At 39.4% G+C, this 288,358-nt stretch overlaps 2 protein-coding genes across 4 annotated transcripts; one reads left to right on the top strand and one right to left on the bottom strand.

The window, feature by feature from the left end:
• Nucleotides 1-83,839: 83,839 nt before the first annotated feature.
• Nucleotides 83,840-213,505, top strand: SLC16A2 (solute carrier family 16 member 2). 2 transcript variants are annotated; one of them, XM_081126504.1, is made up of 6 exons: nt 83,840-84,482; nt 198,521-198,665; nt 202,276-202,726; nt 203,936-204,079; nt 207,833-208,061; nt 210,237-213,505. In XM_081126504.1, the coding sequence occupies exons 1-6, from the start codon at nt 84,065-84,067 to the stop codon at nt 210,455-210,457; spliced, it is 1,608 nt and encodes a 535-aa protein (XP_080982630.1). In that variant the 5' UTR covers nt 83,840-84,064; the 3' UTR covers nt 210,458-213,505. The 2 variants fall into 2 exon arrangements, with proteins under 2 accessions (XP_080982630.1, XP_080982631.1); XM_081126505.1 differs by having other exon boundaries at nt 83,906-84,482; nt 202,558-202,726.
• A 41,752-nt stretch (nt 213,506-255,257) lies between these two features.
• RLIM (ring finger protein, LIM domain interacting) lies at nt 255,258-280,281 on the bottom strand. Of its 2 annotated transcripts, none has more exons than XM_081126492.1 (4): nt 278,184-278,247; nt 263,430-263,622; nt 262,112-262,195; nt 255,258-260,646 (listed from the first exon to the last, which is right to left on the bottom strand). In XM_081126492.1, exons 2-4 carry the CDS (start codon nt 263,596-263,598, stop codon nt 259,058-259,060), a joined length of 1,842 nt encoding a protein of 613 aa, XP_080982618.1. In that variant the 5' UTR covers nt 263,599-263,622; nt 278,184-278,247; the 3' UTR covers nt 255,258-259,057. The 2 variants fall into 2 exon arrangements, with proteins under 2 accessions (XP_080982618.1, XP_080982617.1); XM_081126491.1 differs by lacking the exon at nt 278,184-278,247 and adding an exon at nt 280,076-280,281 and having other exon boundaries at nt 255,264-260,646.
• Between the last annotated feature and the right edge of the window lie 8,077 nt (nt 280,282-288,358).

The following is a 288,358-nucleotide window of genomic DNA, read 5'->3' on the forward strand; positions in this document are numbered from 1 at the left end:
TAGCAGCCAACTATGGTTTGCTGTGTCGCTCATGCTGGGTGGCCCTGGGCAAGGCACTGGCACAGGCTGACTTTCCACCTCCTGGGAGACCCCAGAGACAGGGTGATCAGACTCGGCCACGCTGGACTACAACACTACCACATCCATGAGTGACACTCAAGGGGCGCACTTGGTGAACACCAAAGCTCCTCTGAAGTAAATCCTGCTCCATAGGGGTGTCTCCAGCAAAGCAGCTCTTTAGCTGCAGTTGCAGCTGGTCCTCACAGCTGATTGGCCCGGGGGTAAGTTCCTCTCAGGGACACCAACAGCAACCAAGGCTCAACTACAACAGGACAGTGCACACAGTTCACACAGGAGAGCACCTAGAAGGCCCAGCTCAGGTGACTGGGGAGGCTGAGCTACTGGACCCTACAGGACACCTACTACACAAAGCCACTCTACAAATTCCAGGAGACTTAGCTGCTCTACCTAATACATAGAAACAAACACCAGGAAGCAGCCAAAATGTGGAGGCAAAGAAACATGTCACAGAGGAAAGAACAGAATAAAACTCTGGAAAAAGAACTAAATGAAACAGATCTAAGCAAGCTAACAGATAGAGAGTTCAGAATAATTGTTATAAGGATGTTTAAGCAGACTGTTAGGGAAATAACTGAGAAAATCGATAACATAATAAAGTACCAATTTGAAATGAAGGCTACATGAACTGAAATGAAGAATAATTTACATGGAATCAAGAGTAGAGTAGAGGACGCTGAGAATCAAATCAGCAATTTGGAACATGAGGAAACAAAAAACACCCAACCAGAAGAGCAAAAAGAAAAAAGAATCCAGAAATAGGAAGATACTATAAGGAGCCTCTGGGACAACTTCAAGAGGCCCAACATTCTTATTATTGGGGTGCCAGAAGGGGAAGAAAGAGATCAAGGAATTGAAAACCTATTTGAAAAAATAATTACAGAAAACTTCCCCTACCTGGGGAAAGAAATAGACTTACAAGTCCAGGAAACACAGAGGGTCCCAAACAAAAGGGACCCAAAGAGGCCCACAGCAAGACACATCATAATTAAAATGCCAAAGGTTAAAGAGAAAGAGAGAATCTTAAAAGCAGAAAGAGAAAAGCAGTTAGTTACCTACGAGGGCGCACCCATACGACTTTCAGCTGATTTCTCAACAGAAATTTTGCAGGCCAGAAGGGAGTGGCAAGAAGTATTCAAAGTGATGAAAAACATGGAACTACAACCAAGATTGCTCTACCCAGCAATGCTATCATTTAGAATTGAAGGTCAGATAAAGAGCTTCTCAGACAAGGAAAAGCTAAAGGAGTTCATCACCACCAGACCAGCACTACAGGAAAAGTTGAAGGGTCTTCTTTAAGAAGAGGCTAATAAACAAAAGAATCTGTTGAACTGAATAGATCCAGGGACATTGATGCATACAACAGACAATCATATTTCAGAGGAAAGAGGGAGGGGGGTAGAGGGTAGGAAGAGATTAACCAAAGAAGTTATATGCATATATGCATAACCCATGGACACAGTCAATAACGGGGTGAATCCTGGGAAGTGGGTGGGAGGGAAGTGGAGTGGATCAATTGGGGGGGGGGGGAAATGGGATACCTGTAATATTCTCAACAATAAAGATAAATTTTAAAAGTAAAAATAATAATAATAATAAATAAAGTGAAATAAAATTCTCTAGAATGACCTTCCCCCCCCCAAAAAAAAGTACTTTAGGAAGATGAGGCAACCCCAGGGAGGAAGCAGAGTAACTGAAAGGTGGAGGTGGACCTCAGAGAGCCTTAGGCAGACCACAACTGCAATAGGATAGAGAGAGCCAAACCTGGAAAGCTCCTTACATTGGCTCCAAAGAGAACTCCTGGGAGGTCTGTAACTGGCATACAAAACTGAGCTTCAGACAATATAATCTGCCTAGATGAATTTCACTTTGCTGGCTTATTATTTTTTCAATATTTTCTTTATGCTTCTTTTTTATTGCTTTTGTATTTTTATTATTAGTGTTAAGATTTTGTGTCTTTTCTCTCTTGTTCCTTTCATATCTTATTGGCCTCCTTTCTCTTCTTACTCTATCTTTTTCTTTCTTTTTTCTTTTCCATTCTATCTTTACATTTCTCTCTCTTCTTTTTACCTTTGCATAAATTTTTCTTTCTTGCTTGCTCTTGTCCCTTTTACTGTTTTCTTATACTCTACTCTTATTTTTTGCTCTCACTTCTTTATTTTCAAAATCTTTTTTCATCCCCCTTTCTCTTCCAATATTCTTTTTATTTTACTATTAGTAATATCTTTTTCTCTCTTTCTTTTTTGTTTATTATTCTTGTTCTCCTTTCTCCTTCCTAATTTTCTTTATTTTATGGTTGTTTTTGCTGTTGTAGGGATTTGTTTTTGTTTATTTTCTGTTTGTTTGGTTTTGTTTTGTTTTGCCCTATCATCACCTGTAGAACAAGTCACATGATGTGGTTGTGGCTGAGCCTTACAGCTACCCAGCTTGAGAGGAAAGCCCACCCACAAATGGGACAACAACAGTCAAAACCCAGTTACAACTGGAGAACCCCAAAAAAACACACAAAATGGCCACTCCTTGAGCATCTAACCCAGTAGTATAATGAAACTACACCACAGGATCTCACAAGAAATTTACTACAAAAGGCTACCCCCTGAAGACTAGGAGTCATATTAGGTATATGTAATACACAGATACAAAAATAAAAAGACAACTAAAGGCAACTAAAATGGAGAGACAAAGAAACAATGCCTAAATTAAAGAAAATTATGAAGAGCCAGAAAATGACATAAGTGAGATGAAGGTAAGCAATTTATCAGACATAGAGTACAGAATAATGCTTGTAAATATACTCAAGAAGCTAAGTGACAACTACAATAAATTTAATGGGAATTACAAGGAAAGAAATGACAACTACATTAGCATGAAAAGAAAATGTAGAAATCATGAATAAGAGCAAGGCAGAAATGAAGATTACTATATCTGATATCAAGAATATGATGGAACGAATTAAAAGTAGGTCTTATGAAGCAGAGGATTGAACAAGTGAAGGAGAAGAGGAGATAGAAAAAAATTAATCACTACAGAGAAAATAAAATATACATAAGAATCATGAGGACAATTTAAGGGAACTTAGGGACAACATGAAATGGAAAAAAAACATCTGCATCATAAAGGAGCCATAGCGAGAAGAAAGTGAGCAAAGGATAGAGAACTGTTTAAAGAAATAATGGCAGAAAATTTCCTTAACATGGTGAAGGGAAAACATACACAAGTTCAGGAAGCAAGGAATGGACGAATCAAGATGAACTCAAAAAGACCCACTCGAGGAAACATCATAATTAAAATGGCAAATGTTAAACACAAAAAGAGAATCTTAAGGGAATCAAGAGAGAGAGAGTCAATGACCTACATGGTAGCTCCCAGAGGTTCTCAACAGAACCTCTACAGGCCAGAAGAAAATGGATGAAATTTTTAAAGTAAAGTAAAATAAGGATCCAAAACCAAGATTGCACTATCCAGCAAGGTTATCATTCAAAATTGAAGAGAAATGAAGTGCTTCCCAGAAAGAAAAAAAAGCTAAAGGACATTTTCACCACCAAAACTAGAATGCAAGAAATGTTAAAGGGACTGCTGTAAGAAGAAGTAGAAATAGAGTGACAGGAACATAGCCATAAAGAATAGAAGTGGCAATACAAAAGTATCTCTCAATAATAACATTAAAGGTAAATGGCTTAAATGCATTAATCAAAAGACGTAGGGTAAGTGACTGCATAAGAAAGCATGACCCACATATATGATGTCTACAAGAGTCCCACCTCAGAACAAAAGACTCACACTGGATTAAAGTGCAGTGTTGGAAAAAAATTTTCCACAGAAATGGAAAAGAAAAAGAAGCAGGAATAACAATGCTCATATCTGAAAAAATAGACTTCAAAATAGAGGCCATAATAAGAGACAAGAAAGGTCACTACCCAATACTGAAGGGATCGATCCAACAAGAGGATATAACCTTGGTAAACATATGTGAACCCAATAAAGAGCATCTGAATATATATAAAACCCTTAGGAGGTTTTAAGGGAGATGCTGACAGCAATACAGTCATAGTAGGAGATTGAACACAGCACTGACATTACTAGACAGACATAATAGACAAAAAATCAGCACAGAATGACACAAACTACACACAAGGTCAGATGGACTTAATTCACATTTGCAGAACATTTCACCCCAAAACTGCAGAATATAGATTCTTCTCAAGAGCACATGGGACATTCTCAATGATAGACCACATGTTAGGACACAAACTAAGTCTCAACAAGTTCAGAAAGTTTGAGAAGATATCTATCATGTTGGATCACAATGACATAAAACTGGAATTCAATTACAATAAAAAGACTCAAAAACATTTTAAGAAACATGGAATCTAAATAGCATGTTACTAAACAACGAATGGGTTACCAATGACATCAAGGAAGAAATAAAAAACTTCCAAGAAACAAATGAAAATGAACACACAACAACACAAAATCAATGGAACACAGTGAAAGCAGTCCTGAGAGGAAATTTCATAGCATTACAGGCCTACCTCAAATAACAAAACAAAAAAAACACACCTAATTAACTATTTAAACCTACAACTTAAAGACTTACCAACAGAACAACAGAAAAGTGCAGAGCAAGTAGAAGAAAGGAAATTAAAAGATCACAGCAGAAATAAATGACACAGAGACTAAAAAAATGTAAAAGATCAATAAACCAAGAGCTAGTTCTTTAAAAGATAAACAAGACTGATGAACCTATAGCCAGAATCATCAAAAAGAAAGAAAGAGGACCCAAATAAGTAAAATTGGAAATGAAAGAGGTGAATTAACAACTCACACCACAGAAATGAAAAAGATTGTAAGAAAATACTATGAACAACTATATGGTACCAAGCTGGACAACCTGGACAAAATGGAAAAATTTCTAGAAAAATACAGCCTTCCAAAACTCAGTCAGGAAGAGTCAGAAAACCTGAAAAGGCTGATAATAACTGATCATATTGAAGCAGTAATCAAAAAACTCCCATCACAGAAAAGTCTTGTTTCAGACAGCTTCACAGGGGAGTTTTATCAAACATTCAAAAAGGAACTAACACATATCAGGATCAAAATATTTCAAAAAAATCCAAGAAGGAACACTTCCAAGCTCTTATTAAAAGGCCAGAATTAATCTAACTCCAAAACCAGAAAGAAAACACTACAAAAAAATTACAGGCCAACCTGTAATGTATACCTGATGAACTTAGATGCTAAAATTCTCAACAAAATATTAGCAAACAGGATCCACCAATATATTAAAAATATCATACACTGGAGGAGTAAGATGGAAGCACTGAGAAAAGAAGTAAAGCACCACTGCTCCTAGCCACAGACTTGATTTACTGCTAAAATACTGCATAACTAGCTTGGAAAAACCAGAGAAATTTACCTGAGTGGACATATTTTGAGTAGGGAGCAATGAAGAAACATAGAGTCTGGTAAGATGGGGTAGGGTGTAGAAAGGGGGAGTCTCCCCTGAAGTCTATGCTAGGCTCCAAGCACCGAGGCTTAGAGGTTGCAAAGCTTTCTCCCTTTGGGAATATGGACTGGCATCCAAAAGCTGGGATCTCAAACCAAGGGTGGAGGAGAAGGGAAGGAGTGCCCCATGCAGAGGGCAGAGGGACACAGGGGAACAGTACGCCTAAGAGGAGGGGACCACCCCTTCCTAGTGAAACAAAGCTTCTAATGGTGGCCACAACCGGCATCTTATGCACAGGTTGATGACCACAGGAAAGGCAGTCCCAAAGTGTGTGGCACCCGAGTAGAAAGAGACCAGAGGTCTGCACTGAGAAGCCACATACAGGGACCTTCTGCCTTCCTGTAAGACATTATTTTGAGCCCCAGAAAGCATTTAATCTGTGTGGTGCAGGGAAGGAAAAGAGCCCTTCCACCACAAGAGACAGACTAGAGCTACCTGTGGGAAGGAGTTTTCCTTCTGTCCCATGAGTTCCTGGTGGGCTGATTCTGTTATTTTTGACCAGCTCTGAGGGGTGCTGTGGTGGCACATATGGAGCCGCCCCAGCTTTACTGATATCAGCAGTGCAGGGGAGATGCATGGGGCTGGCTTTGTGTCCACTCCTGCTGGGTTCTTTGGTGTGGGGGCAGTGGGACATTTCAGGGCAAACTCTCTGCTTGTATGTGCTTTGTGCATTTTTGAATTTTTGATTGCTAAACTGGCCTCCAACCTCCTGGCTTGCATTGGGCAGACGGGTCAGCAGAACCTGGGATTTGTGCCTGCATAGTGGAGTGTTTGAAATACACCCCCCATGCAACCAGCAAACCAGATCTGGGAAAGGAGGGGAGGAGCATGCCTACCTCTCCTGCAACCTAGGAGCACCATCCCCAAAAGAAAAGGGGTTGGTTTAGCTCACTGAAGCCCCAGATATCCCCAACAAGGCACAGTCTTGAGGGGTAAGGGCAAAAAGTACACAGGAGGACAATTCAAGAATAAAACTCTGAGCGACTATTGCTTGGAAACTGGAGGAAAAGCTTAAAACCCCTGCTGGGGGCTGGGCAAGCAAAGTACTCACTGGAATGTTATTTAATCAAACTCACTGTGCCAAAGCTGCTGAAACTGCCCATATAGAAAAGGCAAAAGACTGAAGTCAATCTGAAACTGCAGCAGGCCATTGTATGGGGAGCTAGAATTGGAGGATAGGGTAGAGACTGAGGAGCAGGCTGTGAAGCAGAGACTAATGCCCACACAGTGAGTGCTTGAAAGTGAAACTTCTAAGTAAAGGGGGCAATATCCCAAGCTACACTAGCCATCCTGCACCCTAAAGACTGTCCAGAATACTCAGGAGTAGGACCAGGCAACCACAAGGGTACAAAATAGCTAACAAGTGGAAGTGCTCTACAGAGATCCCCACATCAACCAACCACCTGAGGATGCTAGAGCCAAACCTAGACAGTTCTTGACATTGGCTGATACACAAGTACCACCCAGGAGAACTGAAATTAGCATACAAAACTGTGAGCCTCAGACAACATAAGCTGCCCAGATGGAACACACTTAATGCCCTTTTTTTCCCTTAAGAAAAAAAAAAAGGAAAAAAATACTTTTTAAATTTTATGATTTTTTAAATTTTCTTTTAAAAATAATTTTGTTTTGCTTAACTTTTTTGTTTTGTTTTAATTTTTTGTTTTTCCACTGTATTTTGTTTTATCTTTCATTCTACTATAAAGATTTTCTTGATATTCTCTTCTTAATTGCTGGGATATTATTGTTATAAATAATAAATTTACTGCTTTTCTCTATAGTTTGCCCCATATCTCTATTGGACTCCTTCCCTGCCTTTGCTTTATTTCTCTCTCTCCCCCTATCATTCCATTGCCATAACTTCTTTTCCTTTTTTTTCTTTTTCTCTTCTGTTTTTCTCCCTTCTGTATTCCTGTACTTTTGTTTGATTATTAGTTTCTGTTTGTATCTTTATTATATTTTTATTTTTTCATTTTCAACTATTATCCTATTCCTATGCTCTACCTCTAATTTTTTGCTCACTCTTCTTTCAGACTCTTTTCTCTGCCCCTTTTATTTCCCAGTAGCTTCTATTTTTACATTTTACTTTAGTTTATTATTATTATTTTTAAAATTTTCATTACTATTAACAATGATATACTTTTACCTTTCTAACTTTATTTTCCTTTCTCTCTCTCTCTCTCTTTTTTTTTTTTTTTGCTTTAGCATTTGTATGCTCCCTTCATTCTCCCAGTTATCTTTTCACTTGGGTTATTTTCATTGTGATTGTCAAGATATTTTGTAGGATACCCCATGTTTCCTGGCAGTTTAGTTCTGTATTGTCCAGCTCTGCCAACATCCATACAACAGCTCACATGATGTGGTTGGGACTGAGACACACAGTTAGCCAACCTCAGAGGAGAGTCCTCCCAAGGACAGGTCAACAACAATTTAGACACATTCACAAAGGAGAGCTCAAAGAACCCACAAAAGGACATCCACAAAATGCACAAGCTTACAGCAAAGAGCTCAAAAGTATTAGAAAAACACACCTCTGTGCTCCACTGGACTCACACTACAAAATCACACACCACAAAACTGGGAGACAGGAAATATATCTAATATATAGGTGCAAACACAGAGCCACCAAAATGGAGAGACACAGAAAGAACCTCAAACTAAAGAAATGGAAAAATCACCAGAAAAAGACCTTGATGAGATGGAGTTAAGCAACTCAGAAATAGAGTTCAGAGTAATGGTTATAAATATGCTCAAGGAAATTAATGAGAACAACAAGGTACTTGATGGTAAGGTCAAGGAACTTAGTGAAAACATGAAAAAAGGATAAATATCATAAATAAGAATCAGTTAGAAATGAAGAATACTATATCTGATATCAAGAATACACTGCCCTCTGAGTTCCATCCCCACAGACAGCAACCACAACAGACTCTGCTCAGAGGGCAGCCATTTGGATTTCTGTACTGAGTCATTCCCTCATACAGAAGGAGTCATTTTGTGAGGAAGACATTTACTTTCCAAGCATCTTTTGTCTTCAGGGGAAACAACTGCCCCACCCTGTTGGAAAACCACCCGCCCCACCCAGTGGAGTTTCTAGAGCCTACGGCTCATTAAGAGACTCAATAACAATCAGCTTTTGGGTGCTTTGAGTCTTTGCTTAATCTACTTCTGGACCCAGGGCTTGGAAAAGCAGACCTTAGTGGGCATCTTGGTACTTTCCAAACTCATCCAGGCCAGCAGAAGGAACCACATGCTGTGGAGTGCAGAAAGCTTTAAACAAGGTACTCAAGACCAATCAGAAACAGCATCTGACATTGGACTGCACAAAGGACTTTCCAAAAGATTGGGAGTCCTAGCAGATCTACCTAATACATAGAAATGAATATAAACAGGCAGCCAAAGTAGGCAGACAAAAAACAAGCCCCAAATGAAAGAACAAAAGAATTCTCCAAAAGAAGAGCTAAATAAAATGGAGATAAGCAATCTATCATATACATTGTTCAGAATACTGATTATAGGGATGCTAAACAGCATGAGAAAAGATATGGAAACTATGAAGGAGATTAAGAATGACATAGAAATAAAAAATACATTAGAAGGAATAAACAGCAGAATAGGGGAAGCTGAGGACCAGATCAGCGAATTAGAAGACAGAGTAGAAAAAAAACACTAAATCAGAGAACCAAAAAGGAAAAACAATTAAAAAACAAGAGGACAGTTTAAGGGAGCTGTGGGACAGCATGCAACATAACAATATTCAGATCAAAGGAGTAACATAAGATGTAGAAAGTAGGCAAGTGTTAGAGAACATGTTTGAAGAAATAATGACAGAATATTCCTTAACCTGGTGAAGGAAAAAGTCACACATGTTCAAGAGGCACAGAGAGTCCCAAGAAAGAAGAACCCAAAGAAATCCACGCCCAGACACATCTTAATTAAAAAAGCCAAAAATTCAAGACAGAGAGAATCTTAAAGGCAGCATGAGGAAAGTAATCTGTTACCCGCAAAGGATCTCCCATACGGTTGTTGGCTGATTTCTTATCAGAAACTCTACAGGTCAAAAGTGAATGGCATGCAGTATTCACCATAATGAAAATCAAGGATCTGAAAATATGACTAATCTATCCAGCAAGGCTATCATTCAAAATAGATGAAAAAAAGGACCTGAAGATGGCGGCACTGTGAGAAGCGGCAGAGTGCCCCCGCTCCCAGCGACAGACTCGATTTACTCCTAAAACCCTACACAACCAGCTTGAAAAAACCAGAGAAACACACCTGAGTGGACGGAGTGCGAGTGGGTAGCACTAAAGACCCATCACAGAGTCCAGTAAGAGGGGGGGGGCGTAGGAAGGGGGAGACCCCCTGAAACCTGTGCTGGGCTCCGAGCCCAGAGGCTTGGAGGCTGCAAAGCTCCCTCCCCTCAGGAGTGCGGACGGCATCCAAAAGCAGGGACCCCCCACACCCGGATCGAAGAGGGGAAGGAGCGCTCCGCGCACAGGCCAGGGGATCCCAGGGGAGCGTTGAGTCTGGGAGGGGACAACACCTTCCTAGGAAACAAAGCCTCTAGTCGCGGCTGTGACCAGCGTCTGGTGCTCGGGGTGCCGACCATAGGGAAGGCTGTCCCAAGAGCTGTGGCACTCAAGTGGTAAGGGACCAGAGGACTACGCTGAGCAGCCGCACACGGGGACACTCTGCCTCCCTGAGGGGCATTGTGTTGAGCCCCAAAAGCACGGAATCTGCGAGGTGCAGGGAAGGGGAGGAGCCCTCCCCACCCTGAGATCCAGGTGCCCGGAGGCTGGGACCTGTGACCAGCCTTGAGGGGGCGCCGTAGTGGCGCGTGAAGCCGCTCCAGTTTTGCTGAGACCAGCAGTGCAGGGAGCTGCGCGGAGCTGACTTTGAGTCCCCTCCCCCTGGGTGCCTTGGAGCGAGGGCGGTGGGACCCTGCAGAGCGGACTCTCTGCCTGTGTGTTGCTTTGTGCATTTGCAAGTTTGATTTTTGCAAGTTTGATCGGGTAACCGGTTCCCACCTTCCCTGCTGGCATTGCCCAGACAGACCAGCGTAGGCTGGGGTCAGGGTCTGCACTGGAGACGGTCTGAGGGGCGGGCCTGATGCGACCAGCCAACCAGAGCTGAGCAGGGAGAGGTGGAGCCCACTGACCTCTCCAGCAGTCAGGAGCACCCCCTCCCAATAGGAAAGGGGCGGGTACTGCTCACTGAGGCCCCAGACATCCCCCAGGGCACAGTCCTGAGGAGGAAGGGAGAGCAGCTCACAGGAGGAATTTATTAGAATAAGACTCTCAGGGACTGTTTGGGAACTGGAGGAAATGCTGAAAACCCCTGCAGGGGGCTGGGCAGGCAAAGGGCCCACCAGAAGGTGTTTTTAATCGGACCTACTGAGCCCAGGCTGCCGAAATGGCCCATACAGAAAAGGCAACAGGCTGAAATCAATCTGAAGCTGCAGCAGACCAGAGCCTGGGGAACTAGAATCAGAGGACAAGGTAGGGACTGAGGAGCTGGCCGTGAAGCAGAGACTAACCCCCGCAGAATGAGCGCCTGACAGCGACACCTCTAGGGGGAGTGCTACCCTGAGCTACACTAGCCACCCTGCACCCTAAAGACTCTACAGAAGACTCTGGAGTAAGACCAGGCAACTACAAGATTGCAAAATAGCTTACAAGACGAGGTGGTCCACGGAGAGACTCAGATCAACCATCTGCCTAAGGGCACCAGAGCCAAACCTAGATGACGCCTCACATTGGGGTGATAGACAAACACCTCCCAGGAGAACTGAAATCAGCATACAAAACAGTGACCCTCAGACAACATAAGTTGCCCACAAAAAAAACTCACCTGATCGACTACCTTTTTTTTTTTTTTCTTTCTGCTGTTTTTTTTTCTTTTGTATGGTTTTGTGTTTTTCTGGTTCTGGGGACTTTTTTGTTTGTGGGCTTGTTTATTTTTTTCTCTTTTTTCCTTAGGAAGAAAAGAAAGGGGAGAAAACTTGTTTTTTCTTCTAAATTTTTTTTTAACTATTTTTTTTCTTTTTTTTCCTTTTCTCCCTTCTATAAAAAAATTCTGTTTTGCTTTGCTTGTTTTTCAGTTTTGTTTTGATAGTTGCTTTGTTTTCTTGTATCCTTGCTTCTAATATCAAGACTTTCTTGATATCCTTGCTCAACGACTGGGACTTTATCATTATATCCAAGTTTACTACTTCCCTCTATAGCTTCCCCCAAATCTGTTACTGGACACCCTCCCTGCAGGGGCTTTATCTCTCTCTCTCTCCTCTCAATCCATTGGCATAACATTTTTCTTAGTTTCTTTTTTCTTTTTCTACTTTTCTCTCATTCTTTCATTAGGCTCCCTTCTGTCTTCCTGTCTGATTGTTAGTTTCTCCTATTCTCCTTATTGTATTTTTGTTTTCTCATTTTCAACTACTATCCTATTTCTATTCTCTCCTTTAATTCTTTCCTGGCCCTTCTTTCAGAATATTTTCTCTACTTCTATTACCTCCCAGTAGCTTCTCTATTTTTTACATTTTAGCTTATTATTAGTTTCTAAATTTTCACCAGTATCAACAACTATATACATCTCTCTCTAAGCGATACTTTTCTTTTTCTCTCTTTTTTTTTTGTTTGTTTTTGTTAAGCACCCTTTTTTTTCTTCTTTTTTTTTTCTGTATGTGTGTGTGGGGGGGGGGGGGTGTTGTGTTCTCCCTTCGCTCTCCCAGTTCTATTTTCATGTCAGTTATTTTCATTGTTACTGTCAAGATATATTGTAAAATACCTCTTGTTTCCTGGAATTTTAGTTGTGCATTGGCCTGCCTTGACAGCACCCGTACAACAGCTTACACATTGAGGTTGGGGCTGTGACACAGTTAGCCAGCCTGAGAGAAGAGTCCTCCCAAGGACTGATCAACAACAATCTAGACCCAACCACAACAGGAGAACATAAAGAAACAACAAAAGGGCCACTCACAAGAGGGTCACAACTAGAGCAAAGAGCTCAGAGGTATAAGGGAAACACACCTCTGAGCTCCACTGGACCTGGACCCTCAAGACAAAATCCCATCCTACAAGACTGGGGGTCAGCAAATATATCTAATATATAGAAACAAACACTAAGACCTACCAAGATGGGGAGACAAAGAAACAATCCCCAAATTAAAGACAAGGAAACATCGCCAGAAAAAGACTTTGATGAGATGGAGTTTAGCAAGCTTTCAGAAATGGAGTTCAGAGTATGGATGATGAAAATGTTCAAGGAACTTAAGAAGACTCTAGATGATAAGATCGAAGACCCTAGTGAAAATATGAAAAAAGAGATACATACCATAAATAAAACTCAGACAGAGATAAAGAATGCTGTATCTGATATCAAGAATGCACTGGAAGGAATTAAAAGCAGGCTCAATGAAGCAGAAGATAGAATAAGTGACTTAGAATACAAGGTAGAACAAATCACACAATCAGAGCAGCAAAAAGGAAAATCACTTAAAAAACATGAGGACAGTCTAAGGGAACTTTGGGATAACATTAAGTGAAACAACATTCGCATTATAAGAGTGCCAGAGGGGGAGGAAATAGAACAAGGGATAGAGAACTTGGTGGAGGAAATAATTATAGAAAACTTCCCTAGGCTGGCGAAGGAGAAAGCCACACCAATTCAGGAAGCACAGAGGGTTCCAAACAAGAGGGATCCAAAGAGACCCACTCCAAGACACATAGTAATTAAAATGGCAAATGGAAAGGAAAGAGAAAATATTAAGGGATGCAAGAGAGAGACAAGCAGTGACCTACAAGGGAACCCCCATAAGGCTGACAGCTGATTTCTCAACAGAGACTCTTCAGGCCAGAAGGGAGTGGCATGAACTTCTCCAAGTAATGAAAAGCAAGAACATGCAACCAAGATTGCTTTATCCAGCAAGGCTATCATTTAAATTTGAAGGTGAAATAAAAAGCTTCCCAGACAAAAAAAAGGCTAAAGGAGTTCAGTTCCACAAAACCAGCATTGAAAGAAATGCTAAAAGGACTGCTTTAAGAAAAAGAAGGAATAGTGAGAGAAAGGTACATCAGCATAAAGGGGAAAAATGGCATTAAATAAATTGATATCAATAGTAACCTTAAATGTAAACAGAATAAACGGTCCAATCAAAAGACATAGGGTAGCTGAATGGATACGAAAACAGGACCCAAATATATGCTGTCTACAAGAGACCCACCTGAGAGCAAAAGACTCACACAGGCTAAAAGTGAAGGGATGGAGTAAAATATTCCATGCAAATGAAAAGGAAAGGAAAGCTGGAGTAGCAATTCTTATTTCAGACAAAACAGACTTCAAAATAAAGACCATAACAAGAGACAAAGATGGTCACTACATATTACTAAAGGGATCAATCGATCAGGAGGAAATAACCCTTATAAACATTTATGCACCCAATACAGGAGCACCTAAATATATAAAAAATTTCTTCGGGGACTTTAAAAGGGAGATTGACAGCAACACAATCATAGTGGGAGACTTTAACACCCCACTGTTAGCATTGGACAGATCATCAAGACAAAAATCAACAGGGAAACGGAGACCTTAAATGAATCACTAGACTTAAAGGATTTAATTGACATTTACAGAACATTTCACCCCAAAGCAACAGAATACACATTCTTCTCAAGTGCACATGGAACATTCTCAAAAACAGACGACAAGTTAGACCACAAGGCAAGTCTCTATAAATATAAGAAGATTGAAATTGTATCAAGCATCTTCTCAGATCACAATGCCATGAAGCTAGAAATCAACCACTATAAAAAAACTCAAAAATATTCAAGCACATGGAGGCTAAATAGCATGTTATTAAACAATGAATGGGTTACCAATGAGATCAAGGAAGAAATCAAACACTTCATGGAAAGCAACAAAACTGAACAGGCAACAACCCAAAATCTATGGGACACAGCGGAAGCAGTCCTGAAAGGAAAATTCATAGCATTACAGGCCCATCTCAAGAAACAAGAAAAAGATCTAATGAACCATCTAACACAACAACTAAAAGAACTAGAAAGAGAACAGCAAGAAAAGCCCCAAGGAAGCAGAAGGAAGGAAATAATAAAAATCAGAGCAGAAATGAATGACATAGAAACTAAAGAAACAATACAAAAAATCAATGAAACCAAGAGCTGAAAAGGTAAATAAGATTGATGCACCTTTAGCCAGACTCACTAAGAAACAAAAAGAGAAGACCCAAATAAATAAAATCAGAAATGAAAGAGGTGATATAACAACTGACCCAACAGAAATACAAAGCATTGTAAGAAAATATTATGAACAACTATAGCCAACAAATTGGACAACATGGGGGAAATGGACAAATTCCTAGAGGCATACAACCTTCCAAAGCTGAATCAAGAAGAGGCAGAAAACCTGAATAGGCCAATTACAACTAATGAAATCGAAACAGTAATCAAAATACTCCCAGGAAACAAAAGTCCTGGACCAGATGGATTTACAGGAGAGTTCTACCAAACATTCAAAGAAGAATTAACACCTATTGTATTCAAACTATTCCAGAAAATTCAAGAGGAGGAAAAACTCCCAAACTCTTTTTATGAGGCCAGCATCATCCTAATCCCAAAACCAGATAAAGATAGTACAAAGAAAGAAAATCCCAGGCCAATATCCCTGATGAACATAGATACTAAAATCCTCACTAAGATACTAGCAAACCGGATCCAGGGATGCAAGGCTGGTACAAAATCCACAAATCAATAAATGTGATACTCCACATAAACAAAATGAAGCACAAAAATCATATGATCATAATAATAGTTGCAGAAAAAGCATTCGACAAAATCCAGCACCCATTTCTGATAAAAACTCTCAGCAAAGTGGGAATAGAGGGATCATACCTCAACATAATAAAGGCCATATACGACAGACCTACAGCCGTCATCATACTCAATGGGCAAAAACTAAAACCATTTCCATTTAAAACCGGAACAAGGCAGGGATGTCCACTTTCACCACTCTTATTCAAGATAGTACTGGAAGTCCTCACCATAGCCATCAGAAGGGAAGAAAACATAAAAGGTATCCAAATTGGAAAGGAGGAGGTAAAACTGTCATTGTTTGCAGATGACATGATACTGTACATAGAAAAGCCTAGAGACTCCATCAAAGTACTACTAGATTTCATAAATGAATTTGGCAAGGTAGCTGGATACAAAATCAACATCCGGAAATCCGTGGCATTCTTATACACCAACAATGAACTTTCAGAGAGAGAAACTAAAAAAGCAATACCATTTACTATTGCAACTAAAAAAATAAGATACCTAGGAATAAACTTAACCAAGGATGTAAAAGACCTGTACTCAGAAAACTACGTGACACTGAAAAAAGAAATAGAGGAAGATTTAAACAAGTGGAAGAATATACCATGCTCATGGATTGGAAGAATTAATATCATTAAAATGTCTATACTACCCAAAGCAATTTATAAATTTAATGCAATTCCTATGAAAATACCAACAGCATATTTCACAGACCTAGAGCAAGCATTTTGAAAATTTATATGGAACCAAAAAAGACCCCGAATAGCTGCAGCCATCTTGAGAAAAAAGAAAAGAGTGGGAGGTATCACATTACCGGACTTCAAACTGTATTACAAAGCCACTGTAATCAAAACGGCCTGGTATTGGTACAACAACAGGCATATAGATCAATGGAACAGAATAGAGACCCCAGAAAAAGTCCCACGCCATTATGGTCAGTTAATATTTGACAATGGAGGCAAGAGTATCCAATGGAGTAAGGACAGTCTCTTCAATAAGTGGTGCTGGGAAAATTGGACAGATACATGCAAAAGAATGAAACTAGACCACCAACTTTCTCCATACACAAAAATAAACTCAAAATGGATGAAAGACTTAAATATAGGTCATGAAACCATAAAAATCCTGGAAGAAATCATAGGCAGTAAAGTCACAGACTTTTCACTGATACAACTCCTAGGGCAAGAGAAACAAAGGAAAAAATAAACATATGGGACTACATCAAACTAAAAAGCTTCTGCACAGCAAAAGAAAACAGCCTCAAAATACATAGGAACCCCACGGTCTGGGAAAACATATTTGCCAAGGATGAATCTGATAAGGGACTAATTTCCAAAGTGTACAAAGAACTCATAGCACTCAGCAAGAGAAAGACAAACAACCCAATTAAGAAATGGGCAAAGGACTTAAATAGACAGTTCTCCAAAGAGGACATACAGAAGGCCAAGAGACTCATGAGAAAATGCTCGAAGTCGCTAATCATCAGAGAGATGCAAATTAAAAGCACAATGAAGTATCACTTCACACCTGTCAGAATGGCTGCCATCAACAAATCAACAAACAACATGTGCTGGCGAGGGTGTGGAGAAAGGGGAACCCTAGGACACTGCTGGTGGAAATGCAGACTGGTGCAGCCACTATGGAAAACAGTATGGAGGTTCCTCAAAAAATTAAAAATGGAGCTGCCGTTTGACCCAGTGATTCCACTCCTAGGAATGTATCCTAAGAATCCTGAAACATTCATCAGAAAGGATATATGTACCCCGATGTTCATAGCAGCACAGTTTACAATAGCTAAGATCTGGAAATAGCCCAAGTGTCCATTAGAAGATGAGTGGATTAAAAAGCTGTGGGACATTTTCACCATGGAATACTATGTAGCTGTAAAGAAGAAGAATCTCGTACCCTTTGGGACAGTATGGATGGTCCTGGAGAATATTATGCTAAGTGAAATAAGCCAGGCAGCGAAAGAACAGTATCACCTGATCTCGCTTATACATGGAATCTAAAGAACTTAATAAACTGACGAGCAGAATAGATTCAATGACATGGAAGCATAGTTGAGACTGACGAAATATCAGAGGGAAGGGGGAGAGGGGGTGGAGGGGGAGAGAGTAACCAAAGAATTTATATGCATATATGCACAACCCAAGGACACAGACAATGGTGGGGAGGGTGTCTGGGGAGGGGGAAGTAATGGGGGCGAAAGGGTCATTGGGGAGAAAAAGGGACATCTGTAATACTTTAAACAAAAATAAAAATTATAAAAAAAAGAAGAAAATAGATGAAAAAAAAGAGCTTCCCAGAAAAAAAGGTTAAAGGAATTTATCACAGCCAAACCAGCATTGCAAGAAATGTTAAAGGGACTGCTGTAATAAGGAGTTGAAATAGAAATGAAAACATAGGAATAAGAAATAAAATGGCAACAGATAAGTACCTATCGATAATAACCTTAAATGTAGATGGATTAAATGCTCCAATCAGAAGACATAGGGTAGCTGAGTAGATAAGAAGACAAGACCCAAATATATGCTATCTACAAGAAACCCACCTCAGTACAAATGACACATACAGACTGGAAATCAAAAAAAGCTTCTGGAGGACTTTAAGGGAGAGATTGTCAAAAATATAATCATATTGGGGACTTTAACACCCCACTGATTTTACTGGATATATCTTCAGACAAAAATCAATAAGGAAACAATGACTTCAAATGACACACTTTATCAGATGGCTTTAATAGACAGTTACAGAACATTTCACCTCAAAGCCACAGAACATACTGTATCCTCAAGTTCATATGGGACATCCTCAAAAATAGGCAACGTGTTAGGGAAAAAAAGTTTCTACATGTTCAAGAAGATGGAAATCATATCAAACATCTTCTCAGACATTTATACCAGAGTATACTATGCAGCTGTAAAAAAGGACTCTTTACCCTATGAGAAAGCATGGCGGGACCTGGAGATGATTATGCTAAGAAAAACAAGCCAGTCAGAGAATGGCAAGTAGCACATGATCTTACTCATATGTGGAATCCAATGAAAAAAATAAACTGATGAATAAAATTGATCCAGAGGCACAGAAGCATGGATCAGACTGACTAATCTCAGAGTGAAGGCAGGGGTTGGTGGGTGGATGGAGAGAGATTAACTTGAGAATTTATATGCATATATGCATAACCCATGGACACAGACAATAGTGTGGTGAAGGCCTAGAGGGAGGGTGCAGGGAGGAGGGGACCAATGGGTGGGAAAAGGGGGACATTTGTGATCCTTTCAACAATAAAGATAAATTAAAACATGAAAAAAATAGCAGAATGCTGCCAAAAAAAAAAAAACCAGAAACACAAGAGAAAAAGACAAATGGAGGCATTGATCTATCAGAAAACAAAAGATAAAATGCCTGTATGAAATCTTCATACATCAATAACTACCCTAAATATAAATGAAATGAATTCACCAATAAATAGTCATAGATTAGCAGATTGGATTTTTTTTACAAAACCCCCCTTCGATGGTGTAGCTCAGTTGGTTGAGTGTTGTCCTGTGTGCCAAATTGTTGCCATTTGATTCCCAGTGAAGGCACATACCCAGGTTGCTGTTTCAGTCTCTGGTTGCAGTGCATGTGAAAGGCAACTGATCCATGTTTCTCTCTCATATCAATGGTTTTTTCTCTCTCTTTCTTCCTCTCCCTTTCTGTTCAAAAACAAAATCAATAAAAACATATTTTAAAAACAACATCCATATTTTGCCTTGAGAAACATATAAGCTGCAAAGCTAAATATTGACTCAAAGTAAAAAGGTGGAAAATGATTCTCCTAGCAAATGGCATCCATAGGAAAGCAGGTATAGCCATACTTATATCTATCAAAATATATTTCATGATAAAAAAGGTAATAAAATACAGAGATGGACATTTTATAATGAAAAAGGGGACACTATATCAAGAGAACATAATACTTCTTTATATATATGCATCCAATTGGGGAGCACAGAAATGTAGAAAGCAACTACTAATAGAACTAAATGAAGAAACTGACAAAAACAAAATCATAGTTGGGAAACTTTATACTCCACTAACAGCTCCAGATATATTATCAAAACAGAAAAATCAATAGAGAAAAATTGGCCTTAAATGACACATTAGAAGAAATGGAAATAATTTCTTCACATTTATATTTATTGTTAAAAGTATTCAAAATGTCCACTTATTCCCCTCCCATTGACCCCCTCCACCCTGCTCATGCCTCTTCCCAGGCCTTTCCCACACTATTATCTTTCCTTGGACTCTGTATATAAGTTCATTGGTTAATCTCTTACTGGCCATTCTTTCCCTCTGAAATACATTGACTGTTGCATGTTTCAATGTCCAAGGACATTTTTGTTCATCAGTTTACTTTGTTCTTTAGATTCCACATATAAGTGAGATCACGTGATACTTTTCTTTCCCTGACTGGGTTATTTTGCTAGCATGATACTCTCCTGCTCCCTCCATGCTGTCTCAAAGGGTAAGAGATTGTTTTTTACAGCTCCATAGTATTCCATTGTGTAAATATCCAATAGCTTTTTTATCCACTCACCTACTGATGAGCGCTTGGGCTGTTTACATATCTTAACTATTGTAAATAGTGCTGCTAAGAACATAAGCGTTCATATATTCTTTCCACTTGGTGTTTCTAGCTTCTTAAGATATATTCCTGGAAGCGGGATCACTGGGTCAAATGGCAGTTCCATTTTTAATTTTTTGAGGAAACTCCACAGGGTTTTCCATACTGGTTGTACCATTCTGCATTCCCACAAGCAGTGGACTAGGGTTCCTTTTCCTCCACATCCTTGACAGCACTTGTTGTTTGTTGATTTATTGATGATAGGAATTCTGACAGGTGTGTGGAGGTGCCTCACTATAATTTTAATTCACATCTCTCCTATGATTAGTGGCATTGAGCATTTTTTCATATGTCTCTTGGCCATTTGTATGTGCTCTTTGAAGAAGTGTCTATTCAGGTCTTCTGCCCATTTTTTAATTAGATTCTTTGTCTTCATTTTGTTAAGGTGGATTAGTTCTTTATATATTTTGGAAATTAACCTCTTATCAGGTGTATCATTGGCAAATATGTTCTATACACTGGGCCTTCTTTTCATTTTGATACTGGTTTTCTTTGCTATACAGAAGCTTTTTATATTGATGTAGTCACATTTGTTTACTTTTTCCTTTGTTTCTCTTGCTCTAGGAGATGTATTTGTGAAAACTGAGATGTCTGATATTTTGCTGCCTACGTTTCTGTCTAGGATTTTGATGGTTTTCATGACTTACATTTAAGTTTTTTACCCATTTTGAGTTTAATCTTGTGTATGGTGTAATTTGGTGGTGTAGTTTCTTTTTTTCTTTTCTTTTCTTTTTTTTTTTTTACATATACCTGTTCAATTTTTCTAATAATTTGTTGAAGAGACTGTCTTTATTCTATTGTATGCTCTTGCCTCCTTTGTCAAATATGAATTGAACATAATGGCTTGGGTCTATTTTTGGGTTCTCTTACATTCACCTAGATGCCTGTTCTTGAGCCAGTACCAAGCTGTTTTGATTACAGTGGCTTTGTAGAAGAACATGATATCTGGTATTGTTATGCCTCCAACTTTGTACTTCTTTCTCAAGATTGCTGCAAGTATTTGGGGTTTTGTTGTTTTTTTTTCCATATAATTCTTGATGTATTTGTTCTAGATCTGTAAAATATGCCAATGGTATTTGAATCAGAATTGCATTCAATCTGTAGTTTGCTTTGGGTAGTATGGACATTTTAAGGGTGTTAATTATACCTGTCCATGAACACGGTATATTTTTGCACTTCTTTATATCTTCCTCTATCTCTTTTTACGAAGTAGTGTAGATTTTTGAGTACAGGTCTTTTACCTCCTTCGTTATGTTTATTCCTAAGTATCTTAATTTTTCTGTTGCAATTGTAAATGGTGTTATTTTAGTTTTCCTTTCTGAGAGTTCATTATTGGTCTATAAAAATGCCATCAATTTCTGGGTGATAGTTTCATGTCCTGCTACATTGTCAAATTTATTTCTTAAATCCAGTAGTTTTTTGGTGGATCTTTAGTGTTTTGTATGTACAATATCATGTCATCTGCAAATAATGACAGTTTTATGTCTTCCTTTCCAACTTGGATTCCTTTTATTTTGCCTTCTTGTCTGATCACTGTGGCTAGGACTTCCATACTATGTTGAATAAAAGTGGTGAAAGCGGAGAACTCTATCTTGTTCCTGTTCTTAGGGGAAATAGTTTTATTTTTTGCCCATTGAGGAAGATGTTGGCTGTAAGTTTGTCATATATGGCCTTTATTATGTTGAGACATGATCACTCTCTTTCCACTTTGCTGAAAGTGTTTATTAAAAAATGGGTGTTGGATTTTGTCGAGTGTTTTTTCTGCATCTAATAATATGATTATGATTGTTTCTTTCAATTTGCTTATGTGATATAGCACATTTGTTGATTTGCAAATATTTTACTCACCTTGCATCCTTGGAATAAGTACCACCTGGTCATGGCGTATGATCTTTTTAATATATTGATGGATTCAATTTGCTAATATTTTGTGGAAGATTTTAGCATCAATATTCATCAGGTATATTGGTCTGTAATTCTCTTTCTTTGTAGAGACTGTGTGGTTTTGGTATTAAAATAATGCTGGCGTTGTAAAAAGAGCTTGGAAGTGTTCCTTCCTTTTGGATTTTATGGAACAGTTTGAGGAGGATAGCTGTTAATTCTTTGAATAGTTGGTAAAACTCCCCTGTGAAACCATCTAGACCAGGACTTTTGTTTGATGGGAGTTTTTTTTACTGCCTAAATTTCATCAGTCGTGATTCTCCTATTCAGGTTTTCTCTTTCTTCTTGATTCAGTTTTGGAAGATTTTATTTTTCTAGGAATTTTTTTCATTTCATCCAGGTCATCCAGTTTGTTGGCATATGGTTTTTCATAGTATTTTCTTACAATCCTTTGTATTTCTGTGGTTTCAGTTGTAACTTCACATCTTTCATTTGAGATTTTGTTTATTTGGGCCTTTTCTCTTTGTTTCTTGATGAGTCTGGCTAGAAGAGTATCAATCTTGTTTGTCTTTTCAATAAAACAACTGTTGGTTTCATTGATCTTTTGTATTTTTTTTCAGTCTATATTTCATTAATTTCCTCTCTGATCTTTATTATTTCCTTCCTTCTACTTACTCTGTCTTTTCCTTTTTCTCTTTCTAATTTTTTAAGTTGTAGGGTTAGATATATATTTTTTATATTTTTCTTCTTTCCTGCAGTAGTGCTATGAATTTCCCTCTCTGAACTGCTTTCACTATGACCCATAGATTTTGGGTTGTTGTGTGTTCATTTTCACTTGTTTCCAGGAAGTTTTTTTATTTATTCCTTGGACTCATTGGTTATCCATTCATTATTTAATAACACGCTATTTAGCTTCCATGCTATACTAGCTAGCCTATACCTTATAGATACTTCAGAAGACTCTGGAGTAAGTCCAGTAAACCACAAGGGTGAGGAAAAATAGCTGACAAGTGGAGGTGGTTCACAGTGAGCCTCATATCAGCCAATTACTTAAGGACACCAGAGCCAAACCTAGACAGTTCCTGACGTTTGTTGATACACAAGTACCTCCCAGTGGAACCAAATCAGCAGACAAAACAGTGAGCCTCAGGAAACATATGCTGCCCAGAGAAAACTCACCAGAATGACATTTTTTTAGAAAAAGAGAGAAAAGAAAAAATTTTATTTTTAAATTTTTTAATTAAGTTTTTGAAAATTTGTTTTCTCTTGCTTTGCTTGTATTTTTTCTTTTGTTTTGTTTTTTTGTTCTATTATCAAGATTTTCTTGATATTCTCTGCTTATTGCTTGTAAATTATCATTATAACCAATAAGTTTACAATTTTTCTCTATTGTTTCTCCCATATCCCTAATTGGACTCCCTCCCTGCACTTGTTTTATCTCTCTCTCTTCTTGTTCCATTGGCATAACATTTTTTTCTTCTTTCTTTTCTTTTTCTCACTTTTATTCTCCATCTTCCTGTCATTTTGTCTCTTTGTTTCTCTTTGTCTCTTTATTTTATTTAAATTTTTCTTTTTCAACTATTTTCCTATTCTTATGATCCGCCATTAATATTTTGTTCAGCCTTATTTCAGAATCTTTTCTCTGCCACTTTTATCTCTCAGTAACTTCATTAATTTTTACTTTTTATTTTCTTTTCTTATTTTTTAATTTTTTTTATTATTAGCAATCATATCCTTTTCTCTCTCTTAATCTATTTTTTGTGTTTGTTTTTTGTTTTTGTTTTGTTTTTTGGTTTAGGATTTGTGTTCTTTCTTTGCTTTCCTAATTCTACTTTCTCTTGGGTGGTTTTCATTGTGATTGTCAGGAAAATTTGTAAGATACTGCTTGTTCCCTGGCAGTTTGGTTGTGTGTGTTTTTTTTTTACCTTCCTACCAGCTTTACAACAGCTCACACAACATGGTTTGTGCTGAGTCACACTGTTAGCAAAACAGAGAGGAAAGTCCTCCCAAGAATGGATCAAAAACAATCTAGAACTGATTACAACAGAAGAGACAAAGAACTCACAAAAGGAACACCCACAAAAGTGACACACCTGGAGCAAATAGCTCAGAAGTGTAAGGAAAATACATATCTGGGCTCCACTGGACATAACTACAAAATCCCACATTACAAGACTGAAAGACAGCAAATATATCTAATATACAAATACAAACACTAAGAGTCACTAAAAGAAGGAGGAGAAAAAAATACCAAACCTAAAAAAAGGAAAAATTGCCAGAAAAAAACCTTGATGAGGTGGAGTTAAACAAGTTATCAGAAATAGAGCTCAGAGTAGTGGTTATAAAGTTGCTCAAGGAAATTAATGAGAACAACAAGACACATTAAGTAATGGAAAGGCCCAGGAACTTAGTGAAAACATGAAAAAAAGAACTTGATATCATAAATAAGAACCATAAAGAAATGAAGAATACTACATCAGATATTAAGAATAAGATGAAAGGAAATAAAAGCAGGATCAATGAAGCAGAGGGTAGAATAAGTGACTTAGAAGATAAGGTAGAAAAAAACACTCAGCCAGAGCAGCAAAAAGAAAAACACTTACAAAACATGAAGACAGTCTAAGGGACCTTTGGAACAACATGAAGCAAAACAACATTCATATCATTGGGGTACCAGAAGGGGATGAATGTCAGCAAGGTATAGAGAATTTAGTGAAGGAATTAATGACAGAGAATTTCCCTAAACTGGTGAGGGAGAAAGCCACAAAATTTCAGGAAGCACAGAGGGTTCTAAACAAGAGGGACATAAAGAGACTCACTCCAAGACACATCATAATTAAAATGGTAAATGATAAAACAAAAAGAGATTATTAAGGGCTGCAAGAAAGAGACAAGCAGTGACCTACAAGGGAACCCCCATAAGGCTCACAGCAGATTTCTCAGTAGAAACTCTTCAGGCCAGAAGGAAGTGGCATAAAGTTCTCAAAGTAATGAAAAGCAAGAACCTTCAACCAAGACTGCTTTATCCAGCAAGGCTATCATTTAAAATTGAAGGTGAAATAAAGAGCTTTCCAGACAAATGATGGCTAAAGGAGTTCAGTTCCACAAAACCAGCATTGAAAGAAATGCTAAAAGAACAGCTTCAAGAAGAAGAAGAAATATTGAGAGAAAGGTACATCAGCATAATGGGGGAAAGTGGCATTAATAAGTATAGATCAATAGTAATCTGAAATGTAAACAGAATAAATGGTCCAATCAAAAGACATAGGGTAGATGAATGGATAAGAAAACAGGACCCATACATATGCTTTCTACAAGAGATCTTACTGAGAGCAAAAGATTCACTCAGGCTGAAAGCGAAGGGATGGAAAAAATATTTCATGCATATGGAAAGGGAAAAAAAAAAAGTTGGAGTAGCAATATTTATTTCTGACAAAATTGACTTCAAAATGAACACCATAACAAAAACAAAGAAGGTCACTACAAAATACTAAAGGGATCAATCCAACAGGAGAAAATAACTATTATAAATGTATATGCAGCCAGCATAGGAGCATCTAAATACATGAAAAATTTATTGGTGGACTTGAAAAAGTTGACCAACAGCAGTACAATCAGAATGGTGGACTTTAGCACCCAACTGTCATCATTGGACAGATCATTGAGACAAAATACCAACAGGGAAACAGAGACCTTAAACTGTATACTACATCTAATGGATTTAATTGACATTTACAGAAAATTTCATCTTAAAAGAGCAGAATACACATTCTGATCAAGTACACATGAAACATTCTCCAAAATAGACCACATGTTAGGACACAAAGCAAGTCTGTACAAAGTCAAGAAGATTGAAATCATATCAAGCACAATCACGAGTCGCAATGTCATGCAACTAGAAATCAACAAGTATAAAATAACTGAAAAATATTCAAACATATGGAGGCTAAATAGCATGTTATTAAACAATGAATAGGTTACCAATGAGATCAAGGAAGATATCAAAACTTCCTGGAAAAAAATGAAAGTGAACACACAACAACCCACAATCTATAGGACACAGTAAAAGCAGTCCTGAGAGGAAAGCTCATAGCTGTACAGGCATACCTCAAGAAAGAAGAGAAAGCTCTAGTATTCTATCTTACATAACAACTAAAAGAATTAAAAAAAGAACAGCAAGAAAAACCCTAGGCAGTAGAGGGAAGGAAATAATAAAGATCAGAGGAGAAATTGATGACATAGAGACTAAAAATAAGTACAAAAAATAAATGAAACCAAGAACTTTTTTTTTTTCAAAAGGTAAATAAGATCGATGAATGTTAGCCAGACTCACCAAGAAACAAAGAGAGGGGACCCAAATAAATAAAATCAGAAATGATAGAGAGGATATAACAACTGAAATTCAAGGGATTGTAAGGATAGACTATGAGCCAATAAACTAGACAACATGGGTGAAATGGACAAATTCCTAGAAACATACAATCTTCCAAAGCTTAATCAGAAAGAATCAGAAAACCTGTATAGGCTGATAACAATTAATGAAACTGAAGCAGTAATCAAAAAACTCCCAACAAACAAAAGTGCTGAACCTGATTGATTTACAGGATAGTTTTACCAAACATTCAAAGTTGAATTAACACCCATTCTCCTCAAACTAGTCTAGAAAATTCAAGAGGAGGGAAAATTTCCAATCTCTTTTTATGAGGTCAGCATCATTCTATTCCACAACTACATAAATACACTGCAAAGAAAGAGAATTACAGGCCAATATCTATAATGAACATATATGCCAAAATATTCAACAAAATACAACAAAACCAGATTCAGCAATAACTTAAAAAGATCATACCCCATGTTCAAGAAAGATTTATTCCAAGGATGTAAGGCTGGTACAATATTAGCAAATCAATAAATGTCATAGACCACATAAACAAAATGAAGGAAAAAAATCATATGCTCATATCAATAGATGAAGAAAAAGCATTTGACAAAATCCAACACCCATTTTTGATAAAAACTGTCAGCATATTGGGAATAGAGGGAATATAACTCAACATTATAAAGGCCATATACAACTAACCTACAGCCAACATTATATTATATTCAGTGGTTAAAAAAAAACCATTTCCCTTGAAAACAAGAACAAGACAGGGTTGTCCCTTTTCACCATTCTAACTTAACATAATACTGGAAAAACTTGCCACAGCCATCAGACAGGAAGAAAACATAAAAGGTGTCCAAATTGGAAAGGAGGAAGTAAAACTCTCATTATTTGCAGGTGACATGATATTGTACATAGAAAAGCCTAATGATTCCACCAAAGTATTACTAGATTTGATAAATGAATTCAGCAAGGTGGATGGATACAAAATTAACATTCTAAATTTGACCTCACTTTTATACACCAAAAATGAACTCTCAAAAAGAGAAACTAAAAAAAGAATGCCATTTACCATTTCAATGAAAAAATAAGATATCTTGGAATTAACTTAACCAAGGATGTAAAAGACCTATCCTGGAGAAACTATAGGACACTGAAAAACAAAATAGAAGAAAATATTAAAAAGTGGAAGAATACACCATGTTCATGGATTGGAAGAATTAATATCATTAAAATGTCCATACTACCCAAAGGAATCTATAGATTCAATGCAATTCCTATTAAAATACAGACAGCATATTTCACAGATCTAGCACAAATTTTCCCCAAATTTATATGGAACCAAAAGGACCCCAAATAGCCACAGCAATCTTGAGGAGGAAGAACAGAGTTTTAGGGATTGCTTTACCAAATATCAAACTATACTACAAGGCCATTGTAATCAAAACAGCCTGGGATTGGTACAACAGATATATAGATCAATGGAACAGAACAGAGACCCCAGAAATAGACCCAGGTCCATTATAATCAGTTAATATTTTACAAAGGAGGCAAGAGCATACAATGGCGTAAAAACAGCCTCTTCAATAAATGGTGTTGTGAATATTGGACAGATATATGCAAAAAAATGAAACTAGATCACCAACTTACTCCATACACAAGAATAAATTCAAAATGGATTAAAGACTTAAATGTAAGTCATGAAACCATAAAAACCTTGGGAGAAAACATAAGCATTAAAGTCATAGACATCTCAAGTAGTGGAATATTCACCAGTACATCTCCTAGTGCTATAGAGACGAAAGAAAAAATAAACAAAGGGGAGTACATTAAACTAAAAAGCTTCTGCACAGCAAAGAAATCAGCTTCAAAAGACAAAGAATCTCCATGGTATGGGAGAACATATTTGCCCAGGATGCATCTGATAAGGGGCTAATTTACAAAGCGTACAAAGAACACTCACAACTCAACAAGAGGAAGAGAAACAATCCAATTAAACAATGGTCAAATAACCTGAGTAGACACTTATGCAGTGATGATATACAGATGCCCAAGAGACATTTTAAAAAATGCTCAACGTCGCTAATCATCAGAGAGGTGCAAATTAAAATGACAATGAGGTATCACTTCACACTTGTCAGAATGGCTATCATCAACCGATCAACAAATGACACATGCTGGCATGGAGGTGGAGAAATGGGAACACTGGTACACTGATGGTGGGTATTCAGACTGGTGTAGCCACTATGGAAAACAGTATGGAGGTTCTTCAAAAAATTCAAAATGAAACTACCATTTGACCCAATCATCTCACTCCTAGGAATATATCCTAATAATCCTGAAACACTAATCTGAAACAATATATGCACCCCTATGTTCATAATAACACAATTTGCAGTACCTAAGATCTGGAAACAGCACAAGTGCCCTTCAGTAGATGAGTGGATAAAAAACCTGTTGGACATTTATAACTTGGAATACTATGCTGCTATAAAGAAGGATCTCCTACCCTTTGGGACAGTATGGATGGACACGGAGAAAATTATGCTAGGCAAAATAAGCCAAGCAGTGAAAGACAAATATAACATGATCTCACTTATATGTGGAATCTAAAGAACATAATAAACTGATGAATGAAATACATTCAGTGACATGGAAACATGGATCAGGCTGACAAGTCTCAGAGGTAAGTTGGGGGTGGGAGGGTGAGTGTGTAGGGAGAGATTAACTAAAGAATTTATATGCATATATGCATAAGCCATCCACACAAACAACAGTGTGGTGATGGCTTAGGGGTTAGTGGGTGTGGGCTGGATGGGGTCAATGGGGGAAAAAAGGGGACATCTCTAATATTTTTAATAATAAAAAAATAAATGTGGCACATTACACCATGGTATACTATGCAGCTGTTAAGAAGAAGGATCTCTTCCCCTTTGGGAAAATTTTGATGGACCTGGAGAATATTATGCTAAGCAAAATAAGCCAGGCAGAGAAAGACAAATATAACATGATCTCTCTTATATGTGGAATCTAAAGAACATAATTAATTGATGAATAAAATAGATTCAGTGACATAGAAGCATGGAACAGACTGAGGAATCTCAGAGGGAAGGTGGGGGTTGGTGGGTGGATGGGGAGAGATTAACCAAAGAATTTATATGCATAATGCATAACACATGGACACAGAGTGTAGTGTGAAGACCTGGGGCAGGTAGTGGGTGTTGGGTGGAAGGGGTTAGTCAGGTAAATGGGGACATCTGTAATATTTTCAAAAATAAAGAAAAATTTTAAAAAATATAAGGAAGACAAAATTTTTCCAAAGACAAAAATAACTTCATAGGTGACTCTTGCCCACAAAAAATTATTACGGCTCTCCAGACCTTTGTACCACCACAAAAATTCTTTGAGATTCTTTTCTTAACAAAACAATAAAAAAAAAAAAAAAAAGGCATTCACACCTAGTTTTTCCCATCAGCAAGCTAAAGAGTTATCAAGGGATTGAAACATAGGTTTTTTCCTAGGATCACCAGAACAAGAAAAATACATTGTCTTCTGTCCAGTATAATGCCATGTGGAAATTATTTTCATTTTATTTTATTTATTTTATCTTTTTATTATCTCTGTTGAAAGTATTACAGATATCCCCTTTCTTTTCACATTGACCTTCTCCTCCCAGCTCCTTCTCTCTCCCAAGGCCTTCATGGCACTGTTGTCTATGTCCATGCATGCCCCTTCTCTTAATTATTGGTTTGAATTTTGAATATATGTGATAACCACTATCTTGATTAGGTCTTATCATATAGCAAAGGTGATGAGACAGTCACATTTTTTCAATATTCTGTCTTTGAACTTCAGAGACATATTCTCCTGTTGGTTTTAAAGAAATAAGGTGCATTGTTGTGAGAGGACAACATGGCTACAGTGTGCATTTAGCCCCTAGAAACTAATAATCTATAGCTAATAGTCAGCATGGAAATAAGAGTCTTACAACTGCAAAAATGTAAATTCTACCAATAACTAGTGAGCTTGTAAGAGAACCTCAAGTTCCAGATGAGATCACAGTAAAACAATGAGCTATTATTGTCTTTCAAATAATTTGTCTATTTCATCAAAATTTTTGAATTTATTGTCATAAAATTGTTCATAATATCCTTTTTTTATTCCCTTGAAACTTATAGAATCTTTGTCACATCATTACTCTCATTCTTTTTCTTTGTTTTGTTTTATTCAAATCTTCTGTCATTTTTTCATTTAATGTTTTAATTTATCTTTGTTGTTGAAAGTATTACAGATATCCCCCTTTTCCCCACCATTTATCCCCACCACCTTGCACCCATACCCCCTTCAGGTCTTCGCCACACTTATGTCTATGTCCATGGGTTATGCATATGTGCATATGTTTTTATGTTAAACTCTTCCCACTCCCAACCCACCGCCACCTTCCCTCTGAGATTCATCAGCCTATTCCTTGCTTCTATGTCTCTAGAACTATTTTGTTAATCAGTTTATTTTGTTCATTAGATTCCACACATGAGTAAGATCATGTGATACTTGTCTTTCTCTGACTGACTTATTTTGCTTAGCATAATACTCTCCAGGTCCTACCATGCTGTCTCAAAGGGTAACAAATCCTTCTTTTTCACAGCTGCATAACATTCCATGGTGTAAATGTCTGAGATGCTTTCAATTTTCTCAAACTTGTAGAGACTTGTTTTGTGTCCTATCATGTAGTCTATCTTTGAGAATGTCCCATGTGCACTTGAGAAGAATGTATATTCTGCAGCTTTGGGGTGAAATGTTCTTTAAATGTCAATTAAAACCATTTGATCTACTGTGGCATTTAGAGTCACTGTTTCCTTGATTTTTTTTGTCTCAGAAATCCATCCAATGTAGTCATTGATGTGTTAAAGTACCCTACTTTGACTTTATGGCTGTCAATCTCTTCCATAATGTCCTCCAGAAATTTTTTTTAATATATATTTAGTTGCTCCTGTATTAGGTGCATATATGTTTACCATGGGTCTATCCTCTTATTGGATCAATCCCTTTTATAATAAGTAGTGACCTTTGTTGTCTCTTGTTATGGCTTTCATTTTTTAACTCTGTTTTGTCAGATATGAATATTGCTACTCCAGCTTCTTCTTCTTTTTTTTTTTTTTTTTCATTTGCATGGAAAATATTTGTCCGTCCCTTCACTCTAAGTCTGTGTGAGTCCTCTGTTCTGAGGTGGGTCTCCTGTAAATGGCATACATTTAGTACATGTTTTGTTATCCATTCTGTTACCCTATGTCTTTTTATTGGAGCATTTACTCTATTCACATTTAAGGTTATTATTGATAGGTGGTTATCTACTGCCATTTTAATTCTTTATTCCTATGTTTCTTTCTCTATTTCTACTACTTATTACAGCAGTCCCTTTAACATTTCTTGCAATGATGATGAAGCTCCTTTAGCCTTTTTTGTCTGGGTAGCCCTTTATTTCAACATCTCTTTTCAACGATAGCCTTGCTGGATTGAGTAGTCTTGGTTTCAGATCCTTGTTTTGCATTACCTTGAATACTTCATGCCTTTCCTTTCTGGACTGTAGAGTTTCTGATGAGAAATCAGCTTATAGCCTTATTGGAGCTCCATTGTAGATAACAGATTGCTTTTCTCTTGCTGCCTTTAAGATTCTCTCTTCATCTTGAATTTTTCATATTTTAATTATGGTATGTCTGGGCATGGGCCTCTTTGGGTTCTTCTTGCTTGGGACTTACTGTGCCTCTTGTAGCTGTATGATTTTTTTCTTCACCAAGTTAGGGAAGTTTTCTGCCATTACTTTTTCAAACAGGTTTTCTATCCCTTGCTAACTTTCTTCACCTTTGTGTACTCTATGATATGAATATTGTTACATTCCATGTTATCCCACAGCTCCCTTAAACTGTTCTTTTAAATTTTTTTTTTCCTTTTGGTTCTCTAATTGAGTGATTTATTCTACCTTGTCTTCTAATTTGCTGATCCAATCCTCAGTATCCTCTAATCTTCTTTTTAATTCTCCAATGTATTTTTTATATCTGCTATGTCATTCTTTATTTCCATCATAATTTCCCTATCTTTCCTCATGCTGTTGAACATCCTTACATCAGTATTCTGAATTCTATATCTGATAGAGTACTTATTTCTATTTCATTTAGCAATCCTGGAGAATTCTCTTGTTTTTCATTTGGAGCTTTTTTTTCTCTCCATTTTGCTGCCTGCTTGGATTTGTTTCTATGCATTAAGTAGATCCTCTAGGACTCCCAGTCTTTTGGATGATCTCTGATGCAGGCCAATGTCAGATGCTCTGTGTGACTGGCCTTGAATAACCTGTTTGGAATCTTCAGCCATCCACAGCTTGTAGCTCCCTGTGCTTATGCTGGGTGCATTTGGAAAGTACCAAGATGCCCACCAAGGTCTGCTTTTCCAAGCCCTGGGTCCAGAAGTGGATTAAGCAAAGACTCATAGCACCCAGTGATCCACCTTTTTCTGCAGGATGATTGGTAGCTTTAGTATCTTAATGGCCCTCAGTTTGTAGACCACAGCAAGAAGTAAACTCCATAGAGTGAGGCAAAAGTTTTTCTAACAAGGTGGGACAATTGCTTCCCTCCCCCAGGCAAATGCTGCTTGGATGGTAAAGATCTGCCTGAGAAAGATGCCCTCTGCTGTCTGGGGAAATGACTCAAAACAGGAGTCCAGAGGTGTGCCCTCTCAGCTCTATCTCCAGAGCCAGCATCTCTAGATTCTACTCACACAACTCTAGTCTACTCTGTCTTCCCTCTGCCAGAATCCAAGTTGAGTGGCTGCACAAGAAACTTTGTGCATTGACCCTTTAAGAGAGTGCCTTCATTACAGACATCTCTCCTTGGCAGACAGAAACACTGCTGTTTTCCACAACCCGTTGTTTTGTGGACATCTTTCTCAGTTCTGGTGTTCTGAGCTGGGTAACCCCACTTGGGGTTTAGACACCTGAGTTCTCAGTTGGAACTCCTCACAGCTGAGACATCCCTCTGGAACTTCAAACTGTGGGAACTAAGCCAGGTCTCTTACAGCTCCGCACTTCCTACCAGTTTCTATGTAATCTCCACTTTCTGTCCATGGTTATAAGGGTTCTTCCCAGCTAGTCTTTAGTTGGTTATTCAGGATGTTTTTTCTATATTTTAGTTGTAATTCCAGTTTAGTCCTGGAATAGTGTCAGTGTAGCTTCCACTTAATATGCTGTCATCTTGAAATCTGATTACTCTCATTCTTGATATTAATGCTTTGTGTATTTTCTTTTTTTTCCTGATCAATATGGCTAAATTTTTATCCCTTATATTTATGTTCTCCAGAACAACAATCTATTGTTTTTATTGATTTTCTCCATTGTTTCATTGATTTTTACTTTTAATCTTTATTACATCCATTTTTCTTACTTATTTTGGGTTAAATTTTCTCTTCCTAGGTTCTTAAAATGAAAACTGATTAGTGAATGGTAACCTTTTTTGTTTTAAATACAGATCTTTATTGCTATAGGTTTTTGGGGGTTTTTCAGGAAATACTTTAGTCCATCCCACAAATTTTGGTAGGTTGTATTTTTATTTTCATTCAGTGCAAAATACATTCTAATTTCCCTTTTGACTTTTTCTTTCATCTTTCAATTATTTAAAAGTGTGTTATTTAGTTGCCCAATATTTGGTAATTTTGCAGGGATCCTCTGATGTAGATTTCTAATTTAATTTTATTGTGGTCAGAAAACATACTTGTATGATTTGTATTTTTTTTTAATTTGAGACTTTCTTATTCTGATATGGATGTAGTGATATGTGTGTAGTATTAATTTGTATTTCTTGGTGGCTAGTAATATTAAGTATATTTCATATGCTTACTTGCTATTTATATCTTTGTTGATATGTCCCTTCATGTCTTTTGCTTATTTTCTAATTGGGCTGTTCTTTATATTTGAATGTTCTTTATATAGTCTAGATACTAGTCCTTTCTTAGATATGTGATTTGCAATATTTTCTCCCAATCTGTAGCTTTTTAAAATTCTCTCAACAGGATCTTGCACAGAGCAAATATTCTAAATTTGGGTGTGGTACAATTTTTCAAGTTTTTTTTTTTTTTATAGATCATGTTTTTTGTGTGAAACCTATGAAGTTTTCTTTTTTCCAGATTTATTTATATATAATAGGCATATAACATTGCATAAGTTTAAGATGTATAATGTGATCATTTGATACACATATATTGTGAAATAATTACCACAGTAGGGTTAGTTAACACCTCCTTCACCTCACATACTTACCATTTCTTTTACGTGGTGAGAATATTTAATATCTTCTCTCTTAATTGCTAAGAATCTTCATAAAATATTAAAATTTCCAGCTTTTAATAAAAATCATTCAACATACAGTGTCTTCAACAAATGTTTCTGAGAAAATTGGATATCCTCATGCAAAAGAATGAAGTTGGACCAATACATAACAACACAAACACAAAATTAACTCAACATCCTTCTTTAAAAGATTTTTGGATATATACCCAGAAATGGGATTGCTAAATCATATGATAATTTTTTTTGTACATTTTCACCAACAATGCACAAGAGTTAGAATTTCTCTACTTCCTCACCAACCCTTGCTATTTTCTGTATTTTTAAAAATAGTAACAACCATAATGGGTGAGAGTTAGTATTTAATTGAGGTTTTGATTTTCATTTCCTTAATGATGTATGTTGTCGAATACCTTTGCATGTGCTTATTCACCATTTGTATATCAAACTTAAAACTTTGGTGCATCAAAGAAAGTAATCAGCACAGAGGAAAAGCAATCTAAAAAACTGGAGAAAACATTTGTAAATCATATATCTGATAAGGGGTTAATATCCAGAATATATAAGGAACAACAAAATACACCTAAATTACCCAATTTAAAAATAAGCAAAGGATTTGAATAGGCATTTTCCAAAGAAGGTATATTATAGGCCAAAAAATGCATGTGCACTCTTGTGCACAATTGGAGGAAATGTGTAGCTTCTATGAGAAGCAGTATGGAAATTCCTCAAAAAATGAAAAATGTAATTATTATATGATTCAAAAATTTCACTTTTGAGTATATATCCACAGGCATTAAAAATATCTTCAAGAGCTATTTGCTCACCTATGTTCAAGCCAAGAAGTGGAAGTAACCCAAATATCTATTGGTGGATGAATAGATAAACAAAATGTGGTATATACATAAAATGTAATATTACTCAGTCTTAAAAAAGATAGAAATCTTGTCACATGCTAAAACATGAATGAACCTAAAGAACATGTTAAGTGAAATAAGTCAGTAACAAAGAGACAAATACTGTATGATTTCACTTATATGAGGTATCTAAAGGGATCAAACTTATAGAAATAGAAAGTAGAATGGTGGTTGCTGAGAGCTTTGAGAACAAAATTGGAGGTTGTTGTTAAGTGGGCATAAAATTTCAGCTTTGCAAGCTGAGAAAGTTCTAAAGATCTATTGCACAAAAATGTGAGTATAGTTAACACCATTAAACTGTACATTTAAAACGGTTAAGATGGTAAGTTTTATGTGATGTGTTTCTTACAAAAATAAAAAAAAAAAATTCAAGTACATTCAAGTATTACAGATTAGTTAAAAATTCTTTACCCCACATCATTTTGCTGTTGTTATGGTTAGAACATTAAAGCTGTATTCCATAGCAACTGTCAAATATACAATATAGTATTGTTAACTATAGTCACCATGCAGTACATTAGACCCCTAATTTGTAACTAAAAGTTATAAGAGTTGATTTCTGGGCTCTCAATTCTGTTCCACTGGTTGATGTTTTTATTTTTATGCTAGTACTATACTGTTTGGATTACTATAGTTTTGTAATAATATTTAAAATCAGGAATTGTGATTCATTATCCTTTGTTCTTCCTTATCAGGATGACTTTGGCTATCCAAAGTCTTTTGTGGCTCTATACAAATTTTAGGATTTTTTTTTCCTATTTCTGTGGATAGTGCCATTGGAATTTTGATAGGTATTGCATTGAATCTATAGATGGGTTTGAGTAGTAAAGACATTTAAACAATATTAATTGTTCTGATCCATGAATACAGGATATCTTTCCAATTATTTGTGTCTTCTTCAATTTCTTTCATCAAAATCTTATAATTTTCATTGTACAGACATTTGACCTTCTTGAAATATTTATTTCAGAGTATTTTATTGCTTTGAATACTGTTGGGAATTACATTGCTTTATTTATTTCTTTTTCAGATGTTTCATTAGTATATAAAAACACAGCTAAATAAGAAAATAGTCAATAATACTGTAATAAATATGAATAGTGCCAAGTGGGCACTTAAAATGTTGAGGGGACCACTTTGCAAAGTATATGATTATTTAACCACTATTCTGCACACCTAAAACTAATACAAAATAATATTCAATGTGAACTGTAATAGAAAAATAAAATTTTTAAAAAACAAAGCTGATTTCTGTATATTGATTTTTTGTCCTACAACTTTACTGAATTCATTAATTAGTTCTCAGAGGTTTTTTTGGTGGAATCTTTAGTATTTTCTATACATAAATTCATATAATCTGTGTAAACCAATTGTTATTGATGCCAATTCCATGCCAATTAAGTATCAACAGGAATCCCCAGTGTGGGATGCAGTTAAGAAGGGAACTTTATTCGGTGCAAAATAGCTCAATTGTGATACAGCTTGGCCTTGAAAACAACACAGCTGTAGAAAAGCAAATTGCCATACAGCCTGGCTGTGAGGCAGCCCTGGGGCCAGCATCCTTGGGGCCAGACCTATCTCCAGTTAGACAGCTCTGCTCTGCTCTGTGCCAGGCTGGTGTGGCCTGTACTGGTCTTCTCTGCTTTGTTTCTGCAAGACAACTTTGGTATTTCAGTTCAGCCAGTCTTTGATGGAAAGGGAAAATGTACTCTCTGAGTGAGAAGGGAGCTGGCTTATATAGTCAAAAGTCCCCACCTATGGTCCCTAATTGGTTCATGTCGAGGACTCCAAATCCTCTTAGTTTGATTGGTCCAAAAGGCACTGTCCTGACTGGTTAGACTGTAGCTGCTCTGATTGTTCAATGAAGAAGCTGATGGGGGAGGAGAGATATAGTTGCACAGCTCCAATTGGTTAGGGAAAGTCTCAGTCTTATTGGTTGAAACAGGACTCCAAGAATTCCTTTATAATGGCAGATACACAATGCAGGCAGACAGACAGTTCAGTGCAGAGGCATGTAGTTCAGTATAGGTTTCTCTGTAAAGTACAGTTTACATGAGGGGCCCTTGTGTGGAAATAGCTGCTAGACTGTGTTTTTTAAATTTTTAGCCCAATTATCCACCAGGAACCCTTTTTAGTAGCTATCTTCTTTCTCAGGGTCCAAACTTTTTCCCTTTCAATCAGAATATGTCAACAAACAGTGTTGATTATCAACCAGGTCAGTTTGTCTTCTGTCAATACCAGAGGGGTTTGGCCACATACTCTGGTTCCATATAGTCCCTCTTTTGGACTCTTGTCACAGAGCTGTAGCCAGTAGAGCAACTAGAGGTAGTTGTTTATGAGAGGTCTGTCAGGCACCTGCCAAACTCAAAAATTTATGGTCTCTTATCAAAGTAGCCAAAACAACTTGGGAAAGGTTAAAGAATAACAAAGGCACTTAATTCATAAGATAAATCAGAGGTGATTGAAAAAAAGGTATTCGTCATCATTAACCATTGTGAATTACAGACATGGAGGAGATACAGTGGCTTGATGGACCATTTCTATCTTTCATGCAATCATTACTTAAGTTTCTGTAGGAAGTTTTAAACATTTGGTTACATAGAACATCAATAGCTTGGCAATGAAATGTGTTGCAAAAATTAGAATAGCAATTTGCAACACATAGCTTAAAATAGCTGCAAACCCAGTAGGGAACCAACTAAAAATGTCAGAAAATTTAAGTCTTAACTAGCCATAGACACTGGAAACAAAACTTGAATGCCCTTTAATGGATCTGGCAATGTTAAGGAGTTTGGTTGTTTCTAAATCTACCTTGGAAGAAGTATTTATCCAGTTATAGAAGGAGGTATTGGTTATGACACAAACTCTCCCTTGGGCTGTGAGCACATAATCAAGGGCAACTCAATTGTCGAGGGTTACTCATGCTCAGGAGTATAAATATGTTTGCTGGGCTTAAATGGCTCTAGTGGTTGAGTGATCAGTTTGATTGATGCCTCTAGTTAGGTTTTGCATTATACCTAATTAAGCAATACCAAGGCTACCCCATGAAAATACAATTCTGAGAAAGCAATTACCCTTATCTCCTGAAAAACTGCTGGTAAGTTGTATTCCACAGAGAGACCACACTAGTTACCTTCATTAACTGAGGGATCCTCATCAAGGTAGTAATCTACTATCAATAAGGCTATGTTTTCCTCTGATGAGAACTTGGATGGGTGGCTGTTGTCATTTTGAATAGTAAAAGAGGGTGTCAAGTGGCCCAAAAGGCATTGTCCAGTCAGCATCCAACTATCTAGACAATCAATTACTCAAGACTAATTAATGTATGCATTGATAATACTATAACCTCTGGGGGCACAAAGGGTGCCTGCAAGAGTTTGCTCAATTATAGATTCATTAATGGGAAGAGAACTGAGAACATTCTGCAACCAAGGCTCAGTCTGGTTTGAACATCCCTTTTGTAAATCCTTCCTGTTATGTTTGAACATTGTGGAATGAACATTTAAATTTACAACAGTGTAGGTTGTTTTCACTAATGATGACCTTATGAAGGGGAGTTCTATACCAGCCAGGGTTGAAATGTGTGCAACCATATTTAAGGCATTTAAGATATAAGGTTGACTAGTGACTAACTCACCTGTGGGAGATGGTTGGATACCACCTGGAGAGAGTGTGGCCAATGTATAGGGTGGGTTTAGGTAGATATAGGAAAAAGGTAGAACTCCCTTTTGCAATTTAACCTGATAAGTTTCAGAAGGGAGAGATTTGTTTAAATCGATAGTAAATTTAAAGACAGTTGAGAAATTGCTAACAGAAATAATATGGGATCATCAGTTTTACTAGTGGTAGAAACAGTCATTGTACGGCAGTCCAGCAGATAGATTTTATCAGGAGGCTAAGGTTTAAGAGCATTGTATAATAAAATGTCTATACCCGAGGTTTCCCACTTACAAGAGTTAAAACAGCAAAAATCATGAAGTACTGTACAGTCAAGAGTTAATGATGTGGAATAACTAGAACATATAATTAGTAACTATGAAATAAAACATAAGTTATATATAGCAGTAGTTGACTTTACTGGCCCAGTTCTGGATGGTAGGAAAAGCCATCTGCTTTGAGTGCCATCTTCTTTTTGTCTGAGTGGTTTTCTGTTCTAGGTCTCCTATAGACTGGAGTGTTCAATCAGGTGAATGATGTGCAAGTTTGGGAGCCTTTACTTTTTAATAAGTCAGCTTCACACATTTATAAATCTAGTCTCATAGGGTAAGTCTTCTGGTAACAATTTTAGAAGAGGACAATTGATGTTTATACAAAGGAAACAATACCAAGGGAAGGGCTCTAGGCCACAGCTGATTAAAAGATTCAACAAATTTAACCATTTGAATTGTATCTACCTTGTTCTATAAAACCAGAGGACTAGGGATGGTAAGTACAATTGAAACACTACAGTATCGGCCAAGTTTTGCAGACCTGGTGTAGAATTTGTCTAGTAAAATGAGTTTCCCCTTTCTCTATAGGACTCCGTGGGGATTTTTCAAGCAGGAAAAATCCTTTATAGGAGTATTTTAGTAACTGCTGTGGCTACAGACCTTTAACATGGGAATGCTTCTACCTAATGAGAATGCATATGGATCAGCATTAATACATTTTTATCCTTGATTGGAAGCAATTGTATTGAAATCCACCTTCCAAACATTAGATAGGGCTCATTAGTTTCATTCCCCCCTTGTGTAAAGAGAGATTCACTAATTTTAGTTATGCATTTAATCATTCAGTTAAAAAATTTCACAAGCAATTATAGAAAGCTAAATATTTAAAAGTAAAATTTGGCTCCTTAAACATTAAGGTTCGCTTTACCTAAGCAATCAAAGACCTAATGATGCAAAGTACATTTTTACTTTCTTTTTATAATTTCCTATTAAGAGCATACCAATTGTATAGATAAGAAAAACTTCTGTTCTTTTAACAGACAGAAACAAATTGCAATTATGTATCAGCATACTTTAAATAAATTTGTTCCAATCTTAGTTTGACCATACATAAGATTTCTTTTTCAAGACTCCTTTTCTATGAACCTTCTGCAACATACACAGACTTTCTGCAAATTTCATAAACCTTTAATCTCTTGTCCTTTTCCTCTTGTTTTAGAACAGTTGTGACAGGCACCTCTCACAGATACCAGAAAGGTGTTATTGGACAGCTCCCTAAGTCAATTGGGAGAGGGCTGTTCCCAACCTAGGTACTTGCCTTCTCATATAAATGACTTTATACAAGAAACCTTGATTGTGTTGTGATGAAATGAATTTATTAAAGCAAATGAATTTTTAAAAATTAAAGCATACACATTTATCAACAAAACAAGGCTAGCAAATCTATACATTTGGCCTATGAAGGACAGACAACCTCTCAGCTAATCTGAAGAGCAAGTGGGATGGAAGATTACTACTTTATATACCCACTTGTCTATAAGCTTTAAAAAAATCCTCTGCCAGATATTCTGGTACAGGTTAACTCTTTATTATGATTTTCCCACAATTTATGAGGAGTACCTGGTAACTTTATCTTAACAAACCCAAGACCACTGACTTCACTGTTTAAACAATGGGCACTCTTCTCTTTCTCTTCTCCCTGCTGTTTTTTTAACAGCTTCAGGATGATTCACACTAAGTAGTCTCTCTGATTAGTTTGAATTAAGATTCCTCCTCTCCCCTTTCCCTTCCCCCCCTCTCCTGCATTCCTTTGTGAGGGGAGGTTTTAACCCTTTGTTCTCAAGATAAGGTTCTGCTACAAGTGGCCTGCAAAGCTTTTTGGTTTTGTTTAATTTCCTGCCTCAGTTTCCCTATTCCTCCTACCCTGAAATTTTCCTAGCTTCTTACTGTCTTACAACACAATCACTTACTTTAGGACAAAATTTACTTTTTCCCTTTAATAATAATGTATTTCCATTCTTCATACCATCATTTTAACAAATACGTATTCTCTATAGGTAACCATTTTTAATGACCATAACATCCTAATAAGGCTTTATCATAAGTGTCTGGATCTTAATCTAAGGCATCTTCTAGCCTTGTAAAATGACACATTGAGATCTTCACCTTATTACCCTGGTTTTATATCTGGTCCGTTACCTCCAAAGTTAGACAGTAGTGGACAACTGCATGTCTTTAATGTTCTTCCACGCTGTCTCTAATCAACATCCTTAATCTAATTTTCATTTACTAAAGATTAATCCAGAGACATGGAAGCATACAACAGACTGAAGATTCTCAGAGGGAAGGGGAAGGCGGGAAGAGATCAACCAAAGAACATGTCTGCATACATGCAAAACCTATGGACACAGACAATAGCGCAGTGAAGGCCTGGGGAGGGGCCTTGAGTGGGGAGGATGGGGTCAATTGGGAAAAAAGGGAAAATCTGTAATTCTTTCAACACCAAAGATAATTTTTTTAAAAAAAAGATCACGTGCACTTTAAAAGCAATTGTGTTACTTTCTGTTATATCTTCAATTTTTATGAGGGCTCATTTGTATTAAACCAATTGAATAGGGTCCTTTTCAAATCTAAATTTGAATTTACAAATCAAATTTTAACAGTACTGCCATAGGCACCAGAAACACCAGAAAAGGGATTATCTGACAGCCCTCTGAGTTGAACAGAGAGGGCTATCCTTTCCCCTGTTCTTGTCTCTCTCGTGAGAAAGAATTCAAATAAGTGATCCCACATGGTTGTGTTGTAGTAAAGCAAATTTATTAAAGAAATAAAAAAAGTAAATGTATTAAAGAAGCAAGGCAAGCAAATTTATACATCTTATGAAAAGTGTAGATGGGCTCTCTCAGCTAATCTGAGGAGCTAGCCTTGTGGAGGTCTAGCTTTTTTACTTTTCTGTCTATAGGATTTATATATTTTTAAAATTTATCTTTATTGTTGAAAGTATTACAGATGTCCCCTTTTTCTTCCCTACTGACCTTCTCCATCCCGCTCCCACACCCTCCCCAGGCCTTCACTGCACTATTGTCTGTGTTCATGGGTTATGAATATATGCATATAAGTTCTTTGGTTAATCTCTTTGGGCCCCCAACCTTACCACTGAAATACTTCGGTCTGTTGCATGCATCAATGTACCTGGGTCTATTTTGTTTCGTAAGGTTTTTTTTTTTCCTTTCATTAGATTCCACATATAAGTGAGATCATGTGATAATTGGCTTTCTCTGACTGGCTTATTTCATGTAGCATGATACTTCCCAGGTTCTTCCATGCTGTCTCAAAGTGTAGGAGATCCTTCTTTTTTACGGCTGCAGAGTACTCCATTGTGTAAATATACCACAGTTTTTTACATCAATGGGCACTTGGGCTGTTTCCAGATCTTAGCTATGTATATAATTTAACTATGAACATAGGGATGCATATATTCTTTCTGATTAGTAATTCAGGCTTCTTAGGATATATTCCTAGGAGTGGGATCACGGGGTCAAATGGCAGTTCTATTTTTAATTTTTTGAGAAAACAATACACTGTTTGTTGATCTATTGATGATTGCCATTCTGGCAGGCTATATTGCTGAATTCATTTATTAGACCTAGTAGTTTTTTGGTGGTCCTTAGGGTTTTCTATATACAATATCATGTCATCTGAAAGTAATGAGTTTTACTTCACCATTTTCCAGAGAGAGGGAGAGAGAGAAACATCAGCGTTGAGAAAGTCATTCATTGGATGCTTTCTGCAAGCTCCCCACCAGGGACCGAGCCCAAAATCTGGGCATATGTCCTGACTTCATCAAAATAAAAAGCTTCTCGTCCTGCCAGCGTGGCTCTGTGGTTGATATAGTCCCATTTCTTTATTTTTTCCTTTGTTTCTTTTGCCCTCCATGATGTATCTGTGAAAATTCTGCTATGTGAGATGTCTGATATTTCACTGCCTATGTTTTCTTTTAGGATTTTTATGGTTTTATCTTAGATTTCAGTCTTTTATCCATTTTGAGTTTAACCTTGTATATGGTGTAAGTCTGTGGTCTAGTTTCATTTTTTGCTTATACCTGTTCAATTTTCCCAACATCATTTATTTCTTACAATTGTATGCTCTTACCTCCTTTGTCAAATATTAATTGAGCATAATAGCTTGGGTCAATTTCTGGGTTCTCTGTTCTGTTCCATTGATCTATATGCTTGTTCTGTGTCAGTACCAGGCTGTTTTGATTACAGTGGCTTTGTTGTATCACTTGATATCTGGTATTGTGATCCCTCCAACTTTGTTCTTTCTCAACATCACTGCAGCTATTCATGGTCTCTTTAGGTTCCATATAAATTTTTAGTGTATTTGTTCTAGATCTGTGAAATATGCTGTTGGTATTTTAATAAGGATTGCATTGAAAAGGTAGATTGCTTTGGGTAGTTTGGACATTTTAAGGGTGTTAATTCTACCAATCCTTGAACACAGTATGGTCTTCCACTTGTTTATATATTTTTACATCTCTTTTTCAATGTCTTGTAGTTTTCTGAGTACAGGTCTTTTACCTCCTTGGTTAAGTTTATTCCTAAGTATCTTAATTTTTTTGTTGCAATGGTAAATGGGATACATTTTAAATTTCTTTTTCTGAGAGATAATTATTGGTATATAAATATGCCATCAATTTTTGGCTGTTAATTTTGTGTCCTGCTGCATTGCCAAATTCATTTATTACACCTAGTACTTTTGTAGTGGAGTCATTAGGATTTTCTATGTACAATATCATGTCATCTGCAAATAATGAGTTTTACTTCATCCTTTCCCATTTGGATGACTTTTATTTTTTCTTCCTGTCTGATTGCTGTGGCTAAGACTTCCAGTACTATGTTGAATAATAATGGTGAGAGTGGACACCTCTGTCTTGCTTCTGTTCTTAAGGGGAATGCTTTTAGTTTTTGCTTATTGAGTATGATGTTGGCAGTGCGTTTGTCATATATGACCGTTATTATGCTGAGGTATAATCTCTCTATTCCCACTTTGCTGAGTGTTTTAAACCAAAAATTGGTGTTAGATATTGTTAAATGCTTTTTGTGCGTCTATTGATAAGATCATGTAATTGTTGTCTTTCAATTTGTTTATGTGATGTATCACATTTATTGACTTGTGAGTATTGAACCAGCCTTGCATCCTTGGAATAAACCCCACATGGTCATGGACTATGATCTTTTTAATATGTTGCTGGATCAGATTTGTTAATATTTTACTGGGGAATTTATCTTCTATATCCATATGGCCTGTAATTCTCTTTTATTGTACTGCCTTTATCTGTTTTTGGGATTATCATACTGTTAACCTCATAAAAAGAGCTTGAAAGTTTCACCTCCTCTTGAATTTTTTTGAATAGTTCGAGGTGGATAGTTGTTAGTTCTTCTTTGAATGTTTTGTAAAACTCCCCTGTGAAGGCATCTGGACCAGGGCTTTTGTTTGATGGGAGGTTTTTTTTGTTGTTTTTTTTTTATTACTGCTTCAATATAATCAGTTGTTATCAGCCTAATCAGGTTTTCTGATTCTTCTTGATTCAGTTTAGGAAAATTGTATTTTTCTAGGAATTTTTCCATTTCATCCAGATTGTCTAGCTTGTTGGCATGTAGTTGTTGATAGTATTTTCTTACAATCCTTTGTATTTCTGGGGTGTCAGTTGTTACTTCACATCTTTCATTTCTGATTTTATTTATTTGGGTCCTCCCTCTTTGTTTCTTCATGAGTCTGGCTAGGGGTTCATAAATCTTGTTTATCTTTCCAAAGAACCAGCTCTCGGTTTCATTGATCTTTTGTATTGTTTTTTCAGTCTCTATGTCATTTATTTCTGCTCTGATCTTTATTATTTCCTTCCTTCTACTTTGGACTTTTCTTGTTGTTCTCTTTCTAAGTCTTTTAATGATAGTGTTAGATAGTTTATTAGACCTTTTTCTTGTTTCCTTACATAAGCCTGTGATGCTATGAACTTCCCTCTAAGGGCTGCTTTCACTGTGTCCCGTAGATTTTGTGTTGCTGTGTCTTTATTTTCATTTGTTTCCAGGAAGTTTTTTATTTTTACCTTGATTTCATTTGTAGCATCCTTTTCCTCCATGTGTTTGAATATTTTTCAGTGTTTTTATTGTAATTCATTTCTAGTTTCATGCCATTGTGGTCTGAGAAGATGCTTGATATATTTCAATCCTCTTGAGCTTGTAGAGACTTACTTTGTGTCCTAACATGTAGCCTACCTTTGAGAATGTTCCATGTGCACTTGAGAAGAATGTATATTCTGCAACTTTGGGGTGGATGTTCTGTAAATGTCAATTAAACCCACCTGAGCTACTGTGTCGTTTAAGGTCTCTGTTTCCTTGTTGATTTTTTTGTCTGGAAGATTTATCCAGTGATGTCAGTGGGGTGTTAAAATCCCCTACTATGACTGTATTGCTGTCAATTTCTTCCTTAATGTCCTCCAAGAGCTTTCCTATATAGTTAGGTGCCCCTATATTCAGTATATATATGTTTACCAGGGTTATTTCCTCTTGTTGTTGTCTTTTCTCATTTTCCATATTCCCTCTTCCCTGTAATTTTCCCAGTTTCTTGCTATCCTGTAACATAACCCCCTCAAGTGATTCCACCCAAATGCTTTTGGGATTTTGTGGGTTGATGTCATTTTTTCATATCTACTTTCTGCTGATTAAGGACATAGAGCTAGTTCTTGGGTGGCATCATTTGTTCCCTATCTGGGCAGGTAGGGGTTAGGTTTCTGTGTAGAATTTTTCAGCATCCTGGCCTAGGGGATTGAGAGGTATGTTTGCAGAACCTTGTTGGTTGACCATTTGTAGGCAAATTGTCTCTAGCCTGAAAGATATAAAATGGGCAAGGAGATTAAAAATACAGGGTCCAAAAAGAAGTAGAAGAAAGAGGGAAGCCAAGGAGCTACGAAGAGGTAGCAGTGAAAAACTCTATGACCAGATGCTGGACCAGGAATTCCACCCTCATTCAGCCTGGGCCTGGAGTTACCTGGCATTGTCTAGAAAATACTAGATATGATTTTGGACTTGTCCTGTTTGGTTGAACCCCAAAACAACATTTCTCTTGAAGCATGTCACAGACACCTCTTTGTGCAGCAGTTAGCACATCCAGACATCATTTATTTTGGAGATCAACTGCCACCAAGGATTTGATTTGAATCTGGATGGTAGAGATAGAGCATGCAATTTGGATATTAAGCTGAGCCAATTTGGAGGAGAGGTTAACATAGATGTTGTTTACTAAGACTACTCTCATGGTCCTGGTGGCAACCCCCAATACTCCAATTAAGGTGATGATTCTTATTAGAATGGGAATCAGAGGACCTACTCTTTTACAGATCCGAGGAGTGGAGATCAAGGGGATGGGTATAGGAGCTGTGGCATTTGCAACAGATATAGTAGGAAAAATATATATATTTTAAAAATATGTTTTTACTGATTTCAGAGAGAGGAAGGGAGAGGGAGAGAGAGATAGAAACATCAATGATGAGAGAGAGCCATTGATCTGCTGCTTCCTGCATGCCCCCTACTGGTTATCAAGCCTGCAAATTGGGTACATGCTCTGACTGGAAATTGAACTGTTACCTCTTTGTTCATAGGTCCACGGTCAACCACTGAGTAATGCTAGCCAGGCAATAAAACATATGTTAAGGTGCACAGTTCTGTCCAGTTGGTCATCCTTATCTTATACTTGATCTTATAGGAAAAGCTCTCAGTGTTTCACTATTGAGTATGATGTTAGTTGTGGGTTTGTCATATATTACTTTAAATATGTTGAGGTCTGGAGTTAGGTTTTGTCTGCCTAATTTCTTGAAGGTTTTGTTATTTTTATTGAATTAATCGGGGTGATATTGTTTAACAAAATTATATAGATTTCAAGTGTACAATTGTATATTGTATATGTGTTCACCACCCAAAGTCAAGTCTCCTTCGGTCACCATTTATTCCCCTCTTTATCTTCTACCTCATCCCACTGCCCTTCCACTCTAGTAATCACGATGCTGTTGTCAGTGTCCATGAGTTGTTCTTTTTTTGCTTAGTCCCTTCAGTTTTTTCACCTAGCCCCCAGTTTTGTTTGTTAGCTTATTTTGTTCATTAGATTTCACATATAAGTAAAATCAAATGGTATCTGTTTTCTCCGATGGGTTTATTTTACTGAGAGTAATGCTCTCCTGGTTTGTCCATGCTGTCACAAAAGGTAAGAGTTTCTTCTTTTTTATGGCTGAGTACTATTTCATTATGTAAATGTACTACTAGTTGTTATCTGCTCGTCTGTGGATGGGCACTTTGGATGTTTCCAGATCTTGACTATTGTAAAGAATGCTGCAATGAACATACGGGTGCATATATTCTTTCACATTATTGTTTTGGGCTTCTTCAGATATATTCTTAGCAGTATGATCATGGGATTCAAAAGGTAGTTCCACTTTTTATTTTCTGAGAAAACTCCATCTTGCATTCCACAGTGGCTGCACCACTCTATATTCCCATCAACAGCGCACGAGGGCTACCTTTTCTTCAATATCCTCATTAATACTTGTTTATTGATTTATTGATGATAAACATTCTGACAGGCATGAGGTGATATCTCCTTGTGGTTTAATTTGCATCTCTCTGATGATTTGTGATGTTGAGCATTTTTAATATGTCCATTGGGCTTCCATATGTCCTTTTTTGAGATGTGTCTCTTCAGCTCCTTTGCCCATTTTTTAATTGGGTTGTCTTCCAGGTGTTGAGTTGTATAAGTTCCTTTTATATTTTGGAAATTATCAGATGTACCATTGGCAAGTATGTTCTACTTTTCAGTGAGTTTCCTTTTCAATTTTGTTGATGGTTTCTTTTGTTATGAAAAAAAGCTGTTTAAGTTGATGTTTATTTTTTCCTTTATTTCTTCACCTTAGGAGACATATCAACAAAAATATTGCTACAAGAGATGCCTGAGATTTTACTGCCTATGATTTCTTCAAGTATTTTTTTACTTTCACGACTTACATTAAAGTATTTTATCCATTTTTAGTTTATTCTTGTGTATGGTGTAAGTTGAAGGTCTAGTTTCATTTTTTTTCTATGTACCTGTCCAATTTTCCCAACACCATTTATTGAAGAGATTGTTTTTACTTCCTTGTATGCTCTGGCTTACTGTGTCAAATATTAATTGAGCATAAATATGTGGGTTGATTTCTGGGCTCTCTCTTCTGTTTCATTGATCTATATGCCTGTTCTTGTGCTAGTACCAGGCTGTTTTGATTACAATGGCCTTGTGGTATAGTTTGATATCACGTAGTGTGATACTTCTAACTTTGTTCTTCCTCAAGATTGTTGACACTCACCTTTTAAAGATGTAAAATTTTTTTCTATCCATGAACATGGTGTATGTTTCCAATTAATTGTACCCTCCTCAATTTCTATTTTCAGTATCCTATATTTTTATGAATACACGGCTTTTTATGTCCTTGGTTAAATTTATTCCTAGGTACCTTATTTTTTTGCTGTTGAAATGGGCAATGGGATTTTTTCCTAATTTATCTTTATGATATTTTTACTACTGTATAAAAATGCCAAAATTTTCATCCTCTTGTGCAATGAAAAGTTGCCATTTTGATTCTCAGTCAGGGCAAATGACCAGGTTGTGGGCTCGATCTCTGGTAGGGAGTGTGCAGGAGGAAGCCAATCAACTTTTTGCTCTCATATAGATGTTTCTCTCTCTCCCTCTCCCTACCTCTCTCTCTCTAATAATTAATAAAAATATTTTTTAAATGCCACTGATTTCTGAATATAAATTTTGTATCCTGCTACTTTACCAAATTTATTTATTACATCTAGTAGTTTTTAGGTGAAGTCCTTAGAATTTTCTATGTACAATATCATGTCATCTGCAAATAATGATAGTTTTATTTGCTCCTTTCCAATTTGGATGCCTTTCATTTCTTCTTGTTTGATTATTGTGGCTAGGACTTCCAGTACTATGTTTAATAAGAGTGGTAAATGTGAATATCCCTGTCTTTCCTTATCTTAAGGAAAATAATTTTACTTTTTGCCCATTGAGTATGATGCTGGCTGTGATTTTGTCATATATGGCATTTATTACCTTGAGGTATGATCTCCCTAACCCCACATTGCTGGGAGTTTTATCATAAATGGGTGCTGAATTTTATCATGTTTTTTTGGCATCTATTGATATAATTTTTATCCTTTATTTTGTTTATGTGATGTATCACATTTATTGGTTTGGGAATATAGTACCAAACTTGCATTCCCCCCCAAAAACCCACATATCATGGTGTTTGATCTTTTTAATGTATTGCTCAATTTGGTTTGTTAATATTTTGTTGAAGATTTTAGCATCTATGTTCATCAGGAATATTGGCCTATACTTTTCTTTCTTTGTAGTGTTTTTATGTGGGTTTAAAGTGAAGATAATGCTAGCTTTGTACAATGAGATTGAGAGTCTTCCCATTTCTTGAATTTTTTTTTGGACTACTTTGAGTAAGATAGTTGTTAGTTCTTCCTTGAATGTTTGATAAAAATAGCCTGTGAAACCATACTGTCTAGAACCTTTGTTTGCTGGGAGTTTTTTTCATTATTATTACCGCTTTGACTTTATTAGTTGTAATGGATCTATTCAGGTTTTTGGATTCTCCCTGACTCAGTTTTGGAAGATTGTATGTTTCTAGAAATGTATCCATTTTGCGCAGGTTATCCAATTTATTGGTATAAAGTTCATAGTATTTTCTTACAATTCTTTGATTTTCAGTTATTACTTCACCTCTTTAATTCCGATTTTGTTTATTTGGGCCCTCTCTCTTTGTTGTTTGATAAATCTGGTAAAGTTTTATCAATCTTGTTTATCTTTGAAAGAACCAGCTCTTTGTTTCATTGATCTTTTGTATTGTTGTTTTTAGTAGCTATGTCATTTATTTCTGCTCTGATCTTTTTATTTCCTTCCTTCTACTTACTCTGGTTTTTCTCTTTCTAATTCTTTTAGTTGTAGGATTAGTTTATTTTACCTTTTTCTTATTTTTTGAGGTAAGCTTGTAATGCTATGAGCTTCCCTCCTTGGACTGCTTTCACTGTGCCCCATAGATTTTGGGTTGTTGTGTGTTCACTTTTGTTTGTTTCCAAGAAGTTTTTTATTTCTTCTTTGATCTTATTGGTAATATATTCATTATTTAATAACATGCTATTTAGCCTTTATTGTTTGAATATTTTTGAGTTTTCTTTACTGTAATTGATTTCTAGTTTCATGCCATTGTGACTTGAGAAGATGCTTGATATGATTTCAATCTTCTTGAATTTGTTAAGACTTATTTTGCTTCCTAATATGTGGTCTATCTTTGAGAATGATGAATCTGCACTTGAGAGAATGTATATTCTACCACTTAAGGATGAAAATGTTTTGTAAATGTCAATTTAATCCATCTTATCTAGTGTGTCATTTATCTTTGCTGTTTCCATGTTGATTTTTTGTCTGGAATATCTATCCAGTGATGACAGTAGGGTGTTAAAGTTCCCTACCATGACTATATTTCTATTGATCTTACCCTTAAAATCTTCCAAGAGTTGTCTTTTATTTATATATATTTAGGTGTTCCTATGTTGGGTACATATATGTTTACAAAGGTTTAGTTTCTTGGATGGACCCTTTTAGTATTACGTAGTGACCTTCTTTGTCTTTTTTATGGTCTTTGTTTTGAAGTCTATTTTGTTACATATGGTTATTGCTACCCCAGCTTTTTTTTTCATTTCCATTTGCATGGAATATTTTTTCCATCCTTTCACTCTCAGTCTGTGTGAATTTTTGGTTCTGAGTTAGGTCTTTTGTAGACAGCATATATATGGATCATGTTTTCTTATCCATTCAGTTACCCTATGTCTTTTGATTGGAACGTGCAGTCCATTTACATATAAAGTTATTAATAGGTACTCACTTATTGCCATATTTTTCTTTATACTTATGTTCCTCTCTATATATATTTCTTCTTAAAGCAATCCCTTTAGCATTTCTGGCAATGATAGTTTGTTGTTAATGTGTTCCATTAGCTTTTTTTTGTCTGGCAAGCTCTTTATTTAACCACCAATTTTAAATGACAGCCTTTCTGGATAGAGTAGTCTTGGATTCAAGTCTTTGCTTTTCATTACTTCGAATACTTCATGCCAATCCCTTCTGGCCTGAAGTGTTTCTGTTGAGAATTCAGCCAAGAGTCTAGTGGGAACTCCACTGTAGGTAACTTTTTTTATCTCTCTTGCTCCCTTTACGATTCTTTCTTTGTCTTTAATGTTTACCATTATAATTATGATGTGTCTTGGTGTGGGTCTTTTTGAGTTCATCTTTGAAACTCTCTTTGCTTCCTGAACTTGTGTAACTCTTTCTTTCACCAGGTTAGGGGAATTTTCTGTCATTATTTCTTCAAACAGTTTCTTTATTCATTGCTCACTTTCTTCTCCTTTCACCCCTATGATGCTGAATTTGTTGTTTCATGTTGTCCCAAAGTACCCCTAAACTCTCCTCCTGCTTTTTAATTATTTTTTCTTTGTGCTGCTGCAACTGGGTGTCTTTTTCTACCTTCTCTTCCAAACCACTGATTCAATCATCTGTTTTATTCAATCTACCTTTGATTCCTTCAAGTGTATTCTTGATGTCATATATGGTATTCTTCATTTCCGACTGGTTCTTGTTCATTGTTTTCATTTCCTTTTTCATGTTTTGTAATTCCCACTAAGTTTCTTGTACTTTTCACTAAGTTCTTTGAGTATCCATATAACCATTACTTTGAACTCTATATCTGATAAATTGCTTGCCTCCATTTTCTGTAGCTGTTTTTCTGGATTTTCCTCCTTTTCTTTCATTTGGTATTTTTTTCTTTGTCTCTCTATTTTTGCTGTCTCTTTGTATTTGTTGCTATGTATTAAATCAAAATGGTATGCCTCCCAGTCTGTGCGTTGACCTTATGTAGTAAGTATAATTTGGTACCCAGTGGTGCAGTCTCTTTGATCTTCTGAGCTGGATTCTGTAGGAATGTCCTCTTGTGGGTTATTAGGGCTCTTGTGTTTTAATTGGGTCTTGACTGTTGTTGTCTTGTTTGTGGGTGGGATCTCCTCTCATGCTGGATGGTGACTTTGAGGCTCAACCCTGACCTTGGCATGCAAGCTATTGTACAGATGCTAACAGAACAAAACAGAACATACAATACAAAACAAGGATCAAAACAAAAACATACAAAAGACAGTTACAAAACAACAACAACAAAAAATTAGGGAAGAGAAATCAATAAGAAAGGAAAGGAAAGGAAAGGAAAGGAAAGGAAAGGAAAGGAAAGGAAAGGAAAGGAAAGGAAAGGAAAGGAAAGGAAAGGAAAGGAAAGGAAAGGAAAGGAAAGGAAAGGAATACAAGAAAAAAAGAGGGGGAAAGAAATATGAAAGGAAAAAAAGGGAGAGATAATAAGAATAAAGAATAGGAAAAGAAAAATGGTATAAAAGAAACGAGGAAGAAAAAATATGAAAAGGCAAAAAGAGAAAGTAAAAAGACAAAAATAAGAAAAGTAAAACAGAAGAGAAAAAAGAAAAAACAGGGTAAGAAAGAGAAAAATAAGATATAAAAGAAAAAAGTGAGACAAAAATAATAAAGCAATAAAGAAGAAAAATAAAGAAAATAATGCAAAAAAAGGAAGAAAAGAAAAAGAAATGGCATTCATCTCAGCATATTTTAGGGCATCTTGGGAACTCCCTTTGGATCCTGCTCTTATGTTGACTGAAGCTGACTGTTTTGTCTGCTGTTTCTGGCCTCCAGGGAAGTCCTTCAGTGCTAGCCACTATCAGAAGCTGTCTGCTTTTGGCTCTTAGCAACCTGTCAAAATTTCAAGCAATCCATAGTTTGTGTTTGTCCCCACGGGACTTGGCTACACATGGGAAGGGCTGAGCTGCACTCTAGGCCTGGCTTGTTAGCAGCACAGTGCCCAGGGATGGGTCAGCAAGGGTCCCAATGCTCTTTGAGCTCTGCATTTTACCATCTCCACCTGCAGGCAAGTTGTCAGTCTTAGTCACTAAAAAGGCTGCTTCTGAAAGGGCTTTTGTCTGAAGTGGGAGTATAGGACCGCTGGATCTCCCATGAAGGGAGGTCCATTCAGATTTCAGGGCAGATGATTGGTGTGCTTCCCCATCCCAAAACCACTCCTTTGAGTCTGTTCCTGAATATTTCCCTTTCCTTGGTTGGGCAGAGCCCTTTGTAGGCAGTCCAGTGGGATCTTCTGGAAGCCAGGAGTATATCAGCTTTCTGGTGAGACAGTGCGGTTGATGGCCCCACCCAAAAGCCAGTCGCTGATGCCCCCTGATTGTCTTAGCTTTTGCTGTTGTTTCCTCATCAGGGTGTCAATATGCAGGGTGGGGCAAGCTGTATCTCCCCCTCCCAGTCTGAGGTATTTGCCTTTTGCCAAGCTGTGGTTTCTGGGAAAAGCCTGTGCCTCTAAGGAAATTTGGCTGCTGTTGTGTGAGGGTGGGAGGAGAGGGACAATCAATTCCAGGTGTTCCAGCTACAGGTGTTCCATGTCTGTCCCAATGCTTCCCACCCCAGCCTCTCCTCAGGCAATTCCTATCTACAACCCCCTCCCTCCACTGAAGCCTTGGGTGAGTGGCTACAAACAAAAATCCTGTGCTCTGGATTTTTTTAAATCGTGGATTTATCTCTCACTGGCTCTGGCCTTCCCCAGTGTCCAGAAGCCCAGACACCTTTCACAGCTGGATGTTACATGAGCAGCTGTTCTCAGCTTTGATGCTGCAGTCTGGGAGCCCAGCTTTAGGTCCTAGCCACCCTCCTCTGAGGGAGAATCCCCCACACAGCAGAGATATCCCTCTTCACTATTGTCTTGCTGCCCTTAGAAGCTGGGCCAGCCCCTCTAGCGACCTGCCCTTCTTATTAGTCTCCAGGTGGTTTCTGTCCTTCCTTGTTAAAAGTATCTTCTTCAACTAGTCATCAGTTAGTAATCTGAGGTGAATGTCCCCCAATTTAGTTTTATTTCCAGTGTGGTATTTGGAGGAGGTGAAAGAAAGGTTTACCTACTCTGCCGCCATCTTAAAACCCCCTCTTTTGATTCTTTTTTAGATTTTTCCATCTATTTGCTTACATTACCCATCTGTTCTTTCATCTTGTCTACTTTACCCAAATAGAGACCTTAGCAGATTAATAATAGTTATTTTTAATCCTAGTATGATCATTCCAATGACTGCCATATCAGAGTCTGGTTCTGATGTTTCCTCTGTCTGGCTTCTCTTCAAACTGTTTTTCTGCCATTTAGTATCTCTTATAATTTTTTTGAAACCCAGATTTGATGTTCTTGGTAAAAGGAAATGGCATAAATTAGGGTTTATTGATATTGTGGTAAGGTGTGGGGAAAGGGAAAGCGTTCTATGCATCTATAATTAGGTCGCAGTCTTTTATTGAGCCTGTGCTCCCTGGTTGTAAACTTTACAAGTGATTCTGTTTTTCATCTCCTTATGTGGGTCAGTAAGTGCAGAGTGTGCTGGAATTAGATATTTCCCTTCCTCCAGGTTGGGTAGGCTCTGATAAAACCCCAGTAGGTAAACTAGTTTGGAAGTCTGGCCTTGATTTGAAGGACAGAATGTACTGGGAATATTCCAAAATGGCTTCTTTTCCCATTCCCTTGTTAGAAGCACAAGATCTTTCTCTAGTCCTCATTGTGAGAACCTGGTAGGTTTCCTGCAGGTAAAAATCACAGAAGTGTTGAGGCACTTCTGTGACTACACTACTTGGAGTTTTTAACTCTCATATTTGTTCACAATGAGCATCCAGCAATTCATCAATTAGAGTTTAGGTTTTCCCATTCCAGTACTGGTTCCCATGGAGGCTTCTACTTTGGGTTTATGTTCTGGTAAACGTAATTCTCTGTATCTGCCTGTATTTCTCTCCAATTTGGGGGGCATCAGTTTGTCCTTCATCTTTGATTTTCTGATAGCTCTATGAAGAGTTTTTTTATTTTTTATTTGTTGAGCTTTTTAATTGTTGTTAGGATGGAGTGATGATTTCCAAGCTCCTTACATGCTGTACTAGAAAGTGGAAGTCTTTCCTTCATTCATGAAGGTTAGTGTTGCTGAATATAGAATTCTTAGCTGATTTTTTTCCCCTTTCAGCACTTTGAATATGTTATCTTATTGCCATCTGGCTTCCATTGTTTCTTGTGAGAAATTGGTTGTTGAGAATCCCTTTTTTAAGTTCAGTCACCTCTCTCTTGCTGCCCTTTTTGTGGGAGCACTTTGAATATAATATGTCCCAGTGTGGATCTCTAAGTTTTCTTACTTGGAATTGTTGAGCTTCTTGGATGTGTAGATTCTTGCCATTCCTCAAATTTGGGACATTTATGATCATTATTTTTTCAAATATTCTCTCTGCCCCCTTCTCTCTCCTTTCCTTCTGAGAATCTCATTATGTGCATATTAGCACTCTTTTTTAAAATATATATATATATATGTATATATATATATATATATGGATCTTTATTGACTTCAGAGAGAGGAAAAGAGAGGGAGAGAGAGAGATAGAAACATTAATGATGAGAGAGTCATTGCTCAGCTGCCTCCTGCACATCCCTGACTGGGGATCGAACCCTGATGGCTTGGATCCTAGGTCGATGCTCAACCGCTGAGCCACACCCAGCTGGGTGCATATTAGTACTCTTGATGTTATCCCACAGGTCTTTTAGACTATTTTTCCTCATTCTTTTCTGTTTATACTCCTCAGGCTAGATAATCTTAATTGACCTATCACCCAGTTCACTGATTCTTTCTTATAGCTGCTTAAATCTCCTGTTGAACCCCTCTAGTGATTTTTTTTTTTTTCATCTTAATGATTGTACTTTCAGCTCTGAAATTTCAGTTTGGTTCTTTTTTATAATTTCTCTTTCTTTATTGATATTCTACATATTTTTAGATATAATTCTCCTGTTTTTCTTTCATTCTTTGTACATGATTTCCTTTATCTATTTGAGCATATTAAGACCATAAATTTAAAGTCCTTGTCGAGTAAGTCCAATGCCTGACCTTCTTTATGAATAATTTCTATTAATATTTTCCCTCTGAAAATGGATCATATTTTCTGGTTTCTTTGCCTGCCTCATAATTTTTTTTAAAACTGGAAGTTTTGAATATTATAATGTGACAACTCTGGAAACCACATTCTTCCTTTTCCCCAAGGTTTGTTTCTGCTGCTTATTGTGGGTTGTTTTCTTGTGTGCTCACTTTTTTCTAAACTGCCTTTATGAAGTCTGAATTCTTTGTTGTGAGTGGCCACTAAAGTCTGTGTTAATGGTCAGTTGGTGCTTTGACAGTCACCTTAAATGCCTGGAGAGAAAAAAAATACAAAACACACACATACAAAAAAAACTATCCAAATCTCCACTTGTTGGTTCTGTGTTGGAACACTCTTTCAATGCTTAGCTAGGTCATTTACAACTCTGACTTAACTTTCACTTTCAATATGTTTCAAGCCTGCAGACCAGGTAGAAGTGAAACTTAGGGTCTTCTCAGCCCTTCATAAACATATGTCCTTCCTTGTTTAAGCGCTTGGGTTTCTTGACTCCCCAGTATACATAGAAGTTTTAGAAAGTCCTATACCCACACATAACTCCTTCCCTGTCTCTTCCTTCCAAGTCTTCTAAGTCTGTCTACTGCTTGTCTCAAGTGTTATACCATGACCCAGGCTGCTACGACCAATACCTATGTCTTTAGATGCTTTTGGCAGTAACCTCCCTGAAAGCCACTTGAACCCTGTAAACATGTTGAGTCAAGCAAAACAAAAAGAAACCTTTGTGCCAATTCTTGAAGTTGCTTACAGGCGAGATGAGACCTTTAAAGCAATTATTTAACAGTAAAGTCTGTATTGCTCCATTTGGCACTAGCAACTTGTACCAGTTGTGCCAGCTACTATCCTCACAGCTGCTGCTGATCTGGGGTGTGGGGTAAGATAGTTGAATGATTTAAAACACCACAGCACAGCACTTTCTTACTGCAAAGCAACATCTTTTTTCACCAAATCTTGATAGTATAATTTCCCTTGCTGTTGTAGTTTTTGACTAGATTTCAGAGTCTTTCCAAAGCTGATTTTGACAGTTTGTATAGCTCATTAGTTGCTTTTTGGGTGGTATACCTGAAGTTCCCTATTCCACCATATTCAGTGACTGATATACCCTGATTTTTAAACCACTATGCTTGCCAAAATAAACAGTTATGAGTGTTACATGTAGCCTGAGGCTGAAGTGCCTTCAGAATTTCCAAATAGGCAGTTTTTAAGGGTGGTAGAAAGGACTGGTAGAGGAGAGGTCTGGGGTACTTTTCTTTAAACTGTGTTTGTAAAACACATTGCATAAATTTGAGAAAACACCAATTGTCAATATCATGTATGTGTGAAAACAGGGAAATCATGGAGGAAGGTGTTAAATCCTTCCCAGGCCTCTCTTGGCGCTGCTTAAGTAACAAGCAGTTATTTCTTTGACTAGGAAGCTGCTTTTGAGACTACATGTCAGGATTGGAAGATGAGCTTGGTCAGTCGCCAATAGATCCTTCTCGAGAGGGACTTGGAAGTCAAGCAAATTGGTATGAATTTGGAGTTAGCCCAGGATTTATTGAACCTTTTTCTATCATTCTGCTCTTGGACTGAACAAGGTAGATAGCCTATAAAGACAGGTTTATTCCCACTCCAATTCCCCCAAATCAACAGTCTTTGAGGCTTGTTGAGAACCACGGTGATCTGGAACTGGGCTGCTCTGAATAGATGGCAATCCAGGCCAAAAGGAACTCTCTATCCATACACATTGATATCTATGGCCACCAGAGGGCAGCTGAACTTTGGAGACTATTGTTGCCCTCCCCACCCCAATAACTTTTTTTTTAATTTCTCTTTATTGTTGAAAGTATTATAGTTGTTCCCTTTATTTGTCGTTGACCCCATCTACCCTGCATCTACCCCCCACCTCAGTTCTTCACCACACTATTGTCTGTGTCCATGGGTTATACATATATGCATATAAATTCTTTGGTTAATCTCTCCCCTTCCACCCACTCATCCACCCCTGCTTTTCCTCTGAGATTCGTCAGTCTGTTCTGTGCTTCTACGTCACTGAAACTATTTTGTTCATCGGTTTATTATGTTCTTTGTGAGTGTGTGTGTATAGACTCCTGTCATTTTTTTTTTTTAATTTATCTTTATTGTTGAGAGTATTACAGGTGTCCCATTTCCCCCCCCCCCAGTTTACTCCCTCCACTTTGCTCCCACTCCCTCCCCAGGCCTTCACCCCATTATTGACTGTGTCCATAGGTTATGCATATATGCATATAACTCCTTTGGTTAATCTTTTCCCACCCTTCACCCCCCTTCCCTCTTTCCTCTGAGGTATTATCGTCTGTTGCATGCATCAATGTCTCTGGGTCTGTTTCGTTCGTCAGATTCTTTTGTTCATTAGCTTCTTCTTAAAGAAAACCCTTCAATTTTCCTGTAGTGCTGGTCTGGTGGTGATGAACTCCTTTAGCTTTTTCTTATCTGTGAAGATTTTTATCCGACCTTCAATTCTAAATGATAGCTTTGCTGGGTAGAGGAATCTTGGTTGAAGTTCCATGTTTTCCATCACTGAATATTTCTTGCCACTCCCTTTTGGCCTGCAAGGTTTCTTTGAGAAATCAGTTGACAGTCATATAGGTGTTCCATTCTAGGTAACTAACTGCTTTTCTCTTGCTGCTTTTAAGATTCTTTTTTCCTTTAACCTTTGGCATTTTAATGATGATGTGTCTTGGTGTGGGCCTCTTTGGGTTCCTCTTGTTTGGGACCCTCTGTGCTTCCTGGACTTGTAAGTCTATTTCTTTCCCCAGGTAGGGGAAGTTTTCTGTAATTATTTTTTCAAATAAGTTTTCAATTTCTTGGTCTCTTTCTTCCCCTTCTGGTATCCCCAATAATACGAATATTGGGGCCCTTGAAGTTGTCCCAGAAGCTCCTTATACTATCTTCATATTTCTGGATTTTTTCTTTTTGCTCTTCTGGTTGGGTGTTTTTTGTTTCCTCATGTTCCAAATTGCTGATTTGACTCTCAGCATCCTCTACTCTACTGTTGATTCGCTGTAAATTATTCTTCATTTCAGTTCATGTGGCCTTCATTTCAAATTGGTACTTTATTATGTTATCGATTTTCTGTTATTTCCATAATAGTATGCTTAAACATCCTTATAACAATTATTCTGAACTCTCTATCTGTTAGCTTGCTTGGATCTATTTCATTTAGTTCCTCTTCCAGAGATTTCTTCTGTTCTTTCCTTTGTGACATGTTTCTTTGCCTCCACATTTTGGCTGCTTCCAGGTGTTTGTTTCTATGTATTAGGTAGAGCAGCTAAGTCTCCTGGAATTTGTAGAGTGACTTTGTGTAGTAGGTGTCCTGTAGGGTCCAGTGGCTCAGCCTCCCCGGTCACCTGAGCTGGACCTTCTAGGTGTTCCCTTGTGTGGGCTGTGTGCACTGTCCTGTTGTAGTTGAGCCTTGGTTGCTGTTCGTGTCACTGGAAGGAATTGACCTCCTGACCAATCAGCTATGAGGACCAGCTGTAACTAAAGCCAAAGAGCTGCTGTGCTGGAGACACCCCTATGGAGCAGGATTTACTTCAGTGGAGCTTTGGTGATCACCAACTGTGCCCCTTGAGTGTGTCACTGGTGGATGTGGTAGGGTTGTAATCCAGCGTGGTCAAGTCTGACCACCACATACACTGTCTCTGGGGCCTCCCGGGAGGTGCAAAGTCAGTCTGTGTCAGTGCCTTGCCCAGGGCCAGCCGGCGCGAGCTGCACAGCAAACAGTAGATGGCTGCTACTTATGCTGAGCTTGGAGGTGTCCAGGAGAGGCCCAGCTATGAACCAATGCAGGCTGCCACTAGTGCCAGGCCTGGGGCCACTTATGAAGCCATATGGGGCACGCTGCTGCTTGTTTGAGAGATTTTAGGAAAGTCCTAAGCATGAGGCTCAAGAGGCCACTTGCATAGAAAAGCCACTGGAAATGGCTTGGACGAGCCTGCAGGTAGGGAGGGGTGAGGCCTCCAGGAATCACCTGGGCGGGGCCAAAGGTGTGAGTCAGATGCTGGTGATTCAAATGTGGTGCGTGCCTGCAGGCTGTGTGGGGAGTACCAATGGCCTCTGCCAGCTCTTCTGCCTGGGAGAAAGCTGCCTCTCCACCTCTCATCCCGATTTCAGGCAACTTAGTTCCTCCCCAAATGTCCCAGTTTCCTTTTAAGCTGCTGCCTGGCGCTGGGGCTCAGAGGGAGTGCGTCTGAGTGAGTCCATGTCTGGGTCCTCTAAGAGGAGAGCTTGGAGCTGCTTAGCCTCCACAACCCTCAGCAACAGTCCCCTCTGGTTTCACAGCCCAGAGTTGTGGGGATGTCTCTTCCTGGCCCTGAAGCCCTGGGCAGGGGGCCTGCTGTGGGGCTGGGACCCCTCACTCTTCTAAGAAGCCTCTACCCTGAGATGTCCCTCCCGAGTTTAAACCATGGCAATGGGTTTGGGCCCTTGGCCGTGTCTCCAGTATTCAGCCCTGATCAGCCTGCGTCCCCACCCCTCCTACCGGTCTCAGTGCTTCTTCAGTTCCCTGTTTGTAGGGCTTCTGTTCAGCCAGATTTCAGGAGGCTCTGAGTGATGGTTGTTCTGTATTTTAGTTTAATTTTGATGTGGTTGTGGGAAACTGCGGGAACAGCTGCTACCTATGCCGCCATCTTGTTTCTCCATTATGTTCTTTAGAGTTCACATATAAGTGGAATGACAGCTTCCAAATTTCTTCCCATGGCTTTGCCTTGGAGCCTGAAGTGCACTGCAGGAAAGTGGGCAGCTTCTCAAATCGCCCGACTTAGATGTAGTCATCAAGTTACCCTTCAAGTCAGGTCTGGCTGTTGTGATTTAGAATCTTAGAATATCAGTACTGTGAGGGCCTTTGGGGATTACCTGGGCCAGAGCTTCTCTTTTTGTTGTTGCTGTTGTTTTTCTTCAAATGACAGGTACAACTCTTTTGGTTAAAGGATAGTGGTGAAGGTTGACAGTGAGGGGTCCTGGGCCCAACCCTGTGCTGTAAAAATGCCTCAGAATTCTAAGACAGTGTTGTCCAACTTTCAGTCACACCTAGAGTACCTATATAATTTTTGCTATATTTACCAGCCAATGTGCTAATATTGACTCTTTTTCTTAAATAAATTCAGCCTCATTTTATGTAATATCATAGATTTAATGCCCTAAGCATATTTTTTTTCTAGTTCATATTAAAATACATCCACAGTTATTGGAATTTAACATTTGTTTCTGGTAACACCTAAAGTTGTCTCATGTGCTTGTATTGCGCTTTGGAAAATGACACCAAAGAGCACAGTTGTGACAGTACTTATCCTAGTTTATTCTATTGTCAGATAAAGACACTAAGAGATCCAGAAGAGATAAGAAGTTCACCCAAAGTCACTCAGTGACAGTGACAGAGCTGAGACTTAAATTCAAGTTTACCAACTCCCAGCCCTTTGTTCTTTTCATTGTACCAGATTATTCCTAGGGTATTAGGAAACCCCACTCCCTACCATCTAGACTGTCCTATAGGAAAGAAAGAGAGAAGGAAGGAATAGAGGAAGAAGGAAAAAAATCATTTGTTTAATGAATTGGGACTAGTACAAAAGGTGTGGTTCAGGAAAACCAAGGCAATTGTGAGTTACAATGATTTCCTATGTCTTTCTGTGCCAAGTTCTTGTGAGGTCCCATCTTCCAAAATCTGGTCTTATTTGCTCATACATGCAGTGTGAAATTATAGAGTACCTATCATGTTCTTGAGGACACAGAGAGGAGCTCACATTCTAATAGATGAAAGAGCTCAGTAAACAGCTGATTAGAGTGTTTGGATGTGGAAAACAGTGCTGCAAGAGCACAAAGAAAGGCTTGATGGGACTGAAAAGGGGAGGAGAATGGGTACAAGCATTTCCTACACAAGTTCAGCAGCCTTACTCCAAAGGCTCAATTTTCTCTTCTCAACCACGGAGACTGACAGGTGTTAAACACCCTTCAAAGTCTGAGTTTGGCAATCTAATGCCACACAAAGGCCTTGGCCATAAATTTCTTTGCTTTTTGAAAAATCACTAATATTTTTCACACATGCCCTTTCCTTTCCCCTCTCCTTCATCTCATATGCAAACATAGAACCCACCCTTCAAATAGGAATGAACAAAATGAATGTGGCCAGAAACTCAACCCCAAGAGTACTGAGCTCTGGGCTGCAGCCCCTCCCAATCTCCTTCCCTGTCCAAACTCATTCATGAGGCATTTCAAAAAAGAAGTGTTGGAAATGGGTCTTTAACTGACCAGTATTGTCTGATTTTGGTAGCTCTATTTGGCTTTCCCTAGTTGGATGAGAAATGGAGGACCCACTTCCACCCCTTCACACATGTGATGCTTCCCCAGAAATCTAGACAAAGGGATTTTCTTGCTGATTGGCTGTCAGGGACTTGAAGACTACTTTTTACCACCATCCTTGTACCCCCCTAATACCCCTCAAAATCTCCTAACCCCTAAAACTAAATCTTCTAATAGGAAAAGGGCTTGACATATTGTTTCTTCCAGAAGTACCCCGTGGATTGTACTTTGTCCAACCAGAGAAGTGTTCATCCTGAGGAAGCTCCATTGATGTAGGTACCAGGCTTGGCACCCTCTGCTGAAACTAGGGCTCCTGAGGCAATGATTAGGGAGAGGGCAGACCAGCCACAACCAGACTCATCTTCAACAGTCTCTTTATACCTCTCCCTTCAGGATTCTTCTCCCTGCTTATAGTGTTCTCCCTGGTTCTTTCTAACTCCATTTGCATCCCCAGGTTCTTCAAATACTCCCACCCTCACCAATTTGACAAATTATTTTGTGATGAAAAATTTCTGGATGGAGAAAAGGAAACCTAGGTTCAAGTCTTGGTTTTTTCACTTTTTAGATGAGTAACTTGGAGGGGAAATGCCACCTATCTGAGCTTCAATTTCCTCTTTGATAAACGGGCTTGATAATCTCAGAAATGCCTACTTCAGAAAATTACTGTACAATTCAAAAGGAATAGTGGATATGAAGTTGAAAGGGCCAATCACAATACACATGTAAAAGGTTAATTGAGTAAACTGTCTTTGGGACTGGTCTTTTGAAAAAGAATAACTTGAAGGAAGCAGCCACTAATAGAGCATTTTAAATATCAGAGAAGGATAGCATAGAAGGTGGAGGCTCAGGCCACTTTGTTGACTTTCTTATCATTTACTTGAAAACCAATTATTAAACAAATGTTTATTAAATGCCCACTATGTGTAGGGCACTCTTTTAGATACTGGAGATAAAAATATCTCTCACCATGAAGCTGACATTCTAGGAACATGTTAGAGGCCTAAGAAAACTAGCTTCTGTCTTTCCAGCCTTGGAAAATGAATCCAAGGTCTAGTTCTGAGCCTTAAGGCTATGGAAGAACTTTCATTGACTTGATTTAATCCTTTCTGTACAAAATGTCTTAATATTAATTCAGCAATATCAACCATTCACCTTATGCAGAGCTAAAATAATATATGTCATGTATGCAACAACAAGCATTTAATTCAACAAATGTTTATTAAATGCCCAATATGTGCTTGTTACTCTGTAAGTGTGGCAATAGTGAATGCAGAAGGGTGTACAGAATTAAATAAGGTGGAGTTTCTGCTTTTGAAGAACTACCAGTCTAGTAAGGGAGGTAATTTACAAAGAGATGGTTCCTATGACACAAAGCTGGAGTTGCTCTAACAAACAGTTTAACCCAGTAATGAATAAAAATAGATGTCCAATAAAAGTGAAATTTATAATGGAGTACAGTGCTATGAGCATTCACTTTTATGGCTTAGCAAGGGTGAGGAATGTCCGGCCCACAAGAGGTATACAGCCTGCAAAATCATTTGGTCTGGCCCTGCCAAGGCAACCACAGGTGGGACTCAAAGTTTCATAAATCTAGGAGCTTTTTTCATAGCAAATTTTTAAGTTGATAATTTTGTATGGCCTGCGAGTGATGTTATAAATATCCAAATAGCCCTTGACAGAAAAAAAGGTTCCCCACCCCTGGCTTAGGGTATGGAGCAAACTGCATCAAAGAGGTGGCATTTGAGCTGGACCTAGAAGGTAAAATAGATTTTTAATAAGTAAAAAGAGAGGTAAGTCACCCACCATAATGGTCACAAGTAACAAGATGACAATTGCAAGATGATAAATAAATGTTTAAGGTACTCAACCTTTTAACCAAGGAAATAAAATTAAAACTGCAATGTTATTTGTACCAGAATAAAGTGAAAAATATAAACAATAGTAAGTGTTGTTAAAAATGTGGAGCAACTACTAGTGAGAGTGCATAGTGAAATAATCACTTAAGAAAACTGTTTGGCAACATCTACTAAAATATGAAGATGTGCAGGCTTTATCACCTAGTAGTTCCACTTTTTAAGTATACATCTAACAGAAATGCATAGATATGTGCAACCAAAGACATGTTCATAGCAGCACCATTCCTTATAACTAAACACTGGAAACAACCTAAATGTCCATGTCCATGTAGGATGTTCATTCAATAAAATAATATGTAGCTATGAAAATGAATGAACTATTGCTATACACAACATGGATGACTCTCATAAACATAATGCTGAGAAAGAAGCTAGACACAAAAGAGTACACAATATATGATTCATTTGCATATGGTATAAAAATAGGCAAAATTAATCTGTGATATTAGACATCAAGAGAGTGGTTTCCACTGCAGCAGAAAAAGAGGTTGTAACTGTAAGTTGGCACAAAAGGGATATCTGGGATGCTGGTAGTGATATGGTTGCTGGGATATGGGGCTGGTTAAATAAGAATGTTCCATTTGTGAAAATTCAATGAGCTTTAAATACTTACTTTTCTAAATAAGACAGATAACAATAAAAAGATAAGAAACCAAAGCAAACCAATGCAGGAAATGGAAATATTTTCAACAAATGGTACAAAAATAATTGAATATTCATATGAAAAACTAAACCTCAACCCTTCCTTATACCATACACAAAAAATAATTTGAGATAAATCATAAGTTTAAATGTAAAATTTAAAATTATAAAGCTCTTAGCAGAAAATATAGGAAAATATGACTAGGGGTTAAGCAAAGATTTCTTAAACAAGTCACTGAGAGCAATAGCCAAAAAAGAAAAGAAAAACTAAATTAGACTTTATCAAAATTTAAAATGTCTGCTCACCAAAAACACTGTCAAGAAAATCATAGGCAAACTGTAGACTGGGAGAAAATTTTGCAAATCACACATTTTACAAAAGACTGGTATCCAGGATATGTAAAGAACTCCAACAACTCAATAATAAAAAATGAATAACCCAATTTAAAAATACACAAAACATTTGAACAGACACTTCACAAAAGAAGATGAATGGCTAATGAAAACATGAAAAAAAACCTCAGCATCATTAATCATCAGTGAATTGCAAGTTAAAACCACTACACATCTACTAGAATGACTAAAATAAAAGTAAAAAAAAAAAAAAAAAGAAAGTATCAACTATTGGTGAGGATGTGGAATAACTGGAACTTTTATATACTTCTGGAGTGTAAAAGGGGACAACTTCTTTTGACACAGTTTTGGCAGTTTCTTATATGGTTAAATATACATCTTAATGTATGACATAACAGTTCTACTTCTAGGTATCTACCCAAAAGAAATGAAAAGATGCCCATGAAAAGATTTATATACCAATGTTCATAGCAGCTTTATTCAATATAGCCACAAACCAGAAACAATCCATATGCCCATCAACTGGTGAATACAATACAAATACAATGGAATATTATCCAGTATAACACAGCTGAATTTCAAAATCATTATGCTGTGAAAGATGCCATACTCAAAGGCTACACATGGTATATTATTCTATTTATATAAATCTCTAGAAAAGATACAACTAATCCATGTTGGTTCTCTCAAGAATATCGTGGGAGTGGGATTAACTGGGAAGGGGCATTAAGGAAGATTTGGGGTGAAGGTAATATTCTATATCTTGATAGGGGTTTGGGTTACAGAGGGATGTGCATTTGTCAAAATGCAGTAAATGTTCTTTTATGATTTATGTATTTCACTGTATGCAAATTTTACCTCAAAAGAAAAAAAGGCTGCAAAAATTTTGAACTCTTGTTAATAATATATGTACAGAAATACTGGGAGAAAGATATGTACTAATGTCTTCAATTTTCTTTGAAATACATTAAAAAATAAGGTGGATTGATAAATCAATGGAGAATTGGATAAATGGACAGATATGTGATAAATAAAGTAAAATGTTAGCAGTAGAATCCACTGGTGGGTATACAGGTGGTAAAATGTTTTCAATTTGGTGGGGGGTAGATAGTTGAGAAAATGGAGACAAGGGCATTTGGGGGCAGTAAGGTAAGAAAGGGCTCTATGCTACTTCTCTTTGAGAATTGGCCCAGGAACCAATTGGAGAGTTGAACGGGCCCAGATAATAAGGGGCCCAATGTGGCAACTCAGGAGTTTGGACTTTCCCTTTTAGGTAGTGAGGAATCATCTCGGATTTGTAAGCAGTTGAATGACAATAGGAGGTAGTATGACACAGAGAAATATCTCATAGTTAAGACCTAAGGATTCTGGCCCCACTCTTGGCATGAAGTAGGGTAAGTGGGTTAACATCTCCATGTCTCAGAAAGTTTCAACAAAGTGCACTACTTCTCCTTTTCTCTTCTTTCATCCATAGGCCTGGGAAAACTGAGTTTAATCAGGCACAGAAGGAACTCTGTAAATATGTACATACTGAAGGAGGAAACTGCCTCTTATTTGTCTTTACCCTCCACTCAACTCCCTTGCCTGTGCTCCTTACACCCTTGCCCCTGCTCCATTTGAATGATTTTTCCTGCCCTTTAACTCTCTTTCTTTATCTGCAAGGTCAGCAAGTTAGATTTGAAACTTGACCCCTGAGCCAGAGCACACCAGTCACTTTCCTCTAATTCAGCTGCTGATACCTGATTCTGGCCCTAAGGCCCACCATTGTTTTATCTTTCTGTTTCTTAACCTTTAGAAACTTCCTGTGCAAAGGCTTTGGGTCCTAAAGGCCCTAGGTCCATGACTATATTGGAGACTGAAATGTCACACCCAAAGAGGCAATTTCTGAGAATGTGAACACACAATGTCTACTTCCAGCCTTCCCTCTGCTACCCTGAAACCCACCCTGCCTCACCTCACCTAACCCTCACCTTGTCCTCCTTTGGTCTCTACAGCCCAGCTGTTAGTGTCTCTACCACTGACCTGGTGCCAGGGGAGTTATCTTTCTGGGTGTCTATGACTTATCTTTTTAGCTAGACTGAATTCTTAGCCAACTGAGAGGGGACAGGCCAAGGATATTGTAAGGCCAGAACACTTCCTAAATTGAACAAAAGACCTACCAAATGTAATACCCCAAAGTCTTTACTGAAAGAAGCCTATCCATGTGGTAACTCCCAGATCTCATTATGCCTCTGACATTTCACTTTCCCCCTGAAGTTTCTCATTGATTACTCTCTTTTTACAGTCTGAATCAAGCATGGGCACAGAACCTTATGCCCATTGAAACAGATGAGATTAAGCTAAAATGTTCAACACACTAGAAAAGGGAAGGAGATGACAAAAGGAAATGAACACCAACAGCGCCACAGAGCTAGATAATCTGCCCTCAAAGATATGGCCTTCTCTTTAGGGTTAGCAGGTCGTGGTGTATAATAGTTGTTAAATAAATATTTGTTAAGTGAATAATTACCTATCCACAGTGAAAGTCATACACAGTTTCCTCCCTCAAGGAGTTTTGGTTCTAGTGGAGACACTTACTAAATGGATAATTTTAATATAATTTCATAACTTCTGTGATAGAGGTCTATACTGGTTAAAATCACACACTTGAGTCAGACTGCCAAAGTATGACTCATAGGTTTTTGGACAAATGATTTAATCTTTCTCTGTGTCAAGTATCAAATGACGCTCCTACCTTATATATATATGCATATCATATTGCCTTCCATAAGGATTTGGGGTAATTAGAAGGAAAAACTTAGATAATTTAGATGTCACCTTAAGTAAGTCCTTTTCTCTCTTTAGGTTTCAGTTTTACCATCTGTAAAATGAGGAGATTGGACTATGTGGAAGGCCTCTCCAGCTCTGACATTCTATGTTCTAAGTTTTGGAATTGAATCCAATGCCAAAGAACTAAGTTTTTTTCTTCTTTTTCCAAAGAAAGCAATCTTCAAACTATCTTGCTGTTAACATTTACTGAGCACTTACTACATGACAGGTGCTATGCTAGGTGTTTTCCACATTTTATTTCTAATCCTCACAATAAACCTGAAACATGAGGCTTATCTCTATTGTTTATAGGTTTTGTTACATCGAGTGGCTAAATGTATGTATGTATGTATCGATGTATGTATGTATTTAGAGTGCCTTCTTTGTATCAGACATTGTGTTAAATACTAAGGATACAAAACTAAATAATGCTGACCCTATGCTCAAGGAATTCACAGTCTATGACAGGAAACTGACAGGTAACAGAGACAAGGCCCATTCTTACACAGCATTGTGACCTTACCTCTGAGACACCTCTGTTCCAGCCCTACAAGTGTTCTGCCTCTCAGGACAGGAAACTTTTTAGACAGGGTCTAGCACAATGTTTAGCACATAATAGGCTCTCAATAAATATCTCTTGAATGAACAAAAATAAATGAATAAAAGGCTTAAAAATCCCATTCCATTTCTCTCTGGGATATGATCATGAAACCAATGCATTTCACACTTCCAGACACTTGAAGCTTTGCTCTTCTGAGCTATCCCTCAGAGGGTTAAGTATTTTGTGTCCCATTCTCTATAATGCTCTATCAGCTCTAATAATGGACCAACTATTGAACAGAATTGCTTCCATGGCATTCAGGAAACAGGGTCCATGAATATGGCCAATTGATTGGTTGATTTTTTTAATTATACAAAATATTACAGATATCCTCTTTTTCCCCCATTGACCTCTTCCACCTTGAACGCACACTCCACACCAGGCCTCTACTAAACTATTGTCTGTGTACACAGGTTAATCTTTACCCAACCAACCACCCAAACCCACCTTTGATCTGAGATTCCTAGGTCTGTTCCATGCTTATATGTCACTGAATCTGTTTTGTTTATCAGTTTATTATGTTCTTTAGATTGCACATATAAGTGAGATAATGTGATATTTCTCCTTCTCTGCCTGGTTTATTTTGCTTAGCATAATATTCTCCAGATCCAGCCATACTGTCCCAAAAGGTATGAGATCGTTCTTCTTTACAACTGCATAGTATTCCATGGTGTAAATGTTCCACAGCTTTTTTATCCACTCATCTATTGATGGGCACTTGGGCTGTTTCCAGATCTTAGCTATTGTAAATTGCCCTACTATGAACACAGGGGTGCATATATTCTTTCTGATTAGTGTTTCAGGATTCTTAGGATATATTCCCAGAAGTGGGATCACTGGGTCAAAAGGGAGTTCCATTTTTAATTTTTTGAGGAAACCCCATACTGTTTTCCATAGTGGCTGTACCAGTCTGCATTCCTACCAGCAGTGTACTAGGGTCCCCCTTTCTCCAAACCCTCACCAGCATGTGTCATTTGTTGATTTGTTGATAATAGCCATTCTGACAGGTATGAAGTGATACCTCATTGTGGTTTTAATTTGCATTTTTTTGATGATTAACAACATTGAGCATTTTTTCATATATCTCTTGGCCATCTGTATGTCTTCTTTGGAGAAGTGTCTATTCAGGGTGTTTGCCCATTGTTTAATTGGATTGTTTCTCTTACTCTTGATGACTTGTATGAGTTCTTTGTACACTTTGGAAATTAGCCACTTATCAAATGCATCCTTGGCAAATATGTTCTCCCATACCGTGGGTTTCCTTTGTATTTTGAGGCTGATTTCTTTGCTGTGAAGAAGCTTTTTAGTTTGATGTAGTTCCATTTGTTTATTTTTTCTTTTGTTTCTGTTGCCTTAGGAGATGTATCAGTGAAAATTTCACTAAGTCAGATGTCTGTAACTTTACTGCCTATGTTTTCTTCCAGGATTTTTATAGTTTCGTGATTCTCACATTTAAGCCTTTTATCCATTTTGAATTTGTTCCTGTGTATGGAGTAAGTTGGTGATCTAGTTTCATTTTTTGCATGTGGCTGTCCAATTTTCTCAGCACCACTTATCGAAAAGACTGTCTTTACTCCATTGTATGCTCTTGCCTCCTTTGTCAAATATTAACTGACTATAATGGCTTGGGTTTACTTCTGGGGCCCCGTTCTGTTCCATTGACCTATGTATCTGTTGTACCAATATCAGGCTGTTTTGATTACAATGGCTTTGTAGTATAGTTTGATATCTGGTAAAGTAATCCCTCCAACTATGATCTTTCTCAAGATTGCTGCTGCTATTTGGGGTCATTTTCAGTTCCATATAAATTTTTGAAATATTTGCCCTAGCTCTATGAAATATGCTGTTTGTATTTTAATAGGAATTGCATTGAATCTATAGATTGCTTTGGGTAGTTTGGACATTTTAATAATATTAATTCTTCTAATTGATGAACATGATATTTTCTTCCATTTGTTTATATCTTCCTCTATTTCTTTTTCCAGTGTCCTGTAGTTTTCTGTGCACAGGTCTCTTATATCTTTGGTTAAGTTTATATCTAAGAATCTTATTTTTTTACTTGCAATGATAAATGGGATTGCTTTTCTAGTTTCTCTTTCAGCATTGTTGGTGTATAAAAATGCCATTGATTTTCAGATGGTAATTTTGTATGCAGCTACTTTGCCGAATTCATTTATCAAATCTAGTAGTACTTTGGTGGAGTCTTTAGAGTTTTGTATGTACTATATCATGTCATCTGTGAATAATGACAGTTTTACTTCCTCCTTTCCAATTTGGATACCTTTTATGTTTTCTTCCTGTCTGATGGCTGTGCAAAGGACTTCCCATACTATATTGAATAAGAGTGGTGAAAGCAGACAACCCTGTCTCCTTTCTGATTTTAAGGGAAGTGGTTTTAGTTTTTGACCTTTGAATATGATGTTGGCTATAGGTTTGTCATATATGGCCTTGATTATGTAGAGGTGTTTCCTCTGTTCCCACTTTGCTAAGAATTTTTATCAAAAATGGGTGCTGGGTTTTGTCTTATGCTTTTTCTGCATCATTGATATGATCATATGAGTTTTGTCCTTCATTTTGTTTATGTGGCATTTCACATTTATTGATTTGAGAATATTATACCAGCCTTGCATCCCCAGATAAAGTCACACTTCACTGTGGTGTGTGATATTTTTAATGTGTTGCTGGATCTGGTTTACTAGTTTCTGTTGAGGATTTTAGCATCTATGTTCATCAGGAATATTAGCCTGTAATTTTCTATCTTTGTAGTGTCTTTATCTGGTTTTGGGATTAGGATGATGTTGGCCTTATGAACAGAGCTTGGGAGTTTTCCCTCCTCTTGAATTTTCTGAAATAGTTTGAGGACAGGTGTCAATTCTCCTTTGAGTGTTTGGTAAAACTCACCTATAAATACATCTGGTCCCAGACTTTTGTTTGATGGGAGTATTTTGATTACTGCTTCAATTTCATTAGTTGTTATTGGCCTATTCAGGTTTTCCGATTCTTCCTGATTCAGCTTTGGAAGGTAGCATGCTTCCAAGAAGTTGTCCATTTCACCCAGGTTGTCCAGATTGTTGGCCTACAGTTGCTCAGTATTTTCTTACAATCCTTTATATTTCTGTTGAGTCAGTTGTTATATCACCTCTTTCATTTCTGATTTTATTTATTTAGGTCCTCTCTCCTTGTTTCTTGGTGATTCTGGCTAAAGGTTCATCAATTTTATTTATCTTTTCAAAGAACCAGCTCTTGGATTCACTGATTTTTTTCGTATTGTTTTTCAAGTCTCTCTGTCATTAATTTCTGCTCTGATCTTTGTTATTTCCCTCCTTTTACTTCCTCAGGGCTTTTCTTGATGTTCTTTTTCTAATACTTTCAGTTGTTTTATAGATGGTTTAGTAGAGCTTTTTCTTGGAGTGGGTCTCTTTGGGTCCCTCTTATTTGGAACCCTCTGTGCTTCCTGAACTTTGTGGCTTTTTCCTTCACCAGCTTGGGGTAGTTTTCTGTCATTATTTACGCCCCCAGGTTTTCTATTCCTTGCTCACTTTACTCTCCCTCTGGTATCCCTATGATGTGAATGTTGTTTTGTCTCATTTTGTCCCAAAGCTTCCCTAAACTGTCTTCATGCTGTTTAAGTGTTATTTTGTTTTTGCTGCTCTGATTGAGTGTTTTTCTCCATACCTTACCTTCTAATTCACTTATTCTATCCTCTGATTCATTGAGACTGCTTTTAATTCCTTCCAGTGTATTCCTGATAAGAGATATAGTATTCTTTTATTTTAAAATTTATTTTTATGTTGAAAGTATTACAGGTGTCCCGTTTTTCCCCCCGATTGACCCCCTCCACCTTGGTCCCTCCCCCTCCCCAGGCCTTCACCCTGTTATTGAATGTGTCCATGGGTTATGCATATATGCATATAACTTCTTTGGTTAATCTCTTCCCACCTTCCACCACCCTTCCCTCTTCCCTCTGAAATAGGATCATCTGTTGCATGCATTAAGGTCTCTGGATTTATTTAGTTTGTCAGATTCTTTTATTCATTAGCTTCTTTTTAAAGAAGACCCTTCAACATTTCATGTAGTACTGGTATGGTGGTGATGAACTCCTTTAGCTTTTTCTTGTCTGAGAAGCTCTTTATCTGACCTTCAATTCTAAATGATAGCTTTGCTAGGTAGAGGAATCTTGGTTGTAGGTCTTTGTTTTTCATTACTTTGAATATTTCTTACCACTCCCTTCTGGCCTGCATAGTTTCTGTTGGAAATCAGCTGACAGTCGTATGGGTGCTCCCTTGTAGGTAACTAACTGCTTTTCTCTTGCTGCTTTTAAGATTCTCTCTTTGTCTTTAACCTTTGGCATTTTAATTATGATGTGTCTTGCTGTGGGCCTCTTTGGGTTGGTCTTGTTTGGGATTCTGTGCTTCCTGGACTTGTAAGTTTATTTCTTTCCCCAGGTAGGGGAAGTTTTCTGTAATTATTTTTTCAAATAGGTTTTCAATTTCTTGCTCTCTTTCCTCTCCTTCTGGCACCAAAATAATAAGAATGTTGGGCCTCTTGAAGTTGTCCCAGAGGCTCCTTATACTATCTTCCTATTTCTGGATTCTTTTCTCTTTTTGCTCTTCTGGTTGGGTGTTTTTTGTTTCTTCATGTTCCAAATTGCTGATTTGATTCTCATCATCCTCTACTCTACTGTTGATTCGCTGTAAATTTTCTTCATTTCAGTTCATGTAGCCTTCATTTCAAATTGGTACTTTATTATGTCATCGATTTTCTCAATGAGTTTTGTCATACTCTTACTAATATCCTTGAGCATCCCTTATAACCATTATTCTGAACTCTGTATCTGTTAGCTTGCTTGGATTTATTTCATTTAGTTCCTTTTGTAGAGATTTCTTCTGTTCTTTCCTTTGTGACATGTTTCTTTGCCTCCACATTTTGGCTGCTTCCTGGTGTTTGTTTTTATGTATTAGGTAGAGCTGCTATGTCTCCTGGAATTTGTAGAGTGGCTTGCAATTTAGCCCAGATCCGGGTGCGTCTCCGCCCCTCCTACTTGTCTAGTTGTGTCTTTAGTTCCCTCCTTGTAGGGCTTCTGTTCAGCTAGATTTCAATTTCAGGAGGTTCTGAGTGATGATTGCTCTGTATTTTATTGGTAATTTCGATGTGGTTGTGGGAGGTGGCGGGTACAGTTGTTACCTACGCTGCCATCTTGTTTCCCCTCCTCCTTATGTTCCAAATATAGTATCCTTCATTTCTCCCTTGTTCTTATTTATCATATCTATATCTTTTTCCATGTTGATGAAGTTTTCACTAAGTTCCTGGACTTTTCCATTAAGTGTCTTGTGGTTCTTGTTAATTTTCTTGAGCATCTTTATAACCATTACTCTGAACTTTATTTCTGATACCTTGCTTAACTCCATTCCATCAAGGTCTTTTTATGGCAATTTTTCCTTTTCTTTAGTTTGGGGATTTTTTCTTTGTTTCCCCATTTTAGTGAGTCTTGGTGTTTGTATCTGTATATTAGATATATTTGCTGTCTCCCAGTCTTGTGGGGTGGGATTTTGCAGTGTATGTCCAGTTGTGCCCAGAGGTGTGTTTTCCTTATACATTTGAGCTGTATGCTCTAGGCCTGTCCCTTTTGTGGGTGTCTATTTTGTTGGTTCTTTGAGCTCTCCTGTTCTGTTTGGGTCTAGATTGTTGTTGACCCATTCTTGGGAGGACCCTCCTCTCAGGTTGGATAACTGTTAGGTTCGGCCACAGCCATGTTGTGTGAGCTGTTGTACAGCTGCTGACAGGGCAAAACAAAACACAATCAAACTGCCAGGAAACAAACAGTAACTTACAAAATATCCTGATAATCATAAAGAAAACTACTCAAGAGCAAGTAGAATTGGGAGAGTGAAACCAGAACACAAATGCTAAAACAAAAAGAGAGAGAGAAGGATATTATTGCTAATAGTAAATAAAAAAAATAATAATAAAATAAGATAAAAACTAAGAAATAGAGAAGTTACTGGGAGATAAAAAGGGCAAAAAAAATATTTTGAAAGGAAAGAAGGGTGAGCAAAAATCAAGGTTAGAGAGTAGGAATAGGAATATGGTTGAAAAAGAATAAAGAAAAATTAAATAGAGAGACAAAAACAAACAAAAAGACTGGAAGATAGAGAATAAAAGGGGAGAAAAAGAAAAGAAAAAAATGAAAGTTATGCCAGTAGAACAAGAAGAGAAGGAGAGATAAAACAAGGGAAAGGAAGTAGTCTAATAAGAGATATGGGGGAAACATTAGAGAAAAGCCATAAACTTATCGATTGTAATGATAATATCCCAGCACTAAGCAGAGAATATTAAGGAAATCTTCACAATAAAACAAAAAACAAAACAAAACAAAGCCAAAATACATACAAAGCAAGACAAAACTAGTTTTTAAAAAATAATTAAAAACAATTTAAAAATATAAAAAGAAATTTATTTATTTATTTATTTATTTATTTATTTATTTATTTATTTATTTTAATAAAACAACAACAAAAACATAGTCAACCAAGTGAGTTTTACTTGGGCAGCTTACGTTGTCTGAAGCTCACTGTTTTGTATGCTAATTTCAGGTCTCCTGGGAGGTACTTGTGTGTCAGTCAATGTCAGGAGCTGTGTAGGTTCGGCTCTGGTATCCTTAGTTAATTGGCTGGTCTGAGGCTGTCTGTGGACGACCTCCACCTGTCAGCTATTTTGCTTCACCCTTACAGTTGCCTGGACTTACTCCAGCATCTTCGCAAGAGTCTTTAAGGTGCAGGATGGCTAGTGTACCTCAAGTTATTGCTCTCCTTACTTATAGGTGTTGCTGTCAGGTACTCACGGTGGGGCAGTTTGTCTCTGTCTCAAAGCCAAGTCCTCAGTCTCTATGATACCCTCCAATTCTAGTTCCCCATACAATGGCCTGCTGCAGTTTCAGATTGAATTTAGTCTTTTGCCTTTTCTGTATGGGAAGTTTCAGAGGCCTGGGTTCAGTGGGTTTGAGTTAAAAAGATTCTGGCAAGCACTTTGCTTGCCCAGCCCCTAGAAGGGGTTTTAAGCTTTTCCTCCAGTTCCCAAACAATAGTCCCTGAGAGTCTTATTCTTGTATTGTCATCCTGTGAGCTGTTCCCCCTTCCCCCTCAGGACTTTGCCTTGCAGGGGACATCTGGGTCTTCTGTGAGCTGAACCAGCCTCTTTCCTTTTGGGGGTGGTGCTCTTAGCCTACAGGAAATGTTGTCATGCTCCATCCTCCTTTCCTACATCTGGTTGGCTGATCTCACAGGGTGTTCATTTCAAACTCTCCACAATGCAGACACAAATTCCAGCTTTTGCTGGTTTGTCTTCCCAATGCAAGCCAGGAAGATGGAAGCTGGTTTAGCAATCAAAAACTCAAAAATGTGCAATGCAACAAACAGTCAGAGAACCTGCCTTGTGAGGTCCCAGCTTCCCCATGCTTCAGAACCAAGCAGAAGGAGTCAGAAAGTCAGCCTCACACAGGTCCCCTGCACAGTTGATCTCAGTAAAGCTGGAGAAACTCCTTGCGCACTATCCCGGCTTCCCTCAGAGCAGGTCAAAAATCTTGATTCACCCCGCCAGAAGCTCCAGTGGCTGGAGACCCAATTTTCCCTGCTGGCAGCTCCGATGTTCTTTCTGGAGGTGGGAGTGTTTTCTTCCCCTTCCCTGCACCACACAGTTTAAATACTTTCTGGGGTTCTACACAATGCCTTACAGGAAGGCAGAGGGTCCCTGTAGGCTGCTGCTCAGGGCAGCCCTTTGTCCCCTTTCTATTCGGAAGCCACACACTGTGGGACAGACTTTCCTGCAGTCAGTACCCAGGGTGGAATTCTTCTGTCCCAGCTCCCACCATTAGGTGCTTTGTTTCACTGGGAAGGCGCATTCTTCTCCCCACAGGCACACTGCTGCCCCAGCTCCCTCTTCCTGCCCTGCATGGGCTCTCCTTCCCTTCTCTTCTACTCTGCATTTGAGATTCCAGCTTTTGGGTCCCAGTACACACTCCCAAGTGGAGGGATCTTTGCATCCTCTAACCCCCAGGCTTTGAAGCCAAGCACTGGCTTCAGGGGGACTCCCCTTCTCTAAGCCTTCCCTCTCTTACCAGACTCCATGATGTTTCTTTGGTGGGCTTTACTAGAAATATGTCCACTCAGGTATATTTCTCTTGTTTTTCCTAGCTGTTTACACAGTATTTTAGTGGTAAATTCAGTCTGTGGGTGGGAGCAAGGGTGTTCTGCTTCTTGTCAGAGTGCTTCCATTTTTCCTTTTTCTGATTTTAAAAAAAATATATATTTATTGATTTCAGAGAGAGGAAGGGAGAGGGAGAGAGAGATAGAAACATAAATGATTAGAAAGCCACTGATTGGCTGCTTCTTGCATCTCCCTAACTGGGGGTTGAGCCCGCAACCTGGGCATGTGCCCTGACAAGGAATCAAACCGCGTTCTCCTGGATAGTAGGTCGATGCTCAACCACTGAGCCAAGCCCGGCAGGGCTGATTTGTTTTTAATGCAGTTATTATTATGAAAACCTGCTGGCTCAAGCTGAAATCAGGTTACATTCAATATCTTTTCCCTTCTATGCTTCCACTTTGGCCATTAGAAAGGTGTCAACATTCAAATTTATTTCCCAGTAACATGGGTTCTCTTCAGTATTCTTTCGTGATTATGAACATTAAAACCAAAGTTTTCTCTGCCTTTGGACTTCCTTTGCCACTACTAAAGAATCCTTGTTCCTTTTTACACTCAATCCCATTTGGCTCTTGGATCCAAGTTGACACTGTGTTATCAAAACTTTTAAGTTATCCTCATAGAAATAAATAAAAGTGAATGAAGGAGGGAAATATTTGTACTCACCTTGAAAAACCTCTCAATGTATCATTCATTCTAAAGTAGTTAGGCTGATTTAAGCAAGGGGCAGGGGGATAATGGGAATGACTTACTGGGTCCCACTTTAGCCAGAAGATTCTATTGGAGAATAAAAGAAGCCCAAAGCAAGGAAGTGCCTTTGGCCTAAAAAGGCTTTCAGAGGTCATCCAGTCCAATGAATCCCAAGCTTTAATCTGCAGACCCATGATGGTTTGTGACACTTTCATCAGTCTGCTGACATATGGAAAAAAAATGTTGCCAACTAAACTTTTTTCAGAAACATTTACCTTAATGTAAAAGAATATTGAATGTAAACTGTGATTGTAAAAAAATTTAAAAAGACTTTCCTTAGTAAAATACTACATCTTTCCCACATTTTTTATATTTCAGTGTTAAAATATCATTTCATTAATAATATATGATGATACATGTCTTCACATGGAAATATTAAATATTGACATTTTTATGTTGGTCCCCAAAGTTTTGGGAGAAATTTTAAAGAAATTGTACTAGTATTTGAGATCCAAATTTTGGGTTGTTTAGGTATTGTGGTTTAAAAAGCTGCTAGTGCATCAATAGTACCAGAAACTTTGTTAAAACTATGTATTCCTGGCTCTCACCATCAGATATTCTGATTTAGCAAGTGTGGAGTTGGACTCAGCAGTCAGTACTTCTACAAAAGTCTTTTAGTCATTCTGATGTGCAACCACATTAGGGTACCACTCTTCTGCTTCACCCACTAGTATTAGTAATCAAGAACATAAGTAATTGGAATGATTCCATGTGGACTTATTTCTGATAGGGACAGAAAGAAAACATTCTTTCACTTGCAGTATAAACCAGTCCACAGTCAGACAAGTAAAATTATTTAAAGGGCTTACAGGATCTATAACTCATTTAGTTGTCATGAATATGAGCTAAGATGAATGAGTCTATACATAGTAGGTGCTCTCTAAAGATTTGTTAATATTAGTGATGTTTGTTGACCAAATCTGGTTGAAAAATTTGTATAAAAAACTTTATTCATCTCAAGACTCTAGCCCTACTTTTACCACCTAGAATAAAACATAGGCAGTACATTCTCTGGCATTGCTTAGTAATATTTTTTGATATACCACCTCAAGCTAGGGAAGCAAAAGAAAAAAATAAAATGAGATTGCATCAAAATAAAAAATTTTTACACACCAAAGGAAATCATCACCAAAATGAAAAGACAGCTTGCTGAATGGTACATCCAATAAGGGGCTCAATATCCAAAATGTATAAAGAACTCATATAAGTTAATACCAAAAATAACTACAAACAATCCAATTAAATATGGGCAAAGGATCTGAATAGACACTTCTCCAAAGAGGACATACAGATGGCCAATAGACATATGAAAAGATCTCAAAGTTACTAATCATCAGAGAAGTGCAAATTAAAATCACAATGAAATATCACCTCACACCTGTCAGAATGGTTATCAATAAATCCACGAATGACGGGTATTGGTGAAGATGTGGAGAAAAGGGAAGGGAACCCTCATGCACTGTTGCTGGGAATGCAGATTGGTGCAGCCACTATGTAACTCAGTATGGAGTTTTCTAAAAAAATTAAAAATGGAACTGTCTTATTACCCAGCAATTCCACTTCTGGGTATTCATCCAAAGAAATCCAAAATACTAATTTGAAAAAATGCACACATCCCTATGTTCATTGCATCATTATTTACAATAGCCAGGATATGGAAGCAATCTAAGTGCCCATCAATAGATGATTGGATAAAGATGTGGCACAAATACAACGGAATACTACTGGGCCATAAAAAGAATGAAATCTTACCATTTGCAACAACATGAATGGATCTAGAGGGTACTATGTTAGGTAAAAAAAGCCAGACAGAGAAAAACAAATACCACATAGTTTCACTTATAAGTGGAATGTAAAGAACAGTATAAATGAACAAACAAAACAGAAACAGACTCATAGGTACAGAGAATAAACTGATGGTTGCCAGATGGGAGGTGGGTTGTGGGGCTGAGTGAAAGATGAGAAGGGAGTAAGAATTACAAATTGGTAGTTACAAAATAGTCACAGGGATGTAAAGTACAGCATTGGGAATATAGTCAATAATATTGTAATAGCTGTGTATAATGACTTAGCGGAGGATTACTTCATAAATTATATAAATATCTAACCATTATGCTATAAACCTGAAACTAGTATAAAATAATATTGGATGTCAAATGTAATAGAAAAAGAAATTTTAAGGAAAATAAAAGAAACAGAAAGCCACAGGCACCTCTGACCTGATTTGACTCCTAATACCCTATCTCAATGAACACTATTACCATCCTTTCCTTCACTCAAGCAAGTAATGTCAGTCAGCATCAATTTGCCTCTTATTTTCCCCTTACTACCCAAATCTGTTTTGGCAACTCTACCACAACAGAGGTTCACAGAACTATCCCTTTGTCTTCATCCCAACAGTGAGTGCCTTATTTTAGACCAACTTTTTTTTAAACTAGTTCATTGCTTAGTTTCCTTACCTCTTATCTTTCTAAGACAGCATATTTCTACACTGTTGCCACAGTTTTCTTTCTAAAATGCAGATATGTTAGTCTCTTACTCAAAAATCTTCAGTAACTCTCTTGTATATCCAAAATAAAGCTATTCTTTCCAGCATAGCATTTAATAACTCTTCAAAGTTGGTATTAACTCCATTTTGCAGATAAAAATAAACTGAAGCTCAGAGAGGGAAAACAACTTGCTTAGGATCACATAGGAAGCAATGGTAGAATCATTAGATTAGAATCAAAGGTTAGAATCCAGGTCTCCTCATGCCAGTGCTCTGGCCATTATAAAGTACCTTCTAAAGAGGAGAGAAAGGGTAGGTGCTGTATGTGTTGTGAAAATGGTGGGATGGTGGTTATGCAGTCCTGTTTCCTGAGTGGAGAGCATACTTTGAAGCTCACACAAATGACCAAAGATCTCTCTTTTACCTCTTAATAACTTTGTAGACTTGAACAACTGACAACATCTTAGAGCCTGCTTACTCATTTATAAGACAGAGACAAATCATTCCAGCCTGAAAGAGTGGTTATGAATACCATATGAGATCATGTATGTAAAAGGCTAGCACAGTGCTAGGTTCACAGAAGCATCTCAATGAGTGTCATCACCCACCCTCTCACCCACTCCAGTGATCTAAAAAGAACATTTAGACAGTGAGGAAAATAGAAGTTAGACAGTGGGTCTGGGATGCACTGCAAGACTCCAGGGTCTATTCCTAGTTCTGGGATTGCAGATAACCTTTTTCAGGGTCTTAATCAGGTTCCTTGCAAATGGAAACCAAGGCTAGGGTTCCTTTGGGAAAACAGTTAGTCATGTGTATGGTGAGATCTTGGACTAAAAACAAATATGGAGCCATAGTGCCCATAATATTCATGATTTGTTACTACTCATGGCTGAAGCACAGTGGATTTTTATTAAAATGCAAACGTTTCCTGGGAAAAGCAACATGTACAGGGTGGGACAAGAGTAGGTTTACAGTTGTTCCTATGGAAAAGAATACACTAATTAATAAATAATAATCCAAGAATAAACTCTGTTTTGAATACTCACAACTGTAAAGCTACTTTTGCCCCACCCTGTATATTAACTTTTTTGCCTGATTAACTTTCACTTATCTCTTTCCATGAGTAGGGTCCTTCTACGCTTCAGTGCTTTGTCGGTTTTAGGCAGGGGCACCTCCTTACCCTGTTAAAATCCTTCTCAACATTCAAGACTCATCTAAACCCCCACCTCCTCAAGAAGCCTACTGTGATAGCTAAGCCAGATCCTACTTTCCCTTCCCTGTCACTCTCCCTGGGAACACCATGTCCCAGAACTGTGGTGAAGCTCAAGGAGTGTGAGAGCTTGGCTGTCTGGAGACCTGCCTTGAATTCCAGCTTGTACTTTTGTCCCTTGACATTAGGCTAATAAATGTCTTGTCCTCGTTGAGCTTCAGCTTTACTGCTTAGAAAAAGTAGATGATAATAATACTTACCTCAGGGCAATAAGGGACATGATCTATTCTTTGGAGCAATGCCTGCTCTTCTGACTAGCATGGCCTTTGTGCTGTGATTTGTGAACTTGGCCAATTCCTCTCATGAGACCCCAAGCTTCTTCCACACCTCTATTCTTCCGTCCAGCTCAATCCGCCCTTGGGGCTTAACGACTCCATGTTCTTGGGCAGGTGGCACAACCCTGATCTACATTTTCACCGGCCTTGGAGTTTTTTCACCAAGCAAGAAGGTTAATGAGATGCTGGGTAGAAAAGGCTTGACGCTCTCCCGCCCGCCCGTAGTTAGTAAGAGGAGTAGCTTGGTAACTACACTGCCACATCATGATTAGTGCATTAGATCCACAGGCCCTTAGGGGAAGCAGAATTTCCCGGGATGGCTGGGCTGGCCCGGAGGGCTGAGGCTGAGCACAATCCAGCACTCCGCTGGGGCGCCCCCCCCCCCCCCCCCGGGCAGATCACCCCTCCCCAACCCTCACCCCCCCTCCCCCGCCCCTGCACACACACACAAACACACAGGCCCCGAGAGCTCTCTGGGGAGGAAACTCTCCTTTACCCTCGTGGGGCTGGGGCCTTAGTTTGGGACATTCAGAGGGACTCACAAGTCTTATACCAGAGGTGGGCAGAAGGGGGGGTGGGTGGGTGCTGGGAAGACATCCTCAGCTAGCTGGTCTGAATCCAAATCGCCCAAAAAACGGTGAGACTAGGCCAGCTGGGGTGTCGGGGGCGGGCGGCCCTGGCCCAAATTGGAGGCTAAACCGGGCGCCGACTCCTAGTTCCCCAAAGCTGGACAGACAGCCCAGAGGAGCCTCAGCAGGGCTCCTGCTGCTTCCCTGCCCCGCCCGGCCCCCGGAGCCACTGCACCTCCCTCCCTCCTCCCTCCTCCCTCCTCCCTCCCTCCCTGGCCCGGACCGGGGCCCAGACCCTGCCCTCCGTGGCTCCGTGGGGCCCCAGGTTGTCGCAAACAAAGCCCTGATTAACTGCCGAGAGGGCCGGGCCTCACGGCTGGGCTGCCTCCTCCCCTCCCCGCCCTGCCAGAGATTTACCGGGAAGGGCGGGAGCAGAGGGGGAGAGACTGGAAAAGGAGTACTCCTATGTGTGGGGGTCTGAGACCCCAGGCTAGAGAAAATTGTGCCCACTCTCTGTCCGAAGCTCGGGGTGTTTCCTCCAGGCCGCCCCCCTCAAGCTCAAGGTGGGGGGATATAGGAATTCTCCGGGGCAGGATGGGGTTCTCTCATAGGCCAACTTTCTTCCTGAGGTCCCCAGGGCCACCCCAGTTCCAGGCTACTTGTTTGGAAGGAGAAAGTGGGAGCAAAGGACAGGCGGGTCTTCCCTGGGGATTGAGTTGATTGATACCCGTTTGGAGCTGGCGGGGGGTGAGGGGCGAGGAACAGGATACTTTGTGCTCTCGTTTTTTCCATTTTAACTCTCCAATTACTGGGCATCTGGACAAGGACAAGATTTAATAGTTTGGAAAGGGAGTTGAGGGACAGGGCGGCAGCTAGAGTAGGTAGGCAAGTATGACGCGGAGGAGGAAGGGCTGGGAAGAAGAGAGGCTGTAGCGGCTGCCGGTAGAGGGAGGAAGAGGTGGGGGTGGGGGAGGAGGAGAGGGAGGAGAGAGATGACACAGGAGAGGAGGAGGGGGGTTGGAAGGGGTAGGAGGAGAGGGCTAGAGGGAACGTCCGTCGCTGGACTGGCTGGCCAGCTGGGGAGAGGAGCCGGGAGGAGGAGGCAGTGGCAGTAGCAGCAGCATTTGGAGCAGCAGCAGCAGCAGCAGAAACAAGCACCAGCCACACAGCGGCTCCTTCGGTCCAAGCAGCCACAGTCCCCTGGCTGTGATGGCGCTGCAGAGCTCAGCAAGCGAGGAAGCCAAGGGGCCCTGGCGGGAGGCAAACCAGGAACAGCAGGAACGAGTGGGTAGCCCTGAGCCAGAGCCCGAGTTCTTGCCAGTGCCCCCACCGGAGCCCTATCCAGAGCCCCAGCCGGAGCCTCAGCTCCTACCAGACCCTGCAACCCTGCCGGAGCTGGTATTGGAGCCTGAGCCAGTGCACGAAACCGAGCCCACGCCCACCGTGGAGACCCAGGGTACAGCGCGAGGCTTCCAGCCCCCCGAAGGTGGTTTTGGCTGGATGGTGGTCTTCGCTGCGACCTGGTGCAACGGCTCTATCTTTGGCATCCAGAACTCCTTCGGGATCCTCTATTCCATGTTGCTGCAGGAGGAAAGAGAGAAGAATCGCCAAGTGGAGTTCCAAGCAGGTGAGTGCCCCACCTGGCATTCAAGACAAGGGTATCTTCTTCCATACCTCCTGCTCCGAGGAGCCTTTCCAGAGCGTCGCTTCGGTTCCTTCCCTTGCCCATTGCCCATGGCACTGTTAAGGCGAGAGTTGAGCGGCTCCGGGCAGCCTTGGCTGTGGAGACTTAGGCTCAAGGCGTCCTGGGTGAGACGTGGGACTTTCATTGATTACAGGCAAGGAATGAACTTTATTGCCCTGGGTATCTTTTGGATTTGAATTACCCTGATCGTGTGTACTGGGGGGAAATATTTGCAGAATTTTTTCTGGGGAGGGGCACGGGGGGCGAAGTAATGGAGAGAGAAAAGAGTTGGGAGGCTGGGAAGACTTTAAAAGAAACACCGTATAGCCGATCTGCAAGCAGTCCTTGTTCCTGGATGGGGAGTGGATACACGGAATCCCGGTGACTGAGTGAATAGTCAAACACATGGCAAGTGTGTGTGTCTTCAGTAGAGAGGAAGGGAAGGAGGGAGTGCGAGCTGGGCTGTGAGCACGTCTCTTTGCCCTCGTTGGTTACGGCCCAGACGGGCCCGGCTGTCCTCTGCCACTCTGAGGAAGGGAGCGGATCTCTGTGCGCTGTGTGCTTAACCCCAAAGTAGGAAGGAGGAGGTCTCCGTGGTCTGCAGCCCAGAGAGGCATGAAGCGGCTGGCAGGCTGGGCCCTGCGGCTCACTCCGCGCCGCCCCCAACTTCAACGGTGCCTTCTCTGGCGCCCTGCGCCTCTGCTGTCCTCTGTGCTCCGGGTGCCTCTTTCAGCCTTAGCCGGAATGCCGGCCTCCACCTCTCCCGCTTTCGCGTGAGGCCAACTTGATTTTTTCCCTTTAAGACAAGCAAGGCCGGCGGCCAGAAGACTGGAGGCTTGTGCACTCCTCTCATTTAGCCTGTGTGTGAGCTCGGATAAGTCAAAGAAGCCATCCCGTTTTCTCAACAAGCCACCAGCAAAGCCCTTCAGCAGTTCTGTTGAGGAGTCTCGGGAGGAAGCTGAGGGCCTTCGGAGCCCCTCTCCTCAAAGTTCACTCCCTCTCGTGGCTCCTCAGGACAGCTGCATTTGTGACCCGCTGCAAGTTTGCAGCTCAGAATATGTGCCTACTCACCTTGTTGCCCTGGGCTGAAGGGTTCCCTCCCACCCCCAACACAAACTGCTGTTCCTCTCTGAGGGGGGCTGGGGATTATTTAGTGAAAATAAAAGCCCTTTTCCCTGGGCGTCCACCTGTGGGTCCCGTGGGCCCTTGGAGAGCCTCTCCTAAGGCTCTCAAACAAGGACTCATTTTTTTAGTTTTTAGCTTCACTGAGCTGCTCTTGAAGAAGGAGTTTGTGGGCTCTTGGTGCCACTGATCTTGGTGCCAATGTGCTGGCCCCACTTGAAAGTTTGAGTGAGGATCAGTGGCTGTCCAGAGCAGCCTCAGGACTGCCCAGGATGCATTGATGCCTGAGTGGAACTGTTCCCTGGAATGTGTAGAACAACTTCTTGGGAGAAGTTACTGTCACACTCAACCCTGGGACTACCTTTTCCTGCTTTGATGCACTTCAGGGGCTCTTGGGAAGGCAACCAAGCTAGAGCCTCTGACTGTTGCCTAGATTACCTGGGAGGGCACCTGCTGAGCATTGCTGTGGTTGGAGGCAGGCTGTTGGCTTTTGGGATCAGCGGCAAAATCTGGCAAAATCTGGGTGAAACATCATGGGACGTAGTGAGGGATGGCTGAAGCTAGGCTTTGGCATTCATGTGGTGTGAGCAGGCTTAGAGCTGCGGCTTTAGGAGTGTGTAATAAAACTTGGAAAAACCACTATTTTACCAGGAAGAGGTTCACTGCTGGGGAACAAACTTCAAAGTAGGTGATCATAGGGGACTCACAAGGAGGGCTGGTTGGGACTTTCCTGTCAAGACCTCACACTGCTGCTGGGAAGGGGGGTGCAATGGGCTGTGCAAAGGTGTGGCTGGTGTGTACTCTGACACTGACTAGGTCTATTGAGGGTTTAAGGTTACTGGTTTAAATTTTGGTGAGTATAAGTCAGGACAGGACAGAAAAGAATTTGTTATGCCCCAGAATCTCAGAATACTTTGGCTTGGGTCCTTGTTGCGGTGTGTTGAATTCATGAAAATTGTTTTTGATACTGAAGGCTCTCGGGAATACCTCAGTTTTTAATTTGAAAAACTCAGGAACACCCCCACCACATTCCTGAGCTCTTAGAAAATCTCATCCTCAGCACTACCTTTCTTGAGCCCTTCAGCTTTCTCAAGCAACCATTCAGATTCTGAGGTTCCAAATGTATCTCTGCCTCCACACACTTCCTGCAATTTACCCAAAATTTCCCTGCCACATGTGTCACAGCACTGTTTTCTAAAAGGGATAGAAGAAGCCCACAGAAACTTGCTAAAATCTTTACCAGCCATATTTGCCCAATAGTCATTCCAGGGAACACAGAACACACACCCCAGTCAATGGGGTTGGAGCGTTGTCCATTTCTATTAATGTCTGACATGCCTTCCATCTCCAAAAATTTATGAATGTAATGTTTGGAGGCACCTCACAACCAAAATTCTCTTTGGGTAGGCCTGGTATCCTTACAGCCTTAAAGCTGCACTGATCAGCTTAGTGGGTCTAAAGTTATGCAGATGTTCTGGACTGTTGTGAGGGAGTCCCAGAAAAAGGTAGTTTTGATGTTTGGGGGCTGAATCCACATCAGAAGGGTCTCTGGGAATGGGAAAAAGCCACAGAGAGTAAAAGAGAAGTGAAACTCAGGCCATTCTAGAAAATGCAATATATAGTCTCTGTGGACTCTATACAATTGTATGGTGGCACTAGCAGTATATCTTGTCCCTTCTCTTCACTTGTTTTGAAAGGGAAGCCAATTTTCCTTTCATCCTTAGCTTGGGAGGACTCGCAGGCAAAAGTTTCCTGAGATAGATGCAAGTGACCAAGGTCTGGTTCAGGAAAAAGAAGAAAAAGGTCAGGAGAGAAATTAGCCTATATTTTTTGCAGAGCTTGTGGGAAATTTGGGAGTCCCTCAACCCACACCAAGCAGCAGACAGGACAGGGGCAACCAGGCAATTTGATGAAAAGTATAATATGGCTCCCTGGGATGAGAGAGGAGACTTTTGAAGGAAAGAGGAGAAAGAGAAGCAAGGTGCCATTGGTTACAGGTCTCAGCTCATTATTGAAACCCTAAGTGAGTTAGAGCTGGGCAGGCTTAGAGTTGGGGGTTCAGGGGACAAAGCAGAACAAAGAAGAGCTGTTAACATTGGCTCCAAGCTTAGGTCTTTTTTAACGTGCTCCAGAGTAAACCCTTTAGCCTGCACTTTCCACCTTGACTACCAGTCTAACACCAAGCCATAAAATATGATGGGAGGAGTCTTTTATTGGGCAGTTTATAAACATGGCCCTTGCAAGCTACCAGGTAAGGAGACTATGGTTAGGGCTCTCACCACCCAGGAGCAAGGGCAATGGTCAAGAAGGTTGGGCACTATATAGTTCAGGTTCATGGGCTACTCTGATGAAGATATAATTTTCTAGGTGTGGGAAAAGGGTACACTCTGCCTTTTGGGCAAAAAGAGTCCCAAGGATGGGTGAGGCCAGTAGCACATTAGGCTGTCTTTTTCTTCCTCATCTTAGGGGCTTTCGTTGCTTGTTCAGTGTCTCACTGGGCTGAACACTAAATGCTGACTCTGGGAGCCAGGTATCTTTTGAGCATACCTGACAACATCTTGCCTTTGACTGAAAGCTTTTGCCTACTGTCCAGAGAAGCTAAATCATGTTGGCTCAGTGCTTGCTTTGGAGCTTCAGGTCACAGGGCCATTGGCCAGGCATCTTTCAACTCAATTCTCCCTGCCTCCTCTCCAACCAAACTGGGTCCCAAACTGAGACTTTGACTCATACTGGAAGGGATGAGGAGGAGAGGTTGGGCTATTGGGAAGCCAACCAGGGAAGATATTTGTTTGAGTTGGAGTAGCTGCTTGAGGCTGGATTCTTGGCTCACTGTCTAGTAGTCTCAAATGTTTATTCTAAGTCTAAATGTGGACCCCAAAGGGCTGGTGATCTCAGTAATACTAGCTAGACAGGGGCTATGAGTTAGACAACCTGTGTTCTTGACTTGCTCTTTGACTTTTTGCAAGCACTTTACTTCTCTATACCTCAACTTATCTGTGTGTTAAATGAGAGGATTAGAGCATATGAACTTTCTAGCTCTGCCATTCTAGCTTTCTAGAATTTTGTGATATTTTATTCTTTACGTTCACCTGGCATAAATTTTGACTTATTCAGACAAATTTAATTTGTTAATCTGCCTAAATTAGGTTATAGATGGGTTGAGAGGGGATTAAGAAAGCAATGAAAAGCCATGTAGAAATCATTTCCCCGTGTTGTGTGTAAAGACTGTGACACTGTTCATGTGTACTAATGTAGTAGAAAAGACCCACTCCTATTTTACCCAGTATCCAAAGGCAACTCTGGATGTACAACTGCTTCCCCCAGAATGCCCTGCTCAGCATTGAACTGGACCTCTAAGATTATTCCCTCGACTTGGCCTGCTGCAGGCTAGCAGAGTGGGTCTGTATGCTGCTGTTCCTAAAAAAATTATTAAACTGCAAACATTCCTTTATGCCTCACTTTCAACCTCTGTCCTGAAGCTTAATTTCCCATATCTCATTCTCATTTCTCAAAACTTCATGGTTACTATGACCTTGGGTCGCTGTTACTTCAAGATAGAAGAGTAAGCCAAGATTCCTAAGTGTGATACAGTGGTTTTCTTCAGGGGGCTTCAGATAGAGCATCTTTATAGCTGGCTCAGGACTGCTGCCTGTGTCCCATTGTGGTGGGTGTGGAAAGGCTGCCTCTTGCAATCATAGAGAAATCCCTCTTGGGTATCCACAATCCCTGGTCAACTTTAGCTTCGCTGTAGGCTTAGCTGAGAGTGTGGGTACTGAAATAGCAAGCAAGGAGCCCTCTCTCTTTTTCCCTGAATTTAGACTTTCTTGTCATTGGAATTTTTCCTCCAGTATTATGAAGAGTAAACAAGCAGCTGGAGTATCAACATTTGCAGAAATATATAAAGGATGTCATCTCAACCTTTTGAGCAGACCAGTTTCCCAGAAGGGTGTGCTGCTTTTTTCATCAGCAACTTTTTGTTCTGTTGCATTTTGAAAAGAATCATTTACTCTTTTCCGATTGTGTGAAAGATAGAATGGGGTCTCCTGTCTTGAAAAGATCTGTTTCACTTCGGATTGAATGAGTAAACCCTAGAGAAAAGCCTTTATTTGTAAAACCTTAAAGAAAAGCTTTTATTAATAACATGCGCACACATGCGCATGCACACACACACACACACTGTACACCTCAAGCCATGGATTATGGGGGACTAGTGCAAAGGACTCAGACTGGAAAATTTATCAGGTGAGATTGATGAAGAGAGTACGGCCATCCTGGGTTATATCTTGGCCTGTACCCCTTTGCAATTTTCCAACAGTTGGGCTTGGAAACATTTAAAAGTTTCTGCTTCCATCCTCTCCACATTCTGCATCTCTCTCAGGACTCAAAAGGAAGAGGATTTAGGACACTACAGCCTTCTCCAATTTTAAGGGTGAAATTGGACTAAGCCTAGGGACATTTAATCACCTCCCTTCAAGGTGGGTGCTGTGGTAATTAACTTAAAATCACTTGTCACCCATTTGAGGGTGGCAAATGTGGCCTGGTTGGGTGACTTGAAGAAGTACATGCCTCTTCATCCTGGTAGTCTTGAACTCCTTTATTCTATACTTTGTTCCAGTTTCTGAGGTTTTTAAGAGAAGAAGAGATGAAATTGGCTGTCCCAAACACATATTTTCTCAGCTTTTCCTACTTCCATGGTACATTTATATGACATTTGCTAGATACAGCACCTCCCTTCCTCCCAGTATTGTGCTCTCTCTCTTCTTTCTTTCCCTTGCTCAATGAGAGGAACAACTGGGGTTTTGGATGTTGCACAAGCCCAACTCCACCTTGGATCTCAGGCCCATTCATATACCTCACAGAAGCATCTTTTCCATTTTCCCCTATCTTCTCCTTTCTCCCCTATCTTATTCTCCACTTTCTGGGGGAAGGGTGACTTTATATGGAGCACTCAAGAGTGTGGAAGCCATCACCTCTGGATTTTTGCAGTAAGATAGCTACTATTAAACCCTTTTGGTCATTTTCACACCACTTCTTTTCATAGCCCCAGGGCCCCAGCCAAGGAGATAGTATTATAGCAGGTTTTATCCAATAATATTAAAAAATGCCCTGGTCAGTTGTATCCCTTTCTCTTCAGATCCTTACTCTCACTGTCCCTCATCTCCTGGGCCAACTGGACCTCCAGAGAGTTCAGATTGGTTTTCAGTAGCTTCAGGAGTTCTGGATAGAACAGAAGTCTTCATTTTATTTTGAGCTACTGTCATGTCTCTTCTTGTAAAAACATATTGCAGAATTGATTGTAAAGGAGTTGAAGGAGGGAGGAGACAGATACCCAAGTCCCAATTAGAGTCAAAAGTGTCTTCAGTGAGGGTGGAGAGAGGGAAAATGAAGTTCCCAGGTTAGTTGCTTCTCTGGCTCTATGCGGCTAAAGGAAAAGGGAAAGGAAACTATCACTAAACAAGTGGTCTCCACACAGTCTCTTTGCCAAGCTTATCTTGTGGGTTTGCCTGCACACCCTCTTACCCAGGCTAAAAGGGTATGTGCATGCACCCATGTGTCAAGACCTGTATGTACATGTGTATAGCTGGGTGTGTGATGTCTGTCTGGGCCAATTAGCACAGTTGCTTAAAACATGGTATCTATGAGACTGAGGTCACAGGTTCAGTCGTTTGTTCAGGTCACTGAGCTTTTCACAAAGAAAAAACTCTTCTGTTTCCCACGTATGCCCCTCATGTAGGATTGCCACTAATCCCAACGGGACTGAGTTGAAGTATGGAGATGACTTCCTATAAGCCCTCCCTGCTACTGAGGGAAAGACGCAAAACACACATCTTAGTGATAACTGCTCTGCTGCATTCTACAGTGTGGTTTTTTTACATTTACTTCTGTTAAGTATAATAATAATAATAATAATAATAATAATAATAGTTAACATTAATTTAGCATTTAGCAAATAACTCTGTGCCACTTTCCATGTACCGACTCATTTTAATTCTGAACAACCCTAAGAGGTAGATACCATGATTTTCTTCATTTCCCAGATAAAGAGACAGGGGCACAGAAGTTAGTTAACTTTCTTAAGCTCAAATAACAAACAATGGCTGAGCTAGGATTTGAACCCAGAGAGTCTGAGTCCAGAACTCTTGCTTTTGGATATTACTTAATGCATAGTAAAGATAGGGGGCAGCTGCCAAGGGGGACTGCTGCAGAGTTTTTCACTCCTGTAGCCTCAGAATATCCTTATGACTAAGGGATAAAAAGAGATGACCAAGAAAAGGTTTAGTAAACAAAAGTTTAACAGTCTTACTCCTCTAACCACCCATCTCACTCTACCAAGAGTCATGATCTTTGGGTCCAAAAATGGCCAGAGAAACTGTCTCTTTTTAGTTGTTTAGCCCTGAACAAGTCATATCAGCTTTCAAAGCTTCAGTGTTCTCATCTACACAATGAGATTAACAGTATTTCGTTTTCTAAAACTATAAGGGTCAAATGAGATTGTGTAGGTGAAAGACCTTTGTAAATTGGGAAGGGGTTGATGTTGTTTTATTATTATTATTATTATTATTATTATTATTATTATTATTATTATCCAGTAACCTTACCCAGCCCCTAGAACTTGAGTAGTATACCTTTCTTTAAATGTTTCTGAAAGAGGGATTAACCCTTTCTCCCTCTCTTCTAACTCACCACTCCATTTCTTCCCCATCTCCCCTCTGCATTCTTCTACAATTTGACACAGGTGTCTTGTTTTTAAGAATTGGCTGTGTTGTTGTTGTTCCTTCATTTTCTAAGAGCGCAGGGAGAGGAGGGGTCAAATCTCAGGTCATATACATTCAAGGAAAAAAGGCATGTTGAAATATTTATAGTTGTTGGCAGGAGCTCACAAACCTCTCTGAGTCAAGGCTTGAATTTTTTAATAGAAATTGCTAGGAATTGGAGGTGGATGCTGGGTGGAGTTAGGGTGTCACTTCCTCCTGGGGACCTCTCACAGACCCTCGGTTCTCCTGCAGGTAGTGAGGAAGAAGGAAAGGGATATTTAGTGTTGGAAAATCTGGGCCAGGGGACTTTAAACATAGAAATGGCCTTGCTCACTTGTATTCAGTTTTAGAGTGGACCAATTTCCTTGCGTTCTAAACAGGATAGCCCTGGAGAACATAGGCCACAGAAGCCAGAGGCCTGGAAGAAGACTGCAAGAGGAGTTTTGAGCAAACATTTTAGTGACCACTTAGGGAACCTTCATTAAGACCATCTAATAGGCAAATCAGAATGGAAATATTTCTCTTCTTTGTTATAAACAACAAAACAAAATCCCCAAGACCTTCTTTGAGACTAAGATTTCAAATATACTAAGACTTACTATCTTGATTTTCAGTTTTTTAAATGTCTGAGCTGGAAGGCATTTTAGAGACCACTTGATCCTATCCCTTCTGGTGTGATATTTGGAAAGATGTGACCTCAGTCAGCATTATGGGAAGATGACTGTAGTAGAAGTTGGTTTGTAAGAGAAATTGAGAAATGGGTGCAAGGGGTGGGGCTTCTGGCACCCTGGGAGTTCCCCAATTCAATCACTGGCATACTGACCCCTTTATCTCAGAACTTTTCCAAAGTCAATCCCCAGTCATCAGTTTGTAGAAAGAGATTGTATTATATACTTTTTTCTCTTTTTTTTTAACATATTTGTGTTTATTTTTGTTTAAAATATTACTGATGTCTCTTTTTCTCCCCAATGACCCATTCCACCCCTTCCCACCCCGTCCCCAGTCCCTCTCCACACCATTGTCCTTGTCCTTGGGTTGTGCATATATGCATATAAATTCTTTGGTTAATCTCTCCCCCTCCACCCTCCCACCTTCCTCCATCCCTCTGAGATTTGTCAGTCTGATCCATTCTTCCATGTCATTGAATCTATTCTGTTCATCAGTTTATTAAGTTCTTTAGATATAAGTGAGATCATGTGATGTTTGTCTTTCTCTGTCTGGCTTATTTGGCTTAGCATGATATTCTCCAGGTCCATCCATACTGTCCCAAAGGGTACAAGGTCCTTCTTTACAGCTGTGTAGTATTCCATGGTGTATATATCCCACAGCTTTTTTATCCACACATCTAATTTTATTTATTTAATGTTAGTCAAAATTCAAGAGATGCAATGGTGAAAAGTCTCTCTCCCACTCTTGTCTCCCAGCTACCCTGTTCTTCTCTGGTGTGTCCTTTTAGAAATATTCTGTATATGTACAAACAATTGTACATGTTTGTGTATACACCTTATTTTTAAAACACAAATGGTAACCTATAATTCACATTACCCTCCATTTTGCCTTTTATACTTCAAAGTATATCTTGGATGTTAGTTATTACACATTAAGTCCACAAAGTCCTCGCTCTGTTTTTATAGTATTTCATAATATGGGTATTCATAATTTATTTAATCAACACTTTGTTAATAGAAATTCAAGCTCTTAGCAATCTTTGGATATGGGCTTTGGAATCAAATAGCACTAGATTCACTTACCACATGGCTGGCCAAAGGTTTTAGCTTTTTGAAGTCTAAGTTTTCTCATGTATAAAATAAGGATAATGATAATGTCTGCCATTATTGGTGTAGATGAGGCATATAAAACATCTAGCATATAGCCTGGAACACAATCAACAAATAATGAAAAATGTTATTTCTCTCCCTGCTCACAAGCCCTCCTTATATCTTCTACCTTCAGTTTAATTAATGTTGGTTCATTTCAAGTTAATAGGTGTTTATTATGTGCTAGGCTAGACCTTGAGTGAGCCAGATAAGGAAAAGTTTCCCTCAAGAAATTTATAATTACTTTCAGAAGATGTACCATACCAAACATTCATAGATCACTGCTAAGTAGTAAAAATATGTGTATATATAAAATTGAATGCACTTTTTCTAAGAGGTTTAAAAAGAGGAATAAAGATTCTGAAAGCAGAAGTGGCAGCAACTCTCAGCTCCTCACCCTGATTTCCGAACTGGTCTCCAGATGCTGTGAGCCCCAGGAGAGGGATAGACTATTGAGTGATAATGATTTCCTCTTTGTGTGTCACATTGTACTTTACATCTCAGTTGATGTTTATCCTTGCAACAGAGACAGTTATGAAATAAAATACTCAATTGAAACTCATCATCATGTGCCAACATTTTTGATCACAACAAGTGCTATGTTGAGGGGTTCTGAAAAATGAAAAATCAAAGTGGTTTGTATTACATAAGGAAAAACTCATGACAAGGAAATGCCAAGTAGAAATTCATATTCCCATTTCATAGTTGTAGAAATTAGAGAGAAGATTGAAGGCAAGTGAGTGGTCTAAGGTCATACACTTAATATATAGCAGAGCTGAGACTAGAGTACAGGTCTCCTAATTCCATGTTCCATGGGGGCACAGATGTAGGCCCTTCTTGAAAGCTGGAATAGAATTTTCTCTAAACTTGATAGCAACCTGGAGTGTAAGTGTATGGATATGAAATACTATGATATGATGAAAAATAAATTAACAAACAGACAATTGGGAGTCAAAAAGTTAAGAGAGATAGAAATGAGGGTCATGGAAGAAAGGACCTCGGCATAGCTAAGGCCTGCTAGCACTGGAATAAGAAAGATCACTGAACTGGGAGTCAGGAGACCTGGGTTCTGCTTCTGGCTCTGCTAATGTCTTTGTGCCCCTGACAAGTCCCTTCCCATCTGTGTACCTTAATTTCTCCACTTATACAATGAGAAAGCTAGACTTACCAGAGACTTAGTGATGCCTAAAACTATGGTTTCTATAAACCAAAGAGGCCTCCTTTAGAGGAAATAAGCCTAGCATTTACCTACTCTGCCATCTTGACAGAAGTCCTGGGAGGATCTGTTTTTCATTTTCATCAAGAAAGTTGTTCTCTTACACTCACTAACTTACCATTTCCCATCACCCTAAACCCTTACCAGGAAGTTCCATGACCACATCAAAATTACAACTAATTATACAACAACCACCCTTGAGAGCCACCTGAAGACTAGCTGAACAAAACTATAACTAAGTATGTAAAAGAGAAGCCACAATGAGGCTGGTAGGAGAGGCAGAGATGGGAAATGGGCTGCCTCCACACTCATATGTGATGGTTAAGAATTGGGAGGGATATCTCAGCTGTGGAAGTCCACCCAAAGAGTGAGGAGTCCCAGCCACACACCAAGCCCCCAAGCCCAGAGCACCAGTGCTAAGAACAGGAGTCCCCACAACATCAGGATATGAAAATCAGTGTGAATTCTATGCGGATTAGAAGAAAGGCTGCTATAGTCCCATTTGTCCTCTTAAAGAACCCAAACACAGGCTCACTCAGTCAGAAACACTCACCCTAAACTCCAGTGAAGGGAAAACAGCTCAAAAAGCTCCAAGGACATACAGGGAGCAACTGAATTGTCTGGTTTCAGGGTGAGAGATGTAGGGGCACTTATCTTTGGACAGAAGTGCTAGCATGCACCATTGTTTCTTTGTTAATCACCCCCACACACACACCCAGACTGCAGCTGCAAGTGGGTACCATATCTGATTCTTTATCAACCTGGCTAACACTTCTCACTCCACCTTAGTGATTCCCTGAGACCCCACCCCACCCAACTTGTGCACCAACTTGAACCTCTTTCAGCAGCAGTTTCTCACAAGCCACCAACTTGCCTCAGTCCACACTACAGAATTTCTCAAAATCTCGCAAAGGTTCACAAATCCCAAACAAGCTGCAGATGGTGTTGCATGCCTTGTACCTCTTGCAAAGTGACCCCAAACTTGGCTCTACTGGTAGATCACCTCAGTTTGCAGAATAGTCTCTCCCAAGTGCTTCCAAGCCCAACACAAGTAATTACCAACTGCAGATCACTTTGTAGCTTCTAGCAGAAGGCCCCAGGCCAGGCATAAGCAGTGGCTAACCTTGACCAGCTCCAGAGCTCCTCCCCAAAAGCCCTCAAACCAACATACACAGTAGCAAGCTTCAGACCATTCTAGAGCACCACACAATTAGCTCCAAAATGACATTCCTAAAGAGTGTACTCAGGAGGGATCAAAGCCCCACTAAAGAAAATCCTGTTCTGTTAGGTCAGCCAAGATAAGGAAGCAGCCTAAGTGTCCATGGATAGATGATTGGATAAAGATGTGGTACATATATATAATATATACTCAGCCATAAAATTGAACATAAATGAACCTAGAGATTATTATGCTAAGTGAAATAAGTCAAAGACACAAATACCGTGTTTTCATGTATATGTGGAATCTAAAGCATACAATAAATGGACAAAGAAAACAGAAACAAACTCATAGATACAGAGGATAGGAAGGGGTTGGAGTGCTGGATGAAAAAGTTGCAACATTCAAGAAATACAAGTTGCCAGCTTACAAAATAGTCACTGGGATGTAAAGTACAGCATAGGGAATCTAGATAATAATATTGTGATAATTATATGGTGTCAGGTGGTAGCAGACTTATGGAGGATCACTTGGTAAGTTATACAAATGTCTAATCAATATTCTGTAGGCTTGAAACTAATATAATATTAAATGTAAAGTATAATTGAAAAAAAAAAACCTTTAATAGAGATAATAAGATATTCCAAGATGGCAGCAGATTAAGTGGAAGCTACACTGACATTCTCCCAGTACCAAACTGGAATTACAACTAAAATATAGAAAAACTATCCTGAATAATCAACTGAAAACTAATTGGAGAGGACCCTTATAACCAGTGACAGAAAGTGGAAACCACATAGAAACTGGGAAGAAGTGCAGAAGTGCAAGAGGGCTGGTCAGGCTCCCACAGAAAGCAGCTGAAGGTCTGGAGGGATATATCAAGCTCTGGGAGGTTCCTACTAAGAACTCTGGGCCCTAAACCCCAAGCTGGGCTCCCCAGCCCAGAGCACCAGAACTGAGATAGGTGCCCACATAACAACTGGCTGTGAAAAGCAGCAGGGTTTCTATCTGCCAGGGAGAGACAGCTGGAAATACACACACTTAAAGGGCCAATACAGAAAGATTTGTGTGCAACCACTCACCTTGGGCACCAGCAGAGAGAGAGAAGAGGGGACTAGAACTCTGTGAAGATAATCTGGTCTTGTGGGTTCTAGGGATGGAGCTCAGAGGCTACACCTCTGGATTCCTGTGGGTAGTCATTCCCCCATACTGCAGAGGACATCTTTCTGAGAAAGATCTTTGCTATTCAGGCAGCTTTTGCCTGGGGGGCAAGTAATTACCCCACCCATTGAAAACATCTTGCCCACCCTGTGGAGCTTACACCTTTCTGTGGTCTGAAGCCTGAGGCTCATTAAGAAACTTTGAATAACACACAGCTTCTGGTTGCTTTGAGTCTTTGCCTGGTCTGCTTCTGGACCTAGGACTTGGAAAATCATAAACCTTGGTGCACATCTTGGTCCTTTCCAAATGCACCCAGCCCCAACAGAGAGAGCTACAAGCTGTGGATTGCCGAAAGCTTCAAACACAATTCTCAGGCCAGTCAAAAACAACATCTGACCTTGGCCTACACCAGAGATAATCCAAAAAGACTGAGAATCATAGCAGGTATACCTAATACATAGAAACAAAACCAAAATGGCATCCAAAATGGGGAGACAAAAAAACAAAAAAACAAAAACAAGCCTCAAATGAAAGAACAAGATAATTCTCCAGGAGAGAAGATAAATGAAATGGAGATAAGCAATCTATCAGATATAGAATTCAGACTACTGATCATAAGGATGCTCAACAGAATGCGAAAAGATATGGAATGATGAAGGAAATTTAGAATGACATAGTAGAGCTCGGCTGGAGTGGCTCAGTGGTTGAACATCGACCTATGATCCAGAAGATAGCAGTTCAATTCCTGGTCAGGGTATATGCTCACATTATGGGCCTGATCCCCAGTAGGGGGAGTGCAGAAAGCTGCCCATTAATGACTCATCATTGACTTTTCTATCTCTCTTTTCCCCACTCCCTTCCTCTCTCGAAAATCAATAAAGATATATTAAAAAAAAAAAAAAAAAAGAATGACATAGTAGAAATAAAAAATACATTGGAAGGAATAAACAGCAGATTAGGGGAAGCTGAGGATCAGATCAGTGAATTAGGAGACATGGTAGAAAAAAATCACTTCAACCAGAGATCCAAAAAGAAAAAACAATTAAAAAACAGGAGGACAGTTTAAGGGAGCTGTGGGACAACATGAAACATAACAATATTCACATCATAGGAGTAGTAAAAGATGAAGTAAGTAAGCTAAGGATAGGGAACCTGTTCGAAGAAATAATGGCAGAAAACTTCCCTAATCTAGTGAAGAAAAAAGTCACACAAGTTCAAGAGTCAAAGAGAGTCAGAAGCAAGAAGAAACCAAAGAGGTCCAGTTCCAGATACATCATAATAAAAGTACCAAAAATTCAAGACAAAGAGATAACCTTAAAGGCAGCAAGAGAAAAACAAGCTGTTACCTACAAAAGAGCTCCCATAAGGTTGTCAGCTGATTTCTCATCAGAAATTCTACAAGCCAGAAGGAAATGACATGAAGTATTCAAGGTAATGAAAAGCAAGGATCTGAAACCAGGAATACTCTATCCAACAAGGCTGTTATTCAAAATAGATGGTGAAATAAAGAGCTTCCAAGACAAAAAAAAAAAAAAAAGGCTAAATGAGTTTATCATTACCAAACCAGCACTGCAAGAAATATTAAAGGCACTGCTGTAGTAAGAAGTAGAAATAGAGAGAGAGAGAAACATAAACATAAAGAATTAAAATGGAAAACTGTACAGCAAAAGAAAACATTAACAAAACAAAAAAGGAGCCTGCTTTATGGGAGAACATATTTGCCAATGATACATCTGATAAGAGGTTAATTTCCAAATATATAAGGAACTCATACAACTTAACAAAAAGAAGACAAACAGTCCAATTAAAAAATGGGCAAAGTACCTAAATAGACACTTCTTCAAAGAGGACATACAGATGGCCAAGAGACATATGAAAAAATGCTCAATCACTAATCATCAGAGAGATGCAAATTAAAATGACAATGGGATATCACCTCACACCTGTCAGAATGGCTACCATCAACAAATAATCAAATTGACAAGTGCTGGCTAGGATGTGGAGAAAATAGAACCCTGGTACCCTACTGGTGGGAATGCAGACTGGTGCAGCCACTATGGAAAACAGTATGGAGATTCCTCAAAAATTTAAATATGAAACTGCCATTTGACCCAATGATCCCACATCAAGAATATAGCCTAAGAAACCTGAAACACCAATCAGAAAGAACTTATGCACCCCTACGTTCATAGCAGCACAATTTACAATAGCTAAGATCAAGACAGTCCAAGTGCCCATCAGTCAATGAGTGGATATAAAAACTATGGTACATTTACACCATTCTTTTCAAGTGCACATAGGACATTCTCAAAGATAGACCCCATGTTAAGACACAAAATAAGTCTCTACAAGTTCAAGAAGATGGAAATCACATCAAGAATCTTCTCAGATATTTACACCATGGAATACCCTTAGAAACAGCATGGTGGGACCTGGAGAGTATTATGGTAAGTGAAATAAGCCAGTTAGAGAAAGACAAGCATGACATGCTCTCACTTATATGTAGTATCTAATGAACAAAACGATGAAAACAAAATAGATCCAGAGACATAGAAGCATGGAACAGACTGACAAATCTCAGAGGGAAGGAGGGGTGGGGGAGTAAGTGGGAGAGATTAACCTAAGGACGTATATGCATATATGCATAACCCATTGACACAGACAGTAGTGTGGTGAATACCTGGAGGGGGGTGCATGGTGGAGGAGATCAATGGGGAGGAAAAGGGACATCTGTAATACTTTCAACAATAAAGATAAATTAATAAAAAATAGAGATATAAAAAAGTATAAAATTAAAAACAAAACAAAACAAAAAATACCAGATCCTTCCAGATTTTTCTCTAAGAGAAGTGAAGAGAGACTGTGTGTGCACATGTGATCATAAACCTCAATGTGAAGCTGAGATTTGGTGTGACAGATTATGACATGCTGAGACAACATGACTGGATATCCTCCACTTCAAGATCACTTTTCTAAGACCTTGGATTTATTTTTAAAAGGGGCTTGTGTCTTATGGGTGAGGTGCCATTGAAAGTCCTCTCATGGAGCCTCCTTGAGTGAGCCAAGCTATCTGGATAAGTTTTGACTCCACTATTTAGTAGCTGTGTGTCCTGAGGCAAGGCATTAACCTCTTTGTGCCACTATTTCCTCATTTTTAAGAGAAGGATAACAAAAATACTTACCACATAGGGTTGTTAAATGAGTTATATGTAACTTAGAACAGTGTCTGGCATAAGGTAAGTGCTGTATAAACATTTGCTGTTCTTATTATCTCCCTAGTAGGCTAGTATAACCCCAGGTGAGCCCAAGAGAGCTTAGCATTACTCAGTCAGGAATTCTGGGGGTAAGATTGCCTTGTCAAGGTACCATCTGGGCTGCCCAGAACCAGATTAAGATATGTAGAGGCCCTAAGCACTGTATTTCTGGCTGCCAAATTCTGAAACAATTCATTAAATCTATACTTTTCTCATTTTGAGGTGGCCTTGCTTCACTGGTGCCTTAAACTCATATTTACTCCACCCCTTGCGTAACTGGCCACATCCACCTATAAGCTCCTCCCTAAGTCCTGGAAGGAACCAATGACTGTGGATGGTCTACATATCCACACACAACAGTTTTGAACCCAAGCAGCTCCATCCACACATGGTGCTCTGGGTCCCACCTTCTAAGTGCTAATCCTGCCAAGACCCATGACCTCCTTGCCTGTTGGGACCTCTCATCTTGTTACTTGGAAGGAGAATTATTTTCTGGGGCCAGGAAGAAGAGAGAAGATAAATGCCTGGAAGTCCCAATAAGGGAGCCCTGTGGGAAACTTTAAACATTAGTAAGTTAAAATTCTGGTGACAAGTTGTAATGCTGAGAACAGTCATAGTAGACATAGTAGAGAAAGGAATTGGTAAGGACTTCCTGCTTCCAGGTAGCTAGAAGACAATCTCCCTCCCCTGAGCCTTGACTTCTCCAACAATTTCAAATCAGTGATTATGGAACCTTGGAGTCACCATCATTATCTTCATTACTCTTTATCAGGCTCTAACCATCCAAATTGTGAATGACAGGACAGTTGTGTGTTCCAGAGCCGCAGTGCTTTTTGTCTTTACTTAGATTTTGCCTATGGAAAGACTAGCTAAATAGAAGTTTTCCTTAAATCTGCTGGCCAACCAATTGGAGGGACCTGGTGGCCATGGGAAAGGAAGATAACAGGATGCCAGACAGTTTCATTTTACTGCCTTGCCCTGGGATGGTACCACTCACATTCAGGCCTAGCTAAGTCTGTGCTACCTGCCCTCCTCACAGACTGTCTCAAACATGGAAAGGTCAGGTGGAACTGGTTAAGCCAGATGTTGGGAGCCTGTGGCTTTTAGGAAGAGAAAGACAGCAGGAGGAGAGAGTAGGAAGGGACCAAACCTATTGTCCTGGCTTTTAACTCCAAGAAGTCTCCTCCACAGGCTCCAGGGTATCATCAGTGAACACCTGCTCAAGTAGGCCATGGCTCATCTGTGTCTCATGAGTAGACTTGGCTAGTGTCTCCAGGTAAGACCAGTAACCTGCGGGCCACTCTCCAGACCATGGTTCAACAGAGAATAACACTGGCCCTGGGGCCCTCTTCCTTTTCATGGAATTTGCTTCAGCACTAACAGGAAGATGACCTTGAAATGGAAGGTCATAAAGAAGACCTCAAAGTTCAAATCCCCTTTGCCTTATTTCTCCCTGTGCTCTGTGATATCGAGTAAGGCACAGGATCTGACATCAGATAGACCAGACTTAGGGTCCTAGCTTTGCCATTTACCTAATCTGCAACCTTGGCAAAGTCACTTAGCCTCTGTGAGTCTCCTTTTCCCTATCTATAAAATGTTTGGAGAGAGTAATCTCTATCTCACAATCTTATGATGAGGTTCAAATGAGAGGATGGATGTGACAATCCTTTGAAAACTGCTTTGAGCCTTACATATGAATTATTATCATGGCTATGAGGTACATCCACAAGTTTACCTGTAGACTTCCACATGTGCTTATGCATGTATAGCTGGATTGAGGCATCACCAATAATGCATATATGTATAAGCAACCCCTTGTTTGTACAAAACTATACACAATATCTAACCTTAACCCTAAACTCATGACATAGACAACTAAAAGCGCACACCCATATGCATGCACATATAGATTTATCTGCATGGATAGCCTATTTCTTTTCCTCTCACATATATACCCACACAAAGGCAGGTGTATATGTATCTATGCATGTATATATGTATGTACAGATATGTATAGCCTCATGGCTGTACAGGTAAGTATACCATACTATCCAGCTTCTGCCTAGACTATTCAGTTTTCTAAGGGTCTGAGAAAGGCCTTGTTTATAAATTCCCCCAATTCATACTAATGATGTCCCTTTTGCCCTTGCTGAGGCCTCTTCTCTGCTTCCACCTTATTTGCAGATTAACACAGCTGCTGAAAAGATTCAAGCTGCAGTATGTGCTATCCACATGTATGTAGACCACGGATCTGTGTCCAGTTGCTCTCTGTGAATAGCACTACAATTCTGTTCTGCACAAAATATTTATAGACATGTTTTCAAAGAGCTGACAGAATTTTTCAGTTAAAAAAACAGCACCACAGTTAATCCAGCCATGAAAGTAGTTACTAGCCCACATGACCTGAAACTAAAAAATATTAGGCAGTAAGACTAATAAAATTAGTTACAGAGCCTAAATGAGGTTGACACACAATCTCTCTCCTTTGAAACTCCTTTTTACTCCAAGGATCTCTGAGCCTGGAGTGGGGTGAGGCTTCAGAGAGAGCCTGGGGTCATCAGAGCCTGATGTTTTGGGAGAGAAGAAGAGGAACAAAGAAGAAAAAAACTAGGGTGTCCATAATTATAAATTGGAAGAACATACCTGGGGAATTAAACTGGGTGAGACCAAAAGGAGGAGGGTTAATGACCACTTTGAGGCCTACTAGAATGACAAAGTGCCCCAGCATTCCCTTAATCATTGGGATATGGGCCAGTAAACTGTTTTGCTTATATGCAAGGTTGAAACATTAAAAAGAATTCCTAGTGATAGAATTGAGGAGTTAAGCATGGTTAAAGAGCCATATGGTTTTCCAGGAAGAGAGCAGGCCCAGGCCTGATGTGATAGGGTGGGCCCCATCCTAGGATGAAGAGAAGTTTAGGTAGGGCTATCAGATAATTTATTATCCAAACTGGGATAATTTTGAGAGTGAACGAAGACACTACTAATATTATGCTGTGACAAGAGGCATAAACTAAGATTGTCCAAGATAGAACAAAATGTATTTTCATTCTAGGTTTAAGCTATATTGTTCCAGCTTACCAAGAAAAGGCAAACTGGAAGGGCTCCTCACAAAATGACTTGAAAAATATGTGTGTGTTTGTGGTTTTGTACATTTTGTCTGTCAAATTTTTGAAAGAAATGTATGAATGTGAGTGAGAATATAAGTACATGTAACTGTGTAAGTATGGGCATATATGTGTATATTAATACATGAGCATATAAATGTGGATGTGGTAAAGATAAATGAGAGTTTGTGTATGTGTGTGCACATGAGCATATGTATGACAGAGCCAGGCCTGACCCCTTGGTTTATTGAGTTGCAGAATTCTTACCTTCCAGAGAGCAATCTGATAGACCACCACCTCATTTTACATGTGAAGAAGCTGAGGCATGTGTAATGAGACCTAATTTTACTATCTGCTTGGCAGTGGTTGATGGTAGACTAGAAATGGTCACAATAATCCTGATTGGGAGCCTGTTGCCAATAAAGTAGTTTGTTCAAAGTAAAACATCTAGTAATTGGGTAATTAGAATTCAACCACAACTCTGCTTGATTAACGGTACTAAATCATTTACATTTAAAAGAAATTATTGAGAGCCCACAGCATGCCAGGCACTATGCTAAGATTTTTTATATAGGTTGTCTTACTTAATCTTCAAAATAACCTTGTGGGGAGATACTCTTTATTTTTTACAGATAAGAGTGTTGAGGAACAGAAATATTACATAACTCTTATACGAGGTCAGGTGTTAGTATAGCATTAGTATAATCTGTTAACTCCTGAGCCCAAGGTGCCTCTCCTATGGATATCAGATTCTCCATCTAGATGATTCCTAAAGTCCCGTCCAGCTTTGACATTCTAGAAGTCAACAACTCTTTGGTAACCCTTCCCCATGAACTCAAGCAACCTTGAGTCACTTGGCTGTAGCCCCCTGTCATGGCCCCTTCGCATGTGATCTCTTCATGTGTGGTACAGAGGAAGAGTGGGCAAGTGGCTCCCAATCAGCTGAGGTTGAGTTGGCCTGGGGCCCTGACTCAGTTCCCCAACTCTTGGCCCCAGGTCCTAAGTAAGATACTTTCTGTAACAACCTCCAGAAACTTACCTTTGGCTCTAGGTCTGGTCACTGTAACTTCTTCCCTCTGTGAAAAACAGGAAATATCTCCTTAAATTGACAAATAAGAAAAACCTGCAAAAAGGGATCAGGGAAGCTGCCTCCATGCCATATGTAACTGTGTCCATTTGTGTGTGCTTTCTGGGTGCATGGTACAGCCAAGAGTTGCAGGCAGAGGCCAATCTTGATTCTACTTTATCTATAGCCCTCCTTGGTGGGCTGAAATGAATATTTCCTTTTCTGCCTACTCCATTAAGCCTTTCCCTCTTGAAAGCTTCTGATGAATTTTCCATCCCTTTCTGAACCTTGAGCAGTAGAAGAAGGCAGGGTGGCTCACAGAGTGATATTAGTAAAGGTCTGGTACCTGATGGAAGTTGTATTTATCTACTGCTTCAGAGGGCTACCCAGGTGTGCCTAGTGGCCAGGGTTTGGGGTGAGCCAAGTAGTTTATGGAGGCAACATCTGGGGAGGGGCTGTGGTTCAGATACCATCCCATTCCCCTTCACCTTCCCTCATCTTGATGCTCTCAGTTTTCCTTTTCTGTATGGCCTCCATCTTTAAACCTTGCTGTCTGGGTACCATATCCTAGCCCCCACTGCTCCATCCTTGTTATTTGGTACACAGGAGGGAGCACTCCACAAAGAATCAGAAGACATGAGTTCTACCACTATCTGTAAATTTCACCACTATCTCACTGTGTGATTTTGGGCAAGGTATTCAATTCCCTCATTTGTAAAACTCCATAAAAACAGACTATTTTAAAATTTGACTCAAAATCAAATGAGAAAAAAAAAGTATGCAAAAACATCTAGGACATTTCTATTGCTTGTTTTGAGGATCAAATGAGAGAATAAACTGGAAATACAGAATAAATTGAAAAAAAGGTGATGTTCACATGGGAGGAGTTACTATTGTTAATACTCCCTGTACCCTGACTGCTTTTCCATATACACAATAATCCAAATTTACCCAGACTGGCTAATGTCTTGTTCCCCTCTAGTGTTTGCTCTGAAGACTAGGTAGACATCTGCTTCTGGAATCTATATGTTTCTGGTGGAGTATCACAAGGTTCTCAAAGAGTCCTCTTTCTTCTCCCAGGGAGAAACTTTAGCTGAGCTTTTCTACACAGAAAAGCTTTCTTGTCTCACGCATTGGAGCAATGACAATCTCAAGCCAATGCAAACTAGTAGGAGAGATCTATTTGGGAAAATGCAGCTTGTCTCAGGATGTCATTATTAGCCCATTATTGCAGATGGAGAAAATGAAGCTAGGAGAACTAAAGTGAAGGGCACATAGATAGTAAGTGGCAGGTTCTAAGGTGTGTATTTGTGTGTGTTTTGAGGTGGGAAGGAAGTTCATCTGGAAGCATATGAGAGGTGAGAAGTCTGAATTAGCTGTTAAGATAACCATCAGTCTCCAAGAGTCAAATAAAACTAGGCAGCAAGCCTAATAGCAATTAGGCAGTGCACCAAAAAGATACTGATTGTATAGTACCTTTACATCTCCTTCTCTATTTGGCTTGAGTTCCTGCAAGAATACTCGTTATATTTCACATTTTGCTAGGTGATATAATCAGAGGGTCAATGGGGAGTCAGAGAACTAAGCCTCATGTCTCACGTCTGTATAAACAGGCATACAATTGAGTACAGTGATTTATAAGGAGAGATGTAGTGATCCAAGTACCTAACAAAATGCACTACAGATAATAAGTGTTTGAAAAATGTGTAGTGAAAGAAATGAGGGCCAAAGGTAGGAAAATATGGGCATGTTTGGGGAAAGGTTAATGCATTGTGAGCAGGAAGACCCAAGTGGTTCATGCTTGATACTCTAGGGATGCTAGCCAAAGCCAGGATCCACTGCTGACTTCTCAGGCCTTATTTGCAAAGACTGCTTTAAAAGTGTAATGTATTTGGATTTGTTTTCCAAATCATTGTTCTTAACAACCAAGGTCAGAGTTTTTGGCTTTTCTTTTAACTGCTGACCATGCCCCTCTGCCTAAAAATCCCACAGGAAGCCTCCAAGCTGCACCTTACTCCAAGACACCTGGCAAATGACTCTCATTTCCTTGCCCTATCTATGGACTCTGATTTTAGTTGTAGGGGCCGAGTTGTTTTTTTCCCCCCTCTCTTCTTTCCCTTGGGACCAAACAGGCTTCTGAATTCCAGAGTATGAGCCACACTCTCACTCACCTTCTGGCTGAGTCTGCAATTCCCAAAGCACAGTCTGCCTCATTGGCACTCCCGGACAGTTGTAACTGGACAGGGTGAATTTCCTAGACATTTGCCCTCTTTCCTTGGGCAGCCTGGCCTCCACACGTCCAGTTTCCAGACTCAATCTAAGTCAATTCTCTGTTTTCATTCCTCTTCATGAGAAAAGCTGGCAGCTGAAACAGGCACCTGTCTTGCCAGCTCAGTGACACCTTTGGCTGAAGCAAGCAGATTGCATGCCAGGTTCAAGTGGATTCTGACACACAATTATCCAGGATTGGTAACTGAAGCTTGCCTACCTCTCATACAAAGACCAGAGTACTTGGGAAGTAAACTTGCAGCAGAAGAAAATTAATCTAGAAGAAAGAACTTCTCAACTTTGAGAATTCTAAATTATTGCTGCAGATACAGACCTTGGATTCAGCCTCCTGCCTCCAGTCATGGCAAAGAGATGAAGGTCTCTGTCTATTTTCTTGCTGTTGAAAGTTCAGATTTTGGCTTGGGGCTGGGGGAAGATGAGGATGACAGAATGACAGAGTTACCTAACTGCAATCGAGAATGCATTCCTCCCCACCCGATCTTGCCCCAACCTATAATTGAATACCTCTCCCTTTGCCACCCCCCAATAGCTTTTTTCCCTCTCTTCCTAAATAAGTTACTGACTTATTCAAATAAAAAGTCCAATATTTGAGAGACTATAGGTATGCCCTTTGGGTCTGAACAAGTTGCCAGTTTCAGTCTTTGTGCATTTTCAGAGAGACCCATGAACTCCCTGTGTGAAATGCCCACACCTGAGTCATGTGATGGCAGTTGCACGATAAAGGCTTTTTGGATAGTGATATTGATAATCATGATAAAGTACTAGGTCCATACTTGACTTAGATTCATGTAAGGTTGGGTTAGAAGGTCCTCAATGGTAATCTAGTCTAGTGGTTCCTGACCCTGACTGACCATCAAAATCACCTAGGGAATGTGTTAAAAACGTAGCTTCTCTGGGGTCAGCCCATGATAAATCTACTAAATCAGAATGTCTAAGGTGGGGTCCCAAAGTCTGTATTGTAACTTATTGCATCCAGTGATTCTGATAATAGGCTAACTTTGGGAACTGCTTGGTTGAATACTTTTATTCTTTTTAGATGAGAAAACTGAGGCTCAGAGGAGCAGTGGCCTTCAGCAAAGTGACCATACAGGACAATAAGGGCAAAGCCCTTCTGTCTCAGTTCTCATCATCCCTTCTTTGCATTCAGCCATTATTTATCTTTTCATGTCTCCAGAACAATGAGTACTTTGAATATGGGAACATGTTAAATCCATTTCTGAGTCTTCCAAGTTCTTGAGCTTAATCCTTGAAGCCAGGCTTCAAACATGCTGGGTAAGTTCACATTCTTAGTTCCTGTACCTCCATTTTCCAGGGGTAAAGAGCTGGGACAGGAGCCACAGTGTCCCCTTCCTTCAAAATGCAGGGCAGACTGCAAAGTTTCAAGTGTATGTGCTGCCAAAGATCTGTCCAGAGCTATGTGGGAGCTTGCAGCCCATTTCTTGTGCTGAGGAAGCTGGAATGTCTAGTGGTAGCAGGTTACCTGAAGCTTGAGCTGAGGCTGAGTGTCTATTTGTTTATCTCTGGGAATTTTGGCCTTATTCCCATTACAGTATTGCCAGAGGCAGCCTTAAGTGCAAGGATAATGATATGCTTTGAAAAATGCCTCAAACATCAATTACCCAGCATTGAGACTACTCCTGGGAGTTGTTCCTTCATGTCCACATCTTAAGCTGTGCTTATCACTCTCACAGCACTGTTTCACCCTGCCTAATTCTGCAGGTCTGCCCATGGCTTTGGCCTGCTACTCTTCAGGGCCAAGATAGGAAGTAAAATGAAAACATGGCTGCTAGTAAGCAAGACAGGGCTGACCTGTAGTTTGTAATTTTGTGCATTTAGATGAGCTCAGTGCCAAGCTGGTAGGAGAAGATGGAGGAAGAATCAGTGACTGTCATTAGACATGAATTCTAACCTCATTACTGCTATGTTCACTTGTTATGTGACTGTGGAGTAAGCCTTCACCTCTCTCACCCCGTTTCCCTACCCACACATGAGGAAGTTAGATTCAGAACCTTTCAGTCCTGATTTAATGCTGCTAATTCAAAAGCCAAGTTTGAGGATCAGGAAGGAGCACCTAATGGGTGATGCCCATTTCCTGATCTCATGGTGCCCTATTCATCCCACATCTTGGGTTCACTCTTGAAAGAGATATGTTATTATCACAGGCTCAAGATATGACCTCCAAAGCAGTTTGCATAATATGTTCATGTCCTACCATGCTGGCTTTAGTGCGATTCATCTAGGAAATATTTCAGTGCAGCCTGTGTCCACTGCACTCTGGATATTTCAGCTTCTTGAAGGCAGCTAGTTCAACAGAAAACTGCTTTTCCCACTGGATGTGGGTGTCTGAGGATATAGGTGACTCTGCTTTTCAGGATTCCCTTCCCAGTTCTCTCTTGCCTGCTCTACAACATTGTGGGGCTTTTTAGCACATTGACTCTCAGTTACATACCCCTCTAACTAGGTCACCTTCTGGCACTGGCTCAGTGCCAGCAGCCTGTGGTTTCTCTGACCTGAATGACCTCGATTCATCCTATTGTGGGTAACTCTTCTGCTTGGCAGTTTTACTCTGGGGATTTCTCCTCTTCTTAACACTTCTCCTCCAAACAACCACACTCTCCTCCTCTCCACTCCTGCTCCAATCTCCTATGGTTAATGGAATGATCTTTGTCTTGGAACAGGGCTCTGTGGTCTACCAAGAAGGTCTACCCTTTTTCTATCAGTGACAGCAACAACTAGCTTGGGAAACTTTAGCATCCCCCAAAGCCTTGAATGATAAACTAATAATCTAACCCAAACTCATGTGTTTGCTATGCAAGCAAGCATTAAGATAAGCCCCCTAGTCACCTCCTTCCAACTAAATTGCTTTCCTTATGCCTTTCCTATTGAGAAATTGACTTCCCCATTGTATGCCACAGGGCCTAGTATAAAGTTTGGCTGGCATGTAATAGATACTCAATAAACATTTGTTGATTGAATAATGGCTGAACAACTGAAGACTAAACAGAATTAAAAGCCAAAGGAAATAGGCCTGGATAAGCCACTAACCCATCTTTTAACCTTGGGCATATCCTTTTCTTTCTGTAGAATTGGTTGCTGAACTTAATGGTCTTTTATGGGTCTTCCATTTCTGGCAGTTTATGACTTTGATCTGAACTCCTGTACCAAGTACCTCCACCCTGAAGAAGTAAAGAAACCTCCATCTAGTCATCTGATAGTATTTGGTTCATGCTGATAGGAACAAAAGAACTAAACTACGGATTTTGCATTAAACCAATTTCAGAAAAGCTATTGCTCCCCCTTCCATTCTGACAATGGAGATTGCTGATTGGGTCTTACTTCCATGACTTAAAGGCACAACGTTCAAGGTTCCCTACTCCTTGTCCCTCTACCCTGTCTTTGATGGCCCATGAGCAGTATGTTGTGTAAATGGTGTGCCCTGGGATCTAATGGTGGTGTAGGTGGGCAGGTTTCTGGAGACTGGGGAGTCTTAGTCATTGCAGAACAAAATCCTTGTCCCCTTTTGCAAGTGCATAGGTCTTGATTTTGAAAGTCTCATCTAGTCATAAAAATATATACAGGCCTACCTGCCTGTATTAAAGGAAACCAAGCAGAAAGCCAGAAAAGGTAGAATCTCTCTTAATTAATCTTACTTTCTTTTCCCTCTGGATCTGGTTTCCATAACATTCTATGAGTGAAGCACATGAACTTTAAAGACTCTTTTTATTAAGGATAATCTTTAAGAGACCTTTCAGTCCTGGAAATCTATGATTCTCTGATTCCAAATATGTAACAAGTAGAAAGGTGGGGTTTTTTGTATGTGGTGTTCTTTGAATGTGGTGAGTCAGGCTGGAGTTGGGGTTAGGCAGTGACCATGTGGGTATATGGTGAGTTTCAGAAGGGAGATAGAGGTTGCTGTTTGAGGAATGGAAAAGCATATTTATCACACAAAGAATGTATGCAGCCTAAAAAGTGTAATCAACAAATTGAAAAACTGACGACCTATATTTCCCACACTCCCTCATATATACAGTTAGGCTCCATGGTAAAATATCAGATTTAGGCTAGATAATCTCTGAGGTATGTTTCAGTTCTATGTTTATTCTCTGACTCTATGAGATTATCCAGACTTGCAATGCACTTTTCCAGTGACACCCCTGTGGTTACTTTCAATGATTTATTCCAATCAACAAACAAATGACCATATGACATGGCTAGACCTTGGTAGGCTTGGCCATAAAGTGACATGGAATGTTGGTGGTTAGTGATAGGTAGTGAGCTGTGAAGCAGGGAGGACTCTGAATCCTCAGGGCCCAGTAGCTCAAGAAGAGGTCATAAAGGAAGAGTGTGGATGTATGAGGAGGGAATTTTCTCATATTGATGTGCTTATTTGCATTGAAATGTCATCCTCCACGGGGTCCCCCCACCTGTCATGGGACAAATGTTTCATAGGAAAATGTGACAATTAAATGTACCACACTGATCAAATGCCTTTGGTGTACCTGAGCTTTCTAGTGTTATAAGGAAGGAATGAGCCTGGATTCAAACATGTCATAGTCTGCCAGAGAGAGAGGATGTGCTATCATTAGTAAGGGGCTTGAATGACCCCACAATTGTGAAAGGTCAAAGGAGGGCCTTTATTTCAAGAAGGAAGAAATTCAAAGTCCCTGCCCCCTGTCAGAGCACAATTTGAGCTAAATTACTAACAATTTCAATAAGGCAGCATATCACAACTTTGATATCTGTTGAACTTACTGTTGTCTAAAACTCTTAGGTATCTCTCACACCTGTCTCTACTAAGCCATTGCTCCCTTATTCTATAGCTGTACAGGTTGCTTTTTAATCCAAGTATTGTAACTGTCACTTATCATTGTTACAATTCACCTTTCACCTTGACTCACCTTTTTTTAATCCACTTACACATCTCATCCATGACCATCTTTGTGCTTATTTAGATATGGTTTAATTGACTTGGGTAGAACTGCATCTAAACCCCACATCCTAGATAGCTTTTGGTCAGCAGATCATACATGCTTTTCCAGACCATTCCATTTACTTCTCATCTATCTTTTCTCTATCAAATTCTCATAATTTCCCCACTCCAACCAAGCTGATGTCCTCATTGTTTTCCTCCCTGTACCCCAGGCATACTTCTGCCTCTAGGCTTTAGACTACTCTAAGCCCTTATCTTATGATACCCTCCTTGCTCTCATCCATCTTTCATGATCCAACTTAAGTCACTTCATCTTCTATGATGTTTTATTCAGCAGCTTTAAATCACAATGATCTATCCTCTGAATTTCTAAATTTCTATTGCAGTTCCTGTATATTGCTTCATACTTAATATTACATGAGAATATATATATATAAATTAATATTTTATTGCTTGCACTGGAAGTGTTTGACTGAGTCATACAAGTGAGTTGTATGACTGCCTGGGTTCAAGTCCAGTTCTACAATTTACTAGTTTCGTGTCCTTGTGCAAATTACTCAATCTCTCTATGTGTCTCAGTTTCTCAAAATCAGGATAATAACTGTATGCACTGCATAAGGTAACCTGGTAGTTTAAGTGAATTGATATATATGAAGTGCTGAGAACTGTGCCTGGCACATATAACCATGCAATAAATATTAACTATCATTAGGATTATATACTATATGCTTTCACATACTTTATCTCATTTGATCTGGGAGGAGGTTAAAATGGGGACTGTCATCCCTATTTTACAAATGAGTAACTAAAGCTTGAGAGATTAAATGACTTGTTGAAGGTCATACAACAAGTGAGCTGTCTTAGGGTTAATGGGGGATTAACTATAAAGTAGAGTAATAAGCCCATAGGGCCATGGTGGGAAGAAGCTCCTGAGAATTTAAAACTTCTTCTTGCTGGAGGAGGAAGGAAGTCTTGCTGATGGTGATGTGTAAGCAATGAGGAATGGATAAGATAAGATTGGCCTTGATGAGAGTTTGTCAGGCTATTCCAAGCAGAGGAGGCCCAAGAGGGGTGGGGGTAGCAAAGGATGTGAAGTGTTGTTCCTCTTACATTATACTTCTGGTATGAGGACCTGGGTCAAGGGGAGAATAAACCTAAAGAGGAGATACCAGGGCATGGCAGCAATGTGGAGAGCAGGCAGGAGCAGTTTTGTGGGAGGAGTAGGAGCTTACTGTGTGGGAGAGGGTGGAGAAGATCCTGCAATGACAAGCCAAGGCTTTGTAACTGTATTCCAAAATACCTACTCACAAAATCCATGAATATTTGGTTACAACTTTGAGCTCTTACACTCCTGGATTGATTAGCTCTGGCAACTCAATCAGATAAGCCAATTGGCCTCTTGTGAAAGGTAGGCAATGTTTGCTCAGTTTTACTTGTTGTATGACCTCCAACAAGTCATTTAATCTCTCAAGCTTTAGTTACTCATTTGTAAAATAGGGATGACAGTCCCCATTTATGTTACGGTGTAGGATACTAAAGCAAAAGAAGAACCAAGGTTACCCTGGCCAGGTGGCTCAGTTGGTTTATACACCAAAATGTTGCAGGTTTGATTCCCCATAAGGGCACATACTTGGTTGTGGTTTTGATCCCCAGTCAAGGTGCTTATGGGAAACAACCGATCGATGTTTCTCTCACATCAATGTTTCTCTATCTCTCTCTCTTTCTCCCTTCCTCTGTCTTTAAAAAATCAATAAAACATATCATCGAATAAGGATTTTTAAAAAAGAAGAATCAAGGTCTCTTTCCCAAGGAACTTCCAGTCTAAGTAGTTGACTTATGTGTAAGTTGTGGTTGTGGCATGGTAAAATTGTTATTTAATGGGTTGTGTTCTGTAATTCACAAGTAGGGCTGGTGGGAGGCAAAGAATGAATAAGTTGCCAGGAAGCAAGAAAGCACTGATTGGGAAAGGAGGTATAGGGAAGGGTGATTAGGAGTTGGTTTGGAGGTAGGAGAAAAATTTTGCTCCCTTCCCAACTAAGGCAGCAAGCTATCCTTAAGGTCTAATGTGTGGGCTCAGAATTATGGCCAGGCTTGAGATTAGAAAACAGTGACTTGAAATATGAGTTATCATGTACACTTCTACTTCAGCTCCCTGGGCCTTCAGCTCCCCAGTGGAGAAATAATAAGAATGAAGAGGACAAGTCAGTTGAAATGGTTTCCATTCCTTTGGATGCTGCTGCAGACACATTTGAGTTGTCATTATTATAGGATGGGAAAGCTAGATGCTATCATTGAATAATGATATTAATAAACACATGTGTGACGCTACCAGTGGGAGCCTGTACTTGGGCACTGCCCCTAAGTAGTGGGCTCACAATTGAGAAAGACATAAGGACAGTTTCCATGACTTCCAATTTGGGTTCTATCTGGGTAGACAGTTTCCTGGGACCAACCCTTCCCAGTGGGCTAGATTAACATTGCTCTTTTGCACGGCCTACAGACCAAACCTTCCTTGCCCATGCAGCAGCAGCAGCAATCTTCAATTTCCCTTCCCTTCTCTTGCCTGGTAAATTCCTAGAACTTTAAAGAAGTTGAAAGTACCTTAGAGGTCATGAAGTCCAACTCTTTTGTTGTACTGGTGGAGATATAAGGGCTCAGAAAGAGATGGGCACTTGCCCAAGGTCACACAGTAAAGCAGTGTCAGAAACGGGGCCCTGACTTAGCTCTCCTGGCTTACATATGCTAGTGTGCACTTTTCCCAGCATTCATCTCTCACTATTTCTTATTTCTCTAGCTCCACCAACTCCCAATCACTTGACCTGACACCTAAGTTGGCATCACACTGAGAATATAGGCTTCCTTCAGAGCAGTGATTCTCAACCTCAGCAGCCCATCAGAATCCATTGGAGAGATTTAAAAATTTCTGATATACTTTCCCTACCCAGAGGGTGTGGGACTATATTTTTAAAAGCTACCTAAGTGATTCTAATATGCAGTCAAGATGAAAAGCAATGTTCTAAAGAAAATAAGCCACACATTTGTGAGACCTGAAGTATAGACTTCCAACAAAGCAGACTTCGCAACCACTGCTCCATTGACTCTGGGTCATTCTGCACATCAGCAAGCCTCTGTACCCTAGTATATAGAAGGCCTAGGAGTCTGAGACTCTGAGTTTCAGGGTCACTGATGCTACCCTGAGCCCCATTTACCACCTTCCCCTTCATCCTAGAAGTATTTTATTTCCAGCCTTCTTACTCTTTTTTTTACCTATCACAAAGGCCTCTGAAGTTTCTGAAGAAACTGCCTGTTTCCAGTGGGAAGCCCACAATTTACCCCAGTTTCTGACTTTTCTTGGAGGTCTACCACATAAAGTATGTCTTTTCTTTGGCTCTCTTCAAAGAATTCATGCTATCTAGAAACACTCTCCAGATCCCACCTCATCTGTTTGTAGTTCTCACACATAGAATCTGCTTCCTAAGCACCAGATATTTAGAGAGAGTTAACACAGGGCAGGTAGAAAGGGGACACTGGGCACTGGGACCACTGATACCTGTTCAGCTCTTTTCCTGCTGTCTTCTGGCTCTGGGCCCATAGTTATGTGTAAGCTTGACTTGCTGAAGGATGAGAAAGTAGAGATGTGCGTCTTTTCCCACACCACCAAATAATCTTTCATTTTTCAGAAAAGTAAGATTTATCAAAATATTCCACTAGTAAAACTAAACAATAGTAATACTAAACAAACAAAACATCATCTTGGACATACTACGTACACCTATTTTTAAATAATCAGGTTGGCAGGGATTATCAATAATTATTTGGCAACACAAGCCCTTTGCTATGTTGTGGTATTTTAACACTTTCCCATTGTTAGATTTCTGCTCCCTCCTCTACCTCCTTCCACCTATGACTCAGTGCCCAAGAATGTGCTTGTTAAATCTTCTAAGCTGGTATTATGTGAGCTTTTAAAATGTAAAATCAAAGTGAGAGCAATAAAGAAATCCCTTTGGGCCAGTGTTGTGGAAGAATAGCCTATCCTGTTCATTACAGTGGGTGGTAGGTGGACTGGAGTACCTAAAAAGCCAAGATAGGCTCTAGTCCCTGCCTCACCAGAGACCTGGCCAGATCTCCTCAAGCCAGTTAGAGATCTCTGTTCTGGTCTCTACCTGTAACTGAGCCTTAACTTTGATTCAGGGTTTTCCCTGCCTCCTGTCAAGGTCAGAAGCTGAGAGATATCCTGGAAAAGTGACACTGAGGCAGTGGCACCTCAGGGGCTGGAGCAGAGTTGAAAGCATGGCGGTCAACAGACAGAAATGCAGATTAATGGTGTGGCAGTCTCCAGTGGAAACAGTTTGCAGAGAAGGCTGTACCCCTGCCAATTCCCAAGTTTCTGCAAGAGGAAAAACTCACTGAAGGGCAAAGTTTAGACCCCCCACCCCCACCCAGGATTCTAGTTTATTGTGAGTTTAAGGGCTCTGCCACTTACAGCTGTGTAACTGTAGGCAAATGGCTCACATATATCCTCAGTTTTCTCATCCATCACACAGGTACAGTAATATCTATCAGGCAAATGTGTGGAGTAATTCAGGTTAGGTATGTGTGTGTGTGTGTGAGTCAACAAAGCATTAGCTTCCTAACCTTTCCCTTTCTTCTTCCCAATAGTCACACCCTTTGTTGGAAGAAAATAGTTGCATGTGATACTCTCTCTCACCCCACCTTCTTTATCATTCTCTGTTTTGCTCTGTTTTCTCCAGACCTGGATGATTAGGAGACTAGAGAAAGGAAGGATAAGGAGTATCTGTAGAAAGAAAAGATCTGTACATTCAGGGTATCTGGAAGGGCTACTGGAATTGAATGGCTTTGATTGACAACTAACATGAGTGATATGAATATGTTAGCCCACTACAGAGGGCAGGGCCATAGAAAGAAAGAGCTATGTCTCACAGTGGGTCTGATTTTAGTGCTTCAGGCAGAGACTGTTTTCTTCTGGTCTTCCTCTCTACAGACTCAAGGCTCCATCTGGGCCTGTAGGTATGGTGAAAACAGCTGCAGCTGGGTAAAGAAGGGGTACAGTTCAGGCTAAAATTGGAGCTCTGTGCCCCCAAGAGAGTATCTTTTAGACTCTCAACTCCAAGAAGCATAATTGACCAAGGGCCTTGGCTGCTGCACTCTGAAATCCATCCCAACATTTTTACTGTAGTATTTTACATACTACACAGCAGAGGTATTAAGGTAAGCTCATTCCTGGGAGACACAGAATTCCTCTGATTGCCAACTGTTCTTGGCTTCAGGAATTCCTTATGGATTTGCTAAACCTTTCTTAGAGTACAGGACAGACTAAGACACACCCACCCAACCTTCACTTCCTCCGTCTTTTGTTCAGAGTCAGGCTGACATTACAGTCTCATGGCTCTCCTAGCTTTCCCAAGCTCCTCCCATTTGGTTTCATTTCCCTTAATAAATCCTTGCACATTAATCCCATTTTATTGTCTAATTCTTAGAGGCCCCACACTAATAAAAGTAATAAACAACATGAAATCAAATTTATTGGCTTAGAGTCTGGACCTATACCCAGGGTTTTATGCAATCAAAAGCCATGGGCCACCCTTAGAAAACAGCCAGCCAGTTTCTAAACAGTGGAGAAGAATCCCTAGGATTTGGAGAGACTTTGTGAATGACCTAAATTTATTGCCTTGCTTTACTCCAAATCAGTATCTGAAATGAATAAGTTTTTGTTTTCTTTCCAGTGTTACCCCTTAATGTCTTATATTCCTTCTTATGTAGGAAGAACTTTCATGTTTTTAAAAATTGAGATATAATTGACATAACATTATATCAGTTTCAGGTGTACAATGTAATGATTCAATAGTTATATATTACAAAATGACCACCACAGTAAGTCCAGTTAACATTCATCACCATACACAGTTACAAAATTTTTTTCTTATGACAAAAACTTTCAAGATCCATTCTTCTAGCTTCTCTCAAATATGCAATATGATATTTTTAACTATAGTCACTATTCCCATTACTTACTTATTTTATAATTGGAAATTTGTACCTTTTGAACTCCTTCGTCCATTTTGCCCACCTCTCACCCCCTGCTATAGGCAACCACAGATCTGTTCTCCATATCCGTGAGCTCCATTGTCTATATTTATTTGTTTTTGTTTGTTTAGATCCCACATATGAGTGAGATCATACCTTATTTATATTTTTCTGTCTGGCTTATTTTACTTAGCATAATGTTCTCAAGATCCATCCATGTTGTTGCAAGTGGCAAGATTTCATAGAAAGATCTTTAGTCTAGCTATAGTTTTGCCTAAGAAGAATTCATTTCATATTTATCTCCATTTTGGATTAAGAGTCAGGAAAATCTAGCTCCAAGTTTGCCACTGATGAACCTTGTCACCTTGGACAAGTTCTTACCCTCTCCTTAATCCCCACGCTCTCTATGCTCTGTGACCTTCTTTTTCTGGGCCTCAGCTCTTATTTTTTGTGAATACCACTTTTGCTATGTTTCTTCAGTTCTTTTCTTATCCAAATTGTGGTGTTCAAGTTCTTCTAAAGGACAGCAACATGTTGGAAAAGGAATGTGAGTGTGTGTGTGTGTGTGTGAGAGAGAGAGAGAGAGAGGGAGAGAGAGAGAGAGAGAGAAGAAAGAAAGAAGAAAGAAAGAAAGAAAGAAAGAAAGAAAGAAAGAAAGAAAGAAAGAAAGAAAGAAAGAGAAAGAAAGAAAGAAAGAAAGAAAGAAAGAAAGAAAGAAAGAAAGAAAGAAAGAAAGAAAGAAAGAAAGAAAGAAAGAAAGAGATTGAGAGAGAGAGAAAGAAAGAGAGATTGAGAGAGATCTTCTTCTGCAGCTTGTTTCCAGCTCTGCTTGATGGTTCCCTCACATGCAATGTTAGGTAACACACATGGTGGCCTGAATTTGCAAGAAGGCTCTCTTTGTAGTTACAATCTTTACTTTGCTCTGTGGCCTGTACCAGGTCTGCCACTGAACGGCAGATACAGATGTACATAACAGAGGAACTGTGACTCTGGTATTACCAAATTAAATTATAAGGTTGAAAGGCATTTTAGCACTTTGCTTTATGTTGACGGAAACCACCCAAGAGATTTGAAACTTAATCACTTCCAACTCCTCCTCAGAAAGATTCAGCCTTAATATCATCTCCAGCCCCATCTGGCGAGGCCATGATGCTTTGTTCCAAGCTCTTGATTTCTCTGAATGTAACCTTGTTCCTTTCAGTGACCTCCACTCTTTCTTACTCTCAGTGGAGTATCTCTTCTTAGTCCTTCAGCCCAGGCCAAGCCAGCTCCTTTCACAGCTGCCCCTTCCGCTGAGCCCCTCTCCCTGTCTTCTCTTCCCCCTAGTTGGGGAAACTTCACTTCTATTGGCCCAGTATCTTTTAAGAGGATCCGGAGCTGCTCTTCTGAGTTTGGGTGGAGCCCCTTGCAGGCATCCAGAGAGAGATTAGGAATCAAGGTTATTTGTGCTTTTTGGTTCCCAGGCTCCTCAATGTCTTTTTCATTTGCCGTGGTGCTTGTAATGAGGTTCTTGTTTCCTGGGTAGTCTCCTGACTGCTAGCTTTTCACCCAGGGCTTTTGATTCCAATTTTGTGCTCTTGTCCCAGCACCTCACAACTTCACTGCCAAACCTTTGCTGCCTACCTGTGGAGAATGAGCTTCTCCAGAAGGGAGAAGGAAGGTTCACAAGCCTGGAACACCAGCACCAAAGAGAAACAGGACCCAGCAGGGGACAGATAAGTAGTTGTGCTTAGGACTAGTGTAGCAAGAATTCATTAGTGGTACAAGATACCTGTGAAGAAAGTACAGAGAAAATCCCATCAAAATGAAAGTCCTTCAGAAACACCACTCACAAGCCCAACACAGAGATCTGGCCTGGGACTCCCAAAACACTTGGGCCACCAACTTCTGCTTCTGTCTTGTGAAACCATGTGCAGGTCCCTTCATCTCTTGTGGATCGATTTCCCCACCTATCAAATGAAGGGACTGGATTCTACCACCTTTTAGAACAGATAGTGAGATAGTAGGTAGCCTGGAAAAGAGGAGATGTGTATAAAACCAGAGATTATTCAGAACCCCTCAGGGACTACAACAGAAGAAACTGATGGATGAGGAGAAAGTAAATGAGAAGAAAAAAAAATGAGGAAAAAAATTAACGGAGGTTCCAGTATCCTGACAAGCACCTGTATCACACAACTGCAGCCCATCTTTATATGATTTGTACAATGTGCATCACTGTAAGATTGCAACTGGAAAGGAAAAGGGGTTCTATGGATTAAGATTTTAAACTTTTTAACTTCTAGTTGTAAGTCTAGAAAAGTAAGCATTTAGCTTTTGTAAGTTCTGTAATGGTGACAGAAATAGAGAAGAAAGTTGAAATGAATATTGAGTTAACCCAACAGCATCTACTACAAATAATTTTTTGCTCTAAATCTAATTACTTTTTACAGCTAATGAAGTTGTAACTGATGTACAATAAACTGTACATATTTAAAGTATAATTTGGTAAATTTTGACAAATGTATACACTCATGAAATCATTGCAATAATATAGATAATGAACATATCACCCACAAAAGTTTCTTCTTGTCCTTGTGCAGTACATCTATCCTTTCACCACCATCCCCAGGCAACCACTGAACTATTTTCTGTCACTACAAATTAGTTGGAATTTTTTAGAATTTTGTATAAATGGAATCATAAATATGGATTATTTTTGTCTAGAGAGTCTTTCACTCAGCATAATTATTTTGAGACTAAAAAAATGTATGTGTCAATACTTCCTTTCTTTTCATTGCTAAGTAGTATTTCATTGTATAAACATAACATTGTTTATTCATTCACTTGTCGATGGATATTTTGGTCATTTCTAGTTTTGGACTATGACAAATAAAAATGTTATGAACATTTATGTACAAGCCATCTACAAATACTTTTTAATTTAACTGATTACTTCCATTTTCAAAATGTTTTCTTACCAGAAACTGATTTGGCAAGTGTTGAATTTGCGTTTCTATTTTGGTAGTTTTTGGTGGCGATGTTTTACATCCTTGTAAACTACACATAGCTAACCCTACAGCATCACTTCTCCAAGCATGAGGAATGGGTTTCTGAAAACTTATGCAGGAAAAATTTAAGTTGAAAATCTTAAAACTTTTTGTATAAAGAGTTGCCTTGGGGTGAAATGAGAGGCAGAGCACTTGCATTATATATTTACTAAAACAAACTAATAAATATAATATCAAATGAAGACAATATTAATTTTTTTTTTAAATCCACTGGTCTAGACAAAGGCTATGGTCTTTATCCAGCTAGGAGAGACAGAAGTGGGACATGAGACACAATTCTAAGATAGTCAGTTTCACACTTATTGCTCTGCCATTGAGCCAGGAAATATAGCAACACAGAGGAAACTGGCCTTCATGACTGAGCTGGCCTATGGACAGCAAACAGCTGTTGTTTCAGGAAAGGGGTTCAGAAAGAAATTGCATAATGTGCATTTGCTGATAGGACTGTTAATGGAATGGGATATGATATCTATCTCATGTCTTCTTTTATTGCCTCCCCAAGGAAATGGCCATACTTTTGTTTCATTTTAGTTTTTAAATCCTTAATAAAATTTAAAATGGTCCCATGGGATTATTTAGAGACAAAAGGTAACTCTCAGGATAGGAGAGAGTGTGGCTTGAGGAGATTTTGCCACAGTGTGGAAAGGGGTAGCTTGAAATGGGGAATCCAAGCACAAAAACTTTGCCTTGAGCTCTGGAGCCTGCATGTATCCCAGAGAAAGGCAAGAGTAGAACCCTTCAAAAGTAGTGACTTATCAGTTGCTACAACCCCACAAGTTCTCACTGCCATTGCTCATCCTTCATACTCTTCCAGAGACCAGCTTCAATAGTATTTTTCTATGCTGGGCTGCCAGAGAGGCTGGGGATGGTGTTCAGCCCATCCTGTAGGTTGGAAGCAGTGTTTGTGTATCAGGGCAGACCCCAATGGTAAGCAGGAAAAGACTTCAGAGAGTTGGAGAGAGAGTTAGTAAGCAGCACACTGTAGTTTTCTTCCTCAGCCAACCCCCATATTGTGGTGTCAATTCCAGGGAGATGAGATGCATTGTTCTTGGCTTGCTGCAAGTCTCTGGGCAATGAACAAAGCAGTCAAGAGGCTGTGTGAGGGGACAGGATAAAGATGAGGAGGTGGTAGAGGATATCTGGATCAGGACCCCCTGGGGCTGCCCAGGAGACTGACTGATCTGCTTACAAACATTAGAACTTCCCTCTCCGGCCCTCCCAAACCCCAGGGACTGCAGACTGCTTTGCTCTTCAGATCAGGAAGAACATGATGTCCTTATCTAGTGTGAGAAGGCTGGTCAATACCACCTTCAAGGAGAGATGAGAGGGAACAAGGAGAACTGTAAACCCAGCAGGCAACACTATTGGGGGAAGCCTAGGAAGAAGGGTGCAGGCTCCATCCAATGCCCCAGGGTTCCAGGAGTCCGGATGGGCGGTGGATGCAGACTCCATACTGTTTCACCAATGCTTCAAAGCCCTGGTGCTTGGGGCTGGTACGAACGTTTTACTTTCATTGTCTTTATGAGCTTTTTCTAGACCTGGCTCCTAACTATGAAAGAAAACAGCAGCTTAGGCTACAGAGTTCTCCACCCGCTTCCCTGACTCCTTACTCATCATCCTTCTCATCTGAATGTACTTTATCTAGGGTCTTCTAGGACTCCAATTTTCTGTGCCTCTCCTTGGCACAAAGAAGTTGACCTATTGTACCTGGTGAAAACAAAGTTGCATTTCTCTAAATTACTTTACCAACCTCTACCCTAGCTACAGTCACTCTGAGCACCAGCTTGGTGACATTGGGGACACAATAAAACATCTGTTAAATGGGGGTCTGGGAGTTCTGGAACTTGTGGTTTGGGTTGAGACCATGATGTTGTCCTGATATAAGTTAGGGTTTCCATGGTTTAGCATGGTACGGAAGTTCATGGCTTTGTCATAATACTTAATACTTAGTGATGTGACATTAAAGAGGTTTTAGACTTTTTACCTTAGGTTCTAGCTTTTTAGCCCAATTTTTCCAACAAGGGTCACTTTATGGCTATGACACCAATCAAGCCAGACACTTTCCTGGCAAAACTGATGGGTTCCATTCAATTTGACAAACTTTTCTTACTTTATTTTGGGGAAACTGGCAGTCCTAGAATGGAGTGGAGCTGAGGAGACAGGGTTTTGACTGGTGGCTAAGGCACCTGGGTTCCAGATCTGACAGGACCATTCACTGTATGACTTCAGACAAGTTATATCACTTTTGGGGGTCTTAGTTTCCTCATGAGTGAAATTAAATGTTTGGATTCCATCAGCAGTTCCCAAATTTTTGATCTTTTAAAATATTTTTCCTCCTGGGTTATTTTCAAAAATTTTGTTTACCAATAAATATGATTGCATGATAATTCATTTCCTCATCTTATTAGCCTAAACCATAACTACTAATCAGAATGGTAAAGATTATGATGGTTATAGCAAAAAAGGGAAAAAAAAACCAACTTCTCAATTTAGTGAGCATGTGCTACATGCCACCTTATCCTGAATCAACTTAGAATTTCTTTGAAGGTTTTGGATTCATTCAAAGACTTCTTCCTTCCACTCCCTTTTTACTACCTTCTATCACTCTCAGAAGCTGGTGGAATAGATAGATGGTCACTATGGTCACTAAGTTCCCATCAGCCTTGTAGGTGTCCCAGGGAATCAATCCCTTCTCCTTTGCCTGCTCCACCTCTACTTGATGCTTCCGAATCTGGTTCCCAGTTTCTGTGACACTGCTATACCAGACTTCCAAGCTGTGGCTCCCTTGTGGAGTAGTAGGCCTTCTTCTCTGGGTTGTTTTCTCCCAGTTGTAAGCCCTCTGTGAAGTATGGACAAGAACTCAGTAATTCCTTAAAGAAAGACAAGAGAGGACCAAGGCAAGGATCCTCAATACCATTTAGCCCAAGCCTGAACTCCAAAGCCCTTTAGGTCTGCCAACCATTGTTCAGTGGAATATTCAGGTGGTTAATGAAGGGTATGCTTTTTTATGAGCTCTTTTCTTACCCAAAACAATATGCTCTCTTGAGATTCAAAAACACAGAGAACATCAGAAAAATATAAAGTATATTTTGGATTTGAAAGCGGAACACTTCCGGAGCAGATGCTAAGTTGAGGAGAGCATGTTTGTCTAAGGAACAGCCCCTACCCTTCACAGGCTAAACTAAGTCACCATATATCCAGGTAGTTCTCAACCAAAGAGAGAGGTCTAAGATATTCTAAGGGCCTACCTCGATTTTCTATCTTCCTGAACTTTCTATCTCTCCCTGCCCACTCAGGCTTAGCTCCATTTAAAGAAAACTAAGTTATAAAGTAGTAAGGGTTCTTAGAGGAAATCTCTTCAAAACCCCACATGATATACACAGAGAAACAAATACCCAGAAGAGTAAGGAACTTGACTTAAACCACACAGTAGATTAGTGGTAGATCTGGGAACTGGAATCTAGGGCTGAGGATAGAAGGAAAGCTTCAAAAACAAAGAGGATATCCTAAGTAAAGTGTATGAGGAGCACACAGAAAGCAGGTCATGACCCATAACCTGGACTTTATGGCACCTCTAGGGTTGGTTTGCAGTTTACCTGGTAGACTCCTGACACGGACACCAATGTATCTCAGAAACAGGAATGCTACCTCTGTGTAATTCTTTTGGAGCTTGAAGACTGTGCACATTTAATTTTCTAAAAATAAAATCCTAGTACAGGCAAGACCCTGTGGGAACAAGGCTTGGGGAAGGCACTGAGCAAGGCAGCAGAGAGAAAACAAATGAGAGGTCAAAATGGCAGAAGAGATAACCACTTAAAAATTACAACTAAACTACAGAACAACCACCATTGAAAATTGAAGTCTAGCTAAACAGAAGTTCTACAACTAAAGATATAAAGAAGAAGCCATGTCAAGATTGATAGGAAGGGTGGAGATGCAGAATGGGTTGGTACCACACCCACATGTGGTGGTAAAAAATTGGGAAGTCTATCTCAGCTGTGGAAATTCACCCTAAGGAGCAAGGAGGCCTAGTCCCACACCAGACCCCCAAGCCCAGGGTTCCGGTGCCAAGAAGAGAAGTCCCCATAACTTCTGGCTGTAAAAACTAGTGGAGATTATGGCTGAGTGAGATGGAAGACTGCTGGAGTTCCAGGCAATTCCTTTAATAGGACATGGATATGAACTTACTAGCTCTGAGCTACAGTGCTGCGGCAGCAGTTCAAAAGGTGCCAAGGACATACCAGGAAGAACTGAATTGTCTAGCTTCAGGGTGAGGGCTGGAAGGCCAGCTTTTTCCCAGACAGAAGTGCTGGCAGAGACCATTGTACTTGCCCCCTGCAGGCCGTCATATCTGACTCTCCATCAAACTAGCTAACACTGCCCAGCCCTGGTGATTCCACACAACTTGCAGGCTCAGACAAGCTATTTCCAGTGGCTTTTCCATACAAATGGCCTGTCATGGCTCATATTGTAGACTTTCCTAAAATCCCTCAAAGGTTCACAAACTCCAAACAAGCAGCATCTGGCCTTGGCATGCCCCCATACCTCTTGCTAAGCAGCCCCAAGCCTGGCACTAGCAGTAGCCAGACTCTGTTGCTACTTGGTCTCTCCTGGGCACCTCTAAGATCAGTACAAGTAGCAACCATCTTCAGATTACTTTGTAGCTCATGCTGGGTGGTCCCAGGCAGGGAACAGGTAGTGGCTGACCTTGGCCTACAATTCCTTGGATGCCCCATAGCCAGTGCATCCAGTGTACAGCTTTGGACCATACCAGAGTACCACCCAAGCACTGCCAAAAGTGACACACACAAAGGACAGACTTGGTGGACACCAGATCCCTGCTGAAGTGAGTCTTGCTACATGGACTTGGCCTCTGCAAAGCAGCTCCTCTGCTACAGTCTTGACCAGTCCTCACAGTTGATAAGCCTTGGGGTCATTCCCTCCCACTGAGGATCCAATAGCAATCATGGCTCAAGTATAATGAAAAGGTGTACACAGCTCACATGGTGGAGAAGGCACATCTGGACTGCCCAGCTCAGGTGACTGGGGAAGCTGTACCACTGGGACCCACAGGACACCTACTACATAAGGTCACTCTACCAAGCCCAGGAGACATAGCAGATCTACCTAATACATAGAAACAAACTCAGGGATGATGTCAAAATGAGGAGACAAAGAAACATGTCCCAAATGAAAGAACAGGAGAAATCTCCAGGAAAAGAATGAAATGAAATGGTAGCAAGCAATCTGCCAGATACACAGTTCAAAACACTGATTGATTATAAGTATGTTCAATGAAATTAGGGGAAGAATAAATCAACTCAGTGATAACTTCAGCAAAGAGATAAGAAACATAATACAAATGAAGAATATACTAGTAGAAAGAATCAACAGTAGATTAGATGAAGCAGAGGGTTGAATAAGCAATTTGGAAGACAAGGTAACAGGAAACAACTAATCAGAACAGCAAAAAGAAAAAAACAATAAAAAATAATGAGGATAGTTTAAGGGACCTCTGAGACAACGTCAAGCATACCAACATTCACTTGATGGGGATACCAGAAGGCGAAGAGAAAAAACAAGAAATTGAAAACCTTTTCAAAGAAATAATGACAGAAAACTTCCCTAATCTTGTGAAGGAAATAGACATATAAGTCGAGGCAGCATAGAGTCCCAAACAAGAGGAACACAAAGAGACCCACACCAAGACACATCATAATTAAAATGCAAAAGGTTAAAGACAAAGAGAGCATAGATTAGACTGATGAATCTCAAAGGGATGGAGGGGGGCGGGTGGGTGCAGAGGGAGAGATTAACCAGAGAACTTATATGCATATATGCATAACCCAAGGACACAGACAATGGTCTGGTGAGGGACTGGGGAAGGGGTGGAGCAGGGTGGAATGGGTCAATGGGGAGAAAAAGGGACATCTGTAATATTTTGAACAAAAAAATAAATAAAAATAAAAGACAAAGAGAGAATCTTAAAAACAGCAAGAGAAAAGCAGTTACCCACAGGGAGCTCCCATAAGACTTCCCGCTGATTTCTCAACAGAAACACTACAGGCCAGAAGGGAGTGGCATGAAATATTCAATGTGATGAAAAGCAAGGACCTGCAACCAAGATTACTCCGCCCAGCAAAGCTATCATTTAGAACTGAAGGACAGATAAACAGCTTTCCAAGCAAGAAAAAGCTAAAGGAGTTTACCACCACCAAACCAGTATTATAAGAAATATTAAAGAGTCCTTTTTTAAGAGGAAGAGGGGAAAAGTTTAAAAATACGAGTAATAAAATGGCAATAAATACATACTATCAACAACTGCTTTCAATTCAAATTAAATTAAATGCTCTAATCAAAAGACACAGAGTTGGTGGAAAGGATAAGAAAACAAAACCCATACATATGATGTCTACAAGAGACTCACTTCAGATTAAAGGACACACATAGACTGAAAGTAAAGGGATGGGAAAAGGTATGTCATGCACCTGGAAATGAACTTAAATAGTTGGGGTAGCAATACTTATACCAAGAAAATATAAGAGACAAAAGATCCAGCAATTCCACTTGTGGATATTTATCCGAAGAAACCCAAAACACTAATTCAAAAAGACATATGCATCCAAATGTTCATTGCAACATTATGTAGAATAGCCAAGATATGGATGCAACCTAAGGGCCCATCAATAGATGAAGGGATAGAGAAGAGTTGTTACATACATACAATGGAATATTACTGGGCTATAAAAAATAATGAAATCTTGCCATTTGCAACAACACATGTGGACCTAGATGGTATTGTAGTGAGTAAAATAAGTCAGAGAGAAAAAGACAAATACCACGATTTCACTTATATGTGGAACCTAAAGAACAAAATTAATGAACTAAGCAGAAAGACTTATAGATACAGAGAATGTGTTTTTTTAATTTATCTTTATTGTTGAGAGTATTACAGGTGTCCCATTTTTCCTCCCGATTGACCCCCTCCACCATGCTCCCACACCCTCCCCAAGCCTTCACCCAGTCATTGTCTGTGTCCATGGGTTATACATATATGCATATAACTTCTTTGGTTAACCTCTTCCCACCCTCCACCCCCCTTCCCTCTTCCCTCTGAAATAGGATTGTCTGTTACATGAGTCAATGTCTCTGGATCTATTTAGTTTGTCAGATTCTTCTGTTCATTAGCTTCTTGTTAAAGAAGACCTTTAAACATTTCCTGTAGTGCTGGTTTGGTGGTGATGAACTCCTTTAGCTTTATCTTGTCTGAGAAGATCTTTATCTGACCTTCAATTCTAAATGATAGCTTTGCTAGGTAGAGGAATCTTGGTTGTAGGTCTTTGTTTTTCATTACTCTGAATATTTCTTGCCACTCCCTTCTGGCCTGCATAGTTTCTGTTGGAAATCAGCTGACAGTCGTATGGGTGCTCCCTTGTAGGTAACTAATTGCTTTTCTCTTGCTGCTTTTAAGATTCTTTCTTTGTCTTTAACCTTTGTCATTTTAATTATGATGTGACATGCTGTGGGCCTCTTTGGGTTGGTCTTGTTTGGGATTCTGTGCTTCCTGGACTTGTAAGTCTATTTCTTTCCCCAGGTAGGGGAAGTTTTCTGTAATTATTTTTTCAAATAGGTTTTCAATTTCTTGCTCTATTTCCTCTCCTTCTGGCACCAAAATAATAAGAATGTTGGGCCTCTTGAAGTTGTCCCAGAGGCTCCTTATACTATCTTCCTATTTCTGGATTCTTTTCTCTTTTTGCTCTTCTGGTTGGGTGTTTTTTGTTTCCTCATGTTCCAAATTGCTGATTTGACTCTCAGCATCCTCTACTCTACTGTTGATTTGCTGTAAATTATTCTTCATTTCAGTTCATGTAGCCTTCATTTCAAATTGGTACTTTATTATGTTATTGATTTTCTCAATGATTTTCATCATACTCTTTACTAATATCCTTGAGCATCCTTATAACCATATATATCTGTTAGCTTGCTTGGATTTATTTCATTTAGTTCCTTTTGTAGAGATTTCTTCTGTTCTTTCCTTTGTGACATGTTTCTTTGCCTCCACATTTTGGCTGCTTCCAGGTGTTTGTTTCTATGTATTAGGTAGAGAAGCTAAGTCTCCTGGAATTTGTAGAGTGGCTTTGTGTAGTAGGTGTCCTGCAGGGTCCAGGGGCTCAGCCTCCCCAGTCACCTGAGATGGGCTTTCTAGGTGCTCCCCTGTGTGGGCTGTGTGCACTGTCCTGTTGTAGTTGAGCCTTGGTTGCTGTTGGCATCACTGGGGGGAACTAACCCCCAGACCAATCAGCTGTGAGGGCCAGCTGCAACTAAGACCAGAGAACTGCTGTGCTGGAGACACCCTATGGAACAGGATTTACTTCAGTGGAGCTTTGGTGTTCACCAAGTGTACCCCTTGAGTGTGTCACTGGTGGATGTGGTAGGGTTGTAATCCAGCGTGGTCGAGTCTAACCACCAGGTGCACTGTCTCTGAGGCCTCCAGGGAGATGCAAAGTCAGCCTGTGCCAGTGCCTTGCCCAGGGCCACCCAGCAGGAGCTACACAGCAAACCATAGTTGGCTGGTACTTGTGCTGGGCTTGGAGGTGTCCAGGAGAGGCCAAGCTATGAGCCAATGCAAGCTGCTGCTAGTGCCAGGCCTGGGGCCACTTATCAAGCTCTATGGGGCATGCTGCTGCTTGTTTGAGAGATTTTGGGAAAGTCCTAAGCATGAGGCTCGAGAGGCCACTTGCACAGAAAAGCCACTGGAAATGGCTTGGTTGAGCCTGCAGGTAGGCAGGGTGGGGCCTCCAGAAATCACTGGGGCAGGGCCAAAGTTGTGAGTCAGGTGCTGGTGATTCAAATATGGTGCCTGCCTGCCGGCTGTGTGTGGTTAAGACTTGCCAAAGGAGCAATGGCCTCCACCAGCTCTTCTGCCTGGGAGGAAGCCACCCCTCCACCTCTCGCCCGGATTTCAGGCAGGTTACTTCCTCCCCAAGTGTCCCAGGTTCCTATCAGGCTGCTGCCTGGTGCTGGGGCTCAGAGGCAGTTCGTCTGAGTGAGTCCGTGCGAGGGCCCTTTAAGAGGAGCTGCTGGGGCTCCCGCAGCCTCCATGACCCTCAGAGGCAGTCCCTGTTGGTTTCACAGACCAGAATTGTGGGGATGTTCTTCCTGGCGCTGGAGCCCTGGGCTGGGGGCCTGCTGTGGGGCTGGGACCCTTCACTCCTCCGGGAAACCCCACTGCTGAGATTCCCTCCTGGGTTTCAACTGCGGCACTGGGTGTGGGCCTGCAGCTGTGTCTCTGGGATTCAGCCCCGATCTGCCCCCATCTCTGCCCCTCCTACTGCTCTTGATGCTCCTTCAGTTCTTTGGTTGTAGGGCTTCTGTTCAGCCAGATTTCAGGAGGCTCTGAGTGATGGTGGTTCTGTGTTTTAGTTGTATTTTTCATGTGGTTGTGGGAGGCGGTGGGTGCAGCTGTTACCTACGCCGCCATCTTGTTTCCCCCAGAGAACGTTTTGACAGTTGCCAGATGGGAGGGGTTCTGAGGAGGTGGGTGAAAAAGGTGAAGGGATTAAGAAGCACAACTTGGTAGTTACAAAATTATTACAAGGATGTATAGTACAGCATAGGGAATATGTATATATTCCACTGTATGTATATACCACATTTTGTTTATCCATTCTTTAGTTCATGCACGTTTGGGTTGTCTCCACTTTTTAGCTATTATAAATAATGCTGCCATGAAAATTCATGTTCAAGTTTTTTTTTGTAGAAATATGTTTTCATTTGCCTTAGGTATATACCTAGGAAAAAAAACTTAACATTTTAAAGAACTATCAAAATATTTTCCAAAGCCAATGAATCATTTTACATCCCCGCCAGAAATGCATGAGGATTTCATTTTCTCATCCTCACCAACATTTAAAATTTTCTTTTAAAATTATTATTATTATTATTATTATTATTATAGCCATCTTGGTGGGTGTGAAGTGATATCTTATTTTGATTTTGATTTGCAGTTCCCTAATGATGTTGGGCATATTTTCATATACTTATTTGCCATTTGTTTACCTTCTTTTGAAAAATGTTTATTCATATATTTTGCCTGATTTTTAATACTATATCTGTAGAGCAGTTTTAGGTTCAGAGCAAAACTGAGTAGAAGGTACAAATATTTCTCATATATACCAAAACACACAGCTTCCCTTACTATAAACATTGTATACCAGAGTGATACATTTATTACAATCAATAAACCTACACTGACACATCATTATCACTCAAAGTCCATAGTTTACATTAGGTTCACTCTTGGTGCTGTATGCTCTATGAAATCTTATGAATGTGAAACTTCCTTGTTATAGTATCCTCTATTAGAGTATCATACAGAATAGTTTCATGGTTCTAAAAATTATCTTTGCCCTACCTATTCATATCTCTCTCTCCTTGAATCCCTGGCAACCACCAATCCTTTTACTGTCTCCACAGTTTTACCTTTTCCAGACTTTCATACAGTTGTAATTAAAATGTATGTCAAGAATGACTCAGCACAGGAATCAAGATGGGTGTCCCCTGATCTCACTCTCCAGAGCCCACAACCCCAGACTCTCCCCACACAGCTCTAGTCTACTGCACTCCCCCTCCGCTGGAGGCCAAGAACAGTGTAAAATGGAAGATTTAAAATCACTCTATATAATCGAACACCTCCTCATCTTCAGTGAAACACTGACGTCCAACTAAAAAGACAAAATCTTCAGAACTTTAAAATACAGCCTGTAAGGGAGAGGGAAGATGGAGGCCCTGTGAGAAGCAGCAGAGTGCCCCCGCTCCCAGCCACGGACTCTATTTACTCCTAAAATGCTACATAACCAACTTGAAAAAAACGGAGAAACATACCTGAGTGGACAGAGTGCAAGTGGGGAGCACTGAAGAAACATCACGGAGTCCGGTAAGAGAGAGCGGGCATAAGAAGGGGGAGTCCACCCTGAAGCCTGTGCTGGGCTCTGAGCCCGGAGGCTTGGAGGCTGCAAAGCTCCCTCCCCTCGGGAGTGCGGACCAGCCTCCAAAAGCGGGGATTCCACACCCAGAGCCAGGAGAGGGGAAGGAGCGTCCCGTGCAAATGGCAGAGGGGCCCAGGGAAGCAGTGAGTCCCGGAGGGATCGGTGCCTTCCTAGGAAACAAAGCCTCTAATGGCAGATGGCACCTTCCTAGTGAAACAAAGCTTCTAGTGGCAGCTGTGACCTGTGTCTAGTGCTCGGGGTGCCTACCATAGGAAAGGCTGTCCCAAGGTCTGTGGCACCCAAGTGGTAAGGGATGAGAGGACTGCACTGAGGAGCTGCACACGGGGACCCTCTGCCTCCTTGTGGGGCATTGCGTTGAGCCCCAGAAAGCGCTGAATCTGAGTGGCATGGGGGAGGGTAGGAGCCCTCCTGTCCTGAGCTCCTGGTGCCCAGAGGCTGGGATCTGTGACCAGCCCTGAGGGTGTCCTCCCGACCTGAGCTCCGGGTGCCTAGAGGCTGGGATCGGTAGCCAGCCCTGAGGAGCGCCCTGGTGGTGCGTGAAGCCACTCCAGTTTTGCTGAGACCAGCCATGTGGGGAGCTGTGTGGAGTGACTTTGGGTCCCCTCCTGCTGGGTACCTTGGTGCAGGGGCAGCGGGACCTTGCAGGGCAGACTCTCTGCCTGTATGTTGCTTTGTGCATTTGCAAGATTGATCTTGGAACTGGTTCCCACCTTCCCCTGCACTGCGCGGACAGGCCAACAGAGGCTGGGATTGGGGTCTGCACAGTAGACAGTTTGAGGGGCGGGCCTGGTGGGACCAGCCAACCAGAGCTGAGCAGTGAGGGGCAGAGCCCAAAGACCTCTCCTGCAGCCAGGAGCACCAACCCCAACAGGAAAGGGGGGGTCCCACTCACTGAGGCCCCAGACACACCAACAGGGCACAGTTCTGAGGGGGAAGGGAGAGCAGCTCACAGGAGAACATAAGAATAAGACTCTCAGGGACTGTTGTTTGGGAACTGGAAGAAACACTGAAAACCCCTGCTGGGGGCAGGGCAGGCAAAGGACTCACCAGAATGTGTTTTTAATCAAACCCACTGAGCCCAGGATGCTGAAACTGCCCATACAGAAAAGGCAACAAGCTTAAAGCAATCTGAAACTGCAGGAGGCCAGTGCATGGGGAAGTAGAATCAGAGGACAGGGTAGGGACTGAGGAACTGGTGGTGGAGCAGAGACTAACTCCTACAGAGTGAGCACCTGATATCAACACCTCTAAGGGAAGTGATACTCTGGGCTACACTAGCCACCCTGCACCCTAAAGACTCTACAGAAGACTCTGGAGTAAGACCAGGCAAATACAGGTTGCAAAATAGTTGACAAGAGGAGGTGGTCCACGGAGAGCCTCAGATCAACCATCTACCTAAGGGCACCAGAGCCAAACCTAGACGGCTCCTCACATTGGCTGATAGGCAAGTACCTCCCAGTAGAACTGAAATCAGCATACAAAACAGTGACCCTCAGACAACGTAAGTTGCCCAGAAGAAACTCACCTGATTGACTATTTTTTTTCTTCTGTTTTTTTATTTTGTTTGGTTTTGGTTTTTTTTTTTTTTTTGGCTTTGGGCTTTTTTAATTTGTTTTTTGTTTGTGGGTTTGTTTATTTTTTTCTCTTTTTTCCTTAGGAAGAAGAGAAAGGGGAGAAAATTTGTTTTTTATTCTTGGTTAAATGTTATAATATTTTTTAAAACATTTTTTTAATTAATTTTTTTCTCTTTTTTATAAAAGAATTTTGCGTTGCTTAGCTTGTTTTTGCTTTGTTTTGGTTATTTGCTGTGTTTTGTTTTATCCTTGCTTCTACTATCAAGACTTTCTTGATAACCCTGCTTAATGACTGAGACTTTATCATTATAACCAAATTTACTGCTTTCATCTATAGTTTTCCCAAAATCTCTTACCGGATTCCCTCCCTGCCTGGGTTTTATCTCTCTCTACACTTTTGATCCATTGGCATAATTTTTTTTCTTTTTCTTTTTTCTTTTTCTACTTTTCTTTCATTCTTTCATTATCCTCCCTTCCGTCTTCCTCTCTTTTTGTTCAATTGTTAGTTTCTCTTATTCTCTTTATTCTTTTTTTGGTTTTCTCATTTTCAACTATTATGTTATTACTATTCTCTCCCTTAATTTTTTGCTGTTTTTTTTCTCTGCTTCTGTTATCTCCCAGTAGCTTCTCTATTTTTTACATTTTAGTTTATTATTATTTTCTAAATTTTCACCAGTATTAACAACAATGTACATCTCTCTCTCTCTAAGCGTTACTTTTCTTTCTCTCTTTCTTTTTTTTGAAGCATTTTTTTGCGTGTGTGTGTTCTCCCTTCACTCTCCCAGTTCTATTTTCACGTTGGTTGTTTTCAGTGTTACTGTCAAGATATTTTGTAAGATACCTCTTGTTTCCTGGAAGTTTAGTTGTGTATTGTCCTGCCTTGCCAGCACCCGTAGAACAGCTTACACAACAAGGCTGGGGCTGAGACACAGTTAGCCAACCTGAGAGGAGGGTCCTCCCAAGGACTGATCAATGACAAACTGGAACCAACCACAAAGGGAGAACATAAAGAAACCATAAAAAGGACACCCACAAGACAGACACGCGTAGAGCAAAGAGCTCAGAAGTATGAAAAAAACACACCTCTGGGCTCCACTGGACCCACAAGACAAAATCCCATCCCACAAGACAGGGAACAGCAAATATATCTAATATATAGATACAAACACTAAGACCTACCAAAATGGGGAGAAAAAGAAACAACCCCCAAATTAAAGAAAAGGAAATATCACCAGGAAAAGACTTTGATGAGATGGAGTTAAGCAAGTTATCAGAAACGGAGTTCAGAGTATGGATGATGAAGATATTAAGGAACTTAAGAAGACACTAGATGATAAGATCGAGAACCTTAGTGAAAACATAAAAAAAGAGACACATACCGTGAATAAAACTCAGACATTGATAAAGAATGCTGTGCTTAATATCAAGAATGCACTGGAAGGAATTAAAAGAAGGCTTAATGAAGCAGAGGATAGAATAAGTGACTTCGAAGACAAGGTAGCACAAATCACACAATCAGAGCAGCAAAAAGAAAAAAACACGTAAAAAGCATGAAGACAGTCTAAGGGAGCTTTAGGACAACATGAAGCAAAACAACATTCCCATTATAGGAGTTCCAGAAGAGGAGAAAAGAGAGCAAGGAATAGAGAACTTGGTGGAGGAAATAATTATAGAAAACTTCCCTAGGCTGGCAATGGAGAAAGCCACACAAGTTCAGGAAGCACAGAGGGTTCTAATCAAGAGAGAACCAAAGAGAGCCATTCCAAGACACACCATAATTAAAATGGCAAATGGCAAGGACAAAGAGAGAATATTAGGGACTGCAAGAGAAAGACAAGCAGTGACCTACAAGGGAACCCCCATAAGGCTGACATCTGATTTCTCAACAGAAACTCTTCAGGCCAGAAGGGAGTGACATGAAGTTCTGCAAGTTGCCCGACTGGGCATGGCTCAGTGGTTGAGCATAAACCTAGAATCCAAGCGATCAGGATTCGATTCCCCGTCAGGGCACATGCCCGGGTTGCAGGCTCGATCAATTACTCTCTCATCATTGATGTTTCTATCTCTCTCTCTCCCTCTCCTTTCCTATATCTGAAATCAATAAAGATATATTAAAAAAAAAAAAAAAGTTCTGCAAGTAATGAAAAGCAGGAACATGCAACCAAGATTGCTTTATCCAGCAAAGCTATCATTTAAATTTGAAGGTGAAATAAAAAGCTTCCCACACAAAAAAGGCTAAAGGAGTTCAGTACCACTAAACCAGCATTGCAAGAAATGCTAAAAGGACTGCTTTAAGAAAAAGAAGGAATAGTGAGAGAAAGGTACATCAGCATAAAGGGAAAAAATGGCATTAAATAAGTTGGTATCAACAGTAACCTTAAATGTAAATGGAATGAATGGTCCAATCAAAAGACAAAGGGTAGCTGAATGGATAAGAAAACAGGACCCAAATGTATGCTGTCTACAAGAGACCCACCTGAGAGCAAAAGACTCACACAGGCTAAAAGTGAAGGGATGGAGTAAAATATTCCATGCAAATGGAAAGGAAAAGAAAGCTGGAGTAGCAATTCTTATTTCTGACAAAACAGACTTCAAAATAAAGACCATAACAAGAGAAAAAGATGTTCACTACATATTACTAAAGGGATCAATCCAACAGGAGGAAATAACCCTTATAAACATTCATGCACCCAATATAGTAGGAGCACCTAAATAAATAAAAAATTTCTTGGGGGACTTTAAAGGGGAGATAGACAGCAACACAATCATAGTGGGGGACTTTAACACCCCACTGTCAGCATTGGACAGATCATCAAGACAAAAAATCAACAGGGAAACGCAGACCTTAAATGAATCACTAGACCTAATGGATTTAATTTGCATTTACAGAACATTTCACCCCATAGCAGCAGAATACACATTCTTCTCAAGTGCACATGGAACATTCTCAAAAATTGACCACATGTTAGGGCACAAGGCAAGTCTCTACAAATATAAAAAGATTGAAATCATATCAAGCATCCTCTCAGATCACAGTGCCATGAAACTATAAAAAAACTCAAAAATATTCAAGCACATGGAGGCTAAATCGCATGTTATTAAACAATGAATGGGTTACCAATGAGATCAAGGAAGAAATCAAACAGTTCATGGAAAATAATGAAAATGAACAGACAACAACCCAAAATCTATGGGACACAGCGAAAGCAGTCCTGAAAGGAAAATTCATACCATTACAGGCCCATCTCAAGAAACAAGAAAAAGATCTAATGAACCATCTAACACAGCAACAAAAAGAAGTAGAACAAGAACAGCCAGAAAAGCCCCGAGGAAGAAGAAGGAAGGAAATAATAAAAATCAGAGCAGAGATTAATGACATAGAGACTAAAAAAAAAAAAAAAAAAATACAAAAAATCAATGAAACCAAGAGCTGGTTCTTTGAAAAGATAAATAAGATTGATGCACCTTTAGCCAGACTCACTAAGAAACAAAGAGAGAGGACCAAAATAAGTAAAATCAGAAAAGAAAGAGGCAATATAACAACTGACCCAACAGAAATACAAAGGATTGTAAGAAAATATTATGAGCAACTATATGCCAACAAATTGGACAACATGGGGGAAATGGACAAATTCCTAGAAGCATATAATCTTCCAAAGCCGAATCAAGAAGAGGTAGAAAACCTCAATAGGCCGATAACAACTAATGAAATTGAAGCAGTAATCAAAAAACCCTCAGCAAACAAAAGTTCTGGACCAGATGGATTTTCAGGTGAGTTCTACCAAACATTCAAAGAAGAATTAACACTTATTCTATCCAAACTATTCCAGAAAATTCAAGAGGAGGGAAAACTCCCAAACTCTTTTTATGAGGCCAGCATCACCCTAATCCCAAAACCAGATAAAGACACTACAAAGAAAGAAAATTACAGGCCAATATCCCTGATAAACATAGATGCTAAAATCCTCAACAAAATACTATCAAACCAGATCTAGCAATACATTAAAAAGATCATACATCATGACCAAGTGGGATTTATTCTGGGGATGCAAGGCTGGTAGAACATCCACAAATCAATATATGTGATACATCACGTAAACAAAATGAAGGACAAAAATCATATGATCATATAAATAGATGGAGAAAAAGCATTCCACAAAATCCAGCACCCTTTTGTGATAAAAACTCTCAGCAAAGTGGGAATAGAGGGATCATACCTCAACATAGTAAAGGCCATATATGAAAGACCTACAGCCGACATCATACTCAATGGACAAAAACTAAAACCATTCCCATTAAAAACAGGAACAAGACAAGGATGTTCACTTTCACCACTCATATTCAACATTATACTGGAAGTCCTGCCATAGCCATCAGACAGGAAGAATACATAAAAGGTATCCAAACTGAAAAGGAGGAAGTAAAACTCTCATTATTTGCAGATGACATGATATTGTATATAGAAAACCCTAGGGACTCCATCAAAGTACTACTACATTTGATAAACAAATTTGGCAAGGTAGCTGGATTCAAAATCAATATCAGGAAATCAATGGCATTATTATACAGCAACAATAAACTTTCAGAGATAGAAACTAATAAAGCAATACCATTTATCATTGCAACTAAAATAATAATATACCTAAGAATAAACTTAACCAAGGATGTTAAATAAATGTACTCGGAAAACTACGGGACGCTGAAAAAAGAAATAGAGAAAGTTTTAAACAAATGGAAGAAGATACCATGGTCATGGATTGGAAGAATTAATATCATTAAAATGTACATACTACCCAAAGCAATTTATAAATTCAATGCAATTTTTATAAAAATACCAACAGCATATTTCACAGACCTCTAACAAATATTTGGAAAATTTATATGGAACCAAAAAAGACCCCGAATAGCTACAGCCATCTTGAGAAAAAAGAACAGAATGGGAGGGATCACATTACCAGACTTCAAACTGTATTACAAAGACACTGTAATCAAGACGGCCTGGTATTGGTACAACAACAGGCATATAGATCCATGGAACAGAACAGAGACCCCAGAAATGGACCCACTCCATTATGATCATTTAATATTTGACAAAGGAGTAAAGACAGTCTCTTCAATAAGTGGTGCTGGGAAAATTGGACAGATACATGCAAAAGAATGAAACTGGACTACCAACTTTCACCATACACAAAAATAAACTCAAAGTGGGTAAAAGACTTAAATGTAAGTCACGAGACCATAACAATCCTGGAAGAAAACATAGGCAGTAAAGTCACAGACATCCCACGACGTAGTGGAATTTTCACTGATACATCTCCTAGGGCAATAGAAACAAAAAAATAGTCATATGGGACTACATCAAACTAAAAAGCTTCTGCACAACAAAAGAAAACAGCCTCAAAATACAAAGGAACCCCAGGTTCTCGGAAAACATATTTGCCAAGGATGTATCTGATAAGGGGCTAATTTCCAAAGTGTACAAAGAACTCATAGTACTAAGCTAGAGGAAGACAAACAACCCAATTAAGAAATGGGCAAAGGACTTGAATAGACACTTCTCCAAAGAGGACATACAGATGGCCAAGAGACACATGAGAAAATGCTCAACGTCGCTAATCATCAGAGAGATGTAAATTAAAAGCACAATGAGGTATCACTTCACACCTGTAAGAATGGCTGCCATCAACAAATCAACAAATTTCATGTGCTGGCAAGGGTGTGGAGAAGGGGGAACCCTTGTACACTGCTGGTGAGAAAGCAGACTGGTAAAGCCACTATGGAAAACAGTATGGAGGTTCCTCAGAAAATTAGAAATGGACCTGCCTTTTGACCCAGTGATTCTACTCCTTGGAATGTATCCTAAGAATCCTGAAACATTAATCAGAAAGAATATATGCACCCCGATGTCCATAGCAGCACAGTTTACAATAGCCAAGATCTGGAAACAGCCCAAGTGCCCATCAGTAGATGAGTGGATAAAAAAACTGCGGGACATTTACACCATGGACTACTACGCAGCTGTAAAGAAGAAGAATCTAGTACTCTTTGGGACAGTATGGATGGACCTGGAGAATATTATACTAAGTGAAATAAGCCAGGCAGTGAAAGACAAACATCACGTGATCTCGCTTATATGTGGAATCTAAAGAACTTAATAAACTGATGAACAGAATAGATTCAATGACATGGAAGCATAGATGAGACTGATGAATGTCAGAGGGATGGAGGAGGGTGGGTGGGTGGAGGGGGAGAGAGTAACCAAAGAATTTATATGCATATATGCACAACCCAAGAGCAGGGACAATGGTGGAGAGAGGGACTGGGGAGGGGGATGGGATGGGGTGGAACAGGTCATTGGGGAGAGAAAGGGACATGTGTAATATTTTAAACAAAAATAAAATTTTTAAAAAATTAAAAATATAAAAAATAAAATACAGCCTGTCACACATCTCAAATATAACATTTTAAATACTAAAACTCCGATTTCCTCCCATTTAAATCTTCTTTTCCCTGGTATCCCCATCTCAATAAATACCACCACTACCCTCTTAGTTTCTCAAATCAAGTATCTAGGAACCATCCCTGAAGCCACTACCTTGGTTTAAGACACCATCACTCTTGTCTAGACTACTGTCATAGACCAGTAAGTGGTCTCTCTCTTTCCATTTTGCTCTTATTCATTTTCCACACAGCTGATGTAGTGAATTGGTAAAAGATAAAACCCAGATAATGCCCTTTAATGACATCTTACTGATCTGAAAAATAATCCAGCCTCTACATTGTTATACAAGGTACTTCTTTTTTATTTTTAATAAAGTTTTTTTTAATTGATTTTATTTTTTTGTTAGAGAGAGAGGAAAGGAGAGAGAAGGAAGGAGAGGGAGGGAGGGAAAGAGCTGTCCTGAATTGCTTAAACAATTGTGAAACTAGTTTTCAAAACAGGCTGCTTTATGAACAAAAAGGATGAATTTTGACTATAAAAAAAATGTATGTAGCCTTTTCAAATTGGCTTCTTTCACCTAGTAATATGCATTTAAGATTCCTCCATGTTGCCTGGCCGGGCGTGGCTCAGCGGTTGAGCATTGACCTAGGATCCAGGTGATCAGGGTTCAATTCCCGGTCAGGGCACATGCCCGGGTTGTGGGCTCGATCATCGATTGAGTCATTGATCGAGCCCACATCATTGATGTTTCCATCTCTCTCTGCCTCTCCCTTCCTCTCTCTGAAATCTCAATAAAGATATATTAAAAAAAAAAAAAAAGATCCCTCCATGTCTTTTTTATGTCTCTATAGCTCATTTCTTTTTAGGCTTGAATAATATTTCCTTGTCTGAATGTGCCACGGTTTATCTATCCATTCACCTGCCAAAGGACATCTTGGTTACTTCCAAGTTTAAGTGATTGTACAGCTGCTATAAACAATCACATGCAGACATGGGTTTTTCAACTCATTGGGTTAAATACCGAGGAATACAATGGCTAGATTGTATGGTAAGTGTATGTTTAGTTTTGTAAGAAAGTGCCAAACGGTATTCCACAGTGGCTATATAATCTTGCATTCCTACAGTCAATGAATGAGAGTTCCTGTTGCTCTGCATCCTGGTCAGCATTTGGTGTTGTAAGTGTTTTGTATTTTGGCCATTCATAGAGGGGTGTAATGGTATCTCATTTTTGTTTTCATTTTCAATTCCTTAATGATACATAATATGGAACATCTTTTCAGATGCCTATTTGCCATTTGTATATCTTTTTTGTGAAGTGTTTGTTACTTATTTTTAATTGGGTTGTTCATTTTCTTTTTGATGAGTTTTATGAGTTCTTTGTATATTTTCTGTAACAAGCAGTCTTTTACCATGTAGGTCTTCTGCAAATATTTTTTTCCAGTCTGTGACTTACCTTCTCATTCTCTTGACAGTGTCTTTCACAGAACAAAATTTTTTAATTTTAGAAAAGTACAGTTTATCAATTCCTTCATTTATGGATCATATCTAAAAAAAATCACCATACTGAGATCATCTAGATTTTTTTCTATATTATTTTGTTAGAGTTTTAGAGGTTTGAATTTTACATTGAGGTCTATGATTAATTTTGACTTAATTTGTGTGAAGGATGTAAAGTCTGGGTCTAGATTCAATTTTTTTGTCTAGTTGTTTTATACCATTTGTTGAAAAGACTATCTTTGCTCCATTTTATTGACTTTGATTCTTTGTCAATGGTCAGTTGACTATATTTATGTGGATCTATTTCTTGACTTTCTATTCTGTATTATTGATCTATTTGTCTATTCTTTCACCAATACCACACTGCCTTGAATATTGTAGTTTTACAGAAGCTTTGAAGTTGAGTAGTGGGGAAAACTTTGCTTTTTCCATCAATATTGTTTTTAAAAGAGAACAAAGCAGTTTTATTATTGAATAAACTTTAAACCAGACTGTAATGTGCATCATGAGCAATCCACTAAGAAACTGCAAAGAAATTTCACACTTTTATATAGACAAGCAGATACAACCTATTACATAGATGTTCTCAAAATAAACAATAGTCCTCAAGAGGACTTGACAGCACTATTTATCATAGATAGGTCTTCTTAAATTTACTTAGTAGTTGGGGTATTCATTTTCAATTTTGTGTTGGCTCTCTTGGGTCTTTTGCTTCTCCATATAAGCTTCAGAATCAGCTTGTAGATATCCACAAAATAACTTGCTGTGATTTTTATTGGGATTGTATTGATCAAGTTGGGAAGAACTGACATCTTGACAATATCGAGGTGGGTTTTTTTATCCATGAATATGTAATATCTCTCCATTTGTTTAGTTTTTCTTTTATTTATTTCAGAAGAGTTTTGAAGTTTTCTTCATATAGATATGGATTTCATTTTATGGATGCTAATGTAAATGGTATTGTGTTTTTTCAATTTCAAAATCTACTTTTTCATTGTTGGCATATAGGAAAGTGATTGACTTTTGAATATTAACCAGGTATCCTTCAACCTTGCTAGTAATTTCTCATTAGTTCCAGGAATTTTTGTCATTTTTTTTTTTAGATTTTCTACACTGATGATTATGTAATTTGATAACAAAGGCAGTTTATTTCTTCCTTCCCAATCAGTATATCTTTTCTTTTCTTATCTTATTACGTTAGCTAGAAATTGCAGTACAATGTAAAAAGGGAGTGATGAGAGGCAATATCCTTCTCTTGTTCCTAATCTTAGTGAGAAAGCTTCTGGTTTCTCATTATTAAGTACAATGTTAACTATAGGTTTTTGGTAGGTGTTCTTTATCAAGTTGAGGAACTTCCCCTCTATTCATAGTTTGCTCAAGGTTTTCATAGGTGATGGGTGTTCAATTTTGTCATATCCTTTCCTCTATCTATTAATATGCTCATTTGATGTTAGTCTTTTAACCTGTTGATGTAATCAATTGCATTAATTAATTCTAATATTGAACCAGCAATAAATCCCACTTGGTTGTTTTCTATAAATCTTTTCGGATATTGTTGGATTTAATTTGCTAATATTTTGTTGGGAATTTTGTGCTTATGTCCATGACAGCTATTGTTCTGTAGTTTTCTTGTAATGTCTCTGTCCAGGTTTGATATTAGCATAATGCTGGCCTCATAGAATGAGTTAGGAAATAGTCCCTCTGTTTCTATCTTCTTGAAGAGAATGAAGAGAATTGGTATAATTTTTTGTTAAATGTTTCATAGAATTCACCAATTAACCTATCTCGTGCTTTCAGTTTTTGAAGATTGTTAATTATTTATTCAGTATAGATACAGGCCTATTCAGATTGTCAATTTACTCTTGTGTGAATTTTAGCAGATTGTGTCTTTCTTAACTGGTTCATTTTATCGAGGTTATCAAATTTGTGGCATAGAGTTGTTCATAATATTCCTATATTATTCTTTAATGTCCATGGGATCTGTAGTGATGTTATCTCTTTCATTTCTGATTTTTGCAATTTGTGTTTTCTCTTTTTTTTTCTCAGTTGGCCTGGCTAGAAGCTTATCACTTTTATGTCTCAATCGATGTCTTATTTTCAATTTAATTGATTTCTGCTCTAATTTTTATTATTTCTTCTATATTGCTAATTTGGATTTAAGTTGCTTAGATGGTAGATTAGATTTTTTATTTCAAACCTTTATACTTTTCTAACATATGCAGTTGATGGTATAAGATTTCCTTCAAGCACTGCTTTTACTACATTCCACAAAGTTCGATAAGTGGTATTTTCATTTTCATTTAGTTCAAAATACTTAAAAAATTCTCTTGAAATTTCTTCTTTAACCCATATGTTATTTAAAAGTGCACTGTTTGATTTCCAAGTATTTTGATATTTTCCACCCATCTTTTTTTATTGATTTCTACTTTAACTCCATTGTGTTCTGAGAGCAGACACTGCATGATTTCTATTTTTTAGTTTATTAAAGTGTGTTTTGTGGTCCATATACGGTCTATGGTCTATCTTGGTGAATGTGAGCTGAAGAAGAATGCCTTGTGAGCTGAAGAAGAATATTTATTGTGCTGTTCGATGAAGTAGTCTATAGATGTCCATTAGATCTATTTGATGGATGATATTCTTTGGTTCAACTATTCTCTTGTATGTATGTATGATTTTCTGCATGCTGTATCTATGTCCATTTCTGATAGAAGGATGTTAAAGTTTCCAATATGATAGTGGATTAGTCTGTTTCTCCTTGCAATTATATCAGATTTTGCCTCTGTTGTTAGGCACATACACATTAAGAATTACTATATCTTCTTGGAAAATTAACCCCTTACCATTTTGTAGTGTTCTTCTTTATCCTTGATAACATTTCTTGCTTTGAAGTCTTCTCTGTCTGAAATATAACCAGCTTCTTATTATTAGTGTTACTATGGTGTATTTTTCTCCGTCCCTTTACTTTTAACATGTATGTGTGTCTATATAAAGGGTGAATTTCTTGTAGGCAACATATAGTTTGGCTTTATTTTTTGATCCATTTTGACAATGTCTGTAATTTAATTTATATATTTAAACCATTGATATTTAAAGTAATTATTGATATAGTTGGATTAATATTTACCATATTTGTCACTGTTCCATTTGTTGTTCTTTTGTCTCAGTTTTTGTCTACCATTCTTTTTCTGCCATTTGTGGTTTTAATTCAGCTTTTTATGTGATTCCATTTCCTCTCTTTGTATAGCACATCAATTATACTATTTTATTACTTTATTTAGGGGTTGCCTTAGGGTTTGCAATATACATTTATAATGAATTCAACTTCACTTTTAAATAACACCATACCCATACCATCTCATGTGTAGAGTACTTTATGAAAACAAAATAATCTTAATTTCTTCCTCCTGTCCCTTCTATTTCACTTATATATACATCTACATAATTGAATACATTGTTGCTATTATAATTTTGAGAAAAATTTATGTTAGATCAATAAAATTAAGAAAAATAAGTTTCTATTTTACTTTTACTTATTCCTTCACCAGTGCTCTTCCTTTTTTTATGTAGACCAGAAATTTCTGACCTATATCATTTTCCTTCTCTCTGAAGAAATTCATTTAACATTTCTTGCATAGCAGGTCAACCAGCAAAATAAAATCCCTCTATTTTTGTTTGCCTGAGAAGATTTATTTCCCCTTTACTTTTGGAGGATAATTCCCTAGGGTACAGAATTCTAGGTTGGGATTTTTTCTCTCAACATTTTAAATGTTTCACCCTACTCTCTTCTTGTTTACATGATTTCTGAGAAGTTAAATGTAACTTTATTCCTCTATAGGTACAATTTCCTTCAAGATTTGTTTTTTTATTTTTTATTTTCTGCAACTTGAATATGATATGCCTAGATGTAGTTTTTGAGCATTTATTGTGCTTGGTGTTCCGTAAATTTTCTGAACCTGTGATTCGGTCCCTGACATTAATTTGAGGAAATTTTCAGTCATTATTGCTGCAAATGTTTCTTCTCCTTCTGATATTCCCAGTATGCATATGTTATACCTTTTGTAGTTGTTCTACAGTTTTTGGATAGTTTGTTCCATTTTTCTGCCTTTTTCCTTTGCCTTTTCATGTTGGAAGTTCCTATTGATATATTCTCAAGCTTTTCTCAACCATCAAGTATACTAATGAACCTATCAAAGGCATTCTTCATTTCTGTTACATTGTTTTTTATCTCTAGCATATATTTTGTATTTTTTCTTAGAACTTCCTTCTCTCTGCTTACATTGCCCATTTGTTCTTGCATGTTGTCCACTTTATCCATTAGAGCCCCTACTATATTAATTATAGTTGTTTTAAATTCCTGGTCTGATAATTTCAACAATCCAGCCATATAGTCTGGTTCTGATGCTCTGTCACTTCAAATTCTGTTTTTAGTTTTCTGAATATGTTTTGTAATTTTTTTTGTTAAAATCCAGACATGATGTACTAGGTAAAATGAACTCCAGTAAATAGGCCTTTAGTGATATGGTTGAGTGGTGTGTTGGGTGTGGGGGGAGAGGAAGTATTCTATAGTCTTATGATAAAGTCTGAGTCTTTTAGTGATCCTGTACTACTGGGCTGCGAACTTCCCAACTGCTTCTCAGTTCTTTTTTCTTCCTTATATGGGACAGGATGACTGGAGGGGGCTGAGTTGGATATTTCTCTTTCCCCAGGTCAGTTGGGCTCTGATAAAACCCTAGCAATTTAAGCCCTTATAAAATAGCTCATCTTTAGGCTGCCTTGTTAAAAACAGAATACTCTTGTGTATTTCAAAATGGGTACATTTTCCCTCTCCCTGCCAGAATCATGAAAGGATTTTTCTCTAATCTTCATTGTGACAATTTGATAGATTTCCTGAAGTAAAACTCAAAAAAGTTTTGGTTCTTACCTGTGATAAGCCCCTATGGAGTTTTTAAGTCTCATACTTGTTCAAACTGAGTCTCTAGCAATTTCTGGGTTACAGTTTAGCTTTTCCTGCCCTGTGCTTGTTCCCACACAGGTTTCTGCTCATGGATATCTGCTCTGGTAAGTTGTGATTCTCTGCATTCAACTGCCTGTCTCTATAATTTTTGGTACAGTCATTTGCCCTGTGACCTCATTTCTGTGACAAATCAAAGAAGAGCTGTTGAATTATCAGTTTGCTCAGCTTTTTATTTGTTGTTAGAATAGAGTAACGATTTTCAAGTTCCTTAAATGCCAGACCAGAAAACATTCACACATTTTTTTTATTTGCCTTTTTACTGTTGAGGTTTTCTTTGTTGTTTCTTAATTTATCTTTATTGCTGAAAGTATTACAGATGTCTCCTTTTTTTCTCCCCATTGATCTCTCCCACCCCACATCCGCCCCACCCCCAGGCCTTCCCAAACTATTGTCTGTGTCCATGGGTTATGCATTTATGCATATAAATTACTTGATTAATCTCTCCCCACCCACTCCCTCACCCCCACTTTCTCTCTGAGATTCCTCAGTCTGCTCCATGCTTCTATGTCTCTGGGAATATTTTGTTCATCAGCTTATTTTGTTCATTAGGTTCCTCATGTGAGATCATGTGATATTTGACTTTCTCTGACTGGCTTATTTTTCTTAGCAAAATACTCTCCAGTTTCCATTCTTGCTGTCCCAAAGGGTAAGGGTAAGAGAGTCTTCTTTCTTGCAGCTGCATAGTATTCCATATTGTAAATGTACCACAGCTTTTTATCCACTCATCTACTGATGGGCACTTGGGCTGTTTCCAGATCTTAGGTACTGTAAATTGCGCTGCTATGAACATAGGGGTGCATAAGTTCTTTCTGTTGGTGTTTCAGGTTTCTTAGGATATATTCTTAAAAGTGGGATGAGTGGGTAAAATGGCAGTGTCATATTTAATTTTTTCAGGAAACTCCATACTGTTTTCCATAGTGGCTGCACCAGTCTCCATTCCCACCATCAGTGTACTAGGGTTCCCTTTTCTCCACATCTTTGCCAGCACTTGCTTGTTGATTTGTTGATGGTACTCATTCTGACAGGTGTGAGAGGATATCTCATTGTCATCTTAATTTGCAGCTCTCTAATGATTAGTGACTTTGAGCATTTTTTCATATGTCTCTTGGTTGTCTGTAGGTCCATTTCAAGAAGTGTTTATTTAGGTCCTTTGCCCATTTTTAAAAATACATGTGTCTTTATTGATTTCAGAGAAGGGAGAGGGAGAGAAAGAGATAGAAACATCAATGATGAGAGAGTCATCATTGATTAGCTGCCTCCTGCACGCCCCCAACTGGGAATCTAGCCCGCAACCCAGGCTTGTGCCCTGACCAGGAATCAAACTGCGATCTCCTGGATCCTAGCTGGACGCTCAACTGCTGAGCCTGGCCTTTGCCCATTTTTTAATTGGATTGTTTCTCTATTTTTGTCAAGTTGTATGAGTTCCTTATATATTTTGGATATTAACCCTTTATCAGATTTTTCATTGGAAAATATGTTCTCCCATACAGTGGGCTTCCTTTTCGTTTTGTTGATGGTTTCTTTTACTGTGCATAAGTTTTTTATTTATATATAGTCCCTTTTGTTTATTTTCTCCTTTGTTTCTCTTGCCCTAGGAGATGCATCAGCAAACATATAGCTACAAGATGTGTCTGTGATTTTGCTGCCTTCATTTTCTTCTAGGATTTTTATGGCTTCAAGTCTTACATTAAGTCTTTTATCCATTTTGAATTTATTTTTGTGTATGGTTTAAGTTGGTGGTCTAGTTTCATTGTTTTTTAATTTTTTTCCATGTACATGTCTAATTTTCCCAACACCATTTATTGAAAAAGCTGTCTTTTTTATTATTATTTTATTTTTTTATAATGTTTCTTTTTTAACTTTATTGTCAAGACCATTACAAATATCCCCTTTTTAACCCCACTTATCCCCTCCACCCCACATCCATCCCACCCCCAGGCCCTCCCCACACCAATGTCCACATCCATGGACCATGCCCATAAACATACACGTTCCCTGATTAATCTCTCCCCACCCACAACCCCCTCCCTGCCTTCCTTCTGAGATCCTTCAGTTTGTTCTAAGCTTCTGTGTCTCTGGATCTACTTTATTCATCAGTTTATTTTGTTTATTATATTCCACATATAAGTGAGATCATTTGGTACTTGTCTTTCTCTGACTGTCTTATTTCACTTAGCATAATACTCTCTAGTTCTTTCCATGCTGTGCCAAAGGTTAAAAGGTCCTTCCTCCTTACAGATGCATAGTATTCCATGGTGTAAATGTGCCACAGTTTTTTATCCACTCATCTTCTGTGGATAAAAGGCACTTGGGCTGTTTCCAAATCTTAGCTATTTTGCATCTTCTCTGGATAAAAGGCACTTGGGCTGTTTCCAAATCTTAGCTATTTTGCATTGTGCTGCTATGAACACAAGGGTGCATAAGTTCTTTGCGAGGGTTAATATCCAAAATATATAAGAAACTTACACAACTTAACAAAAGGAAGACAAACAATCCAATTAAAAAATGGGCAATGGACCTAAATAAACATTCCTCCAAAGAGGACCTACAAATGGCTAAGAGACATATGAAAAAATGCTTAACATCGGCAGTCATCAGAGAGATGCAAATTAAAACCACAGTGAGATATCGCTTCATACCTGTCAGTATGGCTACCATCAACAAATCAATGAACTACAAGTGCTGGCGAGGGTGTGGAGAAAAGAGCCCCCTCGTACACTGCTAGTGGGAACGCAGACTAGTGCAGCCACTATGGAAAGCAGTATGGAGTTTCCTCAAAAGATTAAAAATTGACCTGCCATTTGACCCAGTGATCCCACTTCTAGGAATATATCCTAAAGAACCCCAAACACCAATTGGGAAGAGGCTGTCTTTACTCCATTGTATGCTCTTGCCTCCTTTGTCAATATTAATTGAGCGTAATGGGTTGGGACTATTTCAGGATTCTCTGTTCTGTTCCACTGATCTATATGTCTGTTCTTGTGACAGCACCAGGCTGTCTTGTTTACATTGGCTTTGTAGAGTAACTTGCTATCTGGTATTGTGATTCCTCCAACTTTGTTCTTCTTTCTAAAGATTGCCGTAGCTATTCGGGATGTTTTTTGGCTCCATATGAATTTTCTGAGTGTTTGTTCTAAATCTGTGAAATATGCCGTTGGTATTTTAATAGAGATTGCATTGGATATATAGATTGCTTTTAGTAGTATTGACACTTTAATGATGCTAATTCTTCCAATCCATGAACATGGTATATTCTTCCACTGGTTGATATCTTCCTCTATTTCTTTTTGCAATGTCCGGTTACAGGTCTTTTATCTCCTTGGTTAAGTTTATTCCTAAGAATCTTAATTTTTTGTTCCATTGATAAATGAGGTTGTTTTTCTAGTTTCTCTTTCTGAGAGTTCGTTATTAGTGTATAAAATTGCCATCAATTTCTGGGTGTTAATTTTGTATCCTGCTACCTTATCAAATTTATTTATTAAATCTAGTGGTTTTTTGGTGGAATCTTTAGTATTTTCTATGTCCAATATCGTGCCATGTGCGAATAATGACTCTTTTACTTCTTCCTTTCCAATTTGGATGCCTTTTATTTTTTTCATGTCTGATTGCTGTAGGTAGGACTTCCAGTACTATGAATAAGAATGGTGAAAGTGGGAAGCCCTGCCTTGTTCCTGTTCTTAAGGGAAGTGCTTTTAGTTTATTGCTTGTTCAGTATGATGTTGGCTGAAGGTTTGTCATATATGGCCTTTATTATGTTGAGGTATGATACTTTTATTCCCACTTTGCTGAGAGTTTTTATCAAAAATGGGTGTTGGATATTGTTGAATGCATTTTCTGCATCTATCGATATGATCATGTGATTTTTGTCTTTCAATTTGTTCATGTCGTGTATCACATTTATTGATTTGTGAATATCATATCAGCCTTGCATCCCTGGAATAAATACTACTTGGTCATAATATGTGATTTTTTTCATGTATTGCTGGATCCAATTTGCTAATATTTTGCTGAGGATTTTAGCATCTATGTTCATCAGGGATGTTGACCTATAATTCTCTTTATAATGTCTCTATCTGGTTTTGGAGTGAGACTAATACTAGCTTTGTAAAAAGAGCTTGGAATTGTTCCTTCCTCTTGTATTTTTTGGAATACTTTGAGGAGAATAGGTGTTATTTCTTTAAGTTTTTGATAAAACTCCCCTGTGAAGCCATCAGGACCAAGGCTTTTGTGTTCTGGGAGTTGTTTTATTACTAATTCAAATTCATCAACAGTCATTGGCCTACTCAGGTTTTCTCACTCTTCCTGATTGAGTTTTAGAAGGTTGTATTTTTCTAGGAATTTGTCCAGGTTGTCCAGCTTGGTAGCGTACAGTTGTTCATAGTATTTTCTTACATTCCTTTGTATTTCTGTTGGGTCAGTTGTTACTTCACCCCTTTATTTTCTGATTTTGTTTATTTGGATCCTCTATCTTTGTTTCTTGATGAGTTTGACTAAAGGTTCATCAATCTTTTATCTTTTCAAAGAAACAGCCCTTGGCTTCATTGATCTTTTGTATTGTTTTTTTAGTCTCTATACCATTTATTTCTATTCTGATTTTTATTATTTTCTTCCTTCTACTTACTCTGCACTTTTCTTGTTGTTCACTTTCTTAGTCTTTAAACTGTAGGGTTAGATAGTATATTAGAAGTTTTTTCTCATTTTTGAGGTAGGCCTATAGTACTATGAACTTCCATCTCAGGGCTGCTTTCATTGTGTCCCATAGTTTTTGGCTTGCTGCATGTTCATTTTCATTTGTTTCCAGGAAGTTTTTGATTTCTTTTTTGACCTCTTTGGTAACTCATTCATTGTTTAATAATATGCTATTTAGCTCCTATGTGTTTGAATGTTTTTTAGTGTTTTCATTGTAATTGATTTCTAGTTTCCCTCCATTGTGGTCCGAGAAGATTCTTGATATGATTTTAAACTTCTTGAACTTGTATAAACTTGTTTCATGTCTTAACATGTGGTCTATCTTTGAGAATGTCTCATGTGCAGTTGAGAAGAATGTTTATTCTGCAGCTTTGGAGTGGAATGGTCTCTAAATGTCAATTAAGTCCATCTGATCTAGTGTGTCATTTAGGGTCTCTGTTTCCTTGTTGATTTTTTTCTGGAAAACCTATCCAGTGATGTCAGTGGGGTGTTAAATTTCCGTACTATGACTGTATTGCTGTCAATCTCTCCCACAAAATCCTCCAGAAGTTTTTTGTGTTTTTTTTTAAATTTAGGTGCTCTTCTATTGGGTGCATATATGTTTAACTGGGTTATACCTTCTTGTTGCATCAATCCCTTTAGTATTATGTAGTGACCTTCCTTGTCTCATGTTATGGTCTTCATTTTGAAGTCTATTTTGTCAGATATGAATGTTGCTTTCCTAGCTTTTTAAAATTTCCATTTGCATGGAGAATTTTTTTCCATCCCTTCACTCTCATCCTGTGTGAATCTTTTGTTCTGAGGTGGGTCTCTTGTAGACAGCATATATTTGGGTCATGTTTTCTTATCCACTCAGCTGTGCGTTTTGATCGGAGCATTTAATCCATTTATAGATATGGTTACTATTGATAGGTACTTATCTATTGCCATTTTATTTCTTTATGCCCATGTTTCTCAATATTTCCACTTCTTATTACTGCAGTCCCTTTAACATTTCCTGCAGTGCTGGTATGGTGGTGATAAACTCCTTTAGCCTTTTTTTGTCTTGGAAGCTCTTTATTTCACCATCTATTTCTAGTTTGAATGATAGCCTTGCTGGATAGAGTAGTCTTGGTTTCAGATCCTTGTTTTTCATTACCTTTAATACTTCATGCCTTTCCCTTCTGTAGAATTCTGTAGAATTTCTGATGAAAATCAGCTGACAGCCTTATGGGTGCTCCTTTCTAGGTAAAAGATTACTTTTCTCTTGCTGCCTTTAAGATTCTTTCTTTGTCCTGAATTTTTGGCATTTTAATTATGATGTGTCTGGGCATGGGCCTCTTTTGGTTCTTGGTGCTTGGGACTCTCTGTATTTCCTGAAATTGTGTGCCATTTTCCTTGACTAGGTTAGGGAAGTTTTCTGCCATTATTTCTTCAAACAAATTTTCTATCCCTTGCTTATTCTCTTTCCCTTCTTGCACTCCTATAATGTGAATATTGTTACATTTCATGTTGTCCTGCAGTTCTCTTAAACTCTTCTCCTGTTTTTAATTTTTTTTCTTTTTGTGTCTCTGTTTGAGTGATTTTTTTCTACCATCTTCTAATTAGCTGATCTGGTCATCAGCTTCCTTTAATCTGCTGTTTATTGCTTCCAATGTATTCTTTATTTCTGCTATGTCACCCTTCATAGTTTCCATATCTTTTCTCATGCTCTTGAGCATCCTTACAATCAGTATTCTGAACTCTATATCTGATAGATTACTTATCTCCATTTCATTTAGCTCTTTTTCTCAAAATGTCTTTTGTTCTTTCATTTGGGGCTTGTTTTTTGTCTCCCCACTTTGGCTGCCTCTTTGGGTTTGTTTGTATGTATTAGGTAGATCTGCTAGGACTCTGAGTCTCTTTTGAGGATCTCTGGTGCCGGCCAATGTCAGACGCTGTTTGTGACTGGCCTTGAGTACTCTATTTGGAACTATCAATCACTTATGGCTTGTGGTTCCCTCTGTTGGGGCTGGGTGTGTTTAGAGAGGGCCAAGATGCACACCAGAGTCTGCTTTTCCAAGGCCCAGGTCCAGAAGCAGATCAGGCAAAGACTCAAAGGTCCCAGAGGTTCACCGCTGCCTGCCGGCTGATTGATCTTAATCTCTTACTGAGCCTCGTGCTATTGACCACAGCAAGATGTAAACTCCACAGGGTGGGGTAAGAGGTTTTACAGTGGGTGGGCAATTGCTTCCCCCCAGGCAAAAGCTTCCTGGCTGACAAAGGTCTGACTGAGAAAGATGGCCTCTGCAGTATGGAGGAATGACTCAGCACAAGGATCCAGATGGCCACCCTGTGAGCTCCATCTCCAGAGCCCAAAACCCCTGGACACTTCTCATACCATCCTAGTCCACTCTGCCGTCCCTCTGCTGGAGCCCAAAGTGAGTGGCTTCACCTAAAACTTTGTGTGTTTGTCCTGTAAGAGGGTGCCTGCGTTTTCAGCCATCTCTTCCTGGCAGATAGAAACCCTGCTGCTTTTCACAGCCAGATGTTATGTGGCCATCTCTGTCTGGTCTGTTGTTCTGGGCTGGGGTTCCCAGCTTGGGGTTTAGACCCCAGAGTTCTCAGTGGGAACCCCTAAGAGCTGAGATATCCCTCCTTACCTTCAGCTCCTGCTTGTGAGATTGCAACCAACCTCTCGTGCCTCTGCACTTCCTACCATTCTCTGTGCAGTTTCCACTTTAGGCCTTTGTCTATGAGAGTGCTCTCCAGCCAATCTTCAGTTGATTTTTCAGGATAATTTTTCTACATCTTAGTTGTAATTCTAGTTCGGTCCTGGGGAAGTGTCAGTGTAGCTTCCACTCAATCCACCACCAATTTGGAATCTCTATTGTTGGGTTTTAGGTATTCTTTGTATATTTTAGATACTAAACTTTTTCAGGTGAATGATTTACAAATATTTTCTTCCATTCTCTGGGTTGTTTTTACTTTCTTGCTGTTGTCCCTTGAAGCACAAAGGTTTTAAATATTTTATTGTGGTAAAATATACATAACATAAAATTTAATATTTTAACCATATTTAAGTGTACATTTCAGTGGCATTAAGTACATTCACATTGTTTGGCAATCATCACTACCCATATTCAGGACTATTTTGTCTTCCCAAACTGAAACTTTGTACCTATGAAACAGTAACTCCTTATTTTATCCTCCCCTGAACCCATGACAACCAACATTCTACTTTTTGTCAATATGAATTTGACTACTTTATGTATTTCATATAAATGAAACATATAATACGTGTCCCTTTGTACCTGATTTGTTTCACTTTGAGTAATGTCTTTAAGGTTCATTCATGTTGTAGCATGTGTCAGAATTTCCTTTCTTTTTAAATTTGAATAATATTCCACTGTATTATATACCACATTTTGTTTATTCATTCATCCACTGATGGACATTTGGGATGTTTCCACCATTTTTGGCTATTTCAAATTATGTTACTATGAACATGGATGTACAAATAACTGTTCAAGTCCCTCCTTTCAACTCTTTTTGGTATATAACTCCCCAAAATATTCTTAAATTTTATAAAGTCCAATTTATCTGTTTTCTTTTGTGGCTTGTGCTTTTGTGTCATAGCTAAGAAACTATTGCCTAATCTAATGTCATGAAGATTTACTTGTATGTTTTTTCTAAAAGTTTTAGAGTTTTATTTCTTACATTTAGGTCTATGATTCATTTTGAGGTAATTTTTGTATAGTGTGAAATAGGGGTCCAACGTCATTATTTTGCATGTAGATATACAATTGACTCATCACTGTTCGTTGAAAATACTATTTTGGTACTCTCATCAGCAATCAATTAACAATGAATGCAGTTATTTTCTGGACTCTCAGTTTTATTCTATTAAGAAATGTATCTATGCTTATGCCAGTACTACACTGTTTTGGTAACTGTAGCTTTGTAGTGGATTTTAAATCTGGAAGTGTGAGTCCTCCAACTTTGTTTTTCTTTTTCAAGTTTGTTTTGGCCATCAGATCTCTTGCATTTCAATATAAATTTTAAGATCATCTTGTCAATTTCTGTGAAAAAATGCAGCTGGAATTTTGATAGGGATTTAATTGAACCTGTAGATCAACTCAGAAGGATTTCCATCTTAACAATATTAAATATGCTAATCTATGAAGGTGGAATGTCTTTCCATTTATTTAGGATTTATTTAACCTCTTTTAACAATGTTTTGTAATTTTCAGAGTATAAGTTTTATAATTCTTTTGTTAAATTTATTTCTAAGTAATTTATTTCTTGATGCTGCTGTTAATGGAATTGTTTTCTCAATTTTATTTTCAAACTGTTTATTGCTAGTATACAGAAGTACAATTGATCTTTGTATATTGATCTTGTAACATGCAACCTTGCTTAACTAATTTATTAGTTCTAATAGACTTTTTGTAGATTTCTTTGGATTTTCTATATACAATATCATGTCATCTGCATATAGAAGTAGTTTTACTTCTGCCTTTCCAATATGAATGACATTTATTTATTTATTTATTTATTTATTTTGCTTAATTAGCCTGCTTGTAACCTCAAGTTCAATGTTGAGCAGATATGATAACAGCATATATCCTTAACTTGCTCCTGACCTTAGAGGGAAAGCAATCAGTCTTTCACCAATAAATATGATATTAGCCTGGGATTTTTCATAGATGGCTTCTATCAGGTCAAGGAAGTTTCCTTTTATTCTTAGTTTGTTAAAAGTTCTCATCATGAATAAATGTTGTGTTTTATTAAATGCTTGTTCTGCATCTCTTGAGATGACCATGTGTTTTTTCTCTTTCATTCTATTGATATGGTATATTTCATTAGTTGATTTTCAAATGTTAAGTTCACCTTGCATTCTTGCAATAAACCTCACTTGGTCATGGTGTATAACCTTTTCTTATATGGTACTGTATTGAATTTGCTAGGGTTTTGTTGATGATTTTTTGCATTAATATTCATAAGAGATATTGGTCTGTAGTTTTCTTCCTTTGTAATGTCTTTGGCCGTCTTTGGTATCCAAGTAATACTGGCTTCATAGAATGAATTGGGAAATGTTCCTTCCTATTTTGGGAGAGTTTGCAAAGATTGGTATTAATTAGTTTTTAAAGTTTTTTAAAATTGATTTTAGAGAGAAAGGAAAGGAGAGGAAGAGAGAAACATCAATGTGAAAGAGAAGCATTGATCAGCTGCCTCTTGCACGCCCCCTACTGGGGATCGAGCCTGCAACTCTGGCATGTGCTCCAACCAGGAATCAAACTGGCTACATTTGGAGCATGGGATGATAGTCAACCAATTGAGCAACATGGGCTCAATTGGTGGTATTGATTCCTTTTTAAATGTTTGGTACAATTCACCGGTAAAGGCATTTGGCTTGAGTTTTGTTTTTTTGGGGGGAGTGTTTAATTACTAATTCGATCTCTTGTTATATCTCTATTCAGGTTTTCTGTTTCTTCTTGCATCAATTTTGGTAGTTTGTGGCTTTGTAGGAATTTTTCCATTCTGTTCAAATTATTGAATTTAGTGCCATAAAATTATCCATAGTGTTCCTTTTTGCTCTTTTTATTTCTGTAAGGTTGTGGTGATAACCCCTTTTATTCTTAATTTTACTAATTTGAGTCACCTCTATTTTTTTCTTGGTCAATCTAGTTAAAGATTTGTCAATTTTGCAGATAATTTTGGAGAACCAACTTGTGGTTTTATTGATTTTTCTTGATTTTTTAAAATTCTCTATTTTACTTATTTCTGTTCTAGTCTTAATTATTGCCTTCCTTCTGATTACTTTGAGTTTAGATTTCTGTTCTTTTTCAACTATCTTTAGCTAGAAAGTTAGGTTAGGGGTCTGAGATCTTTATTTTTAATTTTTTATTGAGATAAAATTCACACACTATAACATTCACTATTTAAAAGTGTAAAATTTGGTGTTTTTAGTATATTTCCAATGTTTTCCAAATATTAGCATTATCTAATTCCAGGATATTGTTATCAACTGAAAAAGATTGTATGAAGTAGCAGTCTCTGCCCAAGCTTCCAATTCTCCAACCCTTGATGACAATGTATCTGCTTCTTGTTTCTATGTATTTGCCTATTTTGGACATTATATAGAGAAGATTTTTGGTTGACAAGCGTTTTTCTTTCATGGCTTTAAATATCATCCCACTGCCTTCTGGTCTCTATTCTTTTTGGTAGAAGCCAGCCATTAATCCTATCAGAGTTTTTCTTATCCATGATGAGGTATTTTTCTTTTCCTACTTTCATGATTTCCCTTTGTTTTTGGCTTTCCACATTTTGAATGGGGTGTATTGTTTTGTGTTTATCTTACTTGTTATTTGTAGAGCTCCTCAGACATAAAAATAAATGTTTTCTTCAAATTTGAGGAATTTTTATGATTTTTTATTATCTTTTCTGCTTCTTTCTCTCACTCCTCTTTATAATTTCATTGCATGTATATCGGTGTGATTAATGATGTTCCGTGTTTCTCTGGAGCTCTCTTCATTTTTCATTTTTCTATATTCTCAATGTTATTCATATGGTTAATATGTATTGATCTGCCTTCAAGTTTGCCTTTCTTTCCCTTGCCACCTGAAATCTACTGTTGTGCTCTTCTATTGAATTTTCATTTCATTTATTGTATATTTCAACCTCAGTGTTTCTATTTGATACATTTTTTTAAAAATATATATCTTTATTGATATCCTCTATGTGATGAGACATTATCATCAGGTATTGTTTTAATTATTTAAGCATAATTTCTTTTCTTTTTTTTTCCATTTTTTAAATTGTTCAAGATATCACATATGTCTCTTTTTTCCCCCATTGGCCCCTTCCACACATCATCCACTTCCTTCCTCAGGCCTTTACCACACTATTGTTTGTGCCCTTGGGTTATGCATATAGGCATATAGATATTTTGGTTAATCTCTTCCCACCCCATCTTACCTCTGAGATTCCTTGTCTGATTCATGCTTCCATTTCACTGAATCTATTTTGTTCATCAGTTTATTATGTTCCTTAGATTCCTCATAGAAGTGAAAATATGTGATATTTGTCTTTCTGTGCCTGGCTTATTTCACTTAGCATAATATTTTCCAGGTCCATCCATACTGTCCCAAAAGGTATAAGATCCTTCTTCATTACAACTGCATAATATTCCATGGTGTAAATGTCCCACAGCATTTTTATCCACTCATCTACTGATGGGTGGCACTTGGGCTGTTTCAAGATCTTAGCTATTGTAAATTGTGCTGCTATGAACATAGAGGTGCATATATTTTTTTTGATTAGTGTTTCATGATTCTTAGGATATACTCCTAGAAGTGGGATCACTGGGTCAAAAGGCAGTCCCAGTTTTAATTTTTGGAGGAAACTCCATACTGTTTTCCACAGTGGCTGCACTAGCCTGCATTCAGACCAGCAGTGTACCAGAGCCCCCTTCCTCCACATCCTCGCCAGCACATGTCATTTGTTGATTGGTTGATGGTAACCATTCTGACAGGTATGAAGTATATACCAATGTGGTGTTTTGTTTTTGTTTTTGTTTTTGTTTTTGTTTTTGTTTGTTTAAATATATCTTTATTGACTTCAGAGAGAGGAAGGGAGAGGGAGAGAGAGAGATAGAAACATCAATGATGAGAGAGTCATTGATCAATCGGCTGCCTCCTGCACGTCCCGACCGGGGATCAGCCTGCAACCCGGGCATGTGCCCTGACCAGGAATCGAACCTTGATCAACTGGATCCTAGGTCGAAGCTCAACAGCTGAGCCACACCCGGCCGGGCACCAATGTGGTTTTAATTTGCATCTCTGATGATTAGCAATATTGAGCATTTTTCCATATGTCTCTTGGCCATGTGCATGTCCTGTTTGAAGAAGTATCTATTCAGGTCCTTTGCCCAGTTTTTAATTGGATTGTTTGTCTTCCTCTTGTAGAGTTGTATGAGTTCTTTGTACTTTGGAAATTAGCCCCTTATCAGATGCATCCTTGACAAATATGTTCTCACATACTGTGGGGTTGCCTTGTATTGTGAGGCTGATTTCTTTTGCTGTGCAGAAGCTTTTTAGTTTGATGTAGTACCATTTTTTTCTTTTTTCTTTTTTTTTTCTGTTGCCCTAAGAGATCTATCAGTGAAAATTTCACAACATGACATGTCTGTGACATTACTGCCTATGTTTTCTTCCAGGATTTTTATGGTTTCATGACTTACATTTAAGTCTTTTATCCATTTTGAATTTATTCTTGTGTATGGAGTAAGTTGATGATTTAGTTCTATTTTTTTTGCATGTAGCTGTCCAATTTTCTCAGCACAATTTATTGAAGAGGCTGTCTTTACTCTATTGTATGCTTTTTCCACCTTTGTCAAATATTAACTGACCATAATGGCGTGGATTTATTTCTGGAGTCTTTGTCCTGTTCCACTAATCTATATGTCTGTTGTTGTACCAGTTCCAAGTTTTTTATTTATTTATTACAATGGCTTTGTAGTATAGTTTGATATCCAGTAAAGTGATCCCTCCAACTCTACTCTTTCTCAAGATGGTTGCAGGTTTCAGGGTCTTTTTTGGTTCCATATACATTTTTTGGAATGTTTGTTCTAGCTCTGTGAAATATGCGGTTGGTATTTCAATAGGAATAGCATTGAGTCTATGGATTGCTTTGGCCAGTATGGACATTTTAATGATATTAATTCTTCCAATCCATTGACATGGTATATTCTTCCACTTGTTGATACCTTCCTTTATTTCTTTTTTCGGTGTCCTGTAGTTTTCCAAGTACAGGTCTTTTACACCCTTGGTTAAGTGTATTCCAAGATATCTTAATTTTTCAGTTTCATTGATAAATGGTATTGTTTTTTTAATTTCTGTTTCTGAGAGTTCATTGCTAGTGTATAAAAATACCATCGATTTTGGATGTTAATTTTGTGTCCAGCTACCTTGCCAAATTCATTTATCAAATCTGGTAGTTTTTTGGTGGATTCTTTAAGGTTTTCTATGTACAGCATCATGTCATCTGCAAATGACAGTTTTACTTCCTTCTTTCCAGTTTGGAAACCTTTTATGTTTTCTTTCTCTCTGATGTCTGTGGCAAGGATTTCCAGTTCTATGTTGAATAAGAGTGGTGAAAGTGGACAACCCTGTCTTGTTCATGTTTTTAAGAAAAATGGTTTTAGTTTTTGACCACTGAGTATGATGTTGGCTATAGGTTTGTTATATATGCCCTTTATTATGTTGAATTCTGATCCCTCTATTGCCACTTTGCTGAGAGTTTTTATGAAAAATTGGTGCTGGAATTTGTTGAATACTTTTTCTGCATCTATTTATATGACCATATGATTTTTGTCCTTCATTTTGTTTATGTGATGTTTCACATTTATTGACTTACAAATATCATACCAGCCTTGCATCCTCAGAATAAATCCCACTTGGTCATGGTGTATGATCTTTTAAATGTACTTCTGGATCTGGTTTGTTAGTATTTTATTGAGGATTTTAGCATCTCTGTTGAACAGGGATATTGGTCTGTAATTTCCTCTTTGTAGTGTCTTTATCTGGTTTTGGGATTAAGATGATCCTGGAGCTTAGGAGTTTTCCCTCCCCTTGAATATTCTGGACTAGTTTGAGGAGGATAGGTGTTAATTCTTCTTTGAATGTTTGGTAAAACTTGCCTGTAAATCCATCTGGTCCAGGACTTATGTTTACTGGGAGTTTTTTTTATTATTATTATTGCTTCAATTTCATTAGTTGTTATCAGCCTATTCAGGTTTTCTGATTACTCCTGATTCAGCTTTGGAAGATTGTATATTTCTAGGAATTTGCCCATTTCACCCAGGTTGTCCAGGTTGTTGGCATATCGTTGCTCATAGTATTTTTTTTATGATCATTGGTATTTCTGTTGGGTCACTTGTTATAGCTCTTCTTTCATTTCTTATTTTATTTATTTGGGTCCTCTCTCTTTGTTTCTTTGTGAGTCTGGCTAAAGGTTCATCAATCTTATTTATCTTTTCAAAGAACCAGCTCTTGGTTTCATTGATCTTTTGTATTGTTGTTTTAGTTTTTATGTTATCAATTTTTGCTCTGATATTTATTTCCTTCCTTCTCTTTCAACAGGACTTTTCTTCCTCTTCTCTGTATAATTCTTTTAGTTTTTGTGTTTGATGGTTTGGTAGTTTTTGCTTGTTTCCTGAGTTATGCCTGTGAAGCTATGAACTTTCTTTTCAGTACTGCTTTGTTGTGTCCCATAGATTTTGCGTTGTTTTGTGTTCATTTTCATTTTTTCCCAGGAAGTTTTTTATTTCTTCCTTGATCTCATTGGTAACCCAGTCATTGTTTAATAACATGCTATTTACTCTCCCTGTGTTTGAATATTTTTGAGGTTTTTTATAGTGGTTGATTTCTAGTTTCATGCCACTGTGATCCAAGAAGATGCTTGATATGATTTCAATCTTCTTGAATTTGTAGAGACTTGATTTGTGCCCTAACATGTGGTCTATTTTTGAGACTGTTCCACATGTGCACTTGAGAAGAATGTGTATTCTGCTGCTTTGAAAATAAATGTTGTGTAAATGTCAATTAAATCCATTAGATCTAGTGTGTCATTTAAGGTGTTTGTTTCCTGTTGATTTTTTTGTCTCGATGATCTGTCCAATGATGACAGTGGGATGTTAAAGTCCCCCACTATGATTGTGTTGTTGTTGATCTCCTCCTTAAAATTCACCTAGAAATTTTTTATATATTTAGGTGCTCCGATATTGGGTGCATAATTCCTCCTGTAGTATCAATCCCTTTACTATTATGTAGCAACGTTCTTTGTTTCTTGTTATGGTCATTATTTTGAAGTCTACTTTGTCAAAATAAGTATTGCTACTCCAGCTTTTTGTTTGTTTCAGTTGCGAGGAATAATTTATTCCATCCCTTCACTTTCAGACTGTGTGAATTTTTTGCTCTCATGTGGGTCTCTTGTAGACAGCATACATGTGGATCCTGTTTCCTTATCCATTCAGCTACCTTATGTCTTTTGATTGGAGCATTTATTCCATTTACATTCAAGGTTATTATTGTTATATACGTATTTAATGCCATTTTTTCCCTTTATGCTGATGTACCTGTCTCTCAATATTTCTTCTTATTCTTAAAGCAATCCTTTTAGCACTTCCCTCAGCGGTAATTTGATGGTACTGAACTCCTTTAGCTTTCTTTTGTCTCGGAAGCTCTTTATTTCACCTTCAATTTTAAATGATAGCCTTGCTGCATAAAGCTGTCTTGGTTGCATGTTCTTGCTTTTCAATACTTTCAGAACTTCATGCCACTCCCTTCTGGCCTATAGTGTTTCTATTGAGAAATCTCTCTCAGCCTTATGGGGGTTCCCTTGTAGGTCACTACTTGTCTCTCTCTTACAGTACGTAATATTCTCTTTTTGCCGTAATATTTGGCATTTGAATTATTATGTGTCTTAGAGTGGATCTCTTTGGCTTCTTCTTGTTTGAACCTCTCTGTGTTTCCTGAACTTGTGTGGTTTTCTCCTTCACCAGCTTGGGGAAGTTTTCTGTCATTTCCTCCACCAGGTTCTCTATCCCTTGCTCACTTTTCTCCCCGTTTGGCACCCCTATGATGCGAACGTTTTTTCCCTTCATTTTGTCCCAAAGCTTCCTTAGACTGTCCTCATGTTTTTTCTTTTTGCTGCTCTGATTGAGTGTTTTTTTCTATTTTATTTTCTAAGTCACTTAATTCTATCCTTTGATTCATTGAGACTGCTTTTAATTCCTTCCAACATATTGATATCATATATAGTTTATTTCATTTCTTCCTGGTTCTTATTTATGATATTTATCTTTTTTTTAATGCTTTTACTAAGTTACTGAACCTTCCCCTTAAGTGTCATGTGGTTCTCATTAATTTCCTTGAACACCTTTATAACCATTACTCTGAACTCTATTTCTGATAACTTGCTTAACTCCATCTCATCAAGGTCTTTTTCTGGCTATTTTTCCTTTTCTTTACTTTGGGGGTTGTTTCTTTGTCTCCCCATTTTAGTGACTCTCAGTCTTGTGGGGTGGAATTTTGTAGCGTATGTCCAATGAGACCCAGAGGTGTGTTTTCCTTGTATTTCAGAGCTATTTGCTCTAGGCATGTTCCTTTTGTGGATGTCTGTTTTGTGGTTTCTTTGGGCTCTCTTATTGTGATTAGATCTAGATTGTTTTTGATGCTTTCTTGGGAGGACTCTCCTTTCACATTGACTAACTGTGAGGCTCAGTCACAATCACATCACGTGAGCTGTTATACAGGTGCTGACAGGACAAAACAAAATAAAACAAAACTGCCTTGAAACAAACAGTAACTTATAAAATATCCTGACAATCACAGTGAAAACAACCCAAGAAAAAGTAAAATTGGGAAAGCAAAACAAAAACACAAATGCTAAAGCAAGAAGAGAGAGAGAGAGAAACTGGTATTATTGCTAATAGTAAAAAAATTTTTAAAAAAAGTAAAATATAGAGAAGGTATTGGGAGATAAAAAGGGCAAAGAAAATATTTTGAAAGGAAAGAAGGGAGAGTAAAAAAAAAAGGGGGTAGAGAATAGGAATAAGGAAAGGTTTGAAAATGAAAAAAAAATAAAGAGAGAAATAGAAACAAACCAACAAACAAAAAGACAAGAATGCAGAAAATAAATGGGGAGAAAAAGAAAAGGGAAAAAAAAAAGAAAGTTATGCCAATGGAATAAGAAAAGAGAGAGAGGAAAAGCAAGGGCAGGGAAGAAGGCCAATAAGAGATATGGGTGAAATAATTGAGAAAAGCAATAAACTTATTGGTTATAATGATAATATCGCAACAGCAAAGCAGAGAATATCAAGAACATCTTGATAATAGAATAAAAAAAAAAACACAACAAAGCAAACAAACAAGCAAAGCACGACAAAATAAATTTTTTAAATTAATTAAAAAATTAAAAACAAAATTTTTCTTTTCCCTCTTTTTTCTAAAAAAATAAAGGCAATCAGGTGAGTTTTCTCTGGGCAGCTTATGTTGTCTTCGGCTCACTGTTTTGTATGCTGATTTTGGGTCTTCTGGGAGGTACTTGTGTGTCAGCCAATGTCAGGTGCTCTCTAGGTTTGGCACTGGTATACTTAAGTGGTAGGCTGGTCTGAGGCTCTCTGTGGACCACCTACACTTGTCACCTATTTTACCTCACTCTTGTGGTTGCCTGGATTTATTCCAGAGCCTTCTGAAGAGAGTCTTTAGGGTGTAGGCCTGCTAGGGTAAATCGGGATATGGTCTACCTTACTTAGAGGTTTTGCTGCCAGGCACTCACTGTGGGGAAGTTAGTCTCTGCTTTGAAGCCAACTCCTCAGTCTCTACATATCCTCCAATTCTAGTTTCCCATACAATGTCCTGCTGCAAGTTCAAATTTAATTCAATCTGTTACCTTTTCTGTATGGGCATTTTCAGCATCCTTGGCTCAGTGGGTTTGATTTTAAAAGATTCGGTTGAGCACATTGCCTGGCCAGCCCCCAGAGGGGTTTTAAGCTTTTCCTCCAGTTCCCAAACAATAGTCCATGAGAGTCTTACTCTTGTAATGTGGTCCTGTGAGCTGTTCTCCTTTCCCCCACAAGACTGTGCCCTGTGGAGATATCTGAGGCTTCAGTGACCTGAACCAACCCCTTTTCTGTTGGGGGTGGTGTTCTTAGCCTGCAGGAGAGGTAGTCATGCTCTGCTTCTCCTTTCCCAGATCTGGTTGGCTGATCTCACTGGGTGCTCAGTTCAATCTCTCCACAATGCAGATCCATCCCAGCTCTTGCTGGTCTATCTTCCCAATGCAAGCCAGAAAGGTGGACACCTGGTCAGCAATAAAAAACACACAACAGCAAACAGGCCGAGAACCTGCCCTGCAAGGTCCAGGTGCCCCCTTGCCTCAGAACCAAGCAGGAGGGGTCACAAAGTCAGTTCCATGATGGTCTCCTGCACAGCTGATCTCAGTAAGGCAGTCTCCTTGTACACTATATCCCCTCAGAGCAGGTCAAATAACTCTGATTCACCCCACCAGGAGCTCCAGTGTCTGGAGTCCAGAGCTACCCAGCTGGTGGCTCTGGTCCCTCTCTTCCCCTTCTTCATGCCACACAGTTCAGATGTTTTCTGGGGTCCAACACAGTGCCTTACAGGAAAGCAGATGGTCCCTGTATGCTGAGTGCAGCCCTCTGGCCCTTTTCTATGCAGAAGCCACACCCTGTAGGACAGCCTTTCCTATGGTCAGCACCCTGAATGAAAGTCTCCTGTCCCAGCTGCCACCATTAGGTGCATTGTTTCACTGGGAAGGCACAGGCTTCTCCTAGTCGGCACACTGCTGTCCTGCCTCCTTCTGCCAGCCATGCATGGGCTTTCCTTCCTTTCTTCTATGCTCCAGGTTTGAGATCCCAGTCCACACTCCCAAATAGAAGGAGTTTTGCAACCTCCAACCCTCAAGCCTCACAACCCAGCACTGGCTTCAGGGGACTCTCCCTTTCTACACTCCTGCTCTCTTTTCAGACTCTATGATGTTTCTTCAGTGTTCCTTACTCAAAATATGTCCACTTAGGTATATTTCTCTTGTTTTTCCAAGCTTGCTGCACAGTATTTTAGTGGTAAATCTTGTCCATGTCTGGGAGCAAGGGTGAACTGCTTCTTGTCAGTGTGCCGCCATCTTCCTACTGTTTTCTTAATATCATCTTATTATTATTTTTAAAATTAATTTATTTTTATTGACACTATTTGATGTCCCCCATTCCCCCTTAATTTCTTTTAATTATTTGAACATATTTGTAATAGATGCTTTGTCTTCTAAGTACAACATCTGGCCCACTCCAAAGTTTCTATTACCTGCTTTTTTTTCTGTTTATGGGTCACATTTTCCTGTTTCTTTGCATGTTTCATCATTTTTCATTGAAAACTGGACATTTCCGGTAATACAGTATACCATCTCCAGATACTGTTACTGACTTCTGTACTAGTTTGGTGGAGTTTATTCAGTCTCTATGTTACACCTCAAAAGTTGCAGCCTTGGTCATGTACACATTATCACTACCACTCGTGATAACTGTAGTTTTAGCAGCACCTTCTATTTCTTTCACTGAGATGCCCATTTAGCTTCTTTCTGATCTGTCTCTAGTAGTATCAAACCCACCTATTAGCCTCTACTTATTTGTTCTTAATTCCACTATTGTTCTCTCTTAATGATGCCCATGGGCATAAATTGTTACATAACCCAATCCAATTACAGTTGTACTACCTTGCAGGGGCAGGCTATTATCAGTTTTTCAGGCAAACTTGTAGCTGGTCTAGCACTCTACAGTTGCTACTGGAATCATGTAGTTTCCAGTCCTCTCTTAATTGCCTACCACCAAGAGCTTCATTGTTTCTGACAATACCGTTAAGCAAGAACTTCTTCACTCTCTTTTTAAAATAAAGTTATTCCCTTTAGGGAATTCTCTGTCGTACTTGCCATTCTTAAAAGCCATGCAGAAGTTCTACTGTGCAGAACTTCTTCACTGCATTTGAGCTGGAGGTGGGAAGGGCAACTCATTTCTTCCAGAGTGAAAACCCTGCTCATAGAGCTGGGAAAAGATAGTAGCTTCTGCTTTTCCTGGAACCTCCATCCTATGAGTGAGCTGAGACAGAGGTTATCAAAGACACAATATTCTTGCCCTGCCATGCCTGAAGTAGAGCTTCTACCATGCCAGTAGGAGCTGGGTGGTACAAAGTCTCTCTAGTCCTTTGGGCCTTGCCTGTCTGGAATAAAGTTTCTGCAACACAGAGTTGGAAGGGACAGATAAGAGATTTCAAAATCCTGACCTTCCAGGGATCAAATGGTAGCTTAGTACTAATAGTTAGAGGAAGATAAACAGCCCTTTTATTGGTGTCACAGACACGGGATAGAGCCTAAACACAGTGATATCGGTGGGGGGGGGGGGGCACTAGACAGGAATGGGAGAAAGGTATGGCTAAAGTGTTATAAAGTCTTGCTGTTATTACCAAACTTAGAATTTCCTGATGAAATGTTCCTCCGTGTACTGTATGACATTAGGATAATTTTTTAAATTTAAATAATTTCACTAGTTATTGCTGTTTCACTAGAGAATGGATCTATAGGGTTCATCACATCTTCATTCTCTTCTCTATTAGATTTGTAAACACTCCGCCCCCCCCCCCCCCCCCACACACACACAGTCTTTTCCTTTCCATGTGAAACAAGACCATGCTCTGGGCCAGGAGAACCCTACCTGAGCCAGGCAGTGGGAGAAACCTGAACTCTAAGGGCATGAATTATGTCCTGGATATTCTTTGTAAATTTGTCCTCTTACTAGCTTGCTTCTCAAGGAGGCTAAGTACCAGGCTGGGGGAAGGGAGGAATCAGAGGGTACCAAGTCATGGTGAAGCCTCCATACAATGTGACCCTGAGAAGTGGCAAGAGGTGGAAAGTGGACCTCACAGAAGAGAGAGGTTTCAGGTTCCAACAGCAAGACAGATTTGGACCTCTGCAAGAAGGAGACACAGGAAGGCTGACTTGGGCTACATGGGACAAAGCATTTTCTAAAGGTGAGGCACAGAAAGGGCTGTCATAGGAAGAAGTGAGCTCGCTGTCATCCTGGAGTTATTATTCAAGCAGAGAGCAGAGGGCCACCTTTCAAGGGGCCCATCATTCAGCAAGAAGTTACGCCCAGGATTCTTGGGGGCTTATGGACCCTAAAATACTCTGATCCTCCCATATTTGTAGGACAAACCTTGTCCGGTCATGTCTGCCTTGGTCAGGTGGATCAGAAATACCCCCAGGGACTGAAAGCCTTTCCTGAGGTTTCGAAAAAGGAGCAGCATTAACATTCGTTAGCTCTCTAACTGGCATCTTAATTGCTAGTCTCACTCTTGGTCTTGGGGTTTTTATAATGAATACCTGGTGTGCAACCCTCCCACTACCACCTCCTCCCACCTCTCCTTAGGGATCAGTTCCCAGCTGTGCCTCCCCTTCTCTTCAGCTATTACCCACATCCCCCAGCAAAGCTTGAAGGCAAGAATGAGCTTCCCCAAGGTATTTGCATTCCACCTTCTCCTCCCTGACCCCCTTCCAGTCAGCTCAGGAAATCGGATTTAATCCATCTGGCTTCTGTTGCTTAGCAATGGAAGAGCCTGCTCCTAGCAACCAGGAGCCACAAAGATGCTGCTGAAAGAGGGGGCTGTCTGGGTCTTGTTCTTGCTCAGCTTCTGACTGCTGGCCTCCCTTATGTTTTTCTCATTGGATACAGACAGCCTTCCTCTGTTACATACTGCATCTTGAAAGGTTGATTTCTGAGACAGCTTCTTGACTTCATCCCTCATCATGCCAGCCTGGAGACCCTCTGAATTCCATCTCCCAAGCCAGGAGGAGAGAGCTCATGATCACAACTGGGTGGCTCTAGAATTGCCCTTGCCAAAGAGAGACAGAGGTCACTGTCTGTGTTGGTAACTTCAGTCTTACCTGGTGGATGGGAGTGGGGAGGTGCATTTTAATACCGGCCCGTCTGGGCCTGAAAGGAGGCAAGGGGCCAAACATGATAACTTTCCCCTTCTGAGATCAGGAAACAAGAGTCAGAGATGGGCTCAGAACCACATAGCCTTTCAGTGACAGTTGGGTCTGAACCAATGCCAGAAGACAGAGCTCCTCAACATGGTCATTGTCCATAAGACTGCCAGATCACTATGTAACACCAGACACTCTTGTTTCCTTTCCCCAAAGGTTAGTGAAGACAGGTTTCTCTACCCAAAAAAGAAGCCTCCTGCCCTCCTATCTTCTGGGATGATCCCAGCTCAAGGTGATCAGCAGTGTAGATTTTTCATTTGATGAGCTGCTTTCCTAGAACTTTTTAACTTAATCAGAGTTCAAGAGTGTCTCCCAGGAGAAGTCTGCCTGGAATTCTGGCTCTGTGAATGGGTGCTAACAGGTATCTTAATGAAACATCCCATTGGTCTTCACAAGATGTGCACATACATGCATTCCCCCAATCCTTCTGTGTGGCCTCAAGCTCTCACAATGTGGCTGCCCCCCCAGGAATAAAAGATGGAAAGTGGGGTCTGTGGGAAACTGGCATCCAACAGGGGACCTGCACCCTTTATCTCTCCCTCTGGGCCAGGCCCCTAGGCAAGAAAAGCCTTCCCCTGGGCAACTTCTCTCTACCTTTCCCCCTCCTTGCTTCTCTCCTTCTGCTTCCCCCTTTCTCCCTCCCAAGAAAAGGGATTCTGGCTCCTGGCTTCCATTGCCTGGCAACCAAACAGGCTGTCACAGGCTGAGAGGAGCAGCACAGATGCTGCCTAATGAGGGGGTTGAAATGAGGGGTGAAATCTTTGTCTCCAGTCATAAGCCACTGCCACCAATGTTGCTGATGTTCACAAATCACACACATTCTTATATTTAGGATTGTTCTCTATAATGAAAAGCCTTCCAAAGTTTAGTACATAAACCACATTTGGGTAAACACCTCCTTGATCTACCCTTTTCCATTTCATACTGAAAATGTTTTGTTATGGAAAATGTCAAGCTTATACACAAGTAGAATAGCATAAGAAATCCTCTTGTGCACATCACTCAGCATCAACAACTGTCAAGTCCTGGCCAGATAGCACATCATTGTATCTGTATGCATTTAGTATATAGCTTTGAAACATAAGAATTCTCTTTTTTAACACAACTACAGTGTTATCATAACACCTAAAGTAATTAACAATAATTCCATAATGTTATCAAATTACCCCATCAGTGCCTTGTCAATGTCATGAAAGGTTTGGTTTTCTTCTAATGCATTTGAGTCAGATTCTAATTACAATCTACACATCAATCTATAGATTCCCCTTTCTGAATGTTGTAGAGGAGAAAAACTTTCCTCTACTTTCTTAGTTTCAGTAACTGAGGTGTGTGTATTAAACTGATAAAAAGAAGATTAACAGGAGGAAAAACAGTTTATGTACACATTCAGCCTCTACACAGGGGAACTACTCAGTGATGATAACTCAAAGGGGTGGTTGGAATTTGGGGTGCATATACCAATTTAATACATGAAAAGAAGGAGAAAAGCACTTGCATGGGAAATAAATGACTTTTTGGAAAGATGCAGGAGAACAAACACTTGATAAGAAAGTGTGTGATAATGTTTGTCTATACCAGTGTGAGTGGTCTTTCTGTCTCCTTCAGGGCCACAAAATTTCCCATGCAGAAGGCATTTGGGGTAAATTTCATGCACTGACTACATTCTGGGGGTAGATCCACCCTGAGAAGGAATTTTGTGGCAGCTTTATTTCCCAGAGTTGCTGCTTTTAGTCAGATAAGGGAAGCTCTGAGAAGGCCTTTTCTCCCTGTTATCTGTAGAATCTCAAATGTCTTCAGTTTAAAATAATCTTTATAGCAACTCTGGGCTTCCAAGTATGTCTGCCCAATATACTGAAATATCAAGGAACTGAAATTATCCTGAAAAGCCATTGGCCCCAGGCTTTTCCTGAAACCTGTAAGCTGTGCCTCAGGCTATGTGAGGCATCATTAGTTCCCAAATTTTGAGATGAGGAGACAGATTCAAAGCTATGAAATGAAGAACTCAAGATCACTTAGTTACTAAGGTACTGGCCAAGGCCAGTAACTCATGTTAGAGTCCAAATTCCTGTTTGTGCTCTGACAACAACACTCTGCCACCCCCACCTGTTCTACCTCCAGAAAGGTGAGGGAAGGCTTTAGGAAGGAGGCAGGGAAGGCCTTCACCTCTTCCCACCTCCTGGTCCATCCAGATCCTACCCAGCATCTGTCAAAGACCTATGCAATCCCACCTCCTTGAACTCCCTGACCCATTTCTCTCCTCCCTAGTGGCTGCCCTAGAGTACATGTATCTCAATCTGTCCCTCACCCATAAACTACCCCAACGCAAGAACCTTGTTTTTGGATATCTGTGACTCACCCAGAGCCATTTGGAAGGTGTTCCCCACTGAGGGGCCGACTGACTGCCTAAGTGAGGAGGGGCCTTATGGATGGTGGGTCGGCTGGATGTACAGGCAAGTCTTCGAGGAGAGATCCAGGGCCTCAGACAGGAGCAGCCATCTGATATTCCAGAGTGATAGGGGTCTCTCTTGTCCTCGGAGGACTCAAGGGCACGTCCAGGGAGCAGCCTGGGCTTTTAGGCTTCCTCAGGGAGACCTCATCTGTGCAAGAAAGACTCTCCAGAGAATTGGCCAGGTGTCCTGTGATTAAAGGAAGCCTCTCAGCTTGGAGTAATGGAATCCACTCTGCCTGGAGAGCCCTAGCAACAGGGCTGGTTTTCTGCTCTTTTGTTATGCTGCTCTGTGACCCTGGGTGGGCAACATCCTCCCTGTGGGTCTCACTTTCCTAATCTATACAATGAAGAGGCTGGAACAGATGATCTCTAGGGACCCATTAGCTCCCATGTTTCTATGATCTCCAGGACAGGGAGACCCACAACCTCCCTTGGTAAATGGTTGCTGGTCTTAATCATCTTTGCAGTCAGGAAGGTCTTACTGCCTGTTTCCTACTGTCTCTGAGCCTTATTTCCTCTGGCAGAGGCTCAGGCCTGGATAAGCATATTGATTGTCTTAGAAGTACCTGGGTGGGAATCAGGCATTTTCATCACTACAACTCAAGTCACAATGGTGGGAGAGTGAGGCCTGCAGTCCTCAAGTCTCTGCTTCCAATCCCTGAGGTGTTCAGGAGGCAGGAGTGTTCAGACATCATGGAGATGAGCAATCATGGCACTGATTGGCTCCCTGCCCTCCATGTACCCCAGCTTCCCCATTTCCCAGATAAGGAAACAAAGATTTTTTCAAGGTCATACAGAGCTGGGACAAGGAGGAGCCTGGAGTGAGGAAGAGGTCCTTCTAAGGAGGTAACTTTCCTGGGAAGAGGTGAAGGTGGCGAAGATAAGAGTCAGTCCCCTAAGGAGCAAAGTTGTGGCACACACTAAAACCAAGTTGTGAAACCCACCCTCAGGGAGCTCCTGGGTTCTCCTGAGGGAACACAGAACACACACACACACATACACAAACATGCACATATGCATGCACACCGCAGGAAAGGAGGTCACAGCATGTCTGACTACCAAGTGCTTGAGCTAGGACATCAACTTGACCACGCGACCAGTCACCACTGAGTCTTCTGGCTACTTCATTTATTCAACAAATAGTGACTGAGTTCTTGGGAACCAAACAGTGAACAAGTGGGATGTGGTCCCTGCCTCACAGAGTTTGCAATCCAGCTAGGCAGACAAGTACTCAAAAGGAGATTCTGACCCAGGGAGCTATCCCAAGCCAAAGGAAGCTGGGGGCTGTGGGAGCCCAGCAGAGCCCATATCAGGGGTTCAGGAATAAGTCCTTTGCTGCAGGCACTGTCCTGGTGGAGCTCATTTCTGGAGGAGTCAGTTCTGGTTGGTTAGGAAGGTAGCCCTGGAGAGCAATTGGTCAGGTCAGGCAGGCATGGTCAAGGGTGTGGAGGACCTTCAGGAAATTTCTGTCATCTCAGTGAGAATTGGGCACATTCTGGAGCTTGAAGGAGATGTGAGTTTCCCCTTCTTCAGACTAGGAGTTCTTGAAGTAGTGGGCTGAGACCCCAAAACTCATTGCTGTGTCCTCCGTGGCCCTTTTGAGCAGAAGTTGCATGTGAACTGGACGCCTTTTCTTTTGCTGGTTGTGGTGATGCGAAGTGTGGGTTGTGAGGTCTCGAAAAAATGGCAGAAGTGCCCTAGCTGGTTTTGCTCAGTGGTTAGAACATCAACCTTAGGACTGAAGGGTCACGGGTTAAATTCTGGTCAAGGGCGTGTACTTCGGTTGCAGGCTTGATATCCGGCTCCAGTCGGGGCATGTGCTGGAGGCAACCAATCAAAAGCAATGGAAAAAATAACGTGGAGTGAGGATTAAAACAAAAAAAAGGGCAAAAGTTCAACTGTTTTTCAAAGAGCTTTCTCCTTCCCCCTACTCATGCAGAGAGCGAAGGTATTTCCTTCTTCAAACTTGTGATTTGTCTTCCATTGACTTGGAAATTGACATAGAAGGCATTGAGCAAGTCTGCCACTTTTCTGCACACCTGCTGCTCATCTCCCGTGTATGTGGGAGGAAGTGACACAGGAGGGAAGGGTGTAAAAACACAGGAAGATGTCCTGTGGGTTCTAGATTTACTGAGCTCAGTGACACACAGAAATGTTTAAATGAAACTTTCATGGAAAAAAAAAATAAGGAAACACCTTGTTTTAGTTCCATGTTTATTCCCATTCTTTGGTTTCAGAGTTTTCTTGCTTTCAGGGTGTTTTGTACGTACTGAGCTATTGAAGGTCTGTATGTTTCCTTGAACAGAAAGGAAAGACCCTCTGGTCTCTTGGGCACCCCCTCTCCCAGACTCTCCACCCATGAGGCCTCTTTGCCACTGGTCCTGATGTGGGGCTTGTGCTCATGGAAAACAATGATCCCAGTGGGTCTGCAGTCCTTTGGAGCCCAGGTTTTATTTCCTCTCTCTCCTCTATGTTGAACCCCACTTTGTCAAACGTTGGATGGGGAAAAAACACAGGTGCGGTGCAACTAGCCTCTTCTTTCTCTGAGCTGGGATGCGAGGACCAGAGAACACAGGGCTCTTGCCCTTATTGCAATAATTAGAAAGCCGGAATCCTATACAGTATTTACTCCATTATTGGTAATTTAAAGCAATGCTCAAAGCTGGGTTATATTCTGCAACAGAATGCACATTCTCGATGAATCTCTAAGAAACAATTATCAACCTTAGTGTAATTCTGAGTTTACCCCTTTTACCTTCTTTACTATTTCACAGATGAGCTGAGTTCCAAAGAAAGGAGGTCATTTGCTTCAAGTTTCACAGCAATTAATTGCAGAACTGAAATTCAGGTTTCTTCATAATAGATAACCTTTATAAACATAATAACTAGATGTTGTCCCATTCTAATTGCTGAAATTAAAATTCCCTCTCAAAATTGGCATGGTTTAGATGATAAATTATGTGCTCCCCTTTTTTACATGCCACTAATTTTACTTCATATGCATTATTTTGTACAGTTCTTACAATAACCTTATAATGAATGTGACTACTATTACTCCATTTTACAGAGTAAGTTAATTTGATGTGGTTAAGTTATTTGCCTGAAAGTATATAAAAGGAAATGATGATCCTAGTGCTAGACACTCAATTGTCAAACTATTCTTTAGTATCTGCAGGGCCAACCTTTTACCATAGAGGCCTGGGCTGTGTACAGAAAAGCTGCTTGACCTCCACTTGTACTCTGTCAGAGAAGTTATTTTCTTGGCTTGGGCAGATGATGCAGAAAGCAAGCAACCCAGGGTTGGGGGGTGCAGAGAGATACTCTCCCCAGGTCATTTTTATTAGCAGCTGATGACAACAGCACTCTTTAGTTGAATTAGGAAGTTGGAGAGGGTGCAGCTGTAGCCCTTTGCTCAAGTAGGGCAAGGTGCAAGATCCAGTGCTGTTGCTGCCACCTCTGGTGGGCCCCATCTCTGCTCTGGCTCCCTTTTGTTTCAGTTCCCAGGAAAACCAACTTTGTGAAACTGTCTTCCTAGATAAACATCACTCTCTAGCCAGAGAGGTACTAGAGACTCCCACTTCCCACTCTGCCCTCTCATATTCTCTTGTGCAGCCTGGCACTGCAGACTGAGAAAGTTTATTCTGAACAGAGCCAATTCTCTCCTACTAAACTCCAAACTTCAAACACATAATTAGTCTTTTATGTACAATATTTATTCCTGAAGGAGTTTGTTTTGGCATGGAGGCCACCTCCACCAAAGAGCACATGTCTCAACAAACAGCTCCTGTTCCTCTTCACCTTGGTCCTTGGTAGCTTATTTACCCAACCCCCACCCTGACTCTTGGAGATTGCCACCCACATAGAAGAATGGAATAGGCTGCAATGGGAGCTGTGCAGCTTGACTTCTACTGGTATCTGCTGCCCCACCAAAACTCACCATACAGGGATCCTTAGCCAGAACTCAAACCAGTACCTGGCTCACTGTATGAAAAGAGCCCCTGGGGTCTTCCAAATTCCCCGCCCTTGGACCAGAGGGTAGGACCTCAGCTACTGTCTTTGAAGTGTTCCTTGAAATATGCCCATTCTCCACAGGGTGGGAAGGTCCAAGGAACATCTTCGAGGAACTATGTCCAAACACTATGTAGGATGCAGATACATGCTTGAAACTTTGGAGTCCTCCTCAGCTCTCTCCACCTTCTCTCTTTTTAATTTCTTAAGTCTTGTTGTACTTGAAAAATATAATGTTACTTTAGGCTCTGGCACTAACAGACTAGTGATTTGGGGTGATACACTTTAATCTCTCTGGGCCTCATTTTCTCCATGTGTGAAATGAAAAGGTTGATTTATATGAGCACTAAGTGTTGCTATTCCAAACTGTTGTGTGTATGGTTGTTTTAAGTCTGTTCCCATTGGTAAGTTCCTTCCTACCCTCCCTAAAAACTCTGACACCAGCCTCCTCAGTGGTGGCTTACAATGCTGCCTCCACACCCTTATGGACACAATGACCACAATTAACTTTTTAACATTCGCCGTAAACTATGTGTGGGCTCTCTAGTACCTAAAGATCTAGGTCCTTTTCATGACAGTGTTATTTAAAGCTCTTCACGCTCAGAGTTGGAGAAAGGGTCAGGATACACTCATTTTGTGACACTCTCTGGATATTTTTAAATGAAAAAATGTCAAATTATGATATCAGAAATTGTGATGCTTTTGAAATACTTACCTTTAACAGCTAAACATTTAAACACACATCATGCAAATACAATGCAATGAATGTCATTCACAAGATAATTACAGGATTGAAAAGATCTATATTAAAGACCTTTTCTGAATGAGACCTCCAGCCAAATGTTCCTTCTGACACCCTCCTGCACTTCTCACTCCCCATAATGGACCCTGACAATGGACAATTCTAGTTGAGCCAATCCAGACCTTCCCAAACTTGGCAGTGTCCTTTAATTACCTAGGTAGTGCAGATGTAGCCAGTCAAGCATGGTCACCAAGCTAGCATTTGGGAATCACTGGAAAAATGATTCCCAATCCTTTTACATGTGTGTTAACCTCTTGCTTAGTGCGGCCAGACCTTTGGCTTGCATTGTTTCATAGACACCTCAGCCCCTGGTACCAGGCCAAAGTCCTGGCAGATTCTTAGTCAGTGTTGGTTTCATGGCTGAAAACCAAGGTGGAAATGTGTTTACAACTCTGCTCGTGTTCCTACCCGTTCCTTGCCTCATTCAGGGACACTATAGACACTCCAAACCTTCAAGACCCTGACATTACCTTGCCTCTACCTCTACCCAAATTATATTTTCCAAACCTCTCTGTCTTATCCCTATAGGCTCCTGACCTTCTCTTCAGCTACCTCACTTCTATGTCAGCTTCCTTGGTCCCTGCCCTGAGGGCTCCACACTCAAGTAAAAGGGGGCAAGGAGTATATTGTGTTTCTTTTATCTGAGTTTCTTTTGACCCATTTTGCTTTCTTTGCTGCCTCATGGGCACACATATGGGCATTCAAGTGAAATAAGCCCAAACTTGAGAGTTAAGAACTTCGAGGAATTTCTCTGTTCCTGGTACAAGCTGTTTGCCTTCTTTGCACCTTTGTTACTTCATCTATTGAGCAGTTATCAAAATAATGAAATTAAACTCTGACCTTATTAGAAGATGGGATGCTTACCTGATCTCTGGCATTCCAAGCACATGGTGACCACAGGGCACCTGGAGTGCACTACTAATAACTGGGCAGTCATGCCAGTGATGATGCAAGATACAGTTGGGAATAAAGGAAAGAACACTGGGCTGAGTGTCAGAAGGCCCCAAATTAGGCCTCCTTCTGGTACTAGCTTGTTTTGTATCCTTGAGCAAGCCACTGGAACTCTCTGACTCTATTTTCTTCCTTTGAAAAATAGGTTATATATCACAGAGTAAGTAAGAGCAAGGGCTTTAAAGCCAGACAAACCTGGGTTGGAGTCTCAGCTCTTCCACTTACTTGTTTTGTGACCTAGTATAGTCACTGAATCTCTCTTGGTCCGTTAACTTACTTGAGGGAAAGTACATGGGGACACTAATAGTATTTGCTTTATGAAGTTGTTATGAGGATTAAATGAGATGACATAGCTAACACACATAAGGAATTTAACGTAGTGTCTGTCATATAGTAAGCCCTATGTAAATGTTCAGCTATTACTACTACTATGAAGAAAGATGACAAGGAGGATATCTGCTGGCCTATTTTACGCAGATGTTATGAAGATCTAATGAGATAAGTGCTGGAAAAGTGTTTTGGAAGATAAAAGGACTCTTCAAAGTGAGATGGGATTGAAATTAAAAGACAGTAGTGCTAGGACTTTCCCCCTCTTGCTGCCAAGAGGTTTATTTTTAGTCTATGGGCTCTGGCTTCCTCAGTGCTAGCATGAGCAGGGCTATTGTCTTCCCCTCCCACCCACTCATCCTTGCCATGATGATGGTTTGCTCTTCCTGGTGGATTGAATTGGGAGAGGGGATTCAAAACCTTGACCTCCGTCCCTTTGCCAACTCTAGCACTTCCACACCTATTGCAGAGGTACCTCTCAGATAAGTAGCTAGTGCCCAGCCCAGTCCTAGACTGTACTTCACATTTGCCCTACTGAGGGTCTGGCTCCTACTTGTCATGGTCAGGTTTCTTACTGCTGTATTTCAGGTTTTCAGATGTGCTGGAGCCCGTGGGGTGCCATAAGGACCCACTGCTCTGAACGGTTATTAGCTTCTGCATACAAAGATGAACTGTTGCATAATGGCCCTTCAACGAGCCTGAGCTAGCTAAAGGAGGGATTTATTGCATAGGTATGGGGTTCCCTTCAGTAGCAGCATGAAAAAAGTGACTGTCCTCATCTCTCTCCAGGAAAACATTTCATTTTCTACATGCCAGTTCTCTTATATGGCCTCATTTAATCTTTACAAAACAAACATTTAGTTGGTACTTTTATAATATCTATTTTCCAGATGAGGAAACAGGCTTAGAGAAATGTGAAGTAACTTGTTCTAGGTCAAACAGCAAGTAAGTAAAATATCTTGTTCTTAAATTCATGTCTATCCATCCCAGAACCTTCCTGTAGTGGTACAGGTCCAAGCCTACTTCCAGAATGGCCAAGCTGAGACTTAATTAAATTTCTCAATTGGGAAGCAAGTTGCTAACCACTGTGATATCCTGTGGCCTGTAAGGACTTTTAAATTCCTTCCTCTGCTCTTTCCCTCATTTTCCCCATTTCTCTCAGAAACACTTAACAGAAAGTGTAAATATCCCTGGAAAAGTCACTTAATGTTTAAGTAGGGTTGATATACAATATTAAATGTTATATTAGTTTCAGGTGTATAGTATAGTGATGTGACATTTTTATATCTTAAAATATGATCACCTTACTAATTCTAGTAATCATCTGTCACTATGCAAGCTTATAACACTATTATTGCCTATCTACTCCTTCACATTCTTAAAAAGATTTTTTATTGATTTGTAGGAAGAGAAGAAGGGAGAGGGAGAGAGAGAAAAACATAGACATGAGACCAAGACATTGATTGGCTGCCTCCTGTACACATGCCACTGGGGATCGAGCCTGCAACCTGGGCATGTGCCCTCACCTGGAATCAAATCCATAACCTCTCGGTGCACTAGACGATGCCCAATCAACTGGGCCACACTGGACAGGGCTTCCCCTTCACAATTTTTACCCATCCCCCCACCTTATCCCTTCTGGATTCTGTTTCTAGCAGTATGTTTTTGTTTTCTTTTCTTTTTTTTTTTAGATTCCACATATAAGTGAAACCACACAGCATTTGTTTTACTCTGTCTCACTTATTTCACTTATCATAATACCCTGTAGGTCTATCCATGTTGTCATACATGAAAATATTTTATTCTTTTTTAATGTTGTGTAATATTCATATATATATCACATCTCTCTCCATTATTTATCCATGTATTGATGGACACCAAGATTTCTTCCATATCTTGGCTATTGTAAATAATGCTGCAAGGGTTTCCTTCCAAGGTTTCCTTTGTAATGGTGGACTGCAAGTGTGGGAAGAGCTACTTCTGGAGACAGAGTGATGACCTGTCTCCTTGGGTTGTTAAGTGGAAGGAGCTACCCAAGTTGGCTACCTACTTAGTTCAAAAGTGTTCTCTAAGATGAGGGCAGGGCCCTATCCAGTTTCCTTCTCAGGGCAGGAAGGGGCTCATTGTTTTAACATTTGTTTCTTGTTTTGGCTCTGCAAAGGCCCTGATGCTTCCTGAAAGCAAAGCTTAAAAAATTAGCCATCTGACCCCTGCTGTTCTTCCCTAGTGGTTGGACAGATCATTGGAGCAGGCACATATTTCCACATAGGGTGAGAACACTTGCTAACCTAGTAGGGGGCAGCTGCTGAGCTCTGTACACATTTGCCAGTCCCAGCTGCACTCACTCTTTCTGGCCCATGGGCTCAGAGTTCCTTTCCCAACCTCACAGTGTTCTGAATAATAAGGTCTCCAGCTAACCTAGATGTAGCAAGGCAGAGATGTTAAAAATGTCAGAGAGCCAGACAAGGAAATAGGGCATGGTGATGCGGCCCATGTTTTCTACCTTGCCATAAACAAAGTCTGTAGACCTCAGTGTCTTCATCTGTAAACAATAGGAGAATCATTGATCAGCCTTTGCTTAATTCCTCTAAGTTGCCTAAGTAGTATGGAGCAGGGAGCTTGAGGATGGAGGAAGACCCAAGATCATGATATGGATCCAGACAGGGAGGCACTGCCCAAGAGTCCAAGAGTACCAAGTCCACAGAGCCATTGCCTAATTGAGCTCAGGAAAAGTGCCTCTGAGGCAGGCAAACATGACTGGGTCAGGGGGGAATCTCAGGGACTTTCCCATGGATCCCCAGTGGAGAGAGACCCAGGAGTAGAGCAATGGAAGAGGAGATGTGAGTAGATCAGTCGTACCAGAGCCTGTCAAGCACCAAGGTACAGTGGAGTACTAGATCAGGAATCCAAATATGGTTTTAGTCTTAGTTGAGCAATGGACATGCTGTGTGTCCTCTGAGCCTCAATTTCCCCATCTATGATTTTTTGAAGCTTTATTTAGGAACAATTAACAATTAATAAACTGCATATATTTAAACTGTGCAACTCAACAAGTCTTGACATATGTACATATTCATGAAACCATTGTTGCAATCAAAGTAATGGATAGATCCAGCCCAAATCCACTCCCTGTCCCTTCCCAGCTCCAGGCAAAATATGCCTTTTGTCACTAGATTAGCTTGCATTTTTCCAGAGTTTTACATAGCTAGAGTTATATAGTATATATTTTTTGGCAAGCTCTGGCTTCTTTCACTCAACATAATTATTTTAAAATTCGTCAATGTTGTTGAATGTATCAATCATTTGTTCACTTTCTTTCCTTACTTCCTTTCTCCCCTTTCCCTTGCTCTTCCTTCCCTTTCCTCCCTTTCATCCGTTCTTCCTTTGAGGGAGGAGTTGTTGAATTTTATTAATGTGGAAAGGTGTCTAAAACATCAGTAAATTTTAAACAGCAGGTTATAAGTGTATGTATTATATATCTTGTCATTGATAAAACTATATTGATATATGTATAGAAAAATTTGTAAGAATGCATGCCAAGTAAAAATAGTTGTCTCCAAGTGATTGGAATTGAGATGATTTTTTATTTTATTTTTTTGCCTTGCTTCTCTGTGTTTTCAAATTTTTGAATTGTGAAAATATATAGCTTTTAAAAAGTAAGAAAATGTTGCCCTGGTTGGGTGGCTCAGTTGATTGGAGCATCATCCTGTACACCAAAAAGTTTGTGGGTTCAGTTCCTGGTCAGGGCAAATACCTAGGTTGTAGGTTTCATCCCCTGTGGGGGCACACATGGGAAGCAACCAAACGATGTCTCTCTCTCTCTTTTCTCTCTCTCCCTCCCTCCTTCCCTTCCTTTCTCTCTAAAAATCAATAAACATATCACCAGGTGAGGATTAAAAAAAAATAGTAAAACGTTACTGTATTTTTAAACAGCTTTATTGAGGTATGATTGACATACAATAAACATTATTTATTTATTTATTTATTTATTTATTTATTTATTTATTTATTTATAGAAGGCTGGTTAGTGTTAGGAGAAAATTAGGGAAGGTTGTTTTATTTTTTTAATTTTTTAAACTTTTAACACTTTATTCAAGTTATTGGGATGACAGTGGTTAATATGAACATATAGGTTTCAGGTGTGGGTTTCTATGTCACAAGATCTGTATATTGCTCTGTGTGCCCAACATCCAAAGTCATATCTTCTCCCATCACCATATATTAAGACACCCTTAACCTCCCCACCCCCTTACCTCTGGCAACCACTACTGCTGTTTGTGTCCACAAGTTTCAGTTTTATATCCCACATTTGAGTGAAATCATATGGTTCTTAGCTTTTTCTGACTGAATTATTTCACTTAGCATAATATTCTCAAGGTCCATCCATGGTGTTGCAAATGGCAGTAATTCATCCTTTCTTATGACTGAGTAGTATTCCATTGTGTACATGTACCACATCTTCTTTATCCAGTCCTCTATCACAGGACACTTTGGTTGTTTTCATGTCTTGGCCACGGTGAATAATGCTGCAATGAACATAAGGGTGCATATATCTTTGTGAATACATGTTTTTGAGTTTTTTGGGTATATACCCAGGAGAGAGATTGCTGGGTCATATGGTAGTTCTAGTCTTTATTTTTTGAGGAATCACCAGACTGCTTTCCATAGTGGTTGAACCAGTCTGCATTCACACCAGCAGTGAATGAGGGTTCCCTTTTCTTCACAACCTCTCCAACACTTGTGATTGCTTGACTTTTTGATAATAGCTGTTCTAACAGGTATGAGGTGGTATCTCATTGTAGTTTTTATTTGCATTTCCCTAATTGCTAGTGAGGTTGAACATCTTTCATATATCTATTGGCTGTTTGTATGTTGTTTGGATGATGTTGAGTTTTATGAGTTCTTTATATATTTTGGAAACTAAACCTTTGTCAGAGCTACTATTTGCAAATATCATCTCCCATTTGGTTGGCTGTCTCTTTGTTTTATTGTCAGTTTCTTTGGCTGCGCAGAAGCTTTTAGTTTGATATAGTCCTTTCATTTATTTTTGCCTTTCTTCCCTTGCTTTTGGGGTCAAGTTCATAAAATGTTCTCTATGACCAAGGTCCATAAGTTTGGTACCTATGTTTTCTTCTATGTAACTTACTGTTTCAGGTATCACATTTAGGTCTCTGATCCATTTTGAGTTAATTTTTGTACACCAGGGCAAACTGTAATCCAATTTCATTATTTTGCATGTGGATTTTCAGTTTTCTCAGCACCATTTATTGAAGTGACTATCTTTACTCCATTGTGTGTTTGGTTCTTTTGTCAAAAATTATCTGCCCATATACATATGGTTTTATATCTGGGTTCTCTATTCTGTTCCACTGATCTGTATGTCTGTTTCTGTGCCAACTCCATGCTGTTTTGATGTTCATAGCTCTGTAGTATAATTTGAAGTCAGGGAGGGTGATACCTCCAGCTTCATTCTTTTTTCTCAGGATTGCTATGGTTATTTTGGGTCTTTTGTGGTTCCATACAAATCTGATGATTTCTTGTTCTAGTTCTTTAAAAAAATGACATTGGTATTTTAATGGGGATTGCATTGAATCTGCTTATTGCTTTGGGTAATATGGCCATTTTAACTAGGTTGGTTCTTCCATTCCATGAACATGGGGTATTTTTCTATTTTGTTGTGTCTTTTTCAATCTCTTTTAATAATGCTTTGTAATTTTCAGTATATTGGTCTTTCACATTCTTTGTAAAGTTTATTCCTAGGTATTTTATTGTTTTGGTTGCAATTGTAAAAGAAATTGTTTTTTTCATTTTGTTTTCTGGAGTTTTGTTCTTAGTATATAGGAAGACAATGGATTTTTGTACATTAATTTCTTTTTTAGATATTCAAAAAGTTTTTTTTAATGATGGCCATCAAAAAACTAAAAGCTATTATAAAAAAAAACTATTATAATTATTCGATAAAATTTTTGATAGGAAAAGGTAGACAAAAATGAAAAGTACTTTAGAGTTCCCAATATCAACAGTGTGTGGCCACAGAGGATACAGATGAAGAATGGGTAAATTTACTGATGAAAGCCATCACTACAGAATTTCAAGAAAAACTAGGAACAAAAAATCACCAAGAACATATTACACCAAGTATATTGTCTGCTGATCCACGTACATAGCCTGAATAAGTAATAAATTTTAATTTTCTAAAAGTGGAGACTGCATAGAGACTAATTTTGCCTGGGGAGTAGCAAATGCCCCACCCTGCTGGAAAACCTATGGCCTCACACTGAGGAATTTCTACAGCTTGAGTCTCATTAAGAGACTGGATAATAGATTCTGGATGTTTTTAGTCTTTTCCTGATTTTCTTCTGGACTCAGGGCTTAGAAAAGCAGACCTTGGTGCACATCTTTCTTTCTTTCTTTCTTTCTTTCTTTCTTTCTTTCTTTCTTTCTTTCTTTCTTTCTTTCTTTCCTTCCTTCCTTCCTTCCTTCCTTCCTTCCTTCCTTCCTTCTTTCTTTCTTTCTTTCTTTCTTTCTTTCTTTCTTTCTTTCTTTCTTTCTTTCTTTCTTTCTTTCTCTCTCTTTCTTTCTTTCTTTCTTTCTTTCTTTCTTTCTTTCTTTCTTTCTTTCTTTCTTTCTTTCACATGTCTTTATTAATTTCAGAGAGAGGAAGGGAGAAGGTGAGAGAGAGATATAAACATCAAGGACAAGAGAGTCATTGATCGGATGCCTCCTGCATGCCCTCCATTGGGAATCGAGCCCAGAACAGGGCATGTGCCCTGACCAGGAATAGAACCTCAATCTCCTGGACCATAGGTCAATGCTCAACCCCTGAGCCATGCCGGCTGGCCTTGGTTCACATCTTGGTCCTGTACAAACACACCCAGCTCCAGCAGAGGAAACCAGAAGCTGTGGAGTGTAGAAAACTTCAAACAGGGTACTCAAGGCCAGTCACAAACAGTCCTGACATTGGCTTTCACCAGAGACCATCCAAAAAAATGGGAGTCCCATCAGATCTACCTAATACATAGAAAAAAATCCAAACAGGCAGTCAAAATAGGGAGACAAAAAAAACAAGCCCCAAAGGAAAGAACAAAAGAATTCTTCAGAAGAAGAGCTAAATGAAATGGAGAAAGCAATCTGTCAGATATAAAGTTCAGAATACTGATCATAAAGATGTTCAACAGGCCCAGCCAGGTGTGGCTCAGTAGTTGAAAATGAACCTAGGATCCAGGAGATCATGGTTGGACTCCCAGTCAGAGCAAATGCCCAGGTTGTGAGCTCAATCCCCAGTTGGGGGCGTTCAAGAGGCAGCCGATCAATGACAACTCTCTCATCATTGATGTTTTAACTCTCTCTCCCTCTCCCTTCCTCTCTATGAAATCAATAAAGATATATATATTTTAAAAGATGTTCATTAGCAAGAAAAAAGACATAGAAAGTATGAAGGAAATTAAGAATGACATAGTAGAGATTAAAAAAAAAATTGGAAGAAATGAACAGTAGATTAAGGGAAGCTGAAGATCAGGTTAGTAAATTAGAAGACAGGATAGAAAAAAAATCAGTCAGAAAACCAAGCAGAAAAAAACAATTAAAAAACAGGAGGACAGTATAACAGAGCTGTGAGACAACATGAAACCTAACAATATTAGCATCATAGGAATGCCAGGAGAGGTCAAAAGTAAGCAAGGATTAGAGAACTTGTTTGAAAAATTAATGGCAAAAAACTTCCCTAACCTATTGAGGGAAAAAGTCACACAAGTTCAGGATGCACAGAGAATCCCAAGCAAGAATAACCCAAAGAGGCCCACACCCAGACACATCATAATTAAAATGCCAAAAATTCAAGAAAAGAGAGAATCTTAAAGGCAGCAAAATAAAATAAATCTGTTACCTACAAAGGAGCTCCCATAAGGCTGTCAGCTGACTTCTCATCAGAAACTCCATAAGCCAGAAAGAATGGCATGAAGTATTCAAGGTAATGCAAAACACGGATCTGAAACAAAGATTACTCCACCCCAACAAGGCTATCATTCAAAATAGATGGTGAAATAGTCCTTCCCAGACCAAAAAAAAAAAAAAAAAGGCTAAAGGAATTTATCACCACCAAACCAGCATTGCAGGAAATGTTATAGGGACTACTGTAATAAGACATTGAAATAGGGAGAAAGAGAAACATAGGCATAAAGAAATAAAATGGCAATAGATAAGTACCTGTCAATAATAACCTTAAATATAAATGGATTAAACATCCCTATCAAAAGACATAGTGTAGCTGAATGGATAAGAAAACAAGACCCAAATATATGCTGTCTACAAGAGACCCACCTCAGAACAAAAGACTCATACAGCTTGAGGAGAAAAAAAAACTTCTGGAGGACTTAAAGGAGAGATCGACAGCAATACAGTCATAGTAGGAGATTTTAACACCCCACTGACTTCACTGGATAGTTCTTCCAGACAAAATATCAAGAAGGAAACAGTGGCTCTAAATGATACACTTGATCAGATAGATTTAATTGACATTTACAGAACATTCCACTCAAAAGCTGCAGAATAGGCATTCTTCTCAAGTGCACATGGGACATTCTCAAAGATGTTAAGACCACATGTTAGGACACAAAACCAGTCTCTACAAGTTCAAGAAGATTGAAATCATATCAAGCATCTTCTTGGATATTTACACAATGGAATACTATGCAGCTGTAAAAACGAAGGATCCCTTACCCTTTGAGACAACATGGTGGGACCTGGAGAGTTTTATGCTAAGTGAAATAAGCCAGTCAGGGAAAGTCAAGTATCACATGATATTACTCATATGTGGAAGTTAAAGAACAAAATAAACCAATGAAGTTTAGAGTCAGAGACATGGAGGCATGGAACAGACTGACAAGTCTCAGAGGGCAGGCGGGGGTGGGTGGGGAGAAATTATATGCATATATGCACAACCCATGAACACAGAAAATAGTGGGGTGAAGGCTTGGGGGAGGAGTACAGGGTGGAGGGGATCAATGGGGGAGAAGGGGGACATTTGTAATACTTTCAACAATAAAGATAAATTTTTCAAAATTAAATAAAACAGCAATACCACTGGAAGAAAAATAAAGTGCACAATGTGATAAGTTTTGATATATGTGTGTATAGTGAGGCCATTACTGTATTCAAGATAATGAGCATATCTTTCATTCTCAAAAGTCCTTTCCTGATCCACAGGCAACCCTTACTCTTCTTTCTGTTACTACAGATTATTTTTCATTTTCTAGAATTATATATATATATATATATATATATAATACAAGTTATATATATATATATATATATATATATATATATATATATATATATAATACAAATATAGTTGCTATAAAATTCATGTGCATGTCTTGATGTGGACATATGGTTTCATTTCTTTGGGGTTGCTGAGTCATTGTAACTGTTTTTATAACCATATGCGGAACTTCCAAACTGTTTTCCAATGTGATTGCACTATTTTATACTCCCAGCAGCTATGAAACTGGAGCTGAGAGTTCCAGTTGTTCCAGATCCTTGCCTACAGTGGGTTAGTTTTTAAAATTTTAGATGCTAATTAAAACAGGTATGTAGTGGCATCTCATTAGAGTTTAATTTTCCCTAATGATTATTGATGGTAAGCATCTTTTCATATATTTGTTTACCATCTATATATCTTTTTTGGTGATGTGTCAGTTTAAATCTATTGCCTGTTTTCAATTGGGTTCTTTCATTTCTTATTTTTGTTTTGAGAGTACACACACAGGCTCACAGTATATGGGTCCTCCTTTATCAGATATATGATTGAAAATATTTCCCCCAGTTTATAGTTTGGGTTGTTGTGTTTTTTTAAATTTCCTTTATTGATTTGAGATAGAGAGGGAGAGGGAGAGAGAGAGCGCGTTTGACCTGTTCCATTTATTTATGCATTCATTGGTTGTTTCTTGTATGTGCCTTGACGGGAGATCTAACCCAGAAGCTTGGCATATCAGATGACACTCTAACCACCTGAGTACACAGCCAGGGTGCTGGTGTTTTAATTTTTAATTATCTTTTCAAAGAGGGCAATTTACTTTATTATTCAACATTTCTTTTTCTTTTTAATCTTTATTGTTCAGAACATTACAAATGTCCCCCTGTTTTTTTTGCACTTGCCCTCCCACCCCTTGATTCCCACCCTACCCCAGGCCTTCACAACCCTGTTGTCTGTGTCCTTGGGCAGTGTATATATGCATATAAGTTCTTTCATTATTCTCTTTCTGCTACCCCTTCCCTCTGAGATTACTCAGTCTGTTCCATGTTTCCATGCTTCTGGTCCTATTTTATTCATCATTTTCTTGTGTCCATAAGATTCCACATAAAGGTGAGATAATGTGATAGTTGTCTTTCTCTAACAAGCTTATTTATCCTAGCATAATCATCTCAAAATCCTTCAATGCTGTCGCAAAGGGCAATAGATCTTTCTTTTTTACAACAGCATAGTACTCAGTTGTGTAAATGTACCACAGATTTTTATCTACTGATGGGCACTTGGGCTATTTCCAGATCTTAGCTATTGTAAATAATACTGCTATGAACATAGGAGCGAAACACTGGTGTTTCAGGATTCTTAGGGTATATTCCCAGAAGTGGGATCACTGGGTCAAATGGCAGTTTGATATTTAAGGAAACTCCATACTGTTTTCCACAGTAGCTGCACCATCTGAATTCCCACCAGCAGTGTACTAGGGTTCCTTTTCTCTACATCTTCACCAGAACTTGTTTGTTGATTTATTGATGGTAGCCATTCTGGCATGTGTAAGGTGGTACCTCATTGTAGTTTTCATTTGCATCTCTCTGATGATTAGTGACATTGAGCATTTTTCATATGCCTCTTGGCCATCTGTATGTCCTCTTTGGAGAAGTGTCTATTCAGGTCCTCTGCCCATTTTATAATTGGGTTGTTTAACTTCCTTTCATTGAGTTGTATGCATACATTATATATTTTGGAAATTAACCTCTCATCAGATGTATCATTGGCAAGTATGTTCTCCCATACAGTGGGTTACCTTTTCGTTTTTATGCTGTTCCTTTTGCTGTGCAGAAGCTTTTTAGTTTGCTGTAGTCCCATTTGGTTATTTTCTCCTTTGCTTCTCTTGCTTTAGGTGATGTATTGGTGAAAATTCTGCAATGTGAGATGTCTGAGATTTTGATGCCTATGTTTTCTTCTAGGATTTTTATGGTTTCAAGAGTTACATTTAAGTATTTTATCCATTTTGAGTTTATTCTTGTGTATAATGTTAGTTAGTGGTCTACTTTGATTTTTTTTGCATGTACCTGTCCAATTTTCCCAACACCATTTATTGAAGAGACTGTCTTTACTCCATTGTATGCTCTTGTCACCTTTGTCAAATATTAATTGAGCATAATGGCTTGGGTGGATTTCTGGGTTCTCTGTTCTGTTCCATTGATTTATATGCCTGTTCTTGTACCAGTTCCAGGCTCTTTTGATTACAGTAGCTTTGTAGTATAACTTGATATCCGGAATTGTGATATCTTTGTTCTTCTTTCTCTAGATTGTTGTGGCTATTCAGGGTCTTTTTTGGTTCCATATAAATTTTTGGAGTATTTGTTCTAATTCTGAGCGATATGCCATTGGTATTTTAATAAGGATTGCATTGAATCAATAGATTGCTTTGGGTAGTATGGACATTTTAATGATGAAGATGGTATATTCTTCCACTTGTTTATATCTTCCTCTATCTATTTTGTTAATGTCCTGTAGTTTTCTGAGTACAGGTCTTTTGCCTCCTTGGTAAGTTTACTCCTAAGAATATTACTTTATTTGTTGCAATGGTAATTTTTTTTTTTAATTTTCCTTTCTGAGAGTTCATTATTGGTGTATAAAAGTGCCATTTATTTCTGAGTGTTAATTTTGCATCCTGCTACATTGCCAATATCATTTATTAATTCTAATAGTATTTTGGTGGAGTCTTTAGGGTTTTCTATGTACAATATCATGTCATCTGACTTCCTACACTCAACAGAAATCCAGCTGGCTGTGGGTGCCTAGAATAGGAAAGGAGGGGGTGCCTGTTGAATATAGACATTATATTCACTTCAGGTACAGGCATTTTGGAGACCAACTCTCTGGGAGTACTTAATTCACCTAACAGTAGTACTTGAGGCTGAAGAGAACTCTGGGAGCCACTGGATGAAAGCTGTGGATGGTGGGCTTATACAAAGTTAATCCTCAAAGTCTTAGGGCTTCGTTGGACAGAAAGTTTATTAGTCAGAAATTAGGCATTTGTTTAGCACTTAGTGTAGCTGTGGATTTAAATAATGCTCTCTGCCTGAGTGAAAGTTGTGGGATGCCACATGCAATTTTGCCAAGTTTGTTTAGAAAGGTGACCCTCAACATCACCTGTTAAAATCTACTTTTTACCCTTCCAAACTCTCCCACATCTCAGCTGCTTCATCGAAGTATCTTTGTCTTCCTCATATGAGACCAAGAGTAATATGGGAAACAACATATTACTAGCTTTGAGAACAAGGACTGTCTCAATAATTCTACCAATGCCTTGTATTTTCCAAAAAAGAAAACTGAGTGCAGGATAGATAAAGGATAACCAATAGCACTTATTTATCATCAATGTATTTGTTGTTATCATTATTATTATGGCTATTGTTTCTCCTTTTAAAAATATAGTCATCCCTCGATTATTTCTCTTCCACTAAATTTCCTCTGATAATGTTTCTTGCTAATAATTCTATACATAATTTCTCTTATATCATGCAATTCTTGTCATTAATCTAGATATGAGATTACCTTACTTTCTCTTAACATAGCAAATTTTCTTTCACTTGGGATATTTCACTTCTCTCAAAATCTTTAAATACAAAAATTTACTCTGGTATTGAACTATGAAATTTATACATTTCATTGTCCTATTTTTAAAAATGTGTATCTTATTCTACTATAAGATCTTTTAAAACAAGGACTACATGCTATTTAGTTAGCATCCTTGATGCTTGTGGGATTGCCATTTGTCTGTGCCAGAAAGGATAATAAATAACTGTTGAGTAAATGAATATTACATATGAATGGCTTCATTTAAAATATATATACACATTTTGCATTAAAAACTATTTTAAAGTACTTTATTCTGTTCATCCCATAAAATATGGGTAAAAAACTAGATATTATATGTGAGATAAATATAAAAAGGGCTAAAAGGTAGAGAGAAAAAGGCCAATAGTCTCCGGACCTCAGGACCATGGAACAACACAGCAGTGAACTACCTGGATTTTCTTTTTGCCTCATATATCTTAGATCTGGAGCTGAAGAAGCCATCAACCTAGAAATTCCAATGAGAAAAGACAAAATAAACCTCAATAAAAGCTTTATTTATCTAACCAAAAACCCCCCCAAAACAACAACAACAACAAAACAGGAAAAGGGTGGCTTAGCAAGATGGAACACTTTTAGACAATAGGGCTCCAGCCAAATGCCATGGAAAAAAATGCATTTCAATTGACCTTGACTAGCAAAGGCCTTGTGGATAACCTAGACTTCTACACTCATCTAGCTGTTACAAGGTGCCTCAACCTGCCTACGCCCTCCCATGCTGAGATAGTGTCAGTGAAAACTGACTAGGGAGCCAGGAATTCCATTCTATTCCTCCCCAGTAGAATCAGTGGAGACCACACAGGGAGCCTGGACTTTCACCCTTGCCAGATTCTAACCTCTAACTCTCCTACCATTCCTGGAGAAGTTCCAAGGTAATGTTAGTGAAGGCCAATCAGGAAAGTAGGACTTTCACCATCTCTTGATATCATATCAGTTGACGCAATGTAGGGAATAGTAGCGAGGGACCCCTACCTCTTCCAACAAAGAAGGTATCAGAGGAATCCTACTGGGAATCTTGAACACCAACACTTGATCAGCAATAACAAAGCATCCATCCCCCGCAGGGTGTCAATGGAGGCTGAACAGAAAACATGGACTTCCACCCCCATTTCTTCCAGTCCATCTAGCATTAATAAGGTGGGTGCCTTGCTGACACAGTGTCATAGAAAGCCTACTAAAAATAAGATTTAAATAAGATACAGAGTCTCATAACATAATATCCAAAATGTCTAGGATACAATAGAAAACCACTTGCCACATCAAAGACTAGAGAAATCTCAACTTCAATGAGACAAAACAATTAATTGACACCAACACCCAAATGACACAGATGTTGGAATTATTTGACAAGGATTTTAAAGCAGCTCTTATAAAAATGCTTCAATGAGCAATTACACTCATACTTGAAACATGAAAAAACACTCTCAGTAAATAAATAGAAAGTATAAAAATGAAGTCAGCCTCAAAATACAAAAAGAAACCCCACAGTAAGGGAGAACATATTTGCCAAGGATGCATCTGATAAGAGGTTAATTTCCAAAGTGTTCAAAGATCTCATACAACTCAACAAGAGGAAGACAAACAATCCAGTTAAAAAATGGGCAAAGGACCTGAATAGACGCTTCTCCAAAGAGGACATACAGATGGCCAATAGACATATGAAAAAATGCTCAATGTCACTAATCATCAGAGAGATGCAAATTAAAACCACAATGAGGTTTCATTTCACACCTGTCAGAATGACTATCATCAACAAATTAACAAATAAATCGTGCTGGCGAGGGTGTGGAGAAAGGGGAACCCTGGTACACTACTGATGGGAATGCAGACTGGTGCAGCCACTATGGAAAACAGTATGAAGCTTCCTCAAAAAATTAAAAATGGAACTTCTTTTTGACCCAGTGATTCCACTTCTAGGAATATATCCTAAGAATCCCAAAACACTAATCAGAAAAAATATATGAATGCTTATGTTAATAGCCGCACAATTTACAATAGCTAAGCTCTGGAAACAGCCCAAGTACCTATCAGTAGACGAGTGGATAAAATAGCTGTGGGACATTTACACCATGGAATACTATATAGATGTAATGAAGAAGGATCTCATACTGTTTGGGACAGTATGGATGGACCTGGAGAAAATTTTGCTAAGCAAAATAAGCCAGGCATAAGAGGACAAATATCACATGATCTCACTTATATGTGGAATCTAAAGAACATAATAAACTGATGAACAAAATAGATTCAGTGACATAGAAGCATGGAACATACTGACAAATCTCAGAGGGCGGGTGGGGGTGGGTGTGTGGGATAGATTAACCAAAGAATTTATATGCATATACGCATAACCCATGGACACAGACAATATAGTGTGGTGGAGGCCTGGGGTGGAGAGTGGGTGCAGGGTAGAAGGAGTCAATGGGGAAAAAGTAGGGACATCTTTAATATTTTGAACAATAAAAAAAATTACAAAATAAAGAAACAAATGAAAATTTTAGAACTAAAAAATACAAATGAAATAATTGTAATAGAAAAAACCCTTACAGAATGTGCTCTACAACACAATGGAGAGGACAGAGGAAAGAATGAGTGACCTGAAGATAAAACAATAGAAATTATCTAATCTGAACAACACAGAGAAAATAAATTGGGGGGGGGGGGGAAACAGAGACTCAAGGAACTGTGGGGCTGTAATAAAAGATGTAACATTCTTGTCATTAGAGGAGTCCTGGATGAAGAGCAGAAACGAGGGGCTGAAAAAGTGCTCAAAGAAATAATGGTTGAAAAATCTGAAAATTTGGCAAAAGACAAACCTACAGTATCAAGAAGCTGAGTGAATGCCAAAAAGGATGAACCAAAGAAATCTATGCCAAAACACATCAGAGTCAAAGTTCTGAAATGAAACATTCACACATAACACAATCTTGAAAACAATGAGTGAGAGATAATCCAAGATGGCAGTTATACTCACCTCCTCCCAGGATCAAACCAGAATTACAACTAAATTATAGATCAACCCAAATAACTAATTGAAGACTAGCTGGTTATCCTTATAACCAAGAATTTACAGAAGTCACATCTAGACTGGTAGGAAGGGCAGAGACATGAAGAAGGCTGGGTCTCATGAAGTGGTTGAAAATTGGGAGTGATATCCCAGCTGCAAAGATCTGCCCTGAAGAGTAAGGGGTCTCAATACCACACTGGGCTCCCCATCCAGGAGCACCAGCACCTGAAAGAGGAGCCCTCATAACATCTGGCTGGGAAAATCAGTGGGGATTCTATCCACCTGGGAGAAACAGGAGTCTGCTAAAAACCCAGGTGCCCTCTTAAAGGGCCAACACACAAAATCTCATTTGCAGGCACTTACCCTGGGCTCTGGCAGAGGGATGGCAGCTCAGAGTGGACTGGAGTCGTACAGGGAGAAAGAAATTGTGTTATGTGACTTCCAGGAGAGGGCTAGAGGGACAGCTGCTGTTGTCCCTGTACTGAGTCCCTTTTCCACACTACTCACAGACACCATTTCCTGGATTGTGCACTCCCCTCCATGCCACGGCAAACTGGAGGGATGTACTACCCCACTCTCCCGAATCCCTGTGGCCCCACCTTGCCACACTCATGCCCTGTGGAGGAGTCTGATGTCTGCAGCCAGCCTGGGCCCACAGCGAAGTCTTTCTTGGAAAGCTCTTGAAGAGGTACATTCCCCCCTTACCTTCACACCCTAACTGTTGCCACTGTTCCTGTGCAGAGACCTCCCTCCACATGGACAAATCTTATTCTGAAATCTGCTAACCTTACCCTGACGATGCCCTGAGACCTCGCTCCATCACAAAGGTTCTCAGGCCCCAGGTGGGTGGTGACTAGCCTTGTGTACTCTGAGAAGTTTGCTGAGTGGCCTCAGACACAGCACTGGCACCAAGTTTGAATTCCTATCAATCTAGTGAACACAACTCACCCCTGCCTGGTGACTCATTGAGAACCTTCCTGATATACACCCAGAGGCTGTTTCAGTGACTGACCCTAACAGGTAGGTAGGCAGAGGCAGATCTCGGGGTGCATTGAGCCTTTTGCTGACCTGCCCCCAGGCTTGGTACTGGTGGAAGCCGATATTGGTACGCAGCTTGGCCCCTCCCATGGGCACCCAGACCCAGCAGAGGCAGCCACAAACTATGGATTGCTTTGTAGTTCCTAACAGGTAGCCCAGAGCCAGTCATAGGCAGTATCTGACATTGACCTGCACTGGAGTCCTTCCCAAGGGTCCCCAAAGAAACGCACCTGGTGATGGGATTTAGACATCAGAGAATGACCCAATTTGCTCCACAAGCAGAACACACAAAGAGAGATCTCCACAGGCACCAGACCCTGCTGGGGTAAATTCTGCTTCATGGGGTCAGCCCCTGCACAGCAGCTCTTACACTGGGATTGGCATCAATCTTCATAGCCAACCAGCCTAAGGGTCAATCCCTCCCACAGATGGGCCTTTTCATTTTAATAACCATATTTTTCAAAGAGCAGAAGTTTCAAGTTTTGAAGGCTAATGTATCATTTTTTTCTTTTATAAATCTTAATTTTGTAAATATCTATGAAATTTTTGCCTAACTAAAGGTCAGAAAGATTTTCTCCTATACTTCCTTCTAGAAAGTTTTTAGTTTTAAGTTTTACATTTAAATCTGTGATCCATTTCCATTAATTTTTTTTTTCTATGACATTATTTTTTATTTTTTATTTTTATTTTTATTTTTTAATTTTTTTTTAACTTTTTATAATTTTTATTTTTGTTTAAAGTATTACAAATGTCCCTTTTTCTCCCCAATGACCCATTCCCCCCAGTTCCTTCCCCCTCCCCAGTCACTCTCCCCACCATTGTCCGTGTCCTTGGGTTGTGTATATATGCACATAAATTCTTTGGTTACTCTCTCCCCCTCCACCCCCCTGCCCCCCTCCATCCCTCTGACCTTTGGTCAGTTTCAACTATGCTTCCATGTCATTGAATCTATTCTGCTCGTCAATTTATTAAGTTCTTTAGATTCCACGTACAAGCGAGATGATGTGATTATTACTATTTACAAACTTCTCTTATACATATGACAACATGTGATCATCATTTAAAAAATCTTTGAGGAAGGCCCATAAGGAATTTTAATCCCCATTTTACAGATGATAAGACTGAGGATTAGAGAAGTGTTGTGTGACTTGCTCAAAGCCCCATGGTTGATAAAAGGTGAAATTGCAAGGTAAGAAGTAAAATTGTGATGAGAGTTCAGGTCTCCCTGCTGTCCCAGGACAGTACTTTGGGAGCCAGGCAGCTATGGCTCAAGATGGTGCCCCAGCAAAGCAAATTTTCCCAGTGAGGATCTGAACAACCTTTTAGGCACTGAGGTAAGTGACACAGGCAGTGGGCTAACCCTGATCTCACTCAGACTGCCCTTCTCTGGCACACTTGAGCCTCCATAATTGAATAGAGCCAGAAGCTGACCTGATGCTCTGCTCAGGTAATACTCAGTGATGCTTGATGATGATGATGATGATGATGATGATGATGAAGACTTGGAATCTGTTCAGAGGAGAGCTCTGGAAGTAATTACAGAGTTAGACATTAATGCTGAGAAGAAAATTTAAGGGAACTAAGATGATTTAGCCTAGAAAAGAGAGGTCCAGATGAAACTGAATAACAGCCTTCAAACAAACACTCTTGGGCTTTCTTTCAGAGGACTGAGCAAGGAGAAATGGGCTGTAAGAATATAAGTAAAATGACAAATTTCTTTGTCCCTGATGAGCATTGTTATAGATACTTAAGAGCCTTTATAAGCAGAATAAAGTCTTCTTATTTGAGTTTGGAGCTAGGAATTTGCCCAACATGGCCTCCGATGAAGGATTTCAGCATGATGGTTACATGACTCTCTTGCACAGTATCCTTAGAAATCTTTGTGTGGCTCCTGAACCTATCCTGTGTTTGTGGCTTTCCCTGCTCCTTAGTCTTAGCATCTACACAGGACTGTTTCAGTGACCAAGATGAGCCTTACCTTAACTCTTGAAGTCTTAATTAATGCCCATCTTTCTTGGCACTGAAGCCAAGTAGCCAAGTGCCTAAGGTGATAGATCAGGCTTAGCATCCCTGGAAAGGCTTAAAATGTTGGCTAGTCCAAATATGACCCCAATGCTTGAATCCCTTGTTTTATATCTAACCTCTGCTTACACACATCCAGTGATGGGAAGCTTCATTCATCCCAATAGGAGATATATAAAAATACAATTAACTTTGGACTAGAAATAAGGAGAGTTGGGTTTGAGTGTCAGCTCTGCTACTAACTTGCTGTGTGAGCTTTGGTAAGTTCCTTCACATTACTGGAGCTGTTTCTTTATCAGTAAAATGGTAGTGGAGGGATCTTTGTTTCAGTTTCTGTTGGTTTAACTGCTGTAACAAATGACCATTAAAACTGAATGGATAAAAAAAGCTGTTGGCCCGGCTGGGCATGGCTCAGCGGTTGAGTGTCGGCCTAGGATCCAGGAGATCGCTGTTCAATTCCCGGTCAGGGCACATGCTCGGGTTGCGGGCTCGATCCCCAGTCCGGGATGTGCAGGAGGCAGCCGATCAATGGCTGTCTCATCATTGATGTTTCTATCTCTCTCTCTCCCTCTTCCTTCCTCTCTCTGAAACCAATAAAGATATATTAAAAAAAGAAAAAGCTGTGGTGCATTTACACAATGGTATACTGTTCAGCCATGAAAAAGAAGAAAATCTTACCCTTTGCAACAGCATGATTGGACCTGGAGAGTATTATGCTAAGTGAAATAAGCCAGTTAGAGAAAGACAAGTATCACATGATCTCCCTTATATGTGGAATCTAATGAGCAAAATAAACTAACAGACAAAATAGAAACAGATTCATAGATACAGAGAACAGACTGACAACTGTCAGAGGAGAGGGGGTTTGAGGGGCTAGGTGGAAAAGTTGAAGGAATTAAGCGAAGAAAAACAAACTCATAGACACAGACAACAGTATGGTGATTACCAGAGGGAAAAGGGGGTTGGCGGGAGGTAGAAGACAGTAAAGGGAGTCAAATGGTGATGGAAGGAGACTTGACTTGGGGTGGTGAACACAATACAATATACAGATGATGTATTATAGAATTGTACACCTGAAACCTATATAATTTTATTAACTAATGTCACCCCAATAAATTCGATAAAAATTTTTAAAAGGTAGATGCAATAATAAAAATTTAAAAAAACAATGGCTTAAAAGACAAGAAATTTCTCTATTTTTCATGTAACATTCCGTGCAGGGATTCCATATTGGAGAGGGAGGGAGAAGTTTGCTCAATGTAGTTATTCAGGGACACAGATCATTCTGTAGATGTAGCTCACCAGAAAGCAGAAACCTGATGGGACTATTTATGGTCCAAGCCTGGAAGTGGTGTGTATCACTTTTACCCACATTCTATTGGTCAGAATTCAGTCTCATGGTCATACTAAACAGTCAAAGAGGCTGAGAAATGTACAGCTGTGTGGTGGCTAGTTAGGCTTCATCATAGACTTGATCTTGAAAGGTCCCCTGCCCCAGCTCTGAAGTGCTGGGTGTGTTTATAAACTAGACTCTTGGTTCTCATATTGCCCTGCTATAGGTACTTTGAAAATCGCCTAATCTCTCTGGCCACTAGGGAGTAGCTGGCTGGCAATGCAGGCCAATGCAATGCCCCCTGTGAAAGTCCAGGGAAGACTTGAGATATCAGTCATACCACCAGAAACCACATTAAGCTAAGGTATCTTTGTGCTTGTTTTCTTTGCAGCATGGGTAGGAGCCCTCTCAATGGGCATGATCTTCTTCTGTTCTCCCATTGTGAGTATATTTACTGATCGTTTGGGCTGCCGAATCACAGCAACTGCAGGGGCTGCCGTCGCTTTCATTGGCCTCCATACCAGCTCCTTCACCAGGTAAGGCTAGGTGCTGCTAGACATTTGCCCAAGCCTAAGGGTTGGCTTCTTTCTGGACTTCAACTAGGGATACTCTTCTTATTGCAAAATCCCCTATGGCCCTTTCCATGTTGGTTCCTCATTGTCTAATGGGACTCATCTAGGTAGAGTCCCCAGTGCCCATTGGTAGGGAATATCTTCAAAGAGGACCCAAGAATTCAAAAATGGTGGGAGTAATCTAAGTTTGGGGGTTCATACAACTGGGCCCATGTCTAGTTTTGGCCACTGAATGGCTATGGAACAATTGATGAGTACCATTCCCCTCTCTGGGCCTCAATTTCTAGTATTTGTAACATGAGAGGATTAGACCAGATGGTGTTTTCATGTCTCTTACACCTCTGCCATTTTATTCCTCTTCAATGTACCACACATCTCATGACCTCATCTGCCTTGTTGGGAATGAGCTTTTAGAGCAAGCTTATGTGGACATCTATCATTACAGGATTCCTGAAGGAATCTTATGCTGAAAATGAGGTCAGCGGAGCCCAAGGCTGTTTAGCATTTCTGCCCCCTTTCAGGATATTTCTGGCTGCAAATGCATAATGGTTTGGGACAGATAAAGATTCATGTCTTGAGCATGAAAAGGGATATTTAACAGCATCTCTATCCAGCCAGGCCTAAGCTAAAGTCAAGCTCTGGTCCGGTTAGTTCCATTGGCAGAACTCAGTAGTGTCAAGGAGCAAGCTACAGGTTAATTTTCTGTTTTCTTTCTGCCTGCCCTGCAGAAGCATGTCTGTAGTTGAAGGGAGAAATGAAAACCCTCCATGACAGGCTGAGAAATAGGGGATTCCTAATACTTCGACTTTCTGCAAAATCCACTTTGGAAGTTATGGTACCTCCTACTTCCAATCTACCTGAGCTTGTGTAGGAAGATGCTGGCCTGGAGATACAGTTAATTTGTCAGAGATTTGCTTTCTGAGCTTGGCTCCCCAGAGTAGGACCATGGTTATGTTCTTTAGGCCTAAGGTTCCCCTCACATCAGAGAGTGATAATCGTGTTCTGCCACAACTGGGCCCTTTGAGAATGAGCTAGCTTTATGACTTGAACATTTCTGGCTGTCCAGCCTACCCTGCAGCAGAGCTTGGATCTGTCCTTCAGTGGTTTCTTAGCTCAGTCCCATCTAATTCAGATAGAGGGGAAAACCATGTTCTACCTGGAATCTGCTCAGCCCTACTAGGGAAGCAACTCCAAACCCTTTTGGAACCCCTCTAGTGGTTGGCCTCATTTTCCCTCAGCAAGGTGGTGTCTGGCTCCTTGTGGGTAGGTGCTAGGCCTCAGAAGCAACTCCAGTCACAGCAGAGGCCTGTTTTCTAAAGCTGAGCATAACAAAGTGTAAACAAATTAACAACATATGGATCCCATTTCCCTTCCAATCCACATGAGCCGTTACAGGAGAGGAAGGAACTCAGACGTGTTTTCTTCTGGCATTCTTCTTTAGGCACATTGGAGTAGGTGTTCTGTTCTCCAGCCCTTAAGCCCCTCCCCCAACCCCTTTACTTTTTCTGTAAGAACATCTTCAGAGCCAAGAAATATTCTGGATTGCTTCACATCCAGTGGAAAAATGGTTCTGTTTGTGGCTAGGGCTCCAAGTCATCCTTCCTGTTGTTTGAATCAGGGCTCTGAGTTCCTTTGGGTTGCGTGAGGTGGAGAGGAATGCAGGCAGGGCCGGGGAGGACTTGGCAAACCTATTTAGGGGCCTCCTGCCTTGGGTGCAACTAGAAATAGATCTACCACATACATAGCACCCTGGACTGAACCTCATGCTTTGCCCTCACTGGCCCTCGTTCTGAAGGTCTAACTCCTGTTCCTTAGACAAGATCCCTGGCCCAGGCCATCCCAATGAATCCTTAGAATCTCATGGGAGCAGGCCCCAAGGAATCTTACAGAAAAGGAGTAGTTGGCTTAGCTATGTGTTCCAAGTGGAGGCAACCCTTTTGAAACCAAAGCCCTTGCTCATATCCAGTGAATGCAAGCAGATGGAAAACATTGGTAATGATAGCTGTGGTTGGAATCATGCATGCTAGCACCCTATCATCTCTGCAGCATAAGCCCAATCCTTGAGTATGAGAACTGACATCAATGGGGAGGAACTGCCTGACCGTGGAGAGTATTAGGTAATTAAATGGTCAGATAGACACTATTGCAAAATGTATGGAGGCTTAAAAAACACACACACAAGCCTGGCTGGAGTGGCTCAGTGGTTTAGCATTGACCTATGAACCAGGAGGTCATGGTTCGATTCCTGGTCAGGGCATATGCCAGGGTTGTGGGCTTGATCCCCAGTAGGGGGCATGCAGGAGGCAGCCAATCAATGACTCTCTCATCATTGATGTTTCTGTCTCTCTATCCCTCTCCCTTCCTCTCTCTGAAATCAATAAAAACATATTTAAAAACACACACACACAAGATTCTTCACTAGGTTGTACCAGTATTTTGGGGGAGCAGATGGCTGGCCAAGCCAACCTTCATATGGCCTTTTCCCTGCTGACTACTTTGCCTTGTGTTACAGAGGCTTATGGCCACCACATGGCCTAAGAATTTTAAGCCAGAGCATGTCTTACTTTGTGAGACCCATAACGTTTTTTAAAATATGTTTTTATTGATTTCAGAGAGAGGGAGGTAGAGGGAGAGATAGATAGAAACATCGATGATGAAAGAGAGTCATTGATTGGGTGCCTCCTGCACACCCCACACTGGGGATTGAGCCTGCAACTGGGGCATGTGGCCTGACCAGGAATCGAACTATGATCTCCCAGATTATAGGCCAAGGTTCAACCACTGAGCCACGCTGGCCAGGTAGGAGACCCATAACTTTTTTGAGGCTCCATTTCCCATCAAGCAGCCAGGCTACTCTGGGAAGCTAATCCATACCATGTCTAGCAACCGTAGCCAGGCTCTGAAAGTTAAAGGGGCTTTTTACCTCAGGATCCCCACGGAGATCATCTAGGGCCTGGACTAAAGGGTCTTGGGATATTCAGATTTTGGGCATGGTTGGGAATGGGCTGTCTCTCAGGAGGCCACCAGCCATTCTCTGAAATATTAAGGGCTCTGAGCATGGAGAAAGACACTGAAGAGTCCTATGGAGGGTCTCAACCTTCCAGGATCTTGGCTCCTTGCAGACCTTTGCTGTTACTAGGGATAAAGCTATGACTACCAGCCTACCATGCTGTCTAGGTGAGCAGTAGGTGAAACTGTTCTAAGTCACTGACTTACTCCTTGTAGCACTTCATCCAGCCTTTGTGTAGGTTGGTTCTGACTTTGTTTTGAACAGTAGTTTTTGATTGGGTACTATAACTTAAAATAGAATCTCACAGACCTGGAGTCAAGTCCAAGCTTTTCTAATCCTGTAATACTACCTTGGGTAAATTACTTTACATCTATGAGCCTCTGTCTCCCTATCTGCAAAGTGGGGATCAGAAGGTCCTGTTCTTTGTCTGTTCTGAGGGTCAGAGGTTAAGTGGGGCTGTGGGTTAATGGCGGGGGGATTCAGGTCTCAGGAGGGTGAAGGGAAAAGGGCTGGTGGATTTGCTGGTCAGGCTGCTGAGGATAGCTCTTGGTGTCTCTCCCACAGCTCACTAAGCCTGCGTTACTTCACCTATGGGATTCTCTTTGGTTGTGGCTGTTCCTTCGCCTTTCAGCCATCTCTCGTCATCCTGGGCCACTACTTCCAACGCCGCCTGGGTCTGGCCAATGGCGTAGTGTCTGCTGGGAGTAGCATCTTCTCCATATCCTTCCCTCTTCTCATCAAAATGCTGGGTGCTAAGATAAAGCTCGCCCAAACCTTCCAGGTGCTAAGTACCTTCATGTTTATTCTTACGCTGCTTTCCCTCACCTACCGGCCCCTCCTGCCCAGCTCTCAAGACACCCCAAGCAAGAGAGGTGTCCACACCCTGTGCCAACGCTTTCTGGCTCAACTCAGGAAGTACTTCAACATGCGAGTGTTCCGCCAGCGTACCTACCGCATCTGGGCCTTTGGGATTGCTGCTGCTGCCCTCGGCTACTTCGTTCCCTATGTACACCTGGTGAGGAATACTATGATGGGCACATTCTATCTCACCCCAAGAATCTGCCCTTAACCTACTTGAAGTGCAGAGGGTAGGGGTGGAGGACATTGAAAGGGTGGAATTGAGACCTTTGGGGAAAAAAGACAAACAGTAGTTGCGGAGACTCATAGTGGGAAAGACCACAGGTTGAGGGAAGATCTCAGTGGGAAATAGGGGGAATTCTTTAGGAGAAGGCCTATATCTGTGGTTTCTCCTGCTGATAAGTCCAGATAGATTTTCAGGAGAAGATAAGCATCACTGAGATGCAGGGGACTGGCTTAGATGACTCAAGGATAGGGTTTTCTAAAAATGTGTTCTATGGAATGTTGGTCTTTCTGGTCAAATAATTTTGTTAAGGAATAGCATATATTAGATCTCTTTAGCTTCATATTATGTTGCAATCTTTTAAAGGTATTAAAATAATCCTGCAGTAAATAAATCCTTCAGCTTCGTTTAACCAGCATCCACCCAATTTATATGGCCAACGAACTGTCAGTTGTAGTCAATTTATCTTCCATAGACCTCATGGTTTTGTTTTTTTTTTTTACATATCTTTATTGATTTCAGAGAGAGGAAAGGAGAGGGATAGAGAGATAGAAACGTGAATGATGAGAGAGTCATTGATCGGCTGCCTCCTGCACACCCCCAACTGGGGATCAAGCCCGCACCCCGGGCATGTGCCCTGACCAGAAATCGAACCCTGATCGCCTGGATCCTAGGTCGATGCTCAATCGCTGAGCCACGCTCGGCTGGGCGACCTCGTGTTTTTTAAAACACACTCTTAGAAGTATTACCTGAAAGTTGGTGGATCCTTCTCCCCTAGTGACCTGCTGTTTCCCCAGTCTATCAGTTCGGGGTCAAGGAATGGGGAGATTGGAAAAGAATCATTGGGTTTTCTCAGTTGTTAAGGCTGTATTCTGTCCTGCCAGGCCTTGGAAGGGGATTTTAGATACCCAGTCCCCTCAGCTGTTGTTCAAAAGCCCAGAATCTAGAGAGCCAGGGGACATGCAACCTTTTAAGCTCTTGGAAGCAGCCAGGGGATTTGCCCCAGACCTAGGGCTACAAGGGAGAACATTCTTGCCCTGGACCAGACAAGTAAGCAGTTAAGGGTTCTGGATATGCCCACATTTAACCAGTCAGCTCCTCTTCTTTCTCCTGTCCTGGGGGATCTGGTGCTATACTTTTCAGATGAAGTATGTGGAAGAGGAGTTCTTGGAAATCAAGCAGACCTGGGTGCTGTTGGTGTGTATTGGGGCTACCTCAGGCCTTGGGCGCCTTGTGTCAGGCCGTGTCAGTGACTCCATTCCTGGACTTAAGAAGATCTACTTGCAGGTGAGTGTGGCTACCTTGTCCACTGTGGAGAACACTTTGCCACAGACGCTAGGTTACTCCCACAACTATTTTTTAAAAATATGTCTTTATTGATTTCAGAGAGAGGAAGGGAATGATGAGAGTCATTGATTAGCTGCCTCCTGCATGGCCCCTGCTGGGGATAGAGCCCGAAACCCAGGCATGTGCCCTGATCAGGAATTGAACCGAGATCTTTTGGATCATAGGTCAGTGCTCAACCACTGAGTCATGCTGGCTGGGCTATCCTCACATTTTAGGAAAGAATGGTAGATTGTGTCATTGCTGTGCCCTCGTCCTCAGCTCTGACACTAGTTTGTTGTGCAACATGGGGAAGTCAGTAAAATTCTCTGAGCCTCAGTTTTCCTTGCTTTCAAAGGAATACAGTCATCCTTGTTCTGCCTCCATCAAGATGAACTGAGGGCCCTGGCTGGTTTTTCTCAGTGGTTCGAGCATTGGCCCGCAGACTGAAAGGTCCTGGGTTCAATTCCGGCCAAGTGCTTGCACCTCCGTTGCAGGCTCACCCCAGTCAGGGTGTGTGGGAGGCAACCAATCTATGTGTCTTTCTCACATCGATGTTTCTCTCTCTCTCTCTCTGTCTTTCTCTCTCCCTTCCACTCTCTCTGGAAAGCAATGGAAAAAGATGTCCTCAGGTGAGGATAAAAAAAACATAGAGTAAGGATCCAATGAGAGTAGTATAAATGGAACCTCTAAGAACATTTTCAAGGAAAGTTTTTATTAGTAATGGCTCTTCCATCTGAAAGAGGGAAAGCGAGGCCAGGAGTTAGATACTGCCCCCAGTGAGGAGAGATCTCATGACTACCCTACACTCTCTTGGAGGGTCTTGGGCATCTGTAACACCCTGTGGCCCAGTGCCTCTCTCCTCTAGGCCCAGGTCCAGGCCCAGGCCCGTCACCTCTTATACTTCCAGAGCTACTTGGTACCAAGCCCTGGCTGTTAAATGCCATCCTTATTTTTTTAATTTATTGATTGATTTTTAGGAGAGAGAGAGAGAGATTGATTTGTTGTTCCACTTATGTGTATATTCATTGGTTGATTCTTATATGTGCCCTGACCGGGGATCGAACCCATAACCTTGGTGTATCAGGACAACACTCTAACCAACTGAACTACCCAGTGATGGCCTAAATACCACCCTCTTGATTGACACACCAAAAATGTACCAGAAAAGGCCAGATCACTCTCCTTCACTTTCTTCATTCGTTCAATGAGAATAATTCTTGCTTTTCCTATCTCACCTCACAGGTGATGATTAAAGAAATATAGGTGTGACCAAGCTTTGGGAAGTCAAAAAAATGTTACAGCCATGCAAAGTTTTAATCCTTCTGATAGTGACACCAGTAGCCTTATATTATGACCAGTAGCCTCATGAATGTTCAAGAGGCTACTTTCTGTGTGAACAGGGCTCTGGTATGGTTTGAATACAGACTACCTCTCAAGCTGTCTGTCTTTGTCTGCCTGACAGCAATATTGCCTTTCTGACCTTGTTCATGTTTTTTGCTTTTGCAGCTGGGTTTACTAGAAGGTGCCCAAGTGTGAAACCCTGTGGAGGGGTGATGGCAGTTCCAGAAAATATGTGATCACAAATAATCCATCAGGAAGTGGTTGAGTTCTGACTCTCCTAAGGAAGCCCTAAAAATCACTTCCAAGGGGCCCTAACTACACTCACAGCATGGACTTCTCTGTCTTCTCACAGCCCCAAGTGTTTTCCTAAATACCCTCAGATGTCTTGGACAAGGTTGCCTGTTGTACTTAACTCTTGTGTTAGGTTTGCAAGAACTGGTGAATCTGCTTTGTCAGAACTAGGGGTGCCCTTATGATTCATCCAGTGCAATCTCTCTTTATACTGATGGAGAAACTGAGGGAAAGACTTAGACAGACAGTAGTGGCAGAGCTGAACTCTTATGTAATGCTCTTCTCATATTCCACTTTACTCTAAAAGATAGAAGGCATAGCCAAGTCCCAGAGATGATAAGTGACTTGACCAAGGTCAAACCAAAAGCTTATAACTGAGATAAACCAATTATGAAATTTTGAATCCCTCTGTAAATATCAGCAAGTGCCTTATCTGGGTAGATTTTTACATGAGAGTATGTGGCTTTCCCAGCCTCTTCAACATGCCACCCCTGTGTGTCTTTCCTGTCAGTATCAGCAGCTCTAAGATGCCAAAGGGTAGTGAAAATCAGGGTAATCTAGCACTGGGCCTAGACTTTATCTTGATGAGAGGCAGTAGCCCTGCCTAGCCATATAGCTCAGTTCTCACCACAGTCCCTAGGAGAGAGGTAGAGCCCGAGCAGCTTTTGACTTCTATTGTGCAGAGGGAGTTCCAATGGAGGCAGAGGTATTAGCTAGTCAGAAGCAGAACTAGGCTTAGGGCCAGTGCTTCTGCTCACCACTTCCTCTATCCACCCAACACTCTCTCTCCCTTTCCACTCTTACTTGACTCACTTTTACCACTTAGAATAATATAAAACAATCTTAGAATGCTGTAGCTGAAACAATCAACTTGTAGTCCAGCTCCCCCATTTCATAAATGAGGAACTGACGCCCAGAGAGGGAAAGTTACTTGCCCAGACTCATTCTGCTGGTATCCCAGGCTGAGCGCACAAGACAATGGATAAAGTTCTTTTTCTTGAGTTACTTAAGATACTTCATCACAGGAATTTGCCCCCCTTTTTCTGGGTACAGGACTGGGAGAGGAAAGGAGTGTGTACATAGCTCCAGGTGTTCTGAAGAGCCATCCACTAGATCCTGTAGTTTCTACTGTTGGAGAAGACAGGCACATGTGCCTGGTGTCAAGCCTCTAGACAGCCTGCTGGAAAGGAAATGGTGACAACCTGCAGATCATCCTTGCTTTGGGTCAGTTCTTGAGGCCTGACTCTTAGTTCCAAGAGGGATTTTTAATTTCCAAACCTTGGCAGTGCCTCATTGAGGATGCTAAGAGGCAGCTAGATATAACAGGTAGTAATTAAAGTTGATTAAAATCAGTTAATGGGGTCCTTTGTGTTATATAATGGTATTAACTCTCAATTGCCATACCATTATGGCGTGGATGTTGATAGGTAGGTCTGGTTTTATCTTACAGTTGTACAGTAGAGAAGAAGCTGGGGTATCTGGTTTCTTATTCCTAGATTCTGCCTAAATATTCCAAAACAGTCTGGGCAAAGTTGAAAAGTCCCTCAACAGAGAGATTTCCTCAGATGACATGGCCAGGACATTTCTTATCCTCTCTAAAAACCAACTGATGAACCTGACAACCCCACTGACAGCAACAACATAGACTCACAGTTAAATAAGAGCTCTCTTAAAAACTGAATCCTCTGCCCAGCTGGGCGTGGCTCAGCAGTTGAGTGGTGACCTAGGATCCAGGCGACTGGGGTTTGATTCCCAGTCAGGGCACATGCCCGGGTTGTGGGCTTGATCAATGACTCTCTCATCATTGATGTTTCTATTTCTCTCTCTCCCTCTCCTTTCCTATCTCTGAAATCAATAAAGATATATTTAAAACAAAAAAACTAAAACAAAAAAACTGAATCCTTTAATGTAGGACTTAGGAAGGGCCTAAGTAACTATTTAGTCCAACTGCTCTCTCTATTGATACCTGTTGCCCCATTTTATAAATGGTAGGAATGAGGCCCTGAGAAAGGAGGTGTGATTTGCTCTGTGGTCTTTACTGGCAAGCATAACATGACCGACCTCCGGCCCTTGCTTCTCTAGGTCATCTCCTTCCTGCTCTTGGGCCTGATGTCCATGATGATTCCCCTGTGCAGGGGATTTGGAGGCCTCATCGTTGTCTGCCTCTTCCTGGGCCTTTGCGATGGCTTCTTCATCACCATCATGGCCCCCATCGCATTTGAACTGGTGGGCCCAATGCAGGCCTCACAGGCCATTGGCTACCTCCTGGGCATGATGGCCTTACCAATGATTGCTGGGCCCCCCATTGCAGGTGAGGCTGATATTACAAAGAGGGTGTGAATGGAGGGTGTGAGTGGGGGAGTCGTGTCTTCCCTGGACCCTATCTTTCCTGAGTACTTCTACTTAAAGTTCCCTTTCCTTTTATTCTCTGTTTAAGCAGCCTTGTCAGAGTACAAGAAACCCCTTACCACCATTGGTGAAAGAAAAGCACATGTATATGCATGGATTCATTTTGGGGAATAAGCTTTTCATGGCTGTATATCTGTTTCAGTGGAGTTGGGTTTTTTTATTTATTTACCTTGTTGAACATATTACAGATGTCTCATTTTTTCCCCATTTACCCCTTTCACCCTGCACCCACTCCCTGCCCCAGGCCTTCACCACACTATTGTCTGTGTCCATGGGTTATGCATATATGCATGTAAATTCTTTGGTTAATCTATCCCTACCCACCCACCCCCACCTTCCCTCTGAGATTCGTCAGTCTGTTCCATGCTTCTATGTATGTCACTGAATCTATTTTGTTTATCAGTTTATTATGTTCTTTAGATTCCACGTATAAGTGAGAGTATGTGATATTCGTCTTTCTCTGCCTGGCAGTAGAGTTTTGTTGTAGATAGCATGGATGATTCCAAGAGGATAGAGAGAAAAATGGGTTTGACCTCCTTTTTTTAATATTTTTTTTTTTTTATTGATTTCAGAGAGAGGAAGGGAGAGGGAGAGAGAGATAGAAACATCAATGATGAGTCATCGATTGGCTGCCTCCTGCATGCTCCCTATTGGGGGTTGAGCCTGCAACCCGGCCATGTGCCCTGATCAAGAATCAAACTGCGATCTCCTGGTTCATAGGTCAATGCTCAACCGCTGAGCCAAGCTGGCTGGGCAGGTTTGGCCTTCTTGACCACTCCATCGATCTAGTATCCCTTTTTCTCTTCACAGGCAGGTAATTATTTGCAAGGTAGCTAGGCAGAGGAAAAGAGAAAGAGGGCCCTGGTTTTATCAAGACTTAGAGACATTCCCCTCCTCCTCTTCTGGCTTCTGAACTGAGCCTGTAGAAGATATTTGATTAAGGCCGCATCCCAGTACTGGGTCAGTGAGGGTCACTTCCAGCAGACATCAGGCAAAGTGTTGGCTTGCTGTCTTTCAGCACACCCAGTTTCTCCACTCTCTAAAAAGGGCATTGTTGGTACCCCAGGAAACATAGAAAACAAGGAAAACCAATGGAAAGAGAAAACTTTATTTCCTTTCTTTAGGATTAATTAATAGGCTAGCTTTTCCTAGGCTGGCCAACTGGGCCAACTCAACAAATATTCCTTGAACACAAACTGTGAGCAAGATGTTTTAAGGTCACTGGTCATGTTGTGTAACAGTGGCAAAAGCTTCCACTCAGGCCTTTGTGCTAGAGCCACACTACCCACTGGGTGAGGGGAGCCTCTATCCAGCCCCTGATCCTAAAGGTGGGTCACAGAATCCACATCTCTTTTCAGTTTGCTCACCTCCTAAGCAGACCAAGAGCCTACTTGCCTTTACTCAGTAGTGCTTCTGGGCTTATTCCTCCTACGAGATGGCTCACATTAGCTTCTGAAGGTGAGCAGAGGAGGCCTAGTATCCCATGCCAAACACATCCATGGTATTTGTAACTTAGAGGAACCCAGAGGGACCAACCATATCCATAACTTGAAGGAAAGACGCACATACAGCCTCCTCTTAGGGCAAAATGAGAACTTAAGAGAAAGGGCAAATAGGAAATCGGCTGAATTGTTCCATAAGAACACTCTAGCCTAAATTGGGTGTGGGAGGATATATCACTGTGAACCAAGACAAGGCTTGGTCATATTTTGTGGAGTTCTCTTAAATTAGCTTCCCTCTTTTAAATTAACTCCATACCTAGGAGTGACTAGGAGTTAGCTGTAGCTTCATGAAAGTCACAAATAGAGAACTTTATGAGAAGTTTCATTAGCTTCTTTCATAATGAGCATCAGCCTCAAGGGCCTGCAGCCCCAGTACCTCAGAGGACTCACTTGCTTTTGTAATAGAGGTTAATTTCTTACAAGAAGAAGTATTTCAATTGAGAGGCTCCTTAGGTCAAGGTAGTTCAGGCCAAAATTCTCTGAATAGGTATTGTGACGGCCCCTAGAAGAGGTAGAGAGCACCTTTGGGCAGTAGGGCAAAGCTGAGCTTGACTTTTCTCTCTTAACTATTTCAGGCCTCCTCCGCAATTGTTTTGGGGACTACCATGTGGCCTTCTACTTTGCTGGTGTGCCCCCAATAATTGGAGCTGTAATCCTCTTCTTTGTCCCTCTGATGCATCAAAGGATGTTCAAGAAAGAACAAAGGGATTCCAGCAAGGACAAGATGTTGGCCCCTGACCCAGACCCCAGTGGGGAGCTGCTGCCGGGCTCCCTCACCCCTGAGGAACCAATCTAAGGCCTCTTTCTTGTCATTGTGTGCTCTTCAACCCCTTTCCTTCACCCCACCCTGCTCAGCATTTACATTTTTGCCACCAGCACACTTGTTCCCAAACCTATGCACACAGCATTTCAGCCACCTGACCATCCCTTTGGAGCCAAAGCTCCAGGCGTTCCAAATTTATTAACCAAATTCTCTTCATGAATGCCTTTAAACTTGCCAGGGTTCTTCTCTTCCCATGATCTAGGAAAGCCTAGGATCACCCCCTGGCCTTTGGAACCTCTCCCTATACTTTCTAACCCCTGGGGGAGGAGGGGCATGGGACATCGTGGCCCCAGCCTGTTAGTCACCCACTAGAAGCAACTGTCAAAGGTGCTACTGTGTCCCCAGGAGCCTGATGGGAAGACCCAAGCCTCTGTATGCTGAGGAGCTCCTTGCCATCTGACCTTAGGAGCCACTGGTGGAGGGTGCTGGAGGAAAGGCAGAGGTAAAATGGAACAATGAGACTTGTTTAGCCTCAGAGTCTGTGACTTCCCAAGAACTGTGGGTGCTGTTTGTTTATAAGTGTACAAATAAGTCTCCCCATCATACGGTTGGTTGGTTAACAGTCTGCCTCTTTCTTTCCTTCCTTCTTTTCCCCCCTCTATTTCCTCCTCATTTCTCTTCCCTCTCTATTCCTTTTTATGACTGTCATAGACAAATGGGTGCTTAAAGAAAGGAGGGACCCAGAGCTTGAGCCAATCAGCCTTACCTTGGCCTAGCCCACCCCTAATAGTAGCATCAGTCACACTCATCTCAGGCTGAGCCACATCTCACCTTTTGGGTCAAGCTTATATAATCATAGACTGGAAGAGTAGAATATCATGTAGGGGAGGGGCCTTAAACAGCACTCACTTATTTTTACAGATTTCCCAGGCCAATGCATTAACCTGCAGGCCCTCCCAAGTTCCCCATCCTTGTATCCATCTGTCAAAATATGAAGAAGTCCCTTTCATCTCAGCAGGTAGAGGAGCACTGGTGACAGGGAGATGGCATGATATGGGGAGAGGCAACTCAATATGGTGAAGTACCAACTCTTCTATCATTATTCATGACAGGTCAATATTTTCACCAGGGCTAGGCCAGAGAAAGGACTGTTTTAGGGAAATCCCATTCCCAACTTAGATCCCCAAAAGGTAGATGCAGCAGCTACACAAAGGATTGGAAAGTTTCTTTCAAGAAGTTGAAACCCTGCTAGCCTTTACCAACCAATGTGTCCCCCATGCTATGCATCCTGGGCCACTCTGATTAATGGGCATTAAAGATGCCAGGAAAGGTAAACTCTGAACTATACCTTCATCCCTCTAAAATAGGTGTCAGATGATTCTACCCCTATGCCCAGACTCTGGGCAACAGTCTTGCTGAAGAGCATTCCCAGCGAGGCTGTGTCCAGCTAGCAAAATTCACCTCATTAGGAGCTCAACCTCTTTCCTCACTCAGTGTCTTTATGTCCCTTTCTCCCTATTCTGGGCCTTGATCTTTTGTGTTCCTATTTCCTCAACTTTTTCTCATCTTCTTGCCAGGCATCCTTACCTGTCATTTGGAGCTAACAGTAACTTGCCAACCTAAGCCAGGGACAGGAGGATGAGATTTCCCCTTGGGGGCTTCAAAGATAGTAAGCCCTACCCATGAGTTTTTCCATCACAAATAGGCAGCTGGGGCACTGTTGGCCTCCGATGGCCTCATTGAAGTCCTGATGCCTCTCCACTGGTCCCAGTTCAGCTCTTATCAATTCCTCAAAGGAAAACACACTGGTTTCTCAGCTCTTTGGGTAGGAAGGGGCCTAATTACTATCCTATCAGCTCAAACAGCAGTGGAAAAGGAGAATCTGGGCCCTAGGAGCCTTGTAATTCCCAGAAGAGACCACTGGCTTCCATTCTTCCCTGCCCCCCCCCCCCCCCCGCCCACCAAGTCACTTGTGGACAGTTCTGCAGGGTCTCCTTTGTTGCACATGGTGTGAATAGTGCTTAAGAATCTGGCTACAACTCACTTCTCTCCAGATGAAGAAAAGTCATTCACAGGTCCCAAATCTGCCCTATCAGGTGTCACATAACATGGTGGGGTGTCAATTCTTCCACGCATGTGCATGTGTGTTTGTGGGATTATGGAGAGAATATTGGTTGGCGAAAGCAGCACAGTATTAATGTTTAGGGTAGGATGCAGCCTCTTATGAATCCATAGTCAAGTCTAGGAAAATGAACAAAATTTGGGAGCTTGAGACCTGGTACATTAAATCCTCAAAAGGTTTGGAACAAAATAAACATCTAAAAATCTAGCTTTGGCATGTAAGTTGCCCACAAGAGTGAAATAGTTTTAAGCTGGTTAACAGCAGGAAGTTTCGTTTCAGAACTGAAATCTCATATCAAATCAAATTTTTGCCAGGATCTATACTCTCTGTGAGAGCAATTTTAAAATGAGCTACGTAGGGGTTTGAAATTGAGTGGACTGTTCAGGACTGGATTTTTAAGGTAGCTCTGAAGTAGAAAAGTAGTTAGTTCACAGAATGAGAACATGATTAGTGGCTGAGTTGGAGTGGAGGCCCTGCCAAGGCCACCATCTTGTTACAAACATGCCATGTTGAAAATTAGCAAAAACCTAGCAATAATTCAGTTCAAGCCCCCTTTCCTCTCCCTTGTTACTAATGGGGGAACCTGAAGGGACTGCTGTAATGGATTACATAGCCAGACAGCAACAGAGACATTCATGGCAATACAGAAGAGACCTATAACAATGACAAAGCTGGGAGTAAACTTCAAGTCTCCCAGTTCTATACTCTTCATTACACTGAACTGGGGAAACTAAGGCCTAGAGATAGGAAAGGACTGCAGGTTCACACAGTTCATCAATGACAGAGCAGGTAACTGACTTTGAGTCCAGACCAAACCCCTCATTTTACAGATGAGGAAAACTAACCCAAGCAGGCAATGAGTTGCCCACTTCATTCAACAACTACCTAGTGATATCATTTCCATAAGTGTCAGCAGGAACAGCTCCAAGCAAAAATAAAATCTGATGAGCCAAGTCTGACTTTTAGTATACCCCATCTTTTCATGATTACTCTTATTTCCAACTGACATACTTTTGGTATTGTCTCTTCCCAAGCACTCCAGACCTTCATGCAGCCTTGGCCTTGGAAAGCTGGTCCCACCTATTGCCCTTTCACTTCCCAGAAACCCAAGAGGCACAAATAAAGTCCATCTCCCTATGACCACACACTGGGCAAAGGAGAGGTAAAGAAAGGGGACTAATTTCCTTTAAGAGAGGCTGGTTTACCACCCAGCTCTTGGCTATTGTCTGGTTCTCTCCTGACTCAATGCAGACATCCTCAGGATGCCAGCCTCCTCATCTCCTCTCACTGAGACTAATTACTGTGTCCTGATGCCTGGCCCCAGGCTCTCTCACCCAAAGTCGCCTGCCCCTCAGTCCCTCCCCCAGTAGCCCTAGGACCCCAATCTGTGTTTGGTCACTCTAGATCATTAGATTTCAAAGCTGTGGAATCCCATAATTTTTATGAGCATATGCTTTCCTCCAGGGCCTTTTCATGTCTAAAGAGGCAGCCAGCAGCTCCCTGCCACATCACAGAAGCAGAGCAGCTGACAGGGGTTACAAGTTCCCCCAGCAAATCTCTGCTGTCTAACAGCTAGTACCTAGATAGGGTAGGTGCTGATTTGAACCACAGTGGGAAAAAAGTTCTGAAATTCTAATAAGTTGAAGAGGAGACTCCAGAGGTTTTTAGATCCCTGACTTTCTGTTCTCCCTAGTGGTCTGCAAAGGAAGAGTTGCATGCCTGGTTTTAAAATGATTTCAGCAATATTTTCTAGGGACCTGCTTTATGTCATTCACTCTGCTAGAACCCGTGGATTTCAGGAATGATAGGAACATAGGTGAAGAAAACAAAGAACAAGCACAAGGAGGAATTTATACTATAATTTTACCATGACACTTTTTCCTCTTCCGGACCCTGGTGGCCCTGAGCATACTGATCTCAGCCCCTTTGGAACAAGAAGGGGCCACCGCACCCCTTCCAGACCGAGGCCACCACGTTTCCCCACCCCACCGCTCCAGGACTGGCCTCCTTGTCGCCAGAGCGTCTCGGTAGAACTAAGCACTCCACAACCTTGTTCTTGCTGAGCCCGAGAGGGATAAAATTAGCCCACTGATCACATCTAACAAGTGTAGAGCCAGGGTCCATCCCGGGGAGGGAAAGTCAGAGCTGAAACCAGCTGAGCTCCTGTCCCCCACTTCCCGCGCTCCCCAGGTCCTGCCATAGACTGTGGTCCCGCCCCAGGGATGGGGCCTAGAGACTCGCCAGACAACAGCAACTCTTCTTTCCACTGCACACCCACCCTACACTGCCCTCACGACTGGGCCTCAGTATCCAAGGATGAGGGTGCTAATGGGTACCATTATCCACCAGGCACCTATGCCCACTACACACTCAGGGAATGCCTGGGGATGGGGGTTGGTGGGTGGGGCGGTAAACAGGGCCCTGGCTGCTGCCCTCCACCCCCAGTCCTGCTACTGGCCCCAGGTCACCTTGGGCAGAGAGAGTGCCGGTTCTAGCCCCTCCATGGCCTTCCATCCATTTCCTTGCCTGGGAGGGGTAAGAACCTGGGATACGGGCTGCCGAGATGCATCTGCCCTTGCTGCTCAGACTGGAATCAGGCCCGCCCAGGACAACCACTTTTTCTGCTGAGGGGAAGGGGGCAGGAGGGCGTGAGGGCCCAGCCTGGGTGCACCCAGCTGTCCATCCTACTGTCCGCGGAGTCAGATGGACAGACAGCAGCTGCTCTGTGTCCCAGGCTCAGCTGCTCCTCGATCCCCCGCCCCCACTGCCCCGCGTGTGCCACTACCACCAGGAACTGCAACTTCGCTGCCCCTGCCCAGCGCTGGGTCCAGAGCCCTCGGGGGGATCTGGCTGGACCAGTGGGAAACCCGCGGCCCCCTTCCAGATTTGGCCTCAACACCCCAAGGGCGGTGTTGGGCAACAGCTAGTGGAGATCTTAAGTGATTCCAGGCAGGAGGCCCGCGGAATGAGGGGTCTGGGAGCGGGAATGGCCTCCAGGAAACGCTTGGGTCAAAGCAGCCAATATCCTCCACCCTCCTCTCCAGCCTCCAACCCTGGGTTGGGCCTGTGGGACCACCTCCTCCAGGCAGCTCAGCACAGTGGAGCTGCTCCTGCCTAAGCATTGGACCCCTCATCCACCTTCCTCCACCCCACCCAACCCCAGTCCCCATAAAAGCAGTCCCAGAACTCCAGAGGACAACCATGCTGGTGGGAGCTCCCAGCTCAGGCCCACTCCCCCACCACGGGGTGCCCAGATCCCACCCAGGGAGAAGGTGAGCACTCACCAGCTGAACTAGCAGGATTTCCTACCAGGAATGGTAGGAATGACCAGATTGTCTTTAAGACCAGCCCTCCTCAATTTGCTCCCCACCCAACAATCCTCTAGTCTACTCCACTGGCCTGCTTTCTTCAGCTGGCTGCCTAAGTGAGGTGAAGGAGGGGCCAGGGTATCACTTCCACTCCCCTCCCACACTCCTACATACACCATCCCTCTCCCAAGGTGGAGTCTTCTGGGGGATCCAGCCTTGTAGATCCTTTTGCCTTAAAGCCTTGCAAAAGCCAGTCAGTCTGAGATCTTCCAGCTACCTGCCTCCTCACTCGTTTCCCCCCACCCCATACACTGCACAGACACACTTCCTTCATTCTTCAGCTCCATGAACACAAGGGCTTACCACCCCAACCCCCAGCATATCTGGACACAGAGGCCTCCTTCAATAATAACAGGGTGCTCTCACCTTTGGGTGGGCAATTTACAGTCCACAGGTGCTCCCATATCCCCCATCACACTTGCCCCTCTCCCCAACTCTGGTAGGCGCTGCTCTTATGCCTGTTTTACAGATTGGGAAAGTGAGGCCCAGAGGGGAACTGAATGCCAGGTTTCAAACTTCTTCTCCAAGGCTCTTTCCAGTCCACCTCACAGAAAGTAGGAAAGAAAGTGAATTTCTCTTTTCTCCTGACTTCTCAGAAAACCTGCTTGCTATCCTGGACTCTCACAAGCAAAGCTCTGGGTACTGAGTAGCACTAGAGCCCCAAGATAGAGGCATGGAAGGTAGCAGAAGCTGAGTCAGAGTCCTTGTGTACCACCCACCCACCTATCTCATCTTCTTCTATGGAGGGGGAGAGGAATGTAGAAGAATCAGGAGTCTCTGATCTGTCTTTCCCTGGGAGTATAGTACATTGCCTTCTGGGTTCCTCTCTGACTCAAAATAGAGGTAAAACTCCAAAATGAGCTGTTCTGTCCCTTACTTCCTTAGTACTCTCATTACTCAGTAACATGATCATCAGTAAGAGCTAATTTTCAGGGCCTTGCCTGATGCCCACAGGCCCTTAAAGGGCCCTTTGTCTAGGCTGGTTATTGGGAGAATGTGTAAGGAACAATTCTTGGGGGGCCCTGCTTTCACGGGAAAAGATTCATGTTTCTAAGTGGTCTACAGTACTAGCTCAGAAACTCTCTCTCTTCTAAAGTACTTTTCCAAGCTACAGAGAGGAGGAGATGGGAAAGAGGAGCAAATACGTGCACTTAAGTGTAGGGGAACTTCCAAGGCAACACTTGGGGAAAGAAAACATAGAGAACATGCTTAAACCCCTGCCCACACACCTCAGTGAGGTGGACTTGTCCTTTATATGCCTCTCAGCAACTGTGGCAATTACCATCTTCATCTCCCCTGTCCCCAGTCGAGAGATTCCTTCTGTCTGCAGGGGAGCTTAGTTTTATTTAACAGCCCTCACCTCTTACTACCACATTGTTTGGTGGACTCTAAATTCCCAGATCCCAATAAGTACTAGCCTAAACCTTTTCTTCAGAAAAATAGGTTCGAGAGTCCAAGCCAGGTACTCTAAGGTTTGAGCTCACCTGTCAACCACAATGGCTGGGTCTGGAATGCAGGGAGAGCCAAGTTTCATGGAAAGTCTAGTTCTAGGCAAGTCTAGTTACCATTTAGAAACTCTGCAAATAGTTGTAACTAACTAGTGAATTACAGGAGAGCTTTAAACATTATATTGACAGATCAAAGGGGCTACAAACAAACTTACCTTAACTCCCTTTTTCTAGCCAACTGAGTTCTTTCTTCACAGTCTTTGGTCAGCACAGTTAAGAGCTGTGCTACCAGGAACAAATCAAAGACCCAAAGAAGGCTATAGTTGAAATGTTGGAGAACTTCAGATCCAGTAGTTTCACATTGCATTCTGTGGCTCTGGGGCAGTCACAGAGGTATCTCAAAGTCTACTAAAATTCCTGAGACTGATTTTCCCCTATTCCTCCCATAAAGAACAACTAAAAATGCTAAATAGTATATATAAAACAAACCCAAGAAGACTCTGAAAGGTTGCGATAAGAAGGCAGACCAGCTAGGGAACTTGGAACCTGATATGAGTGCTCTAGGTTTCCTTTTTGCCTTATATATCCCAGACTTGTTGCTGGAGAAGGCAGAAATCCAGAAATGTCAATGGAAATTGATGTAAAAATCCCAAGAAAATCTTTCTTTCTCTAACCAAATAATCTGGAAAGAGACAGCCTAGAAAAAGAGAAAAGTTTTACACAATAGCCATTCTACTCCATCAAACATCATGGGAAAAAAATGTGACCTCATCATCCCAACCAGCAAAGGCAAAGTGAAGAGCCTAGAATTCCACTTTCATCAGGTACCTCTTCCCTCCATCACCATTGTGTTATCACTGAAGGCTAAGTATGGAGCCCAGACTTTCATCCCAGCCAGGCAGAAACATGTGAGGAACTATAATGAGGCATCCCTGTTCCTTGCAGCCCTGGTGGTATCAGAGGAAACCTAGTGGTGTGCCTAAACTCCCACCCCCACAAAGCAGTAATTAGGAGCCGCTCACTACCTGGGTGTCAACAGAGGCCAGTAGGGAACCTGGATTTTTACCTTGACTTAGTAATGAAGTAGTTCACCCTTTCTCCCACTGGCATACCGTCAGAGGAGAACTGCTAAAACAGATTATAAATAAGACCTCGAGTTCCATTACATACTACTAAAAATATCCAGGTTTCAATCAAGAAGCACTTGTCACACCAGGACATCATACCCAAACCAGGAAACTATCAACTTGAATAAAAAATAATAACAATGCCAACAACAAGATGCCCTGACAAGGAACTTAAAGCAGTCATCATAAAAATGCTCCAATAAGCCCTGGCTGAGTTGGTTGAGTGTCATCCCATGCACTGAAAGGTCAACGGTTTGATTCTCATTCAGAGCAATGCCTGGGTTGCAGGCTCAATCTTTGGTTGGTGTGCATACAGGATGTGGCTGATCAATGTTTCTCTCTCTCTCTCTTTCTCCCTCTCCTTTCCTCTCTCTCTAAAAATCAATAAAAACATTTGAAAAAGATGCTTCCATAAGTATCTATGAACATGCCTGAAATAATTGAAAAATTAGAAAGTCTCAGCAAATAAAAAAGATATAAAGGGAGAATAAATGGAAGTTTTAGAACCAAAAAATATATTAACAGAAATTTTAAAAAACTCAATGGAGAGGCTCCACAGCAGAATTAGGATGACAGAGGAAAGTGAAACACCAATATAAGTTATATAGTCTAAACAAGAGAAAGAAAATAGCCTGGAAAAAATGAACAGAGTCTCAGGGAACTGTGGGACTACACTAAAAGAAATCTAATATTGATGTCATCAGAGTCCCAGAAGGAGAAGAGAAAGGTGGGGTTGAAAAAGTATTCAAATAATTAATGGCTGAAAACTTCCCAAATTTGGCAAAAGATATATTCCTACAGGTTCAAGATATTGAGCAAACCCCGAAGGATAAACTCAAAGAAATGTATGCTAAGACATTATATCAAATATGAAAACAAAACACGAAACAAACAAAAAAGATCTTGAAAGCAGTGAAAAAGAAATGACACCTTAATAATAATAGGAAAACAATTAGAATGACAGTGGATTTCTCATTGGAAAACATGGAGGGGAGAAGGAGTCATAATTTTTTAAAAGTATGAAAAGAAAAGAACTGTCAACCAAAAACTGCATATCTAGCAAAAAAAAAAAAAAAAAAAAAGCCTTGATGAATAAGAGGAAATCAGTACATTCTTACATGATGGAAAACTAAAAGAATTTGTTGCCAGCAACCTTCCCTAAGAGAATGGCTGAAGAAAGGTCTCCAAACAGAAAAGTGACAAAAGAAGGAATCTTGAAACATAGGAAGGAATGAAGTACAATGAAAAGTGTAAAAATATGAGTAAGTAAACCAGGTTTTCCCCACCTGCTTGAGTTTTCTAAATTATATTTAACAGTTGAAGCAAAATGATAACAATGTCTGATCTGGCTCTCAAGGTATATAGTGGAATTATTTAAGACAATAATGTAAATGGGGAAGAGTAAAGAGACAAAAAAGAGATAAGGATTCTATACTTCAGTCAAACTGGAAAAATATGAACACCGATAGACTGTAATAAATTATGTACATATACTGTAATACTTAGATCGACCACTAAGAAACTATCCAAAGAGACACTCTCCAAATTACTATAAATAAATCACAGAGAATTCTTAAAAAGTTAAAAACAACCCACAGGATGACAGGAATAAAAGCTGGAAATGAAGAACAGAGGGGACAAACAGAAAACAAACAATAAAATGGCAGACTTAACCCTAACATATATACATTATGTGTAAATGGTGTAAATACATCAATTACAGAGGTAAGCAGAGTGGATTAAAAATGACACAACTACATTGTGTTTAGACTATCAAGCATCTTACCTCATTTCTGGACATGTAACATGTTTATAAACCTCTTGATTTCTAGCAACATATAGAAAACACCTGCTATTAAAAACACATTCCACTCACTGTGAGTCATTGCTGGCATTATGTCACTAGAGAATACACAGCAATATCTGATATGTTGCAATCTTTCAATATATCCTGAACTTTATAAAACGTTGGCCCATTAGTTGTAGCTGATGGATGTAAATTTTCTCCTAGTTCATTTTGTGTCAAGAGCTAAAACTGTAAACCTAAATTTCTTTTATTGGTGGGTAATAACTGAAAATAGAGATTTTATTTTCATGCTCAAAAAATGACACAACTATATGTGGTCTGAGATATATAATGATAGGTAGATTGAAAGTTAAAGGATGGGAAAAGATATGCCATATATATTATTAAAAATAGTGAGAGTTGGCTGTATTAATTTTTGACAGAGCAGATTTCAGAGCAAAGAAAATTACCAGAAAGAGAAAAGGACAAAACATAATGATAAAGGGTTAGCCTACAAGAAAGATATATCAATTCTAAAGAGTGCGACAAATTAGTAGAAGCAAAAACTGAGAAAACAAATAGGAAATAATTTTTAAAACCTCACAATATAAAGACTTCAACAGTGTATCTCAAAAACTGATAGTAAAACTAGACAAAAAATCAGTAAGGACATAGAAGAACTGAAAACACCATAAACCAGGAAGATCTAATCAACATTTTAGTAACACATTACCTCACAACAGCAGAATACACATTCTTTCCAAGTACCCATCTGTACCAAGATAGACCATATCCTATGCCATAAAACCAACTCCGACAAGTTTGAGATAACTGAATTCAGAGGTCCAAGACGGCAGCAGAGCAGGTGGAAGTTACACTCATCTCCTACCAGGACCAAACTGGAATTACAACTAAATGATAGAACAATCAACCTGAATGACCAACTGAAGACTAGCTGAACGGAAGTCTCATCACCAAGGATTTACAGAAGAAGCCACATCAAGACTGGTAGGAAGGGCAGAGACATGAAAACAACTGGCACCACTCCCACAGACAGTGGTTAAGAATCCAGAGGGATATCTCAGCTGCAAAGGTCCCCCTTGTGAAGCAAGCGGTCTCAACCCCATGCTGGGCTCCCTAGTCCAGAGCACCAGAGCTGAGAAGAGGTGCCCATGTAACTTCTCGCTGTGAAAATAAGCAGGGATTCTGTCTTCTAGGGAGAGACAGGAGTCTGCTAGAAACCCAGGCACCCTCTTAAAGGGTCAGCACACAAAATCTCATTCACAACCACTCACCTTTGGCTCCAGCAGAGGGAGGGGGGCTAGGAGCAGACTGGAGTTGTGTGAGGAGGGACTGGGTTGTGTGCCTCTGGAGAGAGAGCTAAAGCAACAGCCACCAGGGTCCCTATGCTGAGTCCCTCTCTCACACCATCCACAGACATTATCTTTCTTGGGTCAAGTACTCCTCTCCATATGGCATCAGCCTGGAGGAGTGCAACAGTCTCAACCTCCTGACTGCCTATGACCCCCACCCTACCAAGCTCATGCCCTGTGGAGGAGCCAGCTGCCTGGGCCCCTGATGCAGAGGTCTGGGTGGACTCAGGGGGTACCAGAAACTGAGCTGTGTGACAGAAACTGAGCTGTGTGACTCTGGGGCAGGGGCCATTCCCCTGCTTCTCATGGGCCTGACAGGCACAGCCCTCCAGAAGAGATACTCTAGCCCCACCCTCCCCACTACAGACTGTACCTCCATGTAGGTCTCAGGTTCTCAAGGAGGCCTGGGCAGAATCCAGGAGAGACTGAGCTGTGTGGCTCTAGGGTGGGGGCCTTTTTTCCTGCCCATGCCCAATCAGCACCACCATTACTGTGCAGAACCCTCCCTTCACATGGCCAAATCTCATTCTGTTTGGGCCTGATGAACCCTCTAGCATCACACTAATGACTCCCTGACACCCTGCCAAATTACGAAAGTCAGAAGGCACCCAGCAGGTGACAGCTAGCTTTGATGTACCTTGGGACTTTTGCTGAGTGGCCTCAGACAGCACTGGCACCAAGTTTGAATATCTATCAATCTGGAAAAACCACTCACCCCTACCTTGTAACTCACTGAGAACCTTCCTCATGCAGTTCATGTACCTCCAGAGACTCTTTCAGTGACTGAGCCTAACAGGTAGCTAGCAGGCAGTGGTGAATTGTGGCACCTTGGGCCTTTTGCTGACTTGCCCCCAGGCTTAGTGCTGGTGGAATCCAGATTTGGTGCATGCTTGGTCTTTCCCATGCATAACCAGGCCAAGAAGAGGTAGCCACAAACTGTGGATCACTTTGTAGCTACAAAGAGGTAGCCGAGGGCCAGTCACAGGCAGTGTCTGACATTGACCTACACCAGAGTCCCTCGTAAGAGGCCCCAAAAACAACACACCCAGTGGCAGACTTCAGACAACATCAGAGCATGTTCCAATTAGCTTCACAAGTGGCATATCCAAAGGGACATCTCAGCAGGCACTAACAGCATATGGCCAACAGCAATCAAGACTCAACTACATCAGGAAAGCTCACATAACCCACACAAGAGACCTTGTTAGAGCACCCTGCTCAGGTCATCAGAGAGGCTGCACACTGAGCCCCACAGCACACCTACCACATAAGTCCACCCTACCAAGATTGGGAAACATAGCAAGTCTACCTAATACACAGAAATAAATACAGAGAAACAGCCAAAATGGGTAGACAAAGAAACATGTCCCAAATGAAAGAATGGGATAAATCTCCAGAAAAAGAGCTAAATAAAATGGAGGCAGGCAATTGATCACATAGAGAGTTCAACATAATGGTTATATGGGTCCTCAAGGAACTTACAGAAAGAATGGATGAACTCAGTGAAAACTTAAACGAAGAGACAGTAAACATAAAAAGGACATAAAAACCATTAAAAAGAACCAGTCAGAAAAAAACCACCCACAATATCTGAAATAAAGAATACACTAGAAATAATCAACAGTAGTTTAGATGAAGCAGAGGACTGAAAGAGAGATTTGGAAGGCAAGATAGCAGAAAACTCCCAATTTGAGTAGCAAAAAGAAAAATAATTTAAAAAAAAATTAGGATAGTTTAAAAGACCTTTGAACAACATGAAGTGAAACAACATCTGCATCATATGGGTACCAGAAACAGAAGAGACAGAGCAAAGGGTTGAGAAGGTCTTTGAAAAAATAATGGCCACAATTTCCCTAACCTGGTGAAGAAAAAAGATACACAAGATTAGGAAGCACAGAGAGTCCCAACCAAGATAAACCCAAAGAGGCCCACACAAAAACACAGCATAATTAAAATGGCAAAGTTTAAATACAGAGAGAAAATCTTAAAAGTAGCAAGAGAAAAACAGTTACCTACAAGAGAGCTCCTATAAGACTGTCAGCTAATTTCTCAACAGAAACATTTCAGGGGAGGAGGAATTGGTATGAAATATTCAAAGTGATGAAAAGCAATGACCTATGGCAAAAATTACTCTACCGAGCAAGGCTATCAATCAAAATTGAAAGAGAAATAAAGTATTTCCCACACAAGAAGAGAGCTAAAGCAGTCCAGTATTATGAGATATGTTAAAGGCAGTGCTTTGAGAAGAAAAAAAAAAAAAAAGAGGAACATAATTATAAAGAATAAAATGGCACCCAGGCCAGAGTTGTAAAGTTGGTTGGAGCACCAAAAGTGGCAGTTCGATTCCCAGTCAGGGAACATACACAGATTGTAGGTTCGAGTCCCAGTCAAGGTGCATGTGGGAGGTAAATGACTGATGTTTCTCTCTCACACTGATGTTTTTCTCTCTCTCTCCCTTCCACTCTAAAATAAAATAAAAATCAAAATAAATTTAAAAAATCTGTTTTCTCTATAGAGCAGTTTTCTTTAAAAAAAAAAAAAAGAAAGAATAAAATCACTATAAATGTGAGTGGATTAAATGCTCCAATCAAAAGACAAAGGGTGGCAAAATGGATATAAAAAAGACCCACTTTTATGCTGTCTACAAGAAAACTATCTCAAAATGAAAGACACACACAGATCGAAAGTAAAGGAATGAAAAAACACCTTACATGCATAAGTATTGCTACCCAGATTTTCTTTCATTTCCATTTGTATGAAATGGAAATGAAAGAAAAGCTGTATAACAATACTTGTATCTGACAAAATAGATGTTAAAACAAAGGCTATATTAAGAGACAATGAAAGACATTACATAATGATAAAAAAGGATTAATCCAACAAGAAGATATAACCATTGTAAGCATTTATGCATCCAACATAGGAGCACCTAAGTGTATAAAGCAAATCTTGATGATCATAAATGGAGAGATTGACTGTAATACAGTCATAGTAGGGGACTTTAACACTCCACTATCATCAATGGATAGATGTTCCATACAGAAAATCAGCAAGGAAGCAGCTTGACCAAATGGATTTAATTGATATTTTCAGATCATTTCACCTCAAAGCAGCAGAATATACAGGCTGGAGCAAAAGTAGGTTTATAGTTGTGATTACATGAAACAGAGTTGATTCTGATATTAGTAATTATTAATAATTGTATTATTTTCCATAGGAACAACTGTAAACCTACATTTACCCCTACATTCTATTCAAATGCACATGGAATATTTTCTAGGATAGACCACATGTTAAGACACATAACTCTCAATGAATTTTTAAAAATTGGAATCATATCAAACATCTTCTCTAACCACAATGGTATGAAACTAAATATCAATTACCAAAAAAAAAAAAAACCCTAAAAAACACATGGAAACTAAATATATCACTAAATAATGAACTGGTAAACAATAAGTTCAGGCTTACCTAGAAACACTATAAACATCTTAAACAAACAATCTAAGCCGGCACCTAAAGGAACTAGAAAAAGAACAACAGCAAAGCCCAATGTCAGCAGAAGAAAGGATAAAATAAAGGTCAGATTTTAAATAAAGGAAATAGAGTCTCCAAAAAACAATACAAAGATCAATGATATCAAGAGCTGGTTCTTTGAAATGATAAGAGATTGAGATACCTTTAACCAGACCCTTTAAGGAAAAAATAGAGAAGGAATCAACATAGTGGTGGGCAAGACCTGAGAGAGGGTGAGAGCATGAGTGAGCAAGTGTGTGGAAGGGAGAGTGTGCATGGGTATGAATGTGGATGGTCACCTGTCTCTTGGTGTGGGAACCCCAGAAAGATGGTTGGGATGTTCCTGGCAAAGGAGCTGCCAGCTGCTGCTGAATGCTGCTCAACTGGGCATTTCTCTCTGCCTATATTGAAGAGCTTGACAATTTTTGTTGGATCTGAGAATCCTCCTCAGGACCCTGAGCCAGACAGGCATGCATGGTTCCACTACTGGAAACTGAAAGAGGACACACAAGCTTGATGTAGGGACCCAGTGCACTTGAGCTATGGCCCCAGGACAACTGGACCCACCACCTTGATGCATGTGAATGGCCTGCCCTGCCTTCTTGATGGGCACTCTGCCTAGCCATGCCACCATGACCCAACACCATTGGAGGCACAGACCTGCACTCATGACCCTTTGGGGCTGACATGGCACTCCAGGATGACAAACGTTGTCACCTTGCAACTGGCCACCCAGAAGAGCCCAGACACCCTGTATACATGGGCCCACAACTTTGACTATGCATGCCTGACCTGGGGTTCCCTGAAGACAGGACCCTGTTGTGACCCAATGTCCTGGATGCACACACCTGCTACCACACCTGGCACCCTTAACCTGGCACCACCAGAAGATGAGACCCACTGCTGCAAACCATCGTGACCCATCATCCTGGATGGAGGGACCTGCAAATGCAACCAGCTCGCCTCACCAGGTGCCCCAGACTACTGGACCACAAAAATGGGAAGAAAAAGAACCCCAAAATGAAAGGAAAGAAGGAATTGCCAGAATAGGAACTAAATGAAATGGATGCAAGCAATTTGTCAGATAAAGAATTCAAAGTAATGGTTATAAGGCTGTTCAAACAATTTAGTGAGAACTACAAGCAACATAATGAGAACACCAGTATGAAAAAAGAGGTAGAAACAATAAATAAGAATCTATTGGAAATGAATAATGACATCGCTAATATAAAGAATATCCTGGCCCCGCCAGGCATGGCTCAGGAGTTGAGCATCGACCTAGGATCCAGGAGAGTTTGGTTTGGTTCCCGGTCAGGGCACATGCGCAGGTTGTAGGCTCCTCGATCTCCAGTCGGGGGTGTGCAGGAGGCAATGGGTCAATAATGACTCTCTCATCATTGATGTTTCTATTTCTCTCTCTCCCTCTCCCTTCCTCTCTGAGATCATTAAAGATATATTAAATATATATGTATATTCAGAATATATATTTATACTGAAAGGAATCAAGACTAGAATAAAAGAAGCTGAAGACAAAATCAGCGAATTAGAAGATAAAGTAGAAAAAACACCAAATCAGACCAATAATTGGAAGAAAAAAGAACTTGAAAAGCAAGAGGACAGTTTAAGGGAGTGTGGAAACAACATGAAATGGAACATCCACATCATAGAAGTTACAAAAGGAGAAGAATCTGGGCAAGGAATAGAGAAACTATATGAAGAAATAGAGACAGAAAACTTCCCTAACCTGGTGACGGAAAAAGTTACACAAGTCCAGGAAACACAAAGAGTCCCAATCAAGATGAAACCCAAAAGACCCACACCTAGACACATCATAATTAAAATGGCAAACGTTAAAGACAAAGAATATTAAAAGCAGCAAGAGAGAGAGACAGAAAGTTACCCACAAAGGAGCTCCCATTAGACTGTAAGCTGATTTTTCAATAGAAACACTTCAGGCCACAAGGGAGTGGCATGAAGTATACAAAGTAATGGAAAGCAAGGGGTTGAAACCAAGACTACTCTATCCAGCAAGGCTATCATTCAAAATTGAAGGTGAAATAAAGAGTTTCACAGACCAAAAAAAAAAAAAAAAAAAGGCAAGAGGAGTTTATCACCAATAGACCAGCATTACAAGAAATGTTACAGGGACTGTTGTAAGAAGACAAATGCAGTTAGAAGAACACAAGCATAAAGAATAAAAAATGGCAACACATAACTACTTATCAATAATAACCTTAAAAGAAAATAGCTTAAATGCTCCAATTAAAAGCATAAGGTAGCTGAATGGAGCAGAAAACACGACCCATATATATGCTATCTACAAGAGACCCACATCAGAATAAAAGACTCACACAGGATGAAAGTGAAGGGATGGAAAAAATTTTTCCATGCAAATGGAAATGGAGGAAAAGCTGGTGTAGCAATAATCATATCTGACAAAACAGAATTCAAAACGAAGGACATGATGAAAGAAAATGAGGGCCACTTTATACTACTAAAAGGATGGATCCAACAAAAGTATATAACCCTGGTAAGCATATATGCACCCAATATAGAAGTGCACAAATACATAAAATACTTCTGGAGGACTTTAAGGGAGAGGTTGACAAAAATACAATCATAGTAGGGGACTTTAATACTCCACTGACATAACTGGATAGATCTCCTAGACAAAAAATAAACAAGGAAACAGCAACCATAAGCGACACACTAGGTCAAGTGGATTTAACTGACATTACAGAGCATTTCACACCAAAGCTGCAGAATATACATTCTTTTCAAGGGCACATGGGACATTCTCAAAGACCACATGTTAGGACACAAACTAACTCTATACAAATTCAAGAAGATTGAAATCATATCAAGAATCTCTCAGATCACAGTGGCTTAAAATGAGAAAAACAATGACAATAAAAACACACAAAAACATTCAGAGGCTAAATAGCATGTTATTAAACAATGAATGGGTTACCAATGAGATCAAACAAGAAATCAAAAACTTCCTGGAATAAATGGAAATAAATACCCAACAACTCCAAATCTATGGGACACAGTGAAAGCAGTCAGAAGAGGGAAGTTCATAGCACTACAGGCCTTCCTCAAGAAAGAAAACAAATTTCTAATAAACTATCTAACAGTGCAACTTAAAGAATTAGAAAGAGAATAAGAAGAAAAGCCCAGATAAGTAGAAGGAAGGAAATAATAAAGATCAGAGTGGAAATAAAAGGCATAAACTAAAAGAGCAATACAAAAGACCGATGAAACCAAAGGCTGGTACTTTGAAAAGATAAACAAGATTGATGCACCTTTAGCCAGACTCACCAAGAAGCAAAGAGAGAGGACCCAAATAAAAAAAATGAAAGATGTGAAGTAACAACGGACATGACAGAAAAACAAAAAAAAATTAAGATAATATCATAAACACTGCTATGCTATCACGCCAGACAACCTAGACTAAATGGACAAATTCCTAGAAAAATACAATCTTCCAAAACTGGATCAAGAAGAATCAGAAAACTTGAATAGGCTGATTACAACTGTTGAAATTGAAGCAGTAATAAAAAACAAAACAAAACAAAACAACTCACAGCAAACAAAAGCCCTGGTCAAGATGAATTCACATGTGAGTTTTACCAACTATTCAAAGAGGAGCTAACTACTATCCTCCTCAAACGATTCCAAAAAATCCAAAAGGAAGGAACACTTCCACCTGCCTTTTATGTGGCCAGCTTTATACTAAATCCAAAACCACATAAAGACACTTCAACGAAAGAGAATTAGAGGCCAATATTCCTGATGAACATACATACTAAAATTCTCAACAAAATACTAGAAAATCCAATCCAGTAGTATATTAAAAAGATCATACACCATGATCAAGGGGCATTTATTCCAGGGATGCAAGGCTGGTACAATATTCACAAATCAATAAATGTGATATATCAGGTAAACAAGTTGAAAGACAATAATCACATGATCATATCAATACATGCAGAAAAATCATTCAACAAAACCCAACACCATTTTTGATAAAAACTCTCAGGAAAGTGGGAATAGAGGAGTCATACCTCAATATAATATGGGCCATATATGACCAACCTACAGCCAAAATAATACTCAATGGGGGGAAAGTAAAACTATTTCCCCTAAGAACACAATCACCACTCTTATTCAACATAATATTGGAAGTCCTAGCCACAGAGATCAGACAAGAAGAAAAAATGAAAGGCATCCAAATTGGAAAGGAGGAAGTAAAACTGTCATTATTTGCAGATGACATGATATTGTATATAGGAAACCCCAAAGATTCCACCAAAGAACTACTAGATTTAATAAATGAATTTGGCAAGGTAGCAGGATACAAAACTAACACCCAGAAATCTATGGCATTTTTATACAGCAATAATGTATTCTCAGAAAGAGAAACAAACAAACAAAATCCCATTTACCTTAGCAACAACAACAAAAAATAAGATACTTAGGAATAAACTTCACCAAGGAGGTAAAAGACCTTTACTCAGAAACTACCACATGTTGAAAACAGAGATCAAGGAAGATATAAAGAACTGAAAGAATATACTGTGTTCATGGATTGGTAGTATTAACATTATTAAAATGTACACACTACCCAAAGCAACCTACAGATTCAATACAATCCTTATTAAAATACCAATGGCATATTTCACAGATATAGAACAAATACTCCAAAAATTTATATGGAACCAAAAAAGATTCAAAATAGCTGAAGGAATCTTGAGAAAGGAGAACAAAGTTGAAGGGGTCACAATACTGGATATCAAGTTATACTACAAAGTTACTGTAATCAGAATTGCCTGATACAGGCACAAGAACAGGCATTTGGTCAATGAAACAGAATAGTGAGCCCTGAAATCAACACAAGCCATGGTGCTCAATTAATGTTTGGCACAGGAGACATGAGCATAAAGTGGAGTAAAGACAGTCTTTTCAATAAGTGGTGCTAGGAAAATTGGGTAGGTCATGGGAAAAAAATGAAACTAGACCACCAACTTACACCATACACAAGAATAAACTCAAAATGGATAAAAAACTTAAATTTAAGTAATAAAAACATAAAAATCCTGGAAGAAAACATAGGCAACATAATTTCAGACATCTGATGCAGTAGAATTTTCAATCATACATCACCTATGGCAAGAAAAATGAAGGAAAAAATAAACAAATGGGACAACAACAAACTAAAAAACTTCATAGAAAAAGAAACTCGCATCAAAATGAAAAGGGAACCCACTATATGAGAGAAAACACTTGCCAATGATACATCTGGAAAAGGGCTAATTTCCAAAATATATAAAGTACTCATACAACTCAACAAAAGCAAGACAAAAAATACTATTAAAAAATTGCAGAGGCACAGAAGAGTGGGTTAAGGATGGCGGTGGACTGAGTGGAAGCTACACTGACACTCTCGTGGGACCAAACTGAAATTACAACTCAAATATAGAAAATCCACCATGAATAGTCAACTGTAACTGAAGATGAGCTGGAGAGGACCCTCATAACCAAGGAGGAAAAGTAGAGACTGCATAGATGCTGGTAGGAAGTGCAGAGGTGTGAGAGGGCTGGCTGGGCTCCCACAGACAGCAGCTGAAGGTCTGTAGGGATATCTCAGGTGAGAGGACTTCCCACTGAGGACTCTGTGGCTTAAATCCCAGACTGGGCTTCCCAGCCAAAAGCACCAAAACTGAGAAAGATGCCCACAAGGCATCTGGCTGTGAAAAGCAGATGAACTTCTCTCTGACAAGGAGAAAAAGCTAGAAATGCAGGCACACTCTTAAAGAACTAATGCACAAAGATTTGTGTGCAGCCTATCACCTGGGGCTCCAGCAGAGGTAGGGCAGAGTGGACTGGAGCTGTGTGAAGAGAATCTAGAATTGTGGGCTACAGAGACAGAGCTCAGAGGGCACCTGTCTAGATTCCTCTGCTGAGTCATTCCCTCATATTGTAGACAACATCTTTCACAGGCAGACATTTACCTTCCGAGCAGTGTTTGTGTGTGGGGGGGAAGCAATTATCCCACTCTGCTGAAAAACCACTTGCCCTACCACCTGGAGTTTCTACAGCCTGAGGCTCACTAAGAAAATCAGATTAATCAGCCTTCAGGCAGAGACAGACCTCAGGGTGCTTTGAGTTTTTGCCTTATCTGCTTCTGGACCTGGGCTTTGGAAAAGCTGACTTTGGTGTGCATCTTGGTCCTGTCCAAACACATCCAGCACCAACAGAGGGGACCTCAAGCCTAGGGTTCTTGATAGCTTGAAACAGGGTTCTCAAGGTCAGTCACAAACAGTGTCTGACATTGGCCTGAAGCAGAGACCTTCCAAAAAGACTGAGAGTCCTAGCAAGCCTACCTAATACATAGAAACAAACCCAAATAGGCAGCCAAAATTGGGAGACAAAAAAAAACAAGCCTCAAATAAAAGAAAAAAAGTCTCCAGGAAAGGGGAAAAATGAAATGGAGATAAGCAATCTATCAGATATAGAGTTCAGAATACTGATTGTAAGGATGCTCAACAGCATGAAAAGAGATATGAAAACTATGAAAAGTGACCAGTCAGAAATGAAGAATGACATAGCAGAAATAAAGAATGCATTAGAAGGAATAAACAGCAGATTAGAGGAAGCTGAGAATCAGATCAGAGAATTAGAAGACAGGGTAGTAAAAATCACTCAATCAGAGATCCAAAAAGAAAAAACAATTAAAAAACAGGAGGACAGTCTAAGGAAGCTGTGGGACAACATGAAACATAACAATATTCACATCATAGGAATGCCAGAAGACGTCAAAAGTAAGCGTTAGAGCACCTTTTTGAAGAAATAATGGCAAAAACTTCCCTAACCTGGTCAAGGAAAATGTCACACACGTTCAGAAGGCTCAGAGACTCCCAAGCAAGAAGAATCCAAAGAGGCCCATGCCCAGACACATTATAAATAAAATGCCAAAAATTCAAGACAAAGAGAGAATCTTAAAGGCAGCAAGAGAAAAGCAATCTGTTACCTACAAAGGAGCTCTCATAAGGCTGTCAGATGACTTCTCATGAGAAACTCCAGAGGCCAGAAGGGAATGCCATTAAGTATTCAAGGTAATGCAAAACATGGATCTGAAACAAAGATTACTCCACTCCAACAAGGCTACCATTCAAAATAGATGGTGAAATAGTCCTTCCCAGACAAAAAAAAAAAAAAAAAGGCTAAAGGAGTTTATCACCACCAAACCAGCATTGCAGGAAATATTAAAGGGACTGCTGTAATTAGAAGTAGAAATAGAGAGACAAACATAGGAATAAGGAATTAAAATGGAAATAAATAAAGACCTATCTTAATAACCTTAAGGACTTTAAGGGAGAGATGAACAGCAATCCAGTCATAGTCATGGACTTTAACACCCCACTGACTTCACTGGATAGAATATACATTCCTCTCATGTGCACATGGGCCATTCTATAAGATAGACCACATGTTAGGACACAAAACAAGTCTCTACAAGTTCAAGAAGATTGAAAACATATCAAGTATTTCAGATCACAATGGCATGAAATTAGAAATCAACTACAGTGAAAACACTCAAAAACATGGAGGCTAAATAGCATGTTATTAAACAAGGAATGGGTTACAGATAAGATCAAGCAAGAAATCAAAAACTTTCTGGAAACAAATGAACACACAACAACCCAAACCTATGGGACACAGTGAAAGCAGTCCTAAGAGAGAAGTTCATAGCACTACAGTCCTACCTTAAAAGGCAAAAAATAAAAATAAAAATAAAAATTAGTAAACTATCTAACCCTACAACTTAAAGAATTAGAAAGCTCCCCTTTCGTTTCACCTGGATCATTGCTTTTGTTTGTTGGAAGTTTGTTTATTACTGCTTTGATTTCATCAGTTGTTATTAGCCTATTCAGGTTTTCTGATTCTTCCTGAATCAGTTTTACATGATCTCACTCATATGTGGAATCTAATAAACAAAACAGACTGAGGAACAGAATAGTTCCAGAGACATAGAAGCATGGAACAGACTAATGAATCTCAGTGGGAAGGCAGGGGTAGAGGAGTGGGTGGGGAGAGATTAATCAAAAAATTTATATGCATGTATGCATAACCCATGGACTCAAAAAATAGTGTAATGAAGACCTGACGGGGGCAGATGTGGGGTAGAGACTAATGGGGGATAAAAGGGGGATAGCTGTACTATTTAAAAAAAAAAAATAGATAATTTTTTAAAAAATTGCAGAGGGCCTGAATAGACAAATCACAAAAGAGGACATACAAATGGCCAAGAGACATCCAAGAGACATGAAATAATGTTCAATGTCACTAATCACAAGAGAGATGAAAATTAAAATGACAATGAAATTCGACCTCACACCTGCCAGAATGGCTACTGTCAAGAAACAAGTGCTGGCAAGAATGTGGAGAAGACAGAACACTAGTACACTGCAGACGGGAATGTAGGCAAGTGCAGCCACTATGGAAAACAGTGTAGAGTTTCCTCAAAGGATTAAAAATTGAACTGCCTTTTGCCCAATGATATGATTTCTATGAATATAACCTAAAAATCCCCAAACACCAATCAGAAAAATCATATGCAGCCCGATGTTCATTGCAGCATTATTTACAATAGCTAAGATCTGAAAAAAGCCAAAGTGCCCATCAGTAGATGAGTGGGGGGAAAAAACTAGTACATTTGCACAGTGGGATACTATGCAGCTTTGAAAAAGAAGGATGTATTACCCTTTGAGATACCATGGAGGGGGATTTGACGATGGTGGCAGATTTAGTGGAATGTACACTAAGACTCTACCAGGACCAAACTGGAATCACAACTAAAATATAGAAAAACCATCCTGAGCCCGGTCGATGGTGGAACTGTGAAAAGAAGCACAGTGCCCTTACTCCAAGCAGGGACTTGATTTACTGCTAAAATACTGTGTGGCCAGCTTGGAAAAACCAGAGTAATATACCCGAGTGGACATATGTCAAGTAGGGAGCACTGAAGGAACATCATAGAGTCTGTTAACGGGGGGGGGGGGCATAGAAAGAGGGAGTCCCCCCTGAAACCTGTGCTGGGATCTGAGCCCTAAGAGTGAGAGGCTGCTAAGCTCCCTACCCTTGGGAGTGTGGACTGGCATCCAAAAGCTGGGATCTCAAACTTGGAGTGTAGAAGAGAAGGAGAGCCTGTGCACAGAGGGCACAGGGACCCAGGGGAATAGTGTGCCTGTGAGGAGGGGGCTGAGTTGGGTTTGAAGCAGAGACTAACTTCCCCACAGTGAGTGCCTGACAGCAAAACCTCTAAGGAAGGGGAGCAATATCCCAAGCTACACTAGCCAGCCTGCACCCTAAAGGCTCTTCAGAAGACTCTGGAGTAAACCTAGGCAATCATAAGTGGGAGGCAAACTAGCTGACAAGTGGAGGTGGTCCACAGAGAGTCTCAGATCAGCCAACTACCTAAGGACACCAGAGCCAAACTTAGCGCCTGATATTGACTAATACAAAGTACCTCCCAGGAGAACCAAAATCAGCTTACAAAAGAGTGAGCCTCAGACAACATAAGCTGCCCAGACAAAACCTACCTGATTGACTTCTTTTTTCTTTTTAGAAAACAGAGAGAGAAAAGAAAAAAAAAATTTCTTTTTAAATTTTTAAATATTTTTAATTTTAAAATTTTTATTTTTTAAAAAATTTTGTTTTGCTCTGCTTGTTTTTTGCCTATTTTGTTTTGTTTTATGTTCTATTATTCAGATCTTGATATTCCCTGCTTAACTGTTGGGATATCATCATTATAACCAATAAGTTTTGTGCTTTTCTCTATTGTTTCCCCCAAATCTCTTATTGGACTCCCTCACTGCCCTTGCTTTATCTCTCTCTTCTTGTTACACTGGAATAATTGTTTTCTTCTCCTTTCTTTTCTCTTTCTTTTCTTTTTATCCTTTCTGTCTTCCTGTCTTTTTGTTTTTTTCTGTTTCTCTCTTTATTGCATTTTTATTTTTCCTTTTTCAACTATTTTCCTATTCCTACGACCTACCATTAATTTTTTGCTCTACATTCTTTCAGAATATATTCTCTGCCCCTTTCTTCTCACAGTAGCTTCTCTATTTTATACTATTTATTTTATTTTATTATTATTTTTTTATTTTTCATTAGTACTAGCAAAAATATCCTTTTCTTTCTCTCTATCTCTCACTCTATTTTTTCTTTCTTTCTCTCTCTCTTTTTTTTTTTTTGGCTTTAACATCTTGGCTCACCCTTCACTTTCCCAATTCTACTTTCGCTTGGGATGTTTTCATTTTTATTATCAGGATATTTTGCAAGATACTGCTTATTTCCTAGCAGTTTGGTTGTGTATAATTTTGCCTTGTAGCACCCGTTGCCTTGTAGCAACAGCTCACATGACATGGTTGGGGCTGAGCAACATAGTTAGGCAACTTCAGAGGACATTCCTGCCAAGAACGAGTCAACAATCTAGATCCAATCACAACAGTAGAGCCCAAAGAACCCAAAAAAGGGACACCCAAAAAAAGGACAAGCCTAGAACAAATAGCTCAGAAGTATAATGAAAACTCATGTTTGGACTCCACTGGACATACACTACAAAATCCCACCCTGCAAGTTTGGGAGACAGTAAATATATCTAATATACAGATAGAAACACTAAGAGCCACCAAATTGGGGAGAAAAAGAAACAACCCCCAAACTAAAGAAAATGAAAATCACCAGAAAAAAGACCTTGATGAGATGGAGTTAAGCAAGTTATCAGAAACAGAGTTCAGAGTAATGGTCATAAAGGTGCTCAAGGAAATGCATGAGAACAACAAGACACTTAATGAAAAGGTATAGGAACTTAGTGAAAACATGAAAAGAGCTAAATATCATAAATAAGAACCAAGCAAAAATTTAGAATACTATATCTAATATCAAAAATACGCTGGAAGGAATTAAAAGCAGGCTCAATGAAGCAGAGGACAGAATAAGTGACTTAGAAGATAAGGTAGAAAACACCACTCAATCAGAGCAGAAAAAAAACAAACATATAAAAAGCATGAGGACACTCTAACAGAGTTTTGGGACAACATGAAATGAAACAACTTTTTCATAATAGGGGTGACTTAGAGGGTGGAAAGAGAGTAAGGGATACAGAACTTGGTGGAGAAAATAATAACAGAAAACTTCCCTATGCTGGCGAGAAAGCCACACAAGTTGAGAACACACAGAGGGTTCCAAAAAAGAGGGACACAAAGAGACCAACTCTAAGACAAATCATAATTAAAATGGCAAATGTTAAGGACAAAGAAAGAATATTAAGGGCTGCAAAAGAGAGACAAGCAGTTACATACAAGGGAACTCTCATAAGGCTGACAGGAAATTTCTCAACAGAAACACTTCAGGCCAGAAGGCAGTGGCATGGAGTTCTGCAAGTAATGAAAAGAAGAACATGCAACCAAGACTGCTTATCCACCAAGGCTAACATTTAAATTTAAAGGTGAAATAAAGAGTTTCCTAGAGAAAAGATGGCTAAAGGAGTTCAGTACCACCAAGCCAGCTTTGCAAGAAATGCTAAAAGTACTGCTTTAACAATAAGAAGAAATACTGAGAGAAAGGTACATCAGCATAAAGGGGAAAATGGCAATAAGTATATATAAATAGTAACTTTAAATATAAACAGAATAAATGGTCCAATCAAAAGACATAGTGTAGCTGAATGAATAAGAAAACAGGACCCATATGTATGCTATCTACAAGAGACCCACCTGAGAGCAAAAAATTCACACAGGCTAAAAGTGAAGGGATGGAAAAAAATATTCCAGGCAAATGGAAATGAAGGAAAAAAAAAAAAAAAAGCTGGAGTAGCAATACTTATTTCTGAAACAATAGACTTCAAAATAAAGAACATAACAAGAGACAAAGATGGTCACTACATAATACTAAAGGTATCAACCCAACAGGAGAAAATAACCCATATATAGAGCACTAAATATATCAAAAATTTCTTGGTGGACTTTGAGGGGGAGATCGACAGCAACACAATCATAGTGGGGGATTTTAACACCCCACTGTCAGCATTGGACAGATCATCAAGACAAAAAACCAACAGGGAAACACAGAAATCAAATGACACACTAGAACAAATGGATTTAATTGACATTTACAGAACATTTCGTCCAAAAGCAGCAGAATACACATTCTTCTCAAGTTCACATGGAACATTCTCAAAAATAGACCACATGTTAGGGCACAAGGCAAGTATCTACAAATTCAAGAAGATTGAAATCACATAAAGCATCTTCTCAGATCACAATGCCATGAAACTGGAAAACGTGCACTATAAAAAACTCAAAAATATTCAAACACATGGAGGCTAAATAACATGTTGTTAAACAATGAATTGATCAACAACGAGATCAAGGAAGAAATCAAACACTTCCTGGAAAAAAACAAAAATGAACAGACAACAACCCAAAATCTATGGGACAGAGCAGAAGTAGTCCTGAGAGGAAAATTCAGAGTAGTACAGGCTTACCTCAAGAAACAAGAAAAGTTCTACCAAATCATCTAACACAACAACTAATAGAACTAGAATGAGAAAGGAAAGAAAAGGCCCAAGGAAATGGAAGGAAATAATAAACATGAGAGCAGAAATTAATGACATAGAGACTAAAAACAAAATACAAAAAAATCAATGAAACAAAGAGCTGGTTCTTTGAAAAGATAAATAAGATTGATATACTTTAGCCAGACTCACCAAGAAAGAAAGAGAGAGGACCCAAATAAATAAAATCAGAAATGAAAGAGGTGATATAACAACTGACCCAACAGAAATACAAAGGATAGTAAGAAAATACTATGACCAACTACAGGCCAACAATCTGGACACCCTGGTGAAATGGACAAATTCCTAGAAGCATAGAACCTTCCAAAGCTAAATCAGGAAGAGACACAAAACCTGAATAGGCTGATAACAACTAATGAAATTGATACAGTAATCAAAAAACTCCCAGCAAACAAAAGTCCTGGACCAGATGGATTTACAGGCGAGTTTTACCAAACATTCAAAGAAGAATTAGCACATATTCTCCTCAAACTATTCCAGAAAATTCAAGAGGAGGGAAAACTCACAAACTCTTTTAATGAGGCAAGCATCAACCTAATCCCCAAACCAGATAAAGACACCGCAAAAAAAGAAAACTACAGGTCAATATCCCTGATGAACATAGATGCTAAAATCCTCAACAAAATACTAGCAAACAGAATCCAGCAATACATTAAAAAGATCATACACCACCACCAAGTGGGACTTATTCCGGGAAGCAAGGCTGGTGTAATATTTGCAAATCAATAAATGTGATACACCACATAAACAAAATGAAGGATAAAAATCATATGATCATATCAATAGACACAGAAAAAGCATTTGACAAAATTCAGCACCCATTTTTGATAAACACTCTCAGCAAAGTGGGAATAGAGGGATCATATCTCAACATAATAAAGGCCATACCTAAAGTCAACTTCATACTCAGTGGTCAACGACTAAAACCATTTCCCTTAAAAACAGGAACAAGACAGGGATGTCCACTTTCACCACTCTTATTCAACATAGTATTGGAGATCCTTGCCACAGCCACCAGGCAGGAAGAAAACATAAAAGGTATCCAAATTGGAAAGGAGGAAGTAAAACTCTCATTATTTGCAGATGACATGATACTGTACATAGAAAACCCTAAAGACTCCATCAAAGTACTACTAGATTTGAGAAATGAATTTAGCAAGGTAGCTGGATACAAAATCAACATCCAGAAATCAATGGCATTCTTATACACCAACAATGACCTTTCAGAGAGAGAAACTAAAAAAGCAATCCCATTTACCATTGCAACTAAAAAAATAAGATATCTAGGAATAAACTTTACCAAGGATGTAAAAGACCTGTACTCGGAAAACTACAGGACACTGAAAAAACAAATAGAGGAAGATATAAACAAGTGGAAGAATATACCATGCTCATGGATTGGAAGAATTAATATCATTAAAATGTCCATACTACCCAAAGCAACTTATACATTCAATGCAACAGCATATTTCACAGAGTAAGAACAAATATTCCAAAAATTTATATGGAACCAAAAAAGACCCTGAATATCTACAGCTATCCTGAGAAAGAAGAACAGAGTGGGAGGGATCACTTTACCAGATATCAAACAGTACTACAAGGCCAGTGTAATCAAAACAGACTGGTATTGGTACAACAGGCATACTGATCAATGGAAGAGGACAGAGAACCCAGAAATAGACCCATGAAATTATGGTCAGGTAATATTTGACAAAAGAGGGAAGAGCATACAATGGAGTAAAGACAGTTTCTTCAATAAATAGTGCTGGGAAAATTGGACAGCTATATGCAAAAAAATGAAACTAGGCCACCAATTTACACCATACACAAAAATACTCAAAACGGATTAAAAACTTAAGTGTATGTTGTGAAACCATAAAAATCCTGGGAGAAAACATAGGCAGTAAAGACATAGATATCTCACGTAGTGGCATTTTCACCAGTATATTTCCTAGGGCAAGAGAAACAAAAGGAAAAATAAACAAATAGGACTACATCAAATTAAAAAGTTTCTGCACTGCAAAATAAATCAGCCTCAAAATACAAAGGAAACCCACTGTATGGGAGAACATATTTGCCAAGGATGTATCTGATAAGGGGCTAATTTCCAAGGTGTACAAAGAACTCATACAACTCAACAAGAGGAAGACAAACAATCCAAATTAAAAATGAGCAAAGAGCCCGGCCGGGCGTGGCTCAGGGGTTGAGCGTTGACCTAGGATCCAGGCAATCGGGGTTCGATTCCCGGTCAGGGCACATGCCCAGGTTGTGGGCTCGATCAGTGGTTCTCTCATCATTGATGTTTCTATCTCTCTCTCTCTCCCTCTCCTTTCCTCTCTCTGAAATCAATAAAGATATATTTTTTAAAAAAATGAGCAAAGAACCTGAAAAGACACTTCTGCCAAGAGGACATACAGATGGCTAGGAGACATATGAAAAAATACTCAATGTTGTTAATCATCAGAGATGCAAATGAAAACCACAATGAGGTATCACTTCACACCTGTCAAAATGGCTACCATCAACAAATCAACAAATGACATTTGCCAGTGAGGATGTGGAGAAAGGGGAACCCTGGTACACTGCTGGTGGGAATGCAGACTGGTCCAGCCACTATGGAAAACATTATGGAGTTTCCCAAAAAAATTACAAATGGAACTGCCTTTTGACCCAGTGATCCCACTTCAAGGAATATATTCTAAGAATCCTGAAACACTAATCAGAAAGAATATATGCACCCCTATGTTCATAGCAACACAATTTACAATAGCTAAGATTTGGAAACAGCCCAAGTTTCCATCAGTAGATGAGTGGATAAAAATGCGGTGGAACATTTACACCATGGCATACTATGCAGCTGTAAAGAAGAAGGATCTCATACCATTTGGGACAGTATGGATCGACCTTGAGATTATGCTACGAGAAATAAGCCAGGCAGAGGAAGACAAACATCACATGATCTCACTTATATGTGGAATCTAAAGAACTTAATAAACTGATGAACTGAATAGATTCAATGACATGGAAGCATGAATCAGACTGATGAATCTCAGAGGGAAGGAGTGGAGTGGGTGGGTATGTGGGGGAGAGATTAACCAAAGAATTTATATGCATATATTCATAACTCAAGGACACAAACAATGGTGTGATGACAGACTGGGGAGGATAGTGGAAGTGTTGGAAGGGGTCAATGGGGAAAAAAAGAGACATCTGTAATATTTTGAACAATTAAAGAAAAAAAACCTGTCCTGAATAATCAACTGAAGACTAGCTAGAGAGCACCCTCATAACCATATACGTAAAGTGGAGACCACAAATCATCTAGTAGGAAGTGTGGAGGCATGATAGGGCTTGCTGGGCTCCCACAGGCAGCAGCTGAAGGCCTAGGGGGATATCTCAGCTGTGGGGGCTTCCCACTGAGAACTCTGGAGGCTAAACTCCAAGCTGGGCTTCCTAGCCTAGAGCACCAGAACTGAAAATGGTACCCACATAACATCTGTCTGTGAAAAGCAGCATGGTTTCTGTTTGCCAGAGAGAGAAAGCTGGAAATGCAGGCACCCTCTTAAAGGGCCAATGCATAAAGTTATGTGTATAGCTACTCACGTTGGTCTCTGGTAGATGGAGGGCAGAGTAACGTAGAGTTGTGTAAGAAGAACTTGGGGTTCCAGACTCTGGAGATGGAGCTCAGAGGGCAGCCATATGGATCCCTGTGCTGAGTCATTCCCCTATACATCAGAGGACATGTTTTTCAGGCAGACATTTACTGTCCAAGTAGCTTTTGCCTGGAAGGGAAGCAATTGCCCCACCCTGTTGAAAAATGTCCTGCCCCAACCTGTAGAGTTTCTATAGCCTGAGACTCATTAAGAGACTGAGTGGTGGTCAGCCTCTGGGTGCTTGGAGTCTTTGCATGATTTGCATGACCCAGGGCTTAGAAAAGCCGATCTTGGTGTGTATCTTGGTCTTCTCCAAACACACCCATCCCCCAGGTCCAGCAGAGGAAACCACAGGCTGTGAAGTGTAGAAAGCTTCAAACGGTACTCAAGGCCAGTCATGGTGTATGCCATTGGCCTGCACTAGAGACCATCCAAAAGAATTGGAGTCCTACCAGATCTACCTAATACATAGAAACAAATCCAAATAGGCAGCCAAAATGGGGAGACAAAAAAACAAGCACCAGGTGAAGGAACAAAAGAATTCTCCAGCGAAGAGCTAAGTGAAACGGAGATAAGTAATCTGTCAGATACAGAGTGCAGTATACTGATCATAAGGATGCTCAACATCATGAGAAAAGAAATGGAAACTATGAAGGAAATTAAGAATGACATAGTAGAAATAAAAAATACATTGGAAGGAATAAACAGATTAGGGGAAGCTGAGTATCTGATCCATGAATTAGAAGCCAGGGTAGAACAAATCGCTGAGTCAGAGAACCAAAAGGAAAAAAGAAAAACAATTGAAAAACAGGACAGTTTAAGGGAGCTGTAGCACAACATGAAATGTCACAATATTCACATCATAGGAGTGCCAGAAGATGTAGAAAGTAAACAAGGAATAGAGAACCGGTTTGAAGAAATAATGGCAGAAAACTTCCCTAACCTGTTCAAGGAAAATGTCACACAATTTCAGGAGGCACAGAGAGTCCCAAGCAAGAACCCAAAGAGGCCCATGCCCAAACACATCATAATTAAAATGCCAGAAATTCAAGACAAAGAGAGAACATTAGTGGCAGCAAGAGAAAAGCAATCTGTTACCTACAAAGGACCTCCCATAAGGCTGTCAGCTGACTTCTCATCAGAAAATCTATAGGCCAGAAGGGAATGGCGTGAAGTATTCAAGGTAATGCAAAACAAGGATCTGAAACCAAGACTACTCTATGTAGCAAGGCTATCATTCAAAATGGTGAAATAAAGTGCTATCCAGACAAAAATAGGCTAAAGGAATTTATCACCACCAAACCAGCATTGCAAGAAATGTTAAAGGGACTGCTGTAATAAGAAGTTGAAATAGAGAACGAGAAACATAGGCATAAAGAAATAAAATGGCAATAGATATATACTTATCAATAATAATCTTAAATATAAATGGTTTAAATGCTCAAATCAATAGACATAGGGTAGCTGAATGGATAAGAAAACATGACCCAAATATATGCTGTTTACCAGAGATCCACCTCAGAACAAAAGACTCACGCTGGCTGAAAAAATTCTTCTGGAGGACTTTAAGAGATAGAGCAACAGCAATACAATCATAGTAGGGGACTTGAACACCCCACTGACTCCACTAGATAGATCTTCCAGAGAAAAAATCAGCAAGGAAACAGTGATGCCAAATGACATACTAGAACAGATGGAGTTAATTAACATTCACAGAACATTTCACCCTAAAGCTGCAGAATATGCATTATCCTTAAGTGAATGTGGATCATTCTCATAGATAGACCACACATTAGGACACAAAACCAGTATCTACAAGTTCAAGAAGACTGATATTATATCAAGCATCTTCTTAGACATTTACACAATGGAATACTATGCAGCTGTCAAAAAGGGAAAAGGATCCCTTACCTATGAGACAACGTGGTGGAACCTGGACAGTATTATGCTAAATGAAATAAGCCAGTCAGAGAAAGACAAATATCACATGATATTACTCATATGTGGAAGCTAATGAACAAAATAAACCAATTAAGTAAATAGATCCACAGATATAGAAGCATGGAACAGACTGACAAATCTCAGAGGGCAGGCGGTGGTGGGTGGGGAGAGATTAACATAAGAAAGTATATGCATATATGCATAACCCAGGGACACAGACAATAGTGTGGTGAAGGCCTGGGGAGAGGGGTGCAGGATGGAGGGGATCAATGGGGAGAAAAGGGGACATTTGTAATACTTTCAATAATAAAAATAAATATTTTTAAAAAGCCATGGTACATTTACACAATGGAATACTATGTGGCTGTAAAAAACTAGGATCACTTACCCTTTGAGGCAGCATTGAGGGATCTGGAGATGATTATACTAAGTGAAATAAGCCAATAAAAAAAGAAATAACATATGATTTCACTTATATGTGGAATCTAGTTAACAAAATAAACTGACAAAAAAATAGAAACAGATGCATGGATACATGGAACCAACTGGCAGCTATCAGAGGGAAGGTGGGAGGGGGAGACTGGATGAAAGAAAGTGAAGGGATTTGCCAGAGAACATATATGCATAACCCATGGATGCAAACAACAGTGTGGTGATGGCGGGAGGGAAGGGGGTGGAGCTGTGTGGAGAAGGGCAAACGGGGAAGGGGCATATAGGGACATATGTAATATCATCAAATATAAAAATAAAGAAAAAAAGAGGATGAATAGACAAGCTACACAATGGGAGAAAATATTTTCAAACCATATATCTTCAAAGGACTTATATCCAGAATATATAAATAAAACTCAACAGAAATAAAAATCCAATTAGAAAACAGGCAAAAGATATAAAGAGAAATTTCACTGTATATATGGTAAACAATTACAGGGAATGATTTTCAACATTACTTTAAGATGCAAAGTAGTATTATGATGAGGTATCATTATATAGAACAGCCAAAATAATACATGGTAACTATACCAAATGATGGAAAGGGTGTGGAGAAACTGTATCTCTCATACATTGCTGTGGAAATGTAAAATGTTACAGCCACTCTTGAAAATAGGTTGGCTATTTTTTAAAAAGCTGATCATACGTTTACCATGAGACCCAGCAATTTCAGTCCTGAGCATTTATCCCTGAAAAATGAAAAGTTATGTCCACATAAAATCTATACACATTGCTCATAGCATTATTTGTAATACCCAACATTTTGGAAGCAACCAAAATGTCCTACAATTGATGAGTGGTTAAACAAACTGTGGTTCATCCACGTAATGAAATACTTGTCAGCAATAAAAAGGAACAAGTTACTGATACATACAATAACTTGGCTGGATTTCAAGGGTATTACGCTGAATGACAAAAAGCCAATCTTCACAGGTCACATACTATATGATTCCTTTATATAACATTCTCGGAACGACAAAATTATAGAAATGAAGAAGAGATTAGTGACAACCAGGGGTTAGAGGTGGAGGGGAGCAGGTGTGTGAATATAAATTGGTATTATGAGGGAGCTAGCTATTTGAGATGATGAAATAGTTCTACATCTTATAGTTGTGGTGGCTATATGAATCTACACATGCAATAAAATGGCATAGAACTATATACACATATTGCACCAATATAAATCTCCTGGTTTTGATATTGCACTAAGATGTAGTCAATGGGGGAAACGGAATAAAGGGCATACGGTATCTCTATTATTTTTCCAATTTCCTGTGAATTTATAATGACTTCAAAATTGAAAGTTAAAAATTTGATTAGCTAGAAAAAATAGTTCAAATCCCTTATTTTACAAATACAGAAAGTGAGGTGCCAAAAGGGCAGGTGACTGGCCCAGTGTTTCACAATTGTTAGTGCAGCACTGAGACCTTGCAACCTTTGTTATAGTCTTGAAATCTAACCTTTGGGCCTCTCAAAATCCATTTTCTATCACATTCTCTTATACCAAAGGTCTTCTAGTTCTTCTTGCTGGTCAGATTTCCCTTAACAGTCTTCCTCCTTACTGGTTTTCCCCCTTCTATATGGCTTAAATTTTTTAGTGGCCAAACAGGGTGGGGCAAAAGTAGGATTACAGTTGTTCATATGGAAAATACAATAATAAATAACAATACAAGAATAAACTGTTTTGAATACTCACAACTTAGTAAACCTACTTTTGCCCACCCTGTATTGCTAAGTTGAATTTTCTTTCTTTTTTTAAAATCTGTTTTTATTGGGTTTTTGTTTTTAAAGAGAGAAACCCATGAGAGAGAAACATTGATCGGCTGCCTCCTGCACTCCCCCTACTAGGGTTCAAGCCTGCAACCAGGGCATGTGCCCTGACTAGGAATAGAACAGGTGACCTCTTGGTGTGTGGATTGATGCTCAACCACTAAGCACACTGGCCAAGGTGCTAAAATGAATTTTCTAACCTTCACTCCTAATCTGGTTCAGTCATGTTCAAGATTTCTTAGAAGCTTTGTCCATTTCATGGTTTCCTCTGTTGAAAAATGACCCACTCATTAGCTAGGCTTAGCAGTTAAGTCTATTGCTACCTAATGAAATAGGAGAATATTCCACCAGTCTAAAATGCCTGTAAAATATTCAGATTGAGATGTTCAGCAAACTACTGGGTTAAAAAAAAAAAAAGTGTCTAAAGTTCCAGGGAGAGGTCAGGCTTAGAGATACAGATTTATGAGTCATTGGGGTATGGAAAATAGTTAAAACTGTGAGGAAATTTCTTCTGTAATAAGATAAACAATTCTTAAAAAGGAACAATATCACGGCAATGGATAAAGCCAACTGTGTTAACTAGAGAACAAAAGGTCTAGTAGTGCTTTTTTCTCTGAGCTATGATCTCTGATGGTTGAAGCCTTGAACTATCCCAAGCATGTTGAGGAAAGCAGCAGGGCTTTGTGTGATGGATAGTTTAATACAAGATGGAATCCCCACTGAATGAATTGTCTCAGTGGTTTTTGCTTGTTCAGGCTCTCTAACCTAGGAGTAGCTTCAATCCTTTTAGAAAAACAAAGGAAAATCTCAGTTCAATTCAGATCTGGAGATGCTGATTACAGAGGCTACGAGATACAGTGTCTAAAAGGTTGGTAAAGGATAACTGAGCGCTGCTGTTCCTAGTGAAGAGGACGCCCAAATTATAGAAGGGGAACCTGCAGAAATTCTAGGTAAGATTCTGGGAGTCACTGGTTTCTAACAAGAACTTTCCCTGGGCCTAAGATCCACACTTTTCACATTTCTCTTCCATCTCAATCTTTTCCAATTCTATCAAACATTTCTTTTTCAGCATCACTCAGCATATGTGGAATCTTTGTTGAGTCACATACAAATTTTAAAACAGCCATCATAAAAAATATCTTTTTGCCACTAATCCTGTTTTACCAGCAGATTTTTTGGGGCCATTTTTAGATTTTTTTTGCACCTGATATACGCATTTGCCTATCTAGCTCCTGTTGTAGTCTCTAAATAGTGACTAGATGCTGGAGGGCGGGGGGAGTTGCCATAAACAAATCTTCGGTTATTGATTTGCTGCTTTTACATGCAAGTAGGTGTAACCTTAGTTTACTTGGTAAGTTTACCTGTTACATGAGCTTTTTGTTTTTTCTCTAGTTATTACACTGGACAGGACCTATTTTATTATAGAATAACTATTTCTGTCTCCCTGCCTGTCTCCTTCACACACACCTAATAGGCTTCCTTGGGCACCCAAAGAACATTGGACAGATACATTCATCATTATTGATGAACCACATGATCTGTGTTTTATAAATGTTTTAAAGTCATATGTACAGACTTCACGGCCATTGGAGGTTGGCTCACCCACCTCTCCCACACTGGGCAACAATGCTTTCCTATCTTATTTTTAATATCTCAATAAAATGTTCTTCCCATTAAAGTGATAAGGAATTTACCTATGTAATCTCTAAGTTTCCCAACAAAGTAGGCATCATTATTTCCACTTTGCAGAAAGAAAAACCGACTCAAAAAAAGGTGTCATCTAGAACCATGCAGCTTTGTTTGAGGCATATGAAAGCAAGTCTGACTGGCCCTTAAACCTATGTTCTTTTCACTGTACATTTAGGTCACAAATCCCTCTCCCATGGGCCATTTGTTGAATAGGATCATTATTGCTCATTACTGTTAAGCCCTGGATTGCCTCTTAAACAAGTTTCCTAGAGCCATGTTTCCTTATCCAGACACAATTCTAATAATTCAGTTGGATCTCCAGGTGAATACATTCTTTTGAAGGAGCAAAGACGGGAAAGTTTCAAGGGGGGAAAGCCACCAGGAGTTAACTTTCCCCAGTGAGTATCTTATACAGAACTAGGGTCCATATGAAATGTGCTATTTGCAGAACCCTTTGTCGTAGCGACTTAGGACAGGATTAGAATCAGTAATTCTTTCCACACCCAATGAACAAGGGCCTCTGTCCAAAACTTGTTGCTTAGCCTGAGATGACACCTCTGCAAATGAGTCAGACTATGTGCACTCACCTTGCAGCCCTGAAAATCCCTAGACTTTCCTGAGTTCCAGAAGGAATATGGCTATGAAGTTCCCATCAGACCCATGCCAAAAGTTAGTGGTGGCATGACAGAGATGAGGTAGGACTGCAACACGGACCTACTAACTAGACTAGGGAAGCAATGTATGCCACTGTAACAGCAGAAAAGGAGCCAATTTCCATGCAGCTTGGTCTGATTTCTATGCCATAGCCTGCAACTATCTTTCCTTTGGCTCTTCGCTTCTGTATCTGAAACCCTGGTGAACTAGGAACTTCAACACTGAAGTTGGGGCCCCTATAACCATGGTTAGGTTAGGGACCCATATCCCCTCAATAGTGGAAGCATTCAATCTGGAGTCTCCAATTTTTCAACTACCAATTCTCTCTCAGAATGGTTTGAATGTGGAACTACCTAGATGCAGGCAGCTGAACTAGGCTACTGTCAATCATAAAGTGACAAGTCATATTAGCTAATCCATAAATGTGTATTAAATTTACTATTCACTTGAGTTTGTTGAATTTAGTCTACCCATCAGTAAACTCACAAGAAGTCACCAAGAAGCATCCAATGGAAAGGGTTTTAGTAATCAGCTCTTTAAAATCAGCTGTCCCTTTGGTTCATTATATGGGCAACCCTGCCCCCTACAGGTATTAGCCAAGTAGAACAGAGCTTGTTCATTTTATTTATGGCATTGGGTTCCATTACCTGAGGATTTTCTCAGTAACAGAATACGGTCATTCAAATTAGAGTAAAATAACATAAAGAGCCAATTTGTTTATATGAATCCCACAGAGTTTCTTAGGAAAACAAGGAAACCTAGAAAGAGAATACAAAAGCTTAGAGCCCTCAGAGCCCTCCCCGGAGCCCTCTGAGGGCACGTACCTTGGTTGCAGGCCCAATCCCCAGGTCAGGGTACTGTGGACCTAGATTCCATATACTTCTACTAGGGGAGCACAGGAGTCTTCTGTAGTGTCATGGAACATGCAGTGGACCTAGAGTCTTCTAGCTCTGATTCTGCCATTTAGTAGTTATTTAAGTCAGAACCCTTCACTTCCATGGACAAGACTCCAAACAGCTTTTCATCTTAGATCTTACCTCCTTTCCCTTGACTATAAAACCCTCATGAACTGGCCGGACTCATCTCTCATCCCACTTCAATACTGCTCTTTTTCCTCCCTCCAACTACTGAGCTGAGCTCATTTCCTGGAGCTGAAATATTCTGCTTCCTATTCATTCAGGTCTCTGCCTGTGTCACCTCCTCAGAAAGGTCTTCTCCAACCATCCTATTCCATCTCATTCACACCACCACACCATTTTTTCTTCTTAGCATTTAGTCACTGTCTTAATTTGTATTTACACTCCAATGGCAAGGGCCATTTTTTTGTTCACTACAGTATCCTCTACAACTGGAATGGTACTCAGAATGTAGATGCTAATACTTTTTTTTTTTGGATAATCAATACTAGCAGTGGGACCTGGACCATATCACTTAACCTCTGATTCTATTTCAGTTATAAAATGCAAATATTCAATTACCCCCCAATTGTTTTTATTATTTGAGTCTCAAATAAGAAAACATATGAAATGGCCCGGCCCAGTGGCTGATACACAGATAGGTATTCAACACATCTATTAATCCTAATCTATAACCATTTCTCCACATTCTCTTTCCTTACAGGATCATGCTGGCAGTTCACAACCCTTCAGTGGAATCAAAGTATGTATACAGTGCTGGTGATCGGAGGATGGGTGCTGTAAATCACAGTATTCTTTCTAGTGGGTCCCACAGTACCTTTCTGGAACAGTTGTACTTAGATATTTCAGTCATCCACAGATTTCTGAGTCAGGAATCTAGCTCACTCAAGTTTCTAGGCTCAAATTTACAAACTTGCATTTTAAGCAAGAAATAAGGCCTAGGCTAGTCCTAGTTAACATCTGCTGAACAGTTAATTTACAAGACGTTCAAAATCAAATGTACCAGTAATGTGAACACCTTGGGGTGGGATAGAAAGAACAAGAAGGGCTTCTCCAGCTTTTGTTTTTCAGGCAGTTTTGACCTCAGACATAAAACACACAAAAAACACACACAAAGGATTCAGTTAGTGCCCATGTCTGTACAAAGACTGCTAGATATCTATACTAAAATGAAGCTTGAAATGTATTTCTATTTAACAGATTAGGCTGAATAATTTTCCTGTTTAAAAATGTAGATGATCCTCAACTGTGGAGGAAAGGGATTAACTCAGATCTGGAGAAGGCAGCATTATTAGGAAGAAGTTTCGTTTTCATTGGAGCAATAGGGTAGAACTTGGGTTTAATTGCTAAGTTGGTCTCTGCTTCTTAGGAACAGTCCTGTACCTTCATGCTAAAATAGCCTCAGGCACTGTTCCATTCTTTTCCTTCTCCTAGGAAAGGGCAGCACCAAGACAAAACAGAAGGACTCTTTCTGAATTTTCACCTTTAATTTAGAAGGGCTGCACCCAATATTCTGAAGTAAAGCTGGGTGATATGCTCCTCTGGCCTCTTTCAAACAGATTCACATGCCATAGATAGGTTTGAGTCACCCATGCTAGAAATCAACATTCATCCTCTACTACTAAATGGGTTTTCAGATTCTTAAGTGAAAAGGCCACAGAAAATGTTATATTCACATGGAAAATACAAGTAAAGCCAAGCCAAATGAATCAGCTTTTTCCAAAACCTCAAATCCAAAGGTTCTTTCTTCACAGTAGTTAATATTTTATTCCATGCTGCCAAACAAAATAAACTTTCAGCAGTGGCATCAGAGTCTTGGTGTTGGGAAATACTTGCTTTCACTGGGGCTAAAGTCTGATCTGGTAGCCTATATTCTCATGTTGTCAACTTTCCCCTTCTACCCCAAGAAACTCATTTAAACACATATCACTTACTAACTACAATGTAGAAACAGGTTGTAAATCCAAGTTTGCTGTTTCTAACAAATGCCAGGAATATTCAAATGTGAAAATCATTTATTGTACAATTTTAACATAACTGAGAGTCCATATAAAATGAGCTTGTTCCTGCAATAAATGTAACAATCGCCATTAACTGTTACACAATGCTCATTGTGATGGGCTTCCCTAGCTTTTAATCATGGGGTCCTCAACCAACTAACGTCTTTTGTTAATTCTTAATAGTTAAGATTTCAAGCTTTGGTAGGGAGTGTATTGTTTTGTAAGCTTGGACAGACATTCTAAGCCACAGCTTTGACACACAAACGAATGCCTATTTAGTTCTAGAGTAGTGTAGGTGAGCAGATAAAGTGTGCATATCTGAAGGCAAACTTTTAAAACATTGCCATTTGCATCCTACCCACTTTAATCACTCTCTTCCATATTGTTCTAGAACTGCACTGCCCAGTATAGTAGCCACTAACCACTTGTTGCTATTGAGCATTTGGAATGTGCAGTCCAAAATAAGATGTACTTTTAAGTGTAAAATACCAGATTTTGAAGACTCTATGAAAAAAATGATGTAAATATCTCATTAATAATCCTTATATCGATTACATGTTAGATATTTTGGCCTTATTGAGTTAAATAAAATTGATTTCACCTGTATCTTACCTTTCATAATGTGGCTGCTAGAAAATTTTAAAATTATGTGACTTTTATTATATTCCTACTGGACAGTGCTATTCTAGACCATTTGGTGCAGATAGGGGACCAAGTATGAATCTTTTCAATAAGTAGGTTTATCAGTCACCAACACTATCCATCAAGAAACCCAGCAATATTTTGGAGGCTTGAGGTCCACATCCTGCCAAAAACAAGGGGCACCAGCACAATGCCTAGAATGTAGTGGGACCCCAGTAACATATTTATCTCCTATTAGCTGAGGAAACAAAACTCTAAATTCACGAGCCCTTGCCTCCCCCCCATTACTCCTCACAGCTCCTTTCAAATATCATTTGAATAGGGATGGATAACTACAGTATGTATATCTTTTAAGTTTTTTGCAATACTTTATCTATTTACACATCTCTCACTGATTCCTGCTCCTGAGTCGATTGTATCTTTCTCTCTGTGCTTCAAATGTTGAATGGGGTGTGATATTCTCAAAATACTCTCCTCCGTAGCCATTTCCTTACTCAAAATACTACTGTACCTATTATTTGACATGCTTTCTTTGCAATTGCCTTTAGAGTGAATAGTGCATTCTTCCAAATATGCTTAAGGGTAGCATATCTCCAATCCACTGGGAAAAAGATAATTCTAGTAAATAGCCAAGATTCATCTCAAGGGTGGCAAATAACGCGAACATACTGAAGAGCACTGCATCTCTCAGTTACTCATATTGTTTCTGAAAGCAATTTTAAAGAAGTTCCCAATATTTTCTGAGCAATTACATTCTTTGAATGCCTATGTCTGCCCCAGGCAACTTTAAAGGGCATTTATTTGGATGCTAATAAGCTGGCTAGCATACTTCTAAAAAATTGCAATTTTTTCCCTATTCATATTTTCAAATCAAGATATAACTGGGGCCAAGAGCACATAGTATGGGGCTGAGATGACCATTGACATTAAAGATTTCCAAAACCTATTCCAACCTCCTTCCAAACTTTCAGAAATGAAAGGCCTTGATATAGTGCTAAGGTGCATTTGGTAATGCCCAAAGTGATTTACTGAATTTACAATATATAACCTTTAATCCTCCTCAGATTTGTCCTTTAAATTTTCCTTGGCAAATTAACCAAAACCAATGTTTATCCTAAGAAATCATACCTCATAAGTAATCTAATCTAGGACTCAGAATATTTTTTAAAAAACAACAAATTAGGGGCTATACACTAGCAGGATTAAGAGCCCAATGAAACTAAGCTCTGGAATTAGGTATCTGCCTAGAAATACTGTCACTTACTGGGTGACCTTGGGCAAATTACCAAATGCCTGTATCTTACTCAGCTAAATCACCTATAAAACAGGGTGGCAATAATACACCTCAGAATCACTGCGAGAATTAAATAATTTATATAGCGCTTAATACAATACCTGACAGCAATCAGAAAAATTTAGTTTAGTAATCCATTTGCAAGGCCTTAGATTTTAATCTTGCCTGAATTAAAAAACCTCAAAGAAACTGGACCCTAGCTTCCATTTCCTATTTTTTCAAATGACCACTAACAATATAGCTTATACTCTGCTATGATTTACCAGATCCTCTGTTCTCAGTAATAACCCTTTTATTACTTGAATAACTCTCAACAAGATGCCTGTACATTGGCTTACTCTGCTGTGTAGAATGTAAACATTTCAGTGGTATACTTGAGTTTCTAAAAGAATCATGAACTGCACTAACAGTAAAACCCTGGGAAGGTCATGAGACTAAGAGTGACTGCACCAGAATTATCACAAGGAACTGAGTTCCTATGCTAATGACAGGGCTCTGTAGGAACCAGAAGAAATACAATTATAATAAAATTTATCATCAGCTAAATGAATACCAAGGGGGAAGGGTCACTTAAGTTATCAGAATGTGACAACCTACTTAGAAACAGGGACATCTTAGTGGCTTAGGCAACATGTTTAAGAGGTAGGAAGTAGCAATGGAAGATAAAAGCTGCATGAGCATACATGCACACCTAGACAAGTCTTTGTATTTAGAGATCAAGCAAGGGAGTGGTCAGGGCAATGGTAAAAATACAAGAAACAGCGAAGATGCACCCAGTTAAAATGTCATTTATATAAATCTTTCCAGGATTCTTGTATTGGAATATACTTTAATCTTTTATTTTACCACTACAAGATTAAGCTATTAAACTACACAACATGGAACAAAAGTTATATCCCATAAACCAGTACCTGCCCACACTCATAGTAGAGAATCAAAATCAAGGTTGTGCTGTAATTCCACTTGATTCTAAAAATCAAGTGTATTTGACATCAGTTTGAAACAGAACCTTTATCAAATTCCCCTTTTTAAGAAAAAAACCCAAGGAGAGATGATCAAGCACAAATGATCACTTCATGCATTTTATTGATAGTCTATATTTTAAATCTGCAGTATGACATCTTACATAGGGAAAAAGCTTCTTCCTAAAAGATAACTATTAATGATCAAACCAGCTTTAATATGACTGACCTTTAAAGGTCTTGTTTTGCATTAAACAAGTTAATTTTTAGCAGGTGTAAAGCACTGTACAAAAAAAAAAGGAAAAAGAAACTGGGTACATTCTCAAATTTTAATACAGGGCTTCCCAACCAGGAGTCCGCTGGCTAGATATTGGAGAAGGATATTATGTTGAGGTTTAAATTTAAAGGAAATGAGAAACCAGAGAAAGCAAGCTACAAATTTACTTCACTTTGTGCTCCTTTCTGATTTTTCACAAGTCTCTCCCAGAGGTCAGGAAGCCGTGTAACAATCACTTTAGCCTTTACAGAACATACATTTATGTGCTTCATGTTCAAAGACATGAAGGCAGCCTTTGTTACTATTCCCGCTCCAAATCCCTTCAGGTTCTTAGACTTCAGAAAGTTTTCCAAGATTGCTGCCCAGTTTTTTATATGAACCCAAATAAACATCTATACCAAAGCAGCTCTTCCTGGGAGGAGATAAAACAAGCACAGATACATATCCAGGCCAACTGCGTACCCATTGAACTTGATACCTGATCACATGGCCCTACATATTTAAAAGCAGCACCAAGGACAAATGGACCTATCAAGAGGTAAAACCCAATCATTGGACAGTTAAAACAAATACAAATCAATCAGTTAAAAGAATGTTAGCAGAGGGGCACTAAATGGAGTTAAGGCTGGGCAGCTGGTTATACCTTGGTATTGGAATAAATCTGCAAGATGAGGAACTGATAGAGGAACCCTGAAATAATTAGGCACAGTGGTATTACGGGGTTTACTTTAACTGCATGTCTTTAAGATATCACTCAATCCAAGTGACTATAAAGCAGCTTGTGGGTCTTTAGCAAAGAAATACTAATCAAAACCAAATACCTCACTATAATTTTGAGAGTGTTAGAGGGTGTGCCTACTTCCTTCAAATTTGAATTAAAACACCTATACGGAAATGAGAATCATAAAACTGATAAATTGTTATCCCTCCTAAGTTCCAACACTTCAATAAGAGCTCTATTCTATGCTGCATTTTAGATATAAAATGGATTTACTTAAATCAAGTGAGATCACCACTTGTTGGGAATATTAGATATTATTTTAGAAATGTTCCAGTTAAGAACTCAGTTTCAGAATATTAAAATTTTTACAGCTGTTTTCATACCTGTTTCTTAGTTGCTTATTAAAATCTGATTTAAAAATAAGTTAAATACTAGTTCTTTAGACCTTGAACTTTAATTTTACAAATAAAGCATGTTATGTTGATTTACATTTTCAAATGTTGTTTTCAAAAGCATACAATTTACTAAGTTAACTCAATGAATTACAACACTGTTATTGAATATAAAACATCCTGAAGAATTATACTAAGGAAGAAAACGCCTGATACTTTAACATGTGCCTTTTCAATCTCTTGCATTACTAAGGTACAGAATACTTTACAAAGTAGCAATCAGCAAAGTCTTATAAGTCAGGAATAAAAGTGCCCTGCAAACATGGCTTCTAAGAACTTAATGTTGGTAATACATTTGACAGGGAAGCCAGTAAGGTAAAACTTAAAAATTCAAATAAGGCAGATCACAAATACTTTTCCTTCATAAAAGAACAAAGGAGAAGGGGAGGGGAAATAATAACCTCCATCTTTAAAAGTATCAACAACAAGGTGCCACTTTATTCTAGCAAGCTGTAAAAATGGCCTTTTAAGAGGCACTTTGCAACATTTACCTCCCTATCACATGGGAGGTGGCTTCAACATTTTGGGAACTGACTGAAAAGTCATGGCTGTCGTAGACATTTGGGAAGTAGGTAGTTAAATACAAAGCATATTAAGTGATAACCCTTCATAAATATAATTTGAAACATTGAACACTGGGTATGGAAAAGAAATGTTTTCCCAGGGGGGGAAAATTACTTGAGGTAACACTTAAAGATAACCAGTTTCCTAATCTTAAAGTTTGGATAAACTCTAATGATCATGTTTTTAGAGATTTCATATATATAAAATGGTGCTAAACGTTTTTCTTGTTAACTATACAATTATTCCCTACATTCCAACAGTAATGTGAACACTTTTCTCAATCCCCACCTCCATTAACCACTAACACCACTGAGTTATGACTAATGTGTTCTTTTTAGAGCAAATATTCCAAATAACATGGCTCATCTTCTAGTGTTGCTACAAAGTCTGCAAACTTTAAACCTTTTTCAATTTTGTTTTTAGTACTAATAAATCACAACCCTTTCAGCTGCTTGGAGTTAACATAATACCTCAAATGTTTCAGACTAATAAGTAAATTTTTAAAATATCTGAAATATTCAAGGAAATTCAGTTTTTAGTACTTTTCCCTATGCTTTGAACAATGTAAACTCCCAACATTGTTTTTTCTTGCTCCTATTACTATATGAAGTTCCAGGACAAAACCTTTAATAAAGAAAAAGTGCAGATACAAAATGAAACGTATAGTCTTTTGCAAGAAAACTTACTCCCTGACACCTACAAATGACCTTGTCTTCAATGTCCACTAGTAAGTACATATTAGACATGGGTCTTGGGGGAAAAAAAAAAGTAGCAAATTCCACTAAAATTTTGTATCCATTCTACAGTCCAATGGAAATTATTGAGTGCTATTGAAAAAGGTGTCCACACGCACATGCCCAACATATGCATTCTACTGAGGGCTAAAAACTTAAAATTCTATTTCCAGTGTTTATGAATAGGTTCAATATCTACCTTCACAACCAGAATTGAGCATGAGTTACTTCTTTTTACTTCACAAATGAGTAATATATCTTGGGAGGTTAAGGAGATACCTGTTGTCAGTAACTTTTATGCTTAGAATGAGCTGCATATAAAATGAACACCCCTATAGTATATGGGACATTTTATACCAAGAGGAAAATGGGTTTGTTTTTAGTCAATTGGGACTACCCTGCAGGTCTGAAAAACAGATTACACACCCTTAGGAAAAAAGACAAGGAGGCTCACAAATATAAAGGAATCCTGACTTTTACAAGGACAATTTTTTTAAAAGATAAAATGTATTATTATAAGCGCCATAAACAGTAATTTCTGCTTATATTAAAAAAAAATAAGTGAAGCTTTGTTTGAACATTATTTCCTTGCAAGAGCAGTACATATCCTTAGCAAACAACTACCATATTTACAAGTTAATTTCCTTGATACTTAGGCAGGACTGAAAACGAGAGGAAAACATGAAAGCATGAGTTTTGAAATAATCTTTACAGTTAAATTGATAGCAGTTAAGGTAACCAGATAGTTCCTAAAGCAGACTTGTTTATTTTGTTGAGTATCTGATTATGCCTGGGTAGTTAGTTCACTTTGTTAAAGGCCAAGGATGTGTTCAATTCCTCTTTGAAACCATTAACTTTTCCCAGAAAAACAGTCTACTAATCCTAATCCCAACCAGCCTCAAAAGAAAAATTCGGCAAAAGTACTGAGGTTCTTCACAAACCTATTGCTACTACTATGGAAACAACATAAAGTGCATGTCCCATAAATCATAAGTCAGCAGTCTCATCTTCAAATATGGGCAGCACAAGTGAAATTTGAATTGCAAATAACTCACAACTCACTTTCAACAAGGAATAAAAATCTCTTAACTACCCAACTGGTCTTTAAATATGAAATATTAGGTCTGTGTTAGAGAGGCAGTAATGAAATATTAACAAGTGTGCACTGGTACCTTAAATGACAAATCTCGAAAAAAATGCAAATTCAAGACTTTCCTATTAGTATACACATCTGTACCAATTCTTATGCTTAAAGTGGGTTATGGTCTCCTTCCTCTTCTTCATCTTTTTTGAGGAGTAGACTTGTAAAAACAACAATGTAAATTGTACTAGGTGGTAGTGGCTTATTTTTCTTAAACCAAAGCTCTGCCTAATTTGTTCATCTACTTCGTCTGCTCGAATGGAATACTGTGTCAAAGATCTCACCATATAATACCAGTATGATTACTGTCTTCATGAAAAGTTTTAATTCTTCCAGAGTAGTTTTCTTCTCCAGTCTTTCACTTCCTACCTAATCCAAGTTAAAATACACAATTTCCATTGGTCTTCAATGCAGTTCAATTCTGCACCCTGACCTTTCCTTTGCATGTCACAGTAGCTGTTCACATACATTAAATATTATAGGTATGTTCTGCTCTTGACATGTACACACTTACAAAAGGAGTTTTGTACTTTGTTTGGTGTGTATTTTTACTATATTGGCTCACGAAAAGCAGTTTTTTCATTTCTATGCATGGTACTTTACAATTTTTAATGCATTATTACAACAGTGCATTGGAAAAGTACTGAGCCTCTACAAAATAGCTTTACATTTTTAAACAAATGAATGTTACTTTTTTCACTTACACAAGCATAGGCTTTTTTAATATTTCCACAAGATAAATATCTCAAACTATAAGCTCACTCTACAGTGTGCCACAGTGATGGGCTTAGGAGACAGTTATACACTTAGAAGATCTAACCTTAGTGTTATTTACACTGACATGTCCAATATCACCTTGCCTGAAAGGTGAACAAATGACATTCAGCATGTAGCTGAATTTGTGCCAACTAATAACTGGGAATGGTATAACTTTAAGCAATCACTTATGAAATGTGTACTGTAACTTAGTCTAAACTGATAATTTCCTTAGCCCCTCTCTCCTATGGCATGGGAAACTTTAACGATCAACATGAAATAGATAAGAGCCATTGCTAAGGCAGATCTTTTAAGATAACAAAGGAGAAACTGATAAATGTATATAATAAATCATTAGTAATATCAATTACTGATACTGAAATTAGATTTTATGTCCTAAAACGTTGCTTTTTAAAAATTTCCTTTTATTCTGGAACAGAAACTGGAGAAAGGACAATGATTCATTCAGAAAGCAATGACTCAATTCAGATGGCAGCTATACATTTAAGTACCACTCAAAAAGTGGACATAAAGCAAGTGATTCCTGTTTGCCCATCACTATACCAAGTACATAGCTGAGAGCTCAGACCTTAATTACACAACACTTTCTCTGTTACCAGAAGCTAAGACTGCCCTGCGACAAATAGGACAAGTAGAATTTTCAGATAACCAGCGATCGATGCAGTGGACATGATACTCATGGGAACAAGGTAGTTTGCGAAGTTTGTTGCCTTCTGTATATTCGGTAATGCAAACACTACAGGTTTTTAATGCATCATTTTCACCAAAACTTCTCATTGCCAAGTTGTCAATCTGTTCTTTGGTGAGTCCTCTAGGTTGGTCATCATCATCCTCATTTAAGAGGAAAAACTGAGCCAGACTAAGGAAAGGCAAAGAGCCACTTTCATCAACTGTTACTGGGGCTCTATGTCGAACCTCTCGCCTAGCACCTGATGAGCCTGATGATGAGCTTCCTTCATTACTACCTTCAAACGCCTCTGAGCTAGTCTCTGAACTTTCACCACTGGAACTGGAACTAGGACTGGAACTAGAACTTGAACTGGAACCAGAACTGCTACCACCACCAGAACCCCCTCTCCCATTCCGTGACTCCGCCCTTTCCATATTTTGACTTGAGACTGAGCCACTAGGCTCTGAATCACTATCACTGTACATAAAGTAGCTTAATTCACCAAAACCTGTCATTATTTGTCTTAACATAGTCTGAATCGCAACAGATGTAGTCTCACTTAAACCAGTATTTAAGATTCTACGAATTGGAATTCTGATGGTACTAACATAGGTTCTCACACCTGCCCGCTCAGAACGTGAAAATGTACGCCTAAAACCTCCTCGTTCACTTTCGTAAGTGACAGTGTTGTTTGGTGTCTGAGACCTTGACCGAGTTCTGCTAGCTATGCTATCCCTCTGCCGATATTCTCCAGGACGGACTCTTCTTACTTGAAGATCAAGGACTATGGTTGGAGGTCTCTGTCCTGATCCTGTAGATTCACCATTACCAGTTGTATCTGAAGAACCTGCTCCTTGTGAGGCATTTCTTATTCCGGAAGCTGCAAAAAGACCTCTACTTAGCAAGTCAGGTCCACTTATTTGCTGTCTCAGTGTCACATGGTGCCGGGTTCTAGAACTTCCCTCAGTCTCATTTACCAAAGGATGCTCAAAAGTCTGAGATGAGATGCTATGATGAGATCTCCGTGGAACTTCACTCATTGGATGCAGAGGTGACCTACTTCTTTCAGCTCTTGCTCGGGTTCTCCGGTGGTCTGGGCTCCTGCTTCTTGCTCTTCTCTGACCTCTAGTAGGTGGGACTTCTCCTGTTAATGCTTCAATTGAATTTCGTTCTGATCTGGATGGCCCTGCAGATGTTGATTCAGATCGTGGATTTTCCACTTGCCTTTGGCTGTTGTTATCCATGTTTTCTCCACTAGAACGTCTTGCAGATGGCTCATTTTCATTCTCTGGATTTTGACTCCCATTATTACGGTTAACATTGATCTCTAAACTGAATCTGAAATCACCACTGTTTGGATTAGTCCGGCTCACTGCTCTCCAAGATTGGTTTCCTCTTTGCCCACTTCTTGTCGTATTTCCAGTTTGCCTGACAGAGTTAAGCCAGTCTATTATAGAGTCACCATTAGATACATCATCTGAAGATTCTCCACCTGTTTTTAAGAGGGAGAAGAGGAGAAAAAGGAACTACTAAAATTAGGACAATCATGTAATAGTGCTCAGAAACTTTGTATTAGAAAAAAAAAAAAAAAAGAACAAAAATTCTGAACAGATTTCACATTTACACATTTTTGTAAACTATACTACATAGACTTGCAAGTAAAAGCAGGAAAATTTCAATTTCATTTTGAAAGAGCAAGCTAATCCAAGCAAAATTCAGAGAATTTTTTAAAAGGGAATCTGGAAGTCTATTTCAATACTTCATTATACATAGAGCCTAGCATACCACTGTGGACTGTCAGAAGACAGTATTTTTCAGTTCACCATCAAAACATTCTTGTAAACACCAATTAAGGTATAGGGCTAGTATTTTAGTTCGAATTAAATTTCAGTCAAATTTTCATTAGTCTGTAACATTTCTTCTAGGCTCTTGATTTAAGTGCCTTTGATAATATAAGATGTTTTAAAATACAAGACTGCTCCCTGGCTGGTGTGGCTCAGTTGGTTGAGCATTGTACCATGGACCAAGAGGTTGCCAGTTTGATTTTCAGTGAGAGCACATGCCCAGGTTGCAGGCTCGATCCCTAGTATGAGGTGTGCAGGAGGCAGCCAACTGATTCTCTCTCATTGATGTTTCTATCTCTCTCTCCTACTCCCTTGCTCTCTCTATAAAAAAATCAATAAAAACATATTTAAAGAAGAAAAATAAAAGAATGCTGTAGCCATTGCAAAAATATAATATAAACAACGTTTCTAGGTTTGTGTTTGAATACTTCTTCACGTTACCAAGATTTTAAATTAACATGAAACTGGAGATCAGACCAAATGAATACTCTGAACCTAGCACAGTACATATAATGGCACATTCAAGACTAGACTGTTATCACAGCCTCTTAGGTTAGATAGTGAAATTCTCTACTTCACATTGGAGAGAAACATCGGGATGTTAGGATGTTTAGCTATATCCCTGGCGTCCACCCACTAGATGCCAGTAACAAACTCCCCGTATTGACAAACAAAAATGTGTCCAGGCATTGCCAATATCCCATAAGGGGCAAAATTATATCCCGTTGAGAACCACTAGGTTAGAGAATATAGCATTTCTTTCTGCTGGTGAGGAACTCACATGTTTATAAAAAAGGAATAATTCAGTAGGTAGAAGGAAATTTCAATGGATGTAGAAAATCAAGAAAAAAAATTACATTTAAATAGACCATTTCTCACAATGTCCCAATTAACACAAACAAGCCAAAGGTGAAGCAGAAAAAGAAAAAGGAAAAAAAAACTACATTCACAGTTGTACCAAATATCAAGAACATGCCATTTCTCTTTTTATGAGTAGTTACTTAGCACCAAACTAATTTATACCATTTCTGGATAATCTTTGGCTGACATTTACTGTTATTAAGTTGTTTATCCATTCCATCCTCTACCCATCCCCTGCAAAACAAAATATACCTCTATTTTCATCTGAGTTTTGTGGTGGTGGGCCCTCCTTAATTTGTTGTAATCTTCTCAGCAACTCTTCCTCAGTACTTTCACCTGAAAATAGTTTTAAAATGTTTGCCAAATTACAAATAGAAACCAATGCTAAGCAAAATAAGCCAGGCAGAGAAAGACAAATATCACATGATCTCACTTATATGCTGAATGTAATAAACAAAATAAACTGATGAACAAAACAGATCCAGTGACATAGAGGCATGGAACAGACTGACGAATCTCAGAGGGAAGGTGGAGGTGGGTGGGGAGAGATTAACCAAGAATTTATATGCATAACCCATGGACACAGACAACAGTGTGGTCAAGGCCTAGGGCAGGGGGATGTGTGGCAGAAGGGATCAATGGGGGGAAGAAAAGGGGACATCTGTAATACTTTTAACAATAAAGATAAATTTTAAAAAACAACGACTCTTACCCATCTGAGATGAAAACCAAGGAGTAGGAAACCTGGGTAAAATTAATTTCTTTGGGACCTTGACAATACAATTTATAGTTGTACAGATTTCTTATAGTTTACTGAATGCTTTTGCATATAACACCTCATTCTTTAAAATTGCAACTCTGGGAGGTAGATATTACTATCTGTATTTTAAAACAAGAAAACAAGACTGAGTGAGACTGACATGCTAATACATGGCAGGGCCAGGCAGCCAACTTAAATATTCTGATTGAAATCTGGTACTGATGGTTCAATAGCACTTCCTTTCATTAACACCTGACCTTTTAAAATTTAAGCAAGCACTCAAAGATTAGTAAAATTAAATAGAAATAAAAATGATGGAATAAATTTTAACTAGGGGCAAATGGGACCTAATTGGGCAAAAGAGAATAACCAAGCACAAGGTTCTTAATAATTGATCATTTTACCCAAGGCTTGCTCTGGAGGATTATGATTGGGACATATTCAGGGAATCAGAGATGACAAAACAGAGTAAGTCTGTCCTAGGAACTAAAGTTCCCATTAGCTCCTACACACTTAGACTCTTGTCTAGTAAGTTAAATAAGCCCACAACAAAAAAATTGTTCAGCTCCACTCTTTTCAAATCAGCTCATTCTAAATTCATAATATAATTCATAACTAAAAACATGGTATAGGATAATTCAAATATGAGTGAACAGAATCAAGTAATAAATACAGCAGCAAATATCATTCTAAATACCTTGCATTAAAATCATACTTCATAATGGCTAAAGAAACTGATTTTCACAGCAGGCTATTTTTTAAAAGACCAGCAAATTACATATATAAATTCTTAAACTACATATCGCATACCTGGTGTGCCTAGCAAATTGTTATCCCTCATAAGCCTATAATCTTCTTCACTCAGATTATTAACAAATTGATAGAAAGCTTCTTCCCGATCCAATCGGTCCATCTGACTTCTGCGCTGCGCTGCAGACTGATCACCACTTCCTTTTTCATTAGAATCTGAGCTTTCCATCTTGATAAACAAGTCGAAAATTATCTAAAAGGAGAAAGGAAATCAATCTTGAAAACAGAAGTCAGTATGTGTTCTTATAAAACAGTTTCAATTATGTGAAAATCCACAATGTAAGTCAAGACGTAGATTTTAAGACTTCATATGAATGAAATTTCATAATAGAAAAACTCCCCAAAAGCCCTGTTATACTAGGAAAAGACTAGGTCAGGGGGTTGGCTAACTATGGCCCATGGGCCAAATTAAGCCCTGGTGCCTATTTTTTCTTGTTGAAACCCAAGAATGGTTCTTACATTTTTAAATGTTTATTTTAAAGGAGAGGATTTTTTTGTGATGTGTGAATATTATATGAAATTCAAATTTCAGTGTTCATCATTTTATTGGAATAGTCATACACATTTATTTACATAGTCTATGGCTTTTTTGCTATGACAGAGTTTAGTCGTGACAGAGACTAAATGTGGTACTCGCTGCTTTGCAATGGTGATCTGTGCACTGTAAGTTGCAGTGATCAATTATAACTTGACAGCATTTTAAGTGCCATGTATATCACCATATTGTGACATTTTTAAAGTTACCAGTGCACACTCATCACATCAAATCAAGAAGGTGGACTTCGAATGGCACAGAGTGTGGATTATTTTGTTATCAGATTAGATGGTAAAGATGTGTTTATTATGCAACAGCATGATAATTATGCTCAAGTAATAAAATATACAGTGATATTATCAGGCTAAGCACTCATCAATAACAATATTCCTAATTCACAGGAAAGCTACAATGTAAAAAACGAGAAAATTTAAAGTGAAATATCTAAGCACAAAATATTTCTTCGCAAAAATTAAAAATGAGGCTTCAACTAAAGTAAGTTTCCAGTGGCTCATTTGCTGGCTAAGCAAAGAAAATCATTTATTGATGGTGAGTTAAGTTGCGTTTGATTGCAGAAGCTACAGAAACGTGTCCAGAGAAAGCAAACTTGTTTAAAATTATTAATGTTTTGGCGAGTATAGTTGCTCAGAAAGTTGAGTATATTGGGATACATCAATAAGCAATTGAAAAACAAGGCAGCAAATGATTTGAGTGGTTTTCCTTGGCTCACGAGTACACAAATATCAGTGATACTATTCACTGTTTATTCAAGGAGTCAAGTGCTCCACTACAGGTGATAATATTTTCAAAGAGGCTGAGAAAACACAAATTCAGCACAAACTGAAGTGAAATTTGCTAAGACATATTACAACTGAAATAGTAGTAAAATGTGTAAAACAGAAAAAGACCTAGTTGGACAAATTTACAAACCTTGTGAACATGTAAGGTGTTTAAAGTCTATAGTTATCATTACATTATTCATCAGCAGGGAGTTTTCAGAAAATATTTAAGTCCATCATAATATGTAGTGTCAATGGTGAGCTTCATTATTGCAGACTTAACCATCATCAGTTCTGTGAATTTTTTTCAGAAACAGAAACTATCTTGCCTTGCTCCACTACTTGCTCATTCTGATGGCTTAGCACTGGTAAAAGTTTTATTGTGATTTGTCATAGCAAGGTCCAAAACTGAATTTTTTTCCCAGTGAGAACCACCCTCAATCACCATTACAAAACAGGAGCTTGGGAATTAAGCTTTTGCTACAGGATTCATAATGTTTCTTAATGAATTCAACCTAAAAGTACAAGGCAAAACAGTGCTTCTATGTAAAACTTATCCTGCAGTAAGTCATTTCAACAATAACTAACACTGGAATCACAAAGTCAAGCTGCTTTACATGACATGACTTCTTTGTACTATCAAAGAAATGAGAGCTGCATTCCCATACAAATTTGTAGATCTATTTTCTGAGCACAAACTACAGTTCCAAAAGCACATTTTTTTTGAACCTCAGTGAAAGTAAAAAGAAAATTTCCTTTATTTCAAAATCCATTTAACTGTGCAACTGAGGAGCTTCCACCTAACCTTCAACTGAAAGTGATAACCCTGCAATGTAATATTCTAAAAGGTAAATATCAAGAGAAGAATCTAATAGAATTCTATAAATGCCTTCTAAGGGATGAATATGCTTCATTAAAATTATATGCTTGTGGCCTGGCCGGGCATGGCTCAGAGGCTGAGCATCAACCTAGGATCCAGGAGATGATGGTTCGATTCCAGGTCAGGGCACACGCTCGGGTTTCAGGCTTGATGCCCAGTAGGAGTGCAGGAGGCAGCTGATCAATGACTCTCTCTCATCATTGATGTTTCTATCTCTCTCTCCCTCTCCCTTCCTCTCTCTTAAATCAACAAAGACAGCCCAGCCAGGTGTGGCTCAGCGGTTAAGCGTCGACCTAGGATCCAGGCGATGAGGGTTTGATTCCCGGTCAGGGCACGTGCCCGGGTTGTGGGCTGCAGCCGATCAATGACTCTCTCATCATTGATGTTTCTCTCTCTCTCTCTCCCTCTCCTTTCCTCTCTCTGAAATCAACAAAGATATATGTAAAAAAAAAAAAAAAAAAGATGCTTTAAATCAACAAAGACATATTTTTAAAAAAATTATATGCTTGTGGACTGATTAGATTGCAATACCTATGCGTGAAAGGACATTTTCAAAGATGAAATATGGAAAATCTCATTTTAAGTCAGTAGCACTGGATGAGTATCTGCAAATAATTTTGATAATAAGGAATATGTTTAGCCCCAATTAAGTAATATGTTACTTCCCCAAAAGAATGCCATTTTTCTCATTAGTAGACCTATATTACAAAACACTGTACTATTACTATTACATTTTGAGTTTGTTTTTTTGTTTTTTTTGGAGGTGATGGATAGGTTTATTACCTTGATTGTTGTGATAGTATCACAAATGTTTGCTTATGTCCAAATGCATCAAGCGGAATGTATTAAACATGCAATATTTTGGTATATTAATTATACTTAAATACAACTCTTTTAAGAAATGTAATAAAATCACATATTTCCTCTAAAGTCCACACAATTCCTAGAGTTGATCAAATGGTCTGCCTTCTTACTGGAATCTGCGATCTTAAGAGAAATTCTTTTTAATTTTTTTTATGTGGAACCTTTCATAAAGGCAAGGCTGTGCACATCCTTGAAATCCTTGTTGGGATCCAACCCTTCATCATTCTAATTTTGATGCAAGTGACTATGATGTGTAACTCAGACATCTGCCCATCTCCTTCTTGGAATTCAGCTCTTAAAAATCAAGGCTGTCTTCTTGGTGATTTATTTCTAAGTTGCCTCTGGAAAGGGTATGAACTATTGCTTTTGTTGATTAGAGTATTTTTTCAGAATTCTGTATACCATGCTTCCCAAAATCTGACTTATTTGGGGGGAAATATGCACTCTGAACATCTCTACTAACATTAATTATACTATAAACAGCATTAAAATTGCATTTTATTTTGTTTTACATTTTGAGTTTTAGCAAGAAAAACTGTGAAAATTTGGCTTCTCTAACTAATTATGTAATATGTCCAATTTTACTTTTTGATCAGCAAAGCAAAAAAAAAACATTACTACCTAGCCTTTTACAGAAAGAGTTTGACAACCCCTGCTATAGATAGTGCATAAAACTAGCAAAAAATTCTTGATCATCATTCACTACTTATATGGCCTTAGAAAATTCCTATACTGGCAGATTTCCATACACTCTCAATTAGTAGTAAACAATCTAAAATAAGATTCCAAACAAAAAATTTCATTCTCTGTTTTTTTCCTCTCCAACTTCAGATTGATCCTATTTAAATTCACATTGACAAAATAAAAATTAATTCCATGAACATATGATAATGTGGTTTGTGGAAAAGAGGTAATCTATACTGGTGCTAGGATTTAATCCCACACACAACACATGAAGTATCTGGATGATCACAAGTCAATACTAAAGAGAAAAATAACAACAAACCTTCTTTCATATATAAAAAAATAAAAAAGCCTCTCTACGTGTCTGCTGTGCCTAAATAAATTTTAGTCCAGACATGGGCACATCTAGATCTCCACCATTTTCCTTAGATCATTATTCTTATAACTATCCTATCAGTTTAAACAAATAAGATGAACACATCAAGGAAGGGGTAGGCAAGGGTAAGCTTAACATTTTTAGAAAAAGCTTTCTATTCTCATAACTAAGAATTCTTAATTTTGGTAAGAATAAACTATAGAAATTTCTGAAATATGTTTTTATAGTAACTTGAAACAAAGACTGGAAATCAACAGCTGAAATAAAACACTCATAAAAGTTACATGGGCCAGGGCAATAAAAAATTTAACAAAGGGAAACCACATTTTTCTATATGTAGCTAAGTAATACAATTTGGTATTGGTAATAGTAAGCAGATAATTTTAAAAAGTATAGAAAAGCACAAAGGAAAAAGTACTTCAGCTGCAATTCCTCAAACCAAAGAACCACAGTAACATCTGGCTAAAGTACTTAAGCAGTTAATATTTTGAATACTAATAACAAAAGTTAGGATAAAGTCCACTTGTGAAGGATCAATGCATTCTGAAATTAATTTATAAAAAGTATAACTCAGTAAGGTTGAAAGCCTTTAAAAATATAAATCTTTCAAATAAGGCAAAAATGTCTGATAAGTTCTGACATTTGAAGGACATGAAGAAAAAAAAAACCCAGTAAACTCATGTGCCAAGTACTGTTACAAGAAGGGCACAAAGTCTTAAGAATAGCGTTACTGCCAGCCAGTGTGGTCTAGTGGTTGAGCCATGAACCAGGAGATCATAGTTCAATTCTGGGTCAGGGCATATGCCCAAGTTGAGGGCTCTATCGCCAGTAGGGGGTGTGCAGGAGGCAGCCAATCAATGATTCCCTCTCATTCACTGATGTTTCTAGCTCTCTCTCCCTCTCCCTTCCTTTCTGTAATCAATAAATGTTTATTTATAAAAAAAAAAAAAAAGAGTCTGATAGGCGTGGCTCAGCGGTTGAGCACTGACCTATCATCCAGGAGATTGAGGTTCAATTCCCGGTCAGGGCACATGCCTGGGTTGCGGGCTCGATCTCCAGTAGGGGGCATGCAGGAGGCAGCTGATCAATGACTCTATCATTGATGTTTCTATCTCTCTCTACCTCTCCCTTCCTCTCTCTGAAATCAATAGACATATTTTTTTAAAAATTTAAAAAAAAGAATAGCATCATAGAAGTTAAAGCCCATAAGGAACAGAAACCTGCAAAAATATGGGACAGATTTTTTAAATGGCTTTGAAAAACAGTATCTAAAACAAGAAAGAAAGGGGTCCTGTACTGAGTATGTGGGGAAGTTGGTATAGTAACAATTATTTTGTTTCTATTTTATTCAGTAAGAAAAATCACCTTTGGTCTGGAAATAGTGGAAAAAGCAACTTTTCAAAGAGTCAAGAGCTCAAACTGCAAAACTTCTAATGGTAATCTTTGAGAAATAATAGAGAATAGGAGAGATACTAAAATACTAGATTTTAAAATGATCTAATATCTTCAAAGAAAGTGAAGTCTATAAACTATAGCATAGCAAAATCTGACAATAAACCCAAGGGAAAATTCTGCAAACACATATTCACCAGAAGTAGGGATCACTGCCAAATTAACCTCATTTTGTTTACAAAGGGGTGTTTCTCAACCTTGGTTTGCATATGAGAAATCACCCAAGGAACTTTCTCTGGGGTTGACCAGACAGCAATATTTTTAAAACTTCACAGGTTAATTCTATTGTGCAGTCTAGGTTGAGAACCTCTTTGATAGGGACATCAAGATAGTACTGGTGACTAGTATGGTTTGGTTTCTGTACAGAGACTGAGGAGGTTTCTCATGCTAACTTTATGAAGAAATATGGGCTTCTCAAAAGTCAGCATACATCCCAGCCGGGTGTGGCTCAGCGGTTGAGCGTTGACTTAGAATCCAGGAGATCAGGGTTCAACTCCCAACCAGGGCACATGCCTGGGTTGCGGGCTCGATCCCCAGTCAGGGGCGTGCAGGAGGCAGCCGATCAATGACTCTCTCATCATTGATGTTTCTATCTCTCTCTCTCTCTCTCTCTCTCTCCTTTCTCTGAAATCAATAAAGATATATTAAAAAAAAAAAAAAAAGTCAGCATACAAACTGAATCACCTGGAAATCTTGTTAAAATGCAGATTCTAATTCAGTAGGTTGGGAATGGGGCTTAGAGCCTGCTTTTTAAATAAGTCTCCAAGTGATGCTAACGCTGCTGATCCTAGAATCAGTTTGAGTAGCAAGGACCTTGAGGACAATACAGTTTAAGAGATTCACATTATTGAATACTGCCCTCAAAGATCATGGAGAAATGTGACCTTGAACATTTTACTATGAGTTATATAACTAAAATAACCCATAGTAAGAGACTAGTTGCTTCAAGAAACTGGTTGCATCTCCACTTTGGGACAATTTTATTAGTTAGGCTACTGTATTAAAAGGAATTATATGTAGTAAGAGTACTACAGAGTAGGGGAAAAAACCTGTCTTGGCAGTTCACACGAAGACAACCTAATTTTTAGTTAACAAAAGCTGAATAAAAAGCTTGTTTGAGCTGCCTGCCTATGAAACCTAACATAGTCATACACTGTTTTCATAGATCAGTATTCAATAAAAGTAGGTAACTACCCCACTGCAACCTTCTGTTCATACTATATGTGGACTATTTGAAACATTTTAAATACCTCCAAAAGAACAGGGACAAAGAGAAGAAAGTATCTAGAATAAACAAGATGACGACAAGCCAGGGAACACCATAAAAATGGTGGAATAACCTGGAGATGTCTAGCGTGAAGACAAAAATGTGCATGATTATCATCTTCAAATATTTAGTTATAACATGAAAGAGAGCAAAGCCACAGGGTCAAACTAGGGCCAATAGTTGAAGGAAGCACATAATTCCTTCTTTTAATAGCCAAACAAGTACAATTGTACCAAAGTGGAGATTCAACCAGTCTCTTGAAGCAAGCAAACTACCCATTTCTGCAAATATTCAAGCAGAGGCTTTATATTAAAGAGGGGATTCCTTATTATGTAGGAGTTTGAACAGACTAATTTCAAGATCCTTTGGACTAAAATGTCATTAAGAATGGATTAAGCCTCTTGGTTTTCTATTCTGGGCTTACGGGTCATATTTCTTTTTTTTCCCTTTTTATTGAATTTTTTGAGGTGACACTGATTAACAAAGTTATACAGGTTGCAGGTGCACAATTCCACAACACATCATCTGTACACTGTATTGTGTTCACCATCCAAGTCAAGTCTCCTTCCATAACCATGTTCCCCACTATACCCTCCTCCACTTCCTCCCCACCAATCACCACGCTGTTGTCCCTGTCCATGAGTTCTTTCTTTTTTGTTCAATCCCTCCACTCCCTCCAACCCTCAACAGCTGTCAGGCTGCTCTCTATATGAGTCTGCCTCTCTTGTTCATTAGATTCCACATGAACGAAATCATGACCAATTAACTTACGTTACCCCATCCCCGCCCTCCAACACAACTTGCGCCTTACTACCATCACAATTCTACTAATGCTGTTCCCTCAGCCCTTTCTTAGGCTCTCCCCATTTTGTTCATCCTTCAATGTTCTATGAAATCCTACCTCCTAAGAAATTATTACTATCTCACCTAGCAATTTTTGCATTCATCTCTGCACACAGCATTTGTCTGTGCCACCAAAGTGGCATTTCGTGCCTGGTATGGTCTTTTATATTTTTGATATATTAATTTTATAAATATATCATATCTTACTTATCCAACATAAAGAAATCATTTCAACATGTTATCAATATAAAAATCAATGTTACCCATCTGGGCATGGCTCAGTGGTTGAGCATCAACCTAGGATCCAGGAGACCACGGTTCGATTCCCGGTCAGGGCACATGCCCAGGTTGCGAGCTCCATCCCCAATACAGAGCATGCAGGAGGCAGCTGATCAATGACTCTTTCATCATTGATGTTTCTATCTCTATCTCTTCCTCTCCCTTCCTTTCTCTGAAATCAATGAAGATTTTTTTTAAAAATTAGTTTTACATTCTTTTTTTTAATACCAAGTCTCTGAAATCTGGTGTATATTTTATACTTACAGCACATCTCAAACTGGAAGCTAAATTAGCAATGGTTAAAGTGAAATGCAGTTCTACCAAAACAACACAGTTGTGTTTAATAAAAAACAGTATTTTACACTGCTTCAGTTTTTAATTTAACTTTATTAAAATTAAAGAAAATTTAAAGTTCAGTTCCACTGTTACAAGTGACATTTCAAGTGTCCAATAGCTACATGTGCATTTTGAAAAAGGAAATCCTGAATGTAAGTAATGACCTCAGCACCTTGTAAAATAATCTTACACACACCCAATGAGCCTGGTCTCATTTTAGACAATTCTTTTACCACTTAAGTGGCATATAATGGAAAATGTAATAAATCTAAACCACAAGTTCAGCCCCTGATATATGTAATGTCACTAATGTGTGTTAAGTGAAAATGAACATTAAAATGTTAAAAGGTTAGAGCATCATGCCAAGATGTCAGGAGACCACAGTCCACATGACCAAATACATCTCACTCCATTTTGCTGTGAAAATATTACTAAAGAATTATGTTAACAAAATCAGATTGTGGTGCATTTCCAGTTTAACTAGTAAGAAGAAACAAGAATCCCTACACATCCCTAGGCTCCTTCTATCATCATAAAAGAGAGGAACTTAAATCTATTATCTTACTCTCAGTTACAATATTCACGTGCATAAATCAGAAATTTTGGATTGAGTATACAATTAGCACTAGCCACTTTTAAACTTAAATATTTCTATGAAAAGCTCACCAATAGAATATAAAACTATATAAAAGCTCTTAAATCACTTAGCTCTTCCCCCACCACTCTATATTTACACAGCCCTTTCACCTATATTTCATTTAACCTCACAACAATCCTATGAAGTACGTCTCACTACCTCTATTTTACAGATAAGAAATAGAAGCACACATAAAGGAAGTGATTTACCAAAAGCCATATAGCTAGTAAGTAGAAAAAGCCAGCAACTAAACCCAGGTCTCCTGATCCATATTCAGTCAACTTTCCACTAAATGAGCAACTGCCTCCCAATATATCCCCAGGCTATATACTTTAAAATACATTCCTTCAATCCCAATAGGCATGTCTCAAGCTTTTTATACCAGGTTCACTCCTGGTATAAAAATTTCCAAAATGGCAAAACACCTTAAGCAGTGTAAGTCCAGGAGGATTTATTTTTAAATCAGTCAATTTTTAGTACATTTGCTTTAAATACAGTTGCCCCCTAGATAAACAGCATATTTTATTAACCTTAGCTCTCTCAGCATACTGTGTGCCAACATATCCAAATCCATTCCTGGGAACAAACAGCCAAATTAGAAATTTTGCCCAGTCATTTAAAAAACTACTGCCCAGCAGGGCGTGGCTCAGCAGTTGAGTGTCAACCTAGGATCCAGTAGATTGGGGTTCGATTCCTGGTCAGGACACATGCCCGGGTTGCGGGCTGCAGCCTATCAATGACTCTCTCATCATTCATGTTTCTCTCTCTCTCTCCCTCTCCCTTCCTCTCTCTGAAATCAATAAAGATATATTTAAAAAAAAAGAAAGAAGAAAGCTTTAAAAAACTACCCACAATGAATGTATTACTGTGTCAGGTAAATTTAATTCTGAGGAGAAAAAGCCAGCAAGAAAACCAAACCTGAGATTTATTAACCGTAATTAGAGAATTTAAAACAAATTTTATTCACCTTGAGAATTGTAAAGCACTGTTAGTTATTATCATATATTATATAAATTATGCAGACTATTTTGTTTCTGACCACTGCTAAAAGTATTTCATTTAATTCTCCTAATCCATTTACTCCAATGTTTAAAAAATGTAATTTTTATGATATTAAGGTGAAAAGTCACTTAAAACATTTTGATCAGTATTAATAGGTTGGAGACCTGGTGCTAAGTATAAGCACACACATTATATTCAATGGACATACTGCATCATAGTACCCAGTTAAGAAGATTTAAGGGACCAAAATGTACTGTTAACGAAATGACAGATTTTACAAAACTGAATTCTGAAAGGCAAGTGACTTTTGGAATATCAATTTAAAAATAAGCCACATCTATTAAGTCTGGGAGAAATAATGTCTTTTTCAAAACAAAAAGGTAGGGAGGAATCAGGGTAACCTAGTATCAACCAACTACTAAAGTATCTTGAGCATTTTCACCTTTTGCATGTGTTCGTATAAACTTGAAACTCAATAGTGTTCTAAAGCAGAACATGCTGACCAAAAAAACCCCCCAAAAAACACACAAACAAACATATAAGCATCAACATAAAAATGTGTCACTGAAAAGAGAAGGGCAGGCATCATTCTGTTTGCAACAGAGCTTCATTAAGAACATCAGAGTAGCCCTAGCCAGTTTGGCTCAATGGTTGGAGCGTCAGCTGAAGGGTCCCAGGTTCAATCCCAGCCAAGGGCTTGTACCTCCATTGCAGGCTCCATTCCCAGCCCTCGGTTCCGTCAGGGCACATGCCTGGGTTTCGGGATCCATCCCCAGCAGGGGGGTGTGCAGGGGCAGCCAATCAATGACTCATCATTGATGTTTCTATCTCTCTCTCCCTCTCCCTTCCTCTCTCTGAAATGAATAAAGATACATTAAAAAAAAAATACCCCCAAAGGTAAAACTTAAAATATATATATATATATATATATATATATATATATATATATATATACACACACACACACACACATATATATATACACACACGTGTGTGTGTGTGTGTGTGTGTGTGTATAATCTCCTCAGGTGAGGATTTTAAAAAAAGTTTTTTTAAAAGAACCTCAGAGTAGATGTAAATTAATGGTATGCTATCTTTGTCAATGAAGAAAATGTTAGCTCAATAATACCATCACCAAAATAAAAAATAATGCAATTAAAAAAATCAAGTAACAAAGAACTGTTGATTTTGAGGTAAGGATATAATGTATCATCACATATGTAGTCATCAAAAGTGTTGGGAATTCTTCATATATAGAATGTTTAATTAAAATGTTTGGCACTTGTAAGAGACAAATGAAAGCTTGAAAATAATCAGGGTAATTTTTTTATTCCATGAGTAGCAGGGAAACAAAAACAGGAGATACTGGGTTCTTGTCTTGGTTGTACTATTAACTAGTTACTAGTTATGTAAATTAGGCCAATTCATTTAACCACGTGTGCCTCAGGATCTCCATCAATACTAGAGTACTGAATAAATCTATAAACGACCTTCCAGTTCTATGAATTCATGAGTATGAATAAGATATAACCACGGTCACATTACAGTATTAAGACAGAAAAATAAAGCTAAGAAACAACATGAAAAACTACGACATAAGCTAAGCTGTGCTTTTCTCACTGCCATTTCACTCATGTATTTCTATCTCCCTTTTAGTGACTATCTCATCTGTTTGAAAATAACTACAAAGCACACCTCTTTTAAAAACAGGGCAGGGCTGATGTTTCACTGCCTTTATTTATTGCATGATACTTCTCACCACCCACACAATTTGTTGACTATTTCCAGTACTGGCCTATCAGAGGGTGCTACCAAGGGCTCCACCACTGCTGATACTATAACAATACAAGATTATAAAATATTATTTGTATGGTAATGTTAGCTTAGCCTCACTTATATTCTATTTCTACCACTTTAAAAGGACAATAACAAAAACACACGAAAGGATTCAGAAATGTCCTTCATGTGTCTAATCTCTTTGCAAGAAGGCTACTGACTTGCAGCTCACAATTTCGACTACTCCAACCCTCTAAAACAGTAAGATCAAAAGTCAACAATTCAAAGGACAGAGACCAAGACAAATGTTGCCAATTCATAGGATCATGTTAGTTTTCAAAGGAAGTCATTATGATGACATTTCAATTCACTCAAGTACTTTAGATGGAGAATTTAATCTTGGATTACCCATTTCATTGACCTATATCACTAAATTAGAATTTGGTGTTAACCACACAACTCCATTCTGACTTGTTTCTCATTATTCCCAAGAAGTAAAAAAAATGACTCAAAACCCAGAAGGTTCATGTATTTATAAAAAGTTATTAATGTAAAATCACTGATTACTAGAAATTTTGATAACTGGTAAAGTACTATTTTTGAGGACATGAGTTTTCCATCAAAATTTAGCTTTTTAAGAAAGAGTGAAACCAATTTTTAAAATTAAAATCACTTGACCAGCCCTGGCCAGGTGGCTCCATTGGTTGGGGAGCCTTGACCAGTACATCAAAAGGTTAACCCGATTATGGGTCAGGGCTTGCGGGTTGGCACTTATGGGAGGCAACCAACCGATGTATCTCTCTCTAAAAATCAATAAAAATATATCTTCGGATAAGGATTAAAAAAACACATTAAAATCACCTGACCAAAAAAGAATTATCTACACAAACGACTGTAACATTATTTGAGGAAATCAATTTCGTGTTACAGAACCAAATATGCTGACGACTGTGCTTCCTGAACCAGTGTTTCTAAATAGAAATGATGACAAAAGTGAATATATATCCCCACTTTGTAAAGTAGCAGTCTACACCTGTTGTCCTGTAGTACTTAATAGGGTCCCGGTCCTCTTTCACTCTCAAAAGTGACCCAGTTTGGATAAATTATATGGCTACTTTAGATGTAACTGACACGAACGGTAACTTGGGTGAATAAAAAAATGAAAATTGTAGTTAAGAGTTAACGCCTTTCTTCCTACAAGCAACTGGAGAGCAAGAGGAAAGACCACTTTTCATTACAGAAAAGATTACAAACACTGAACACAATATCCCCTTTCCCCTACAGAAAGTTCATCACTGTGCAAACGTTATAACAGAAGCCCAACCTGTAGTCATGAAGTTATTGCAAGAGATCCACAAATCTATGTACACACCACACACTGTCTACAGCTATTTGTCTCAACATATATAGGTGCTACTATGACTAATGAAATTGAAATCTTGGGTTGGAGCACTAAAATACAAGAAAATCGACAACAAAATATCAACTATATGTATTTCAGAAACAAAACCACAAGTTCATAAATATATACCCAAATTCTTCAAAATTGCCAATATTTTTTTATCTAAGATATTTCTTTTGATAAAAGGAAATATGAACAGCTTGAAGTACTATTGCTTTCTTACACTGGTTATCAAAACTTCAAGGGAATTATGTAAACTGGCTACTTTTTGAAATCTTTTGTGTTACACAGAAATGTTAAGAAATTAGACAAACAAAAGAAAAACATATCCCAGCCCAAGGCAGTGGACCAAAATTCTAGCACCATTGGTCTGGGTTTGACAGGACTTTTCACATTGTAATTGGTTTCACATTGTGAATCAAGGCAACAAGAGGCTGGTCAGTGATTTGCTCTGTTTCTTAATCCTCTAGGACTATGGATAAAGTAATATACACATTATAATTCCATGAATGCAAATGCAACATTTGGCCTACTGTGTTACTTAAGGCTTCACTACATAGTCACTAACCTGAAAGAATATGCCCAACCAGTCTAATATTTCTAGATGTTATTTCATAAAACCATTGCTGGTGTTAAATTTTTATCAAATTATATAGTAACAGCTGAAACGGGGAAAAAAGGAGGGGGTAATTGCTAAATAAGTCTCACCTGCTTCATACAGCAGGTTCTTTTTAAGTGTTAATATGTTTTTGATGCAACATAACCTATAGATTTTTTATTACATCCTTCATTTTCTTTGCATTTCTGATCTAAATAGAGAGTAATTAAGTCTAGAAGCATAAAAGTTTAGTGACTTCAGGCATTAGACAGACCTGGGTTAAAATGAGGACTCAACCACTCATTAGATATTTAATTGAGAACAAATTACTTAATAACCTCTTCCCAGAATCCAGTTACCTCTGTAAAATAGTTAAATCCTCACGAAGCTTTGCTGTGGTGATTATAAAATCATGCATGCATGCAAAGCACAGGACCTAGCACATAAGCATTCAATACAAGTTAGTTATGAATTTAGGCTAACTACCCATCCCAGTTTGCCTGGGAAAATCCTGTTTGTGCATAATTATTAATAATGTCCCTTTTGCTCTTAAAAGCATCCTAACTAGGGCAATAAATTATGTGGTTACTTTAATGATGATGATGATGATGAAAAATAGTTAATACCAATTAGATTATATATCAATTACGACATTTTGGATCTTGAAGGGGAAAAAACACAACAAAATAAGATTATATTCCTGTAAAAAAGTTTAATATTTTATTTAGCTATTCAATGAACATAGAAAACAGTATTTATTTATACCCATCTCGTTCATTCTGTTCTACAGAAGTACTGGTAAACTTCAGACATTATTTTAAAACAGGAAAATTCACAGATAAAGCACCAATGAGTTTTAGCTACTTAGAAACACTCCCCTTTGAATTACCAGTACAAAATACCCACTCTCATTATGAAGTATGCCCAACACCAACTAACATATATCAAATAAGCCCATCCAATTACAGGGCCTGCAAAACAGAGTATTTTAAAACATGCACTCTATATGTACATCATCAGGATACGGAACAACAAAAAAATTACCTGACTGTTATGACATAGTATTGTAATACAATAAACTGGATTTTAGTTTTCTTCACTCTCTGCTCTAGAAAAAAAAAGAATCCATTATTCTTCCTCTTTTATAAGATATTTTCTTTGAAATAGACACATCTTAAAATATACGAATCTTACATATTTTAGTCTCTTTCTCTCTCACACACACAACACACACACACACACACCAATACTCAATCTAATTCAATATTAGTATTACGATGTTTGGGGAGACTGAGGTCAGAAGCAACCAGGAATCTCGTATGTTAGATATAAGATTTCCAAACTACCTTTTAATATAAGCTTGCTTAAAATAGGTCTTCCTTTATTAGATCAGTAATTATTTTCATTTTGACGGTTACTTTCAAGGACTTACTTGGCACATTGCACTTATCTCTGTAAAGTAGTCCTAGAAGTAGCCTAGACGTAAGACAGAAACTAAAAAGTATGAAAGATCATCAGGACGAAACATTTTTCAGTAAGAGAAGTGGGTCCTAAAATCGTATTTTAAAAAATGTTTAGATCGGTCTTCCTGGGTATTTTTACAATTTAGAAAACGGATGGGGGGGGCTATAATTGTGCCTGTCTGTTCTCAAGTAATCCTGGATGGACATAATGTACCTGATGGGATGATAAGAGTAGTTATTTTGTCTTTAATCACGAAGAATGAAAGAAATTATTAGTAGTAAGTAGTACGTTTATTTCTTCCTCCCTTCAGTCACCCAAAGATATTGCGGTTCTCATTCAGGAAATGCGGGCTCCTCATTTCCAGCAAAAAAATTATTGTGGGACTTTGCAAACGGTGGATGACAACCTGATATGAATGCTTCTCCTTGCCCCCCAAACGAAAGAATGACCTAAATAAGAAGCCTTCTAGGCCTCAGATTCCCGGACTAACCTGTGGAATAAGTATGGTGAAAATGTCTAGGGAAGGAACGTGGCTGTCTCCTCCATCTTGAAATTAATCAGCATAAGGGAAAAAGGGACTGAGTGTTCAGGAAGCAGCAGCCCAACCGGTTAATACTAGTTACTAAAGCTATGGCGTACGTGGCAGGTACCGCCCGCAGAAGCCGAGACCCTTAGGCATTTTTTTGAAGGGGGAGGGGGGGTGGCTGATTGAACGGAAATTAACTTGAAAATCATCTGGCCCAATTTCTACCGTTTCCAAGGGAAAAACAACAAACACGCAATTGCTCTTCCCTCCTTTTTTGGGGGGGAGAGGGGATATCCTTACAGTGATATGTGGCAAAGAATACTCCAGGGTTATTCGACCGAGGGAGTAAACCACATTTGCCTCAGATCCTCAGGGAAATGTCATCAGGGCCCCAGGGAGCGCCTAATTGATAGTGCCTTGCAGAAGTGCTCAAAATGGGGTTTAGCAAAACCTGGGAAATCTAAAGGCCCAAGAGTTCCCAGCATCTGACTTAGAGCATACAGATTCTTTCCCCTACTCCCAAACCCCAGCCCACCGTGTTAAAGGGGTGGGAAGAGGCGAAGGAAGTCTCCGAAGAACCGAGGAGAGAAAATCAGGAAACGATTAAAGATTCTCATGCCTTAGGCCAACACTTGAAAATCACCTCCCCCAAATCCTTAAGTCTCTGGAGGGTCCCGGCTGCGGGTCGCGCGGCCACGGAAAGGAAGTATTTCCCCAGCACCATCCCCTTCAGAAAGCCTGTCGACTATACACCCAACTAAAATGGCAGCGGCTACTACGCCACGGAGCCCCTCACAGCAACCAGCGCCTGGAGTTCGGCAGCGGCCCTGAGCCTCAGCTGCGACAGGCCACTCAGGCCATTTTGAGAAAAAGCGGCAGCCACGACTCCACTGTCTTCCTCTCGCTCTCCGTCCATTTCTCAGAGGATCCCCAAGGCTTCACTTACTCGGTTTTAGTCGTCGGAATCCGAGTCGGTCAGTAAGGCCGCCGCCGCCGCCGAGGCTCCTGCACGCCTCCCTTGTCGCCGCTCTCAGGCCCGCCTCCGATGAGTCGCTGGCTGAGACCCGCCTCTAGCCCAGCGCCTGCTAGGGAAACGTTGCTCAGGCAGCCATTATCTCCCCCATTGTTACCAAGCAGCGACAGGAAACGACTGCCCACAACAGGAAGTGATGATGCCTTCTCCGGGTCCCGCAGCTCCCCCAGACTATTAGCCAATCCCAGGCGATTCCTCGAAAAGGGTTGGCGGGAGGAGGAGGGGTGACAGCCGACAACGCGGTAAGGCGGGCTGCGGTCTGGAAAAGGAAAGCTGCTCTGACGCCCACCATGTCACAAGCCCCACCTTCCTCCGCCATTTTGAATTGTGGCGAGAAATTCGCGTACTGAGAATTGTGGGAACCTTTGCTTTCCCATTTTGAAAACTAAATCACGTCACCTTCTGACTGCTTCAAGCCGTTTTTCCAGAGAGTGAAAAATGTGGTATTAGTTTGACCTGAGGTCGCTGCACACGATTAGTTCATTCATAATCCTACCGTTTATTTTATATATATATACACATATACATATACATCATATACATATACATATACAGCGCCAACTGTATGTTAAGCACTGTTGTACCTATTGGGGATATGGTGGAGATAAAAACAGTCCAAAATACCAGTTCTCATTGACAGAATAAATGAGAATAAAGCTGCAATTTCTAAAAGAATGGTCAGAAATGGGCTCTCAGAAGGTAACTCTCTGAAATACTTAGAAAGGGGCGGTGATTGTAAAAGGGTGGGAAAATCTGATAATGTTGGAATTTGTAAACGGGCAGTTAAGAAAGGCCTTTCTTAGCAGGGAATGCTGTACGAAAATTGGGAATAAGTCACACAGAATCTAACTCCCATTTTCACAGTTAAAGAAAAACAAACTTACCCAAGTTTTTAAGGTGTTTCCATGTTTCCTTTTCCATTTTTCTGTTTTCTGTTTTCAAGTAACACTCCAGCTACACTAGCTTTCTTCCAGTTTTTTCGACAAAACAACCTTGTTCCCACCTATACCATTTTACATAGGTTGTAATATTTTTCTTCCTATCTTTCCTATCATACAAGCCTCTTCTCAATTGCCTGTTACCCAGAAAAGACTCCCTAACCACCCTATTTAAAATATCAATTTCCCCATCTCCTTGACTGCTTAACTTTCTTTAAAGCACTTAATCTTAAAATATATTATTTGCTTACCCCAACCCATAAGAGCAGTGAACCTCTTTGTTTTGTTCACTGTTATATTCCCAGTCAGCTTATAGTAGGCCCTCAAATATTTTTTGAGAGAACGCTTCCCTCAGCATGAAGGCCATTTCATCAGCCTGGAATGTAAGTATTTTACTCCAAGCAGTTACCCCAATATCCCTCATAAGCTCTTCCTTGCTCAGCTTCACAGAAGGCTTGATCTTGTCATTTTTGACAGTATGTGTATATGATTTAGGTGCTGTGTCTCTACTCAGTTTTTGTCCCGTATTACATTACCACATACTAGAACTTTTACCTAGAATATGTAAAAGGAATTCTTCAGTGACCTGCAATGCTATTAAGCCTGATATTGAGCTTATGATAACATTATCCACTCCTTTACATATTCTTAAGGCAAATGTGGTTTAACATAAAATATAAAATCATAAAAGAAGTAGAAGAAAATGTAAGTGAATATGTTATGTGTATAGCCTTGGGGATGTAGAACTTTCTAAATATGACACAAAATCCATAAATGGAAATATTATTAAATACGACTTCATAAATAAACGTAAAGCTTCTTGAATGTCAAAACACAAAGTTAGTAAAGTTAAAAGACAAATAGCAAACTGAAAGAAAATAATTTCAATTTGACATATGACAGCTACAGGGTAATACTAGTTTATAATAAAATTAAAAGACAAATAACAAATAGACAAAAATGCTAAATATATGATAAACATATCTGGCTAATATCACTAGTCCATAAAGAACTATTATAAATTGATTTTAAAAAACAAATACCACAATTTAAAAATGTGAAAAGGACATGGATAAGCAATTCAAATGTTCAACTTCACTAGTAATCAGAAATAAAAATTAAAACAAGATTTCTCTTTTTTGCCCCTCAGAATATCAAAGATTAAAATTTTGATAACATTAAATGTTGATGAAAATCCTATTAAATGAGAATTTCATAGCAATTTTAACAGTAGCACTTGTATGCTATTGTTACAAATTGATATACCATTTTAAAGACAATTTGACAGTATGTATCAAAAGCCTCAAATATCCATACTGTTTGACCAACAAGATACATGCAGAAATGTATCTTAAGGAAAAGAAGTGGACAAAGATGTATGTAATGTTAATCATTGAAATACTGGAAAATCAGAAAAATGTTCAAAAATAATTAGTTAAATATTTTACAGTACATCTACAGAACAAACTCTTACATGGCCATTAAAAATGAGTAGCTAGATCTAAATATGTTCAGGTATATTTTTAATGGAAAAAAAAGCAGTGTACAAAATTGCATGTATGATTCTATTTTTATATTAAAAGATTGTATAAATGTGCATAAAAATCCAGATGAATATACATGCAAATAAAATGTGAAGGGATTATTAGTCATTTTAGTTTTCTTCTTTACCTCTTTCTGTATTGTCTTGAATATTTTACAATGTGCATGCATTTTACTTGGAATTGGGAGGAGGGGTCATTTTCATTTTGAAAGAAAAGTCTATCTGGATCTGAAAAGAAAAGAGAGCATCTCCCTATCTACTTATTCCTTCAATGCTTCATCGAAGCTTCATTCAATGCTTCCCTCCCTCCCTCCCCCCTTCTTCCCTTCCCTTCCCTTCCCTTCCCTTCCCTTCCCTTCCCTTCCCTTCCCTTCCCTTCCCTTCCCTTCCCTTCCCTTCCCTTCCCTTCCCTTCCCTTCCCTTCCCTTCCCTTCCCTTCCCTTCCCTTCCCTTCCCTTCCCTTCCCTTCCCTTCCCTTCCCTTCCCTTCCCTTCCCTTCCCTTCCCTTCCCTTCCCTTCCCTTCCCTTCCCTTCCCTTCCCTTCCCTCCCTTCCCCTCCCCTCCCCTCCCCTCCCCTCCCCTCCTGTCCCATCCCCTCTCCTCTCTTCTTTCTCTTCTCCTTCTCTTCTCCTTCTCTTCTCTTCTCTTCTCTTCTCTTCTCTTCTCTTCTCTTCTCTTCTCTTCTCTTCTCTTCTCTTCTCTTCTCTTCTCTTCTCTTCTCTTCTCTTCTCCTCTTTTCTTTCTTTCTTTCTTTCTTTCTTTCTTTCTTTCTTTCTTTCTTTCTTTCTTTCTTTCTTTCTTTCTTTCTTTCCTTTCTTTCTTTCTTTCTTTCTTTCTTTCTTTCTTTCTTTCTTTCTTTCTTTCTTTCTTTCTTTCTTTCTTTCTTTCTTTCTTCTTCTCATTTTTTCTTTCTTCTTTTTTCCTTCTTTCTTTTTCTTCTTTCTTCTTTTTCCTTCTCTTTCTTACCTCTTCCATATATTTTTTTATGCTCATTTATAATCAAGTAGCTGCTTACTATATCTAGGAAATTACTTCTCAAAACAATTTATTCCATTTTGGCATTCAGTGCCACCTAGAACCCAAGGAAGAAACCACTGAATAATTCTCATTCAGTCTTCTTGCAGCCTAATTGAATTTCTTACCAATGTGCTTTTTACATATTTGTGATGTTCAAATGATTTGTACCCCTTCCTGGTGAAATATCCCTTAACAGGATAAAAGTAAAAGAATTTTCCAGTTTTTCTTTTGTTCATTTATTCAACAAAATGTATTGATCATCTACTATGTGCTGGTGACTGGGAATAGATAGGTAGACCACAGACAGGAAGACTCTGCCCTTGTTGCAAGACAAACATTGAACAAATAGTTATAAGTGTAATGAACATTAATTATTACAAAGGAGACATGTGGATACAATGGGAGAGGTATATGAAAGGAACATTTAACCTAGAGAAGTTGCCATTTTTAGCTGAGACCTGAGCTGAAAGAAGGATGAAGGTTAGGAAGGAATGGCAGATGAGGGAGGAGCCCTGGGAACGGGAATAACCTGTATAAATTTGCTGGGGTGAGAAAATGAAGCCTGGGGAAGTGAAAGAATAAGGTCATTTTCTATAGAAAATCATTCCATTTTATTTTCTTTCTTTTTTTTTTTTTAATATATCTTTATTGATTTCAGAGAGAGGACAGGAGAGGGAGAGAGAGAGATAGAAACACCAATGATGAGAGAGTCATTGATCCAGCCCGCAACCCGGGCATGTGCCCTCACCTGGAATCGAACCCCGATCGCCTGGATCCTAGGTCGACGCTCAACCGCTGAGCCACGCCCGGCCGGGCTCCATTTTATTTTCTTCACAGCACTCACCACATTGGAATTTATCTTGTCTATTTTGTAGTTTATGCTGTTTATTGATTATAATATTTGTTTAATCTGTCAGTTCCCACTGACCTGCCCCCAGGCTTAAGTTCCTTGTGAACTTAGGCTTTGCCCCACCCCTTCACTGCTGAATTTTCCAAGCCTAAAATATGTAATAGACAATATTTTTTTAATGAATCAATGAATTATCTTGTAGTTCACATTAGATATTTGGGATCTTATCCTAAGAACAATGAGACGTTTTTGAAGAGTTTTTAAAAAGAGATCATTTAAAAATGATTTGATAAGGTGTTTATTTAAAAAATCTTTATGCTTGCTATGTCCTGGAGACTGCATTTTCCTTATAGTGAATATGCTTACTGCTTTAAGATTCCAAATTCCTTTATCTTTATGAAATGGGACAGGTTTTGTTTCAAAATGGTACCTACAAAAAATATATTTATTTAGTTTAGAAACTGCTTCTGTTTAAGTAGCTTTTTAAAATCTTTTGAATAATTATCACTGGACCAAATCAATTTAATCAGGAAACAAATGTCTGTCTCTTAGTGATTCCATTTTGCCTCAGTTAGCTCCTTTAGGAGTTCACAATAATATTCAATATATGGATGAATCATAAATGTTTTCTTCAGTTTCCCTGAGGAAGGGGATAGAAGGATAGAAAGAGACAAGTGAAAGGTAATCAGTAATTTATTTTATTCAATTAAGTCATTTATTCTGCAATACGTATTGTGTGTTGTGGTACTGTGCTGGGCCTTGGGGCTATAGATATAAAAGATGTAGTCTCTTCCCTGAAGAATTTCACAATCCACAAAAGAGAACTTTCCTAGGAGGATGTAGTTCATCTACACTAGAGTGATTTTGTAAAAATATGTGGAAGCTAAAGCTGATGTGTTGGTGCCCAGGCAACACTTTTAAGGAAGTCACCCACAAGTTTGTATTTATAGAATGTCAGAGATTTAAAAAATAAGTGAAAGGGAGTGAAGCACACAAAGCATAAGAGTAAAGCCCTTTAGTCCCTACCATATTTAGAAGCCTTAAACAAAACAAACAGCATCTTATGTATTCGCCTTAGGCTGGTAGAAAATATTGCAATTGCTTTCATTCCTCACAGCCCAATGTCATGTTTGTATTTGCATCATTATTGAAAACCTAGTTACTCTAGAACTCTGTTTATCTCTTTGAAAAATTATATAGTGATGTCTATTGTTCATCCCACAAATACCCTGTAAGTTAGTTAATGTGGTTGTTCTCCTCCAGTAAAATATACTCTATAAATAGGAAATATTATTGCAAATATTTAAATATAGAAGTAAAATAAATATGTACTGATGACTGGTTAATTATCTTAGTAGTATGGGAACCCAGTAGATTTACTGTCATGCCTTTTTTCCAGCTATTACAGCAACAGTGAAAGGTCTCTCTTTAACGTTCTATGCTTTCTGGGAATATAAAAATAGCCTGTCTAATGAAGCAATGTCAAGCACCTCATGTATCCAAACATGAAAGTTTTAGATGTTCTAGTTAGAAAGCACAGGGCAGTTTTCCAACTCATGCCAAACAACCAGAAAGTAATCCTGTAACAACTTAAGTGCGATATAGCAGGAAGAAGAAGGCTTCAATTTAGAGAAGCTTTATCTTATCTCCAATTAGTAATCTATTTTAATAAATAGTTTATTTGTCATTTAAATATTTAAACTGTGAAAAAAAAATGTTCACTATGCTCTGTCTCTGGCATCAAACAATATAACAAGTTTCTCTTTGGAGACAGGATGACTCTGTCCCTGCTGTTTTATCTCCATCCTCCTCAGTCACCATAAAAACCTCAAGCCCATCAGGTCCTACACCCTCCTAAACTTTCATTTCCATAGAGGTCAGCTATAAATCCATTTCCATTTCCACCTGTGCTGTTTTGCACCCTCTCAACACTTTCTGAAAACCTTGGGACCTTGCGTTCAAAGCTAACACACTCCCCTGCTTCCTTAGTCTCTTCACAAAAAGGTCTCTCCTCAGCATTTTGACTGAAAAGTGTTAGCTTCCAAAAGACCTCCATTATCCCATGACTCACTGAGAAAAAAAACCCAAATGCAGAATTTTTTTTCCTCAAAAAGCCTTCATATATCAAACTCAGAAGGAGAGATGGGTGGGCCCCTTAAGTAAAGTGCAGACTCCTAGGCCTCACCCTAAGATTCTGATTCAGACATTTTAAGAACTCAGGAATCTTCATTTTAAATAAACTCTCTATAAGGTTCAGATGCAGGTTATCTGTGGAGAAGTGTTTGAAAGATGAACTTTAGTTTAAAAAATAATAGTTACCCTTAATTGTGTCCCTACTATGTGCCAAGAACATTATGAACTTAATCTCATTTAACTCTCATTTAAAAAATCTTGAAAAATGTTATGAGCATTTTATAGTTGAGGAAAATGTAACTCAAAACAGCAAAACCAAAATATGCACAAGGGCCCAGCCAGGCATGGCTCAGTGGTTGAGCATCAACCTAGGATCCAGGAGATCGCAGTTCAATTCCCAGTCAGGGCACGTGCCCGGGTTGCTGGCTCGATCCCCAATCGGGGGCGTGCAAGAAGCAGCTGATCAATGATGACTCTCTCATCATTCATGTTTCTATCTCTCTCTCTCCATCTCCCTTCCTCTCTTTGAAATCAATAAAGATATATTTTTAAAAAAATCCTCCTGATGGAGAGTTCATCTTTTAAAAAATTATACATATGCACAAGATCACACAACTAGTAATTAATGGAGATATGTTTGTACTCTAAGTGTGTGCTGCTTCTAACAACCCAGATCTCCTAGCTCCTAAACCAGGTTTTAAATAAATGATACATTAAAATAATATTTTCTTAATGATGACTGAAAAAATAGAAAACCCAACTGTGCTGGGAATTTTATTCCTTAGATGTTCTGTATATCTTACAATACTAAAGATCTTGAGTGGGCATGGTCTTTTCAAATATGTTCTCTCTCCCTCTCCTTTTTTCTCTCTCTCAACATTTCTCTCTCTCTCTCTGAAATCAGCTAAAGTCACTTATTTCTTTGGCTAGACAAAAGTACTTGGAAACACCTAGGAAAAAGATGCAATCTCTGACTTTATCAAAGCCTGGGCAGTGCTCACCTACTTCTAAGCACTCAAAATGTTCCAGGTGAGATAAAATGACTATCAATCTTCCACAGCTTTATACTTCAAGGAGAAATAGAATGCTGTTTAAAAATATGCCTTACCCTGGAGAGGTGGCTGGTGCAGGGTGGAGAGGATTAATGGAGGGGGAGGGACATTTGTAATACCTTCAACAATAAAGATAAATTAAAAATAAATAATAAAATAAAAAATATGCCTTACTACCTACATATAGAAGTAGATAATAAAAATAATATTTATTGTGAACCTTAAAATGTTGTGCTCATTTTGGCAGTACATATACTAAAATGTGCCAAGCTCTGTATTACCACTAAGCAGTCCTCTTATTTAAGGCTCACAATAAGCATGTGACGTAGGTATTATTATACCCATATTAAAGCTGGGAAAATTAAAGCTTAAAGTAACTCTATCAAGCAATACAGCTAGTAAGTGGATGACTTTAGAGTCCAGATCAGGTGTTTAATTCCTCTATTAAACCTACACAAACCAACCTAGCAGACACACATTACCCTTTTTACTCAGTGCACTATGTTCTCCATCTTGGTCTCTCAACTACTCCCATACTGGAAAGCACATTTGCACTTTTGAAGGAACTCTTATTGCTTGAATCTGCCTACAAACTGATCATTCTTGTCACGGAATCTTTATTTCTCTGATTCTGGACACCAGAGTCTTGGGTTATTGTTTCGT

The sequence above is a fragment of the Miniopterus schreibersii genome, assembly GCF_964146895.1.
Source record: "Miniopterus schreibersii genome assembly, chromosome: X".
NCBI classification, from domain to species: domain Eukaryota; kingdom Metazoa; phylum Chordata; class Mammalia; order Chiroptera; family Miniopteridae; genus Miniopterus; species Miniopterus schreibersii.

Coding starts and splice junctions, on each gene's coding strand:
- SLC16A2 (XM_081126504.1), top strand. CDS start 84,065: ATGGCGCTGCAGAGCTCAGCAAGCGAGGAAGCCAAGGGGCCCTGGCGG. Junction 198,666..202,275: donor CATACCAGCTCCTTCACCAG/GTAAGGCTAGGT, acceptor TCTCTCCCACAG/CTCACTAAGCCTGCGTTACT. Junction 204,080..207,832: donor TTAAGAAGATCTACTTGCAG/GTGAGTGTGGCT, acceptor TTGCTTCTCTAG/GTCATCTCCTTCCTGCTCTT.
- RLIM (XM_081126492.1), bottom strand. CDS start 263,598: ATGGAAAGCTCAGATTCTAATGAAAAAGGAAGTGGTGATCAGTCTGCA. Junction 262,196..263,429: donor CAATTTGCTAGGCACACCAG/GTATGCGATATG, acceptor AACTATTTTCAG/GTGAAAGTACTGAGGAAGAG. Junction 260,647..262,111: donor AAACTCAGATGAAAATAGAG/GTATATTTTGTT, acceptor TCTTAAAAACAG/GTGGAGAATCTTCAGATGAT.